The sequence below is a fragment of the Vipera berus genome, assembly GCF_964194415.1.
Source record: "Vipera berus genome assembly, chromosome: 3".
NCBI lineage: Eukaryota > Metazoa > Chordata > Lepidosauria > Squamata > Viperidae > Vipera > Vipera berus.
In genome coordinates, this window is record NC_138204.1 from 22,139,853 (window position 1) to 22,428,210 (window position 288,358).

At 38.8% G+C, this 288,358-nt stretch overlaps 1 protein-coding gene across 1 annotated transcript; it reads left to right on the top strand.

Annotated features, from left to right (window-relative positions):
• The first annotated feature begins 13,474 nt into the window (after nucleotides 1–13,474).
• PREX1 (phosphatidylinositol-3,4,5-trisphosphate dependent Rac exchange factor 1) lies at nucleotides 13,475–234,216 on the top strand. Its single transcript, XM_081323900.1, has 40 exons — nucleotides 13,475–13,791; nucleotides 114,069–114,140; nucleotides 120,969–121,091; nucleotides 125,425–125,529; nucleotides 134,764–134,865; nucleotides 146,537–146,698; nucleotides 152,231–152,364; nucleotides 159,546–159,661; nucleotides 161,625–161,774; nucleotides 166,484–166,631; nucleotides 171,741–171,841; nucleotides 176,696–176,799; nucleotides 177,606–177,655; nucleotides 179,891–179,966; nucleotides 183,159–183,231; nucleotides 187,888–188,030; nucleotides 189,796–189,888; nucleotides 194,157–194,305; nucleotides 194,886–194,971; nucleotides 195,232–195,368; nucleotides 196,708–196,879; nucleotides 198,392–198,579; nucleotides 201,902–202,063; nucleotides 203,776–203,986; nucleotides 205,133–205,409; nucleotides 207,227–207,430; nucleotides 213,134–213,222; nucleotides 214,680–214,762; nucleotides 216,666–216,756; nucleotides 218,777–218,905; nucleotides 219,992–220,033; nucleotides 220,700–220,917; nucleotides 222,621–222,720; nucleotides 223,034–223,177; nucleotides 224,333–224,447; nucleotides 225,348–225,414; nucleotides 226,302–226,489; nucleotides 227,336–227,438; nucleotides 228,008–228,075; nucleotides 230,996–234,216. Exons 1-40 carry the CDS (start codon nucleotides 13,612–13,614, stop codon nucleotides 231,036–231,038), a joined length of 4,998 nt encoding a protein of 1,665 aa, XP_081180026.1. The 5' UTR covers nucleotides 13,475–13,611; the 3' UTR covers nucleotides 231,039–234,216.
• Nucleotides 234,217–288,358: the final 54,142 nt, after the last annotated feature.

The window sequence follows — 288,358 nt, forward strand, 5'->3', positions numbered from 1 at the left end:
TGTGTTTCATTACAATTCTAGGTATGCTGGTGTAAGAGGAAAACCAGGGAAATCACTGACTTCTCTTTTGGACTGCAAATACACATGGTTCTTGCACGTAAACATTTAAAGACAAAGAATAGCAAGAGAGAATGAAAGCAGATGGTGCCTGTTAAACCAGAAGTCTGAGGATTGGTCTATAGCACCACTTTATGTTATGCCAAGTTTTCTTCTCGTCTGCAAATAGCTAGCGTTCCCAAGAATATTTTAGTGCTTCCAAGCGAAACTTTGGCATAATTGAAAAATGAACAACTTTATATAAAATAGGATACTATGAATGAACCTTTATTGTCAAAGTACAACCATGTATACATTGAGATTGGCTGAGCCTCCCTCAGTATAGGGTAGGGTAGGAGAGGATAGGGTAAAGTAGAGTAGGATAGGGTAGGGTAAGGTAGGAGAGGAGAGCAAAGCACAGCACAGCACAGCACAGCACAGCACAGCACAGCATAGGGCAGGGCTTTTCAACCAGTGGTATGCGACCATCCTAGAAAAGTAGCAAGGGAGGGGAATGAGCTGAACTGGTGGTAGCACCGCACAAGCCTGAGCGAGAGATGGCTGGAGCTGCAGGGCTGTCAGGGCTCAGCAGAAGCGCCAGGATCAGTGCCAGGATCCAGCCGGATTGGTGCTGATCCTGGCGCTTCTGCTGAGCCCAGAAGAAGCACTGATCAGCTGGAATGTTGCAACATCTCCAGGGTCTTGTGATTTACATTCAGATGCTTGGCAACTGATTTATATTTATATTTATGATGGTCACAGTGTCCCAGGGTCATATGAAGTGACCAAAACCTGCTGCAACCACCCAGCAGATTGGGGGGGGGATAAAAATCAAACGCACACCACCCCCCCGCTGCCAATCCTCCACAGAAATACTCACAACAATGAAAATCTCGGACAGGAGGAAGAGCGCCACTGGGCAGGCAGGCAGGTGTCTTGCTCAGCTGTGGCTTGGGGGGGCACTTTGTTCAGTGCCATTGTATCTTCGAACAGTCACTAAGCGAACTATTGTAAGTCTAGGACTACCTGTTCTTCATCACTTTTTTCCTTTTTTTTTGGTCATCAAGTTTTTGATACCTTGCTAGGTGACTGGTGGTACTAGGATGTTGCCATATCCTAAAAGTGGTACAATGGGTGAAAAGGTTGAAAAGCCCTGGCATAGGGGAGGTGGGAGGGGAGAGTGGAATGGAGGGGAGGGAGGGGAGAGGAGAGGGTGAGGTAAAGTGAGGTGAAAATAGAAGAGAATAGAAGAGAACTTTTATTGTCACTTTGTCTGTGAACACACTGGTACAGATTAAAAATGAACACACATTAGGCCTAATATACCCAGAAGGAGCTGGTTGGCTGGATTCTTGTAGAGAGCTTAAGCTTGTAATAAATCTTTACACTCCTTTTAACTGCCTGAATCTCCTAATTTCCCTGGAGTTGGACAGTACTAGGTACTTCCCAAACATCCTCTTATCCAAAAGTTTCTGCTAATATAATATGTAATGCATCGGCATCTGCTCCTTCGTTGGTAGTTTATCCATCTACCTCTTTTCCTTCTGAACTACAGAAAAGCATCTGAATTCAAAACTTGAACACAATAGCTTTACAGAGGAATCTGCAGTCTTTCATCCACCCCTTATCTACAGGAGAATAATGCTATTGTACTTTATTTCAGGAAGGGTTTTTTCGTATCTTACGACATCAGCAATCTGTACTCCAGGATGTTGATGAAGATTCATAATCAACCATGTAAAGTTGTCTAGAGACTGAATTATGACAACTGGTCTGATTTCAACTATACTCCAAAATCCACAGTAGTTTAGAATGATATATTGGTCTGACAACCAGTAAATAACTTTTGCACTTAGAAAAGCAACAACAGAATGTCATCATGAAGCAAAAAATAAAGAGCATTAGAGAGAGATTAATAGGTGGAACAACAAATTAATATACATGATTTCCTATTTAGTAGTGTCTTTATAAAATAATAGAGCATAGTTTCCGCGAGAAAAAGCTATATTCTCTTTTTGGCTCTTTGACTAAAAATTCAGTGGCTTTTCTGTAGAATGGTCCTGTATAATGATGTTCTTTCTATCTGAAAAAAAATCCCCTTCCTTTTTACGACCATGTAGTCCCTATTTGGGAAGGTATATTATTTTGAAGCTATATAAGTTCATGAGCTTTATAGTTAAAATAGACTTAAACTGCACAGTCCTTCCAGTTAGGAAGAGAAATCAAGAGTTCTTGATGATGTTAGTTGTCTGCAAAATGATCAGGTGCACAGGTTACTTAGAATAGTCTTTGCTACTATTGTATTTGTATTATTCTAATAATGAATAATATAAATACAGTAGTTGCAAAGACCCCATTTCACTCCGTTCCTAATATATTCAAATTGTTCCATTTCACCCTACTTCACTGTATTTCTAATATATTCAAATTGTATGCATATCTGGATTCTATCTTTTAGAATCATATCTTTTGAAGTGATGCATTCCTCTTCTTTGGCAGCACATGAATACATTAGAATAAGCTACTTCCCTCCGCTCCCTCCAATAATCCTTTCCAAGCTATATTTTCGGTGGAAAAAAATGTTTTGGCAACATTTTCCTAGAAGAATGAAGACCAGTTCTGGAAAATTGAAGCAAAACTGAAAAATAAGAGGATAACATTTTTATTCCATTTTCTTTATTTTAGAAAATTGACAAAGGGCATTTGTTTTCAAAAAGTCTACACTTTATGACTTTCAGTTTTTGCAAGCATTATGCCAATAGAAACCTACCCTATATGAAATAATCTTCAAAATGTTGATTTTTAAAAGCAAAAGAATGAAAAGTACATTTTGTTTGCCTGTTGCCAGGCACTGTGAACTTCAATAGCTAAATAGATGTTGGCCGCCAGTCTGGTTTTACAGCTGAAAACCTCATGCTGGCAAATTATAGATTTTTCCCTTTTAATGTGAAAAACTTTTCACACAAACTATAAATTTTCTACAAATTAAGTGCATCCTTAAACTGTACTGCGCTTAGGGGAAGGGAACACGTATCCTTTATATAAGAAGGAAATGTATCTATTGTATATGGAAAAAATGAGCAGATGTAATGTTTTAGTTTAATCCAAATTAATATTAGATGCTTGTAAATCTTGATGGATTTATAGTTGCCATTCTTTGTGTTTACTACAAAAAAATGGTAGAGACAGAAATTTGCTGCAGTTGTTTGTGTCTGTGTCAGACAATAATTCAGAGACTTAGCATGTTGCCGCAAACATTTAAACATTTCTTCATAATTATATAATCATGTAAATGAAAACAAATCTGACCAAGGACAGATATGTGCCCACCTTTGGGATTAGTCTGTAGTGAGAATAGAGGTGAAACAAATTTTCATCTGCCTTTGTGATGACAAGTTTTCCTCCTTAAGACACCCTTCTTGGACTTACTGCCTGCTCTCAAACCTTTCTTTTTTGGATGTTAAAGAATACAGACCTGGCCCCAGGAATGATAAAAATAAGTGAATCCTTAAGCAGAGACTTTAGGAAAAATTACTCAGTCCTGAAAAAGGAAGTGTATAAAATACCCCTGCCTTGATTTTGTTTGATATAAGATGGGACTAAAACTATATCAGGCTTTTTAGACTCTATTATTCTATCCCAAAATAGTGAAAAGGATCCTGGGAATCCATCCTGTGCTGTTTCTTGATGTTGTCTACCTCTTATGGCTAACATAAGAGAAGGTGGTGATGGAGGAACATGGTGAAGAGTCAATTATGGAGCTCTTTAGTAGAAGAAGCAGATTTTTAGGCCTGGACATGGAATGGATACAAAATTGGTTGCGTTAGTAACAGACCTCTGACAGGACTGGGATGGGATACACTGATCCCAATTCTGATGTTTTCAGCTTTTGATACCATCTACCATAATGTCCCTCTGGGCCATCGGTAGGGTTTGTAGATTTGAGGCAAGATATTGTTTTGCAGTGGTTCTGTTCCTTCCTCAATTGTCAGTTCCAACTGGGAGGCGGAGGAGAAGCTGGAGCTGAGGGTTGCTTCTTTATCAAATATTTCAGAGATAAGCTCCTCCCTCCATTTAACATCTACTCAAAACCAGGGAGAAGTCATCCAATAGTTTTGGGTTCAGAATCACCAATATACTGATGATAATCAACTTTATATGACTATCCCAGGCTAGGTTGGTGATGTTTTTGCAGTCCTGTCCCAGTGCATGGAGCAAGAAAATAGCAAGAAAAGGAACTTTCTAGTGATCGATATGGAAGATATTTGTTAGCTGCTACTTATCTTTTCATAAAAAATAATACAACTTTGGATAACTTTTCACTGTTTTCTGCATCAGCTGAAGTTCGGGATATGCTTCAAGGGTAGCCCCTTGAGTCCATGGTGGACTGAGTGCATATATTATATAAAACCATAATAACCAAACCATGTTATTGCATAGTGAAATGTGTAAACTTAGTCATAGGTCATTAGTTGTGTGAACCCAGCCAACAACTCTGTGACTTTAAGCCATGAGGGGAGTATTTGTATTTGCTTGAACTTATCTAAAGCATCCCTGGAGTAGGAGGGTCTCAGAATGGTATATAGTATTGTGTAGTGGGTTTTGGACCGCGTGGACCGCATGGAAGACGCCAGGCAGATGAGTGCAGCATATCAGCTCTTTATTGTGGTCAGACTAAACTGGAACAATGGGGCTGCCTGATCCCTTATATACCTGGCCAGGTACACCCCAGGCCAATCCCTTTAACTGAATTTCCTGCTGTCCGCGGGCCAGCCAATCCTGTCACAGTGTAGTGCCACCTGGTGGTGTCAGTGGCCACTGCTAATATGATCACCCAACATCTATATACATAACACCCCTTCCCCCAGAAGAACAAACAATAAACAACAACACAAAAAATGAACACACTGTTGCACTGGTTCTTTCTTTGAGACACCACATGACCCTCACCCTCATGACCTTACATAGTCCTCTAGATACACGGGTGGCCTATGAGTCCTGAACGACCGTCTCATAGCTTGCTCACCGGCTTGGTCAGCAGAGTCATTATTTGAGTCCTGGCCCTGGACCCTAATGACCACATTGTCGTGGTAGGCCTGTGCCTGTTGTTGCTCCGCCCTGCCAACTCTCTCCGGCAACTGTTCGATGACTGTGAGATCCTCCTCCTTTTCTGGACCCATTGTTGATGGTTGCTGGGGTTGGTTGGTTTGTGACTTTTCAGGAGCAGGCTTCCTCAATTGGTCTATGTGTCACCTGACCTGGCGGCCTCCCTCCACCTCTACAATGTATGACAAGGGCCCCGTTTTGTCAACTACCACCCCTGAATCCACAAACACCCCATCCCATAGTTCCTAACCCAAACCACTTTGCCAATGTTTATTTCCCTGGTAGGTTTTGGTTGTTCTGTCTCTGCGGCCACTCTGTCGGGGTGGTGTCTGTCCAACTTGGTGATAAACCGTCGTCCCCAACGTAGTTCTGCAGGACTCCTGCCAGTGGTTGTGCATGGTGTGGTATGTTGTGCCAGAACGAATTGAGCCAACCTTTGGTGCCAGTCTCCACTGATGATGCACCTCAACGCGTCCTTAGTCATTCTCACCATGCGTTCTGCTTATCCATTGGACGACGGGCGGAAGGGCGCGGATGTGACGTGCCTAATCAAGTTGGCCCTGGTGAAAGCCTGGAAATCAGCAGATGTGAATTGTGGGCCATTATCAGAGACTAACACATCAGGCAGGCCATGCGTGGCAAATAGTCCCCTGAGCACCTGGACAGTCTTTGCTGTGGTCATACTCGCAACCAGAACTACCTCCAGCCATTTGGAATAGCTATCTACCACCACCAAAAATAGTTGTCCTTGAAATGGTCCAGCATAATCAATGTGTACCCTGGACCAGGGAGTGTGTGTTACTTCCCACTTATGTACAGGGCGTGCGGTTGCTCTGGCCTGGACCTTTGGCAAACGTAGCACCCTGCTATTTGTTCCTCTATACTTTTATCCAGGCCAGGCCACCACATGTAACTCCGTGCTAACGCCTTCATCCTGACTATGCCTGGATGTCCTTCATGTAGCGACTGCAAAACCTTCTCCCTTAATTTCTCTGGAATAATGACCCTGCTACCCCACAATAGGCATCCCTTATGAGAAGACAACTCATGTCTCCTCGTGAAGTATGCCTGGAACTCTGGGCCTGGCCTCTTCTCTTGCCACCCTGAGACTACCCACGTTAAAATCCTGCTCAGGACCCTGTCTCCTGTGGTACCAGCAGCAATGTCCTTAGCTTGGAGAGGGCACTCTGGGAGATCTTGGATAGCCAGTATTTGTTCGGCCGGCGCCGGATCAGGCTCAGTCATGATTAAAGGTAACCTACTTAATGCATCTGCGTGGCCCATATCCTTTCCTGGTTTGTGGACCAGTTTGCATGAATACGCAGATAGAAATATGGAGCACCTTAACATCCTCGGGGATAGAATTTGTGGAGTTTGTTTATCTGTCGTGAACAGTCCCAACAGTGGTTTGTGATCTTTGAAAATAGTGAATTCCCTGCCATACAGGTAATCATGAAATTTCTTGACTCCCGATACTATTGCCAGGGCCTCCTTATCAATTTGAGCGTAATTTCTTTCTGCCCTGGACAGCGTTAGGGAGTAATAAGCAATAGGCTTCTGCTCCCCATTTTCCTCTATGTAACTCAGAACAGCGCCCACGCCCTAAGGGGATGCATCACATGCGATGCAGATGGGCTTATTTTCTATAAAATGTGTGACAGTTGAATTACTGGACAAAAGTTGTTTTAAATTTTTGAAACTGTGTTCATGGACTGTGGTCCAATTCCATGAGGTTTTCTTGTCCAACAATCTGTGTAAAGGCTCAGCAATTGCTGCTTTGTGAGGCAAGAACGCATGATAAAAATTAAGTAATCCCAGAAAAGCTTGCAATTCAGCCTTGTTTTTAGGAGTAGGAGCCATTTTAATTGCTTTTACCTTGTTATCAGTTGGGTGAATTCCCTTGGCATCAATTCTGAACCCTAAGAATTCAGTGGATGCCACTCCAATGCTGCACTTTTCCTTTTTTAGTTTGAGCCCTGCAGAGCGGAATCTGTTTAAAACAGCCTGCAGCCTTTCAGCCAAAATCTCCTCAGACTCCCCAGCAATCAGGACATCATCAAAATAAGGGCATACTCCAGGTATGCCCTTCAAAGTCTTCTCCATCACCTCTTGAAAAATTCCAGGAGCTACTGTGGGAACGGCCAGTTTTTGGCCTCCCAACCTTCAGCTTTCCCAAACGTTTCTTATCGGCCTCTACGTGAATTACAGTGATGAGCACACTCTCCTGGTTCGCACAGGATGGCATGTGGGAGGTTTGGGAAACGCTATGATAGAGCTTTCACATATATCTTTTAGTATCTTGTTTTTGTAATGATCTCATAGGCACCTGAAAAGTTCTCACTACGTATCCAATTATCACCATGTATCCTATTTTTTTGAGATTGATGGGGTTTATGTAATGTTGTATTTGGTATTCAGAAAAAGGAGGTGAATAAAAGTTCAGCGGGCAGTTGCTCAGGGTTTTTTTAGAGAGACGAGGCTACCTGGCTGGTTCAGAGCACCTCTATCGACCCGGGTCTGAATTCTTTTCCCTACAAGCTACAGAGACACCAAACTGCAAATGGTTAACTCTGAAAGCTCCTCTGTGTGTAACAATTGTCTGAGCGTCAGTTGTCTCCCCGGTAACCGGGAGCTGCTGGTACGCTTGCACTAAATCTAACTTGGCAAAGATGGCGCCGCCATGGACTGCAGAGAGGACGTGCTGGACCGTCAGGACCGGGTAAGCATGTGGATTTAAGGCCTGGTTCACTGTGGCCTTATAATCTGCACAAGTTCTAACCTCCCCGTTGGCCTTTAGTGGGGTAACTATGGGGGTCTCCCAATCTCCCCCCTCCATGGGCTCTAACACCCCTTGTTTCACTAACTTATCCAATTCGCTCTCAATTTTATGCTTGAGTGCAAATGGGACTCTACGGGGCTTAATTCGTACCGGCAACACATTCGGGTTTAGCTTAAATTTAATGGCGGCTCCTGTGTATTTGCCAAGTTTGCCATCGAATACGTCTGCAAACGTTTTGCAGATGGATTCAAGACTTTTTTGCTGGGTATTACAGATCCCAGAGATCCCAATACCCAAAGCCTCAAACCAATTCAGCCCCACTAAACTAGTCCTCTGTCCCTCGGTTACCAGTACGTCCAAGGGACCCTTGAAATCCTTAAACCCCACTAACATGGTGGCCTCCCCCTTGATTTTAATAGGGGCGTGCTGGAAATCGGACAACTGTATGCTGGTGGGTTTCAATGGAACCCACCGCTTGCTCAGGCCGCAAACCACTTTGAAAGTCTCATAAGAAATTATTGAGACTGCAGAACCGGAGTCGAGCTCCATCTTGCAAGGTACACCTTGCAGATGGACCTCTAGTTTAATTTTTGGGGTGAGCAGACGGTGGATTTCCGTGTGAGACACGGTCCTCCTGCTCTCACAAAAATTAGGAGGTGTGCGCTGGGGGGGCCTCAGTACCTTTTAGCACCACATCCAGGGATTGAAGTTCATGCCGGCTGTCCCAGTTGCGATTCCGGCAGATGGCTTGGATGTGTCCCATCTTGCCGCAGGAAGGACACTTCGCGGTTCTGAACTTGCAGGTCACTCTCGGGTGATTCCCTCCACAGCTGGCACATTTTTGGACGTTTCCTCTGCAGCTGCTGCAACCGGTGCATTTGTTGGCTGTTGTGGTCTTTCTCTGGCTTCCGTCATTGTCGCACCGTGTTAGGTGTTTTCCTAGCCTTTGAAGTACAGCATCAATTTCTTCTTCCTTGACCGCTTCCCTGCTTCCGCCATATGCAGCGTTCTCCTGGTGGACTGTACCTTCTGAGCTGCTGCTAGGTCAGTGTGTGGGCTGGTTAGAATATATTTAGGCCTTCGTTAGAATATATTTAGGGAGAGATATCTCTTTCCTCGGTCCCTAGGGACTTCAGCTAGTGCAGGGGTCAGCAACCTGAAACAGTGAAAGAGCCACTCGGAACCGGTTCCCTCACAAAAGGAAAAACTGGGAGCCGCAAAAAATGTGTGCGCATGTGTGTACATGCGCGCATGCGCAGAACAGGGTTTGACTGAAGAGTGGAGCCAAGGCGAGATATGCACCTACCCTGCATATTTGAACTGATTGGTTGAACTTTTTTAGTCCCACTTTTTTTTGGACTGCACATGGAAGAGGACTGGGAGCCGCAGAAGAAGGCTGAAAGAGCCGCATGCGGCTCCGGAGCCGCGGGTTGCAGACCTGTGAGCTAGTGCATCAGCTAGTGATTCAGCTCTTAACGAAACAGGCATCTCACCTTCGTCGCCACTATTGTGTAGTGGGTTTTGGGACCGCATGGAAGACGCCAGGCAGATGAGTGCAGCATACCAGCTCTTTATTGTGGTCAGACTAAACTGGAACAATGGGGCTGCCTGATCCCTTATATACCTGGACAGGTACACACCAGGCCAATCCCTTTAACTGAATTTCCCACCGTCCGCGGGCCAGCCAATCCTGTCACAGTGTAGCACCACCTGGTGGTGTCAGTGGCCACTGCTAATATGATCACCCAACTATATACATCTATATACATAACATATAGTATACAGTCTACCTTCTCTTTAGCTCAAAGAGCAGAGAAATAGAATTTTATTATGTTCTGCCAACAATTTACACAATTTCTATCACTCCCTACTTGGATGAAGGAGAATTTCTCTATTTTTAGTGTATATCTAGATATCTATATCCTGTGATATCTTAACTTCCTTTTTTTGGGGAAGAACTGCTTTAAGGGGATAAATTCATATTTTAAGTCTTGAATTCACCCCCTAAATAAGCCCTAAATCTAGCTAAGTTTCCCATTTTGAACAAGTTTTATGTTGCAAAGTTAGTGCCTTACTCTGAGACACCCATCTTACCCTTTAATTACTCTCAAATCCCTCCCAACTCTCTCTCTTCATATTGCATCAACCCCAGTCCTTTGAAGTGCATCATTTGATTTAAATGAAAAGTGGATCCCTAAGTTGCAATAAAACACTGCATCCCATCCCATGCTGTTTCCATTTATTGTTTACCAACTAAAGAAACCACAATCCAAAACCAACAAACCATATTTGTATGATGCATGAACTAGGCCTATGTTGCTAAAATCTTATTGATACTGGCATTTCATCTCATGAAATACATCCCTGTATTTATACAGGGGTTGGGTGCTTGTTTTTAACTTGTGGCAAAGATGAAATAAAGATAATTTGAAGTGCTGCTGCAATGTTATCAAGAGTAGGGTGTTCAATGAAATCAAACCTCTGATGAAATGAGTCATTACATCAAAAGTCTAATCAGACCTGTTCTTCAAGAATCACTTATCACCTCTTGGCTTACAAATGTACTTCACGACTCTTTTAACTCTCTGACTGAGAAGGATGTAGATCAAGAAAGAAAGAGCAAGAGAAAAGAGAGAAGGAAGGAAAGGAAAGGAAAGGAAAGGAAAGGAAAGGAAAGGAAAGGAAAGGAAAGAAGGAAGGAAGGAAGGAAGGAAGAAAGAAAGAAAGAAAGAAAGAAAGAAAGAAAGAAAGAAAGAAAGAAAGAAAGAAAGAAAGAAAGAAAGAAAGAAAGAAAGAAAGAAAGAAAGAAAAATGTGTTCAACAAATGCAGAAGCAATGCTTTGGTCCTCAATCTTTAAAAATGCTGAAGTGCAATCTTACAAGTGCCAGTACCAGGTGAAGAAATACTATCAAAGCCACTTTTCCCAGGGAGTGGGAGAAATTTGCACCAGAAGATATGGCAGAGATCCAGCCTAGAAATATGTTCACTCCCAATAGGGAGTGTGTTCTTCCCATGGTTTCAAAATTCCACATAGGGATTGATTAACTGGAAGCAATTCAGGCGAGTAAAGTATAAAATGCTGCATTTTATTTATTTATTTAGGCAGCAAACATCCTGTGAGGTGGGTTGGACCAAGAGAGAGTAATGGGACCAAGGTCACCTAGCCGGCATTCATGCCTAAGGTGAGATTAGAACTCAAGGTCTCTTGCTTTCTAGCCTGATGCCTTAACCCAGAGGTCCCCAACTTGTGGGCTGTGTCCTGCTGGCCACCAGGCTGTAGAACAGGTTGGCCAGTGCACACACGTGCATGCACCCCCCATGTTAGCATCACTGCAGCTTCACAAACGGGGCACTGCGCGGTGAAAACAGGGCACTGCGCAGCAAAAACAAGTTGCTGTGTGGCAAAAATAGGGCACCACGCAGCGAAAACAGGGTATCACTCAGTGAAAACGGGGTGGTTAGCGGCAAAAAAGGCAGTGCTAGCGAGTGTCATGTGGGTTCTAGCATTGCCCCGTTTGCATCACGTGTGTTCGCGGCCTCATGTGTGTGCACGCAGGTAAAATGCTTCCCCCTCCCTTTCCCTATGTCTGCTAACCGAGAAAGGTTGGAGACCTTTGCCTTAACCACTAGACCAAACTGACTTTCCTGTAATTTCTTCTAATTCTAGGTGACAACCCAGCTCAAGGCATCCATATTATATACTAGGCCAAGGGTAGGCAACCTCGCCTCTTTTATGAGTCATGGACTTCAACTCCCAGAATTCCTGAGTCAGCTGACTCAGGAATTCTGGGAGTTGAAGTCCATGAGTCATAAAAGAGCCGAGGTTGCCTACCCCTGGCCTAGGCTGTACTTAATTGTTGATCAAATTTGTGCACTAGTATAAATACATGTTTCCTATATTTATCATACAAAGGTAAGAACAGGAGAAAACAAGAAGAAATAATAAGAGAGCCACACAGGTAGTCCTTGCTTATCAACAACTCATTTAGTGACTGTTCAAAGTTATGATTACACTGAAAAAGGACACTCATGATCCATTCTGGAAACTGTGGCTGTTGCTGTGTCCTCGTAAGTGATGTGATGGTAATTTGGGCACTTGGCAACTAGTGTACACACAGGGACTGCAGGAATAAGGGATCATTTGCGGGAATAATGCACATATTTGGATGTGAGCCTCTCCTCCAGCTGATGCTTTACATTTCTGCACTTTTGTATCTCCCCCCCCTTCTTCTTTTGAAACTGCCAAAAGAATTTGCTCAGAAAATGATGTGCTCCAGGTACTATATCTGTACATATGAAATAGCATAATTACAATTAAAGCAGGGATATCTGCTGAGAGAATGTTTTAAAACAAAAAAAATGAAAGTGGAGACTATACATATAAAAAGGCAGATCTTCAATTACATGGTTGTGGCCACCATCTTGACATTTTTGGCACCGCCCATCCCATGAATGGTGCTTAGTGAAAGGGTTTTATGTTCAGGAAACTGTTTTAAAACACGCATTCTGATCAGAGCCTTTATCATAAAAGCCAGCTTCTTCGGTAGTCACTCTCTAATTATTTCAGTGGAGCTTAAGTTTGTAGTTGGTTTTGTTAAACAAGTGAATCAAAAATCCATGCTTATTTATCTCTAAGCGTCAAGGATCGCAAAGCAGCATCAAGCCCCGAATTACTTTTGTGCCTCAATTTCTCACTATTTCCCATCGTGTTAAACGTGTCCCGAATTTGTAGGTTCCACGCGAGATGGAATTTGACCGTTGCTTGCAGAAAAATGGTGGGACTCCCAGGTCTTTTAGCCTGGCTGGCTTGCAAAGGAAGCAGCCACTGCTTCTCCACGCAAGCCTTTGCGGAACAAGACTTCCGTGCAGCAAAATGCAGCAACCAATCGTGCAAGAAACGAGGCATGTGCAACAAGCGCGCGCTCTGCGAACATCCCGCCAGTGAATGGCTTCCCTCTCTCATCCAATAAAGCGGGCAAAAAGCGTATCATTTTGTACCGCCTGGTGCGTGTTCTGTCGCAGGTATCGCTGCTAGACAACAGGCCGCAATTTGCTCCAAAGTGGGGACTGCAAGACAAAGCGTAGCTGCACGCGCACGCAATCTCCCAAACTGAGAAACCGACCGCAAACAAGTTTGCAAGCCGACCTCTCCTAGGGTCGGAAGGGCAAAGGCACGCCAACGCGCCGAGGCAAGGTTTTTGTTTCTTTTTCCCCATCGCAGCGTAGAAATCCCCGCATCTTCCCCGCTTCTCCGGCTTCCCAGCCGCTGCTCTCTTTGTTCCGGCCTCTCCCCTCGCCGCCTTCTGCGGGCTCCAGACTTCTGTTTCGGGCTGGTCTCGCCACGGCCCCCTCCCTCGCTTCGGAGCGCCGCCCCCGCCTCCGGGCCCGAGGCCAACCCTCCCCTCCGCCCGCTGCCCTGATCACGCCCCCCTCGCGCGCTCCACTCCCCGCCCGCTTCTCTCCATTCAGCGCTGTTCGCGCTCCGCTCCTCGTAGCCGCCGACGCCGCCTCCTCGCCAGGTCCCAGCGCGGCGCTGCTGCTGGCGGCTGGTAGGTCGAGCGAGAGAGCCTTGGTCCTTGCGGTGCGTTTGGCGTGCGCCTCGGGGATGGAGGGCGCCTAAAGCCCGCCGCCGAGTGAGGAGAGCGGGGCCGGGACGATCTTCTGGAAGCGGAGGCAGGAGGCAGGAGCCATGGAAGCGCAGTCGGTGTCTGAGCCAGCGGGGGCAGCGGCAGTGGCCCCCGGCACCGGCGCTCTCCCTTCGGAGCCGGCTAAGGATACGGACCGCCAGCTGCGTCTTCGCCTCTGTGTCCTCAACGAGATCCTGGGCACCGAACGGGACTACGTGGGCACCCTGCGCTTCCTGCAGTCGGTAAGCGCCGGGGCTCCGAAGGGGACGCCTGGACCCCGGGAAGGGGAGGGAGGGAGTCACCGGGGACAGGAGAAAGGTTGCGTCGAGGAAGAAAGAGAAAGGGCAGCTGTGCGTCTGCTGCGGCGATGGGACCCGCGGCGGTGAACGTGGAGGGGGCCAGCCCGGGAGACTCTTGTAGCCGTTGCGAAATGGGCTGCGAAGTTGGCCGGCGCAGTGTAGTCGCGCCAGACTTTGTCTCTGGGGAACGGGCGATACGGAGCTGAATCCGTATCCAGTCCGCGCGGGCTCTTGGGTCGACCGCCCGAAGATTGTGGCATCCGGAGAAATTAAGGTCCCCCGTGTTACCGGGAGGCATCTCCTGTAGGACCTGGAGCGCCTGGTTGGCAAAGGGCAAGCCGGCGAAGTAGGCTGGAGGGGCAGCTGAGGACACTTGTGTGTGCTCTTGTTCCTGCAGCTGGTTAAGCAGACTTTGGTCTCCCTGGGAAAGAAAGAGCTTGGGTTCTCGGTGGCAGTGGAGGGTGTTGTTGCCTTCAGATGTTGAGAGGGGGCACGGCCCGTCGGTCTTGGGTTGAAGGGCGTGGATGATTTGCAAGCTGGGATGTCAACACGGGAGAGAGCTCATCTGTCATGTGGGTTTCCTTGAACCTCCGATCTTTAGGCTTCTGGCAGAATGCGTAGCCGGCACGCTGGGCGTTTTGGAAATTGCTACTGGTGGGCTTCTAGGTGGGTGGTAAGATGCGTTTGCCTCATGGTGGGAAAACTGGCCCTTGATACAGAGGCTTGGTGTGGTTTTTAAATCACCCCTTTCAACATCCCGAAGCCTTCGAGATGTTTACACACAGTTGATTGGTCTTGCCAGAGTTCATCAGGTGCCTGGCTGGTCATAAGGGGGAGCCCTTTGCAAGCAGCAGTGATATAGTATTACTAATGGATTTTTATTTTTTAAGCATAGTGATAAAATCCTTTCTGGTCTGAAGGCTTGTTTTAAAGGGCTTACTTTCTTTCTTTCTTTCTTGTTCTCTTCCAAGAGAAGCTTGTGATGCATGGTTTAGACTTGGCAACTTTTTCGTCAGTAAATCTTGGCTTAGGTTGAGACTCTTTTGACTTTATTTTAAAAGTAATTCCAGTCACCTTTGTAGTTTTCCTAGAAACAGTCTTTGTTGCTTGAATTTTGGATTACTTATGTATTTTTATTGGATTAGTTAAGCTATTTGTATCCATGTCAGGGTCATTTTTATTTCTTGGCCAGATTAGTGCTTCCATGAACAGTTCCCTTTTAGTTTTGCGTTTTGCAGCCGTGGCAGTTGAAACTCATCAGCATTCTGAAGCATTTCTGTCTTTGTACCCAATTGCTTTGTGGCTAACTCTGTCCTCATGCTCTTCTGAAATTGTGGGAACAAACATCTAGCTCTGAGCCTTGCCTAAAAACATCTATAATTGTGTTAGTTTTGTAAAGCCTCTTCATTAGCAACAACAGTATTCTTGAATTAGTGTGGCTCATCTGCAATTAAAATATTTCCCGCAAAGGAACCCCTCTTTAAGGGATAATTTTAAGGAAACATTTATTGAAATGTTTGCATTTATACACATTCTGGTTGTGTTCAGACTCATTGTTGATAGAGCTTCTACAGTGGGCTCTTTTAAAGCCATAACTAGTCAGATGCAAAGTTTAGTCATTAAACTACTAGATATCTTTTCATATTGTGTAGATCAGGGCTTTTCAACCTTTTCACCCATTGTACCACTTTTAGGATATGGCAACATCCGAGTACCACCAGTCGCCTAGCAAGGTGTCAAAAACTTGATGACTAAAAAAAAAAGAAAGGAAAAAAGTGATGAAGTACGGGTAGTTCTCGACTTACAACAGTTCACTTAGTGACTGTTCTAAGTTACAATGGCACTGGAAAAAGTGCCCCCCAAGCCACAGCCGAGCAAGACACCTGCCTGCCTGCCTGCCCGGCGGCACTCTTCCTCTTGTCCGAGGTTTTCATTGTTGTGAGCATTTCTGTTGAGGATTGGCAGCAGGGGAGGGGTGGGGGGTGTTTGGTTTTATTCCCCCCGTCTGCTGGGTGGTTGCAGCAGGTTTTGGTCACTTCACATGAACTGGGACACTGTGACTGTCATAAATATGAATCAGTTGCCAAGCATCTGAATGTAAATCACAAGACTCTGGAGATGCTGCAACATTCCAGCTGATCGGTGCTTCTTCTGGGCTTAGCAGAAGCACCAGGATCAGTGCCGAGCTCCAGCTGGAGCCTGGCGCTGATCCTGGTGCTTCTGCTGAGCCCTGACAGTCCTCCAGCTCCCGCCGTCTCTCGCTCAGGCTTGTATAAGGCTGCCACCAGTTCAGCTCATTCCCCTCCTTCACTACCACTTTTCTAGGATGGTCGCATACCACCTGCCAGGTGCCAATGTACCACTGGTTGAAAAGCCCTGGCGTAGATTTTCATTGTTACTCCTTCCCTCCCACTATTAATTTTTAATTTACTGCAGATAATGACACATGGCTGACTATGTCTGATTTCAAAAAGCTAAGCTAAAAAGCTGGACTGGACTCAATTCTTAGTTGGGATGGGAGACCACCAGGAAATTCCAAGATATTGGGATAGACTGGGGAGTCGATAAAGCATTGTAGAGGAGAAAGCATTGACAAGTTATTTCTATATTGAGCCCAGAAAATTACATGTGTCTGTGTAGTCATCATGAATCATACTCCACTCAAGGATGAATTTACTGTTACCTTACTTAGAGCCCAGAAAGCAATCAAGTTGTTTGAAGGACCATTGATATCAACATGAAAATCCCTGAATCTTTACAAACTATGTAAGAAACTGTTCTTTGCTTGCTTTAAGTTGGACCAGGTTTGTAAAAACCATGGCCTAATATTCTGAAATTCTGTGTCTAAAATTGTAATGGTCCTCCTTTCTGGCTACTCTTAAGCAAATCTGATAAATGGATTTCACAATAGTTTGTAACATAATATAATTTTATCTTACACTCTTTATTGTATACTCTATTCTATATTATATTGTTACATTGCATTTGTCAAATGTATTATAAATTGAGGAGTACAGATAAATAAATGAAATACTTGTTTTATTAATAGTTACAGTATTTTCTGTTAGCATGGAAAAAGTGGCAGCTTAGCAAAAGTGCATACTATCGCATTTCTTCTGGCTCTAGTTGTGTCCATGCATCAAATGAACATAACTTGTGACCCATTTCAGTTTCCACGAGTAGAGAGGTAGTGCATCTTTCCTGTAGTATAAAAAATAGGGATATCGTCTTCTTGACACACCAGATAAATCTTTTGTTTTATCTTCAAATATTCCAGTGAACCCCAACATTCTAATAACAAGAACAGTTTCATATCTATTGCCTATAATTTGTAAGCCATCACTATTTGCAGGAGATGCACAATTGTGCTCATTTGCAATAAGACAATATAATGAGTTCATTATGTTGGAATAGGGCTTCTACCTAAATTTGTATCTGGTTTCATAACTTTCTCTAGTTTTTGCTCAGATGTTTTTGAACTTGTTTGCAATCATGAGAGCTAGAAACTTGTTCTTGGAACTTCCATTTCTCAAAAGCTTTTTTTTGGGGGGGGGGAGGTTGCATGTGTGCCTTCAAGTCATTTTTGTTTTGTTTTGTTTACTGCTGGCAACTGCCTAAATGAGTCCCTACAGTTTTCTTGGTAAGCTTTTGGAAGTGGTTTGCCATTGCCTGCTTCCTAGGGCTGAGAAAAAGTGCATAGCCCAAGGTCATCCAGTTGGTATTGTGTCTAGGTAGGGAATAGAATTCGCAGTCTCCTGGTTTCTAGCTGATGTCTTAATCTCTACAGCAAACTGGTTCTTAAATTTAGAACTGGTTATACTGAAATTTTTTTCAAATAATATCATTTGTGACAATAACTTTTACTGTTCAGTATCTTGTAGTCCAATATAGTATTTTCAGTTTACGCTTTACAATTTACAGTTTTAGTATCCCCCACCTAGCTAGTGCAGAAGGCAATTCTCCCCAATTGTTTTCATCAGAGGCTGATTTGTAACAATTGAATACAATTCCATTATAGATAACATGGTAGGGTATAACTGCTGTTTTGATATTATCTTCCCATTTGCTTTGAATCATTTAAATAATCACTTTTCATCTATAGTGAAATTATTAAGATTGGGGAAAAACAGTTACAGTTTCACAGATTTGATAAAACAAGCAATCAACAAAACCATAAAAGTAAGAACAGTAAACATGCAACACATAAATAAGAATTCATTATACAGGATAAAAACTATATAATCATGTAAGAAGGATGGAAAACTTATAAATTTTGTTAATCTTCAGATAATTTTAATGTGGGGTAAGAATATTTTAAATATGTGTTTTTATCAGAAAAAGTATTAACTGCATAAAATTAGATAATGTTTTTGGGTAATCCCTTATTTTTCTGTAAGAACTTGAAATAAGATGGGGTAAAATTAAAATGAATGGCTGTGCCTACTGAAGATTGCAGGTTATATATTTCTCTCTTTTATTTTTCCCGTATTTCTCTGATTTGCACAGTATATTGTCACAATATTATATGGTACATTTTGGCTTAAAGGTACTTTGTGAATCCAGCTAATAGTACTTTAAATCATGACTTATTCCAGCATGTACAAAGCAAACTATTATACATATTTTCTATAAGTGAAAAACATGAATTCAGTAGTATTGCTGTTGACTGAAAAGGATGTGGCTGTTTGAAGGGCCAATAGCAACTGAAATCTTGGATTTCTTTAGTAGACTTCATTTATGCAATTCTGCAAAACTGTCAATTAAAGTGGCTTTTGGCTTCAAGTTCTTGATGTTTTGATTCAGTGGAATGTCCTTCTATAAAAAGCACTTGTTGCTCAACCAGTACTCTACCCTGCCTAGACAAAACAGATCAATCATCCATCAGTATACCCAGTTATTGAAGATGAGAGTTTTGTTGTCCACAGATCAGGCTATTTGCCACTGGTGCTTTGCTGGGAGTAAAGTCAGCATGTCTGATTTTGACAAATCATAGTTTAATAAGTGTTTTTATTGTATGGAATAATTCTTCTTGTTGTGACGAGAAGGGGCACTGTGCTCCCTTTGTGTTTCTGGGTGTGTGTAATAGTTAGCCAAAATCAAGCTAAGTTATCCTTAGCATAATGTGGGAGTCCAGCCAATGGTTGATTCCACAACATCTTGTGAATATCATTGGGTACTGAATGTGAGTCTGCATTTATGTTAACACTGGTGGAAAAAATAGAGGATTAGGGAACAGAAATTAAATTAGGCCATATTTTACACATTTACAGTAATTATCCTGACTACCCAAGACATACTGAACTAGAAATTATAGACAGTACCTCTATTTACAGAACCTAGGCCAAAATAGGATTGGTTAGTTTGTAATTCAGTGTGTCATGCAAATGCAGCCCATTAGTGTTATACTAGTTGGCTATACTATTGCATTGGTGCATTGCTGATGGCTAATGGTAATCCTGTTTCAGAGCTCTGTGTATACCTTCAATATTTAAACACCCAGCTATACCAATTGAGTACTGTGTGTGTGTAGCTTTAGTCTACCAGAGATCAAGAGCTCGGCAAATGCCCCTCCAGCATGCTAATTCTGCCTATGAATAATAATAGATGATAAGTTTCCAGAAAAAAATATCACTGTGCCATGTCAGGTTATAGTGAGTCTCACACAATTGAAGTTTTGTAGAGAAGAATATTTCCTCAGAGCCAACAAGGGAGTTGTTTTTTGGTGTCCTGGAGCTGTAAAGCAAAAGCCCATTGACCAGACCAGTTCCTCAAGGACATATTTTTATGTTCTGTGTATTCCAAAGAAAACGGTAGAAACAGTTTGAGACTGCTTTTCCAAAACCCACTATCAGTACTTATCACTTTCGAGTGCCCTAATTTAGGAAAGAGAAATAAATGATGGCTGGGAAAGCTCTCTTTCTCCCCCCACCCCCTTCCCTGGAGCACTTTTCCCAGAGCAAGAATCTCAATTTGGAATTATAAATTGCCTGAATTTCATGAGATCTTGAGAGCCATCATCTGTCTCAGACCAGTAAGTCCAGTGTCTATGGGGATTCTCAGTCATCCAGGTCATAGTTGGCCCAAAGGTGTCCACCTTTGGGACACCAAGTCCACTGTTCAAAATTGCCCAAGTACACCACAGATGCTTATACTACTCTACCCGGTTTAATATATGAGAAGGTGACATTGTCCTCAACTTGGTAGGAAGCAGGTTTAGTTTGTGGAAGCTCGTTCCTCAGATTATCTAGAAACTTGTCCTTTTATCAATGCTTGAAAACGGGAATGAAGGAAACTGCTTTGGGGGGAAAAAAGCATAGATGTTAATGCAATGACAGAAAGCTTTTCTCAACTTGTGACAACAAAATACCACAGGGATGAACAAAGGAGTTGGTGTTTTGCGTTTGGGGCTGGGCCCCCTGGTTAAACATTTACCATAAAAGCCCCTGATTTTGTTTAGTTGTCTCCATAAATAACGCCGAAGGAGCAAAAAACCCAATTCAATAAGTAGGGAATCAGGGCCTTTCCAAGGACTTCCGGGCTCCCGTGGTAATGTGAAAGAATCCTTTTCTGTATTTGATGCTATAGACTGTGTTAATTGCAGATTTTTTTTACAATTTTTTTTCTTAGAAGACTAGCATGTGGCCATGTAGCAGTTAAGGGAAAGGTTTCTCTTTGTGTGCGCCTAGAGACCTTTTCCCCTCTGCTAGGTGGGGGTCCCTTGCAGATACAAAAGGTCCCTTTTTATTTGCTTTGTTGGGCAGATCCCACCACTTTTATTTTACTTCTGTGGGTCAAAAGGGGGGAGCAAGAGGTGTGGGGGGTGGAGAGGAGAGGGCAGCCTGAAAGTTACAGTATACAACATTTTCTGAGTTCCCTAAGAAAGCTGCCGTATTTCCTGCAAGAAAGCTGTGCGGCACTTTCTTGAGCTGTGGAATATAATGCAATTTTAGCTCTCTGCATTAACAAGATTTTACATTAACATTTAAAATGCTTCTTTCTTGGCCAGGCAGTTGACAGTGTTCTGCTATGCTTAGATGCATAGACTGCTAGATTCCTTTGGATTATGAAATCACAGAATTTCAAAAAGTTGCAGCATTCCTTTTTTTTTTACCCTTTACCCATTTTTATTTATTCTTTTTTGATGGATTCTAAAGAATTCAGTGGGTGGAATCTCTTCTGTCTGATGAACAAACTGAGAAGCACTGTATATATTTATATTGGAGTGTCAGTCACTCTTCTCCCCAAACACTTTTGCTTCCAATCTTTAAATTTTAGGACTAGACTTTCAGTGAGTACAAAACTAGCAGAAGTTGGAAAGCTGAAAAAAGTTGAAATAAATACAAACACACACACACACACACACACACACACACACACAAAACCTAATCTATATCTTTAAAGATAGCCTCTGGCCTGTATACATGCCCCAAGTCTCTACTGTATTTTATAAATGCCAAAGCCTGGTTAGGATTACATTGCCAAAATTTAAGAAAATAACTTCTTAGTAATCTTCAGTCTTCTGATAGGCTTAAAATACCTAAACTAGAACTCTGAATACCCTTGAAAGATTCTTCCTGCCTAAAACTAGCATAAAGTATTAGGTTTGCCCACTGTTGAAAGTCTCTAGTTGCTAAAAATATATATATTTGTGGTCACAACTACAACCTATCCCCATTTTTAATGCCTTGGCCTTATGACATTGTTTTTGTCTTCTTCCTAGATCACAACAAAATTGTTTGATTTTTAAAAAACTGGTCCAGTATTAAAACAATATTTTCACAATTTTTGCCAAGAACCCACCTACACTTGCCCAACTAGGGAGAATAAATGATAGTTGTTTTCTGCCAACAGGCAATGCCTCCCTTAAATTGTCTGATATTAAAAGTGAGGACAGTATCATTTGCCAACTGTGTTACTGTGACAGAAGAGGGTTTGGCAATAGGGACAGTAAATTTTATTCTGGCAAACATTTCTCTGGCTTAAGCACTGTGGATTGCACTTCATCATGGTCATCTGATTATTGCCCTGTTTGTGATTATTACATTAAAGGTTAAATTTAACCTTTAATTGGCTAAATTTATTGACAAGCTGTATTTTAAGATAGAGATATGAAAGATCTGAGATTATCACATTGGTCCCCCAAACTGGCACTGGAAATTATTTGCCTTCACAAATGTTCATCAATTCTGTTGATACGTAATAAATCATTTCATACATTCCTGTTTCCATGCATCACACTAGATGGTATAAACAATGCTGAGCTTAGCATCCACAGAAATCTTGGTTTGCATCAATTGAATTGGTGCCAGTTTATTTTGTTGGGGTGTCTTTTTTGTGTTAGAGCCTGACTTCTTTCATTCCCTACTATATAAGTGTGCAACATTAGCACACATGCTGCTATCAGATAAAATAAAAACCACATCCGTTGCCTTAAAAATATTTTGTTCTGCAATTCGGCTGAGTATTTAGCTTCTTGGTATTTAGGATGCTATGTAATCTGGAGCAGCTGTTTTGTACATGGCCTGCTGCTCTTTTTCCATCTGCGATTAGCTGCTGCAATTGGCCTTTGAACCATTACAAGGAATGTTTGTCTTGGTCACTTCTTGGTGGTGATTTCCTGTGTCCTGCCTTATACCATAGCTTTTGTGTCTCTTCTTAGGTTCAGTAGGTGCTGATAATAAAGCTGTTTGTCCAGAGAAGGTGAACCATCTGGTTTCTGTAAAACATTGTTTTTCAAACTCGGCAACTTTAAGAGGTGTGGACTTCAACTCCCAGCATTCCTCAGCCAGCAGAATTCCTCTCTTAAAGTTGCCAGTTTGAAAAACATCAGTGTAAAACAAGTTGTGTGCATGGTGGCTTTATGAGAGAGGAAGGGAGAGTAAAATATAGAAAAGGGCAGGTTGAAATGTACTTTCCTGTTTTGTTATTGCTGAAGTATAGATCAGATGCATGAGCCTGGCACTTGCCACAGGGCATTTATCAAAAAGGCAGCTGGATCACGCATGTATTCTCATACTGAAAACATTGCTTATTTTATTCATTTCCTAAAAGCATCATCCCTTCCAAAGCAGTCTTGCTTAAGTACTCAAGAAAACAAAGATCCAATCAAAAGGTAGGGTGTCTCCAGAAAAGAGTTTAACTGTATAAATACAACAATTTATATTTTTCATTAGGAAAGCAACCTGGATGTAGAGCATTAAATGAAAGCAGGCAATTTACAGTATACGTCTGGTTGGATGGAAATTTCTTTGAAATATCTCGTTGCTACTTTTTGATCAACAGAGAACTGAACTTGGTGACCCTCACAGCTGATTCTTTCATTGAAGCTGTTGGTGCTGTAGGTCTCTAATGAACCTTGAGATTAAAATGTCTGCAATCCAATATATAAGTGTCTTGGAATAACTCTTGAGGGTTGTCTTAGAATCATAAATGCAAGGGCTTGCAGGTATCTTGTAAATTATCAAGTCCAACCTAGTCCAACCTCCAGGTTCGTGCTACAGTTTGTTATTACTCATGTGATTCTGCTGTATGACTGAGACATGTGTTACTAGTATGATAATGATGTTCTGGAGGATAGTGAATTATTTCTGTATTTTAATTAGAAATAGGATTTTCTGGCATCCTCAGATGAATAGTTTAGGAGCATCTGGAAAGGCATAACTGTGTTTGCAGGTTTTTGTGTTCTTCATGCTATTAGTAACAAAAGCTACTATAGTAAACAGGGATTGGGGAAGAAGCAAGAAAGTCCAACAGCTTCGTCAGATATTTCAGCCAGGGTATCTAGAGTTCAAAGTTGGCCTTAGGAAAATAATTGTGACATACCTAGTATTTGAGGAAGAAAACAGATGGTTGTTTCCTGAGCTCTGGAAACTTTCCTATGTATCTCTCAACACCTTGGTTCATCCTAATTACCGTGAACACTTGACACTTGTCCTCAAACTCTTGAATGCTTGCATGTTCTTTACTGTGATTTTTGTTTTTTCCAAGTAGTATCAAACTATGGATTTTTCTCCCTGTGGACCAATCAGGTTATTAGTGTTTTAAAGATATTCTTCATAGATTCCCTGAAACAACATAAGCAGAATTGTAGCTTCTATGCAGATTAGCCCATATTTTTTGGACACTTGAAAGCTGTTTGGGGGATGTTGTCTTGGATACCATATTATGTTTTTAGAGACTTGTACCTGATCTCACATATAACAAGCCATGATGTTTTAACCTGAGTTTAATTAAACCAATTTTCTAGTTCCCACGTATCATGCAAATATCTCAACTATATTGTTTATTTATTCAACTTATATGCTACCCATTTGACCTGGAGGCAACGAGGCAAATTACAATAATTAAAAAACTGATAAAAATATTGAAACATTAAAGCAATAAACAGTAATATTAACTTAAAATTGACAAAGATGAGGAGGAAGGGAACAAGAAAGGGGAGAGGTGGGGTCTTAGTCTGTCAACTACCTCCAGAATAATGCTCCTCCATTGGGGTCCTGAATTAAACCATAATCTGTAAATTGCAATAATTCACATATTGTGACAAACCAAGTCCTATTATGGCATAACATGGTACATAAAACAAGTCAATGCCACCTTTACTCAAATGGGTGAATTAAAATAATTGTAATAATCAAACCATCATAATAAAACTGGCTAATATTATAGTAATTGAAATTAATGACTTTGAAATTCATCAGGTTGGTGTGTAGTATTTATGTCCAGTTGATTCAGCGAGATCTAAACTGATTTGAGTGTTGGCATCCTGGAGCTGTTTTTTTAAAGATGAATTCTTTTTTTATGAGAAAGCAGAGGAAACTGAATGCAAATCAGCCATCTGATCATGCTTTGCCTGCCTGCCTGCCTGCCTGCCTCTTCCCCTTCCCTAGATTGGAATAAAGGTTTCCCTTGGTATTTCCATGCCTTTTATGTTTTTACTTCCTATTAGGGAACACATCCTTTGTAGTCAGTCCTCAGTGCTACAACTTTCATTTTGTTTATGCCCCAAACAATCTGTTTGTATGTTAATGGCCTTGACCTCTGCATTCACCGTGGAGCTTGGCATTTTTGGATTGATCAAGGTAAAGGTAAAGGTAAAGGTTCCCCCGCACATGCGTGCTAGTCGTTTCCGACTCTAGGGGCCCGTGCTCATCTCCGTTTCATAGCCGAAGAGCCAGCGTTTGTCCGAGGACGTCTCCGTGGTCATGTGGCCGGCATGACTAGACGCCAAAGGCGCACGGAACGCTGTTACCTTCCCACCGGAGTGGTCCCTATTTTTCTACTTGCATTTTTACGTGCTTTCGAACTGCTAGGTGGGCAGAAGCTGGGACGAGTAACGGGCTCACTCTGTTACGCGGCACTTGGGATTCGACCATGTAATAATTACAGTTTTGGTTTCCAATGCTGTTGCCGCTTCTCATGCCTTCTCTTTGCTGCATTGGGAGGAAGGCATCAGAGCACTTCTGAAAGCAGATAACTCAGAAGTCCTGGGCTTCATTCTTGAATCTGCTCCTGCTACTTGAGCCGATTTCCTTCCCATCTGCCAAATGGGATAGATTATAATCTCTACCTCATGCAGGTTTATGAGGGTTTGTTCATTAGGGTTTGTAAAAATGCTGCAGGTTCTCCAGATGAAAGAAGAGTCAGGTAATTACTGTTTTCTAATAAAGTCTTGTATAATGCCTTCTCACAACAAGCAAAAGGCCTTTTTCCAAACAAGATAATTATCTGTATTGCTCTGTGATGCATCCTGTGGTTTTTATAGTGGTCTGCTCAGAGCTACATTCAGCCGTTCAGCTTGTGCCTTTGTGAATTCTTGTTTGTGTCCTCGGTTAACAAGACCTTTTCCTCAAAGTTGCCTTAAATTAGAACAAGTGATATTTAGCATAAATGTGTGTGTAGATATGTAGGGAAGCAACAGTAGAACCATCTTGTAAAATTTGATAATTGTCTTTCAGGTTGCTCCAAGATATTTTAAAGCCTGGGGAAGAGATTTCACTGGTCTTTCCCCATTCCATAATTTACTTCTGTGCTGTCAGTTATTTGATAAAAGTTTGCTCTTGCTTAGCCTTTGACTTGTAGTAAGTTACTTAAGGGCTTCATAAGGGACCATATTTACAGTATGATGGAATAAAATTAGTCAAGCGATAAAACTGTCACTTCCGGCTCCCTTGAGGAAAATGTTATATAGGTGGAGTTTTTATTCTTGGAGGTTCAGAGCAAAATTGTAGACAAAGTGAATGATGAGACTTGAGGTTTAGGGGAAATAAAGGGTTAGGTTCCATAGTCTATGTCAGGGGTCTTCAAATTTGGCAACTTTAAGATTTGTGGACTTCAACTTCCTAGACCTCTAGAGGTTTAAACCTAGACCTCTGGGAAGTGCGTAAGTTTGGAGACTACTGGCCTATGCCATTGTCTTCCTCTCATGAGTGCTTTCTTCCATAGTGGTACCTCTTTCTCCTTCTTGTGTGCCTGTGGTGGATCTCCCTGGGTCAACCGAGTTATGAGAGTGTCTGTGATGTCCTTGTAGCAGCTACCAATCTTCAGATTAGCTGACTTGGCTGATGATGGACAGAGTTGCTCTGATTTGTATCACATTGCTCATGCTGGCTTCACTGTTGTAGGTCACTCTTTTATGAACTTGGAGGTGTGGCCTCTTACTTATACTATGGATGCTAGTGCTGTTTGTCAGCTCTGTGTAGTGACCAAAGTGTGTTCTTGAGAGTCTGTGGGCAGTTCTAGCATTGTAACTGCTTGTGGCAATCTCTCATTCATGCCATAGGACTCCAGTTTGTGAGACACCTGCAGGCAGCATGAACATTTTTGGTGGTGTGATTAAGAGGCTCCTTGACTGAAATTTTGAAAGAGCTCCATGGAGCAGAGGATCTAGCATGAGGTATTTTTCATGTATGAGTTCCTCCATCGTTTCATAAGTGATTTGCTATGAAGAAGGCCAGCTTCTATGAGGAAGTCAGGCTGATGGGAGATTTGCTGTGACTGAAAGAAGGAAGAGCAAACACATTGCCCTGATGATCTAAGTGTAACCCTTGAAAAACTAACTATATGGATATACAAACATAGACTCTCTATTTTGGGTATGCTTTATGTATCAAAAAGCAAATCCAAGATTGCAGATATGCATACACTGAGCTCTAGTCTGTAATTATTAATTATGGATATACAGTGCCATTTTATTAATAGATGTACATTCTGCCTTTATACAACTCAAGGCAGCAGGGTGTATAATGTTCTTGCCTTCTATTTTTTCTACTACAACAACCTGTCAGGTGGATTCAGATGAGGTGAGAGTGAGTGGCCCAAAGTTTCCCAGCCAACTTTCAGTGTATAAGGTAGGGCAGGGGTTGGCAACCTGAATTGGTGAAAGAGCCACTTGGAACCGGTTGCCTCACCAAAAAAAAACCCCCTGGGAGCTGCAAAATGCACATGCGCATGCACACGTGCACGCGTATACGCAGAACAGAGTTTGATTAAAGTGGAGCTTACCTAAGGCGAAACATACACCGGCCCTGCCCCCTGTCCAGTTCTGGTATGGATGGCTCCGCCATGCTGGCTTCTCCTCCCCTCAGAAAAGAGTGCTCGGAGGGAGCGGAGGAGGAGGCTGACGGGGAGAAAGAATTGCTGTGGCAAAAATTCAGATTTGGGGAGTTTTGTGGGATTTTTGCATGCAGTTTATTTGAGGGGGGGAGGAGGAGGAAGAAGTGCGGAGCAGCCAGTCAGAACCCTGATTGTTTGCTTATTGAGAGAGAGAGAGAGAAAGGAGGGAGGGAAGGAAGGAAGACAAGAAAGGAAGAAGGCAAGAGGAATATAGGAAGGAAGGAAAAAATAAAGAGAAAGAAAGAAAACAGTTGCTGCTTGACACACTGCGGCCGGGCGTGTTGGTGGCTGGCAGCTTTGGGGCAGGCAAGAGGGGCTTCTTCCTCTGGGGGTGGAGGGAAAAAGATGCATTCTCCAAACGGCTCTTCAAACCAGCTTGTCAAACGCGCGCACGAGGGAAAGGTGCTGCTCGGGGTCGAGCAAATTTCCCCCTCCTTGCCAGGCAAACGGAGGCTGATGGAAAGCACGCGCGAGGAAAAGGTGGTGCTCAGGGCCAGAGAGGAGGCTGAGCAAATTTCCCCCTCCTTGCCAGGCAAATGGAGGCTGATGGAAAGCGCGCGTGAGGAAAAGGTGCTGCTTGGGGCCGGAGAGGAGGCCGAGCAAATTTCCCCCGCCTTGCCAGGCAAACGGAGGCTTGTCAAACATGCGCACGAGGGAAAGGTGCTGCTCGGGGCCGGAGGGGAGGCCGAGCAAATTTCCCCCTCCTTGGAGGAGGAGGAGGAGGAGGCGCCGTCAATCTGGTTGCTGCATCTCTTTCCTCACGGGTGGGGGGGCATTGGGGGAGGCTCCTGAGCCCCGCAGCTCTTCCAAGGGGAGGAGGAGGAGAGTGGGATTGGGGTTGCTTGTGCCTGCTGAAGAGCGCCATGGCTCCATTTGCCTGGCAAGGCTGGTGAAATTTGCCCAGACTCCTCTCCGGCCCCGAGCAGCACCTTTCCCTCACGCATGCGTTTGATAAGCCTCCGTTTGCCTGGCAAGGAGGGGGAAATTTGCTTGGCCTCCCCTCCAGTCCCGAGCAGCACCTTTCCCTCGCACGCGCGTTTGACAAGCCTCTGTTTGCCTGGCAAGGCAGGGGAAATCTGCCCGGCCTTCCCTCCGGCCCCAAGTAGCACCTCTGCCTCACCTGTGCGTTCAATCAGCCTCTGCGTTCCCCCCCACACCCCATCTGACCAACCCACACACCTTGTTTCCAGCAGTCCTCCGTCTCTTCTTCTGTTGCCGCCACGTGCAGTCCGAAGAAGAAAAGATGTTTGTGGGCAGTCCCACAAACCAAAGAAGTTCAACCAATCAATTCGCGAGATTTTTCTTTTTCGTGAGAAGTTTGAATTGATTGGTTGAACTTTGTTTTTTTGGGACTCCACATGGTGGAAGACTGGGAGCCGCAGGAGATGGCTGAAAGAGCCGCACGCGGCTCCGGAGCCGCAGGTTGCTGACCCGTGAGGTAGGGCATTGAAGTCATGGTTTCTAGTCTAGCACCTTAACACCTTATGCAAAACTATGCTCAGATTTGATGTGAATGAGGGGCATCTGTTTAATTCAGATTTGCAATCTATAATTCTGTCCTGAATGAGTGTACAACTAACTATTCAGACCAAAATCTATCTTCAGGGAAATAACCAGCCATACTAAAATAAATGGATTTTATGAATTGACATTTTGAATAGGAAGAAATGGTTGAATTGGTTGAATTGTGTTAGATTCCTGTGACTTCATGGACATGTCCAAATTGTTTCTTTGGCAGCAATCCAGAAGTACTTTGCCATTTCCCTATTCTGGAATATTCTTTCAATTCTTAATCTAACCCATAGCCTTGTGATTTCTTGACCATCATTCCTGATGCTAATCAAGTTTGGGTTTGCTCAGCATTTTTTGGAGATTAGACAAGGTCAACTAGGAAAAATAAGTTACCAATATGCACCAAAGATTAAACTGTTGGGGCCAGCTGTAATTAGAGGTATTGTATGTACCTTGATGTGTGCTGTGGATATTTGAGCCTTGTGATGAAAATTAGCATGGGAGACAAGCTGAGATTCATCCTCAAAACTTTCATCTTAGCCTTTATAAATCAAATTTGACACAAAAGAGATTGGTTTGTTGTAGGTTGCGTTTTCAGTTGTCATTTAATTCTAAATCCATGCCGAAAAGTGGTTTTGAAGTATTCGATCAGTAATACTAGAAATTAGAACCATTGGTAATTGAGCATAGAATCTCAGACCTGCAGTTTGCTAAAATATTCACTTTGTATTGGACAGTAAGTAAGCCAAATAAGCAAAGTTTGGAAATTTTTCTTGGGTCAAACTGCTGGACACAACTCTTTGTTCCCAGTGTAAAATGGCTGTCCATTTGTCTTTTCATGAAGATTCAGTAGCTGAGTTCACATGTTGTGCTAGGCCATTGTTTGCTTAACTATATTTTCTGAAATAATCTACAGTTGGCTGGAGTTGAATAGTACACTAAGCCAAATCACATTGTGGGCTAGTATGAAGTATATGAAAGGCAGTTGTGATTAATAAACCATTCCTTTTGGTCCATTTGGTCTAGTGGTTAAAATATCAGGCTAGAAAGTGGGAGATCATGAGTTCAAGTCCTGTAGTAGCCATGAAAGCCAACTGGGTGACTTTGGGTGAGTCAATCTCACTTAGCCCGATCCACCTCACAGAACTGTTGTTGTGGGGAGAATAGGAGGACAAAGTGTATTGTGTGTGTTTGCCACCTTGAGTTATTTTTAAAAATAATAAAGGCAGGATATACATACATTAAATAAACATAAATAAATATTATTGGCCATTGCAATTCATTCAACGGATAAGGTTAACAAAAGCAATAGCTTAATGCAATTTTGAACCTGCATAATGTGTAACAGAACTAAGTACACACTGCACAGGAAATCTCCACCCTGTAATAGTGACATATAACAAGAAAACGTTGGAGATTGTTCACTGTTTTATGCCACTGTGATCAAGGCTCAGTCTATTTCCTCCTTGCCTGAAATTGCTGCACAACCTCCTTCAAGTAAAAGAGAGTGACTTTTAGAAAACCTTGAGCCTTTGATATTTTTCTTCTGTCTTCTCTTCAGTCATTGGCAGTTTTGCGGCCACCCTGCTGCCAGTGCAGTTGATGTTGTTTTGCAGAAGCTTCATCACAATGGAAGACTCCACAGGAAGTCCAGGGACCCTTCATTAAAATATTTAACATGCTGAGTGTCATGTAAAAGAATGGAAGGGGCAGGTTTCAGTCTTTCAACTGAATTAATATTACTCTTTCTTTTTTGTGATTAGCATCAATTAATGTGCTTTGGTCCAGCAGCCTTGTAATTTCACCAACAGTTTGGATTTTAAACACAAAGATTTCCATGGAATGCCTGTACTGGGAAATATTAAAGGTAGACTTTGGTACTAGCTAGATTTATTTTGACAGAGAAATTCCCTTGTTTTGCTAAGATCGTAAATTGGCTATGTTCACAAAACATGCTTAAACAAATCAAGATTTGGCATAGCTACCAGACTCATACTCCTGCTAGTTGTCCATGAATCTGATATTGTCACATCCAGGGCTGAATTCTGCTCTCACTATTTTATTTATTTATTTTATTTATTTATTTAAATTTATATACCGCCCTATTCCCGTAGGACTCAGAGCGGTTTACAGGGAAAATTAAAAGTTAAAATACATCACATACAATTAAAATCGATTAAAACTAAGATTAAATTAATCCCTGAACTTAACTAAAACCCCATTAATTAAATAATTAAAACCCCTCAGTCTGGGCCAGACAGCTCAAAAAACCAAGTTTTCAAGTCCCTACGAAATGAGCGAAGGTCAGGGGCGGTCCTAAGCTCTGTGGGAAGCTGGTTCCAAAGGGCTGGCGCGCCCACAGAGAACGCCCTTCCCCTGGGAATAACCCACCGGCATTCCTTAGAGCTTTATAGGTCATTACCAGCACCTTGAATCTCACCCGTAGGGCAACCGGAAGCCAATGCAGCTCACGGAGAAGAGGTGTTACACAGGAGTATTGGGAAACTCCCATCACAACTCGCGCAGCTGCATTCTGCACCAGCTGAAGCCTCCGAGTGGTCCTCAAGGGCAGCCCCATGTAGAGAGCGTTGCAGTAGTCTAGCCGGGAGGTCACAAGCGCATGGGTGACTGTGCGTAGGGCATCTTGGTCCAGATAGGGTTCTCGCTCGCACGCTAGAGAAAAAAAAATGGCGCACCAGACGAAGCTGGGCAAAAGCCCCCCTGGTCACGGCTCCTATATGATCTTCAAAATTGAGCCGTGAATCCAAGAGGACGCCCAAGTTGCGAGCCCTATCGAGTTGCGAGCCCTACCATCGCAATTCATTCTTGCTTTGACTTTGAAGTGAGAAGCCACATTTCTTATCCTAAATAGTGAGATACACTTTCCCCCTAACTTAAGGATCCACAGCATATAAAACCAGAGTAGCAATATCCAGAAATATATTCTAGTCTTTCATACAGAATTTTATAGAATTAATTTCCTGACAGTCCACCAATATCTACATTCCTATTAGGAAATAGACATCATTTTTCCATTTAGGAGTTAGAACCCAGTCAATTTCTTCATGACCTTTATGTCAAATAGTGCAGGGGTCCCCAACCTGTGGGCCATGGCCTACTGGCTACTGGGCCGGTAACAGGCTGGCCAGTGCGAGCGCTTTTGCACGCTCACCCCTTCACTTGTGCTAGCGCTGCAGCCGTAGGGCATGAAAACAGGAAACTCTGCTGCAGGACACAAAAACAGGACACTGCCATGCCTCGGGACATGAAAATGGGCCACCGCTGCACATTGGGGCATAAAAGCAGGCCGCTGCTGCGCTGTAAGGCGCAAAAATGGACACTTTGCACCTCGGGGTGCGGAAATAGGATGCTGCTGCACCACGGGGTGCAAAAAGGTGCCGCTGTGAACGGGGCAGGGCTAGTGAGTATCACGCGGGTCCTAGCCTTGTCCCTTTTGCAGCCCCTTGCTCACGCACGCACACATGTAAAATGATTCCCCCTCCCTTTTCCTTTGGTCCGCTAATCGAGAAAGGTTGGTGACCTCTGAAATGGTGGATACTATGCATTAAGAATACATTGCTTTTCATATTCAAAGGAAGTTCAGATCATCAAAGGTACTCTAGAGCATGCAGGGCACCTACATAATACCTGTCCTCACCTCTTTAAACCAATGCACCTTTTCCTGTTGTGTATGGGTTTCTTCAACAGCAACATAATCCAGGGGGAAAATATTTTTGATTTAAGAACTTGCAGAAAGATACTAGGTGCACACCTATATTTGTTTCAAAGTAACTTGTTTCCATTGAATGCAAAGTGGGATCCTCCTTCTATGAGAAGTTGTCTGCCACTACTGTGTAGTACCATACCATTCTACAATATTAAATGTCATTCTTATTTTAGGAAAGGATCTTTATTCTGTAATTGGATCCATGTTTTGCGTGCAGAAAGTACCCATCAATCTTGGAAAAATTTAATTCATTGGATTGGATAGTAGGCTACTGAGATGCTTCTTTTGTGCCTGACTTCTGAATCTCATCTCTCCTCTTGTCTCCACCCCTCCCCTCTCCCCTCCCCTCCCCTCCCCCCTCCCCTCCCCATCTCCCCTCTCCCCTCCCCTTTCTCATCCTTATTTAACAAGAAAAATATATAAACAAGTATTTCAGATGAGAAGATCGCTAATAATAAACAAATCAAATCAACATCTAATATTTGTAAAAATAAAATAAAAAAATAAAAAAAATCAACAGGTTAGCCCAAATATTAGTCTTCAAATCTCTTTGTAAACCATCTATTATCCTATTTTATATTTCTGAATCTGTCTATCTTTCTCTTGTTACAAAAATGTCTGTCATGATGCTGACCTTTCTTCACAGCACATGGGATCATTTCCTTTCCCCAAAGGGAGTCTGCATAAGCCCTTCCACAGTGCTGGTTTAGTCACACAAAACCCATAGCCTTTTTGGGGGTGTGACAGAGAAGAATATGTGGTTCGTTTAGTGCTGGTGATTGGTTGAACTGGGGTGGAACACTTAATCTATGTTTACAAAGCAATAGTGCTATTATGTGACCTTGGTTGACAAGAGGCTCTGCGGATGGATATATTCACCAAGTAATAGAGTTTCAGGGTATTTTATGGAGTAGCTAGTCTAAATTGCTAAAAACAAACAATGTACACTGCCATTTTGTGTTTCACATTCACTTTTCCTCTTGTGTGGCAGTCATTAGGGGTATTTTTTCTTTACTTTGTAACTTTTGGCTATATATCATTCCTCCTCTGCTCAAAAAACAAACCCCAAAATCCATACATTTCTGTTGTACTGCCAAAAGCTGGCTTCTATTACTTGCAAATTAGCAGGGGAAAATCTGGTTGGACCAGCAACACTGTTCATTACTGTACTGAGCCTGTTGCAGGCACAAGAGCCCCTCTTAAGGTCAGCTCTATAAACAGAACTGCAGATCTCACCTCAAGGATGGACCTTTTGCAGAAGAAGAAAGGGGGTCCCTGTGGAGGATATGATATAGTACATGGCCACATCTGGAATATTGTACTCAGTTTGGTCGTTGAACTGTAGCCTTTTGGAGGAGAGGGAATGGAGGCAATTCCCAGGAGTCAGATGGTTGGAGGAATTTAAACATTGATAGAGAATTGGAAGTGATCAGATTGTTACTTCTGAATCAGGGCAGGAAAACTAATTGATTGATATATTTCAAAAGTTTTGTTTTTACTTTATAGGCTTTCTGTATTCATTGGGCATTTGACTTTAATCGACAATCCCAATGTGAGGAAAAACACAGACAGGTATTATGTAGATGCACAGAGAAGAAAGTGGAACAGCCATCAAACAACATCCTATCCATGGGCCTCTTGAAGTTTGAAATAGGGCTGTCATATGTAGAATGCAAAACTCTGGGGAACTATGAGATAGCAGTAAAGGAAGAGATTGTCCTTCCTCTGAGCTGCCATGAAGTGGTTATCCAGATTTTTGCATACTGGTCTGGTTGTTCTTGTCTCAGAGTTTCAACTGCACCTCAGAAAGATATTGTGGAACAGGAGAAAATATGGAATAAATCAACTAATAAGTTCAGGAAGCAAGAAAAATTATATGGTTTGAAATTAAAATTTAAGGGCAAAAAGGAAATACAAGTATATTTGCTAAAATATATACATACTGTGAAGAAAGTAGTAGAAAAAGACGTTAAAACAGAATGACTGCTAAAAGTGAAAGGCAAATACTCTATCGGGTAAGATACAGTATAAGTAGTCATAAGTTACCTATAGTGGAACATGATGCTGGAGGAAAAAGCTGAAACCAATTGATTTAAAGAGAGATAGAAGAAAGATACCAAGAGAGAAGTCATAAAAAGGAAGGAGGTAGCAAGACTTCTTTGTTAAAAAAATAAACAGAAAGAGGATGAAGCAGCAATATATAGGTCCACTGTTTATTAATTTATAAATTATATTTCTAAGGGTACCTGACTACAGAATATTCTGGGGGCCAAATAACAGTTAAAACAGAATAGGAAAAACAAGTCAAAGGAAGAACAAGAGATTCACCTGGAGAGGACAGCCTTCAACCAGATCCAGTTTGGCCTAGTGGTTAAAGCACCAGGCTAGAAACCAGGAATGTTTTCATAGATACTGTAAATAGGTTCTGCTTCTTCTTTGTTTTCCCTCTGGAAAATGTGGACCTCTCCTAATTAAAAGGGTAGGTGTCAAATTACAAGATGCTGAGTGTCAGCAACTGATCTTTAGCCTTTGGTAGATCACAGGGAATTAAACAGAAAAAATGTGTTCTTGCATGTACTGTTCTGTGAAAAAGTATTTCCTCTTGCTAGGATTTTCTGAATTTTTTTGTGTCTTTGTCTCCAAATGCTGTCACAGCTTCATGTGGGTCCTACTAATATATAATGAGAGTGTGAGTGCAAAAACAGCACCAAAATGTGATGCTTATTTCATTTAGTCATTTGTTCATTCCATAAACAAAATCAGCGCATGATGTGCCAGAATGAAAAACCAATGGGCTTCCCAGTTCAATTAATTCAATTAAAGAGATAACTATAACCAGTTGTATGAATGTTTCATTAAACAATTGGGGCTGATTTGAGCCAATCCTGCCCCATACCTCACAGACTTTAACTTCCCTCATCACAATGTTCTCATTACATAGAACATTTCTGAACTTCTTTTCTAAAGATCTGGAGTTCCACCTATCCGCAATAGATGGATCATACTCATCTCTTGAAATGCAAAAGATTTGAAACAATCATAAATCTTTCCAATTGTTTCAAAAATCACTCCTAAATGCTCAGAATAATATCATTTAAAAAGTACAAAGGTTCCATTAACAACTGCCAAGGATCTTCAGGCCTCTCTCATTGTGGCTAGTATTCATGAGCCCACCATCAAACAGCATTTTATAAAATGTGGATTCTTGGCAGACTAGCAAGGCGCTCACCAAGAACACCATTGATACTTGTGTCAGGTTATGCGTGCATGGTATTGCAGTGGTTAGAATGCAATATTGCAGGCTAACTATACCCACAGCCAAGAGTTTGATCCTGACCGACTCAAGATTGACTCAGCCTTGCATCCTTCCGAAGTTGGTAAAATGAGGACCCAGATTGTTGGGGGCAACATGCTGACTCTGTAAACTGCTTAGAGAGGGATGTAAAGCAGTATGAAGCAGTATATACTGTAAGTAAGTGCTATTGCTATTATTATTGCTAAGTTTGGTAGAAATACTTGGATGACATTCTTTACTTTCAGGATGCAGAATGATTCAAACAGCTGACTTTTGAATAGAAGTGCAGTGTCTTCTGAGTATGCATAGCATAATTTATTTACTACATTCAAATGAAGATGTGCTGAATTGTAACAGGTTTACAGTCCTTCCCAGGAACCATGAGAGTTATTAAATTGAGATTGGCTACTCAGACTATACATGGAAATGTTTTTCATAATAAATTGAATAGCCCATCTAATTGCATAGGGACTTCAGTGGTATTTGGAGAGATATTTTCTATTTTTGATATCTAAAACGTTTTACTTTCTGGTTTCAAATTGAACCTGAAATATTCAAGGAGATTTGGCCTAAATTGGCATCCCTTTTGAGCTTGGGTTTTTCTCCTTTTTAGACAGCGAGTTGTCTGGCTCAGTGTCTAATAAAAAGTATAAATACTTTTCTTCAATCTAACCCTCCCTAGTTGTGTTGGAATTGCATTTTCCAAAATGTGAAGATTATAGAGAAATCTGGTACAAAGGAATAGATTCTAAAGTTTTTTTTTAATGGAAAGCATTCTGTTATTTAAGAGCTGGTAGACATGTAGATTCTGATTAACGTCAGAATCTTAAGATGAATGGCACATGAACTTAGAGTAGCAGTCTGAGGCATTCCTTTCTAAGTGCCTGGTATTGTTGTGATTCAGGGTCAGCCTGTGGGTTCAGCAGTTGGGTCAGACGATTCAGAGGAGGAGGAGGGGGGTGTTGGAGAGCTTGCTGAGGATAGCCTTGAGGCTCCGCAGAGCCCTCAGCCAGGCCCCTCCCATCTGGTTACGACGTGGACCCAGCTGTGTGAGCCTGACAGCGTGGATGAAGATGACCCACAGCTGGCCCTGTTCAAGGACGCCCGACGCAGGAGGCAGTCAAGCAGGAGTAAACAGAGGAAGGCAATGGGGCACCTCGGAAGGAGGCAGAGAGAAGCCATGCCTTGAACTGTTTAAAAGGGGAATGTGTGGGAGGGCTGGTTTGCTGAAGGCAACCGTTTGAATAGCTCCTGTTTCATGGTTCGTGTTTTGTTTTGCTCTGTTTGCTTTTGTGTCCATAAGTTTGGCAGGCTTAGTTTCAGCCTCTTGCCTTCTTGTAAAGGGGTTGTCCCTGCCTTTTCTGCAGGGCCGGTAGTAGGCTGGTACAGAACAGGTATTAGGTAATGGGGAAGACCTATTGAGACCCCGTAGAGCTCCTCCTTTACAGAAGTAATGGTACTCCTGATCTGATCACGTGCATTGAAGGTTCTTACATTCTAGCAAAAGGCGATCATGCCAATACAATACCTTATTCATATGGGCTGCTATTTACGGTCATAATATATCTTTTGATATAAAAATGAGTGCTCTCAAATGGGATCACAGTTAGAATCTCCAGATGGTGAGCGTCAATCTGAAATGCCTAAACTATGTCAACTTGTTCTATTATGTTCCATATAAGTACCTGGGCATCATTTTGAAATCAAAGGAAAAAAGGTACTTTGGGTGGTGGTGGTGATGTTTATATAGCATTATCTGATGTTTATCTATGTGATGTTTATCTGGCATTCAAATGCAGATACTTAAAGCAACCATATTTTTCCCCCAGGGTTGTATGTCAGCCTTCCTTAGCTTAGCTTCAGCCTGGGAAAAGGTGTGTGAGAATTAAAGAGTTATTGACAGTTATTGTATGTTGACTCCAGTTCTAAAGCACCTTTTATCTTCACATTCAGTATGTTTGCTATAAGAGCTAAGATTGTAGCTCTGAGTTTAATTGTAGTGAAGTAAATCCATTCTATTTTATCAACCCGGTACCTGAATAAATAAGATTGTGATGCTATTCTGGGTTTAGTTACTGCTTTGGCTGTGACTTAATTAGGTTGACTCTGGCAATTGTTCTTTCTCAGCTTCATTCCCTCCCCCAGCATAGAATTAAAACTGGATCTATACATGATACTTAATATAAGTTGCTAAATCATGTCTATTGCATAAGCTGTACTTATCTGTGTTCACACAGCATGCTAAACCATGAACAAAGTCCAGCAGAGTGTATGGACCAGACCAATTTACAGACTTGTAAGATTACTGAGATGTTGTATGTAAAACACTTTGAATAACCCAAATATTGCATGTACACTAAGTGTTACGTAATGATACTGTTCCCCTTGCTCAACCATTAATCTACATTTTGTGTTTTTGACAATAGTAATTTGTTTGACAATGTCTTCATCTAAGGTTTTTTTAAAATCTTCATAGACCAGTGATCTCCCATCCAATTATTATTCCAGTTTAGTTTTTTGGAGGTCAGCCCGGATGAAAAAATGCTGAGGATTATATGCGGTTGTTTTATTATTTTAAAAATGGAATTGGGGTGGTGGTGGAAACTTGATCCATAGCACTCTGCCAGATCTGCCAGTCCTGCAACTTTAACAGCAGCTTCATTTGCTGAGAATCAGTGCTTTAGTTGCACTTGGCATCTGCCAACATCACCTGTTAGAGACAGAGTTTGTGTTGCATTTAGTGAGTTGAACAGCTGTCTTGTCAGGCAGCTGGAGCTAAATTAGCAGCATGACCAAATAGTTAATCTCTGAAGCTTCCAAGATGTGGCCTTAGGTCACCTCTTGATTTAACAAGTATGCCCCACACTTTTCCTTAGTAGTGGCCACCCAACTTACTTTATGCTCAGAGATTTTGGAATGCCAAGTGCATTTGCTTGTCATAAAATCACACACAAGTTAATACTATGCTCCAAATAATACTGTTGTAACAGAATGAGTGAAAGGAAAAAGACTCTAATGTGTGTGTATATATATATCATTTTCCCATTTAAAAATATTTAAGAGGCTAACAAACAATAGTAAAGTAGCATTTTAATCCCTTAAAATAGTCCTTCCCAAACAGGTGTTCTCCAAATATTTGGAGGTGTTTGTGTCCAAATTTCTAGGTAGGTCACACAAATCACATTATCGGTTAGTACAGTGTGTGCACTTTGCAACTGTAATGTACTTCTTTGTAAACATGCGTTGAATTGTTTTGGGGAGAACAATGGATGCTCTTTCTATCTATATGTCTTTCACTCACTCTAAAACATTTCTCAACTTTGGCACCTTGGAAAATAGAATTCTCCAGCCAGCCATGGCTGGCTAGGAAATTCTAGGAGTTGAAGTCCATGCATCTTCAAACTGCCAAGGTTAAGAAACACTGCTCTAAAAAGATGGTCAGAAATCCCTCTCAGTGGATTGCAAGTCACCCAGAGATCTGATTTCACCATTGCTAGAGATGGCAATGGGGTCATTTCCTTTTAGAAGCCTTTTGCTTCACATGTTTCTGTGTTTATTCCTAACTTCAGTACAGAAAGTTCTGCCACTTTTTTTTGAAGGAAGAACAAGGGTAACTGTAACCTCATTAAAATCTATTTGTTTTTCTCTACAAATGCATATTCCACAATGCTTTTCATAGCATTTGTCCTTTATCAGCACTCAAACCTCCCCCCCCCAACCTTTTTAGAAATAATTTGTGGGATGTGAGATTTGTCCATAAATGAAGTTTGCAACGGGCAGCTGACTGGCTCTAGTTAAGTCCTTTCTTAGGTTTACAACAAAAATGTAATAGGTTTAGCTCATTAGTCATGGGCAAATTCTGGATTGGCTATGCACTGATATTTCTATACCTTTTCCCTTGCCATTGCATCTCAAAGTGGGTTAGGGTAAAATAAAAGTAACACAATACACTCAATTAAGTGAAATAAAAAACAAACATATTAGAAGGTGGGTTGAAAGGGGTTATGAATAATCCATAATATAGGAAAGGACTAAATATAAAAATAAATTAATGGATAGTTAAAAGACGTAATAGTACACTGCTTCATGCAGATATAGTGGCTATCTGAACAAATTCTACAATAATCTGGCTGTTGCATTTTGATCTAGTTGCAGTTTTTGGCTCAGGTGCAAGAGTAACTCTATATGTGGACTGCAAGTGATGTCACTTGTGTCATACCAAGTGCCTTTTGCTCTACATAGGGCAGGGGTGTCAAACTGCTGGCTGGTGGGCCAGTTGCATCATATGGAGGTTGCGCCCACCCCAGCTCCAGCAATGCAAAAAAAGTTGTGATATGTCACGACACATCACGTGACATGGCGAGTTTGACACCCGTGACATAGGGTGTATTAGAGTGATCTAAACATGAGCTTTCCAAGCTATGAGAAGACTTATCCCTGTCTGGTTTAGGGTATAGCTGTAGTACCAACCAAAGTTGGCAATGATATTTGGCTGTAAATATTACCTGCACCTCTAGTGACTGTGATGTCTAGGGATATCCCAACTTGCTGTTTTGAGTAAGGACAATCCGTTTAGAATAAAAGAGCATCAGTTTGGTCTGATGATTTAGGCACCAGGCTAGAAACCAGAAGATTGTGAGTTCTAGTCTTGCTGGAGAAGACTCCTGCAAGTCCCTTGGACTGCAAGGTGATCAAACCGGTCAGTCCTAGAGGAGATCAACCCTGACTGCTCTTTAGAAGGCCAGATCCTGAAGCTAAAACTCAAATACTTTGGCCACCTAATGAGAAGGAAGGACTCACTGGAGAAGAGCCTAATGCTGGGAAAGATTGAGGGCAAGAGAAGAAGGGGACGACAGAGAACGAGGTGGCTGAATGGAGTCACTGAAGCAGTAGGCGTGAGCCTAAATGGACTCCAAAAGATGGTAGAGGACAGGAAGGCCTGGAGGAACGTTGTCCATGGGGTCACGATGAGTCGGACATGACTTCACAACTAACAACAACAACAGCAAATGCTTCATTTACAGAATACAGACTATCAGAGCTGGAAGGGACCTGTCCATGGGGTCGCGATGGGTCAGACATGACTTTGCAACAACAACAACAAGTCTTATCTTGGATATCAAAGCTGACTGGGTGATTTTGGGTAGTTTCTCTCAGTTCATGATGTCAGGGTCAGGTGAAGGGTCAGTCAGTCAATTCCTGTCACAACCAATGGATCAACTCTGGGTTAAAGCAAAAAAAAATATGGACCCTACACTCACAGGAAAAACTCTAGGAAGAAAAAAATATTTTTTAGACCCATGCCTACCTGGGAAAAACCACTCACAAGACCTTTATCAGTTCTCCCTATTATGCATTCTCATAGTTCAGTACATGTGTAATCTGTCTTGATTCTGAAGTCATAGATAGATAAACTGTTTTCAGCATATTGTCTGATGATCTTCCCTGGCAGCTTTGTTGACAAAGCCATGAAGGACAAATAGTGTTTTGTGGCACCTCATGGCATGCTTGCCAGGGTGCAGAGACACAAATATACTGTATGAGTCCCCAGTTGCATTCATATAGAATACTTAATGAGATTGGTGAATTAACTTATTTTCTGGATTGCACAATATATTCTACCTTGAATTAAATGAACAGTCTGAATTCATGCAATTCATTAAATCAGAATAAAAAAATGTAACCCAAATTAATATTAACCTAGGTAGCATGTTGTAATAAAGAATTTACTAAATATTTGCTTGTCATGATTAAACTTGTTGTCTGAATATTGCTATTGAGACTATCCTATCCTAAGAGCAGTATCATCAGTAAAAGCGATCATTAGCATCAATCAAGATAACACTTCCTGTATTTTGTTCTGCAGGAGATTATCTGTCAGACCAACTACTGGTAAATAGGATTTTGTTCCAAAACCGGACTTTAACGCAGACTTAAAAGAGTGAGATAACTCTTGCTTTTGTGATAATGACTCTTTTCTATCACAAATGGTGATATCCAAATTAAGTATACTATAGATTTATTTATTTATTTATTTATTTTATTATATTTGTATACCGCCCTTCTCCCGAAGGACTCAGGGCGGTGAACAGGGCACATATAAAAATACAGAGTACAAAAATTAAAAAGAATTAAATAAGAGCCCGAGCTAAAACAATAGATAGTAATATAAAAATCCACAATAAAAACCCCAACACATCCCCCATCAGGCCAGGCCGGCTTGTTCAAATAGATAGGTCTTCAGACCGCGTCGGAAGGAGCAAAGGTCAGGTGCCATCCGGAGCTCAACCGGCAGCTGATTCCATAAAGCCGGGGCGCCCACAGAGAAGGCCCTCCCCCTGGGGGCCACCAGCCGACATTCTCTGACCGGTGGCACCCTGAGGAGGCCCCCTCTGTGGGAACGCACAGGGCGGAGGGAAGTTGACGCCGGCAGCAGGTGATACTGCATTGTTTACTTTCCAGGCTAAATTATAAATGCAATTTAAATGCAGTTTCTAGTTTTTATCTGTAAACAAACAGTGGTGGTAATTTAGCAAATACATGGATATTTTGTTTAAGGAATACAATTTTCCCCCCTCATCTATTTTCTTAAAATGTCTTGATTGGGCTAGGAGCCAGAACTGTCATTTGATTGGCAGCTCTGGTTAAAAAGCCAGTTAGTGTGCTCTTTCTTTTTGACTTATTAAAGATTCTTGTCATACAAGACTGCAATCTCAGATTTTCTGAAATATGACATCCATGGTGTTAAATGGTAGTTTGGAACAACTTTCCTCAATCTAATACCATCCCAGATGTGTTGGGGTTGGCTAAGGATTCTGAGAATTGCAGTTATGCTATAGCTAGATAACACGAGAATGATGGAGTCCTGATCTCAAAGATCTAAGACACGGGTGTCACGTGATGTGTTGCGATGTAGCACAACTCTTTTTGCATTGCTGGAGCTGGGGTGGGCGCGGCCCTTGTTAAGATAAATGCTTATAGTAACCCATCTACCTGTACATTCCAGATGCATTGTGCTTGATGTAGTTTTAATGTTGCATATTAGCCTAATGTATGAAGTTAGCCACTGGGGCTTATTAAATAAACTATAAATAAAACAGTCTACATTTTGGTTATAAATATGTATCTCTATTTGCATACTTGATTGGTTAATAGCTAAATATGGCATTAAAATATTTAGAAACTTATTAAATGTGTAATAGTGATGCTCAGTATTATCTGTAGTTTATGAAGTATGCATAAACCAACAAATACCTATTTGATGTATGGTTAATTTAACCTATGTTCTTGGTCATATCTCTGATAGGCAAACTAAAAATACGTTATGTAGGGTTGTATACAAGTAGCAGTTTCAGTCTTAACCACAACCCATTTGCAGGTAGAAATTTGACAGATGAACTTTATAGCTAAGAAAATTAGACAGAAGAGAACCTACCACTGGTGGTTAATTCCTGCATAGTTTACAGAGGCAACCTAAGAGTTGAATGTTATATTTGGGACATTTGCAGAAATGTATAGGTTTAGCACTGTATGTTCAGGATATGGCAAACTTGGTACAGGGTTTTTTCCTGTAGTGATGAACCAGGTTTTGCTATCATGTCAGAACTAACTCATATGGTAGTCTATTAGAAAGTATTTATCATCTAACTCCATCAAAATTAGTTTAAAACCTAAAAATATATGCAGTCTTTTGATATCAGTTACCATGTTTACAAAACATGAAAGGTTATTGCCAGGCAACCTTGCCCTTTTGATTCTTTTAAAAAAGACATTTACAGGCAATGAAAGAGTTTTCATGGACAGAAAAGTGGATTGTGGGGTATACATTTATCTGTTTCTGTGCCAACTACTGCAATTAGCCTAAAAAGGGCTCTGTGATTATGTTAATTGTTTTTATATTACTCATAACTGATCAGCAGAGATTATTGGGAGTGGGGTATATTTCTAAGGATGCAATACATCTTTTGCTTGCTGTAAACCATAAATTCATCACTAGAGTTTTGAAATGAAAGAAATTCAAAAAGCACTTACTAGGCAGTAAGTGTAACATGTAGTTTGACCACCAATTACAAAAGAAATCTGATTATCATAGCAGATTCATTTCTCCTTTTCTTCTTTTATTTGTAAGACTGCAGAAATGTTTGAATTGATTTCCTGATGCTGTAGATTTTTCCTCCTACAAGAAACAACCAGTACAACAAAACAAAGCACATGAAGGGAATTTGAGCACTCTTACTATAACATATCATAAATTTTGGGCTAGTTTTCTATGGGGGAGACAAGTAGCATTACTTGAATTGTTACATGAGCACTATATTTGCATGAAATACTATTGTGGTTTAGGATTAACAGTGGATAAGATACTTTTTAAAGAAGGTCGGCAGTTTGGCGGGTCGAATCCCGAGTGCCGCGTAACAGAGTGAGCGCCTGTTACTCGTCCCAGCTTCTGCCAACCTAGCAGTTCGAAAGCACATAAAAATGCAAGTAGAAAAATAGGGACCACTACGGTGGGAAGGTAACAGCATTCCGTGCGCCTTTGGCGTCTAGTCATGCCGGCCACATGACCACGGAGATGTCCACGGACAAGCGCTGGCTCTTCGGCTTTGAAACGGAGATGAGCACCGGCCCCTAGAGTCGGAAACGACTAGCACGCATGTGCGGGGGAACCTTTACCTTTACCTAAGATACTTTTTTAGCAAACAAACAAGCCGTCCCATTTTATTTATTTATTTATTATTTATTTATTTTATTTATTTTATTTGTATACCGCCCTTCTCCCAAAGGACTCAGGGCGGTGAACAGGGCAAACATATAAAAGTACAAAAATTTTCTCAGTCACCCCATTCATTTGGTACCTGATCATCTCCCTTTCCAGTGGATGGCTTGCACTTTCTTTTTAAGCACAAAAAGTGAGAAAAGCTATGGTGTTCAGTGTAGGAGGGGGTGGGGAAAGGCTGGATTTTGGTCTGTCCGGTGTCAGCAAAGATGCAGTTTTTAATTTTGGGGCTCTCTGGAGCCCCTATCATTTCCGTAAAGGAATAACGAATGCTTAAAAATATAAAATAATAAATTGTTTTGAATCAGATGATACATTCTACTAGGGTTCAGATAATAAACATAAGCTCAGTTCTGATTGTAGGTTTTGTTTGCATTATATAATTTACCCTTGGCTTCCTAAATTTATTCTTGTGTGGTTGACATGAGCTAATTCCATAAGCTAACACATCAGACTAAAATATGGTGGGCATAATTTATTTAACGGGACCATTTCTAGGTCCAAAAACTAAAATGCAAACTAGAATCCTAGGTTGTTTAGGACATAAAAAGCATTCTAATCCCATAATACCTTCCCAGTCAAAAGTCTAAGTACCCTCTTGTCAGTCTTCCAAGAAATGAGAATGCAAGGTGCTCCATTATAAAGCTTGTTGACCCAGCTTGACAGTGACAGAACATGCGTCTCAGTGATCTGCTGTATTGCTCAAGCTATTGCCACTCACTTTTGTCTGGTCAGTGGGGAAGAGGCCCATAATGCAATGAAGAGCTTACAGAGATAACTGGCAAAACATGAGGAAGTAGGTAGGACTTTGCATTCTCAAAACAGAGAAATCCATTGTCACAATTGCTGGATTGCCAGATCCTGTAAGAAGTTGCTAAGATTGGGTAAAAGGTTCACTAGGTTAAGTAAATTGCTCAAAAACACCCAGTTTAATTGCCTTTCATTTTGGTACTCAGTGATTTGCACTTTCCTCAGTTAACTCAGTGACACAGATTTATGCAACATTTTGAGCCATAAACTAAATGTATTGGCTGAGTCTGTAGTGAGCCACAAACAACAGTAAACCAACAACATTTTATGTAGCTGTCCTAAGAGCAGGGCTTTTTTTCTCATAGAACGCTCAGAACGGAGTTCCGGCACCTTTTTTGGATGGAACCTTGTAGGATAGGCAAGGCGGGTTGTATGACATGTGTGAGTTCCGGCACCTTTTTCTTATACAAAAAAAGCACTGCCTAAGAGCATTATTGAATAGCAGATTAGAAATGTGTAGTTGCTATCATTATGCATTATTTAAATCATCTTTTTAGTAAATGTTGTAGGAATCACGAATCATAGGTAAAATCTACCATAAATCACAAGTAAGAGATGGTGACCTTTTCAGTGGAGGGTTATTTGCAAGACTGAACTGAATAAGTCTCTGATCAAGAACGCTCTTTACAGATGCTTGTTATACCAGCAGACTTTCGTTGTGTATGTTTGGATTTTCCCATTTTCTCCTTGCAACATCTTGGTGCCTGAAATAATTATGGAGATACAACAGATTTGGTACTCCTACGTTGCTTCTGAAATTTCTACTCTTTCAGTAATAATATTGCAAGTAAGGCTGCAATTTCTTTCATTCAGATGCCCTGTAGAAGAACTAATAACAAGCATATCATTTCTCCATCTCTGTCCTGTCTTTCTTTAATAGAACTGTGCAGCTTTGCATCCTCTAGAAAGTTACCTTTGCTTCATGAAATTAGCAAGAGTAGATTAGATTTCCAGGCATCAAACTATGAGTGATGCTATAAGGAGGACCCCTTTGTTAGCAGCCCATAGAAGTTTGGTCTTAGCATATAGAATAAACTTGGCTATTGTAGTTTTCAACATGTGGCTTAGAGTTTAGCCTGTTAAATGAAACGAAGCCCATTGTGGTTTATTTGATCAATAATATATCACCATAATGTTATAACGCAGGGGTCCCCAACCCCCGGTCTGTGGACCAGCACCTGGCTGCTGCATGTCAGAAACCACTCCATGCAAACAAGCAAAGCCCCATCCACAGGATGCAGGCAGTACATGAAACCACGCCCCCTCCGGTCCACAGAAAAGCCTCTTTCCATGGAACTGGTCCCTGGTGGTCAAAAGGTTGGGGATTTCTGTTATATGTTTTTCCAAATGTAAAGATCAGCTATATAGGAAAATATGATCAGGATTTGGACTTTTAATGTGAAGAATTCATGGGACAAATTTTAACTTGATTTTCTTAGTTGCACTTTGTGAAAATGATTATATTCGATCTCACCTAAGTGACTCTAGAATTTAGATGCAAATTGTTCCCTCTAAAACTGTGCTTACGCTGGAATAAAAATCCAGTTGGCATTTCTTTCAGTATGTGAATGAGAAGGAGGTTTTTGCTAGCCATGATAGAAAAGGAAGGGTTAAACTTTACTCATTGGTTCTAATCATGCTCAGTTACTCTTTCCACTTCTTTGCTGATGTAAAAACACTAATAGAATTTAAAGTAACACTTTTAGTGTCACGTACATAGTTTGGTCAGACAGTATCAAGAGCAATAAAACAACAGAGAAAGCAATAGCATGCCACATGGATGAGTGCTGTGATTGAATGCATTGTGTATTGATCTGTGGACTAAATAACACATTCTAGCATGTAGGGATGTCCAATCAGATAGAGGAGACAGGCAGATTCTTGGGCACTAAAAGAAATTAGTAATGTCTTGCCAAAGATAAGCTACTTCTTGGGTGGCTGTTTTTATACTGACTTCTAGATTGCTCCTCAAAATAATTCCAGAATGACTCATGACAATAGAAGTAAAATTTAAGAATAAATAACACAAAAATAAAAAAGCAATAAAAATTAAGAACAAATATTCAAGATTGGATAAAACTGCCTTCAGTTAAAATATTGTGATCCCAGATTACGAAGGAAATGATAAAGGCAGTTAAAGAGTGATAGTTTGATTTCACAGTTGCTTTTTGCTCAAGAAGACATTCATCCTTTATCTGAAAGCGTTTCAAGGACCTTCATTTATTCAGAGGAGTAGTGTGTTGGGGTTGAGTGAGGAATTTGGAGACAGATTTGTTTTCAACTCTCCTGGTTTTTGTTTGGAATTATTTGTCATATGTTTATTACTTCAGGACTACAGCACTACCCTGTTGCTTTGCATGTGTGAATGAGCCATGAAGATAAATTACTTGGATAAGGTATCTCTTCAGTCACAATGCATGGTAACTACAAACCACTCAGTTGTAATATACAGTTATGGTTGGATTATCATTGCTTACCTTAACAGTGAATGCTGTAGATATAATTTACTTGGACTTCAGTAAGGCATTTGATAAAGTAGATCACAACGTACTACTTGATAAGATAGAAAAATGTGGGTTAGATAGCATTACCACCAGATGGATTCGTAGCTGGCTGACAGGCCGTACTCAGTGTGTGGTCCTCAATGGAACCGCATCTAGATGGAAGGAAGTGTGTAGTGGGGTGCCCCAGGGCTCTGTTCTGGGCCCAGTGCTCTTCAATATCTTCATTAATGATTTGGATGAGGGGATAGATGGGGAACTCATCAAATTTGCAGACGACACCAAGCTGGCAGGAATAGCCAATACTCCAGAAGATAGGCTTAAGATACAGAAGGATCTGGACAGACTCGAACACTGGGCACTATCTAACAAAATGAAATTCAATGGTGAAAAAAGTAAGGTTCTACATTTAGGCAGGAAAAATCAAATGCAGAGGTATAGTATAAGTGGTACCTTGCTCAATAGTAGTAACTGTGAGAGGAATCTCGGAGTCTTAGTAGACAATCACTTCAATATGAGCCAGCAGTGTGCTGCAGCTGCCAAAAAAGCCAACACAGTGCTAGGCTGCATTAACAGAGGGATAGAATCAAGATCAAGCGAAGTACTAATACCACTTTACAATGCTTTGGTAAGGCCACACCTGGAATACTGCATCCAGTTTTGGTCACCACTATGTAAAAAAGATGTTGAGACTCTAGAAAGGGTACAGAGAAGAGCAACAAAGATGATTAGGGGGCTGGAGGCTAAAACATATAGGGAACGGTTGCTGGAATTGGGTATGTGTAGTTTAATGAAGAGAAGGGTGAGGGGTGACATGATAGCAGTGTTCCAATATCTCAGGGGCTACCACAAAGAAGAGGGAGTCAAGCTATTCTCCAAAGCTCCTGAAAGCAGGACAAGAAGCAACGGATGGAAACTAGTCAAGGAGAGAAGCAACCTAGAACTAAGGAGAAACTTCCTGACAGAACAATTAACCAGTGGAACAACCTGCCTCCAGAGGTGGTGAATGCTCCAACACTGGAGGTTTTTAAGAAGAGACTGGACAGCCATTTGCCTGAAATGGTATAAGGTTTCCTGCCTGAACAGGGGGTTGGACTAGATGACCTCCAAGGTCCCTTCCAACTTTATTATTATTATTATTATTATTATTATTATTATTATTATTATTATTATTATTATTATTATTATTATCATTATTATTATTATTATTATTATTATTATTATTATTATTATCAAATAATTTGTAATTTGCGTTCACATTGTGTTACACAATAAACATAGTTCACAAACCATAGTGACTGGTTTATTGTACATAGCACACTAAGCCAAAATCAAACAAAGCTATCACTTAATGTTGGAGTGGGCAACTTAATATTTTGGGGTCAGTTCAAAATTGGTGGGACCATAAGTGCTGTTTGGGAGTCCATTATTTTTTTATTATCATACGCCTTTATTACAGGTATCACCTCAAAACCTGCATATATGTGACCATATTCCTCACTCAATTACTCTATATAGGTGGAGCTAAACAAACTACATTATGGCTTACTACAGTGCATGAATCAGGCAACTGTAGCTGACTGAGCAAATCATATCAAATCATACTATAGTACAAGGTGTGAACCCCTGCTATCAACCTCTCCACTTTATTTACAGTCAACTTAGTAAAGCCCCTGGAGTCTCTCAATGGAATTTAGGATAGTTTACAGAGCTACATAAATATTTCTCCTTATCATTTATTTATTTATTTCAATTTATTAACCACATAATTTAATATCTCCTTTCTTCTGCAAATAGATGGGTGCACCATCTAGCTTGATTTGGAAAAGTATTTTCTCAACATTGTGGCAGAATTCATCTGTGCGTTAATCCCATAGAACCATTCTCCTCCTCCTCATATAAATATGACGACTGACTGACTGAATAAATAAATATTGTTTCTCCCCCCCACCACCAATGGTGGAGATAGAACCGTACCCTTTCCTTATAAGTTATGAGTTTGAAGTATAAAAGTGCACAAAATTGTAATATTTGTAAGATGCAATTATATCTTCCTGGATATATATAACATACTGAGACAAAGCAAAGTTAATTATGGTTTGAAAGGATCACCTTGAAAGGATCATTAGGACATAACGGCCATGTTCATATAGTACAACTACTGGGCTGTGAAGGCTTGGTTAGTATGAATGAACTAAAAAACTGTGGGTTAGGGGACCCAACCATTTAATCCAAAAGAAGTTGAACTAATTCTGCTGGCTAGCCATGTCAGTTGAGGATGAATCTCATGACTACTTTTGTAATGCAATAATCCTGTTTGCACCACCACAGACAACCCTTCCGACAGGGGAAAAAAGAAATGAAGTAAATGGGAAGTGGGGAAAGGAATTGAAAGTCTGGCCCGGAGGAGGAAGAATATACAACCTAAGAGTGGGAGTGTTGTATGTGGCTGCAAAAATCTGGACAAGAACTAGATAGCAACTAAGGATAGAGTTAGAATTTCTTTGCCACCATGTAGTGGGTGGTCTGTATTTTGTAGCCTAATTTGATAGCTGTAGCCAAGGGTTGGGCCCTGCAGCTCTGGGCACATACAGAGATGAGTGACTTGGCCTCAACATGGCATTGCTAAGTTAGTATTGCTACCAGACATAGAGAATGGCTCAGTTCACAAGACACAAATAATTGAGTTGGGAAGTGGGGCCTAGCATGTTGTGTGAACACCCAAACCACTTTGTGCCATAGCTGGAAAGGATTAATTTTAGCTCCAAAGAGCTTACTTGTTTGGCAGTAAACTGATGCCCTGGATCAACTATAGTCTATGAACCTCCCTGTTGCTGAAATAAAGAGAAAAATAAAGATCACTTCATAAGAACCATGAAGGGTTTTGAGGGATAGAAGCAGGTGAATAGCAGATCCTGGATTGTATTTTTGTTTTGATCAAGGCATGGTGGAATTTTAAGAGCTGATCATGTTTTTAGCTAACAACTTTATTACATTTTTATCTTTTTCATTACTTCTAAATATAGAAAAAGCAAAAGCTGTTTAAGTAAGCTTGTCTTGTGTTCCTGTTCTAAAAGCAGGATTTTGCCCAACACAGAAACTTTGCATCTTTCTCAAACCATTGCAAAACACAGCCAAGAAGTAAGCAAAGTATGAATCAAAGTTTACTGGATGTCATCATCAGAGAGAGGAACTGAAATTTGTGGAAATAAAGTTGCATGTTTTTAACTTTTGAAAATGTAGAATTTACTTATCTTCTAGTTTTAGGTGCAGCTTAGTATGCATTGTGATTCTGGATTAGTATCTGTAAAGAAAGACCACCGTTTAATATCCCCTTGGAAATAAAGTCCTGTAAAATAGTTAATGGCTTTGTTTCTATATTGTAATAAGCTATGGCTAAACATTTATGGAATGAACCACAAGTGGCTAGATTTCGATAATCTGCTAAACCTATAGCAAACAAAAGCTTAATGTAATGTGCAAACCTAGTCAGTGTATATTTTGAAGGGCGTTGTTTGTAAGATAGAGGTTTGATATTTGCTTCTCTACATGGAAAGATTGCTTAGCAAAATAGACTTGGACAGAACTTCTTGCCCATAGCCACTGAATAAAAGTTGGAAGATATGAAAGGATGCATCTAATTTAGTCCTACTCAGAAGCAAGTTGTGTTATTTTCAAGCAAGTGCGAATAGGACTGCAATCTTAATTCACAGTTCCAGCTATTTTCTGAAGAAGAAATTAGTGAGCTGTGTATGTACATAACCATTAACATTAAACAGTAACCTAGGTCTACATTTTAAAATAAATAAATAAATAAATAAATAAATAAATAGCAATAGCATTTAGGCTTATATATCGCCTAAAGTTTACAGCACACTCTGGGCAGTCTACAATGTAAGCATTATTTGCATATTGTCCCCAACAATCTGGGTTCTCATTTTACTGACTTTGGAAGGATGGAAAGCTGAGCCCCTTCAGGATCGAACTCCAGACTGTGTACAGAATTTGCCTGCAATACAGCCCTTAAACTCTATGCCACCAGGACTCCTTAAAATGACTAGAAAAGAGTGAGCAAGTTATTTTTTCAACCAGTGGAATGCTGCTTCTTCAAAGTTGTTAGCTTGACATATGTGCCATTTCTAGATTGGCACAATAAAGAGAAATATAATTCCTGAGAACTAAAAGTTTGTTTTCTTTGATTAAATGAGTATCCAGCTGTACATAGGATATGTGTATACATGCAACTCTCGGTTGTGTTACTTGAGAAGGATACCCTAATTGTTTTATTTATAGGTTACATTATATTTAGTTACTCTATTTTTATCTTATTCTTACTCAGGTGGACAACCTGTGGTCTGTGAGGCTGCTGCTTGAAATAGAGTGAAGAGAGTATCAGAAAGAGAAAAACTATGAGAGAGAAAAAAAGAGACAGTCAGAAAGAGCAAGAGAGAGACAAAAAATTGGGTGTTAAAGCAGGAATATGAGTCCCCTATAGTTTGTTGGTCCTGGACTGGTTGCCTTTGCTTGAGTCCTATGAACTCCCTACATAAACTCCTAGGTGAGTCTAACTACCAGCAGAAAAACTATTGCTCTGAGGTGAGCTTAGTCTAATAGTTCTTGGGCTTTTAAGGAGCTTCTGCTGTGGTCTCCCACTGCATTTCTTGAATTAGCTTAAAGTACTTGTATTCATAGAACATTCTTATCCATAGTTGACTAAGCTAAAGATTTGTCAAGAGTCACGCAGTCAGTCAACATTCTTAATCAGCATGATGTACTAAGCCACAAATAAACACATGAGCAGGGTTTGCTCAATGTAGTGTGCTAGTCTAAAATGTGGTTGGTTGGTTTCCAGTTCAGTGTGTTGGGAGCACCTAGCCAATGAATGAGAAGAGCTAATTCTGACTTAGCAATCTCTTTGGCAGCAGTGTGGATAAATGAACCTTCCATCACTGAGCTTTGTAAGATACTCAAAAATGTGAAGCAATATTTTTCTTCACTTGGACCGTGTCCTTCCTCCAAGGAATCCAGGAGAATTGCAACTGCACAACATAATCTAAAAAGCAGTATATTCATTTTTTTTTCAAACGTTTTCATGCCAGTTTAATCATCTAGCTCTAATCAGTATACAGCAAAACACACAATAATTAAAAAAACCCTCCCAAATATATCAGATAATACTAATAAGAAATTGTTGTTGTTAGCTGCGAAGTCGTGTCTGACCCATCACGACCCCATGGACAACGTTCCTCCAGGCCTTCCTTTTCCTCTACCATCTTCTGGAGTCCATTTAAGCTTATACCTACTGCTTCAGTGACTCCATCCAGCCATCTCATTCTCTGTCGTCCCCTTCTTCTCTTGCCCTCAATCTTTCCCAGCATTAGGCTCTTCTCCAGTGAGTTCTTCCTTCTCATTAGATGGCCAAACTATTTGAGTTTCAACTTCAGGATCTGGCCTTCTAAAGAGCAGTCATGTTGATCTCGTCTAGGACTGACCGGTTTGATCATCTTGCAGTCCAAGGGATTCGCGGGAGTCTTCTCCAGCACCATAGTTCAAAGGCCTCAATTCTTTGGCGCTCGGCCTTTCTTATGGTCCAACTTTCACTGCCATACAGTGCAACTGGGAAAACTATAGCCTTGACTATATGCACTTTTGTTGGCAGGGTGATGTGTCTGCTTTTTAGTGTGCTGTCTAGATTTGCCATTGCTTTACTCCCCAGGAGCGTCTTTTAATTTCTTTGCTACAGTCCCCATTTGCAGTGATCTTGGAGCCCAGGAAAATAAAATCTGTCACTACTGTTATGACTCAGGGCCAGCCGGTGGGTCCGGCAGCCGGTTCAGATGTATCGGATGACTCAGATGAGGGGGAGGAGGAGGGTGTGGAAGACGAACCGGCTGATGATGGCTTGGAGGCTTCGCAGAGCCCTCAGCCGGGGCCCTCTTCTCAGCTGCGTGAGCCCGATAGTGCGGAGGATGATGACCCACAGCTGGTCCTGTTCAAGGACGCCCGACGCAGGAGGCAGTCGAGCAGGAACAAACAAAGAAAGGCTGTGGGACTCCTCGGGAGGAGGCACAGGGAGACCACGCCCTGAACTCTAAATAAAAGGAGTGTTTGGGGAGGGGCTGGTTGCTGAAAGCAACCCTTCCGCTTGAGGATTCAAGTTCCTGTGTTTCTTGTTCTGTTGTTTTGCTTGTGAATTAAACTTGGCAGACGCTTTGCAACCTCAGACGCTCTCCAGTCTCTACTGCTTGAACAGGGGTTTGCCTTATTACAAGGCCGGTAGTTGGCTGGTTCAGAACAACTACCTCCATTTCTTCCCCATCTATTTGCCAGCAATTGAGAGGGCCGGATGCCATGATCTTGGTTTTCTTAACGTTTAGTTTCAACCCAAGTTTTGCACTCTCCTTCTTCACCCGCAACAAGAGGCTCTTTAGTTCTTCTTCACTTTCTGCCATTAGAGTGGTATCATCTGCATATCTTAGGTTGTTGATATTTCTCCCGGCAATCTTAATTCCAACTTTTGATTCATCTAGCCCTGCCTTTCTCATGATGTGCTCTGCATATAAGTTAAATAGGCAGGGCGACAGTATACAGCCTTGCCGGATTCCTTTCCCAATTTTGAACCAATCAGTGGTTCCATGTCCAGTTCTCACTGTTGCTTCTTGACCCGCATATAGGTTTCTCAAGAGACAAATAAGATGGTCTGGTACTCCCATCTCTTTAAGAACTTGCCACAGTTTGTTGTGATCCACACAATCAAATGCTTTAGCATAGTCAATGAAGCAGAAGTAGATGTTTTTCTGGAACTTCCTAGCTTTCTCCATGATCCAGCGTATGTTGGCAATTTGATCTCTAGTTCCTCTGCCTCTTTGAAATCCTGCCTGTACTTCTGATAGTTCTTGATCTACATACTGCTGGAATCTAGCTTGTAGGATTTTAAGCATAACTTTACTAGCAAGTGAAACGAGTGCAATGGTGCAATAGTTTAAACATTCTTTGGCATTGCCTTTCTTTGGAATTGGAATGTAAACTGATCTTTTCCAATCCTGTGGCCACTGTTGAGTTTTCCAAATTTGCTGGCAAATTGAGTGTAGCACTTTTACGGCATCGTCTTTTAAGATTTTGAATATCTCAGCTGGAATACTGTCACCTCCACTAGCTTTGTTGTTGCTCAGTTTTTCTAAGGCCCACTTTACTTCACATTCTAGGATGTCTGGCTCGAAGTCAGTGACCACCTCATCGTGATTATCAGGGACATTAAGCTCATTCTTGTATAGTTCTTCTGTGTAATTTTGCCACCTCTTCTTAATCTCTTCTGCCTCTGTTAGGTCCCTGCCATTTTGGTCCTTTATCATGCCCATTTTTGCATGAAATGTTCCCTTCATCTCTCCAATTTTCTTGAAAAGATCTCTGGTCCTCCCTATTCTATTGTTTTCTTCTATTTCTTTGCACTGTTCATTTAAGAAGGCATTCTTATCTCTTCTAGCTATTCTCTGGAATTCTGCATTCAATTGGGCGTATCTTTCTTTTTCTCCCTTGCCTTTCGCTTCCCTCCTTTCCTCAGCTATTTGCAAAGCTTCCTCAGACAGCCATTTTGCTTTCTTGCATTTCTTTTTCTTTGGGATGGTTTTGGTTGCTACCTCTTGTACAATGTTACGAACCTTTGTCCATAGTTCTTCTGGCACCCTGTCTATCAGATCTAATTCCTTAAATCTATTTGTCACCTCTACTGTATATTCAACAGGGATAGGATTTAATTCATACCTGAGTGGCCTATTGCTTTTTCCTACTTTTTTCAGTTTAAGCCTAAACTTTGCAACAAGAAGCTCATGGTCTGAGCCACAGTCAGCTCCTGGTCTTGTTTTTACTGACTGTATAGAGCTTTTCCATCTTTGGCTGCAGAGCACATAGTCAATCTGATTTCTGTGTTGACCGTCTGGTGATGTCCATGTGTAGAGCCGTCTCTTAGGTTGTTGGAAAAGAGTGTTTGCTAATAAGAAATAGTGTTAACATAACCAACATATTCATATTGTCCTAAGAACTATAGTGCCCTGTAACACCAAAGCATCCAGATTCATCTCAATTCCCATTCTCATCTCAGATCCAAATGTACATTTAAAGAACAGTGTTATTTTTCTTGAATATTGCTACTATCCTATTACAACATGCTCTACAAGGGACTGTATTTCAGGATCAGTCACAAGCTGCATTAGGGTCAGAGTTCAACCTATCTAGTAGAAACATATTATGCCAGTGTGGTAGGCCATATATTGCTTACCAGCAAGCTTTCAAGTGCAGTCTAAAGTGCTGACAGCTAACCTATATTGGATGGTTGGCAAATTATCTGCAGGACCACATTGTCCAAATGTAATTGGCTGAACCACTTCAATGTGTGGGTGAAGGTTCATTCTCCGAGCTTTGTAGGTTGGTTTCTGAAGGTTTACTACCAGGCTAGGTAACATCTTCAGCAGTGTTTAGGGGATGTCTTCTATTTATAACGGCTTTAGGATACTTCAGTGTATCTAGGATAAGTTAGTAGTAGTTTCCCATTTTAGAGAAGTAAAGGCAGCCAAAGTACTATTTTTCAGTGGCAGTGTTAGTCCTTTGGTACAGCGCCCCGTTGGATGATGGGTTGATTGTCTTTCAAATGCAGCTTCCTTCAGGCTCTTTCAAGGACGTTCGAGCCATGATATCATCTTGGTTGGGTATAGGTTAACTTAGTTGAATTTATATTTCATGTTTATTATTGATGTGGGAACTTTTCATCGTGCATTTTATTTTGTGAATCACTATCTTTCAAGATCGCAGTCTACCAATGGGATTAATCTATAAAATATTTGAAGTGACCATATCATTCTTAAGGCTGATGGAAGGGTGTTTCCTAGGAGAGGAGCTCTTGCAGACAGTGCTCACCTGAGTTTCAGCTTAGCATACTTCATGAAGTGTGGAGACCCCACAGGCCTTCCTTGTGTGAGCAGATTTTGTTTGGAGCCTGTGGTCACATAGATAGTTGTTTCCAAGCCATGTAGTACTTTAAAGGTGATCTTTTCAGCTTGTGCCTGGAATAAAACCCATAGTGAAAGCAGGTCCCTCATAGTTGGTATGATAATACTAGCTTGCTTCAGTTAATATGTCACTTGCTGCATTTTGCATTAGTTACAGTGTCCAGTGAGGACACTCCCATAAAGAGGGCATTCCTGTAGTCTGCTTGTGAGGTAACAAGGTTATGAATGACTTTGGCTAGTGTCTTCTGTTTATCTAAAGACATCTGTGGTAGCTGGGTTCCTGTACTACATTAAGTTGTAGTTTTATGATTATGCTACAATGGAAATGTTCAGACATAACCATCTTAAATAATTAAATAATGATTTAAAAGCTAATCTTGAGTTTGTACATATTATGGCAGCCTAGGCAAAATCATATTTGATGCCTCAACCTAATTTATCATGCGGTGCTTTTCTGTAGACAAAACAGGACTAGACTATTAGCCAATATAGATCAGCCATATTGGACCTAATCCTCACTAACAGAGATGAAATGATAGAAGGTGTTGAAGCCACAGGAAACTTGGGGTGGAGTGATCACGTGATATTAGAATTCAACATTATGCAAGCACAAGCAATAGAACACAGTCAAACTCGAGTCTTGGACTTTAAGAGAGCTAATTTCAATAAACTTAGAGAGAGCTTGGGAAAGCATTCTATGGATGAGAATCCTCAAGGGGAAAACAACTCAAGAAGCTTGGGAAATTTTGAAAAGTGAGATTATGAAAGCCCAGTCTAGCACAATACCAACAAAGAAGAAAAATAACAGCTCTCAAAAGAAACCAGCATGGCTGCATAAAGAACTCTGATAAATTGAAAGACAAAAAGGACAAGTATAAAAAGTGAAAAGAGGAGCACATAACTAAGGCAGAATATCAGCAAATAACCCAAGCTTGCAAAGATGAAGTGAGGAAAGCTAAGGCTCAAAATTGAACTAAGGCTTGGGACAAAAGTCAAAAATAACAAAAAAAGCTGTTTTCAACATGTAAAAAACAAGAAAAAAGTTAAGGAAATGATTGGTCCATTAGTGGGAGAAGGTGGCAAGAAGGTGACAAGCAACAGGGAGAAATGAAAACTACTTAACTTGTTTTTTTGCATCTGTCTTTACACAAAGGGATAAAACAGTCCAACCTATCAAAACGTGTATCGTGAAAAACAGATTAGAAACACAAGTTAAGATAGGCAAGAAAATGATAAGTGAGCACCTGTCCACCCTAGATGAGTTCAAATCACCAGGACCAGATGGATTACATCCCAAGGTTCTCAAGGAACTGGCAGATGTGATCTCAGAACCACTGAACTATATCTTTCAAAGATCCTGGAGCACCGGGGAACACCAGAGGCTGGAAAAGAGCTAATGTAGTTCCCATCTTCAAAAAAGGGGGAAAAATGGATCCAGGAAACTACAGACCTAACAGCCTGACCTCAGTACCTGGGAAGATTCTGGAAAAGATAATCAAGCAATGAATCAGCGAACATCTAGAGGCAAACAAAGTCATTACCAAAAGCCAACATGGGTTTATCAAAAACAGATCATGCCAAATAAATCTTATTGCATTCTTTGACCAGGTGACAAAATTAGTGGACCAGAGGAATGCTGTGGATATAATTTACTTGGACTTCAGAAAGTAGACCACAACCTACTACTTGATAAGGTAGAAAAATGTGGTTTAGACAGCATCACCAGTGGGATTTGTAGCTGGCTGACTGGCCCTACTCAGTCCTCAATGGGACTGCATCTACATGGAGGGAAGTGTGTAGCAGGGTGCCCCAGGGCTCTATTCTGGGCCCAGTGCTCTTCAACATCTTCATCAATGAGTTGGACGAGGGGATAAATGGGGAACTCATCAAATTTGCAGATGACACCAAGCTGGCAGTAATAGCCAACACTCCAGAAGATAGGCTTAAGATACAGAAGGATCTTGACAGATTTGAACCTTGGGCGCTATCTAACAAAATGAAATTCAATGGTGAAAAAAGTAAGATTCTACATTTAGGCAAGGAAAACCAAATGCACAACTATAGTATAGGTGGTACCTTGCTCAATAGTAGTAACTGTGAGAGGGATCTTGGAGTCCTAGTTGACAAATACTTAAATATGAGCCAGCAGTATGCTGCAGCTGCCAAAAAAGCCAACACAGTGTTAAGCTGCATTAACAGAGGGATAGAATCAAGATCATGTGAAGTGTTAATACCACTTTACGATGCCTTGGTAAGGCCACACTTGGAATACTGCATCCAGTTTTGGTCTCCACGATGTAAAAAAGATGTCGGGACTCTAGAAAGAGTATAGAGAAGAGCAACAAAGACGATTAGGGAACTGGATACTAAAACATATAAGGAATGGTTGCAGGAATTGGGTATGTGTAGTTTAATGAAGAGAAGGATGAGGGGTGACATAATAGCAGTGTTCCAATATCTCAGGGGTTCCCACAAAGAAGAGGGAATCAAGCTGTTCTCCAAAGCACCTGAAGGCAAGATAAGAATCAACGGATGGAAACTAACCAAAGAAAGAAGCAACCTAGAACTAAGGAGAAATTTCCTGACAGTTAGAACAATTAACCAGTGGAACAACCTGCCTCCAGAAGCTGTGAAGGCTCCAATATTGGAAGTTTTTAAGAAGAGACTGGACAGCCATTTGTCTGAAATGGTTTAGGGTTTTGTGCCTGAGCAGGGGGTTGGACTAGATGACCTCCAAGGTCCCAACTTTATTGTTATTATTGATCATCGCATAGCCAGATGTTCAGACTGGATTTGGCATTTTTATCTACCTATCGAGTCCTTACCAAGGACCTGGGATAGGCAGATGTGGATGTTTGATGGTATTACAGATATCATCGTAGGATGGAAGCAGTTCCTAGTAAGGCCGCCTTTTGCAATTGACTAATGGCCAATTTGTCAATGCCAATGGTGTTCAAGTGGTGCTCCAGTTGTTTTGGGATTGCACCCAAGGCGCTTATTACTATTGGTACTACTCTTGCTTGCCTTTGCCACAGTCTTTCTATTTCTATTTGTAGGTCTTTGTATTTTGTTATCTTCTCCAGTTCTTTCTCATCTATTCTGCTGTCTCCAGGCACTGCCAGGTCCACTATTTAGACTTTTTTGTCTTTCTTATCAACAATTGTTAAGTCCAGGGTGTTATGTTGCAGGTGCTTGTCTGTTTGAATTCTGAAGTTCCAGAGCAGTTTAACTTTATCATTTTCTATGACTTTCTCTATTTTATGATCCCACCAATTCTTGCTTACAGGCAAATGATATTTCTTGCAGATCTTCCAATGCACCATTGTTGCTACTTTGTCATGCACTGTGTGTAGTCAGTCTTTGCATAGGCGGCACTTACTGTCTGTTGCTGTCTTTTCAATTTTGACTTTGTATGCATTTGTCCTTAAGGCTTGGACTTGTACAGCCAGAATTAGTCCCTCGGTCTCTTTCTTCAACTTTCCTGCACTTAGCCATTGCCAGGTCTTGTTATTATCTGCTTTCCCAGCTATTTTTTTTTAATGTACTGGTTATGTAGTGCTTCGCCTTCTCATGCCTCTATTCTGTTCTTTCTTGTAGGCCAGTTTGGTCACTCCAGTAGTCAGTAAGCCTTCCTGATATATTAATTTCAGTGCATCTTCATCATTGTCCTTCAGATATTCTTCCAAAGCCATTTTTTCTTCTTCAACCATCTGATGTACTTGCAGCATTCCACGTCCACCTATTTGCCTTGGTAGATAGAGTCTGTCAATCTCACTGAGTGGATGAAGGGCATGATTCATTGTCATTATTTTTCTGGTCTTCCTATCCATTGCTTTTAGTTCTGCTTGAGTCCAGTCCACTATTCCAGCTGTGTATCTAATGACTGGAATTGCCCAGGTGTTGATTACCTTCATGGTATTTCTTCCATTTAGTTTGGACTTTAAGTTCTTTTTCACTCTCTTTATGTATTCCCCTCTAATCTTTTTCTTGACTCCAAGGTCCTTTCCATCATCATCATCATCATCATCATCATATCAGATTCTATTTGAATAGGTTACATACTGGCTATTTCTGTATTCATCTTAGCTGGATAGTTCAAAATATTTGCAGTTTAAGAAAAAAAGGAGAGAAATACATTGTGATTTTTTCCTACTTTTTTCCTGAAACATTGTTGCTTCCGCCCCCCTAGGTTTTATCATCTACACCTCCCCCCCCAAAAAAAAGTATAATGGATTATAACAGGTCTTACACTTTCTTTTAATAAAGCTTGCTTTCCCTCTGGAATAATATGTTGAAAGTGTTGATTTACACATCAATCACTGTCTACAACTTTTCAAAAATCTAATTTTGTCCTTATTTTCAATGCAGTTGTTTCAATCTTTCCTGTCCTCTCAAGGATATGTCAAGGCGTGGGGGAAAGGGCAGACAATGTTGTAGCTTCAAAGTGATTACTTAAAGTCTAGGCACATTTAAAGTTGTTGCTAATTTGAATCTTAACCGAAAATTCTTTTTCTCTGTCTATATAACTTTATCTCCCTGTAGCACATAAGTGTTGTAGGATCAATCTGTCTGTCTGTCTAATTTATCTCCATCCATCTCGCATTTATTATTCTTACAAATCATTCAGTGTATTTAGCAGGAGATGTAGAGATCTAACATGTTACAGTTAGTTAGCATTATCTCTTGTGTGAACCCAGACATTTCCTGTGTTTATATGCTGCATTAAGCCAAGAGTGGCCAACAGAGACTGCAAGTCTACATGTGGCCCCAAAGTGAGTTTGGAACACTGTAAAAATATTGTGAGTTTCAATTAGCAATAATTTATTGTGAAATAAATACATACCTACAAATACACATATACATATATACTCATGCATACTTGATAAAGTTCAACTAGAGATTAGTTGGGCATTCAAAGCAAAAACCTCCAACACATGGTTGTGACCTTGTGATCAAAGCCCTCTCCTTTCTTTTTCTTTTTTTATTTGCATGTGATGCATATAAAAATGCAGTCTGTCTTTGATCTTGTGGTTGCAACTGCTGACTTGCCTTTTTGGACACGCCCTTCCCATCTCATGTATCTCTAAACGATGCCTCCAAACAATCTTTGAAAATGGCAGGAAGTGATCTTTTAAAGCTGCTATTAATGATTTAATCAATTTCACAAATTTTGGTTAATCTTAAAAGTAAATTTAGCATCATCAGAAGAGAGTTTAATGCCCCAATACCATGTCTTGTTTAATCGTAATTGTTGACTAATCAATTAACAGTTGGCTTGATTTGCGCAACATGATAAATCATTAATAATTATTTACAAATCATTTATTTTTATTTATTAAATTTATATGCTGCCCATCTGTCTATGCAGAGCAACTCTGGATCCATCTGTCTATGCAGAGCAACTCTGGATGGCTAACCATACAGTAAAACAAAATATAAATATAAAAATAATTACAAATATAAAAACAATTTTAATACTCCAAAAGTTAAATACAGACTAAATCGTGGGAGCAAGATCCAAACAATATGCAAAGCTACAAGCAAATAAACATTTCAGATTATTGCAATGTGTGAATGCAGTCAATAAATAATTATTAACATGTAAACAATCTATCCAGAGATATGCTCACTTAATGTTCCTCTTCTGTGAACCTGGTATACAGTTCCCAATTCTGCTTGTTTGCATGTCCTGGTGTTACCTAGCACAGGGCTTTTCAACCAGTTGTATGGGTAGCACCTGTGGTACATTGGCACCTGGCAGGTGGTACGTGACCATCCTAGAAAAGTAGCGGGGGAGGGGAATGAGCTGAACCGGTGGCAGCACCGCACAGGCCTGAGCGAGAGATGGCTGGAGCTGCAGGGTTGTCAGGGCTCAGCGGAAGTGCCAGGATCACCGCTAGGCTCCAGCTGGAGCTCGGCGCTGATCCTGGTGCTTCTGCTAAGCCCAGAAGAAGCACCGATCAGCTGGAATGTTGCACCATCTCCAGGGTCTTGTGATTTACATTCAGATGCTTGGCAACTGATTCATATTTATGACGGTCACAGTGTCACAGGGTCATGTGAAGTGACCAAAACATGCTGCAACCACCCAGCAGACGGGGGAATAAAAACCAAACACCACCCCACCCCACCCCCACTGCTAATCCTCAACAGAAATGCTCACAACAATGAAAACCTCGGCCAGGAGTTAGAGCGCCGCCGGGCAGGCAGGCAGGTGTCTTGCTTGGCTGTGGCTTTCAGGGCACTTTTTTCAGTGCCATTGTAACTTTGAATAGTCACTAAGCGAACTGTTGTAAGTCGAGAACTACCTGTACTTCATCACTTTTTTCCTTTTTTTTGTCATCAAGTTTTTGACACCTTGCTAGGCGACTGGTGGTACTCAGATGTTGCCATATCCTAAAAGTGGTACAATGGGTGAAAAGGTTGAAAAGCCCTGACCTAGCAGGAGGTTTCTGCTCTCTATTTTGATAATTTAGAGTTTAGTGTGTGAACCGTGAGTTGAGCATCTTTTTTCCATACCAGAGTGCCATCAATCTAGCCAAGAAACTTTATTTAGGATTACCTACGGCAACACCTGCGACTGGCGTCAACATCCCTCTGTCCAGTGCGCTCCCACAGAGAGGGCCTCCTCAGGGTGCCGCCGATCAAAGAATGCCGATTGGCGACCCCCAGGGGGAGAGCGTTCTCTGTGGGCGCGCCAGACCTTTGGAACAGCTTACCGGTTGAGCTCCGGACGGCCCCCGACCTTCGCTCCTTCCGGCGCGATCTTAAAACATTCTTTTTCGAACAAGCTGGCCTGGTCTGACGGGGTGGGGTTGGGTTTTTTAAAATTAGTTTTTAACTTAATATGTATTGATTTTATGGGCATGATGTTTAATTGGTTTTTAATGGTTTTTTAATTTTTGTATCTGATTTTTATTGTGTATTGCCCTGTTCACCGCCCTGAGTCCTTCGGGAGAAGGGCGGTATAGAAATCAAATTATTAAATTAAATTATTATTAAATTAAATTTAGAAGATAGGTATCTCAAGAGTTGAAAACCCTAAAACATGGCAAAAACAGCAGTCAAAGTGGAATAATCTCCCTTCCTCTTTCGATTATAAGAAGATAATTAAGTGGTCTTTTACAAGCCTAAATTTGTGAATTTCTTTCCTAGAGAATGTTGCTGTGTGCAGAGCCTTTCCTATTGTTTAGATGTCAGGCATAGGGTAATTTATTCTTCAAGGATTTTCTATACAGATTGAATTGGAAGCTAAGTCTAATTGAGTTCAGCAAAGCTTTTGGGACTACAGATTCAACTGATTAAAGTTAGTTTATTGGGATTTTTATGCCCGATTGCTTTATTTGGCTTTAGCTTTCTCAAAAGAAAACATCCATATTTTTACGTTTTTAATTTGTAATTTAAAACATTCTGATGAAATTAAGAATGAGATGTAAAAGCCAGTAATAAAAACATAGTAATAAATAAAATTAATGCTTGCATTGATTTTCAGCTTATGTTGATTCTGAATAATGAACAGTTCTTTTTAGTAATGAGATATTTTAAATTACTGGCTTTGCCCAGCAGCTGGATAATGGCTCCCTTGATCTTTCCATGTAGCATTACCAGTCAAGACCATGGCAAACTGTTATAAGTAAGGAAGATCAATTTCCTTCTGATAAGCCCATAGGGTGTAGCATGAAAGCACTAGGGCTGTGCAGTGTTTGGGATTTGATTCCCAAAAGGTTACAGCTAAGAGGAGAAGATGTAGGTACTTTAAACAATTTCATACAGGTGCCAGTTTCATTTCTTAAGCATTTTTTTCAGGATTGCCCAACTTCAGGATATATCATAACATAAAGTGAATATCAGAATTATACTATCTAATCAGGCCTCAAAACTACTTGGAGAATATCCTACCCCTCTCCATGTCTGACTTAATGGGACAACTGCTTTGGTAAAAGACATAAAGAAAAAATGCATTAACAAGATGAATCATCTTGCATGTATGGCTTAATACATTATTTAATAAAAATGGATCATCAGAAGATACATTATGTTTTGCCACAAAATGCTGCCATATGTTGCCTCTGACTCCTCACCATCTTAGTTATGTGGAAACTCACTTGTTTTGTTTCTACAGTAGTATTCCCTTTTTCCCCCTTCTTTAAACTTTTCCTTGGAGAATATAAAAGCCACAATTTGACAGTGTAGCCATCCCCAAAGTTGGCTTGGATTTACATTTCATTACTGCTAAAACTATAAGTAAATCTGACAGGCTAAGCTTGCCTTGTAGGTCAACGAGAGGTAGCCCCTTTCTAAGTTTAAAATGGGAAATTCCTATCCCCTAATATTTGAAAATTTGCCACTGCTTTTGGGCTACTGACTAAGAAATGGTTCAGAAAAAAAGATGGTCTTAGAAATTCTGGAAAACCATTCTAGTGAAGTTTAAAACCAATGAGTTTCCAATTATTAGCCTGATTTTTTAAAAAACAATTATATTAACTGTGTATCGCCATAGATCCGTGGTGGCGAACCTCTGGCACCCTCTCTGTGGGCATCCGCTCCATTGCCCCAGTCCTAGGCCTTCAGCTGGATTTTATAAAACCTTTTCGCTTTAGGCCTCCGCCACCGTGTGCAAAAAAAAAAAGTTCAATCAATCAATTTCAACTTCTCAAGGGGAAAAAAAAGATCTCGCAAAGTTGGAATTGAATGATTGAACTTTTTAGTCCCACCCAGTCTGCCGTTACTACCACAGTCATGCCCACACAATTGGCCACACCCACCCAATAGGCCACACCCACCCGGCACCTGGCGATACATAAGTGGGTTTTGGGTTTCAGTTTGGGCACTCGGTCTGTAAAAGGTTCGCCATCACTGCCATAGATGATACATAAACAGATTAAGCAGTTTTACAGAAAGCAAACATGGTACCTCATCAGCTTAACTAAATAGACTGAAACTATTATTTATTTATCATTTAATCATTTAAATGATTATCACTTAATCCAGGAGTCTTCAAACTTGGCCCTTTTATGACTTGTGGACTTCAACTCCCAAAATTCCTCAGCCAGCGTGCCTGGCTGAGGAATTCTGGGAGTTGAAGTCCACAAGTCATAAAAGGACCAAGTTTGAAGACCCCAGACTTAATCATTTAAAAGCTCTGGTGGCCCAGTAGTTGGAATGCAGTATTGTAGGCTAACTCTGCTGGCAAGCTGGCAGAGGGGTTGAGGTTGACTCAGCCTTCCATCCTCCCATGGTTGGTAAAATGAGGATCCAGATTGTTGGGGGCAATATGCTGACATTTGTAAACTGCCCAGAGAGTGCTATATAGCACTATGGAGAGATATACAGTATAAGTAAGTGCTATTGCTATTGCTATCTTCATTTCTACATCATTTAATGCATAGTGTTATAAACAGTTATAAAACTGTTTTATTAGAATAAAGTTAAATAGTCCCAATAATATTTAAAACCATATATCTGCTTTTGCTTGAATCTTGAATTCTGGTTTTACTTTTGGAGATGAATGCTCTCTTTCCCCAAAATCATGAAAAAAGGGCAGAGCTCTTCCTTGATTTAAGCCCACTTCTCTTAAACTGCTGCAGCTAGCAAAACATTGATAGTCTGAAAGTTGCTGTTGATACAGTCATCTCCTATTTTCCTACCAAAAATCTTATAAATCCTCCCCCAATTGCTTGCAGCTTCCTCTGTCTGCTTCCTCACAGCCCTTCCTCCCTTCCTCTGCCTAGTAATTCTCTGTTGAATGAGAATTACAGCTTTGTGCAGAAACTTCAATTTATTTTATTTATTTATTATATTTGTATAGCTGCCTATCTCACTTGAATGATTCTGGGCAGCATATATAGCAAGGGTCTCCAACCCCTGGGCTGCGGCCCACTACTAGGACATGGCCCCTTCGGAACTGGGACGCGCCAGTGACGGGGAGCGTGCTTGTACATGCAGTCCCACTTGCACTCACACAAATGAAGCTATGCGTGCCTGTGCGCACGTGCCCCTCACACAAAACTATCCCCTCTCTTCCCCCCCTGTGCCAGGCCGCCAACCTGGGGAACGCTGGCGTACAGTACTTAACTAAAAAAAAAGACCACAAAAAAGAGTCACAATTTTAAAAATAACAATTAAAAAGGTACATGAAACAGGAAATGATGACATTAACCACAGTAAGAGAGCCATCGCAAAATCTCCCCAGTCCTCTAGAATCCCCAGACTTTGGTAATAACCCTTCTCAAAGAGCATTCAGGCTTTGCTTTGGATTCAACATACTCTTACCTTAAAACAGCAAACTTACTTTGAAGTTACTCTCCAGTGGACTTTCTCTGGGGACTGTTGATTATGGTACTAACCATCTATTCCATCAGTAAAGTTGCAAGTATTCCTGTTGGCAGTGGATTATGATAATTATAATTGTCAAGGCAAGCAAAAAGGGAAGGGAAGGATTTTGAAGGAAGCTCAGATTGGCTGATAGGAGATTCAGATATTTCGGGCAAATGAACTGGTTAAATAAGCCAAAAATTGAAGGAAGCTAGGAAAAGCAATATAAAATGATAGGTTGGATGGCTATGATATATTCTGATTTTTGAGGACATTTTTTCAGCTCCAGATTACTAACGTTTTGGCATTTTTATTTCAATAATTCCATGCATTATTAAATTGCTATTAAATATTGATGTTCATGTCATAATGGAAAGGGGGAATTGTAAAGCATTTGTACAGTAATGAAAAATAATTGATACAGTAATGTCTTGCTTTATTATAAATATGTAGAATTATATTTCATTAACTAGATCATGCTGGAGAAAATAATCTATTTAAATTGGCTTCAGATTCTCTCTCTCGTGCAAAATATATAATGACATATCTTACTAAAAATTGCAACAAGACTGGGTATTGCTATATTATTATAGATAGTCCTTGCTTAGCAACCACAATTGGGAACAGCAACTCAGTTGTTAAATGCATCTTCAATCATTAAGCGGTGCTAAATTACATAATATTATTTATGATTCTACTTGCACTTTATTATAATTTCTGTAGAAAACTGGTTGCAAAACACTCAAATGGCAAACATATGACCATGGGATGCCGAGCCAGTCATTAAAGTGCACTGGTGGCAGTGTCCGAATGGTGATCATGTGACAGTAGAATACTATGGTCATAAATGGAAGCATTGTTTGCAAAAAAAATACTGTCTTGTAACTTTGGTCACTAAATGAGGCAGTTACTGTGCTTCACGATATGCTATGCTGTGGTACTTGTGGTCTTTATTTACTTTTACAAGGGACCAAGCTATAAAGAGCAAATATAAAGAAAGGTTTCATTACAAGACATTATTTTGACAGTCCCATGATGCTTAATTAGTAATTCTGTATTGTTACTATACTGTTACTTACTATTCTCAGATTCCCAGAGCTAGAGAGATATTGTTGCTGCAGATGAACTCTTGTAATTAATGCATGTAGTCTGCTCATGTGAGCTAAGTTGCTGTAGGTCAGAAGAGCAAACTCACACAAGATTGTCCTTGTCATTCTGCAAACAGGAAAGTTGCAGATTACATTTATTTTTCTTACCCTCCCTTCTTTCTGGCTGATACATCTGCACTTACACAATACATTTGTAGTAGGAATACCAGCCAATCTTCCTGAATGGGGCTACAAAGCTGATCCAGATGGTGCTATTTTCCACAATCTGTTTCTGAAGTCTGTTAGCATGATATGATCTGATGTAGCAGATGCTTAGTTGCTGGCTTTGGAGATTTCTCACATTTCAGAGTAGTATCTAGTGAGACATTTTCAGATTTAACCATCTTCTTCATGAGGTCTTCATAACAGCTGCGTAAATTGCATTGTTATTTTCCAGGGTTGTAGCATGGATCTACTTACTGAATTGATTCCCAGAATTCCATTGTTACAAACACAACCTTATTGTTGTAATTAGGAAGAGTAATCACTAATTTCCAATCCCTGGAATCATTGATTCTCTGGATTTTCTCTGTAGACTTAAACTTTTTCCAGCTGCAGAATATTTGAACTAGGAAAATGTGGCACTTCTACCACAAGTTGCAGTCCTGAAGACAGAGAGGCAGATGCTATGCAAGAACCAAGGAATCAACATTCAGTCAATAAGCAGATTGCATCAAAAGGATGTCAGAAGTTAAAAAAAAAATCAGTCACCTTTGTTGAATGGACTACTGTATTGAATGTCATTTCTAGAAAGAAAGCTATTTTTCAACAATGCATGCTCTGATATCATCATGCCATTCAGGTGTCCCATGCCCTGCATTCTCTATGGCTGCTATCAGCTCACAGCAGATCCGTTTCAGTGCCCTATGCCAATTTTTCTGAAAGCCAAGTCGGTGTCTCTTTACTACTGTAAAGATCTCAGGATCTAGTTCCAACAGTTTTTTGCTTGGAAGAATGCTTAGTTCAGTTGACAGTTTCTAACATTTGCAGGGCTTTCTTATGTTTGGGAGATTTGGGAGATTAGTGTAAAATAGATGCTTTAAATCTTGCAGAGATTTACTATGCCTATTTTACTTCTTTTCCCTTCCTTAGACATGCCAAATTGCAGTGAATAAATCAGCCATTTGCTTTTGAATTTCAGCAGTGCAATTTTTTTTTGGGGGGGGGGGAATCTGTAAATCATACATTGCATAACTTCTGATATATGTCAAATACAGTATAAATGCTGAATCATTTAATATTTTTTATTTCCTCTATTTAGAATTGTTTTTCTAAGTAGTAACTAGTTACATGGACATACTTTAAATTCTTCTATCTGCGATTTCCACTTGCAATGGAATTCTGCATCCAGTTACAGAGTTTTGTGGGAGATGCTTCCAGAATACTTGTAATCCATCATCCGGGCAGAAGCATTGTCATTTAGGTTCAACAGGACAAGTTCCACAATAAAGTGGGCCTTTTCTAGTGTGAGAGAAAGGGCAACCACCTGCACTGCTCTTTACAGCACAATTAAGACAGCATTTCAGGTCTACTTTTGCATCCTGATTTTGCTGTTGGACCATTGTGCAACTTACAATCAAATCTCCAAATGTATTAACTAAACATTACCTCTTTAGAATTAATTAGTGGGATCTCTTGCAGAATTAGTTGTGTGTTGTAATTCAGACATATGACTGCATTTATTTTTAGTTATGGGAGTGTCTCTTATACAGTACGAAACTGTAATATGAGAAGTGGCTTGCAGCAGTTTCTCAGTTTTTACTTTGCAGCGTTTCCTTGAATAACAGTTGTGTATTTTCTACTTTTCGATAGGGGGTTAAAAATGTTTCCTTGATACTACTTTCATTGTACTGAATAATTCAAATCTAAGCTGATGATTCATTTTTTTCTTATCTCATGTATATCCAAGGATGCTATTTAATTTTACTTTGATCCAAAATGTTGCCCTCAAAGGAAATACTAGTTGAAAAACTGGAGCAAAGTATTTTTTCAGACAAGTGGCAAAATTTCAGAGCACCAACATCCTTCAACAAATGCAGCTTTGCCCTTATGAGATAAATTAAATGAATGAGTATCCAAAAGAAGAAAATCAGAAGAAAGCTGCATGTCTGCATACTAGGGGGGGAAAAGGCAAGCAATCCAATTGAAGCCAGAGGAAGAGTTGTTTCCCTTGAAGGAACCCTTCAAATGAAGATTGCTGAGTTTAGCTGCACAGGCCGGTTAATACCCATGAACTTGCAATTAAATGTGGAAGTGGTAGACAAAAGGAGTGGTAAAAGACGATATTGTCAGACACTGTAGTGGTGGATGAAGGCAGAAACTTGGGAAATCCACTGAGCTGGAGTCATGAATAAAGACTCCCCTTTCCTGGGTTTTGCTGTTGGTGGGTTGGGGGGGTGCATTTCGAGGTCTCCATCATTCAGAAATGTTACATTGGCAGAGGGCCTTTGTCCTTCCCTGCTGGACAGAGCTACAAAGGAAAGCTTTATTCAATTTTCATGCCGCCAAGCTGGCAGGCCCCTTTCCCCCCTCCTAAACAGAGGGGGTTCCTACCCCAGGCCAAGCCCTGGGAGTCTCTGTGAAGTCTGATTATTGTTTGGCTTGGAACTGCATTGTTTGCAGCCTGAATTCTTCTTGATCTTTTGCCTAGATAGCTTTAACCGGTTCCTTATTTTTTTTTACTGAAAATTACATGCACAATGTGATATGGGGTTCCTTTTCTATCCCACTGCCAATTCCCTTTATTATTTCCTTCATGAGATGGGAGACTCTTGAAAGAATAGTCTTATGATTTAAGGCTTGTCACAAATCTCCTTTATAATGTTGTTGCATTTTGATTTAGGTCAGAAGGTGAAAGTTCAGACTTAACCCTTCCATCATGGTTCAGAACTGTATATGCCCATCATGACTTATGCTAAGAAGTGAATTTCTCAAAGATTCTCTTCAAACTCTATCAGAACAGATACGTTCATTGTTACTTCTTTGGGAACCAGTGGCATGACCTTGTTTTCCGGTTCTTTCACTTGAAAAGGCACAAACTTCCAGACATTACCAAAACTGTTCTGAATTAGCCAGAACAATCAAGATTTTTTTTTAAAGGTATTCTGTGTTTTGCAAAATATAATGCTAGTTCAAATCTGCAGTAAGATTAACTGAAGAATTAAATAACTTTCCCCTTCCCAAAACACAGACACGGACAACTTTTCAGAACAGAGTAGAGATGAGTTCCTACTATTTTTTTCATAAAGACACACACACACGCACGCATGTGTGTGTGTATAAATAAACAAATAAATTAATTAAAATAAAATAAAATGTTTGTGTGTCTGTGTGTATAAATAAATAAAATAAAATAAAATAAAATAATAAAATAAAATAATAAAATAAAATAATAAAATAAAATAAAATAAAATAAAATAAAATAAAATAAAATAAAATAAAATAAAATAAAATAAAATAGGGAATTGTAGTGGCTTCCAGTCTATAGGCTTAGTTTAGATCCATGCACATTTTTTTATTCTTGGTATCTATCAAATTTTAGTTTAGCAGTTTATTTTTAAAATCTGATTTCAGAGCCACCAGTTTTTGCATATCTACATTTGTAGAGATTTTGTAAATGTTTATATGGATAACAGTTAAAAGTAGTTCTCAACTTACAACAGTTCATTTAGTGACCGATTGAAGTTACAATGATACTGAAACAAGTGACATATCACTGTTTTTCACACTTATAACCGTTGTAGCATCCCTGTGGTCATATGATTAAAATTCAGGCACTTGACAATTGACTCATATTTATGATGGTTGCACAGTGCCCCGGGGTCATGTGATCCCCTTTTGCCACCTTTTGACAAGCAAAATCAGTGGGGAAGCCAAATTCACTTAACAAGCAAATTACTAACTTAAGAACTGCAGTGATTCACTTAGCAACTGTGGGTAGAAAGGTCATAAAATCGGGCCAATTTCACTTAACAGTTATCTCACTTAGCAACAGAAATTCTGGGCTCAATTGTGATTGTAAGCCGAGGACTACCTTTATTCAATCTTTTAAGAATGAATAGACTCTGCACTTTCAGAGAACTGAAATTTTTTTAAAAAAATTACATATTGTTTAAAACCAAATGGCAGAGAAATTATTTTAATCTTCAGTGACTATATTGCATCTTCCTTGGTTTCTGAAAACTTTTAGTCATTATTCCAGAACAGAGCTTTAGAAAGTTCTGTCCTTCCATATTTTTACTAGTGTCCGGAAGAAAGGATTGCTACAAATTCTTCCAGCCAGTTTACTTCTGCAAAGGAGATGCTTTGCTGCCTATTAACAGTTGCCTGAGAATTATCTGCAGAATGTGTCTAGCTGTAACTTACTTATGATGAAGTAAGAGCCTATGATCTGCAGTTAATTTTTTAAAATCTAGTTTCCATCATGAAAGTAAATAGGCCAGATGGTTATTCAATTGTATTAAAGATGTAAATGTTTTGTTCTTCTTGTGTAAATAACACTAGAATATAAAGCAAACGAATCTCTCAGAGTACACCATCATGAGATTATGTACCCCTGCAATTAGACACAGTTATAATTTCCTCATTAGTCACTGTGTTATGGAGCTATTTGGAAGGTGAATAAATACATTTTTAGAAAAGAATAGCTCAGTGGTTAAGCACGTTCTTTAAAGGTAGAAGATCTCATATTCCATTTAGCCATCTTCAGTTCAAGGAAATAAGTTGATACCACTTACACCACTTGTGTGCTACCACCTGCTTCATTCAGAATCAGTATCGGGTAGCAAGTGATAAGCAAAATCTGATTTGCGCTTTGGCGGAAACTGCCAGTCAGAGTAATTTTTTTTTGAAAAAAAAAAAAAAAAAAAAAGGATTAGAATAAATAGCACTGTGAGTGTTTGGACAGCAGCTAACAATGGTTAGGACATACTGAGTTCACAAATCACTCTAACTCATAGTTTAATCATGATATATTGAATAAAGCCACAAGGTTCTCACAGTTTATTGAGTCATTGTTTCCAAACCATATTTGCTAGGTATCCATGAAGTAAAGGTTTAACATACAAGTAGTCCTTAAAGCCACAATAGGGGCTGGAGAATTTATTGTTAAACGTTTTGGTCATTAAATAAGGCTTTATGTGACTGATTCTATTGATTTTTCCCATGGTCATTAAGAGAATCATATGGTTGTTAAGCAGATCACAATGTAATCAAGCAAATCACACAGTTCTTCCATTGCTTGTCAGAAGTTGACTGGGAAGATAGCAGATGGCAGCCAAATGACCCTGTGGTGCTGCAACCATCATAGATACATGCCTGTTGCTAAGATCCCAAATTGGGGATGCTGCAACAGTTGTAAGTGCGAGGACTGATCATAATTTCAGATGGTTGCTAAAATTTGGCTATACTATAAATCAAGGATTTGCCTGTATTACTAGGATAATGGCCATAGAAGGTGCATGGGTTTATTTTTACATTTCATATTTATATTTTTATTTTAGGTATCTAAGAGAGACTACCTATCCCAGATTGATTCTGACCACTCAGCATTTACTAAATGTTCCCATCTACTAGTGATACTAGTTAATGATAGTGGATACTAGTTTGTGGAAGCTTTCTTCCTATGCAACAGTCTGCCCCCTGAGTTAGAAACTGCCCCGAACCTAGGATAATGATCCTGTAAACTTGCAAAATTAATATGGCTAGATAAAATAGGAGCTGGATCTTGACCTGCAGTATAGTTTAGCAGCTTCTAATGCTCTTTCAGCCACAAAACCTTAGCCTGGCTTTCAGAGTTGTTTGTTGTTGTGAGCAAATGGAGGAGGAGGGAATAGGAAGAGGAGCAAAAGGTGAGCTAGAAATCAACTAAAATAGTTCATCTGAGTGTTTTGTTCTACATCACTATTCCCTAAACAAGAGTTTTTATAGCAATAGCACTTAGATTTATATATTGCTCCATAGTGCTTTACATCAGGGTGGTTTACTATGTCAGCATATTATCCCCAACAATCTTGGTCTTCATTTTACCAGCCTCGGAAGGATGGAAGGCTGAGTCAACTTTGAGCCCTGTCAGATTGAAATTAAGGCTGTGGGCAGAGTTCACTTGCAATACTGCATTTAACCAGGCATTGTATATGCATTAAAAAAAAATAAAGGAAAGAGATAACAGAGGAGAGAAAAGTGTATACTTACCTGTTCAAAAAACGATTTTGGAATTTCCAGTCCTTGTGCATCTGTGTGTATCAGAATTGTTGTATTTTAGCGTTGCTTATGGAATTCCAAAAAGCACATAGACAACCACTTTCAAGGAGTGTCGTGTAGAAGGATAATAAGATGTGGTGCTCAAAATGTATGGTTTCTAGCGAAAGAGTTATAAGACCAACAAAAATAACAGATGAAATGACTTAAACATATTTTAGCAATTATCCTCAATGTTCAATGTAAACTACAAATATTTAGGTTAGCGGTTTGGCAAACAAATGGAAGGGAAAGAGAGAAACAACCCCTAAAAAAGTCTTCTCTATTTTTATTCTATAGTTGCTTTCTATTTGGTGTTTTGTATCTTTAACTTTCTAAAAAATCTGTTAAAAGCTTAAATAAAAATAAACCTAGAACTTGTGGACTCATGCATCAGAAAATGTTCATATTTTACTATTGTTTCCAAAGCTTTAGTTTTATATGGTGATACCAGGCAGTTATAAAGATATTGGAAACTTCCCGGAGGGTTACTGAAATCCAAGAAATTCTTCTTGTCAAGGACAGAGTCTCATTGTATCTTTTCTGAGTTCAGAACAACAACAACACCACACACACACACACACACAATGATACACACACACACACACAAACAAAATCTTATTTGAAAATCACAGAAGGATGGTTCCAATCTCTGTGCTACCAAATCCATATGAGAATGATCTATACTGAACTTGACTCCACGGCTTTTCAAAGCTTTGAAACAGACTCCAGCTGCCTCCATAATCTGGTTAGATGTGTAGATCATGACTGAGAGGAATTGAGGGTGAAACAGATTTCTCATGCCTAAACTCAAGAGCTGGAGAATCATTCTGCAAAGATGAATTAATCTTCCTTTGGAAGCAAGTCTTCTCTCCAGTGTGGTGCTTTCCAGATGTGTTGGCCTTCTTTTCCTATAATCCCCAGCTGGCGTAACCCATGACTATGCTGGCTAGGGGATAGCAAAAATGGTAATCAAAGACATCTGGAGGGAACCAGGTTCTGAAAAGCGATTCCAAAGGGTCAAATTACATGTGATTTAAATGGCATCTTTGAACTCTGTGATAAGGATTCACATGTTCTTTTTTAAACTAATAGCAGTGTGGGAGCTTCATCTGGTTTGGGTTGATGAGGTGGCAGAAAGAACGTAAGGCATATTCCTTCTGCATGTGTCTTTAGAAAACCAGTTCTTTCCTGACTTTTTCTTAGCATTGGCACATTTTAATTGTGCATTAATTCTTATAAAATTTCTTAAGGCCATCTGTATCCCTGGGTGTTTCTTTACAGATGTCTAATTTATGCTGTTCTAGGGGTAAACCTGACCTGCTTGTATCCTGAAATGGGGAGGTGGCCATGCGGCCTAAGGAAATGTGATATTATTGTTTTACTCTCTGGTGGTTTTCCTTTCAGCAATAGATCACATCTCATCCTTTGTATGACTGATAGATTAATGTCTTATGCTTATTGGGAGATTTTTTATAATTAATAAAATTCTCATTATGCAGCACTCATCATTGGAAAGAAGCCTTGATTGTAGTCCATAGTTATAGTCCTTGAATAGGTAGAGCTGCTGTCACCTGAGGCTGTGATGGTATCAGTGTTACCTCCGTTGTGAAGCAAAGTGCCAATTATTTTGTACATCTTTGACAAATGACTGAGAAATTGCTATCCCACCCACGTCTTCTAATTAGTGACTGTATGCAAAAAGCTATTGCTCTGAAGCTCATAAACGTAAGCCTCAAATCATATACCAATGCTGAGTACATGCTGTGAAAAATAAATTCATGAAATAAATCATCCAAGACCCAGTTGAGCTGGATGGTATAGAAATTCTTAAAAATAAACAAATGCTGTAAAGAAAATACATATGTACTATTTTGAATTGGTATCGTAATAGTAATATTGCTACCAGCAAGATTGCAAAATTACCATTTTGTCTATTACTGGTAGAACTTACAGTCAAGAACACACTGAGAAGCAGCAAAAGAAGAAATAGACATCAGCATAAAGACAGAAAGATCCTGATTTATTTAATGATAGTCATGCAGTTAGATTTAAGTAGGAGAGACTTTGCCTATCATACTCTATACAAGTCTTGGACTATAAATACTGTCATTACCAGACAAAGTGCTTTAGAGCAGTGTTTCTAAATGGTGTTTCTCAACCTTGACAACTTGAACATGTCCCCATCCAGTGTGAAGTCCACATATCTTCCTGTTGCCAAGGTTGAGAAATGGCACCTTAAAATAACAGTTTTTTGTTATTTTGTGCAGTTATTTTATGTTTACGATCTACAGCAAACCCCAAATATTTCTCATAAAGATGACTAAGTACTATTGATCTTACTATGATACGAGTATTCCTGAGAAAAGATTAAATCTGCTGTAGATATTATTACATAGGTATTAATAGAAGAGAATACGTACACTTCAGAATTGAACTGTGAAGTCTTTTGTGCTCTCTGAGCTTAGTTGTTTGCTTGCAATTGTTTTATTATCCAAGTACCCAACCTATTAAATAGATTATCAGAGGAAGAGTAGATAGACCTGCCTTCAAAAGAATTTGTTCTTCCTATTTCTGTAAGTAATATCAACAGTGATAGCATTGGATTAACTTGTCTGGACTTGAAAACTAAGGGTTGGGTCTGGTTAGTCCTTGGATGGCAGTCCATAGACTATTGGAAATAAACAGAAACCACTTCTCTCTGTTGCCAAGATAATTATAGAGGTGTACCTATGAGTTCATAAGGAATATATTTAGTCTGAGGGACATTTGACTTTATAACTTGGTATTGTTTTTAATTTAGTTGGGGGAAAAAACCTAAAATAACTAATTTGATAATAGAATATAATGTCATATCTTGACAAAAACAGTCCTATTTTAAGCACAATATCAAGCAGTCCTCAAATTGGCAAAAAGCCAAAAAGTTAGAAACGTACAACCTAAAATAGTTTCTGTCAGTCCTTTAAGGCAAATTAGACTTGGGCACCAAAGTTATGAATACAAAACTACTGTTATTATAGGGTTAAGATAACAGAATCTTGAAAATTTGAAAGTACCTACCTCTTCCTTGCCATTATCCTAAAGAGAGCTAGGAAGAATTGTCTTGAGACATTTTCCTCAAATTACATTCCTGCTTTGGACTCAGATTTCTCTTTCCTGACCATTTTCTTGGCTGTAGCTCTTCTTCCTGTTCCTCAAGATTATTCTCACTACAGTTTCAGATCTGCATTACTGTACAATAAACCTATGAGAGGAAACAAGCCAAATAAACATTCTGAGGAGGCAAAATGGATGTTATTTAGAAAGAGATTTCCTAATTGGAGGGTCACCACCACTAAGAAGACACACCAGTCATATCTACCAGCGCACTTAAGTTTTCTTTGAGTAGTATGGTTCCAAAAATAAATGGTACATGTTGACAAGTTCATATAGATACAGACTAATCAAGAGGCAGGTTCAGAGGAGTTATTTGTGGAAAGCTCAGTCAAGACGAGTTTCTCAAGCATTGTAGCTAAGTTTATGTAATACTGTTAACCTGATTACAAAATTAATTATTTGTGTTGGGTTTCCACAATAAACTAATACCTAAAACCAATGTCTTAGTCCCAGCCTACATTTGTTTACCAAATGGGGTACTAAGTTACAAAGAAATCTAGCTAAATTGATTAAAATTAAATAAGCTAGTTCACAAGGTAGTCAGAGAAGGATATATGCAAGGCAGAACTCTGTTCCTTAGAAATTAGATTGCATGTCAACAGCTGGAATTGACATACATCAAAGCTGCCTCATGCCAAAAGCCATGTGGTAGAATGAAAAAGATCTAACAGCTCAGATACATTCCAGCTGTCCTTTGTAGCAAAGTGAGCTTTTAGGCTTCCTAGATTCTCCTATTATTTTATTACTTCTACACTTTCCTCAGCTTTATGATGCACTTCTTAAAATTAAAAAAATGATGTAATTTCTTCTCAGATTTCAATATATTTTAACCATTTCTCCTAATCATAAAACTGATCTAGTTGCATTAGAAGATATTCCTTGTTGGGCTGTTAAAGTCCACTCTTTTACTGAAAAGCGTTCTAGAAACATCTCATACAAGGAATCTGTCTGGCATGAGGTTGACTGATTGTTAATTTCATCTACTGATTTTCTACATTCTTGAACAGTAGTGTTTTTTTCACCTATTACCTGCTTATTTTATCTGGAAATGCCATAGATGGATCTATTTCTATTCAAAATACTATTTAACTGGTTCATCTCATCTCTCTATTCATCCAACCTATACCCAGGTAGTTATCCCTAGTCCATCATGTCTTCTTTTATTGGCAGTTCCCAACCTGGCCCTCAGACAAATGTTTCCTTCATGATTTACTGTGCAATCCTGTTTATGCTGTAGATGTTAGAAATGGAACATGAATTATTCTGCATTTGAATCATACAGATTGGGCCTTTATTTTCTCTCTGACATAATCTGGAGAATCACTGTATGTGTGAAAGTACTACTTAAAATGATGAAGGTGATATGGATATAGAGCCCCATTTCTTATTATCAAACAGATTTTTTTAATCATGATAGCTTTCCTTCATGGTGTTATTTGAGAAACTAAGAAAATCCAAATTGAGTTCAGTTACATTCATACAATGACAATACTCAGATATCCTTGAGAAGTGTGACTACCAAGTTGTTTTGCATTTTTTGTTTTTTCTATTTAAACACAGATAGGCAAGGTAAGAAAATAGAAAGAAGATCGAAAAAGATATAGACAGTTTGAACAATTCAGGAGGCATTTAGTGGGAATAAATACAAAGTTCTGTATCTGGGTAAAATAATATAAAATAGTATAGTGTGTGTGTGGGGGGGGGGAACCATGGAAAGTAATTATTCCACTCTACTTTGCTCGGTTTAGCCTCTATTTGCAGCACTGTGTCCAGTTCTTAGAAATGTAGTAAAAAAAAATGTGATACACTGGAGCGAGTTCAAAGATGGACTTACAAGACAATAAGCAAATTGAAAATGAAGTCCTGTGATAAACAGTTAAAAGATCTGGCTATGTTTAGGTTGCAGAAGAGATGACTGTGGGGAGACATGGTAATGACCTTAAAATATCTGAAAAATTGTCACTTAAAGGAGTGACTTTAGCCTCTGTCACCTCCTAAGTTGGGATCAAAACCAATAGTTTAAAGCTAGAAGGAAGTAGGGTCAGGCTAGGTGTCATAATGAGCCCTTGCCTTTATAGGATCTGTCAGCCATTGAAACAAGCTACCACATGAAGTACTGAATTTCCCTTCACTGGAGGTCTTCAGACAGAGGCTGCCTGGGCCTCTGTCAGAGATTTTGTAGTGGGTCCTGCACTGAGCCAGTCTACTTCCTGCTGTAAAATTCTATGAAGCAGATAACAACATAGCAATTTCTTATCTTTTTGAAGTGAGGTTAGCATATTTCCAGAGCCTTCTGAATATATTAAAGTTGTGTGAATTGCAAAAATAAAATGGCTCATAGACATGAAATCAACACCTATCCCTAATTATCTATAGGAGGAGGAAGTTGCTTCTTATGACAAAGAATAAGTGTCAGACAGAATGCAACACAGTAGGTGCAATAACTACTTAATGTGCAACACGGTTATATAGTAATGTTCCTTCAATTCACAACAGTTGTATATTGTAGGCACCTAATCAACATAATTAGGATTCCAGACGTCTGTTTGTATGTGCACAGGGCAGGATATGGTCTTTCAGTCTGTCATTACTGTGAATTTCCCATTTCAGACAACTCTTTTCTTCATCAAAGAAACAGTATCCTTTAGCTGGTTCCTTCTTGTCTCAAACTAGGAAATACAAAGCCTTTTAAAATCATAGCAAGCTGCAACATAACAAGTTTGGCAAGGATACATTTAATGGTGATGCTAATTAAAAAGGAATTCTCTTGTTAGGTGCAAATAGAAGAAGCAAATTCATCAAAAGATTTCTCAATTTATAATGAAGCAGTACCTTTATTTGGTCTGGTGACATTTAAAGGCTAAAAGTATAATAGCTCAGAGATGAGCTGTTAGGGAGTCCTAATTCCATTCCATTATCAGCTATTAACTTACTTAAGTAACCTTATTGCAAGCTATCAATTCAATTATCTATGTTATGGGGAATTTAACTTTGGTTTACCTTATTGGACTTTTAAAAGGGTTACTGAAATAATGCTAACTCAGAATTTTTATAACGTTGACTTGTCGAACAAACTGCTGTTGGCAGGGTTCATATGCTCTGCTAAACTAAACTATTGTTAATACAATTATGATTTCATGATAACCTTATATCTATACAAGTATAGAAGTTCTTGTCACTTCTGCCACTTTGTTCTAACCGGGATTCCTTTCAGAAGTTCTGTGTGGATTCAATCCTTCAGGGTCTTACCTTAATTCTCAAGAGTTTCTCAAGTATAGAGGGAGGAGGGGTCAAAACCAAATAGCTTCTATTTTAGTTGAATCCATCTGAATTCCTACAGAATTCTGAACAAGTCCCTACAGCTTTCTTGGCAAATATTTTTGGAAATGATTTACCTTTTTCTACTTCCTAAGAGAGAGGGAATAACATTCCACCTGCTTTTGTGCCTAAGGTGGGACTAGAACTCATGGTCTCCCAGTTTCAGGTCTAACCACTTGCCACTAGAGCACAGTGGCTCATATGATTAAAATGCTGGGCTGACAATCAGGAAGCCTGCATTTGAGACCTGAGTGCTACTGTGTGATGGGGTGAGCTCTTGTCATTCACTCCAGTTCCTGCCCACCTAGCAGTTCGAAAGCATGCAAATGCAAGTAGACAAATAGGTACCACTTCGGTGGGCACTTTAAAGGAGACATGAAAGGAGCCTAACCTGGCATCCTCTGATTAACAGTGATGCCACTGTCTAATCCTTTTAACCCAGAAGGATTTTGGGCTTCCAAAAAAACAACAACTAGACTAAATTGGCATTTTTCTGAAAAAAAAAATACAATAGATCATATAATCCATTACAGAAAAATCAGAGGGACGTTTCTGTAGTTTAGCATAAAGGCTGTGGCAGCAAGATCCTTAACTGTATAAGCAGATAGTCTAAATAAGTGATAAGAAGTTGTGTAAAGGTCATAAAATATGTGTGACCAAGAGCACATTGTTCAATGTATAATTTTATTATTACATATTCAAACAAGAACCAAATGCAGTTAAATATTTATAATTCCCTTTTGTGCAAATCAGAAATTCAATTGGTAAAAGTGTTGCCTTTGGGAGCTTTGGTAGGAATTCTGAAATTGGGGGAAAGGAATAAAAATCCTTAATGTTTTAGAGTTCAAGAACTCGAATTTGTGGGCTTTATACAAGAGTTATCCTACATATACATATATACATATACATATACATACACACATACATATACATACATACACACACACACACACGTGTGTGTGTGTGTGTGTGTGTGTGAGAGAGAGAGAGAGAGAGAGAGAGAGAGAGAACTAATGGGGAGGTGGAAGGGCAGATAAAGCCCTTTTTATAAGTTGCCATCAACTCTTTTAGGTAGGTCATTTGTTCTGTGACATATAGAAATGGCATTTTCTAGGAATTTGAGCTACAGAATTAATATTGATAGTATGATCAAAATTCAGATTAGGGGCGAGTCTGTACTTTCCTTTCCCTTTTCTAAACACATCAGCAAAGTCTACATATTTAAGGCAAGGCAGGGGGGAGTTCCTGCAGTGGGATGGTGGGGAGGAGATATGAAGCTCAGCAGGCTATATGTTTTGTTTGCCAGAGGATCAAAGGTTAAGTCCTCCTGGTCCCAATGAATATATGGATGGTGAGTCTGAAGCCAAGACTATTGGGAAATGTAACTGAGAGGCCAGATAAAGTTACAAAGGTTGCTGATGATAAGTAGAGGAGGTTCATTGCACTCTGGTAGATTCAGACAAAAGAGCTGGCCATTAATCATCTCAACCCAGATAGGAAGATGAATACGCTGACTGGGCAGAGTATATTCAGGTACAATTGGGGAATTGGTGAAATGGTCCATGGTGCTAGAGTCTACTTGAGCCTGCCATAGCAATAACACAGACTTATATACCGCAACAATCTGGGTCCTCATTTTATCACCTCGGAAGGACAGAAGGCTGAGTCAACTTTGATCCAGTGAGAATCACTGCTGAGTTAGCCTCCAATACTGCATTCTAACTACTCCATCGCCATGGCTCTTCAGCCATATTGTTCAGCCTGTTTGTGCAAAACAATCAGATCAGAATTTGGGCTCTTGGCAACTGGCAGGTAGTTATAACAGATGCACTGTCCTGGGGTCATGTGATCTCCATGTGTAACCTTCCCAGCTGGCTTCCGACAAGCAAAGTCAATGGAGGAAGACAGATTTGCTTAACGACTGCATGAATCACTCAACTACAGTGATTTGCTTAACAACCATGGCAAAAAGGTTGTAAAATGGGGCAAACCTCACTTAACAATTGCCTTGCAACAGAAATTTTGGGCTCCATTGTGATTATAAGTTGAGGACTATCAGTATGTATAATGCTGTAAGTCAGAGCTCAAAAATTTAAGTGGCCCAACCTCTGAGCTCCCAGAGATTCAGGCTGATCTGGAATGTTTAGGGTGCCTGTTTGAAAAACCCCAATTCAGTTGATGCTTCAAGGGGAGGATGCAGTAGGGATATTTTTCAATAGGTAAAGGTAAAGGTTCATGCTAGTGCTAGTGCATGAACTAGCACGTGCATGCTAGTCGTTTCCAACTCTAGGGGCCGGTGCTCACCTCCGTTTCAAAGCCGAAGAGCCAGCGTTTGTCCGAGGACGTCTCCGTGGTCATGTGGCTGGCATGACTAGACGCCAAAGGTGCACAGAACGCAGTTACCTTCCCACTGTAGTGGTCCCTATTTTTCTACTTGCATTTTTACGTGCTTTTGAACTGCTAGGTTGGCAGAAGCTGGGACGAGTAACAGGCGCTCACTCTGCTATGCAGCACTTGGGATTTGACCCGCCAAACTGCCAATCTTCTGATCGACAAGCTCAGCATCCTAACCCACTGAGCCACTGCGTCCCTTCTATCTTTCAATACACATGCATACAATTTTGTGGCTTCCTCTGCTATGCGGAGCGGGGGGGGGGGGCTCTTAAACTTCTTCCCATGGCTCTGCTTCCCCCTCCTTACATCTCCCAGGGACATCTGAAAGGAAAGTTGCCAAGAGCCACTTTACTCCAAAAAAATATGCTGTGCTGGTGAATTACTCTGGAGGAGGTAAATGGTAATGTTTCCCCCTCCCTTCTTTCCATAGTTAAAGGCTGGATTTGTTTTTCAGAATGAACACCAGTGATCCAGTAAGATATTTACATTTTTATCATAAATAGCAAGGTCAGAGATTTAGCAGAAAGTTGAAAAGAAGAAGAAAAGAAAAAGGAAGTGAATAAGCTGAAAAAGTTGATCCCGCATGCTCCCAAGATCTCTGCCTCTCAGACACAGTAGTGTAGTTTCACGTGGCCTAGATTTCCACCCATAAAAATAAAATCTATAATTTAACTAGCTTCACTGATTCTTGTGTCCGAGTTATTAATTCCAGCCATTATTTTTGCCTGAGATGGCTTCTTTTGCTCCCTGGCTTCCAACCAGTCTCAAAGAGGATTAAATTTCTTTAACTTTTTATATCTGATTGGAACCTTTTGAAATTTAATTTCTCCACATTCTCCACATGGGGTCTTAGACATAAGTCTTGCATGTGTTTTCTTGGACAAATAGTTTCATGCTGCATTAGAAATGTCAGATGAGGGGCTGGGAGAGAGAATAATGATAGCTTCCTCTGCCTCCATACTCTTGCCTAGAGACTTCCATTGATATCCAAACTGAAATTCTCTGGGGTGCCTTAATGAATGAGTTAGTTCTGCATTTCACTTTTTGAATTGATCAGTTAAGACCCTTTCTCCTCAGCCCACATCCTGAGCTAGCAATTGAAAGAAAGCAATATAGTTTTGTGGAAAGTACTTACATGATCAGGAAGAGTGGATTTTTTAATTGGTGGTTACTCATTTTACTGGATCATCAAAGTTCACTCTTAGGAGTGGTACAAAATTAGTCTTAATTGCCGAAGCCTGACCGTGCTGCAATGGGGAGGGAGACTGTTTCCCATTGTAGAGCTTCCTCTGTCAGTTGACTAATTATGCTTGGGAAAATCCTTTAGCTGAAGAAGATAAAACAAGGAAACTACACGTTTGCCAAAGCTCCCACCATATTTAACAGTTTGATGTTGGAGTGTTACAACAATAGTATCTAGATTTGGGCTGGGATAGGAGTTGCTAGTTGAGGTATACTTTGTTTTACTTGCATGGCTAGCTGGTTCATTACCTAGCACAGCTATGCTGACTCAGGAATTCTGGGAGTTGCAGTCATAAAAGAGCCAAGGTTGCCTACCCCCTGACCTAGCATAACCGGTTCATCTTTTTGATTGTGAAACTGAAACAAGGCATAAGTTACTTGAGGCATGGTCAGTGAAGATATAAAGTGGAATCTAGCCATTGTTTACTGTCATAGTTAAAATCAGGGCTTTTTTGTCATAGAACCCTCAGAACGGAGTTCCGGCACCTTTTTTGGATAGAACCTTGTAGGGTAGGCAAGGCGGGGTTGTATGACGTGTGACTTCCGGCACCTTTTTCTTTTACAAAAAAAGCACTGGTTAAAATGTAGCTTTCCCCCATAACATTCAGAACAGGAGTGGAGTGGTCTTGCTTTCAGTCGTCCCATCAGATCTGGCAATGAGCCTCCTCTCCACAAACTCAATTCTCTACTCCTTACTCAACTGCAGAACCTCAAGAACATGATATTGCTAGATGTGGATTTTAATGTACAGGTCAGATGTGTAGAGAATATTGGTTTAGTCTGGAATACAGGAAATCAAACTATATTGATATGCATGTCATATCCAGGATTTGAACTTTATTTTTTCCCACCCCTTGCCTTTTCAAATCAGTTGCATTGTTAGTGATCCCTTTCCCAGCCTTGAAGAGTTAATATATATACAGTTATATACAACAGTTCTATTTGAACTTAATGTTCACCTTTCCAGCGTAAGGTCTTATATAACTAGGAAGGTTGATTTTACTATATGAAATAAGTCTGTAACAGCGTAGCTTTGCCAGTATGGTAAAAGGTTGCATATTATGTTGATCTTTTTAAAATTTAGATGCAGTGCTTCTTAAATTGCATAAAACACATAACTTATTCAGACAAAATAAATAGCACAGAAATACATTATTTTACCTATGATTCTGAAATTATAGCTTCCTGAAACCTATTTCTCTTGGTTTCAATTATACTTGAATTTTTCCTCCATATCTCTAGGGAGCCATTTTTCCCCCTCAGGTTGGTCCCTAGCCTCTGATCTCATTTGAAAAGAGATTTATTTTTCCTTCTCTTCCTCTCCAGCAGAAATGGATAGTTCTTTGGGTAATGGTCCAGCTGATATGAATCTAAGCCATGACACTGTTGTCTTGAACATTGCTAAAATATAACTGACTGACAACGAGTGGAAACTTTCCCTACAGAATAATCTCCTAAGTAAATTTGCAGTATATGGCAGCCTTAGGCCACGGATTATTATCATTGTAAATAGATTTTACAATATCTAGGATGCATATTCATCAAAGGGTCATCATTTTTTTAGTTACGGATAAATGCCTTGCTTGTTGCAGTCTTGATCTAAACGTACAAGATTGGAGTACCTGGAATATAGCTGCTTTACTGTATATGAAGTCTAGCTGAAGTGAAAAGTCATGCAATACCACACATTGTTTAATTACAGTAATTAAATACTAGGTAGCTGAATTGCTAATTTGCACCCCCAGTAAGGGAAAACAGGATAATTTCATGTATTCAAAATATAGCTAGGTTTATCTACTAATTTAATTATCCCTTATCTATCCATATCTTCTTTTCTCAGTCATCAGCTGTGAAAAACAGATGATCTCTGTTATGACCAGCAGCAGTAGGATTAAGGTGTCCTCTAGGTATATATTGCTGAGAATTAAAGAAAAATCTCTGCCCGTAGAATTAAAACTGATTGAGAAAACTACCACACATATGGTGTGGGAGATATGGAAATGTGGAAAATGCAGTGCACTCATAGAGGAAAAATATTGAAGGGCATTCAGCATTTAGCCATATGTCAAAAGTAGGTCATTTTTGATGTTAGCCTGGATTGTTGACATTCTCGTATATACAAATGAGTAGTTTAGAGAATAATTGTTAAGACTTGATGTGATCTGAAAGATTTAATTAGGAGCTAGGTAGCAAGTTATTTATAACCAAGCTGCCAGCCTGGCACAGATGTTATTTGCTCTCAAAGTAGAGCTTTTCTGTTTTTTTGTTAAAATTTCTGGCCAGTGTATTCTGCATCTCTCTGGCTTCTGGTTTTGACTGTGGAGTTTGCTGCTCTGTTCTTAAGCACAGCAGGAGATGCCTCTGTTTCTTGAGATTCACCTGTTTCCTCAGATTAAGAATGTTTTATGGGAATGCATACTGTATTTGTCTTTGGCCTGGAAAAAGGCAGTGGTATATTCCTGTCAAGAAACTATGACTCAGCCTGGCTCTACTGTATAAGCAACTACTGTCCTGCCTTCAATCTCATTTTGTCGAAAAGTTGTTGAAAAGATTGTCTGGACCTTTCCCAGTTGGGATTCTGGCCTGGGTATGAGACAAAAATCTTGGTAGATGACCTGTGGTGAGACTGAAATAAGGGAACTCAACCCTCCTGGTTTTTGCTGAATCTTTCGATGGCCCTCAAGACCATTAATCATAACTTCCAAACCCCAGCTCCAGAAGTGGGAGGTATCATTTCACAGTGGTTCTTCTTCCTCTGACCAGCCAGATTTAATTCGTACAGTAGTAAAGGAGCTCCATTATGGAATGCCACAATCATGTTCCGTTTCCATCTGTAATTAAATTTTACATGAAACCCTTAGGATATCCATGAGGCCACCTTCTCAGACTAAATCTTGCTGCCATTGTAAAATCAAGACGAGAGAGAATTTGCTGAGGTCTCTTCTGTGAGGGAATACTTTCTATAGAAACCCAGGGAGGAATCTTTTTATAGATAATCTTCCTTTTGTGGAGCTTAATCTGGATATCCAGTCCTCCTACATTTTATTGGGCTGCTGGAAAAAAAACAGGATTTTCAGGAATGAAGCCTGTTAGGAATGTGGAAGTTTAGCCTATTCCTAGGGATAAGGCTGTTATCAAGTGTTAATTGGATTTGACATTGTATAAACTGGTAGAGCTTTGGAAATTAGCAATCCCATCAGTTAATTAAATAGCTTCCCAAATAACTGTGTTTGAGCTCCTGGACTTCCACTATGGTGTGACACTGATTTAATAGCAGAACACTTATTTTGTAAAGAGATGATCCTAATACAGCTCCTGGGTTTCCTAATTAGAAGGGCTGGGAAGGCCTCTTCCATGAACGTGGACCAGTTACTGTGAATCAGAGGAAGCATGCTAGGGGACTGAAGGTTCATAGTGCTGTGAAGTAGATCCAGATCCAGATGCACATGATCATTGATACAAACTGAACATTTTTTCATGCACTACTATTATAAAATGCCTGATCTCTAGCATTCCTTTTATTGTATTTCCATATATCTCTACATTTCTTGGCTGACTCAAAAGGGAATAGTTCGTTGATTCTTGTAGAGCCAGAAAGTGATTCTAAGGAATTTTATGGATACAGGACTGTGGATAGATAAAAGCAAGATAATTTCCACTTCCCTCTTTGTGGAATACCATCTTGTCTTTTGTGGTTTTCCAAGCTTCCTCTCAGAACAAATTCCCACACTGAGTCTGATGATGCTTTTTCACTTCAGAAAAAGTTCAAATTAGAAATTGCTATGAATGGAAGCCTTTGCAATAAAGAAGCTTAAACAAAGCAAAATTTCCATAACACTATAAAAGTGTTTTTCAATATTTTTTCTTCTATTTCAATACTGTAAGCCCTAATACCAATCACTGGGAAGCTTCTGAGGGAGCAAGATTATGTTCATTGTTCTCAATCATGTCTTCCCTGTTCCTGTGTGAAACAACCCCTTCAGATAAAAAAAATATGAACCATACAAAGTTGTTTTATAGAGAAACAGAAACCCACTAGTAATGCTGTAGCTTTTCAAATTTTCCCATCTCCCTATCCGCAAACCAACAAATTAAATTCGGGATCAAAATACTCCTTAGCTATAACTTTAGTACTGAGGTGGTAGCTCCTCTTTGTTAACTGTTTTCAAAACAACAATTAATTCATCATAATTTGGAGCTGTTATAATAGATGAAATTTACTCCTCTCTCCATCTGATCATTTATGTACTTCTCAGTTATGTTTAATGAAGAATTTTTTGCCTTCATTTAAGAGCTCCCTCTTGATTATGGGTTTTTGGATTATTCCACACAAAGGGCTCCTAGTGCATCCCATCAAATGAAACTATAGTTTTTAGATTTTTCCTCCTGTTTGGAATTTTTGGGAAAAGAAAAAGGTGAAAGTAATACAGAAAGTTACAAATAGAACATAACGTTATTTGAATATTCGATGATGCTTGAAGAATAATGCACGTTTTTTCCCCCTCCTGTTGATTTGTTGAATTGTTTCTTGGAGACCACCTAGGCAAGTTCTTGGCAAGGTTTTCAGAAGTGATTTGCCATTGCCTCCTTCCTAAGGCTGAGAGAAAGTGACTGGCCCAAGATCACTCAGTTGGTTTCGTGTCCAAAGCAGAACTCATGGTCTCCTGATTTTTCGCCTGATGCTTTAACCACCACACCATACTGGCTCTCAATGAGGGACACTACATAATAAAAGGCCAATTTGGAAGAACTGAATGTTTTCATAAGTCTTATAAACATGGAAATCAAACCAAATTCAATTATTTTGTGGTGTTTCTGCCTGCATGTTTATTTTCCCTTTGGAGTAAGTAGCCTGCAATTATGAGCTTGGCATGGTCTGTGCCATGAAATAACTACCCCTAAGAATCCATATTGTATCTGCTTGTCATGCCCATTCCCAAAATTTTAATTGAAAATGTCAAGTGAAAGAGAGATGGAATTGGTGAAATAGCTTATATCTGAAACCGTATGCTCAGGATATAATTGTCCTTGTTGTGAGCAGCAAGCTTTTTCTTGTTGCGAGTAGCAAGCTCTGCCGGGACTTTTGAGGAGATTATAAGAATTAATCTCTCCACACCCACTCTGTTGACCTGATGACGCTTCAACTCCCACCTCCCAGCAACTATTTACATTTTAATAACTCAACATAATTTATGCATTCTCTAATTTATCTCATTTCTTTTACAAATTCCACACCAGCACAATTTTGTTGCATGAAAGGAAATTTATGGTGGCTTTTTTGTAGCATCCCATCCCTGCGTGCACCTTTTAGGGGCAGCTTCCTTTTCTGGATCGCATCATGATCAGCAAGAACAAGTATCTTCTTTTACAGAGAAGCATGCTCAAGAGACTATGTTCATTGTGTAATTCTGCTTCTCGCCAACCAAGACTTACGGGGCATTGTTAAGGGCAGCTGGGTTTGCTCATTACAAGAACTCAAGTCATTAGTGCAGTAGTAGAAAGCTCTTAATACAATCCCTTGTTCACAATTATAAATCAATCTAAAAATCTTTTTAAGGGAAACTGTGCTGTAGCTCACTCAAGTGTATTCATCCAAAGGGAATGCACTAACTTCCAGTAAACGGATATTTATGTAATAGAAGTATTTTTTTACATTCTTTACCTCTTGTTAGAAAGCATTATTGTTTTACCCTGAAGTGTGGTAAGATTGTCAATTACAGATTTTCTATACTGAATAAAGGAAAGAACAATTATATTTTTCAATTTACTGCTTGCTCTGGAATTGAAAGGCTCAAGTTGAGATGCAGAAATTTTAATTGAGGTACAGCTGTCTCTGTATCTATTCTACTTCTGAAAGGAAAACATTCCCCATAGCAAAGGGTGTAATAACATTTGATGAAATGTTGGTTTTACATTTACACTACTTTAGCTCAGTTACAGTGAAAAATAATATTAATTAGAAAGACAAAAATGCCAAAAGCCACAGATAAAACTTTTAATGCATTTAATTGTTACGTTAATATCTAGCTTTCCCCTCAGAAACTCATAATGCTGTAGATGTCAATCCTTCTCAGATCAGTTACTGGGCTCTTAAAAGCTTAAAATAACAGCCTGTTTGTTTTAAGACCAAATTGTACTCATTTTTGAGGATATACTAAGCCATCCTATGGCTTCTACTCAAATATAGCGATTAAGCTGTGTGACAGATTGTGTGTAGCCTGGGATTGAATAAAAAGGTTGTAGACACGAATAAATAAGAAGTAGTGGGAGAATTGGTTGACTTACAGAATATGTCTTATCACATATACAACTTAGCCCAGATGCCAAGCAACTAGGCAGAAGCATTTCAAATTAATAAAAGAGACTCCACTTTAACTTACTGTGCATAAGAATGGGAAATTGTAAGAGAAACAGAGCCAGCGGGTGGGGTAAAAGTTTGCAGTTGTTATGTAGCCACAAACTAAGTCCCCCTTAATTGCCATTGAGCCTTAGCTAGCTCTAATAGGGTGCTGACTGTTGGTTGAGAAATAAATCAGTTAAATTTAACCTTCATGGGTGGATGTGGTTTTTCATGCCTGATATTAACTTTATGTACAGTTTCCAAGATTCCATATAGGTATTCCTTGACTTAACGAATGGTCACTTAGCAGTCATTTAAAGTTATGACAAACTCCCCCAAAGGTACTTATGAACTGATTCCAAAGTTTTGATGACTGTCCCCCCATGATCATGTGACTGCATTTCGGGTGCTCGGCAACCAGTCTGCATTTATGGTTTGCAGTGTTCTGCAATAGCTGTCTTTTTGTAGGAGAAGAGCAAGCAGAGCTGGAGGGCAGAGTTAAATGCATCATCAGTTTAGCAATAGCACTTAGATTTATATACTGATCCCTAGTGCTTTACAGCACTCTCTGGGCAGTTTGCAATGTCAGCATATTGCCCCCAGCAATCTGGGCCCTCATTTTACTGACTTTAGAAAGATGGAAGGTTGAGTCAACCTTGAGCCCCATCAGAATCGAACTCTAGGCTGTGGGCAGAGTTTGCCTGGAGTACTGCATTCTAACCACTGTGCTACCAAGGCTTCTTGTGCTGTTTAGAGTTCTTGTATTGCCACAATATAAGAGAACCAAGTCGATCCCATCCCGTGAATTGCATTGAACCTTATCTAGTGCCAATTTAATGCTGACCTTTAGTTGACCAGATTCTCGTGCACAGGCTTCAATAAATCGTTTATGCTGCAATCTATACGAATGACCTTGATTCATTGTGCCTGATAATTGGTAAGTGAACTGGAAAAAGGTGCAGGTGCTTTAAAGAGTTGCAGAAAGGTGGCTTCTGAACTCCATGAACCATCTTTCTGGAACTGAAGAACTGTACAGATCTCATGTAAACCATTCTACTTGCAAATCCTGAAACAATGAAAAGTCATGCAATAATAGAATGTTCAAAGTCCAATTAGGATAAGTATCAAAAGCATTCAAAAATAAATACCAGTTGCAAAATGGAGTCTTTAGAATGCCAAATAAAATATTTATTAAAAAGAAAAGCAGAACTGAGCCTTTCATACTTTTTAGCATTCAAATTGTTAAGTGATGCTCTAGAATTTCCCTTATGAGTAATAAACACTGACAGCATCCTTTTGATTTTTTAAAGGAATGATCTAAGCTTATCATTTCTGGCAACAAATAATTTTAGAAATCACTTTGAGCTAACTGCTTTCCTGAAAATGAACTCTTCAGATTGAAGTCTTTACCCTTTTTGTCTCTTAACATTTCATTTTGTTATTCAAAATTCTTGAAAGTATACCTAGCTATGGTGATGAAGCCTCTAAAAAGCATCTTGTTATTTCAAGCACAGTACTGCCTTTGGCATCTTGATTAAATAAATGATGAAAAGTCCCAGTGAAGACGTTAGAAAATAAAAAAGTATCATGCAAAATATTTATAGGATATGGTAGTCTTTGCATTTTATATGTATTTTAATTTCTCTCCTATTTCCCAGACATTTTCTTCCCCTTTCTTATTGCTTGCTTTATTTGATTTTGTTCTCTGGGTTTTTATATATAAGGAGCCTTTATATAGGCTCCTTATCCTTTTAATTATAACTACATATTCTTTTAATTATAATGTTTTATCAATAATAATATTTTAAGCTGCCCAGAGTCATCTTGTGATGAGATGGGCAGCAAGTAAATTTAATAAATAAATAAATAATGGGTGAGGCTTTCTTAAAAAGTAATAAAGTAATATTTTTATACAGTAGTATCTTGGTACTCAGCTGCTTTGAAACTCATTGAATTTGGTACTCAACAACATTTTGGTGTGAAATTTTTGTCCTGGTACTTGTCGTTTGTTGGTACTCAACACACAAACTAGAACTTGTCAGTCTCAATTGCCTTGCGACTCACTTTCCTTAAGGGTGGAAATTTGTTTGGTATTCATCATTTTGGGTACTCATTTCGCCTCTTGGAACCAAGTAACGATAGATACCAAAGTACCTATGTATTGTTATTTAATTTATATAGAACATTACAAATTACAGTATTGTAGGTTTCCTTTTTTTGGGAAGAAATATTACTTGCAATATTTTAGACGTTCAGTAGAGTGTAGACTTTCTGGAAGGATTTTTGTGTGTGTGTAAACACATCTATCCATCTAAACCCATCCATCTGTGCATCCATTCATATTACAAAATTTGTTTTCAAATACAAGAAAATGGAATCCTAATTGACAACCCAGGTAATCAGATTTCAAGACATTTATTTATTTTATTTATTTATACTTCATATTTCTTAACCTTCCACCAGCCTCGGGACATAATATACATATGTAATCACTTGGCCCAAATAAATCTCACTCTCTACTTTCTAGTGGATGCTACAGTTTCTTGCTTCCAGGCAGATGGAATCTTCTTTTAAAAACAAAACAAAATAAAATCTTTTAACCACTGGAATCTGGATAACGAGCCCAAAACATCAGGACAAAAGAGTGTGAAATAAAGGCAGAAAAAACAGGTCTGTGTTATTTTTGATGAAGATGATGGTTAAAGCACTGTACAAATGCCTCATTTTAAATATCTTTGTCCACTTGCTTCCCCTTGCTGTGCATATTTCTCTTTTTTGTAGAGTTAGATTGTTCAAAAACATGGAGATCTTTGTATTGCTGTTTATTCTCTTTGCATTTCATCGTTTGTCCTCTTCTTCTTCATCCTCATCCTCTTCTCTTCATTCTCCTCACTAGCCGTACATATAATAAAGTTTTGCAGTTTAATTACTGTAAAATAAGGCTATAAAATAAGAGTCACACACTGTTGAGAAAAATACAACAAATTTGATGGAGAGTGAGAAGTTTGGAGAAAAAAATCAGCTTTGAATGCCTTGCACCATATTTGAGTTTCCTAGGATGTTAGGTAAGACCAAAATATTTTGCATATTCAGCTCTTTGTCCAAGCACTTAAATTAATTTCTACAGGATGTAGCCTTCACCTTTAAAAAAATAATGACGATTATTTATGTTAAGCTAATTCTTCGATTGGAGAAGACTGTATTTGCAGTACCTCCCACTTTCTGAATCTTCATTTCTCTTGTTTTCTGTGCATGAGTTTCTCAGCCTCAGCAACTTTAAGAAGTATGGACTTCAAGCCCCAGGATTCCCCAGCCAGTATGCACAGTTGCAACAGAACTAAACATACCATTCTAGGCAACAGAGCGGAACTTTCCCAGCAACAAAATACTTTCATTTGAATTCTAGGAACTTTGAGCATTTGCAACAGAAGGGAAATCACAGGGAAAGCTAAGTTGCAGTTTCCATCTACCGTAACATTGCCTGTACAGTTTGAAATAATTGACTTTGGTACTTGTTGCTCAAGCCAAGACCAAAAGCAAAATGAATATATATATATTTTAATCCCATTTATATCCCGCCCTTCTCGGAAGACTCAGGGCAGCTTACAATTTAAAGCACAAATCAATGTGCCTAGCAATATGAATATGAATCACATGAAAGGACATCATGTATATATGATTGATTGATTGATTGATTGACAGACAGACAGACAGACAGACAGACAGACAGACAGATACAGATTTTCAAGGTTATACCTTTTATGGCTTTCTGGGTAAGGTCTTCCTGTCACCAGTATGTAACAGATATATTGTCACTGCTGCTGGCAGCTTGGTGTCACAGCTAGAAACACCCAGCCATTGGAAAGCTTCCCTCTTGCCCAATCCCATGCTCTCCCCTCTGCAGAATTGGATGGTAAATACAAAAAAAGCTGGAAGGCCCTGTGATTCCAGAGAGCTGGAAACTGCAGAACATGTTCTGTGTTCTGCTGGATGACAAACATACAGTCAGTATCCGACCTAGAGATTGTGAAAAGCCTATGATTTTAGAGTTTTAGGTTTTTCTTTGCAAATGTACATATCCTATGGACTTTTCCAGCTGATATGCAGACATTAAAAGCAAGTTTTAAAGAACCACTGTGAGTTTGGGGTAATATTTCTGCAATTCATATTTACAATGTTCCCTGAAAGGATCACAGATACTATGCCTAAAAACTACTTATTAGTTAAGTTGCACCAATTTGATTTTGAATAAAAACTTTCAATAAAAATCATTCTGATAATTTCACCTTTCACCTAAAATAAGTCTAAAGGCTATATATATGTATCTGTCTCAAATGTTAATATAGATAATAGCCTAAAACAATTGGAGTTAGGTGGTATATAAAATGAGTAAATATGTTGTAAAACATTCAGTATGGACATGGAGATAGATGAAGATGTGAATTAATAGCATGCAATCACCATCAGTCATTTGAACCCAAGCCTATAAGATCATAAGTCCCTGACAGGTGAAACATGGAATCCATCAGTTATATATTTGTATCATTCATGCATTATTAGGGTTTTTGGAGACATTATTGTAAACAGCAAGTAAGGTGAAGGAAAGTGGGGCTGGTGTCTGATCTCATTTTCATCTTAGTTCTCCGCAAAAGGTTGCTCCTGCCAGTTTTTTTTATTCTTCCAAGGGAAGAAGTGTTTGGAACAATAAGCTGCGAGAGTAAAGGCATGGAAAAAGCAAATATTCACTGAAAAGAAACTCATGGTTATCAATCTCTTCAGCAGTTTTTACCCAAAACTGCATCAGGGTGCCAGAAGCTGCCTTATAGTAGGTCAAACTACTTGACCACCTAGCCCATTTTGACTGGCAGCGATTCTCCCAATGCCAGTTACCCAATGCTCTTGAAATGGAAATGCCAAGGAATGTACCTGCCTGGACTATTAGGTAAAGAAGAGAATACAGTATCAGATAATAAAATTGGGACCAACCCTCACAATTACCTATTATTTAATTATGATGACTCCTGAAAAGTCAATGCAGTGTAGTACATGGAGTTTTCACCTTGGAAATGCTTGTTGTACAATAATTTACTTGGTCAATACCTTCATTATTCACTTCTAATATCTTTTAGAGATTGTTAGGGTTGCATTTTAACATATTTGTAAGGTTCTATGACAATTTGTCTCAGCCAACTTACTGCAGCTAGCTCTCCGTGAAACAAGAATTACACTAATATCAAAGAAAAAGTGGAATAGAATCATGAAAGAGAGGATGTCAAAGGAGGGACAAAATGAATGAGAAAAATAAAAATAATTTTTAAATTACTTTAGATAATTAAATTGAATAGTTGAATTGTCCCGCAGCAAATTATCCCATGGCGAGTTGGCCATTGTGAGTCGTCCAATGGCAAGTTGGCCATGGAGAATTGGCCATGGCAAGTTGACCATGGTGAATTGTCCCATTTGGAAGGTGTCTTTTTTGGGGAGGAGAAGGGACACAGGCTAGTCCACAATTCTACAAGAAATAGGCAAGCCAAGGTCCAGAATTTTGTAGGCAGAGAACAATAAAAATGCAATTCCTTCCCATCAAGTTGTGTGGCTTTTTCTAGATCAATATTTCTCAACCTTAGCAACTTTAAGATGTGTGGACTTCAACTCCCAGTACTCCCTAACTAGCAAGATTGTCCTGTATCCAGAGCTGATTCTGAAATAAAGTGAAAACAGGGACTCTTGTTGAAAGAGAGATGTATAACACTTCTGGAAAAGCATAGGGCTCTTAACTGATGACTTTGTTTGCCATTATTTTCTTTTCATTTCTACTTATGGAAAATTATAAAATTGGCAAAAAGATGAATTTGTTGGACCCTGTTGTTGAGTACTATGAGCCAAAGGATAGAAAGTTTTGAAATTTTTAACAGAAGTATTAAGGTGTTCTATTTTGCTGATTTCTTTTTAAAGTCTCCCCAATTTGTAAACTTTATAAAGGAGTCAAGAAGTGTAAGCTTTTTTTATTTTTGTTTCTCTATTTTGACTATTTATAGCTTTTAGAAGTTGGCAGAGTGGAATAAGTTATCTCCTCCAGGACATTCGCTGCAGAACTGTAATGAGAACTAGTCAGGTCTTTACTGACCTTTAAGGTGGTGTGGCATTGCATTGCCTACTGTAACAACGCCACTCTCTTTAATAAATAAAGAAGCAATAGAAGACCTATTTGTGCATCAGGCAAACAGGAACAGTTTAAAGTGCACTTTACTGTCCACTTTCTGCCCCATTTACTGAAATTCGTAAAGATATAAGTGTTTATGTTCTATAGGCATAGAACATTGTTTGGTCCAAGTTTACTTTCAAATACTAGTTACACACTAGAAAATATAGTTAATTGGGAATAAAAGTTATAACTATTTTCTGATATTATTATAATGCGTATAGAACAGATTTCTTTTTTAGTAAATTTGTAAGAAGTAAGATCTAATTCCAAATCTGTGGTTCATGTTCTTCCTCTCTCATTCTTGCCCTAAGCAAGGGGGTTATGTGTGGTGACCTACATGTACCTACATGCTCTATTCATATGACCTGCTTAACCAGATCATGGGATGTGGAAGAATTAGCATGTTATGCAAACTTTAAACCATAGTCCAGATATTTAACTAAAAGGAAGTTTAGCCCAACAGAATTAGCTTTGTTTGGCACTGAATTAACCATCTCTCATCAACTAACTCCTGCATTGTGAGAACAACTTATTAAAAAATGAACAGTTCCTTCCAATGTTTGGGATGAAAACGAAGTCTGAAGTTTCTCTAGGCATTCTGTGATTGTTTCACTTTTTATTCCCTTTGTCCCTCATCTCCAAGTGGTAGAAGAAGAAAAAAGCCAAAAAGATCTTTCTGTCTCTGTCTCTGTCTCTGTCTCTGTCTCTCTCTCTCTCTCTCTCTCTCTCTCTCTCTCTCTCTCTCTCTCTCTCTCTCTCTCTCTCTCTGTGTGTGTTTGTGTTCCCTCATTTATATTCTGCCTTTCTTTAAGGAGCTCAAGATAGCTTACATAGGAGATCTCATCTCTAGGCAATAATTTTGCAAAGTAGGTTGGATTTAGAGAGCAAGATGTCATTGAATTTCCATTTCTAAAAAGGAACACAGGTAGTCCTCGACTTACAGCAGTTCATTTAGTGACTGTTCAAAGTTACAACAGCACTGAAAAAAGTGACTTATGACTGTTTTCCACACTTACAACCGTTAACAGCATCCCTGTGATGACATGATCAAATTTTGGATGCTTGGCAACTGTTTCATATTTATGACAGTTGCAGTGTCCTGGGGTCATGTGAACAGCTTTTGTGACCTGACAAGCAAAATGGGGAAGCTAGATTCACTTAACAACCCTGTTACTAACTTAGCAACTGCAATGATTCACTTAACAACTGTGGCTAGAAAGGTCGTAAAATGTGGCAAAATTTACTTAATAAGTGTTTCAATTGGCAACAGAAATTTTAGGCTCAACTGTGGTCATAAGTCAAGGACTACCTGAACTTGAACCTATTTCTCCCAAGTCCTAGCCCAATTAACCACTACATCACACTGGTTCATATGGCTCCATCCAGTTGTGTTGGTGGTGATGCAGACTCTGATTGTGCTGATTTGTTTTGTTTTCCTACCAGAGAAAGGAGGAAAATAAAACCACCAGAAATGGAAATGAGAGATTTCCTTTGCAGAGACTGGGAGAACCAAAAACGTAGATTTTGCTGAATGGATTTACCTGCAGGATCCAATCAGGATAGACTTCTCAAGATGGGCTTTAGCACGAGACTAAAATTGGTCTCGGTGATTGTCCCAGATTGGACCCAGCAACATTATTCTGAGACACGTATATTTGCCTTTATTTGTAAAAAAATCTACTGCTGGCATGAAATGTTGAATGGCTGAAGGGTGGCTGGATTGTTTGGGTAGTATGAACAGAGTTTGTGGTTTTAATTCACATACATCATGAGGGAAAGTAACACTTAAAATGCTGAGTTTTAAGGGTTGTAGGGTATGTTGTGAAATTACAGGATGATTGGGGGACTAATTATTTTCTTTTTTTCTTTCATTTTAGAGAAGTGGGTTGTCAAAACAACTAAAATATGTGTGCTAAAATTTAAAATAGCTGTTTTGCTTCTAATTTCAACATTTGTACTGAAATTAGCCAAAACTGTTGCTGGGATGTAAAAGTCACCAAAAAGTGATTGGAAAGCCAGTAATTTTGAGCTTTTCATTCAGTGGAGGAGATCCGATATCTAGCTAATTGCCTGCATTATAACCTGTTGTGGTTTTGACACCCAATGGAGCAAACATTTGGTAGACAGAATATTATTTTGCAGCAGTTGTGCAAATAGCCATAACATACACATTAAGTTTTCAAAACTGGTTGTTTCCAGTTTTGCATGGAAGCCATACAAAACGAATCTATAAGTGCACACCAATCTTTGACTTTAGACTTTAGTGTGGGCTTTTTCTAAACTACTAAATTTGAATATAATTCAGCATGTAAATTGAGTAAATAAATAAATACATATTCCTTCTCTGCACATCTTAAGAATGTATAATAAGCATTTAGTATCAGAGAAATAATTTTGACTTCAGTACCCCAATTTCCCAGTAACTACTTTTTTTTAAGAAATAAATTTGTACAAACTGAGATTTAAAGGAACAGGTCAGACTTAAGCATAGACATTGGTATTATTTGAAATCAGATTTTGATGGATAAAAATAAAGAAAACCATAAAGCATTCCATCTTTTGCTAAATATTTTTATAAGTACTTATTTTATAAGTATACAGTACTTATATAAAGGCATTCCTCCTGTTCACTTACAGGTAGTCTTTGACTTATGACCAGTCGCTTAGCAGCCATTCAAAGTCATGACAGACCATTAGCCCCCAAATGTGCTTCTGACCTGGATTGAAAGTTACCATGGCTGGGCCCATGAATGCATTTTGGGTGCTCAGCACCAATCCTCATTTATGGCTGTTTACAGTATTCCATGGTCACATGACCACATTTTATGGCGTTTCTTCTGGTTTTACGGTGTTTATTTCTGGTTTCTTGCAAAAAGAATCTATTGCAGATAATGGGCTCCCTTAATGGCTATCACATTTGCTTAATTACTGCCACATTTAGTTTGTGATTGCTGTGTTCACTTAACAATTGCTCTAAAAAGTGTAAAATTGGGTTGGTTACATGGGTGCCTCAAAATACTACTGTCATGACAGGATGGAAAATTCCAGGCTCATAATTCCAGGTCACCTGTATTCCTTGTTCATGTCTCCTTCATTTTTAATTCACATTTTCTTTTCTTATAGACTAGCCAATGTACCATGTAGTAAATATATTAATTAATTATTCTTAGAATAAGGCTTGAAAATTAATGGTTAAAAATGTACTACTCAAAATTAACCACAAATTTAGTTCTGTCAATCACTTTTACCAGCAGCTGTACAAATAATGAAACAAGCCTTGCAACTAAATAAGTATAATCTATTTGGCAAATTAGCAGAGATAATGCTTAACTCTACTGTCCTCTGTTAAAAGAGTTAGAGTCACATTCTTTGACCTGGCATCTATAAATATTGAACTACAATCTCTGCTATTCCTCTCCCACGCCAGGCACCTAAGGTCATCTTGGCCATGAATTATGAAAATTGCAGTGTAGATCCACCTCCTCTAGAGCATGCAAAGTAGGGAAATATTAAGCAAACTTTAATTGCAGGTGATGATATGTGTGCTACTGTTATTGTCCGAGCCATTCATGGGATGGCAGGTTCCACCTGGCCATTTATAGAAAGACAGGTACTATACAAAGGATTCTTGGCTGCTTTATATGGAATAAGCAAGCCTCAAGAATTCACACATTCTATACCTAAAGAAGATTGATGACTTTCGACATTAGTGGTTACTGGTGGTCCAACTTTTGGTACTAGTCATAGCTCAGTGACAGAATACATATTGCACTTGTTTGAAATCTGAAGCACAGTTTCCAAAACATTTTCAAACTATGCAAATCTCTGTTAAATATATACAGTTAAGCTTTTACCATGAAATAATATTAGTTCATGAACTGACATCCATTCTAATACCAATCCAATATAGTTTCCTTAGCATTGTGTTAAATACATTTGGACCCAGCTGTTTGTGCTTGATAATAAGCTGAAAAGGGGCAATCGTTTTGTTTGTTTTTCTTTATTTTTTTTAATTTGACAGTTTATTTTAAACATTAAATGGGCTTCTTCCCCCTTCCCAGCAATCCTTTTTTAAAAATAGTTGCTCACTGCTCTGAAACTTTCCTCTTGCACATTTTCTTAACTGCCAAAATATATCTGTATCCTTTATTGTAACAGGAACCCAAGAAGAAAGATAAAGATCTTGGCCAGTCTTAACGAGTTACCTATTACAATGTGGATTTTTGTCTTTTTACTTAGGATTTTAGGGAAGGATATGCTCCTATTCCCTCCAGCTGCCCACTTCCTTTAGAAAAGCATGCTAAAACTAATCCAGTAGAAAATCAAAGTTATTTAAGAGTACAGAGGAAACAGGAAATGGGCTGATCTTGGCCAGTCTTAAGGATGGTACTACAGTTATGCCTTATGTCTGCAAAATTAAAAATGAGAAGGATAACACCTAGTCTGTTCCTGGCTCCAAGTCTTATCTGTAATCATCTTCCAGGCCTTCCTTCAACAGCATAGGTTAAAACGATTCCAGGCAATTTTTATCTTTAGGTCAAAGTGTTAGAGATAGGAACACAGTTTTGATAGTGCAGTTCTAGATGGCTTATTTAATAGCCTATTTTGATGTTTCCAAATAGTTTTCACAGGGAATTTTACACAGTATAATAATGCATTGCTCAATTTTAACCTATTGTAATACCATAAATTATTGTACGGTGTGAGATTTATAGTACTGCAGTTTGTTCTGTATCTCTTACACTGTTTTTTTTTTGTATGAAGCAGTACTAGTGAAAAAGACATTTCCTATGTGCAAGGAAGCTCCTAAAATGTTTACAGTGGGTGTCCAAACTTGGCAACTTAAGACTTGTGGACACAACTTCCAGAATTCCCCAGTCAGTCATTCTGGGCATTGAAGTCCACAAGTCTTAAAGTTGCCAAATTGGAACACCCCTGATTTAGAGTGTTGAGAATTTTGGAGATCCTTCTTTGTCTCATGTGCATATGTAATCACATAACCCCAGGACACTGTAACTGTCATAAGTATGAGTCAGTTGCCAAGTGTCTGAATTCCGATCATGTGACCACGGGGATGCTGCAGCAGTGGTAAGGAGCCTTGAAAGAATTTTATAAGCTCTGCATGCTAACCCTTTGTTGTTTAAAGCAGATTAAAGAGGAAACCACAGTCATACATGGGAGAGATCATTGTGCCCTTATGTTATGATGGATCCAGACAGCTAAAGTTCTTGGCAATTGACTCTTATTCTAGGAGGAAATATATTTCTCCCAAGGCTGATAGCATCTGTGAGGGAGATAATTTTCATTTCAGTTCTGATGGGGAGGAAAACTTTCAATTCTATGTATAATTTTTTTAATCATGTGGCCAATGCTACTTCTTACTTCTCTTCTTTCTCAAGCTTTTGTAATAACTTGGTACATGGACACATCCCTGCAGTTTTCTTGGCAGCTATATAAATGTGGTTTGCTATTGTCTTCTTCCAGGATGTTTATCGACTTTCCTGTCTAGCCTACATCTTTAGTATGCCCTAGGGTTTCCCATCCAAATGCTGACCAGGCCTGACCCTGCTTAGCTTCCAAGCTCCGAAAAAGTTAGCTGGGGGGGGGGGAGAGAAAGTGTTAGGTTTTTTTTTATCTTTTTCTTTCTGATCTTTATCTTTTGAAAAACAATGTAGTTCTGATCCATGTTTTCCAAAAAAAAGTTCTTTAAGGACTGAATTTAGTCTATATCATTGATTTTTAAAGGTAAAGATAATCCCTTCCATTTTAGTGCAGTGAAAGGGAATATTATTTTGTTTTAGGAGATCTGTCAGGAAAAATATTCTTTAGTCTCCTTAATATTGTAATTGGAATTTCTCTGAATATTCACACCTCTTTTTTCAGAAATGTTGAATCTCTGATAATGTTTCTAAATTATTTGCTTTTTAATAGATTTTCTTATAAATTGGATCATAACATCTCTTGGCCGTATTTGCTGAGTTTATTCTATAAATCTTGTCTATTGCTTTAGAGAAGTCTACTTTCTCATTTTTAAACCATTTAGTCATTTCTGTTATAATTATATCACTTAAGTTATGAATTTGTTCAGTGATTCCTCTGAAAAACTTCCTTCTGTTTCAAATCCAGTAACAGTAAATATTGGTTAAGAGGGTCTAACCTTGTGTCTGTGTCATCCATTCTAATCTGTATATTTTTAACATCTTTACTAATAATTCAAATTTTGTATCAGATTTTTTTCATTCATCTCTTTTATTGTGTCATGTAGCATAGAAAACTTTTTCTCAAATACTTCAAAAAAAAATTTGGTGCTGGGCTCATCTGAATCATGATTTTTGCCAATATCTCTCATACAGACAGTTGCTGGCAGCAGAAAAGCAGGCAAGAATACTTTGATTAGGCATAATGGACTAGAAAGCTATATAAGAGACTGGAAAGTTTGTGGACTTTGAAGATTAGTGCAATGTTTATCTCAACCTATTGACTGCTTTTTCTTTTTTCTTTTATGTATGTGTATTTATGTGTGTGTGTGTGTGTGTGTGTGTGTGTGTGTGTGTGTGTGTGTATAAAAGGGGAGGACAACTTACTGCTTTTTCTTTTCTTTCAGCACTCAGCTAGGTGGATCCTAAATGTTAAATTTAATTGATCACTTTTTCTTCCTTTTTTGTACACTATTTTTTTGTTGTTGTTAGGGTTGAATGTATATTTTTCTTTTGTTTGTTTTACTGTTCTGTATTTTATTCTCTATGATAAAACAATAAATTTTATAAAAGAAAAAAGTACTAGTTAGTCAATTAGCAATAACTTTTTATTAGATCAAGTGATTCATCAATTGATGAATTTATTATTATTGATAAATACTCCAGTGGCACAGGTTTAGAACATGTAGATGGCTTGAGTCCAGCGTTCCATCCCAGTTAGTAGCTCAAAGCTGGTGTTCAAGGATTTCCAAGAAGGGTAATGGATGTACCACAAATTCCTGGCAATTTCAGAGTGTTGCTTTCATTCCATTCAGGAATATTTTTCCTCTTTCCATTTCAAATAAAAGCCCTGTTTTATGTGAACTCTCTGGCACTCAGTTGAGCTTGCAGCTGTGGCGAAGGTGCTCGCAAAGGCTAAATTCAATCCAGCATGCAAATTAGGAACTGAAGTGTTAAATCAGATATTTGCCTTGGACTGTGAGTTCTGATGGGAACTCTGTGGTTGGTAGGAGGTTCTGGAGTTTATCTGAGGTTGAGAGGCAGAGAGAATGTCCTTTGAGTAGCATGTGAAGGAAGCAGTGAACTCTCACATGGAACAATAATTATATTGCTTGGGATGTCACAGGATAATCCTTGGTAATGTGTCTTACCTGGTATATACTGTATGTTATAGTTTTCAAAAATGATTGAGAAAGTGTAAAGGGAAAATGAAATGGAAACTTAAACCAAATGGGTTGATTAAACAATTCAGTGCATTAACATCTGGGGCTTTGCAGTTAAAATGCTTTTTGTATTCTTTCTGCTGAGTTTGGATAATCATATTTTCTTTCTAAAATTCATCAGGCGAAAGGTTCAGTTTACAGAGACCTAAAAGTGATGCTCATATAGCTCAGAAACAAAGAGGTCTGCTTCGAAAAATAGAACATATTCATTCATATACTTTTTGACAGTCAACATGCTATGTTGAGTCTGCTTTTCATACCTGGTGCAGAATTGCAAACATTTCTGACATTCAGGCAGTAAATCAGTTGCCTGGGGAAGGAAACCCTTGAGGAGGGTTATAGAGCAGGGTGTCCAACTTGGGCAAATTTAAGACTTGGGGACTTCAACTTTCAGAATCCCCAACCTGCTGGGAAATTATGGGAATTGATGTCCACAGGCCTTAAAGTTGCCAAGGTTTGATACCACTGGTATGGAGCATGCATTATTTTATGAAATGGAAGGAGTTGAGGTAGAGCTTGTACATTTTTGTGAGAATTTCTCCACTTTTCCCCCATGCTTCAAGTACAGCCAAAAATAGTGTTTAGTGTTCAGGAGACCAAACAGTTTCTCTCTCTCTCTCTCTCTCTCTCTCTCTCTCTCTCTCTCTCTCTCTCTCTCTCTCTCTCTCTCTCTCTCTCTCTCTCTCTCTCTCTCTCTCTCTCTCTCTCTCTCTCTCTCTCTCTCTCTCTCTCTCTCTCTCCCTCCCTCCCTCCCTCCCTCTCCCTCTCCCTCTCCCTCTCCCTCTCCCTCTCTCCCCATCTATCTATCTATAGTGTGTGTGTGTGTGTGTGTTGGTATTAGTATCTTTCAGCCAGCTTGAGCTGCTACCTGAAATTGACAAGACCTTAATCAGTAACATACTGAAGACTTGTAAGCAACTTTAGCCCATTGCTGCCATTGCAAAACAGTCTATCTGATGGTGGAACAAATACATGTAGAACTGAATACTTTTTTGTTTTTGCAGTTTTTCACTCTTAATTTTTGTTACAGATGTCAAGAAAGTTAAACAGTTAGTGTGTCCTGCTTCCACCCCCCCCATGTCCTCCTCTGCCTGTTGAGATATCTGGTAACCATATTTTCACATCTCTTTTTGATGTGTTTATATGCAAGATGGACCTAAAAGTCAGATTGCAACAGTTACAATCTGTTCTTTAATTTTTTTAAGAGAAAATGTTACTGAGGAATATTCTATCCAGATTTGTCATATGAGTAAGAAAATGTTTAGAAGAAAAAGGCAACCTATTCAAACATTTTATGTAATTTATAAGATAAATTGTCTGGGAGGTCTGATTATTGGTATACTCTGTAATCAGTTTCCTAATTATAGCTAAATGTTGGACCATTGTAATTTTTTAAAGTCATTTTTAAGTGATTTTAGTCATTTTTCTATGTGGTAAATGAAAAATATAATTGTAGACCGCATTATTTCTGAAGTAATGTAAGGTGTGTATTGCTGAATATTTACCAATCTGAAGGAAATGCTTTATGTGCTAAAAAGCTATGTGTGAGGAAGATGGCTATGCATCCTTTTTCTCCTTGGTTTTTTTTTTTTTTGGTGGGGACAGAACAGTGGCTTCTGTGTTATTCATAACCCAGCATGATATGAGTTGCAACTACATCTACTGTAGTGGTATGTAAATTGGCTGTTGCGATTCAAGTATCACAATAATAATGTCATCCGAATCATTATTTCTGCGCACATTGCATAAACCTTGCATAAGACCAATTCCAAGCTGGCACCAGTGAAATCACAAAGGATGCGAAATCACAAAGGCACCTCCGGTTAAGACATCAGAGCTGGTGACCAACAGGGGTTTCTAGAATGAGGCCAAATCTAAGGGAATCCTGGAGCTGGTAGATTCTTGATTAGCATTTGATTGTAATGTACACTAGCAGCTTTCTTTCCTGTTCAATTTCCCCTTTATGTTTTAAAAAAGAATGGCTTGATTCTTTTCCTTGACCAAAAGGAAGCTGGCATTTGACAATGCATGTGATAGGATTGTATTTTTGTAAGAACAGGCATTCTAAGAAGAAATGGACGCTGGAGTATGACTTTCTTTTGCAAAGGCAATGCAGGGTATAAAGAGGAGGTAATATAAAAGAAGGAGCACAGTTCTACAGTTAACCACCTCCAGTTTTTCTTGGACAATTGGCAACTACCTACCTTTTATCCTAGAATAATATGAAATTTGCTGGAACAGTCCTCCTGATTTGCAAACACAAAGTGGGTAAACGTGATTGTGAGTAACAGATATTCACATGCATGTTCAGGAGCAGGACCAGCTCCCCCCCTCCCCCCCGGTGCTCCTGCAGAAGGGCTGGCTGGCTTCGGCGTCACCTGGGCAGGACTAGCCGTGCATCTGCCCAGCGGCACTGGCGGCCCAGCCTTCCTTCCTTCCTTCCTTCCTTCCTTCCTTCCTTCCTTCCTTCCTTCCTTCCTTCCTTCCTTCCTTCCTTCCTTCCTTCCTTCCTTCCTTCCTTCCCCCTCCCCCCCTCCTTCCTTCCGCTCTCTCTCTCTCTTTCTCCCTTTCTCCAAAGTCCAAACTCACGTGTCCTCCTTTCCCCGCTAGGCTTCTGCAAAGCGCAAACGGATGCCGCATCCTACTTGTCTTCTCCAAACTCACACCCACCATTGCTTCCAAAGGCTGTCTGTTTGCTCACTCACTCTCTCGCTGCACTCCCGCCAAAAACTGTTCCTTTTATAGGTTCCCTTCTCCCTTCCCGGGTCTCGCAGCTGTTCCCACGAGAGTGCTGCTAGATTCGGTTTCCCTGCCCTCTCCAGGTCCCAGTAGTCAGGTGCATGTGGAGAGGGGGAGGGGAGCATCCCTCTGGCACGTGCTGACAGAAAGGGCTCTGCCTGCCTAGTCTGGCACACGTGCCATAGTTTTGCCACCACAGGACTAGACAGTCACTTGTCTGAAATGGTATAGGTTCTCCTGCTCGAGGAGGAGGCTTGACTGGAAGACCTCCAAGGTCCCTTCCTATTCCCTTCCTATTTAGTGATCCCTAAAAAAGCCCAGTTGCTGGGAAATGATTAGACCTTGTCTGCAATTGCAAGAGAAAAACAAAAGCATTGCGAAGCATCTGCCACTTAGTACTGTACTTCCTCTTTTAAGTGTTTGGCAGATACTTCCCTCCTTCCCCAAATTATGCCAGGCCAAACTGGACATGGCAGAAAGCATATAAGATTAATTATAGGTAGATAAGAAATTGTTATTGTAACTGTTAAAACCAGAGAGATGAGGTTTATTTTTGTTTTACTCCTCAGCCCTGAATAAAATAGAGATTGTCCTCTTCATCTAAGTATTTGATGAACAATTTCCTACAGTCAACACTTATTTTCGGTGTGTTTCAGAGTAACAGGCAAATTTTCCTTTTAGTTGTGGCTAAGGATTGTAGGGATGTAATTGTGTAAATAGTGTAATGAAAAACTGTAAGTATGCAGCACTCTTCTTTAAATGCAGTATCGTCATCATCATCATCATCATCATCATCATCATCATCATTCATGACTATAATATTTTGCCATTACAGTTAGATCTGGAAAGATGTTGAGGGTGTTCCCTGAGCCCCCACCCACTGCAGCCAGAAAGATTTCTTCACCAAAATGTTATGATCAGTGGCTTTATCAGGAATATATTTGAAATTTAATTTAATTAATTTAAATGTAATGTAATGTAATGTAATTTAATTTGTGGGCCACCCGTCTTTCAGTGATTATGGGCAAAGCCCATCTTCAAATTTTATTCATTCTGCAGTGTTTGTGTGGTGAAGAGCTTCTGCAAGCCATTCTTTGCCAGTTGTTCCGATAGAAGTATCCACAAGATTTCAGAGCAGTTGTGATTAGCTTTTGAGTAGTGGCTTTGAGGCTTTGTTTTGAATGATCTGCACAGGCTTGTTAGAGAGCAGCTTGAGATGAGGACCAGACTAACAAGTGTATTCAGGCTTAGCTTGGCTTATGCTGCAATTTGCCCTTTTTACCCTTGAGCATTGTGGCTAAAACACATTACACAAACAACATTGTGACTTAACGTGATGGACTTAGTCATCGTTGGAAGAAGATGGGAACTCAAGGGTGGCTGGGAATGGAAAGGAGGCATGCCTGACTGAAATAATGAACAGAGCAATCCACACTAATATGTTTTCTTGCACATTCTTCTTGAATCCAGCTATTTAAACATCTTTGAGGATTAGTATTCCCAGTTTTAATGAATGGATTTAGAAGGATCTCCTGAGATCTGTCAGTGTCTGTCGGGCCCATTCCTCAACAGGAAAGTCTAATGCAGTTTGTATCCATTGAAATTCCTCCAGGTTGCTTGACCATAACATGTAATTTCACTATCACAAGGAATTTACTGATGTTACAAACAGGAAAGATTGGTCGAATGTTGGCAAGGACTGGAGAACATGGACTCTTGGAAACAGCAGGAGCCATCTGCACTTGTCAGTCTTCCTGGCTTTAAATCTGCACTTGTTAAGAAACCATTATTTGATTTTAGCAACTTCTTTAGATTCCTTCTGTGGATGTAAAAGCCATTACTGGTTTGAGTAGAGATCTGCCATCACTTAAGTGTCAGCAAATCTTACTGGCTTCAGTGCCACTTTTGTACAGGGGCTTCTGGGCAGAGGATTTGAGCCTTTCATAAGAGCAGGGTGGAGAAAAATTCCTTTGTAGCTCCTGTGAACTGGCAGTGTGCCGGAGAGTTTCAAAGGGAAGTTCCAAAAACATAGGAGGGCTCTTTTGTATGTTTATATCAGATGAAGAGAGTGTGCTTTTTTGTAGTGAGTATGTAAATGCTGGATTTAAGAAATAGATTATCAACATAACTGCACTGAAGTATTCCCATTAAAGTAGTACTGACAGCTTTTTTAATGGATGCAGGTAGTCCTCAACTTACAACAATTTGTTTAGTGACTGTTGAAAGTTACAAAGGCACTGAAAAAAGTGACTTATGACAGTTTTTCACATTTACGACTGTTGCAGCATCCTCATGGACATGTGATCAAAATTCAGATGCTTGGCAACTGACTTTCAATATTTATGACGGTTGCAGTGTCCCGGGATCATGTGATCACCTTTTGTGACCTTCTGACAAGCAAAGTCAATGAGAAAATCAGATTCATTTAACAACCATGTTGCTAACTTAACAACTGATTCACTTAACAGCTGTGGCAGGAAGGATCATAAAATGGAGCAAAACTCACTTAACCAATGTCTCACTTAACAACAGAAATTTTGGGTTCAATTGTGGTTGTACGTCGATGACTACCTATTTGCATCTGCAGGTATGTGCAGATTTAACATTGCATCAAAGCTGAGTACCTAAAACAGAAAACTTTATTCTGCATCATTGAAACAAACTTATCTGACTGATTGTGATAGCTAATTTGACAAATGAGGTGTGGCATATAGATTTCTCACTTTTTAAAAATATTACATTTTATCTTATTCCATTTCTGCATCAGTTTACAGTATTGTGTAAAAAAATTCCATACAGTGCAGAACATTGCACATAAAATTTAAGGAAGTGCCAATTATGAAAGTTCACATAAGAATGTATGCCCCAACTCTGGTGTGGAAAATTGTTTTCCAAATGCTTTGAATTTCTTCCAATTTTTCAATGTATTTTTACATACGGATGAATGCTCTTTGCAATTTACAGATAGGCCTGTGGAGCTATTTTATATTTTCTGTTAATAATTCGAACAGACAAGAATGTCTTTGATAGTTAATTATCAGGAGTGACAAGAAAATAGTTGTACAACAATTCATACCAGTTTTAAATAGAAAAGCAGTTTGCCTGTTGTGCTAATAGGCTATAGAAAACATATTCAAAATGTTGCCTGCTGCCTACTTATCTTGTAGCAATCTAGCATTGAAGCTTAAGAAAATAACCACATCATGGCAGACTGAGTGGTTCATATTTCAACTCAGCCTCTACTATCTTTCATTTCTCGTCATCCGTTTCTTCTGCAAACTGGGGATAAACTGCCTTACCTTAAACATAAAGTTTACAGAGATGCTTTGAGAGATTTGCGTATCTAACTAAAGCAGCAAGTTCAAGTATTGGAAAGCTCTTTTTAAATTTTTCTTCCTGGTCACTTAAGAAGCTTCCATGTGAGATTGTTCAATTGTAGCCATGGTTCATTCATAGAAATTTATGGAGGCCGAGAAATGTCATTTCTGTTTGGAACCCACTTCCATTTCTCTAATTCTGCTTTTGACAGAAACTCAGTGAAGAAAGAAAATATATTGTGTACCTGTGAAATGTCTTTATTTGACAGGTCAGCTCTATCTACCCAACTAGTTCCCTGCTTGATTTATATGCTGCCCCGTTTTTTTTTTATCAAAGTGAACACCCAAGGTAATTTAAAACCACATAAAAATAAAAAATAGGAAAAACAAAAAAAATATTTTATCCTTGGAATTTTTCCTTTGTTTTTTTTTAAAGTTAAAGATTAAATTTTAGTTGAATTATTTGAATTATAGATATTTCTGTTCGATCTATGCTTATTTTGCTGAAATAGGGTACAACAACAACTATAGTTATTATTTGTTGCTATGGCTGAACTTCACTTTTCTTTTTTTCAATATCTTCAGAAAACAGATGATTTCTGTGCTTTATAAGGCTTAAGCTCTGGTCTATGTTTCTTGGCCTTGATAATCAGGTATCATGCAAGTTGTCCTTGATTTGGGTTTTTAAAAGGATACAACAGAGAATTGTATATCTTCTCTTAAAGATTTGTCTAAATGACCTAAAACATTTTACACCTTATTAAGATATTACTCTGTAATATTGGAAAGCTGGCAGTCATGTCAAGAAAGTTAGAAAGAATAAGTAAATATTACATGTGGGTTACACAGCCAGTAGATTTTGAAAGAAAACAAGCATTCCATTGACTGCTATAAATCTTGTATATAAAACTTACACAAACCACTAATTTTAACATTTAAGTTAATAAAAATAGTTTGGCTGTCATGGTTCCCACAGACAGAGAAATATAAAGCAGAATTCCAGGCTTGCAAGTTCCTCAAAGAACATGTTTATTGATATAAAGTATCAGCACGTCAAAAGTGAAACCAAGTCTGAATAGACACGTAACAATCCGGAAAACAAGTTAAGAAATCCCACCCCTAAAGCTATGCAAGCTACTATGTTCCCCAGTACATCTTCTTGGCGAGCTTTTCACGAAATGCTCAGTCTGCAGACCCGGGAGCAGGTAAACCCCCCTCCCTCCTTGCTATGTGTCAACCGAAAATGAGTAGGGAAAATGGCTGCAGCCATGCTCATTTTCAAAGTTGACAGTCGGGTATGACTGTTTTACACAGTTACGACCATTACAGCATCCCCATGGTTACAAACCTAAAACCTGCAGTGATTCACTTTAACAACTGTGGCAAGAACGTTCATAAAATGGAGCAAAACTCACTTAGCAACAGAACTTTGGGGCTCAGTTGTGGTTGTAAGTCAAGAACTACCTGTATATTAGCTAGAGCTGACATTGTTTTAGAATTCTATGTTGTGGTACTTAATGGCCCTTATCCCAAGATCAGTTGAAAAAACACAGATCATGATTATACAAGTACTTCCAGTTTAATAATATATCCCACTAGGCATTTGATCAACTAGATCATAGTCTTCTTTGGAACAACCTGGATGCATGGTCCCACTACCAGATGGATTCACAGTTGGCTGAACAACTGTGTGGTCTTCAGTGGATCTGTGGTCACATGGAATGAGATATGGTATCTGGTACCTCAGGCATTGGAAGAGGTTTAGTGAAGCAAATAAGAGCTTTTGATTTTATTTCAGTATTTGGGGATTAAGAATGAGAAGAAAAATGAGGGAAGTGGTACAAGACTAGGATGGATCTTGAGCTAATTCTGCAATTCTTTTAATATTTCACATTATATTCTGCACCAGTCAGAATGAGACACTATGTTTTAGGGAAGCATGTCTAGATAAACTAGAATAGGTACAGAGAAAGGTAGTGGTGATGGTCATAGATATAACATAATTTTTTTTAATTTAATCCATGCTTCTATATAAGATAAGACACTGGAAACCTGAGGAGTGGAGTATATGCTCCTGGGTATCCTTAGATAAGATAGTATTGTTCTGGATGTCACATTCTATTCTTCAAGAGAGCAGAACAGTAATAATAATTTTAAGTTTCAAGAAAACAGATTCCAGTTAAAATACATCTTAACAACTGTACAATGGAGGTCAATTACTACTGAGAGAAATGATAATCTTTTTCTTGGATGTGCTCATATATGATATAATTTGGAATCCTAAAAAAGGATTGGACTAAAAGACACTTTCAGCTTTCCCAGGTAGACCAGTTAGGAAACATGACCAGAAGAGTTAATTCTACTTTATTTTAAGGTTACTGTAACTAAATCTTGCAAGTCTCCCTCAGTCTCCTTTAGAACCTGAGAACTTATGTATGTGTGTGTGAAGGGTATCTCTTCTGAGTCTCTTCCTCCGCCCATTATGTAGCTGAGGGATATGCCCTCTGTTATCTGTCCTTTCCCTAGGCAGCATTTCTTTGACCAGTCTCTCAGGGTCTTTCTCATATACCATTATAGGCCTTTTCCAGTTCTGTAGTTCTGTGTTGATGCGGGGTAGGGAGACTACATTATAGGATTTCATAAACACATATGCTATATGTTGGTTTCAGAATGTCCTTATTTTCCCCACTCTGTTTGGTTAAGCACTTCAGTTCTTAACCTCTCCTACCCCCCCCCCCTAACTTGACACAGCTATTTTTTGCCTGATGAAATCCAGACATCACACCTCCCTCATCAATTTGTATAGGACTAAAGGGAGCTTCAGAGGGGTTAAGCAAACAGTAGTTTCCTTTGGTGTGCCAATGGTGCCAATTGTCTAAGCAAAATTAAGTACCACAAGTGCTTCTGAAGGAAATTGCTTGTTGTCAGGCAAGCTGCAAGCAACTTGAAAGAGATGCTTTTATCAAAATGTGTGGAGTCCCAATACCAAAATGTTACAACTGATGATTTAAATATGTAAAATGATCTCCCTTTTATCCCAGAAGAATCCCAGATTTGTATCTCATGGCTCATGCTGTGAAATCCTGAAGATAGAATAAGCGAAATTACTGAAGGATCAGCTTGAAAATAATTATGTTTTTTATTTCTCTGCAGGCCTTTCTGCATCGAATAAGACAAAATGCTGTGGATAAAGCTGAGAAGTATATAACAGAGGAAAATGTCAAGGTAATGCTTCCAAAATATGTTTGGGTTAAGATTGAGATAATGTGAAGCCCAACATCAATTCTGTTAATGGCATTGCTTGGATTGCCACATTACCTTAAATGAACAGAAACTGCATAATACTACAAGATAGATTTAGGTGAAAAACAGCAGGGAGTATCTTTTCTTTTTCACCTGTTTAATTGAAAAGTCCAATATTGTGTCTTACAAAGAATGAAGAAATGAATGTGATGACCACATGCAGATCATAAGATTCAGGTCCAACTTCAGTCCCTAAATATTGTTTCTTCTAAAACCAACAGAAGGTTTAGTACAGTGGTGGCGAACCTATGGCACATGTGCCACAGGTGGCACGTAGAGCCCTCTTTGTGGGCACGTGCACCGTCACCCCAGTCCTAGGCCTTCAGTTGGGTTTTATAAAACTTTTTCGTTTTAGGCCTCCACTGCTGTGTGCAAAAAAAAAAAAAGGTTTAATAGATTCAATTTCAACTTCTTGTGGGAAAAAAAAAATCTGGTAAAGTTGGAATTGATTGATTGTACATTTTAGTCCCACCCAGTCTGACGTTACCACCGCAGCCATGCCCACCCAATGGGCCACACCCACCCAAATGGCCATACCCACCCAATGGGCTACACCCACCCGGCACCCGATGACACAGAAGTGGATTTTGGGTTGCAGTTTGGGCACTCAGTCTCTAAAAGGTTTGCCATCACTGGTCTAGTAGTTGAATAAATCTATGATTTTTACTTACAATCTCCATTCCTTTAAATTTGTTGTTCAATTCAAAGGCAAAGTACCTCTGACTTGGAAAATTAGATGTTTGTATTTTTCCTCCTTGCTAAATTCTTTCATTTAATAATAATAATAATAACAACAACAACAACAACAACAACAACAACAACAACGATGACGACGATGATGATGTTGGAAGGGATCTTGGAGGTCATCTAGTCCAACCCCCTGCTCAGGCAGGAAACCCTATATCATTTCAGACAAATGGCAGTCCAATCTCTTCTTAAAAACTTCCAGTGTTGAAGCATTCACTGCTTCTGGAGGCAGGTTGTTCCACTGGTTAGTTGTTCAAAGCAATTGTGCAAGTCCTTGATTTTTTCACCCAAGGTCTCTTAGTCCTCAGCAAACAAAAAAATCAGTAGTGAAGTTTTTGTTGCTCTTAAATGCTGCAAATAAAAAGTTACTGACATTTCTGTTGTTTTTATGCCAATTAATTTATTGCCTGTCAGGCTTCTAAATATATCTGTCTTACAATCAAATACTGCATTTAAATTAACTTGCTTTTCTCAGCTGATTAAATATGTTTACTCCTGAAGTTTCTTTGGGCTTTTCTCCAGATGCACAATGATATTTTTTGTTTTATTTTCCTTTGCTGAATTTCCTGGGAAGATTTTGAAAGGCAAAAAAGAAATTAAAGATTTGAAGACAGGTAGTCCTCGCTTAACAACCATTCATTCAGTGACCATTTGAAATTATTAACAGTGATGAACATACGGAACGTACAGCTGGTACATAAAGTTACAGCTGTTGCAGCGCCCCCACGGTCATGTGATCAAAATTCAGGTGCTTTTGCAAGCCCACCTACATTTCAACCCAGGTGGTGTGCTTAAACTCCCCCAGCTGGCCTGTCTCCAATCCATCTCTGCTCTTTTTCCTGTCCTGTGCTCTGATGCCCTGAGCTCCATCCTGCATCCTTGCCACCTGCAATTTGCCACTCCTCCTGGCCTGTTCCCCTGCACTTTGTCTTGCACCCCCCCCTACCCTTGCCATACCTCCTGACCCTGCCACCGTGCTCTCTGGCCTGTCCTCCACTGACTCTGCCATGCACCCCTGCACACACTACACTTTCCCATCCCTGCTGCTCTACTGTTCTGTCTACCACCCTCCCCCACCCCCATCACTGACCCACCACCCTATGCTCTGTCTTGCAGACTCACCTCCACTTCAGCTCATCCCGCTGACCTGTCTCCCCTTGTCATTTCTGCCCTTTGGGCTGCTGTGTGCCCAATAAGCTTCACTAATTTCACTGGGATTTATTTCTACTCAATAAATAAAAGTTCAGGATTAAGGCCTTCTGCAGTGGGGTTGCAGCCTTTTATCATATAGCTGGCCCTTTCTTCAGTAATGGTTCAAACAATATATTTAATTTGGTTTACTCTAATTAGAACTATAGCAGTGGCTTATCAAATTATATTTGCTACTTTATTTTCAGTCCTTTTAAGCACTTCTGGCTAATACTCTTTTTTTTCTGGCTCTTCGGCTTTGAAACGGAGATGAGCACCGGCCCCTAGAGTCGGAAACGACTAGCACGCATGTGCGGGGGAACCGGAACCTTTTCCTTTACTAGTATGCCTTGCTATTTTACTATTGACATTTATTATTTACTCAGCTTTATTACTATAAAATTAGTTCTTCTATAATCATAACTAGTTTATTTTTTATTCTTTGAGTATATAATTGATATTTGAAGTATTTATACCAAATGAAACTACTGGCTGCTAGTGTTAGTTGGATAACGAATGAATAAACCTTTATTGTCAAAGTACAACCATGTATACATTGAGATTGGATGAGCCTCCCTTCGTGCCCCCACCCCCAACTTACAGTGACACAAACCCTCCATCTTATTACACCATGTGAGCTAATTGCACAACACACAGGCCTCGCAAGTCAATCATGCATAAAGTTTATAAAATTATATCCTGTTCAAAAGCCTAACAGCCCATGAATAAAAGCTGTTCTTCAGTCTGTTGGTACGGCTGGCTATACTCCTATATCTCCAACCTGATGGTAGGAGAGTGAAGAGATACCGTCCAGGGTGTGAGTCATCCCTGAGAATTTTCCTCACTCTTCCAAGGCAGCGAGCCCTGGCGATGTCATCCAGTGGTGTCAGGGAACAGCCCACAATGTCTTGTGCTGTGCTCACCACCCTCTGTAATAACTTCTTAAAGGAAATGTGCTCTTTTCTATTTTGTAATTATATTTTTATCCAACCTATGTGTCAAGTAGCAAAGAGCATTACAAATGACTACCTTCCCTTAAAAAGCTTCACAAGTCTTTATTTTGAACCCTTTCAAACCTAGAGAAATTTAATTGCCTAAAATCTTCTAGCCAGGTTCATGGTTTAAATACTTGAACCTGTGTCTCCTATACATAGTCCAGCCATTAAGCTAAATGTTTTTAGATTTATGGAAGACAAGTCTGTAAATTACTAACTTTGACAGGTAAATGAAACCTTAGCATATCAAACTTTCTTTGAATACTTGCCATAGAAAGAATATGTGCCTTTACAAAATGTTTTGTAATATACAGTATCTACTAGGAAATAGACAGCTGAAGATCATGGGCATTTATGAGAGGGAAGGACAAAGGAAGGAAATAATGCAACTTATGTGCTTGATCCAATGTCAAGGTGTAAATACAATAATGCTGGAATTTGCATGTTGACATCATTGTTCATATATTGCCATTTTGCTGTCACTGCATGTCAGGCCAGGTGGTGATTCTTCCAAGCTAAGTTCTTGACATACTGAGACCCCCACTATCTGCATCCATAATATACTCTGTGAACTATTAGGGAGAGACTGTCTTCACCCTCTTTCTAGCCCAGAAGATATATGGGCTGAGTTGCCTCTTACTCCTCTGGAATGAAGGCCTTCCCTCCTGGGAATCCACCTTCTCACTACATTCCATCACACTGTGATTTGCTGCTGCTGCTGCTGCTGAGACCATTCGTTAAGATGCTTTCTACCACTTCCAGCACTGAATAGCATGCTAAGTACAACACTGATTATTTTATGATTTGGTGAGTTGTTGAACATAGAGCAAATGGTTATCTTTAGGATTCCATGTATGAGACTCCGTGCAGTCTGAGCAGAGAATAACATAGTTCTTTGTCACTAATTTCCTTGTGTTCGCGTTGATGCTTCCAGGGTTCACATTTGTGACTTTGGCCTAAAGCCTCTATATGCCTTTCCAGAAGCAGATAACTGGTTACCTATTGACTTAGAATGTTAATCTAGATCACGGGTGTCAAACTCAATCGTATCACATGACGTATTGTGAAGTATCACAACGCTTTTGCCTTTGCGGAGCTGGGATGTGTGTGGCCTGCACGTTATTTATACGGCCCATGGGCCGTCAGTTTGACACTCCTGATCTAGATGAACCCTCAGTCTACAGAGAGGTTCTTCTATGGTCACTAGATTTCAGTACTGTAAATGATGCAGAAGCATATGGCTTCTTCCTTGCCAGAAATTTTAAATTCAGATAACTGCTACCAGTTTTCTATCTTTAAGTTATAACTGAAAAGGAAACAGCAACCAAGAAAAGTTAAGTTTAAGTCTTTGGAACTTTATGTGCAACCTTTCCAGTATTACTTAGTTGTCTCCAGCTAGGAGCATGAAGTATGAAGCAAGCAGCTAAGAAGAGACAATAGGCAGCACATACCAGTTGGATAACTGAAGTCTGTCAGATCCCATTAATATAGCTGCCTCTGCTGTGTGGCATACTTCATGATGAGAAGAGCATTAGAGAGCTTACAAGCTTTAATGATGAAAGAGATTATAACAACACCAGTTGGACAAGATGCCATAAGGAACTCATAATGAAGTGAAGTTCTAGTTTAGAATAACATCTGAACTGAGCAACGGTGATTTGCATTCTTCTGCCAAACTAGAATTGAAACAGGGTTGAAGTTAAGTTGATTTGTAACCATTAGTAATGGTAGCTATGCTTGTTTAGGATAAAGGTAAAGGTAAAGGTTCCCCCGCACATGCGTGCTAGTCGTTTCCGACTCTAGGGGCCGGTGCTCATCTCCGTTTCAAAGCCGAAGAGCCAGCGCTTGTCCAAGGACATCTCCGTGGTCATGTGGCCGGCATGACTAGACGCCAAAGGCGCACGGAACGCTGTTACCTTCCCACCGTAGTGGTCCCTATTTTTCTACTTGCATTTTTACGTGCTTTCGAACTGCTAGGTTGGCAGAAGCTGGGACGAGTAACAGGCGCTCACTCTGCTACGCGGCACTCGGGATTCGACCCACCAAACTGCCGACCTTCTGATCGACAAGCTCAGTGTCCTAACCCACTGAGCCACCGCGTCCCTTTGTTTAGGATAGTGGGTCTCATATAACTACCATTCCGTCTTAGAAACTGATATTGAAAATTAGCAATAGATAATAGGTTACTAATAGTGGTGTTGCATAGTGGAAAATTGGGGAAAAGAAATTGCATTTTTGAATGTTTTCACACTGTAATTTTTTAAAACTTTGTATGTTCTCCCATAGATATACTTAAGATTAGTGGAGTTTGCAGGAGTGTGTTGTTGTGTGTCAAATGCAGCAAGATGGTGGATATGTCATCATGTGCATATACCAAAACCAAATGGGTGGGGATAGAATTGTGACACACTGATATCTTGCCTATTTGTTACACAGACACAGACACAGACACACACAGACACACACACACACACACACACACACACAAAACACACTGTGATCACCAGTGCTTAATTTTTTTCTTTTTACTATGTTATTAAACTAAAGGCTTCGACTCAACCCGGCCAAGACTGAGTGGCTGTACATACCGTCATCTCGTTTAGTCCAAGAGGTTCCATCTCTGACTATAGGAGGAGAGATGTTACCTCCCATTGATAGAGCACGCAATCTGGGCGTCCTCCTAGATTCACGACTCAGTTTTGAAGATCACATTGGAGCCGTGGCTAGGGGGGCATTTGCACAGATTCGTCTTATATACCAATTGCGCCCCTTTTTGGACCGAGATGCCCTACGTACAGTCACCCACGCACTCGTTACCTCCCGTATTGATTACTGTAATGCTCTCTACATGGGGCTGCCCTTGAAGACCACCCGGAGGCTTCAGCTGGTGCAGAATGCAGCTGCACGGGTTGTGATGGGAGCTCCCCGATACTCCCATATTACACCCCTCCTGCGTGAGCTGCATTGGCTACCAGTTGCCCTCCGGGTGAGATTTAAGGTGCTGGTACTTACCTTTAAAGCCCTACATGGCTTAGGTCCGGGATACTTGCAGAACCATCTGCTGCCGGGAACAAATTCCCATCGTCCAGTACGCTCACACAGAGAAGGCCTCCTCAGGGTACCGTCAGCTAGGCAATGTCGGCTGGCGACCCCCAGGGGGAGGGCCTTCTCTGTGGGAGCGCCAACCCTATGGAATCAGCTCCCCCCTGAGCTTCGGATGGCCCAAAACCTCCAATCCTTTCGCCGCGGCCTCAAAACACACCTGTTCCACCAGGCTGACCTAGACTGACAGGCATTTTAATTAATTTATATTTAGTATTTTTAATTCATTTTTTAAATTCTCTAATTTTAATTTACTGCACTGATGTTCTCAATTTCATTTTTATCTTGATTTCTGTACTTATTATATGTTTTGTTGTTAGCCGCCCTGAGTCCTTCGGGAGATAGGGCGGGATATAAATCCCATCAATAAATAAATAAATAAATAAAGGGTTGAACTTTTCATTTCAATACTCTGACAGGTATATCTTCATTGCAGAGTTAGTGAAAATATGAGTTATTAGGGATTTAAAACTTTACAGTATGATAATCTTTCTTCAGATGTTGTGCCAAACCATAGTTAATTAAGTTTCCTAGTTCTTGCAAAGCCTTTACTCTGTGTTGTTTTCTAATCTTTCAATTAAATTCTAAATTGTTTTATTATGAAATATTAAACAATATAAAACAAACATAACAAAGATTGTTTCAAAATGGGTAGAGGAGTAAGAATCTGCAAAGCTTTCACTGGCAATTATTACTGGATTTTTTTTTTATGTTACAGATTTTATTTTCCAATATGGAAGATATACTTGATGTTCATAATGACTTCCTGACTGCTTTAGAATATTGTTTACACCCGGAACCTCATTCTCAGCATGAACTGGGAGATGTTTTCTTAAAATTTGTGAGTATAATACATTAAAATATTTCCCCTGGGTTGTGGCCAGACTCGGAAATTGTGTATCTTGATGCAAATTAACTATATTGGATTTGGCAATCAAATGATTTCATGAGATACCAGAATTGATGTAAGGTTCCTTTAAGTAGACCAAGCCTCATTTCTTTCACCCGTTTGTTTGGAAAAACAACACTGGGTTCACATCTTATTCTAAGCCCAAATAAAGAAATCCCACCGGGTCAGTGTGTCTGCAAAAATGGGTACATTTTGTCACAATTATCTGGAGGAAGGACTGCCTCATATATGCAGTTTTTAGTCTCCCCCCCAAAAAACTGCAGGGAAATAGGGAGAATTTTTGAATTGACTTATATAAAATCCTTTTACATCTTCATATCCATTGCCTTCCCTATCCTAATGCAAGTCTATATCTTTTTAAGAGGAAAAATCTAATTCTGCAGAATTTTTCAGATAATGTCAAAATAACTTAATATGGTGTCCATTCCTTCATTGTTGAGAAGTCGAAGTATCGCCCTTAAAACACCCTAACCTTGGCTCACATATTTAATTTAATAATTTAATTTAATAATTTAATTTGTATACCGCCCTTCTCCCGAAGGACTCAGGGCGGTGAACATGTCTCATCAACCGTTCTTTATGACTACGTTTGCATAGATTTATTCTTCTCCTTTTCCTTCCATAGCCAATTTTTCCATAATCTGATGTCGAAATAGGTTTTTCTGTCTTCACCTGCTTTTTCTAGCAAGCAGGGTACAACTTGGGGATAGCAATAGACCACGATCTCTTTAGGTACTAGCCTAGACCTTTGCACAACAAAGTACCTGTCAGGAATCAAACGTCCTGACAACCAGGTTGTTCAGTTCTGTTAGAATAAGAAATCTTATTTCATATTTAAATTAATAACCGCAAAACCTTATATTACGTAGTGATTGTATCCATGTATATAAGTGGTATCAATCCTGACAAGGAATGCATTCTTAAATATGAGTTAATGTATTGCAGATACTAAACTAACTTATATGGTGGTGTTATATGTGTTAAATGCACATGCTGTTATTATATGCATTTATATGCTTTGAAATTTATATATATAGAAAGTATGGATTATTAATGGAGCAATATCGGGATAGTTGAACAGAAGACAAAGAATTGAAGAAGATAATGAAGTATCAAGATCTGGAAATCAGTCTGGAAATAAACTGGCTATGGTGGTCCCAGTGTTTATAGGCATACTGGATGCCATATCTAAAAATCTTGGATGACCCTTAGAAGATCTGTATCTTGGCAAAATTTGCCTCTGTCAATTGCAAAATGCCACACTGCTTGGTTTTGCGCTTGTACTATGCTGATACATTACGACATCCTAGGTTCTTAGGAAAAACTCAGTGTTACGAAGGCCAGTACTAGTTAAGACTTTACATTGTTGTGAATTGGATTCGGAAACGGAACTGGTTAAAGACTGTATGATAAAGTGGGCACAAAATATTCAGGAACCAATTTCATTGGACACCTGGGAGATAATTTGGGTCAGAAATGTTAAATTTACTCAGGCTCAAAATTTAAGAGAAAATTTTTATAAAATGTTTTATAGATGGCATCTGGATCCCAAGAAGTTGTCCAACATGTATCCTAATTTACAGTCTAAATGTTGGAGGTGTGGTAGTTTAGAAGCTACCTATTTTCACATGTGGTGGACTTGTAGAAATATAAAAGCTTTTTGGATTAAAATTTGGTGGAACATTCAAAAGATTTTTAAGAGAAAGATAAAGTTTTCTCTGCAATTGTTTTTATTGGGTATTGTTGTAGATTGTGATGTTAAAGAAATTAACTTGATGTTGAACATGATAACAGCAGCACGGTTACTGGTGGGACAATATTGGAAGAAGGATAGTTTGCCCACTATAGAAGAATGGGTGTTTAAAGTTTCGAATCTTGCAGAAATGTCTAAGATTTCTGCTTATTTGAAAGATCATTCACAGGAAAGATATATTTCAGTTTGGAGGAGATGGATAAATTATATTCAGAACAAATATGGGACTAAAAAGCTTATGAGTAGATTTTAGTGGGATATTGTTATTGGTACGTTGTTTGTAGTTATATTAAAGGGGAGTTAAAGCACATTATGAATTTGGTTAATTGTATATTATGCATAATTTTTATTTAGAATATGATTATTGTAACTATAATCCTTTATTTAGCTCTGGGAAGTGGGGGGGAAGTGGGTGGGTTTGGGGTGGGAGGGATTTGGGGATATATTGTAAAAGTTTGTTTTTGTAAAACTCTTTAATAAAAAAAGACTTTACATTGTTGTGAACAGTGAATAATAGTAATGAAAATAATAAATAATATTAACGCTGAATATACAGTACATGCAGTGTATCTGTATCAGGAAATGGGCTAGCTGCATATTCCTGTTGCCTACAAATGCCTTCAGAATTGCAATTACACATGACCGTCACATACATAAAGCAGTTCATCCAGTGACTTTAGTAATGTGGTAATATGTGTGGTGGTCTTAAGTTACAGGGTAACCTACTGAAAGAATTTGCTGAGCAAGAAAAGATCTATTTTTAAAGAGTTGCAATCAGTGATCATAATATGCTTGATTATGCAGGTTCATTTTTCTGAGGGTTGTGTCTCTAATTATGTAATTGATAGTTTCCTCATCCTATGAAGAAACCTCAATGTCACTCAAGAGAGTAAATTAAATACTTAAAGCACTAAGTAATTTTAAAGCGTGGCTTTCATTCTTGTGGTCTTGTGCATGAAGGACAGCTGGTAAGACATGATGAAAGCCCTCTGGCATCTTTATAATTATTGAATATATTGAACTGTGGTTTGCCAGGAGATGTCATGATCTAAATATAATCTCTAAAAATATGGCCAGTTTCACAGAGCTGTAATCAAAATCAACAAAACAACACTGGGTGCTATTTCTCAAGCATAAGGTCAGCTGCAACGAGCTCAGCGATATTAATGGCAACAATACTAAAGAACTAAGTCTTATAATGTTTTCCTTGTATGAATTCCCATGTACTGTATACTCCATCAGGCACTGGGGCTTTACTGACCCGTATTAGGATATATCCTAAAGCAATCTTCAACCTGGTGCCCTCCAGACATTGTGTTACAATTTCTGTCTTCCCACGAAGCACAGGTATTAAGATTATGTAGGATTATGGTACAAATTTAGCTGTCTGCTCTCTTGTGAAATATACTTTTTTTAACCTCTGCTTGTAGCTTCTTTCTCTGATTCAGGTCTTTAGTTCTAATTCAAATTACAAACAAGGATGGGAAAACGTGTTCCAGATTTATAGAAGGGTCTAGTTCTAATCCCATACTGTAAAATGGGTTGCATTGTGATTTAGATCAGTGGATCCTAGCACAATGTGGATCGACCTACATGGACTTGTGGTCTGATTCCTAAGCCCAGACAACTGAAGTTATGAAGAGGCAGTCCGTTCCATACCCATGCTGCCCAAATGGGCTACTGAAATATGCTCTATGTGGGGTTACTCTTGAAGAGTATCCAGAAGCTGCAGCTGGTGCAAGCAGCTCTGGGGAACCCTAGGATGGTCATATAACCACCAGTTTGCTTCTGCATCCAATTCAAGGATCACCTTTAAAAGCCTTCCTGGTATGTGAGAAATCCTCTCATCCCAGTTACATCAACCTACTTCTCCTGGTCAGACAGTAGTATACTGTGTATCTTGTCAGTTAAAGTTACGTTTTTGGTGGGATCTAGGAAGAGGGATTCTTTGCCATTGCTCCCCTGCTTTGGAACATCTTACTCCCTGAAGTGGCAAACCCCCATTTTTCTGGCATTCTGGAAGAGTGTTAAGACCTTCCTCTGCCAATGCAGCCTTGGGAATGGTTAGTGCTTGAAGACGCTTCCTCTGCCTTGTTAACTTTTTAGCCTTTTTAACTTTAGCAGGGAAGGAGTGAGCCTAACTTCAGGTTGAGAATGTTCCACAAGGAGGATGTCACAGCAGAGAAGGCCCACCTCACAGAACCTAACCCTAACCCTCATAGAACTTACTAAACACAGGTTTTGTTTGGTAGAATCCATAATGTGCCTTCCCTGCCAAATTAAATGATACAGACTGATGTAATGATGTATGAACTCAGTATTACAGGTAACATTACCAGTCTTTGTGCTGCAATGCATACCCCATGATATACATATTTATACTGCTTTGATGGAAAGTTTAACTTACATTGATTTGGAATAAGATACCAATTTTATTATTTATTTATTTATTTAATTTGTATAATAGTAGAAAGCTTTAATTAACATAAATTTCTTTTCTCATTCTCACAGAAAGACAAGTTCATTGTATATGAGGAGTATTGCAGCAACCATGAAAAAGCACTCCGGCTTTTGATGGAACTGAACAAGATCCCTCCTGTGAGAGCATTCCTATTGGTAAGGATCAACGGTACTATAAATTTCTTTGTTATGGACAAGCATAATACTCAAAAGCCCACTCCAACACTCAAAAGAAAGGTAGAGTCATAAATGCCCCAGACTGTGGAAAAGATTTCCGTTAAAAAAACCTGTAAATACTGTTCCCTTGACACCCAGTCTCATTAGCACTAGCAATTAAAAGCATTAAAGACCAATTCTGTTTTAATTATTTTTTTGAAAACCATTAGGGATTGGGCCATCCAGATCTCTGGGGCTAAACTGTTCTATGGGGATGGATTAAGAATGAAGAAATGTTGTTTCCTGGCCTCCTCTTGTACTGTCACATGTGTGGAGGGAGGAAGTTTTAGGATCTCTAACCAGGAGGCATACACTGAACAGATTGCGTATTTGAATTTATTATTATGCTTCTATGCTGCTTCAATCAGTTGAAGCTAAATCACTTATTAAACCATAATGAACATAAACTATTATTAAAGCTTACATATTAAAATGCATATTAAACACATACACACACACATAATGAGACCATAATAAAAATAATAAGAACCATTTATTACCAGAATCCATCAATGATTTAACTTATATTCATTAATTCAGCTCTTCAGTTCCCAAATATTCCTTAAAAAATTTAAGACTTAATTATCTTCCTGAACTTTCATTTTACTTGGGTTCAGTTTCAAATGTTCTCCCTGTCCAGACTCTCATAACCTCCACTGCTATATTTTGTACTAATTTAGCTTCTGGTTAGTCTTCAAAGGCAGCCCATTGTAGAGCTCATTGTATTAGTCCATCTGAGAGGCAAAAAGGCGATGGGATGAGATGCAAAATATGGAAACCGAGAACCTTTTCAATTTGCATCGGGTCCCCCTTACTGTTTCTCTCCCCATAAAAGCATTTATGACTCCTAGTGCAGACCTATCCCAAAGGTGCTTTTTCCAAAAAGCAACTGGACTTTCTTGGTTTCTCTTCTCATCCAAAAAGTGACGAAGCTTCTGAACTGAAGAAATTTGGATGAGAAGCAAAATATTTTCAAGCAAAAACCAAAAAAGACCAATTGTTTAGGACAATAATGACTTGGATGATTGAGAATCTCCATAGACATTTAGTGCACACCTATTTTGTTTGTCTTATATCTATGTCTGCATGTGTTATATCTATGTTGCACTGTTGCCAGTGGGCATAAGCTTGCTTACTTATGCTGTATGAAAGCTTTCATTTTTTTTGTCTCAAGTGTATTAATTTACATCTTTAATTTGAATTATTGAGAGGAAATCTGAGTACAGCTGTTATTCCAGCACATTTCCTGAATTTATTAATTGGATTGCCAGGAAAAAAATATCTATATCCTTATTCATCATTTTACAGGCTCCTTCTTTGGTGTCTAGGTCAAACTTTAAAGTACCAGAATGAAGCCACCTTCCTGGCTTTGTCATTGGCCAAAATTTCACAGGCTGAGAAGATTTTGGGGTTGTGTTACATTGCTTTTCTTGAAAAACATTTTAAATAGTTACATGCGGTATGGAAGTCTGATCTTGTGACTTGGTAGTTCCATATATAGCAACAGCACTTAGACATATATATTGCTTTACAGTGCTTTACAGCCCTCTCTAAATGGTTTACAAAGTCAGTATATTGCCCCCAACAATTTGGGTTCTCATTTTACCAAACCTGGAAAGATGGAGGCTGAGTCAACCTTGAGCCAATGAGAAGTGAACTGCTGGCAATACTCCATTCTAACCACTGTGCCACCACAGCTCCTCCCCTTTTCTTAACTTCCTTTTTCCTATTTCTCCACACGTTATGACCAGCATGATCATATCACAGTAAAATGAGAATAATTTAAAAAATTAAAGAGACATCTGTCTGAGTGGCGTGTTTTTGCTACCTGAAATAGTGATTCTGCCTTTTACAAGAAAGATCTTTGATCTTTCTTGTAAAATTGTCAAATGTTATGTGATTTTGGCATCTCAGTCCTAGGCTCTCACATGCAAGTTTTCATTTCAAAGTGGCAAAAACCTGTAAGATTTTTTAATTTTAAAACATTATTTTTAGTTAGTTTGGTGGTCGTGGGTCTACAATAATTACCTAGGGATTTATGGATACCTCAGTTCCCACGAATGCCTTCTTGCCCTAATTTAATGAAAACTTAACCCAGAGGTATGCAGCTTCCTTAACTGGAAAATGAACATAATGAAGAAAGATGTAGAGATTTCTTGGAACAAAATAAAAATAATTATATTGTAAAATGCCACAGCAGTAACACCTGCTACAAATTACAATGATGCTGAAATAATGACACATGTGGAAAATGTCATTCCCTAAATGCCCCTGTTATAAATTTGCATCCCAATGTTTGACATAAATATGTAACTTTCTGCATTTGTGTCATGATGCCAACATTTAAGTAATATTCCCTTCACATTCTCCTTCTGCAGATGCCCATGTATTATAGAAGTGTATAGCATTACACTAAGGGGCATTGTGGAATCTGTATTTGTAATTGTAAGGAGTTATGATACGGCAGAGTTTGAGAACCTCCGATTTAGAGAAAATATAAAATGTAAAAGTGAATAAGCTTGATTTATGAATTTTTTTTGCATGTATACAGAGATGAATGTTGGCTATTGTCTGCAGTGCTAGCAATATATGCTAGAAAGTGAGCCTAGATGAGAATATATGTAATGTTTAATAAGTAGCTTAGCATTTACAAGGACACATGTTGTGTGTTGTTTAATGCCTATAGTGATGGTAGTGATATGTTGATTAGGAATGCAAATATATGGATGTATTTAATTTAATTTAATTTTAATTTAATAATATTTATATACCGCCCTTCTCCCTGAGGACTCAGGGCAGTTTACAGGGCAGAATAAAATACTGAATACAAACGTTAAAAAGAGATTAAATAATTGCCCATGTTAAAACAGTTGACATAGAATTCTAAAACACCAAGTTAAAAATTAAGACAATAGAAAACCCCACCAATCCCCATCAGGCTAGGCCGGCTTGTACAAACAGAAACGTCTTGAGATCGCGACGAAAGGAGCGAAGATCGGGCGCCATCCGGAGCTCTACCGGTAGCTGATTCCACAGCTCCGGAGCGCCCACAGAGAAGGATCTCCCCCTGGGGGCCACCAATCGACATTCTCTGATCGGTGGCACCCTGAGGAGGCCCTCTCTGTGGGAACGCACAGGACGCAGGGAGCTTGATGCCGGCAGCAGATGTTCCCTAAGGTACTCCGGCCCCATGCCATGGAGGGCTTTGAACACCGTTACCAGTACCTTGAATCTCACCCGGAAGACAACTGGCAACCAATGCAGCTCACGGAGCAGCGGTGTAACGTGGGAGTATCGGGAGACTCCCAATACAACTCTCGCGGCTGCATTCTGTACCAGTTGGAGCTTCCGGGTGGTCCTCAAGGGCAGCCCCATGTAGAGAGCGTTGCAGTAGTCCAGACGAGAGGACACGAGCGCATGAGTGACCGTGCACAAATCATCCCGGCTAAGATAGGGCCGCAACTGGCGCACCAGGCGAACCTGGGCGAAGGCCCCCCTAGTCACAGCTCCTACATGGTCTTCCAAGGTGAGCCGTGAATCTAGGAGGACTCCCAAGTTGCGAGCCCTATCTACGGGGGGTAATAGTTCACCCCCCATAACCAGAGGTGGAATATCCGAATAAACCCGGGATGAAGGTATGCAAAGCCACTCAGTCTTGTCGGGGTTGAGTTGAAGTCTGTTCCTCCCCATCCAGACCCGAACCGCCTCCAGGCACCGGGACATCACGTTGAGGGCATCACTGGGGTGGTTTGGGGTCGAAAGGAAAAGTTGGGTATCATCAGCATACTGATGATACCCAACTCCAAAGCCACGAATGATCTCACCCAGCGGTTTCATGTAGATGTTGAACAGGAGAGGCGAGAGGACCGACCCCTGAGGAACTCCACAAATGAGAGACCTCGCGGTCGACCTCTGCCCTCCTGCCAACACCGACTGCGAACGTCCCTGGAGATAGGAGGAGAACCACTGTAAAACTGTGCCTCCCACTCCCAGTCCCCTGAGACGCCGCAGCAAGATACCATGGTCGATGGTATCGAAAGCCGCCGAGAGGTCTAATAGGACTAGAACAGAGGAATGTCCCCTGTCCCGAGCCCTCCAGAGATCATTCACCAGCGCGACCAATGCCGTCTCCGTGCTGTGCCCGGGCCTGAAACCCGATTGGTACGGGTCTAGATAATCCGCTTCATCCAGGACCAGAGGGAGCTGATGCGCCACCACACTCTCAACAACCTTCGCAAGAAAGCGAAGGTTGGAGACAGGACGAAAGTTGTTTAATACAGCTGGGTCCAAGGCAGGCTTCTTGAGGAGACGCCTCACCACCGCCTCTTTCAAGACGGCGGGGAAGCTACCCTCACTCAGAGAAGCCGATATAACTGCCTGGAACCAGCTGCGTGTCCTCTCCCGGGCTGCATAGACCAGCCAGGAAGGGCACGGGTCCAATAAACATGTGGTGGTGCTCAGCCTCCCCATGATCCTGTCCACTTCCTCCGGAGTCACAGAATCAAACTCCTCCCAGGTGATATCGACAAGACCGCCCGTGTCCTGCTCGTCAGACTCTGCCCAGTCAGAGTCCAGACCGGTCCGAATCCGAGCGATTTTGTCCGACAGATGTTGGTTAAACTCCTCGGCACGACCCTGCAAGGGATCCTCCCTCACCTCCTGATTTAAGAGGGAGCGAGTCACCCTAAACAGGGCGGCCGGGCGATTATCTGCGGACGCGATAAGGGTGGCGAAGTGGTTAGACCTCGCCTCCCTTATCGCAGCGAGATAAGACCTAATGTAGGCTTTTAGTCGCAATCGGTCGGATTCGGATCGGCTGGACCTCCAACCGCTCTCTAGGCCCCGTCTCCGACGCTTCATCTCCCGGAGCTCCGCAGAGAACCATGGAGCTCGACGGGATCTGCACCGGGTCAGGGGCCGCAGGGGTACAACTCGGTCAAGAGCCTCAGTGGCCGTCCTTTCCCAGGCTTCCACTAAGGCATCTGCCGAGCTGTGAGCAAAGGAGGCAGGTGGGGACCCCAGCGTTGCCTGGAACCTCTGGGGATCCATTAAGCGTCTGGGGCGGTACCATTTAATTGGTTCCAAACACCCACGGCGGGGGGTGGTATTTGTTTGCAGATGCCATCATGTTGGCTAAGAACCTAAATGTTAGAAGATTTCATTCCTAAAAATATGCATGCCAGTTTAGCTGTTCATTTTATCTGTGAATGGAATGGCTATTTGGATAAAATATACATGGCTGTCCAGATTTTTTTGTGTTGTACTATGTTGACTTCAGAATTTTTAGTGAAAATTGTGTTGGATTGCAATCAAGCCTCAGCCTTGAGCAGTGCTTGGTTGGGAGATTTTCTGGGAACGCTGTATATCGGGGGTCCCCAACCCTTGGTCTGTGGCCTGGTACTGGTCTGCGGCCTGTTGGGAACTGGGCTGTGCCAGCGGCATGCAAGCATGAAGGTCCATTTATGCAAGGGGTGGGTGCATGCACAAAACTATCCCCCCTTCTGCCACCAACCACTGCCAGTCCACAGGAAAGGTTGGGGAGCGTTGCTGAAAGTAATATCTTGAGTCCTATTAAAGAAACACAGGCTGGAGACTTCCGGTGGCGACGCGACGTCGAAAGACAGCCGTTTTCGGGCTGCCCGCTCCGCAGCTGTGTTTTTCCATCGTAAACAGCGCCGATCAGCTGTTTAGATGGATTTGAAGCCCCCTCCTCGGGAGAAGAGGAGGGGGTGAGGCCCCAGGTAGGGGTTGAGCTCTCTGGGGCCGCCTGAGCTGAGAGCTTGGGCGGCTGAAGGATGAGCCCCCCCGAAGCCTGGGTTGCTCCGAGCTGCGCAGCGCCTCTGCTCTGGGATTCTTGGAGCAGAGCCAGGCGTTAGCAACCACCCCTGCCAAAAGGAAATACTTTTGATTATCAAGATGCAGGCAGAGCGGTACAGGAGGTCAAGGTGAAGTGGACTCTTTATTTTTACACTCTAGCTCAATGGATTTTATAGCTTTAAAGTGAAAGTGCGTAATAAGTGAAAGTGGGGGAAGATGGCGGCTAAAACTTCTAAAGCTCTTCGGAATGCGGGGTCTTCCCTGGTGCAAGAGACCTCACTGCAAGCTTTGCTTCCTCCTGCATCTCCCTCGGTATTGACGCTTAAGGATTTACAAGACGCTCTTGGAAAGCATGCACAACTGATGTCTGATATGATGGATGAAAAGTTGAAAAAGCTGGAGGAGAAATTGGAGGAGAAAATGGAGAAATTGGAGAAGAAGATGGAAGAGAAGCTGAGAGCAATGAGGGTGGACATCTTGTCTAAGGTTGAATCCGTAGCTGAATGTGTGCTACAGCTGGATATAAAAGTGGAGGATCTCAGTCAAAAGAACTCTATATTAGAAGCAAAGGTATTAGAAAATGAAAATATAAGGGATAAAATGGACGAAGAATTGAGCCTTGTTCAGTATAATCAGATGCAGTATGCTATTAGAATTAGGGGTTTAAAGGAGAATGGTAAAGAAGATTTAAAGCAGCTGATTTCTGAGGCTCTGGAAGGGGTACTGGGCCAGTCAGCATCTGAAATTGAGGGAAATATGGACAAAGTTTTTCGTGTAAATTCATGGATTGCAAGACAGAGGAAGTTACCCAGAGATGTGGTGGTCTATTTTACAAAGAGAGTAATTAGAGATGAAGTCATTCAAGCTGCTTATGATACTAATTTGGTAGTGGCTGAGCAAGAAGTTTTGGTTTTAAAAGAGATCCCTCCGAAGATCCTAAGGAGAAGGAAAGATTTTGCATTTCTAGTACAGGAACTTAAGAAATGTGATATTAAGTTCAGATGGGAGATTCCAGTTGGGTTGGTGGCGACGCACGAAGGTAAAAGACATCGTTTGGTTACTGTGGCTCAGGCACGTGATTTTTATAGTAATGTGTTAAAAGCAACCCCCCTATCATTTTTGGAAGCTGCAAAAGGATACGGTGTGGGAAAGCTTCAAGATGTTGCAGATAGACAGACAGAGGACAATGGTGTTGGAGGGGATCAAGCCACAGTCTCATCGGTTGCTGCAGGAGGCCAGAAGATGATGCGTGCCGCCCTAAGAAGAGTGAGACGAGAGCAAGAGCAAGACCAGCAGAAAGTTATGGAATCTTCAAAGTGTGCTTACAGTGAAGATGTAGGAGGAGAGCGGTCTAAAGAAGTTTTGGGGGTCATGACAGAGGTGCTCCAAAAGTTTTGGGGCGTTAAGATTGCTGATTAAATTTTTAGATTAGAATGTCAATGGAGTAAAATTATTATAGAGGAGAAAGAAAGTTTTTTCCCCTCTTTTTTAATATTTTACACAATTTAAGATTGATGTTATTTGCTTGCTAGAAAAGTATATTAGGGTTATGGACTTAAAGTATGTGTTGAACTAAGAATGGGTACGCAAGCTCCTAATTAACAACAAGTTGTCATAGAGACTGCCTAAACCTTCTTTTTATATTCTTTTTATTTGAACTCAAGGATGATTTGGAACGGCGAGACATTTGGCGTGATACATGCAAGAACTATTTTTGATCATAGTTTAGTTTGGTCGGAGATTATTAAGGTTAACAGAGATAGGCGCTTTTGGTGCGTAACTGAGAATTTGTTTGGAAATTAGAGAAAGGTGGGAGAATGCAAATAGCAGGTGAAAGTTTTTTTTTTCTTTTCCTTTTTGTTTTTTTTTTTGAAATTAATATGAATAAGGACTGGGATTAAGAAAATTTATTTTGAGTAAAGATCTTTTTCTGTTTTCCTCTTTTTCTTTTCTACTTTATTTGTAATATTAATATTGTTTGTACTCATTTTATATGAGCTAGAGAGAGATAGAATTTATAGTTTATTGTTGATAACATAGGGGTGTTTATGTTTGTTTTTTGATTTTATGCCCTGTATTTAGCTCTGGGAAGTCGGGGGGGGGGAGGAGGGAGTGGGGGAGAGGGATAGGGGTGGGGGAGGGGGGGATTAAAGTCAAAATGTATTGTAAAACTTTTTAAATAAAAAAAAAAGAAACACAGGCTGATATCTTCTCAGTAAAATCAATATGCCGTTTGTCATCAGCATAAGGTAGAAAAATGAGATGAAAACCTGCAGGGACTATCTGTACATTCTGCTCATCCAGTTCTTCTTCTTGTGGGACCAGAGCTATAAACCTGGGAGGGTTGTTTTGACGTGGTATGTATCTACATATGGCCATCACTCCTTTCTCCAAACACTTTGTTAACAAGGCATTAAACAGAGTAGTACTTCCATTCATTAAGAACTCATCAGGATAGACAACAAGTGAACAAAATGAAGGAAATAATCCAAAAGCTTCGATTCAAATACAGAAGTGAGAGCTTTGAAAATCCAGTACTTCAACAACATTATATGAATTTGGAAGCACTGGCACTAGATTTGATGGAGCCTGAAAAAGCTGAGGACCTGACAGCGCCCAAGGTTGAGCTAATGGATGGCCGACTGGGTAGCCTTGCAGAGGAGTTTAAACAACTCGTTTATCCACCAGGCTATGAACCTGATGGGAAAACTATAAAACGGAAACAAGGTAGTGGTAATGAACAACCAGAAAAGAAAGCAAGGATAGAACTGTCTGAAGAGGAGCTGAGGAGTCATGTTGATAAAGGCACTTTGGGCAAACTTACTGTGCCAGTTCTAAAGGATATATGCAGGGTTTATAAGCTAACAGGTGGTGGAAAGAAGCAAGAACTTTTAGATGTGATAACTGCACATTTCAATAAGCACTGAGTTTACACTCCCAACTGCTTCTAACATTTTAATGTTGAAAATCTAAATGTTGAGATTTTGACAAGAAAAATTGGGAATACGTTTGCATAGGCATTTGATAAAAGGGAGTGGAATCAGGTTTTTCTCTTTGTGAAATTAATAGTAAAAGCCCCTTTCCACTTCTGGTTCTAGATTTGATTTGTGCTACTTTCATCTTGTCTTTAATAAATGAGCTTGGTTTGGCTGTCAAAAAAAAAAGAAACACAGGCTATACATTTTTAAATAAAATATTCCCTTTTCTCTATACATTGAAATGATTTTTGTATGTTTTCTTAGTCCATCGTCGTATAGGACTCTACAAATAACTAGCTCTACAAAATGTTATTCATTACCATGATATATTGAGACGTTTTGAGTGAAATGCAATATTCTTATTCTTTTCTGGTTGCAGAGTTGCATGCTTTTGGGAGGTAGAAAGACTACAGACATTCCACTTGAAGGTTATCTCCTAACTCCAATACAGAGGATTTGCAAATACCCACTTCTGCTCAAGGTAACACCAAATGAAGACTTTGTCTTGATAGCTATGTTCTTGGATCCTCGTCTTGCAGTTTTTCAGTTTTCTTCATTGCATGAAAAGTTCCGCTTGCTTAGAGGCTGCTTATAAAACTTGAATACAATAAAAACAATTTGCATGGCTTACCAAAGGTTGATTCCCACAGGTGACATGGTATTTAGCTGTTTCACTCCTGATTATTTTATATTGAATGTCTTGAGGCATTGTGGATTTGTTGTTTTGAACTAAATTTGAATCATACTTACAATATACTCCAGTATTCTACAATGTAAAAATATATCTTAATAAGTTTAAATGGCAATGTTACTTGTTTAAATAAAAAGCATGAGTATACCACTCTGAAGAAAAGAAATATTTTCATTTTAAAAACGGTACTATCAGAGTAGATTCTTAGGAATAAAAATTTAAAGGATTGGTTTTAGTTTATGTACTTGTTTTGCTACGCTATTCTGTCCTTTCGCCATTCGTTCATCTGAAATTGTACCATGAATTTGGGAAGGCAAGATAGTGAACTACCTGCTTATTTCATTTATCTACTGTATATTTCATATACTCTTCTGATACTACCTAGCTTGTAACAGATGAGACAAAACATTAATAAAATCATAAAATACATCCATAAGATCAATCAATATATGAACTATTAAAAATGATAAACCCATAGTTATTTTCAAACAACATCAAATATTCTCTTACAGACAAAGAACGTGTCAATAAATGCACATATGCCAAACAGAGTAAAGGAAGAAGGCCATTATGATATATGAGGAGAAAGAAAATCGGATACAAAACTTAATTATTAAAGTTTGGGCTGTCATATAGAGCACTATAAATGTGTAATTCAGCAATATTGTGTGAAGTTGAATTAGTGGACAAGGTCAGAATGGGGATAAGTGTACAAGAGAGATATGCAAACATTCCTTTGCAAAGAGAGAACAGGACTGACCTTTTAGTAAAAAATATATCTTAGTGCTAATAACTTGAGATACTTGAGATAGGGCAATGCTTCAAAAGTCCAAAAATCTTAATCCCGTTTTACATACCTAAGCCTATGAGTCAGACTGTTAAAAATTAGTTTGAATTTTTGCAAGAGGCCCAAAATAATCATTGGGTCAAGGCTAAGCAGGAAGGGAGGGCTTGTTTATTCCATGGATTTGCTCTGGGATTATGGTTGACACTTGGGAGCCTTCTCAAAGCCTCTAGAATAGGATAAACACACCAAGGAAGTTGGTATTTGATAAAAGTGCCCAGAATTCATTCCAGACTATGTTTCACTTCCTTAAACATCCACATTGATGTGGATTGCTTGGTTGGCTTTCAGTTGTATTGATGAGACTGTATAGAATTGACGAAAAGCAGAAGAGCAGAATTGGTAGTCCCTAGAGTTGCTTTCACACAACCTTATTTAGCCTTGTTAAATTTTCCTGTTACCTGGATTCATACAGTGCATATAACGATAACCAAGCATGTTAGGTTCATATAACATGTTAAGTCAAAAAATATATAATTAATGTTAAAGCTGAGCAAGCTTCTTGTGTTATGTTCAAAATAAATCTTGAACTGATCTGCTTAAGCAAATTGTTTGAATACAGTTATTACATGCTGCCAAACTGTAATTGTTACTATAGTGGAAGAAAAAAAAATTATGGAAGAATAATTATATTAATTTAATTATTACTTACTCTTAATTCAAGCCTTGCCCACTTTTACTGCAGTTATTTATTAATCTATGTCCCTGCCTCTTGCTCATGCTGCTCTTCCGCCTTTCTAAAGGACAAGACTGGGTCTTAACCCCAAATCTCAAATAATGGAAGGTGAACAACTTTAGACTGTCTCAAGCGCATCAAGAAGAGAGATTCTAGAATAGGTTGTGGAAGCTGCTTGGATAAGCTGTGAAACTTTTCGAACGAACAAGAAAAGAAGCCCGGTTGCTATGGCTCAACTTCCAGACGACTTCTAGAATAGATGTTGTTGTTTCTTTTTTTCAGCAAATCAATTATGTTAGGTAGCAAATAAGGCATCTTCTATTATATAATTACTGCTGCATCCAGTTACATGTGAACTAAACCAGAGTCACTATGGGTGTTATGTTAAGAAATTTTATATTCCTTCATCTTACAATGGTGATAAATTTCCCCATTGATACAGATATCTTTCCTCTCCTCCTAAAGTCATACAATTAATCACAGGTCAAGCAGAATTTGCTTAATGTGGATTCAGCTTTAGATTTAATGCACACTACTTCAGGACAAGGGGGCGCCATGGGCTAGCAGTTAAGATGCTGGGCTTGTTGACTGGAAGCACTGCATGATGGTGTGAGCATCGTCTCTTTCCCCAGCTCCTGCTCACCTAGCAGTTTGAAAGTATACAAATGCAAGTAGATAAACAGGTACCAATTCAGTGAGAAGGTAACAGTGTTCCAAGTGTCTTGACTTATAGAAATGTATTTAGACAACTTCCTCGCTGGCTCCTTTGGCTAGGACAGTGGTGGCGAATCTATGGCACGCCTGACAGAGGCAGTACTCAGATCCCTCTCTGTGGGCATGTGCGCCGCCGCTGCCAGCACTTGCGCAGGTCCATTAGGCCACCGCCGCCATCCGGAGCAGCAGCCTCACCCAACACAAAGGAGGCAAAGTGGCCAGCTAGCAAGCTCAAGTAGAGGTGGTAGAGCACACACTCCCAGCTAGTCAAAGGCCACCCCGAGCAGGGAAAGCCAGATCCCTATCAGCGCTATGGCCCCCCAGGCCCAGCTAGGATTGCATGCCTCCCCTCCCATCTATGCTGGGCCTCCTGCCCATCACCCCACCTGCCAGAGGCCCCCTGGATCTCCCCCAACCCTGCCCAGCCTCTACAGGTGTCCCCCCATGTGCAACATCGAGGTGGCCATGCCCACTCCAGCCACACCACCCAGTCTGCCATGACAGCTGCAACTATGCCCACCCAGTGGACCACACCCCCATGCCCCCCCCTGAGGGCACCACAAGGCTGAGGCAGCCCTGGCACTTTGTGATAAATAAGTGGGTTTTGGATTGTGGTTTGGGCACTTGGTCTCTAAAAGGTTTGCCATCACTGGGCTAGAAAAAGGAGATGAACATCGCCCCCTTGAGTTCTGGACAGGGAAATCCTTTACCTTTATCTTTATTTCAGGACAACTTAATTGGTGGCAGAATTATCCCTAGCCTCCAGTTTTTCATATTCTGTTTCAGATCTTGAAAACTATTATTATGTTAAAATAGAGGATTCCTGAACACATCAACGCTCATAGATTGCAGGATGGAATTGTGGCATTTTTTTTTATAAAGGACCATTCTCTATCTGGAAGCTTGTTAAAAGATAGTATTTCGAAGTCTCTGGCCCCAGTTTAAGAATCAAGAACCAAAAAGACAGAGAGCACTGCAGGGTTTTTGAAATACACTTTAAGAAGACTTGAGTAGCACTTGAAAGAGCCATAGAGGTAAACTGATCAGGTAGACTTTGTCACTTTGATAAATACCTCGAATTTTTAGTTGAGTTGCAGTAATTATATCCACCTTTGCTTTTTTTACTTAAACATGAGCGTATGCAGCTTTGAAGTAAATTTGTTTTGGCATCTCTCATCTTTCCTTTTTGGTTATGATTGTGGCTGTCCCATTGAGGAGGAACATTGTATTATCAGATTAGGGAAAAGAGTTTCAGAATAGGTGGCATAAATGTCAAAGAAGAGGAAAGATTGAATGGAATGTGAATTCAGGAAAAAAAATAGAAAAAAGATGGAAATCAGAGAGGAGAAAAAACAGATTTAAGGGATAGGTATATTGTAATATGATTATAAAGTTATGTTGATTGAGGGGAAACAATATTCAAATTTATATTGAGTTTCTTTTTAATTTTTTTTCTTCAAACTTGTATCCTCTAAACAACTGCAAAATGTGGGCCTGATTGAATGTTAAGGTAAACTTTGTGGCTGAAATCCTTATGAGGAATCATCATTTTAATGAAACACCCTGCACTCGAACCTTTTTTAATTATGATTATAATTATGATTATTAATCAACTGTATTATCAGGGGCAAACAGGATTATTGCATGATGGTATAGTCACATGTGAACATCACTAGTGTGAGTTTTGGCTGGAACAATTCATTCTGTGCCTTTGATTACAATTTTAGAGGACGGAATAAGAAACTTAACTTGTGCTAGGTATAGTGCCTGAGTCAGTTCTTAGACATTAAGCATATTTTGAGTTGCAATAAATGTTTAAAAAGTTTGGTATTAGTATAGTTTGATGGTTGGGGAATTTATAGTAACATTGCACAATCCGTGTATTTAAGCTATTTACTCAATGCTTTTGTAGCTTATACTTAGTGCTGTAAGACTACTGTACTTTTAACTGTTGAGTTCATCAGTGAGGCAGCTGCTATATGCTTCAACCTCTGGGCACTGAATTAGTGTATTCCACTCAGAGAGGACAAATTCTATGAATAAAATGAGGGATTAGAGTGAATTGGAAGCAATGTGGTTACAGATAAATCTCATCCTCAGGGTGGAGATTAATAGCATTTTCTCTGCTTACTTGTCCTCTAAGTTAATGGGATATGTAGGTCATAGTAACACAACACATCCTTGGAATCAACAGACTGATGGTTGTTTGGCAAAAGGATTATGGATAGTTGCTTTCATTTATTTGCATCTTAGATTTTCAGGTACTATCTGGCTGCAGCTCAAGGCTGTATTGTTTTGGTTTCCATGCCTGCCAGCTGTATGAACCACCTGAAAGGGCATTTGATAATTACAGGCTGTAGCCTAGGCAGGGAGTTTCCTCTATTCCTAAGAAAGGATCACCTAGAGGTAAAAACTGAATTGCCAGACTCCAGATTTACTTGAAAGAAAATACAAAACAGCATAACACTTGCCGCCCTTCATGATGGTAGGTGTCAGAAATCAATAGAGATAAGCATTGTGATGGAAACCTGGCCAAGTGCCCTTTATCTTTTCCTGGGATTGTATATAAAAAAAGACAGGATGGTGCTAATTAGCTAGATGTTAAGGTGCTAAAACTTCAGCCTTCCCAAGCTTAAAGCTCCGGTAGGAAAATTGACAGCTATGTGTTTTCAGTTCTGCAAAAGAATAATTATTTCACTGTAGTAAAATGATACTGGCTTATTCGTTGTATAATTTGGAAGAAGTAACATGATCCAAGGGAAAAGCAGTTTTGTATTGTGCAGAAATACTACCCAATGCAGTGGCACAAAATGCAAGCAACAGGGAGCAAGATAATCATTTTATATGGATATTGGTAGATTTTTGCAGAAAAAAAAATGTGCTCTGCTCTCAAAGTGAGTAAATAAAGATTATTGGCTTGCTGTAGAAAAAAGTCAGTGGGTGGCAACAAGATATAAAAACATATAAAAACAAAGCAAGTTTCAACAGAACAACATCCTTTCTTCTAAGAAGTACGTTTGATCCTTTTGCATGCTTGCCTTGTTTTTTTCACAATATTGTGGGTTATATTGTATTTTGCTATTTGCTTTTTTTAGGAAGCTGCTGGCATTAGATGAAATGGGATAATTCATTGGCTTCAAAAGTGGCAGTTCCTTTGTTTGGGAAATATAAGCTTAAGATTTCTATAATTCAGATATATAGGAAGTCCTCAACTTATAACCACAATTGGGACAGAATTTCCATTGCTAACTAAGGCAGTTGTTGAATGAGTTGTGCCCAAAGTTATAACCTTTTTTGCCACAGTTCTTAAGTGAATTTCATTTCATTTCATTTCATTTATTGGATTTTTATATTGCTGCAGTTGTTATGTGAATCACATGGTCATTAATAAATCCAGCTTCCCCCTATCAACTTTGCTTCTTGGAAGGTGGCTGGGAAGTCACAAATGGCAATCACAAGTCCCTGGGATCCCACAACTGTCATAAATATATGTCAGTTGCCAAGCACATGTCACTGTTTTAAGTGTGAGAACAGTCATAAGCCATCTTTTTCCAGTGCCTCTGTAATTTCTAAAGAGTGATAAATGAATGATTGTAAGTTGAGGTATACCTGTACAAATTTGCAGCTTCAGTTGTAGTATATTGTTCATGCATGTATAGAACAAGTATGAATATAGAATGATGTAAAGAACCACAACAGAGTCTGTAAGAAGAATGGTGCTTTTTCTGTGCACGTTAGACTGTGTGACTGAATTACTTCCCATGGACTTGTTTATTTACATGACAAACTAAAATATATTAAACAGGTCTCCTTCTATAGAATTTATGGTACCCATTCAGTAGTGAATGCTGATATTTCAATTGTAGTTCCCTCTGTATTTAAAACACTTTTAGCTCTCAGGCCTCTGCAGGCAGTTCTATGGCACATTATTAGCTCAATGTTCAACCTGGTAACGGGGTTAGAGCTTAGGAACAAATTATTTTCCTTGTTTTAATATCAGGTCCAACATTTCTTTATCACAATATTTTTTCTCAGAATTTCTCTTAATCCCTATGAAGGCTGTTTCTGGATCTCTTGCCCCTGTAACTACAATATGAAGCTGAACACTCCCCAGGAATGACTGCTCAGACTGAAGTGCTTTGTGCATTTTGTTCCCAATGCCGTTCTAATGCTGCCTTTCATGTGTTCATTTCTCTGCATTTGCCTTCTTCACTTCACAGTACTTGTTCCCTTTCTCTTTAACCAAGACAGCAGTCATTTGCACAGGAGGGGCTTCGTTCCTTGTATAGAAGTTGATTGGATTGACAGTTGACTCTTTCTTTGGCACAAGATGGGATCTTTCAGCACAATCGAGGGTTGATTTAAGGATACAACAAGAATGGGATGGATGAAAATCCCAATTCTGTTCCCTTTGTCCTTAAACCAAATTTGTATTCAAGCTGGAACTCGTACTTAGAAACAGACTTAGAAATGATAACACACTGTACCTAATTTTGAAGTGCTGGATTTATTTTGTTGATGAAAAGGCAAAGTCCTATCTGTCAAGATAGGGTGGGGGAGGGAAGATAACTTCAGGCTTTCAGTGTCCCTATTATAAGCTTAAAAGGAAGAATTTAATTAAAAGCTCAAGAGGGGATAGGTTTTGCTAGAATGCTATCTAACAGATTCTGTAATTGGTTCAACGATACTTGTGGGTTTTTGCAAAATAGCAAGAATATCAGTTTCATCAGTATTAAATGAAGGAACCAAGGGCAGCATGGATGCTTGCTCAAACCAAACCAAACATTTAATATATGCTGTAAAGACAGAAGGATAGTCACATGCAAAGTAGTGTACATCTGTTGTGTTGATGGATTGTGATATCTTTTCAATGATTTGGCAGGCTTAGCTCAAGTTCAGCCTGCATAACCTCTCAGTATGCTGCTGATTGTATTTAAAGTGTGAGTAGAATCTGGCTCTGTATGTAGAAAAATAGAGTTGAATATTTTTGTTACCTTTTTAGGTATGAAAAAAGTAATTCAACTTGATGTGTCTGTTACTAGCCATTATTTTTTGTAATCTACAAAAGATTAATGATCATTTAAGAAATATTTAAGGAGAGTTCACTCAGTCATTTAAGGTGAGAAAGAAAAGAAGAAAGGAAAGTCGCTTAATTTACCATTTGCTCAAAAGGACAAGAGTAATCCATGTTAATGAATCATGATAGTTGCATTTTGTATTTTAAAGGGGAGACCACCTGAGATAACAATCAGAGGACTCTCAAAAGGATCTTTTTGAAAAACTGATATGCTTCTACTGGTAGTCCTCACTTACCAAACATAATAGAGACCAGTAACTATCACTGAGAGGCATAGTTATTAAGCATGACTTGATGTAACCATGTTGACTTACAACATCAGTTCCAGCTGCGGTCACTAAGTGATTCACTGTGGCCCAGTAAGTACCACATCACATATCATCTCTTGAGATTTCCTGCTGGGTTTTCCATTAACATTGCTTGTCGGAAACTGGCTGTGAAGGTCACAAATGGCAGTTGTGTGACCCTGGGACACTGCAACCATCATAAATGCACATCAGTGGCCAAGTGGGTGAATCATGATTAAATGAAGATGGTGATACAACTTTGAGGAATTGTCATAAGTCCCCTTCGGCACTGTTGTAACTTCAAACAGTTACTGAATGAGTGGTCAGTAAGTGAGAACTACGTGTGTGTGTGTGTGTGTGTGTCTGTGTGTGTGTGTGTGTTGTATGTGTGTATATGCATATACATACATACATACACATATACCTGTTTTAGGTCTATCTCACCACTACTATCTAATCTATTTGACAGTAACATTTCAGAATACCAGGAAAATCTAGTTCTAGTTGAGATGCAATCTAATCAATAAGGCTGTTCTAATCAATAAAGCTGCTACTCTAATTCACACATAATAGTAATTGAAAAATGCAAAATGAAATAGTTGAAAAATGCTCTGATACTAAACATCAATGAGACTAGACAGTGGTCACAGCAACCTGCTTTAGAATTTACAGTAAAGATGTTGAAGTGATGGATAGCTTTCATTTTAGATTCATCTATTAACAGTAAAGGAACTTGAAGTTAAGAAGTGTGCCACAGGCTAGCACTTGGGAAAAGAGTAATGGAGGCCTTGGGGAAAATATTCAGAGGCCATGATGTAAAACAAAGATCACAATAATGCAGCAAATGGTTTGTGACACTTTACAGGAGCAGAAATTGGAATATGAAGTACTAGGGTAGAAAAAGTACTGACGGTTTTGAACTTGGTTGCTGAAAACTTATGAGAATACTACAGGTGGGCCTTGACTTATAATCACAATTGAGCCCTAATTTTTTGTTGCTAAGTGAGACATTTGTCAGTGAGTTTTGCCTCATTTTATGACCTTTGTTGTCACAGTTGTTAAATGAATCACTGAAGTTGTTAAATTATTAACATGGTTCTTAAATGAATCTGGCTTTCTAATTGCTTTTCCTTGTCAGAAGGTTGCAAAAAAATGATCGCATGATCCCAGGACACTGCAACCATTATAACTATGAGTCAGTTACCAAACATCTGAATTTTGATCATATGACCATGGCGATACAACAATGATCGTAAGTGTGAAAAATAGTCATAAGTCACTTTTTCCAGTGCCATTGTAGCTTTGAAAAGTCACTAAATGAAATGTAATAAGCCAAGGACTAGCTGTATAGGCAACCAAGAAAACAAACAGAAAAGTGAAAAGATTTCACACATAGTGTTCAGATAACTAAGCTTAAATTATCAAATTTTGCACATGGCATGCCAAGGTCTAGCTTGATGGAGAAGACTATAATTCTGAGAAAGGTGAAAGGAAAGAGGAAAAAAGGATGACCAGCAGCCAGGTGGATAGACTCAGTTATAGTGATGATGGGAGCATCATCGGAAAATCTGAAGGAGCACATTGGAAACAGTATGTCATGGAAAAATCTATGTGATCACTAAGAGTCAACATTGATTTGATGGCACACTCAGTCAAGCAATGTATCACAGGAGAATAAAACTTGCATTCAGTATGCATATTTCTCTTTATGTTTCATAATATTTTTTTATTATTTTTTTTATTTTAATTCCATTTATATCCCGCCCTTCTCTGAAGACTCAGGGCGGCTTACAAGCTTAGCAGTAGCCTTCATTCTATGTATATGCCTGCTTATTAGGGCTTTCACACACACCCCCAAGCGGCATTATTACAAAGTCAGCTTAATTGCCCCCAACAATCTGGGTCCTCATTTTACCTACCTCTGTTGTGATTCATGGTCAGCCTGTGGGTTCGGCAGTTGGGTCGGATGACGACTCAGAGGAGGAGGGGGTGTTGAAGATCTTGCTGATGATAGCCCTCAGGCAGGCCCCTCCCACTTGGTCACCATGGAGACCCAGCTGTGTGAGCCTGACAGTGTGGATGAAGATGACCCACAGCTGGCCCTGTTCAAGGACGCCCGACGCAGGAGGCAGTCAAGTAGGAGCAAACAGAGGAAGGCTGTGGGGCTTCTCGGAAGGAGGCAAAGAGAGGCCATGCCCTTAACTCTTTATAAAGGGAATGTTTGGGGAGGGCTGGTTTGCTGAAAGCAACCGCTCAGATAGTGTTTCAAAGTTCCTGTATCTTGGTACGTGTCTTGTTTGTTTTTGTAATAAATTTGGCAGACGTATTCCAGCCTCTTGCCGTTTATAAAGGGGTTGCCTTTTCTGCAAGGCCGGTAGCAGGCTGGTACAGAACAACCTCGGAAGGATGGAAGGCTGAGTCAACCTTGAGCCTGGTGGAATGCGAACCTGCACTAATTGCAGGCAGCTGGTGTTACTTAAGGAGGCATTAGCCCACTGCTCCACCAAGGCTCAGTTTTCAGAATTATTTTTTTTCTTTAAATAGTAATTAACACATGGAATCTAAAATGCAAATTTTCCCAACAAACCCCCCCCCCCCCCGCAATCTGAAAACATAGATTGGATTATAAGGTCCCTTCCAATTCTATTCTGTAGATTACGGTTTTCTTGACTACTAGCTGTGCATTGCTGTTGCAGTCAGTGCAATCCAAAACTCAGTCTTCCAATACTCATTGTCTTCTCACTAAATGGAGAATGAGACAGCTATGCCACAATTTTGCCATTAGAGCTTGGATTTTGAAGGTATCAAAATGAAATAATCAAATAGAAGAAAATACTTACTAAAATATTTCAGTACTCCAGCCAAGCTACAACCTATCTACATTAAAAAAAAGAGTACCAGGAAGAAAGAACAGATTATAAGGTTTAAATGAAATGATATTTTAGCAAAATGTTACTAGTCCAAAAATTATTTCATTGCAAGTTGATACGGACTATGTTATTTGTCAAATTTTTGTTATTGTTGATTTCTATAAAGAAAGGGTAGGAGTAGAAGAGGAAACTGTATAGGTAGTCCTTGACTTACAACCATTCATTTAGTGACCATTTGAAGTTACAATGGCACACAAAAAAGTGACATGACTCTTTTTCACATGTCCGCTGCATAGCACCCTCATGGTCACCTGATCAAAATTCAGACACTTGGCAATGGCAAGTATATATGACAGCTGCAGTGTCCCAGAACCCTGTGATCACCTTTGGCGACTTTCTGACAAACAAAGTCAAGAAGGGAGGCCAGATTCACTTAACAACTGTGTTACTAACTTAAAAATTAAAGTAATTTACTTAACAACTGTGGCAAGAAAGGTTGTAAAATGGGGCAAAACTCAGTTAACTATCTTGCTTAGCCACAAAAATATTGGGCTCAATTATGGTTGTAAATTGAGGACTACCTGTAATAGGTTTTAGGGACTGACGCTGTTCTATCTGTGAATGAACATCCTTGGACACAATCCTTGGAAGTAAGTGGTACATATGGAATCTGAATGTTTAGAAAGAAGTACAGGAACTAACACACTGATGAGCTGATTGAGAAACCTGAAAACAAGAGTATTCAGAATTACATGTTTGAAAACTGTTAACCTTCTAAGATTAGAGGATTGCAAGTTGGGCAGTCTTGTCTTGCAGTCTTCCAAGAATTAATAAAATGCTTGAACTTGATATCTTTCAGTTAGAGACATCTACTTGCCGTTGTGTTTTTCAGTAATTGCATTCTGTCTTCATCATAATGGAAAATTGTTTTGTCTTATAACTTCTATAACTTATTTCTGTTTTCTCTTTTTCTTTTTTACAACTTTCTTCCAGGAATTAGCCAAGAGGACACCCGCTAAACATCCAGATTATCAAGCGGTATTGAATGCATTACAGGCAATGAAAACAGTGTGTACCAATATCAATGAGACCAAAAGGCAGATGGAGAAGCTGGAAGCTCTTGAGCAATTGCAGTCTCACATTGAAGGATGGGAGGTATGGTGGAAAGTGGGTAATAGATTTCATTCTAAGCTTTTGGTCATCAAGTAGAACTATAAGTAAAGGAACAAATGTATGTAAAAAAGTGAAAAAAGTAAGGTTCTACATTTAGGCAAGAAAAAACAAATGTATAGGTATAATATAGGGTATACCTTGCTCAATAGTAGTCACTGTGAGAGGGATCTCGGAGTCCTAGTGGACAATCACTTAAATATGAGCCAGCCGTGTGCTGCAGCTGCCAAAAAAGCCAACACAGTGCTAGGCTGCATTAACAGAGGGATAGAATCAAGATCATGTGAAGTATTAATACCACTTTACAATGCCTTGGTAAGGCCACACTTGGAATACTGCATCCGGTTTTGGTCACCATGATGTAAAAAAGATGTTGAGACTCTAGAAAGAGTACAGAGAAGAGCAACAAAGATGATTAGGGGACTGGAGGCTAAAACATATAAGGAACGGCTGTTGGAATTGGGTATGTCTAGTTTAATGAAGAGAAGGACTAGGGGCTGCCACAAAGAAGAGGGACTATTCTCCAAAGCGCCCGAAGGCAGGACAAGAAGCAATGGATGGAAACTAATCAAGGAGAGAAGCAACCTAGAACTAAGGAGAAACTTCCTGACAGAACAATTAACAATTAACCCGTGGAACAACCTGCCTCCAGGAGCTGTGAATGCTCCAGCACTAGAAGTTTTTAAGAAGAGACTGGACAGCCATTTGTCTGAAATGTAGGGTTTCCTGCCTGAGCAGGGGATTGGACTAGATGACCTCCAAGGTCCCTTCCAATTTTACTATGATTAAATTTAACTTGTCTTCTAAACCATATTAAAATATTTCACCATGATTTATATCTGCATACTATGTTTGATTTTTTAGTTTTTTTCTATTTTTTTCTTTTTATTCTCTTTTTTGTTTTGGTTTTACAATACAGTTTATCTGTCTAATTTTTAAGTCTGTAATTGAGTTGGTTAAAATTCATTTCATGAATTGAGTATGATTTTTTTAATTGGACAAAAGGCCATCCAGTAATAATGTCTGCAAGTGTCTGATAGGCATAAGTATTTGACAGAGGCCAGAGATTAAGCAGGAGGAGAGGTTTCTAGTGAGCAAATGTGTTTTTTATTCTACTGTCTAGAATATAATTTGCTAAATAACTTCCTGGACTTATTGGTGTCTGGAGCATCCTGTATTTGAGAGACTGATGGTTACCAGCCGAAATTCTTTTGCTGGACACATCTGTTAGAAGTCATGTAAACTTCCTCATGTTTAGAGTGTTTATTCCACTTTGAGATTGTTTTGTTTTGACTTGTACATTTGCTCATTCAGACTTCTTTTTTGGCATCCAACTGGAGCCATGTGAATGATGTAGATAGCCAGCTATGTAAAAAAAATATTATTTTTTGGATAGCAAGCTTGGTCAACAGAGCTCAGATAGAATGTTCAGTGTCTGAGCACAAATAGAAATCTATTCTGAATTGAGGGTTTGAAGTCTCAGTGACTACTTTGCCAACCCAAATCCATTTTTTTAACATTGTAAGCTGTCCAGAGTCACCTCATGGTGAAATGGGCAGCAAACAAATTTAATAAATAAAATAATAAATTAATCCAGGATAGCAGTGGAGTAACAACGGTAATAATAAGGAAACAAATGGGATTGGCTAGGATAGTAGTGGATTAACAACAGTAATAATGAGGAAACAAATGGGATTGGCTAAGCATTGCTGTAAGGATTTAAATGAAGCACAACAAACATTCTGAGAATTACAAGAATTTCTGATATATTTATCAGGGTTTTCTTTTAGACAAACAAAAGCTTCTTGCTGATTTATTCCATCGCATAGAGAATTCAAAAGGTAACATCATCTTTTTGGACTATTACATAAAAATCCCCAAAATGTATTTCTAAAAGCTTGTTCATATTAGAAGCTGATCTTAATTGAATATAGTTTTTATAGCCAGAAAGGATTATAACCAGAAGGGATATTTCTTCTATATTCCTCAGAAGGAATAAAGAAGGACAATTCCTAAAAATATTGTACTTTTAAAAAAGAAAAATCGGTATAGAGAGCGAACTGCAAAAATACATGGATATCAGAGTTATTCTTACATTTGATCTTCGTAGTCCTTTTTTAATATTTACTTTACTTTACTCCTGTAATGGAGTACTTTCTATTTCCCATTAGTTAGAGGCATGCTACAGACCTGATGATATGAATATTTAATTAGTGTTTTTAATTTTTTCTGTATATTGCCTTATATCAGTGCTTTATATTTAGCCCATGTTTGGGTGGGGTTTAATGTTAGGATGAGATACATATGCAAATAATTCCCATTTCTATTGGTAAAACCAACCAAAAGTTTAGAAAACAGGCTGAAATTTTACCACCAATATTTGCTTATCGTATTGCCAAGTTTCAGTGGTGTTTCCTTGGGGAGCAGAGGGACAGAAATAAATAGCTTATGTGGGTTGCCTCTGGCCTGTGATTGCCTTTTCTTTGTTTAGATCTGAGTGAGGTGCATCAGATTTGTTTACCAAACACATTTTCTGTAACCCGGCTTGCCATTTATAACCAAATTCCAGTCTTTGATTTAATTGGATAACTTAAGCATGGATGCAGCTCCAAGAATTTCAAACAAGATATGAAAATTATACCCTTTAAAATAGCTTTCCTCAACTGGTTTGCTAGACTAAATCCTCGTTGTCTATTGAACACATCTGGAAGATTCTGGTTTAGGAAAAACTGATCTTTAAGAACTAGAAATAACTATCTGAACAGTACATAACTATATGACATATAGACTATAAAAAGAAAGTTGATAGGTGGATCAGATAGGCCTAGTCAATTCAGAATCATTCTTGTGTCAGACATAGATGCATAATTTATTTCAAATAAATGTTACGAGATCCTGAACTCAGAATCAGCAGGTTCTTCTAAATAGAGTTAAGAATGTGGCATAATAGGTACTAATGTACCTGAACTGTGAGCCAGGAAGTTCCTGATTTAATTCTATGTTTCACATTTGCCACCAATTCAGCAAATGATTTGAAGAAAGCTAGTCTCTCTCTAAGCGTCATCTCTCTTGTGCAGTGATACTGATGTTCCTTTGCCTTACCACTATTACAAATAGTACTTTATTAAATCTGCAAAATTGGTTATAGTTTGCCTACCCAGCTACTACCCAACTTCTGGGGTCGTATGCAACTTCTGCTAGCATGGGTGCATCGGAAATATAAAGAAAGTTATTTTGTTTATGGATGTGTTTCACAATTCTGGACTAATTTTTCCCTTTTTTTGTCTAGAAAGACATCAGTAGGTCGTATTAATCTACTTCCTTAGTCTGGTTTGCACTGCAGATAAGGAAGTTAGTCTCTGCCAAACACATTGCAAAATAAGAAATATATTTTTATACTTTTCTCTATTTTTTTCTTCTGTTTCTTATAAATTGAATTAATTGAGTAATTTGCTGGCCAGGAATTATTTCTTGTTATTTGAAATATATTACCTGCATTGTTTTCATGCTTAGGAAATCATACTATAGGTGGAAACATAAAATTGGATTACTTAGCTCTGATACTTCCCTCCCTTATAATTTTCGAATATTGCAAAGTGGTATATATGCAAGACTGTCTTTCAAAATGTCCTGGAGACTTCTTTTAGTTTAAAATAAATTGGCTGAACTAAGAGAGCAGATAAAAATAATGTAATAGTGGTGCTTGCAACGTCTGCCAATCCATTTTTCTAATCAATATGCTGGTTCTAATTTTTACAACTCTAAACATCTTGGGAATAGATTATCTCAAGTGCAGTACTGTAATGGTATATGGGAAAGACCTTGGAAGACAGGAAGAAGAGCTACAGATTGTGTGTGTGTTTGTGTGTGTGTGTGTGTGTGATATGCATATGTGCACGTGTGTATTAAAAATTCTGATTATAACAGTAAAATCTAATACAAACTAAAATTTAAGAGAATAGAAAAAAGTAAAAAGTGCAAGAAAAAAAGGAAAAAGTAAGAATGCAATAAAAAAGGGAAAAAGAAATATGTATTCCAACCTTCCATCCAACAAGTACAAACAAATTTAGCGACTGTTCATCCCCTCCAAGGTTACAAACAATTTATCACTTCATCCCTTATTCCATCCCTTATTTATAGGCAAATCCATAAAACACCACTTTTTCAGTCTTAGTGTCAGCAGGAAGTCCATTAAAAGGTGTCATAAGTAACAGCATGTCTTATTTTAACCTTGTGCAGATAATTTTAATTCATTCAAATATTTGATTTCTCTTCATTTCATCTTTATCCTATCACACAGAATTGTTCAGGTCCTTAACAAGTCTCTATGTACTGTAAACTTTTATTGTAAAATTTGCTATATTCCAAATTTATCTGGACCCTTAGTCTGTTTATACTTTCTGGATTTCTTATTTAGCTTTTTGTTGTTACTTCAAATTTTTGACAAGTTTATGATTAAAACATTCTTTCATTTAGGACTGAAGGCAAACTCACCTGGTGTTTTCAAACGTGTCATTCTGAAAGCCTCCAATAGCTAAAAAGTTGCTCATAAGCAATCAAAAGTATTTAGAAAATGAGTTTAATGAACTTGGTGTCCTTTAAAAGGTGCTGACCATGCGAGGCAAAATGGCTATTCCTGTCTTCCAGCGCAGAAATGTGCAGGAGACTGCTGTCCTGTGATCTCTTGTAGGGAACAACTGTCAGGAGCATACATGGATAATCTCGTATTCTCTCCTTATCCAGAGAGATTTCAAGGAACAGGCCTATTTACTGGTTCCTTGGTCTTTGCTGCAGTCATTGGCTCCACTCTTGCAGAGATGTCTTCAGTTCACTATTCCTCCCCCACATATTAAACAATAATCAGATAAGAGACAGTTGAGTCCACAGAAGAAATGAGAGAATGGCAAATGTCTCAGAAGGGACCCCCCTTCTAGTTTGTTGGGCTGTAAGGGCGAGGAAGGGGAGATGTAATTTCAGACTTGCAAGATCCTATTAATGGCTGTGTTTCCTATCATCCCAGCTAAAGGGATAAGAGGGGCGGTATAAAATCCAAATAAATAAATAAATAAAATGATGTTTCTGGGAGGTGATAAGTAAAGCCCTTTCTATTCTTAGGCTTTTAAACAACTATTTTAATGTTTTTACTCTGATTTATTTTACAACTGGTTTTACTTTGCCGTTATATATTATATATATTATTGCTCTCTTGTTATAGTGGCTTTGTATAGGTTTTGTTTGTTTTTAATATCTATGTATGCAGATTAGCAAATTCTGGTTACTGAATAGTTGAAAGGTATATCAAAACAAATCTTAGTAAATATCTTGTATGGAGGGCATTATGGTAGAGATAGTTACTTTTTAAAATTTGATTTTCTTGAGAGATGAAAAGGAACATCAACAACAGATTCAGTAAAATAATTTCTAAGTAGCTGTTACTGTGAAAGATGGATTTGATTAATATTGAGACTCCAGAATTCTGAATGGGTCGAATCCTGAAATTGTTCTTTTGTGTTGTAGGGTTCCAACCTGACAGACATTTCGACCCAGCTTTTGCTTCAAGGAAACTTACTAAAAATCTCAGCAGGAAACATCCAGGAGAGAACATTTTTTCTTTTTGATAACTTGCTCGTTTATTGCAAGCGGAAATCCAGGTGAGTGCACTGTCTATGTCTGTTACTCAGTGTTCTTAATAATAAATGCATGGAAATAAGTGTTTTATGTTGTTTCTGGATTAAGGAGAAGGGAGCATCTTTTTTTCCCCCTTTTCTAATTCTTATGAAGACTCATCTTACATCTTGGGCTTTAGGGCTCTAGAGGTATGACTTTAGCAGAGAAACGGGCCTGGGATTCTAATTTTTGGAGAGAGGGTGGCTTCATCCACAGGGATGAAGCCGAGACCAAGTTTTTATTTGCAAAATGAAGGAGTGTAGGACTCCTTTGTTTTGTTGTTGTTTTAAAATAAGCCTTTATTTAAAAGAAGGATTCTGTGGGGTCCTTGGTGTGTTCTCTGAGCTGGGTAGTTTTCTTGGAGACTTTCCATTATCAAACTAAGTATAGCATCATCAGTGCTAGTGTCCTTGCTGCTTCCTTGATTAGGTTGTTGCTTACTGTTAGTTTGTCTGCGTTGCTAATTCCTTGACTGGGATATTGTTTACTTAAGAAGGATTCCTCTTTCTTTGTATACTATGATAAGCATATTCCAATGATATCTCATGTATCCCTCTTAAAACATCAAGAAATGTTATTTTTTTTTTATTCTAGTTTTCCCCCGCACACTCATGATCAAGGAGGACCTGGGTTAATGGTTCAGAATGTAGGTTGGAATTTAGAATGGCCATATTCTTGTGTTGGAATTTATTTTTATTTATTTAGGAAATGTATACAGCCATCCATTTAAATACATAGCATGGTGGTGAGCAACCCATCCAGAAACAATACAAAAATTCATCACCAATTAAAACAATCAATACAAGAAACAAATGACCGAGACACAAATGCCATGGCCCTAATACTTGGGGAGAAAAAAACAAACCCAGTTTTTAACAGCCCTCTGGAAGGCTAAGAGAGTCGGGGCCATGTGAACCTGAAAGCTGGAAGCCGGTGGTGCATGGCAGGAATTCTCTGTACTGAAAGTGGGCCACATAATTGGAAAGGACCTTAAAATAGGTGAGTTTGTAGAAGCAAAGTGAAATTAGGCATGCAGGCAAAACTGATTTGGAGACTTTTTGAAGCTTGAGGTGAGGCAACGTGAATTAAAACATCTTAGGCTTTAAAACTTGTTAGGCAAAAAAAGTGAGGCAGCAATAATATCACTAAAAAGGTAAAGGTAAAGGTTCCCCCGCACATGCGTGCTAGTCGTTTCCGACTCTAGGGGCCGGTGCTCATCTCCGTTTCAAAGCCGAAGAGCCAGCGCTTGTCCGAGGACGTCTCCGTGGTCATGTGGCCGGCATGACTAGACGCCAAAGGCGCACGGAACGCTGTTACCTTCCCACCGTAGTGGTCCCTATTTTTCTACTTGCATTTTTACGTGCTTTCGAACTGCTAGGTGGGCAGAAGCTGGGACTAGTAACAGGCGCTCACTCTGCTATGCGGCACTCGGGATTCGACCCGCCAAACTGCCGACCTGATCGACAAGCTCAGCGTCTTAACCCACTGAGCCACCGCGTCCCTCTAATAATATCACTAGTACAGCATAATAATTTCTAAATGTAATATTCTCTTTCTCTCTCTCTCCCTCCCTCCCTCTCTCTCTCCATCATTCCCATGAAAGTTATGACAACTTGCAGATGCTATTTAAGATTTATATAATACTGTAGATTCCTCAGTTTTCATATTCATTTCCTTTTTGCTTGGGGAAGGTGGGGAAGTAGGCTTGATTGAGGTCTGAAAATAGGTACTCATGTGATCTGATGGGCCATCCAAAAGGCATGTTCCCCCCCTCCCCCCCTTGGGGAAGGCATGCATCAGACTAATGGGAAAGAATCACCCCATACCATCTAAGATTGGGGATGGTAGCTCTGGATCATCCTGCTAGCTTCATTCATGCTGTATCCTTTCCTTTCAAGTGACGTTCAATGGCAGGGCATGGATTGGGGTAAAGTTAATTATGTTGGTGATCTGCTGGATGAGTTTCTCCTGGATTTATCCATACTCTGAAAGGAATTTAAGAGCATCCTCCTTTAAAGAGGAAGGACAAAGCATGGGTGAAATAGAGTAGTAGTAGAAAGGAAAAAATACCTACTCAAAAGCTCTGTAGGTCCTATTAGGAACAGAATAGGCTAGAGTTTCTTCATTCTTCAGTAACCTTCCCTAACCTAGTAATCCTCTTTCATATATAAAACTATGTCATCCCATTGCCAGAAATGCCATTGATTCCATGTACTAAGCAGAAGCATCTCCTATTCTTTACTAGTAAATTTTGACTTCCTCCTCATTCATTGGAGTCTTCCTGAGTCTCTCTTTGTCAGCCCTTTTTTTCCTGGTTCAGTTTAGCACTTTGGATTAATACAGCCCCTCCCTTTCTGCAGGCAGTTTTCCCAGAACACTGAGTTCTGTTGCCTTTTGAGAGAGTGCTCTTGTTTGTGCAGAACAGGCATCAGTGAGAAAGTTTTCTGCAGTTTGGCTTGGAGATCGATATGGCAGCTCTGACATTTTCAGTTCCCCAAAGAATTTGTGTTTATATTTCCTGTATTTCCAAAGCAAGCTCTGTCCCATTCTACAGAACATGCTTTTCATTAAAAGTAGAGGGGTTTTCTGCATGCTACCTACTGTTTGAGAGATATATTTAGATGTAGCAAGGCTGCTATAATTTGGGATGGTTTATCTTTTTCTCTGCTGTTTAAATTCAGTGCAGAAAGAAGCTGAATGTCTACCCACTTGCTGGAACTGATTAGCACCAGGCTTCAACAAGTGACTTACTAATCAGCTACAATGTTCAAATATAGAACTTTATAACAAGTTAATATAATGAAAAATATTTAATGTCTACTATACCTCAGACAGTGCTCTATAATAGATGTATGCCTAGCCTGGTATTAGAGCTACTTTTCCATGCTGCAGCCCCAAAGATCATGGTATATATAGATAGACTGGAGCCAAATTTACAGGATTATTTCACTGGTCTTTTGATTCATTGTCAGGTGACTCCAAAAGAGGGTAGCAGTATTTGAATGAGAAAAGCCACATTTTCTTTGCCTTTGCAGTACAGTTACTCACATACAACTGAAACAATATACTTTGATGAAGTGTTTTGAGAGATTCGTAAGAGACTATATGGTTTCATGCCTTCCCTCTACATTTGACTGATTACAATTTGCCTATTGGAAGAACCGCTCTGTAGAAGATGCACTTTCCTGTGTGCTTCATCTTAGCTTGGCGCACCTGGAGGGGAAGAATACTCATGTGCGAATGCTGTTTGTTGATTTTAGTTCAGCATTCAGCACAATCATTCCTCAGCATCTGGTGAACAAACTGGGCCTATTAATTTTAATAATCCTTTATGTAATTGGATACTTGATTTTCTTATTGATAGGTCCCAATTTGTGTGAGTTGGAAAGAAAGTTTCCAGATTGTTGGGGGCAATAAGCTGACTTTGTAATAATGCCGCTTGGGGGGGGCGCGAAAGCCCTAATAAGCAGGCATATACATAGAATGAAGGCTATTGCTAAGCACATTGTGCTTTAGATTGTAAGCCGCCCTGAGTCTTCGGAGAAGGGCGGGATGTAAATGGGATTAAAATAATAAATAAATAAATAAATAAATAAATACATAAATACATAAATACATAAATACATAAATACATAAATACAAATAAATAAATAAATAAATACATAAATACATAAATACATAAATACATAAATACATAAATACATAAATAAATAAATAAATAAATAAATAAATAAATAAATAAATAAATAAATACATACATACATACATACATACATACATACATACATACATACATACATACGGGTTCCCCAAAGGGCGATGTCCTGAGTCTGCTACTGTTCGCCTTGATGACCCACAAGTGCTGTGCCAAATCTGCTACAAATCACATTGTGAAGTATGCAGACAACACGGAAGTGGTGGATTTTATCTGGGATGATAGTGAAGATGCTTATAGGAAAGAGGTGATGGACTGGTGCAATAAAAGTAACCTGGTTCTAAATATTGATAAAACAAAGGAGATCATTGTAGATTTTAGAAAAAGCCGGCATAGTCATACTCCACTCAGTATCAAGGATGCAGCAGTATTAAGTATCTGGGGGTGCAAAGAGCTAACAATCTGAATTGGTCTCTCCACACCTCATCCTTAGTGAAGCATGCAAACCAGCGTCTGCATTTCCTGCGTCAGATGAGGAGAGCACATCTTTCTCCTTCTGTCCTGGCCACTTTTTACAGAAGCATGATTGAGAGCATTTTAACAAACTGCATCACTGTCTCGTTTGGTGGCAGCAGTGCCTCAGATAGAAAGTCCATACAGAGGGTGGTAAGGACAGCTGAGAAGATCATAGGAAGCTCGCTCCCTGGTATTCAGGGTGCTGCTTATAAGCACTATGTCTGTGGTGGCGAACCTATGGCATGTGTGCCACAGGTGGCATGCAGAGCCCTCTCTGTGGGCCCTGTCTGTGGACCCTGTCTGTGGGCATAACTTCAGCTGGGTTTTATAAAACCTTTTTGCTTTAGGCCTCCGACACTGTGCAGAAAAAAAAGGTTCAATCAATCAATTTAAACTTGCGGGAAAAAAAAATATCTCGCAAAGTTGGAGTTGATTGAACTGTTTAGTCCCACCCAGTCTGCCGTTACCACCACAGCCACGCCCACCCAATTGGCCACACCCACCCAATGGGCCATGCCCACCTGGCACCTGACAATACATAAGTGGGTTTTCGGTTGCAGTTTGGGCACTTGGTTTCTAAAAGGTTTGCCAATACTGCACTATGTGCTTAGAGCTCAAAGCATTGTTAGAGATCCCACACACCACTTTATGGTCTGTTTCTCTTGCTCCCCTCTGGGAGGAGATTTCAAAGTATTTCTAGCAGAACTACCTGATTCTGTAATACAGGGTCCCCAATTCCTGGTCCGCAGACTGGTACTGGGCTGTGGCATGCCAGCAACCAGTCCACACAAACAAGTAAAGCCCCATCCGTGGGATGCAGGCAGCACACAAAACCACACCTCTTCTGGTCTGCGGAAAAACCTCTCTCGACGTAACTGGTCCCTGGTGCCCAAAAGGTTGGAGACCTCTGTTGTAATAGCTTTGTTCCCTATGCCATCCATCTGGTAAACTCACAAGATTCGTTTTTCTCGCTATGCACATGTATACATAATCTGAACTAGACTGTGTTTTTTCTCTGTGTCATATAATATATGTATGTATATGCACAATTCTGTATTTATTTTTGTCATATGTAGTGTATATAGGAGGTGGTGATCCTTTGAGAGCTGTATGCAATGAAACTTTATTTTAATGTATGTTGATTAGTGTATATTCAAAGTGACAATAAAATATTTTATCCTATCCTATCCTATCCTATCCTATCCTATCCTATCCTATCCTATCCTATCCTATCCTATCCTATCCTATCCTATCCTATCCTATCCTATCCTATCCTATCCTATCCTATCCTATCCTATTTGCATCATGGATAGAAATGTCCACATCCATGCAGGAATGTTGGGGGGGGGAGATTTATTACTGTAATTTGGGTAACACAAATTTACTTACCGGTACTCTGTACATTCTGTACACACAAATTTACTTACTCTGTACATTCTGTTTTGAAGTTCATAGTTACCGTATATAGGTGTAAAATCACTGATTACTGCCACCTGCTCATCCATTAAAAACTAGAGTTTATGCTTTTGTGTTGCTTGCTGTTTCAAAAATACAGACTGCGTGGAATGAAATTTAGTCTGATGGATACAAATGATTTCATATTATTAAATGAGAAATGAAATCAAATATTTATTGTGGTCATAGACCAGAATAAAAATGATAACTTTTTTAATGATATACTTCCCTGCCTGCCCCACTCCCTGATCTAACTCTAAGAGAATCATCTTTAATTGACACATGATAATTATTAATCAGGTGAGACAGCAAAAACAGAAGCACACAATCTATAATATTCAAAACCTTTTTTTACACTTAGTAGGTCAATCCAAACAGTTCAAGTAGCTATGAAGATTTATGTTCTGCCCTAGCTCAGCTTTTGGATCCTTAGGAATGCCTATCCAAAGTAGTAGAAAGAAGGGCATGCTTACATTTAATGTCACACTTTATTCATACTTGAAAAGACAAAGGTAAAAGCCTTGTCAGAACCTTGGACAGATCTCTGTGAAGTTTGCAAAATACTGTAAACTTTTCCAAAACAATAACAACAAACAAACAAAAACCCTGTTATTTCAGCAAAGTCCTTGATCTCAAATGCCTATAGAGATTCGCAATCATCCAGGTCATGCAAAACATCCAAAGGTGCTTTTTCAAGAGGTAACTGGATTTCCTTTGTTTTTCTTGAAGACATTTTGCTTCTCTGAAAAAGCTTCTTGGCTGAGACGCAAAACATCTTCAAGGAAAACAAAGAAATCCAGTTGCTCTTGAAAAAGCACCTTTGGAAGTCGACCCAAATGTTCTTTATAATTATTATGTAGTCTCTACAGCTTTCCATTTTTGAGGAAGATTGTGGAGAAGGTAGCCAATTTGCAGTTGATGATAACCCTGGAGAAGTGGATTTTTTAAAGATCTTTTTCAGTCAAGTTTCAGGCCAGGATTTAGTATTGAAGCCGCCTTTAATCATGTTGTAGATGCCTGAGATGGAGCTGAGATAGTGGTGGTGCATTTATCAGTTTAAGTCTCTGCTTAAACTGAATCTTCTGACTCAGGATCCTTTTTTGCTTGACCTTTGAGAACTTTTGTCTGAAATCAAATTAAACAAGTACAAAACAAAAGCAACTGAGGGATGGGCAGATACATAAATCACTATGATACAGCATACATACTTGCACACATACTGTACATAAATAACTAACCACCCTAATATTACTATGGTTTCAGATCCTATCACAAAGATGTGTTGTATTTTTAGTTGCCAACTGTTTCTCTGCCATCTGTCATTATGTGCCTATATCATTCTCTTTATAAAATACACCTCCACAACAGATGTATGACACAATATTTATTTACGTGGTAACCAGTATAGAGGGTGGCATATATACTCCTGTCCCCATCCCAATTTCAGGTTTCAGGATGCTTGTAAGAAGCAAGTTGTTGCATTGAAACTGTCCAATACATAATAAACATCCTTGTTCACTATGCATTCATTAACTACAGAGTTGCTGGGAAGAAACCATCTAAGCGTACTAAGTCTATCAATGGATCCCTCTACATTTTCAGAGGGCGAATAAACACAGAAGTTATGGAGGTTGAGAATGTGGAAGATGGGACAGGTAAGGATCAACTGATTTTTGTCTCAAAAGGACAATGGTAGTGATGTTCTGTTTTTGACTCTTAATGGAATTTTACCCATCCTTTTGGAGGTGATTTGGGGGATCTACCTGGATTCATAGCTCTGGCTCAATTTATGAGGTGACGGCTGTGGTATGGTTGCAGCATCCCATAGTCATGTGATCATCACGTGTGACCTCCTGCCTGCTTTTCCATTGACTCTGCTTGTTGGAAAACAGCAGTGAAGATTGCAAATGGCAATCAGATGACTGTGAGATACTGCAAGGTCGCGTTTGTGGGCCAGTTGCCAAGTGATGGCTGCATCTGAGGACCCACATTCAGCACCATCATAACTTTAAATGGTCATTGAGTGGTCGTTCAATGAGGACTACCTGTAGATGTTAATACTGTTTACATTGCATGTGCATTTATTCCACAGGAGTTAGGTGGTCAATAAATTTAAATTAATAAGCAAATGTATTATTTTTGAAGGTATTTTTAGTTTAGGAAATGATTTTGAATGTTAGCTGCTCAGAGTCTTCGGGAATAGGTCCATAGAAATTAAGTAATTAAGTAAGTAAACAAATGAACAAGCCTATTTCATTTATCAGAGAAAAATTCAGATGTTTTCTTGGCAGGTGTCACTTTAGTTTGGATTGAATACCTGCATTTCTGAACTGGTATTTAAATTCCAAGTCTCTGTTAATAAATTTAACTAGGCCTGGCAAAGTTCTGGAAAATCCATCCCCAGAATATACAAAGCTTGACAACTCTTTAACTTTGCTAGATTATAGTTAGTTGGTAGTTCATTTTAGGAGTCCTAAGCCCTAAAATGTGTTAATTCAGTCACTAGATTAAACCAAGGAGCTGAAAATTAATGTCCAATCTGTACCAAGGCAAAAACTGTGCCACTAAAGTATAATTGATTTTTAGTCAGTCTGAACTCTCTTAAAAATTAAAAGCAGTTCAGATCAACTGTTCTTTTTCTGGTATCAGTAACCATTAGATGAAGCTGAAAGTTCACTGTATTACTTGATATAATAGATATCTTCTCATTAATCGCTCTCTTACCTGATTTTGGTGTACTCTCTGCATTAACAGAGGGATAGAATCAAGATCACATGAAGTATTAATACCACTTTACAATGCCTTGGTAAGGCCACACTTGGAATACTACATCCAGTTTTGGTCACCACGATGTAAAAAAGATGTTGAGACTCTAGAAAGAGTACAGAGAAGAGCAACAAAGATGATTAGGGGACTGGAGGCTAAAATATATAAGGAACAGCTGCTGGAATTGGGTATGTCTAGTTTAATGAAGAGAAGGACGAGGGGGGACATGTTAGCAGTGTTCCAATATCTTAGGGGCTGCCACAAAGAAGAGGGAGTCAAGCTATTCTCCAAAGCGCCCGAAGACAGGACAAGAAGCAGCGGATGGAAACTAATCAAGGAGAGAAGCAACCTAGAACTAAGGAGAAACTTCCTGACAGTTAGAACAATTAACTAGTGGAACAACCTGCCTCCAGAAGCTGTGAATGCTCCAACACTGGAAGTTTTTAAAAAGAGACTGGACAGCCATTTCTCTGAAATGGTATAGGGTTTCCGGCCTGAGCAGTGGGTTGGACTAGATGACCTTTAAGGTTCCTTCCAACTTTGTTGTTGTTGTTGTTGTTGTTGTTGTTGTTGTTGTTGTTGTTGTTGTTATTATTATTATTATTATTATTATTATTATTATTATTATTATTATTATTTATTATTTCCCCACCCAAGGTATTTCAGTGGCATGCAAGATAGGATCCAGGTTTCATTGGGACTGTGGTCCAATGCAATGCCTAAAAATTGTGACGAAACTTTTGGAACCTTATCTGGCTGTCTCTATTAATGGTGGAGCCCAGGTTGAATTAATTTTTCTTTTAGATCCCAGATTTGCACTCACACTCTTCTTGGTACATTTGTGCTTTACAGCAGATTATCACAGTAATGGTTACACAGTAACAAATGGATGGAAGATACACAACACTGCTAAAAACAAATGGTTTGTCTGTATGGCTAAGACAGCAGAGGACAAACAGAAATGGCTGGATGCTATAATCAAGGAACGAGAACAAAGAGAAAGTAAGTTTGTGTCTGGTACATTTTATATTTTAGGGCAGGGGTAGGCAACCTCGGCTCTTTTATGACTCGTGGACTTCAACTCCCAGAATTCCTGAGCCAGCATAGCTGGCTCAGGAATTCTGGGAGTTGAAGTCCACGAGTCATAAAAGAGCCGAGGTTGCCGACCCCTGTTTTAGGGACAAGAGTAGATGGCCTGTATACATTTGCAGAATTTTCCCATCTAAAAAAGGAGCAGTTTGTTTTCATTGTTATGGCAAAAAATTAAAAAAAATAAATGGTGGTGGTGGTGTAGAGGTACAATTTAAACATCTACAATGTAGATTCTAGAAGGTTTGTCCCTTAAACAGATTCAGAGATGTGGAGCTCAAGTACTCTTGCACGTATAAAGTCACAGTTGACTTTATTTTGCACAATGTTTAGAAGTTTTATGGCTCTTGTTTTATAAGCAGATAAGTAAGTTTATTATTTATTTATCAAATTTATATAGCCACCCGGCTTACGAATGTGACTCTGGATGGCATACAATAAAAACAGAATGATAAAACATATCTTAAATAACCTTTAGAAACAATAAAACATACATATAATAAGACCACGGGAGAGTGTTAAAAATTAATATGTAATAAAGCCTTGTTGCAGGCTCTTTGTTTCCAAAGGATCCCCAGGTTGCTGAAAGATGTTCTAGAAAGGAATGTATATTAGTATTCCTTTTGCTAACTATGGGAAAATTTTAATCGTTTGTACAGCACACATTTAGTTAAGGTTCTGGCATTTACTACTATTATTAAACTCTCTTAATTACTCTCCTATTCCAGTACGCCATGAAGAACTGATCATGGGTGCAGTTCAGTGGCGTAGCGTGGGTTGTCAGCACCCGGGGCAAGGCAAGTAATTTGCGCCCCCTAACCCGTGGATTTTAGCACTCGAGTCTCTTCCACTAGATTAGTTAAAGAAACCCTTACCCCCTAAGCACATGTATTGTTTGTTATGAAAATACTGATGTAATTAAAGTAAAATGCATCTAATGCGCCCCCCCAGATGTTGCGCCTGGTGCGGCCGGCCCCCCCTGCACCCCCCACGCTACGCCACTGGTGCAGTTTAAAGTGACAGTTCACTGAAATTATGACAGCATTTTGGGCGCTTGCCAACCTACTACATCCTGTAGTCATGTGACCAAGATTTGTGATGCTTTTTGCTGGTTTCTGGCAAAAACGCTCCATCCCATTCAAGGGAGTGGATTTGGACTTAGGATCAGGTGATTCATTTAACAACCATGTGATTCACTTAATCACATTATTTGTTTAATAAGTGGTGGAAAAAATGGTTTAAAAATAAAATCTGGTCCTATGAAGTTTTGACTTAGAAATGAAAAATTCCAATCCCAATTGTGGCAGTAAGTTGAGAACTACTTGTAGCCCTATTCCCTTGTTTTTCACCCAAAGTCATAAAAGCAGGCTAGGTAGTAGTTCCTGCTACCTGCTTGTCTACAGAGTTTATTTTTTAAAAAAACACCACACACAAACTGTCGCCAGTTTTACTGTACAGTGATAGGAAATTCAAGCAAAACATTGGACTTGCTGGATGTTTTTTTCCAGTTCCCTGCTTACAAGACAAGTATAGCACAAAGCAAAATGATGTGTTGCTAATTGCTGGTAAGCTGCCTGTTTGTATTTTATGGCTGCAAAGAGAAGGGTTGCTGATTTCCTCTTATATAAATAATAGCATTATCACTGCAACAGCATGCTAGCGAAACCTAAAGTCAAATGCAGCTTGAATTTAACATAAGAGGATACACAAAATGCAAACATGTACACCAGACAAGTCAAACTCGCGGTGTCACGTGACGTCGTGCGACATATTGGAGCTTTTTCACCATTGCTGGCAATGGGGCGGGCACGGTTTCTTCATGACTCGTCCGGCCTGCGGGCCAGCAGTTTGACAACCTTGATATACACTAAGGATAAGCAGTCAAATCCAAACCAACTGTTGAATCAAGACCATCCATTAGGTTGCAGCACAGAAGATTTATTCAAGCCTACACCTAAGAATCTAGTAAATTAAAGTTCAAAACTAAAGTGGTGCCAGATAAATTAGCAGAATTCAGGAGGGGGTGGATTGGATCGCTTATGGCAGACATGTCAAACTCACGATGTCACGTGACGTCATGTCACGTATCGGAGCTTCTTCTCCATTGCTGGCAATGGGGTGGGCGTGGTTTCCTGATGACGCATCCGGCCCACGGGCTGGCAGTTTGACACCCCTGGCTTATGGTAATGCAGTGATGCTAAGCTGCTGATGCACTTATAACTCCATTCCCCCTAGCTCTGTCTGTTGTTCTTATTCAGCAACAATGAAATCTTTGCAGTTCTAAATGTATCTTGATCAACATTGCGTAAGGGTTTAGGGAGAATATAAATCAATTCAAACAATCAGGCATTTGATTGTTAATTGATTGTAATATTAATTTTAGCATTTCTTTATTTTCTTTTTAAAATTTTGTTAGCTCGCTTAAGTACTCAGCATAGTGTGAATGAAGTTTTAATGCAACAAAATGAGAGACTAACACGGCTTCATATATACATACTTTGCATATCCAGCAAACTAGCGGTGTAGTGGTTAAGGCTTTAGGTAGAAACCAGGAGACCATGAGTTCTAATCCTGCTTTAGGCATAAAGCCACCTGATGGCCTTGGGCCAACTACTCTCTCTCAGCCCAAGGAAGGAAACAGTTTCAAACCACTTTTGAAAATCTTTGCCAAGAAAAGGGCAGTGACTTCTCCTGACAGTCTCTGATAATTGGACACGGTTGAACAGAAGAAAAATAATAATAATAATATACAACTTATAAACCTGCGTCACTGATTGAGTTGGGCAGCCATAGAAATTGAATGAATGAATGAATGAATGAATGAATGAATGAATGACTGAATCAATGAATGACCTCAGAAACATTAGCAATAAATGCTTGTACAGCAGGGTGTCAAACTGCTGGCCCACAGGCGAGATGCGTCATACGGGAGCTGCGCCCACGCCATTGCCGGCAATGGCAAAATTGTCCTGATATGTTGCGCGACGTCACGTGATGTTGCGAGTTTGACATGTCTGATGTACAGTGAAGTAGATTAATCCATGTTGCATTTATATAACCTTTTTACTGTTTTTTCATCTTTCTTTACCAACTTCCTTTCTCAGTCTATATGCTTAATGATAAGGCTGATTCTGATAGAACTCACATTAAAAAGCATCAAATTAATATGAAACTTAAAATGTCTTGTGAAGTATGAATTACTGAGTGATAGTAATATGTCATAGTAGTATGTTAGGAATGTTAATATATTGAACTAGCACACAAAAATCAATAGTTGCACAATCGGTAGGACTATCTTTTTTAAGAGAGCCTAATGGGTTTTCTCTATATAAAGAAGAGACAGATAATTTCTAATAATGATATTTTACATTTACTCCTCCATGTATAACACCTGGATTTTTGAAATGATGGTTTGCTAAATAAACTGTAGAATCCTCATATAATGCTAAGCCATAATATGCAGATTTACTCATACGGACCTATAAAAGTGTGACCAATGCTTAGTCCCGTATTTTCAGCCAGTCACCAGCTTTCTGGAGCTTTTGGTACTTTTGGTAGCTTTTGGGGAATGAGGGGAAGAAATGTTTCCTATGTAACAATCAGACAAGAGAGGCTGGAGCCCCCAATGGCTTAATGGATAGAGTAACAAACTTAGGAAAGATCCAGCCTAATGGATCAGGAAGTTAAAAGTGGCAGCGGGAGGTTTATACTTTCAACTCTGCAAGATTCTTCTAGTGTATCCTTACATTATAAAGAAGAATTAGTTCATCTGCTTGTGTTCCCTGTTTGGTTTACTTGGGAGGGCTGACAATTGGAGATTCATTTGTTTGTCTAGAGGCAATTTCTATTTGTCATAGATAAGAATGAAATCAAGGAGGTTTTAGGCATGAATTCAAGATTTTATTGAACAGCAACTCCATCTGGTTGAGATACTTCAACAGCCAAGCCATTATCAGCACTAAGACAAAATGCTTTATGTTCAAACCAGATGAGTAAGGGATGCATTGCAATCTTCTCCTTACCTCAGAGCTTTGGGAATTTGATGATGTAGTTGCAAATTGAGAATGTGTTGAATTACACAGACTGCTTTCTATCCCAATCTGACTTTGCAAATTACCTTTGGCAGAACTTGTCAGCAAGTGTTTTGGAGTAATATTATAGTATGGAGAAAGATGGCAATTGGCCAGAATGTCCCTCCCCCTGCAAATCATTATAATAGAAATCTGATCATGAAAACAGTTCTGAATTGCACTGGACATAATATCACACTTTCTCTAATTAGATCAGAAACCTGATGCAGTGTATTCAGTATATTTATGACTGACTTGGATGTGTTGTCAATACACACAGCCTTAGTTGTGATGGAAGTGAATGAAGTGCTTCCATTGAAAACAGATGAAAAAGAAGCTTCACATTTACCCTTACTTTACTTAGGAGAAAAGAAGTGTCTATTCACAACTGAGAAGCTTTTTTTTGTCTCTCTGTTTACAAAATTATTTCCACCAAGGAAAGGAAAATGTTTGTGATCTAGTTGATATTAGGCCAACTTGTTTGTTTTTTTTTAAAAAAACCCCAAGTTTATCTGGGAAGTGTTTATGGAAGATTCTGCTTTTGTTTTCCAGGTCTGAAGCTAGGCATGGAAAGAGATGCTTATGCTATGATTGCTGAGAAAGGAGAAAAACTATATCACATGATGACGAACAAGAAAGTGAATCTTATCAAAGACAGAAGGAGAAAATTAAGTACTGTTCCCAAGTGCTTTCTTGGCAAGTAAGTGATTTTGGGTTTGAATGGGGCCTTTCATTCCAATTAACAGAAAGGACTGTGAGTTTTCTGTAGATGGTTTGTGAAGCCAAATCAAATGTGCTTTGAGGGAATTTAATTGGAAAGGTCTTTAACCTCCATTACACTTAATTTATTAAAATTAATCATTCATTCCTACATAATGCCATTGGATTATGTAATGACAGCAGATTCTTTTGGATCTGGAAGGACAAGATCACGTGAAAGCTATAGAAAAGGAAGAAATCAAATGCAGAACAAGCACTTATAATCTGAAAATAGTTTTGATAACTTACCTTGTCCTGCCTTCTTTCATCACCCTCCCTTTTTGTTCAGAAAAAAAAGATACTTTTGCAGTTTTTTTGTTTTATAATGTCAGATTTAAAATGTGGAAATAAAAGTAGGGAAGTTGCCTCTTTTTATCAGTGGAGATAAGAAAATCCTACAATTTGTAGCCAGGGCAATATTGGGAAGTGATTTTTAAAAGTGTGAATGTTAGACTTGGAAAGACATTAAAAATAGAAGATTGTTTGTAATCCATGCAATCATGCAGGTGATATAGGTAGGGTAGAAATTTGATACATAAATGAATGAATAAAAACTGATATGTGCTAAAGATATTAACAAGAGATTGGATAGGAGATCATCTAAGGGTTTTTCTAGTAATGAAATTCTGAATATGTGTTGTTTTCTTCTCACTTCCATCGATGTTGCAGCATAGCAATCAATTTTCAGATATTGGGCAAGAAAAGTGATGCTGTTTGCTACATGTAGAAAGAATTGGTATTTTTGACAGATGCAGATATAAATTTTTTTAGCTATGATGGTAGCAGTAGTTGGACTTTGACAGGTCAAACACCCAACTCTGGATATGCCCTGTGTTCCTCATCTATCACCACATTGCAACACTACTGTTACTTGCTGCCATTGCCAATCATTCTTCACATGACAGCTGCATTTTATGAACTGACAGAATTCCATAGGACTCATCTCAGAGTCGGAGGTAAATCCCATTCTCTGATTCAGCCATTTGCCCTATTGGCATCAGGCCCCAGGAATGACGAATGACACATGGAGTTACTTAAGAGTAGCTTCCTTTATTGTTTTTCACCTGTAAACGGAATTTTGCCAAACTAAAACTGCTATTTGCATAGCTAGAGATACACTCTGGGAATAGCGAGGGAGCAATTGTATAAGAATCTAATAGACCAAAACACATCTGCAGGGAAGATTGTCTAATTACTTTCATGATGAGAAAAGCTGTGCCAGGAAGATTAGGTACCATTCATGGGTCTAGATCAGGGGTGTCAAAACTGCTGGCCTGTGGGCCGGTTGCATCATACAGAGGTCACGCCCACCCCACCTCCGGCAATGAAAAAAAAAAAAAGGTCGCGATACGTCATGACATTTCACATGATGCGGCAAGTTTGACGCCCATGGTCTAGATACTGTCAGCATTAGTTCTGAGCTTGATCCGCAGCATATTTTGAATGAAGAAGCTATAATTATGGGCACTAGGTCATGAGGGTTCTCCTATTTGTTTTGAAAGTTGTCTTTTCCAAATGTTCCAAATTCTTGTAGAAGCTGTTAGTTCCATCTTGTAATAATCTTTCTTGAGGTGCATGAAATATTTCCCACTGTAGGTTACTTTTGTTTAGTACTGGCTTTAAAAATATCTCTCTATAGGTACTTTGATGATTCCTCACCTTTTTTTAAACAAAAGACCCCCAATTTTGAGCTGAAGGTTATTCCTTTATGCATTCTAATTCTGTATCCACATATCTAACTATAAACAAGGTTTAATTCTTCCATGTAGCAATCTTTCTATTTTTCCCACAATTGCTAAATCTGTGAAAAAGAATAAAATTGTGAGCTTCCAACTTAACTTTAGCAGCCAACTTGCTTTTTATAGCAGATCAGTTCATATTTGTTCATCTTAATATGCCCCCTCTTTTCAAAATATGGCCTGCACATTTTCTTGCTATTCTGATCTCAAACCACTAACATTGTTTCTTGTCACGCACAGCAAGTGGGACTTTTATAGTTTGTTTGACGGATCTCTGTGTATACAAAGTTGTTGGTAGAGAACTTAATATTGGTTCCAAACATAGCTACTCTTTTTTCTCTTTTTTACTTGTCCATGACCTTCCTAATCTTTTCTCTTGCATCAATGCAAATTTGCTCTCTGATTTGGATACAGACAGACGTAAATGTGCAAGTCCTGATGCTTCAAAATCTTTTCCATTAGTCTTGTTTCTTTGGTAATATATTCTGCCCAGATCACAGAGATAATAGGAGTTTTTAACTTATAGAATTAGTTGTGACCATAGTTGTGACCAGAATTTCCATTGCTAAGCAAGGCAGTTGTTAAGTGAATTGTGCCCAGTTTTACATCCTTGTCTGCCAAGTGCCCCAATTTTGATTATGTGACATTTTCCCCCCATTTTTTTAATCATGTCCAACCCTGCTTAATTTTTCAAAATCAGCTAAACTTTTACATTTAGTTGGAGCTATTATTAAATTCAGCTTCTCCCATTAATCATAGGCATGGCTCAAGGAAGATCATAAATCTGAGCACATGAGTTAAGTTACACATTGCAGGGAGAAGAGGTAAACTCTGTATGAGATATTATTTGGGGCAGTAGCCCTGGTTTCTTAGAAGGTATCCTTTCATCTCTGAATGAATGGCTGCAATGCCATGTCGTAATGCATAAGCCACAACTCGGATCCAGAAAGACTGCAGCTGTTTTGCAGCCATGGATGAAGAAGAAAGAGATTGGTCAGAGAAAGAAAAAAAACCTTGATGAATGGGGCATTACCCTATTCCTGAGGGAATCTGGTAGTTTGCCAAGTTAAAAATCAGTTATTTCAAAGCTCTGCAGAAGCCAGACAAAGCATGAAAGTGCACCCCTGTGGAGGAAATAGATGTACAATAAAATAGCTGTAATTCTTGCCATTTGTGTATGTCACTTGCTTATCCAAACCATGCCTCCAGTTACAGTTAATTTGACTCTACAATTTCAACATGTTTTTAGGAATGGCTGACTCATCCAAGCCACAGGTAGTGTATTTCAGGGGGGAAAAACTCCAAAAGAAATAAATAACATTTTAAAATTTATTTAGGGGAATTAAAAAGAAAGGCTGTATAATTCATTGCAGGACTTCTCAATAGTTAGTGTAGTTGAACATAATTTCTACATGTTGAAGTTGTAGAAAAAGAACTGGAATATCTGAAAGGCACTGGAATGTAAACATTGATCAAAATTTACAAAATGGTAACATATTCTTCTCTGATGTTATCTACTGATGGATGATAGTAAAGAATACCAGTCTCTACCAGATGTCTATGGAGATTCTCAGTCATCATGATTGTTCCAAGGGTGCTTTTTCAAAAGGCGACTGGACTTTCTTTGTTTTTTCCATGAAGATGGTTTGCTTCTCATCCAAGAAGCTTCTTCAGTTGTTATCCATATTGAAATTCTGGAACAAAGGAAATAAATAAAAGTTAGGTTGCTGACCTGACAATACTCTCTATTGTAATTATTATTTAACTTTATTTATTCATGTCATTTGTCTTGAAATTTTTGCATTCCAATAGAATATGCCTAGTTCAGGGTTAAATTATGGAGTCTTGGGGCATTTTTAGCGTAGTTGTTCATTTGCAGACCCTTTATTACTAGATAAAATCATCAGTGTGAATAAGTGTGGAGTTTGCCCCCTGTTTATATACAGTACACTAGCTTGCCCTGACAATTTTGGTGTGATTTTGTCCTAATCAAGGAACTACCAATAATATTTTTGGAGTCCAGGTTTAGGAATTCAGGTGGTAATTTTAAAGAAGGCAGAAGAGGCAAATGAGACAGTAATAATACAAACTGGTACAGGTGGTCCTCAACTTATGACCATAATTGAGCTCAAAATTTCTGTGGCTAAGTGAGGCATTTGTTAAGTGAGTTTTGCCCCATTTTGTGACCTTTCTTGCCACAGTGGTTAAGTGAATCTCTGCACTTGTTAAATTAGTAACACAATTGTTAAGTGAATCTGGGTTTCCCCATTGACTTTGCTTGTCAGAAGATTGCAAGATGTGATCACGTGACCCTGGGACACTGCAACCGTCATAAATATGAATCAGTTGCCAAGTGTCTGAATTTTGATCACAGGACCATGTGGATGATGTAATGGTTGTAAGTGTGAAAATTGTTATAAGTCATTTTTTTCAGTGATGTACCTTTGAACAGTCTCTAAGTGAATTTTGTAAGTCGGCTTCCATAGGTTCTTAGAATGCAGCCTCTGGCATGCTATTCAGAAGCCAAGTGTTAATCACAGATTAATTGCAGAAGTACCAGTAGTCTTGATGGCCTTTAAGATGACTGTAATAGTGGTGAATATCTGTAGCTCAGGTGTAGGATGAGGGTGAAGGTTCATTATCCTAGCATGTGGATTGGCTTCCAAATGTTTGGTTAGCAGGCTAGGTAACATCTTCAGTGGAGTTTAGTCAATATCAGTGTTCTTCTGTTTAAGATAACTGCAGAAGTGTCAGTACTTTATTACCCAGACAACTTTAGAGTCAAAGTGACTGAGAGATATGCCTTTCTTTATACACAATCAGCACATATTATGAAACCATAATATGTCCATACATTTTAAACAAAAAAATAATGCATGCAGTTTGGCAGATGATATAGATAGGATGCATTTTGTTTAAAATCTGAACAGTTTTGTCTTAAGTATAATAGGAGTGAGAGCTAGAGGCTCATACACAGACATCACTATTCAGAGATCATGCATGCACAAACTCAGGCAGGACTCAGCATGCTGCCTCATCAGCGATTTAAACACATTAGGAAGGCTTCTTGAAGTAGATCAGGTGGACAGAAATGATTGGCCAAGAGTCTTTCTGGACATTTTGTGAAGGTGGCATGATTTTGAACATCAGCCTCCTAATCACTCCAAGATGTGGCTTTCATGTAGACACGCTTCGCTTTACCTGGTAGAGAAAGATGCCTTAGGTCATTACACATCTTGAACGTTTATTTCTTTGCCTAAAGGAAATAGGAAGCTAATTTCATTTGTTAAACTTCATCTCTTTCTTTCCAGTGAGTTTGTTTCTTGGTTGAAAGAAATTGGGGAGATAAGCAAACCAGAAGAAGGAGTCAATCTGGGACAAGCTCTGTTGGAGAATGGCATCATCCATCATGGTGAGTGTTTTGTATTGTAGCATTTACTTCCACTAATACTAACTCTATCAAATGTAATAAAGTTAAAAGAAGCATAAAAGAAGCCAAATGTGTACAAAAGCCAATCTTTCAGTTAGAACTTTGGAAAGTTCCCTAACTGGAGGAACTTATTTTAGCATATTTATAGACTGCTTCTCATATAGTTTACAGAAATGATATAATACTATAAATGTTGTGAAATAACCCTCCGATACATTAAAAAAACAAATATTAGTGGAAGTTAATGGCTAACATAAATATATGTAAGTTCCTAAAACAAACTGGGGTTAGGGCCAGTATGCCACAATGGTGAAGTAAATTCCAGTGATGAGACCCATCATATTATAAGACTCATCTCTATGTTTCTAAACTGGAAACCAAGATGAATTTGCAAGGCAAAGATGATTAAATAATGTTTCCTTGTTTTGTTAAGTTCCATCAATAAGTTTCTATTCTATATCCATTTGTCTATTTTATCTGCTCCTTCTCTGTTGTTGTTTTTTGGGAATTTTTTGTTGTAGAGTTAACTTAGAAATAGATTGATTTATATTTTCAAAGTTATTTTGGATTTCTTTGTGGTTTAAAGTCATTGTTGTTTGAATTAGTTGCAATATACTATATATCTCCTCCTGTGAAGTATTTGTTTTCTTCATATGTTCCTTCTACATGTCTCTGATCCATGATGGCCAAGAATTTGAGTTTTTCCTCTTCCTTTCTTTTCTCTGCAAATAGCTTTAAAATCCCAATTAAATAGATATTTGTAATCCAAATAGTTAAAAAAAAGATTTTATTTTCTGAAATTTATAATTCTCTCTTTGTCTTTTATTTGGTCACAGCTGTTCTTTGTTGTTAAAACTTTGAAGGTCACAAACACGGATTAGCTTTTCCCAGGTTTTGCCAAGTCTTATATTAAAGTCATAGCTGTCATAGTCTTCGTCCACCACTAGGTGTCAGCAACTGTTTGTTTTTCAATTTCCAAAATTAGCAATTATCTTTAAAATGATAGTCTTAACCATTCAAACAATTTTAGATTTATCCAGATTTAAATTTTAAATTTCAGGTTTTATATTTATTTCATTTCCATATATTTATTTGCTGCTTCCGTTAGTATAAGGGTGGGGCAGAAATCCCGCTCTTCCGTTTCGGAGGTATTTTGCTTCTTGGGGATCTTTTCCAGGAAATTAATGTAGAATAGAAAAGAGAATTCCTCACCCAGTTTCAAGCACGCTGTTCATAGCTGTGCTGTTAGTGCTTTAGGACTTCGGTTGCTAGTAGCCTGGGCTGGTTGATACAATATGGCCAGCCTTTCTCCTGTCGGGTTAGAAGGCATTCCCCAGGTCGAATGGAACGGCCGCTGCCATTCCAGAATTCCTGGAGCACCCTTCTTTCTTCGTCGCCTCTCTGGGACGACTTAGACCCATTTAGGGTCTCCAGGCAGAGCGAAATTAGCCGCAGGGGTGCGGAGAATCCGCAAGCCCACGACTGGTCGCTACTGCGCAAAACTGGAAGTCCAAGATGATTCACTATTTAGTGGCTCTTAAAGTTAGAAATATATATTGTTGTGGATGATATTGAAACTTCAATACCAACCCTGTTCAGAGTAGCTCTGTGAAGGAGAAGGGCAGTCTCTAAATATGATAAATAAAATATTATTTTTAATAGTTCTCTGTAATTTAAGGTAAATGTTAGGTAAACCTCTTTTGTAGATTGTAAAACAGAAGAAATGCATTTGGCAGTGCAGTTCTTTATGCATATTCCTCAGCAGCAAATTCCATTGTGTCTCATGGAGTTTATGACAAAAATGGGGACAAAAGATTGCAGACTAACTATTTAGTCCTGTATATATCTATTCTGAAGAAATGCAGCAAAGCTACTTCCTGATAAGCAATTGTGATAATCTCTTGAAGTCTAGTTTGTGACATTGAATCAAACATTTACTTCACAAGTGCTAACCTTTAACCAGTGTATAAGCATATGTGGCAAACTGAGGGACCAGCAGTGTTTGTGCTTGGGACAAAATGTTGATAACTCTGCTGAAATTTAAGAGTGCATCTTCCAAGATGACTTCAGTCTAATTTAGTGTGCGCAAAGCTTATGTGGATTGATCAAAGTCTTTTTTTACAATGTACTCACATATTTTGACACAGCGATCTCAAAAAAAAATAAAAATCCCAGCCTCACTGATCCCTTCATATGTTATGTTTTTGCATAGAGTGGTAAAATTTTATGGCAAAGCTAAAATACTATATTTATTTTTAATTATTTAGAATTTCTAAATAAAAAAATAATAAAAATAAAATATACCTAAGGCTTCAAACCTTACCAGGTTTTTTTTCCTTTGTTTCCTGTGCTGATCAACTATTGTAATAAATTGCTTACATATTGCGGGTTGCACATTTTTAGATCTAAGAAGCAGATGTTTACATACATATCAAAATGTGTCATTGAGCAAATGAATATGTTGAACAGATGCATTTGTTCACAGAGCCATAATTTGTTTTCCTCTCAGAATGCCCATGGGTAGCATAATCAAGACCTGTTTCCAGTGTGTGGAATAGCTCTCCAGCGGCTTGTTGGATGGGAGGACAGTCTCCTTCAACAAGGAGTCCCAGAATTTGTTTTTCTCCTGCTGCTTCCCAATAACAGTATCAGTTTCTTATTTAAGTAGTTCCTGCTGCATCCTTCAGGTGTTCAAAGCTGGAAAATTACCTTCAGAGTAATGAGGCATTTTCTTCCTCAGGAATTTGAGTTGTCTTAACTGCTATGCAAACTGCCTGAAACGAATTTTAATGGGGGAGTTCTTCTATTAAGTTTGACTGACATTTTTGATAATCTCTTGTATTAGTACACCAGAATTGCTTTTTCTAACAGTCTCAGTGGACAATAGTAGAAGATGATTTCATAAATTGAAATCTTGGAGAAGATCCATTTGTTTAGTCCTGGGACAGACAGCATCAGTTCTTGAGTATTCAGTGTAATCAATTTTCAAGTATGCTCTGATGAAATATTGAGCAGAGAAAATAATTAGAATCTAGCCTTTCTTTTAGGCAATGTAATAGGAAAAAAAGACTTGTTCTAGCTGTAATTATGTAATTACATAAAGATATACTGCTGAATAATCTTCTGCTACAGCAGAAACTTGGCATGACAATATTAACAAAGTTGTTGTTTTTCTGATACAACACATCTACATATTATATGTAATTGTCTTAATAATGAACTATTTAACTGATGGTGTCTTTCAGCCCTTTGTGGAAAGGTACCTCTCAAGCTAATTCAATGCCATTTTTAAGAGTCTGAAAGATACTGCAATATCGCAGGAAGCTATTATTTGTCAGTGTAGGCTGGTATTGTTGGTAGGAGCTCTCCAGGGTTCCCAGCAGTGAAAAATCCATTGACTTCTGCAGCAAATAGCAATGAAGCAAAATTTCAATATATACAACCACCATTACAATACAAGCATAACTCACAGCATTTACATGATTGCATTATCATATGAATGTTGTCTTCTGCTTCTGCTTTCCCTCACTTGTAGATTTTCATGGCAAAGTCTTCCTCATACTTTATATCTCTGACTGTTTTCTAAGTGAAAATTGCAGTTTGATCTGAATCCTTTCACACATAAACTGTATGCTTTACCGCTAAGCTGTGATCCCATTCCTATTAGCTATTGGATTATATCCAGTAATGGCTTTACCTTAATGCAAAAGTACAGTGTCTGATCCCCCAGGGCAATCTAGTGTCAAGCCCACTAAGTAGATCAGAACAGGAAATCGACTCCTCATGAAGGCTAAAACTGCTTTTATTGAGATTAGCTATAACAGAATTTTGCAGCTCTGGCAATGCTGTATCTCCTCCTCCTTCTTATTCTTCAGTAAATTGGGGAGGCATCTGCCTGGTAACTTAGTTTATCTTGATCTGGATTTTAAAAATATTTTTTGCCCAAGAAATGATTCCTGCATATTTCCATCAAGGTCAACCTCCTTACTTTTTACAGCTATAAAACTTTGGATGTGGTCTCCAGTTGGATTTTTGTATTATTATTAATTGTAACATGTAATATGAGAGAAAAAGCAGAAATGTAAATTGTTAAATATATGAATGGAGAGCAATTTTATTATTATTTTAAATATAAATTACTAATAATATCACTTTTATCTTAGCTACAGAAAATTTTGCAAATATACTTCTAGTACTATTCCCCCAAAATGTGAACAGTTATAGTGGGTGTAGATGCAATGAATTGTGCAAGGAGAAATATGTTTTGCTAAGAAACAATTATCATTTAATACACTCTTTTGTCTTTGTGCAAAAGTGGTCCTCATTCAATATCCAATCAAACGTACGATGTCACTGAATGAGTGGTAGTTATGACCAGTCCTTAAAGTTCTAGCCAGCACAATTTGCCACTGTCATGTGATTATAATGCAGGCACTTGACAAGTAGCCTGGATTTCTGACTGTTGCAGTGTCCCATGATTTGTGATCTTTTTTGGTAGTTTCCCACAAGCAAAGTCAATGAGGAAGCCGGCAGAAAGTCAAAAGTTGCAATCCTGTGAAGTCCTTGCTTAATTACTCATACAGTCCTCACTTTTTTTTAAACAATGGTAAACAGGGAGTCCAGGTACTGCCACTGCTAAGCAGAATGGTTATGTAGTGTCACATGTTATGACCACATCACTTAGTGATGGAAATTCCAGTCCCTATTGCCACTGTTAATTGAGAACTCCCTGTATCATTTTATAGTAACCAAATCTTGTTCAACAAATTATGGGTTTGGAGGACTTCATGCTGGAGAATGGAAAATAAAAGTTGTTTATTACTCTTAATGGTTCAGTTTCAGATAAGCACCACTTCAAAAACGAACAGGTGATGTACAGATTTCGTTATGATGATGGGACATATAAGCCACGGAGTGAATTAGAAGACATCATGTCTAAGGTACTTTTGATTTTGCTGCTAAAACTGTGGAAAAAGTATGTTCTAGCTTAATCTAGAACTTATTTTACATTGTTAACATTTTCTTTATCCAATATATTATAAAGAATCATTTTCCTTATGCCTACACCAACCCTTTCAAACTGCATTTTCTGTAGAAATATGGAATATATAAGATATTATTATGATTGATTGCACAGTCATCCAGATATTTCAACTAGATTTAGCATTTTTATCCACCTATTGCGTCCTTCCCCAGGACCTGTGATATGCAGATGTTGTTTGGTGGCGTTAAACATCTTTTGCAATTGACTGATGCCAATTTTGTCAGGGCTAGTGATGCTCAAGTGGTGTTCCAGATTTTTTGGAATTGTGCTCAAAATGCCTATTACTATTAGTACTATCTTTGCTTTCTTTTGCCACAGTCATTTTACTTCTATTTGCAGGACTTTGTTTTTTGTTATTACTACTATTATTATAATTGATGAGGAAATAGCATGTTTTACAACCAAATAGGTTTCAGTGTCTATTCAAGTACAATTGAATGGAAGAGTAGACATAATTAACTCAGTGTCAATTGTGAAAACAAAATAGTTGCTTTAAAATATTCTAGTTCAAGAAATTTTAGGGAAATTGTGAAATAAGTAAAACATTTTTTACTTAAATGTTTCTATTTTATTTTAATTCAGAGGGTGAACTGTTATAGTGTAAGTCCCTCAGCAAGGCAATGGTTTACTTAGGCTTACTGCTGTTCTAACATTTTAACCTATATTTTAGACTGTAACCTTATCATTTGCTTTTCTTTGTAGGGTGTAAGGCTCTACTGTCGTCTGCACAGTCTGTACACTCCAGTAATAAAGTAAGTTCATTATTATGAGATCTTCATACTATGTCTCACCTCATTTGGAATTTTATCCCTTTTGTTGTTGTTGTTGTTGTTGTTGTTGTTAGCTGCGAAGTCGTGTCCGACCCATCGCGACCCTATGGACAACATTCCTCCAGGCCTTCCTGTCCTCTACCATCTGCTGGAGTCCATTTAAGCTCACGCCTACTGCTTCAGTGACTCCATCCAGCCACCTCATTCTCTGTCGTCCCCTTCTTCTCTTGCCCTCAATCTTTCCCAGCATTAGGCTCTTCTCCAGTGAGTCCTTCCTTCTCATTAGGTGGCCAAAGTATTTGAGTTTCAACTTCAGGATCTGGCCTTCTAAAGAGCAGTCAGGGTTGATCTCCTCTAGGACTGACCGGTTTGATCGCCTTGCAGTCCAAGGGACTCACAGGAGTCTTCTCCAGCACCATAGTTCAAAGGCCTCAATTCTTTGGTGCTCAGCCTTTCTTATGGTCCAACTTTCACTGCCATACATTGCAGCTGGGAAGACCATAGCCTTGACTATACGCACTTTTGTTGACAGGGTGATGTCTGAACCAGAAATAAATTGTTTTCAATTTGGGAGAACTTGTCTTCCCTCTTAACTATGTTTTCAGTTAGTTAAGACTATGTGACTGTGTTCTACTGTATTGTCTCTTATAGTATAACCTTCCAAAGATAACTTTTTTTTGGTATACTGAAACATCATTGGATGATTCTCTGTTTCAGCTTTTGGATGAGTACTATTGGTTGGTTAAATAACAGACTACTATATTTTTCAGAATAAACCACTGGTAACATAAAATAATGAAGTCTGTTTAAAAAGGGGATTGGAATTCTAGTTTTTGAAGTGGACTCCTAGCTTCTCATTTTTCCTAGAATGCAGTAACTTGAATGATCATTCCTTGTCATCTTAGTACATTTTGGCGCATAGAAGCATCTTATGAACCATAGCTATGCTTAATTGAAAACTCTTCTGTCCTAAGGAACAACAGTATTCTAAGAAAGGGGAAGTGATGCTTTAAAGTGTGTGAATGAATATGTGTGTTGGCTATATTTGTGCTCATTTAAAAATAGTTTGAAAGTCAAACAAAAAGAAATAGTCAATTAGTCAAGGAAATAACACTGACACCGATGCATGGAATTAGTGGTGGTATTTTGATGACATTAGATTCAACAGCATTAGTGAGGAAAACCTGTAGACAGAGTTAAAAGAGGTATCAGCCTAGAATCCTTATGTAGCCACAAGCGAACTAAGTTTAACTTCAGTTGATTTCTATTGACCATTATCTAACTTCAAGCAGGTGCTAACCATTAGTTGAGAAGATTCCTGTACATAGGCATGATTAGCAATAAATCAGTTTAATTGGACTGTCACAAGTGGATCTGATAATTAACAACCAAAATTCATGAATTATCATTGCAAATTTTGGAAAGATGAGTGGCAAATAAGGTAAAACATGATTGGGGATAATTCCAATATGATTGGTCCCCCAAAGAGATTTATAGCTCTCTGCTGAAACATTTATAAAATGAGAGTTAATATGTATAAGACTGATGGGAAATATGGTAAGGTTTGAGAAATACATTCTTAAAGGAGCTTTAGGTCAAAATTGATTCCCTCTGGCTATTTCAAAAGAGCTGCCACAATTAAATATATTGATAATATAAAATAGCAGTATTTTATAACTTAGTAGCTTCCAGATGTAATATGGTTATCACTTTAAAAATTGCTAGCCAGCATGGTCAGATGGAATTCTGGGAATTACAGTCCCACAATATAGAGGAGACTAGATTTGAAAAGGCTGTATCAGCCCTTCAAGGTAGACCAGATTTGAAAATCAGTGCTCTGTGGGTCAGAACTACTTTAGTTGTAACAGCAATAGTAACAGAAACTTGCAAATCTAAATGTGCTTCCCTCCTCCCTCCCATTATCTTTGTGTGAACTAACAAGCAGCTTGTCTGAGATACTTTGTTGTCCTGGGCTCAAGCCTCTTTTATCTGATGGTTTCCTTGGTAGAAGCTCGTCTTCCTGTCATTCCAGGCTATCCCCTCTCCGGTTTACAGCATGCAATCAAATATTTAAACTATAAACTGCAGAAAGTCTAGAGAAAAGTGGTTTTCTTTCTGTCAATTCTCTCCCAGGTTAAAATGTGGTATTGACGTTTTAAAAATATGTTTTGCCAACCATAATTTTTAACTATCTTCTGATTTTCTTTTCTGATGTAGAGATAGAGATTATCACTTGAAGACGTACAAATCAGTGATCCCAGCAAGTAAACTAGTGGATTGGTTGATTGCTCAGGTAATGAGATCATATACATGTTGATGTTTCTCTTCTTTGGGTTCAGCCTCAACTCTTTCACATTTTGTAATGTTATTCCATAGAATTATTCCACACAGTATTAAAACATAAACTGTTGGAGCCTTTGAAGTCCAACCAGAAGGACTTATTTGGTATCTGTAAATATTGAATTTATCAGACTGGAAATGAAATAAGAATGCTCCAGATTTTAACTTTTTATGTTCTAACAACATAAAAGAAGCTTAATCTAGGTGGGCAAATAACAATTCTAAAATATTCCCCACGTGCCTTGTTATTCCACTGATATTGCATGGACTTGACTTTGACTTAACTTATACTTTTAATAAAAAGATTTAAGATTGAGATTCTAGTCCATTAGTACCCTGTGCTGACACTGGCTAACTAGATGCCTTTGAGAAGCTTATAAGCAAGATAGGAATCCAAATACAGCTGTTGGTATCCAGATACTGCTCTTGTGAAAGAAAAATGTCAGATCTGTTATCAGAACACTGTTTAAATTGCTTTTTATTGCAGAACAATTACTTGTCTGGAACAAATTGTCCCCATTTAATCCTATGTTAGGATACCAGAGTTTCCATTTATGCTTAGATATCAAGTATGCAAAATTCTTTATCTGAACATCGAGAAGTGGTCTTCCTATTTTATTATGGCCATTCTTTTTCCATTTGTATTATATCCCCAATTATGAGGAGACAATTTGAGAGGTTATAGATTCAATCAACTCTTGACTTGAATGTTGCTGTTTTGCAAAGGGTAATATGTGAATCTAGTTGCATTATTAGCCATGTTTGTGTCACTGTTTTTATGTGCTATTTCTTGTAAGCAAAGCAGATTCCCAAAGGCTAGCTTCAGAACAGTGTCAAACAGATGTCAGTTTAAAACTCATCTGGGAGTAAAATTAGATGGTGGCATTTATAAATTCACTGTAATAACTTTCTAAGCAAAGAAGCCATGTGGCAGGATGTTAAAATGGGAAAGGTGCATGTTAGGGCATATAAATAATAATGCAATTAAAAAGTTGTGAAATAGCGTTGATCAGCACTTCCAGATCTGAACATTTTGCCCATTAAAAAAAGGAATTTGCTTATTCTGCACTGATAGTGTGTAGTTGATCTAAATTAAAAATAGTTTGAAACTTCTGTATACATATTGTCTAAATTGTGCAATCCAGTCACAGGTTAAAGCAGTTTCTGAAACTGTATCCAAGTTCAAGAGGTGTTTCTCAACTTTGGCAACATGAAGATATATGAACTTTAAATCCCAGAATTCCATGCTGGTTGGGGAATTCTGGGAGTTGAAGTCCACATGTTTTCAAATTGTCAGAGCTGAGAAACACTGTATTAGAGTTACCAGATTTGAGCTGCAGAAATCCAGATAACCACTCAACAGCAAAGTGATATAGGCAACTCTGCTGACATCTAATGGATGTCCAATTTTTGTGGCCCTGATCTGGTGGTCCTATCATCTCTTAGTTTCCACAGCTGCTAAAAGTACCTAGTGCTGGAGACTGCCTTTCATCAAGAAAACTTTTGCTATTCATTTCCAATTAGTACCTAATTTTTGATGTAACACCCAGGGACAAAAACAGAGATTGACATTATCAAGTTGCTTTGTTTCCTTTTTCATCCCTGGTGCAGGATGAAAAAGGGAGCAATGGTCATAGGGCAAAGCAACTACTTTATAGACAAAAGATAAGCAAAACGAAAGTCTTAATTTACAGATCTTTTTCTGAGATCATAAAGGCTAGAAAGAGTATTGATAATTATAACAGCTAATTAAGGGCTTGGTGCATATAATAGTGTCATCTTAAAACTATTATGTACTCTAGACTTACTAAAGATCTGTTTAGTAGTTTTCACAAGACTCTGTCTTTGCCTTGGTTGGTTTATTGCCCTGGGTGTGAATGAGTTGCTAAGCCAAATGAATCTACTTTATCCTATTGCTATTGAAAGTTCCTGGCCATAATTTATCCTGCAGTTGGAAACCATGGAGATTTGTCCATGTATAGACCAGGAAGTGGAGCAGAAGTGCTGCGTGTTCCAACCCCTTGCTTAGCAGACAAAGTTATCCATCTTCCCTCCTTTGTTCCTTTCTATATTAACTTTGCTGGGCAAAGTTGTCTAATGAAAAGGAAAGAATTTGCAAAACTCATAACTAAGGCTTCCCTCCAAAGCATTGATTAGTTTGACTTAGGAATCCAAGGAAGGCAGGGATTTCAAGCCAAGGGCAACATACTGAATATCTATGTTACTTTGAGTTTTCCAATAAGAAATTGTGTGTTTTAGAGTGGGCCAGGAACTGCAACTACACAGTATCCATGAGCCTTGTTTCTGGTATGATTGAGAAATGAGAAAGTATCTTTAAGTTCAAGTGGAACAGAGGGGAAATATATTCCAGTGGGAATTATCTTTTGCTAAAGAGAGGAAACTACACTAATAAACTTAGAATTGCCCAACTGTCGTTGGAGAGGCTCATATGAGCTGGTTGCCATATGGAGCTGAGCCTATATAGTTCCATTCCAAGTGGCCACCCACACAAGTGGTTGAGCAGATAAAATGGGGATCTGGCACTAAAGTAAATGTGTTTCTTTTTTTCTTCCGCTTTCTTCTTGTCAGCCAAAAACACCTATTACATCATTCCTAGAAATATTAGCCTGAATACAATGAAATCATATGACTGAAGCTGTGTGTATTATTTTAAGCAGCTGTTTCTCATGGGGCACCAGACATGATATTTCATTGTATTTATACCCTATTAAAACTGATATTTGAGAACTCTGAGTAAGGAATCATTTTTACTGCGTTTTCTTTCAGTAGGTTCTGCTGCCTTTTATTCTGATATTTTATGGAATGTATAAATCAAAGCCAGCTATAGATGGCTTTGATTATATTGCTAGTAAAGAAAGCTTCTGCGTAGAGACAACTGGCTGCAACTGTGTACTGTTAAAAACAGCTCCTTTATGAGATTCTGGTCTTTGTCCTCTCAAAGCTTGAGGAAGACAAAAGGTACTACATTTAGGAGTGAATGGGATTTAAGTCAAGGGAGTCCTGCTTTAATTACTTCAACTGTTTCTTTCTTCTCTGTTCATTTGGGAACTGGGATCTAGTTGTGGTAGGATTGTTTGAATTACGATTTGCCCAGGGTGTAACATTTATCTTTTCTTGTTACTAGGGAGACTGTCAGACCAGAGAGGAAGCTGTGGCACTGGGAGTTGGGCTCTGTAACAATGGTTTTATGCATCATGGTAAGCTGTTAATTCCTCCTTACCCTGACCAATTAACAAGGATTTAACTTTGTTTCTTTAACCAACAAATGTGATCAATTTTATGACAGACTTTTTTAAATCAAGCACCCTCTGGATTGCATCTCCTTGAATCACAATCTTTTTCCCAATATATTTTAAAGGCACTGCGGTGGGAATAGTTGCTTTCAATAGCTACTAAACTGGATTGTTAGGCAACAGACAAGCCTAGTTATTCTAGTTGCTTTCCTTCTGTGTAAAAATAGTGAAATTCTGGCAAACAATCTTTTTAAGATAAGAGCTACGTTTGAAAAGCAGAAGTAGTCATAGTTAAATTTAGTGGAGTCAGTGCATGTCTCCTAGTGAGGGAAGCAGCTTAAAATCTAAGTCCTAGGTTTAGTTACTCAAAAGTAGGAGACAGAAGCAACACAGAATCTCACCCGATCCTCTGATAGGAAAGTATCTCTTTCTTAAAATTAGATGTTTGGAAGGGGTAAAGACCTTTACCCCTCAGTTCTTCACAAATCAGTCTTCAAATGCTAGATTTCCCTGGTAACAAAAATATTTGCAAATAAATTACAGTTCAGATGTATCATTCCATAGAGTCAGCAGCAAAGAAGATGGGAATTGTAACACTGAGGATGGGAACTATATTCCCTCACTCCCTATTCCATCTGTCTGGATGTGTGCAAGTCACAAATCAGCAAGAAAGTGAGGCAAGAGAAACAAGAAAAGACAATGAGAATCCTTGCGTGTTAAATGAGTTAATTGGGTTATGTACAGGAGAGAGCAATAAGAGAAGAGAGGTTTTAGCTCAACTGTAATACGATTCATTTAGCTTTGGCTTGATGTATATTGCATGAACCCAGCCTTTGTGGTATATACACCACATTTTATAACTTAATCTGTTTTTCTAGCCCTACCAACTGAGGTTAACTAAATGATGGGTTAACCAGAGTATGGCTGTGTGATATGTAAACCTAGTCCAACCTGTGAAGATTTGAGAATTGGTGGGAAAGAAGGCAATCAGTCCATTTGTTGATTATTTTGTTTAAGAAATACTTTTGAAACAGCTAACAGCTTGTACTGGAGTTCATGTATTTTCCATATAAAATGAATGAATCAATAAATAATGATTTTTTTAAAAAAAATAATTTATAGAGATGTACACTTATGGCTGCAAGGACAATATTAGCACATTTGAAAAGAGGTACTTTACCAATGATATCAGACTAGAACTTTGAGAGTACACAGTAATGGCAAAAGCAATAACATACACTCACATAAAAGTCTAACCCTATTTAAGCAAGAAAACTTCCATACCTGCTATATATTTTGCAGCAAGGCAAATACAAATATTTAAAGTATGGGTTTTTTTTAAAAAAAAAATTGAAATCAGAAGCACATAAAAAAGTTAAAAATCTGCAAGTATCGGAGATCACACTTGGCCAATAAAAAAAAATCTATTCTAGTGTACATAGAGTGCAACAAATGGAAGTTAGAAACTAATATTTATAATGTTTAATAGTTTTTCCCTTTTTCTTTTGTATATTTAGCATATTTAGTAAATTCATACTAGCTGCGTATTTTACATACTTGTCTTATCCAGCTCCAATTAAAATCCTTACATCATAAAAACAATTTAATAGATGTTGTTTTTTATTGTTAATGTCTCACCACCTGAGCACTAACATATCCTGATCACTAACTGTACAATTTGGTGCTGTAATTCCTTTGTTGGCTTATAGCAGGGGTGTCAAACTGCCAGCCTGCAGGCCAGATGCATCATAACAAAACCGCACCCACCCCATTGCCGGCAATGGCAAAAAAGTCATGATATGTCACGACACATCACATGACACTACAAGTTTGACACCCCTGGCTTATAGTTTGTATGTTTCTAAATCATTTTCTTTTTCTTTTTTTTTCTTTTCTCCTTTTGCTTGCTTATGTTCATTTTTTTCTTCTCCTTATTTTATTAAAAATAATAAATATTTTTAAAAGAATTAAAAATATAAACAATAAATAGCACAACTCTCCATCTGGAACACAAACTCACCAGGGATATTATTGGATAAGAGAAGTATATTCAACTTGGATTTTACTTCCAAGGTTTCTCTGTATACTGATGTCTTTCAGTGAGCAGCAAAGGGTCCATGAAATGAAAGGCAATTCTTCCACACACATCAAGAGTCTTTCTTTTCTTTGTTTGCGCTGCAATAAACTAGAACTACAGGAAGACACAACAGCTTCAGATTATTCTGGCATCTTTTCAGGCAGCTTTAATTAATCTAATTTATTTTCCACTTCTCTGTAAATTCTTGTCCCAATAACTATTGTACAGTATTCTGGGCATTTGAAGGAAAACTAGGGGAAAAAAAAGAAACAAATTTAAGAAATACTGAGAGCATTTCCTAGAAATGCAAATTCTTTGAACCTCCTCATGAGCAAACTGGCATTTATTCTCTTACCATGTTCTTTTTGAATTAGCAAAGATACTTTATAAGCATGGTTTTACACAACGTGCCATATGTATACTTTAATAATAAACTAAAGGCCCTTCCCCCAAAGAATTACATGTTATTAATGAGATGACCATTTACATCATTTTTGAGGTTATGAGAACACTGATCTTTGCACTCCAGCACAGTTTTCAGCTTTCCTCTATGGCCTTAGGCAGGGACATTTCCAATTTATGCTGTGTAACCTAATTTATCTGAGGTGCTGGCAGGCCTTCTGGTGAATCATCTCCTCTACTCTTGCAGCCATCCCTGTATTAATAGTAACAGGAACAAAGTGCAGGGGGTTTCATGGATACCTGCGCTAAAGGTTTTTAAGGCATCAAGGTAAATATCAACACTGGACCTTGCAAGGGCTGTGGACATTACCATTTAACTGGTGCTGGGCTTGAATGCTGGAAATTGAACCTTCTCTGTCCTTTGTTTAGGTTTGGTTCCATTTCCCTTATTAGGTTGTTTTGGACTCCCTGCTCTACCATCTACGTAATATTTTTCACTTATTCAGACTTCGGGTTTTTCCCACGCTTATTGATACCCCGGTCTCATGGAAGGTACTGTTTGGGATGACTGAGCTCCCATATTCATTGCTGAACATGAGAAATAGAGAAAGTAATTTGTGCCTATTCTGTATCAGCCTATTGTGAATTATTTACCATAAGAGGAGTAAGATTATAGTCCCCATAATTTGCAGGTCTAAGAATTACGACAATGATAGTTCAACTTTTGCTCAGCTTTGGAAAGGCTACTATCTTGTCAATATGGAATGTCTAATGAAATAACTGCAAGAAGGGGCAATGTGATACTTATTTTGGTGCCTTCAAGTCAAACTCTTGGCAACCAAATGGCCATTTTTGCAAGTCCATGCAGTTTGCTTGCAATATGTCTATGGAGATTCTCAATCATCCAGGTCCCAAAGATGCTTTTCCAAAAGGCAAGTGAACTTCTTGCAATATTTTTCAGAAGTGGTTTTCTAATGGTGCCTCTTTAGGGCTAAGAGAGAGTGACTGGCCCAAAGCCACCCAGTTAGCTTCATACCTAAGGCAGGACTAGAACATGTGATTTCAGGCTCAGTGCCTATAACCACTACACCAAATTGACTCTCCCTATACAGTATGATACCAGTTCAGTAGGACCAGTTAGGACTGGTTACGACCAGTTCAGTAAATCTGAGTAAACTATAAAAATGGGTAATAAGCAATGCATCTGTTTATTTCTTTTATATATCTTTCATAGATAATACTACTTCTGAAGCTATTAGTATATGACCTCCATATTCAAACTGGGTTGATGCATTTCAGACAAGTAAATGACTTCAAAAGTGCTGAAGGAGAAGAGCTGCAGCTGAGGAGTAAATTTAGCACTATGTCCACTTTCAGTTTTTCATGGAGTGGGCTGGCCTCACAATGGACCTATGTTTACCAATTGGAATTTTTCCAAGCAATGGAAGAAAAGCAGCCGTTGTTTTGTGTCCTCCCTTGGATATTTTAGATTCTGGGTCAGCAGTGTAAAAGCCAGGCTCATGCCTAGCTGCAGGGACACAGTGTCAGACATGATGCAAAGAGAACAACTTCTTCCCATTGGGGGCTAGCAGAACACAAACCATCAATTTATAGAGTTGGAAAATGGTGAGTGAGATAAGGAAAGGGAAGGAACTGATTTAAGCCAAAAACTTGCTTTGAACATTGTGTTTATGTTGGAGGAATCCTATTAATTTCACACTGAGTTTTTCTCTGTAACTATAGTGTCAATTGTCTCTTTTCCAGAAAGAAACATTGTTCATTTGATTTAATTTTTTGAAAGCTTTTTTCCCCCCCACCCAGATAGGACAAAGCACATGCTTCTGGAAAGCTTTTTCAGAGAGTTATCTCAGGATGTAACGTAATGCCTTTCAATGAAAAATGTTCCTGTTCATGGACATAACCCAAAGTTTAGCACCCAATCCCAGACATTTAAGGAAGAGGGATTCTTTAGAAACCAAATATAGCTATATGATGTTCCTGTTGGTGATTTGTTCATAGACAAGTGAACTTTAAGACTGCAATGGCTGACATTAATTTCAGACTGTAACTATATTTGTGGATTCATATAGATTTATGAAAGTAATGGCATGTTTTCTTGCTTCCCACTTTTTGGTCTCAAGTACTGGAGAAGAGTGAATTCAGAGATGAATCTCAGTACTTCCGTTTTCATGCTGATGAGGAGATGGAAGGTACAAATTCCAAGAGTAAGCCTCTGAGAAACGACTTCAAGCTTATTGAAAACATCTTAGCTAAAAGTCTGCTGGTAAGAAAAATAAATTCAGACGAATGTATTCAATTCTAACTAAATATCTTGCAATTCTGACACCTTGTGTACCAGTTAATCTGTTGTAAATACAAAATCTCATATCTGGACCCTTCTAGAGAGGTATTTTCAACTGCATCCCTCTGTGAAAAAAATCGAATGGATATTTCACATAGGTTGAGGACTATCCTATTATGGGTTTCACTTCAGAAGCCAAGAACAATTGTACATTTTTCCACGGAGGAATAAATTGCGTCACTTGGCCTATGGGAATTGATATAGGAGACCCGGTTTTGGTAAGAGGCAGAAATTAATTTGTTAATCTGATTAAATTTCCCATTGGTGTGGTTTAGACATGAAGAAACTGGCATTTGTAGACAGCATAAACCACTGATAGTTGTCTCTTAATATCATCTAAAGTAGCTTACCTAAAAAAATAGTTAACTTTAATGTTTTTCTAAACCAGGCCATTAGCACCTACATAAATTTGTTAAATATGAACTGGCTTATACAACAGTGCATAGTGCTTTAAGGTGGAGAATCCTCAAATTTATGAATAGACTTTTATTAAATGTTATAACTACAGAGCGATGATTCTTCAGGTGGATGAAATATTATTGTACAATTCTGCTAAATGTAATGAAAAGCTAGATGGATATAGAAATACATGCACAAATGAGCTGAGATTACATTTAATACTAACTTTGTGGAACTGTTTTAGACTGAAGGGAGTTTAAAATCAAAGGTTATTCATACTGAAATTGTTTTATATTAATTCACCAGTATATCATACTTAAAAATATTTTGCTCTGGTCAACATCCCAACATGCAGTGCTGAGCTTATTTCCACATGAATTTTGTTGAATTGTAGTCATAACTTTGGAAAAAGAACAGAAAAATCATTTGGTACATTTTCAAATGGTTCTAAAATCTTCTCAAATAAAAATCAAGTTGATGAGTTTCCTCATTAGATTGACTCTAGAACAGGCATGTCAAACTGCCAGCCCATGGGCTGGATGCATCACACCAAAACCGTGTCTACCTATTGCCGGCAATGGGGAAAGGTTGTGCAATGTCATGTGACGTCGCGAGTTTGTCATGCCTGCTCTAGAATGTAACAGCTAGTAACTACCATTTGTTCAGCATCATTGTAACTTTTAACAGTTGCTGACAAATGGTTGTTAAGTAGGATACCTGTAATTAATACCAGGGAAGAACAGGCCTTTATCCAAAGATCTTAGCTAAAAAAAGGCTTTTGCAGGAAGTAATGTTTCCTGATATAATTTGGATTAAGAACAATCCTAATCCATAATTTGATTAAGACCCTGTACAAACATGAAATTATCATGCCTACTATTAGTTTAGTTCTCAGCATCTTTTTTCTTTGATCTGATCTGCATGCCAGTCACTGTTTTGAAGGCATCAATTATACCTACTGAGCTGAAACAAGAAGCAATTAAAACTCTGCATTTCTACTAGTATGGATGCAGCTTTACTTAACAAATCACTTCAGTAAAAAATCTCCATCATTCAGGAAAAAAATGAACAAAACTATATCATTAAAGGCTAAAGAAGAATATGATTCTCTGAGTTTTTAGTTTACTGATTTTGTAATGTAAAGTAATGAAGAATATTTTGTCTTCAGTTAATGTTGAAGTTTTGAAGAAAGAATTGAAATAGCAAAACTCTTTGGAACCAAATCAATTTTTTTTGCAAAAAAAATCCCTTTCTGTGTTAAAGATTTTATTTTTTAATATGGTCCTAGGTTTTTCCAGAAGAGGATGACTATGGATTTGACATAGAAGAAAAGAACAAAGCCATTGTGGTAAAGTCTGTTCACCGGGGTTCACATGCAGAGGTAAGAACTTGTGATTTGTAACCCCAAATAGATCTGCAGAGTTTCATGTGTTTTAAAAAATGGTAAAACGCATAGCACTTCAAATGCCTCATTCATTAAACTGCCTTGGTATAGCGAAAGGTTTTGCATCGTTGGATCTAGCATTTTTGCAGAAAAATTCAGTGAACTGCTGTCAACTTAGTACATGTCAGGTATGTTGGAATTAAAATTGTGTTCATTTCCCAAACAGTAAGCCTTCATATCTGAAAGGCATCAGGTTGTGAATGTTGGTTGAAGTGATCAATAAAAGCCCAGAATAATGTACCCTTTTGCAAATGTGAAGCTATTTGCTATGAATCTGCATTTTGATCTTCAAACATTGGAAGTAGTTTGCCTTTTTTCTCTGTGGCAGAGCGATTAATATCTTAGGGGAAAGGATTAAGATCAGGAAATGAGAATCAAATGAAAGGGTTAACTCCACAACCCACCTACAGAGCTATTTCCTCATTAAATTGATAGCCTTTATAATTACTTTGAAGTTAAAAATAAAATGCTGCAAGAGATCCTGATCACCAGCTTTGCATGAAATGCTTATAGGGCTCTTAAGAAAAAGAAGTGTGACAGCTCAAAATTAAAATACTATATATGGCAGCAATAATCGTTTTCTTATGATCATAACACTGATAATTGAGAGTACATGCACAGCAGAGCATTTGAGATAAGAAAGACTCCCTTGAATCATATTTAACTCTTGATGATTATACGGACATGTTTATGTAGTTATTTTAACAACAGTGTGGAACTGGTTGGCTATCGCCTTTTTCCAGTTCCTGCAACTTTTCAGTCTAGTGTACCAACTCTTAAGATTGCCTAATAAGCTATCCAATAGCCAGGTCTGACTTGCTTATCTTTTGAAGTTCAGACAAGATCAGCAAAGTGCTGACACCTGCTGGACTTACATTGAAAAGGTGGAAAACAAAAATATAAAATGAAATTTAAGGTGCAGCATATGTTGAATATCTCAGCATGTAAGGCCATGAGATGAGTATATGTATATGTGAGATGTTCATTGAGGAGACAATGAAGGTGGAAAAATAAGCCCTCTTTGAGACCAGCACTATTATACAGTAAGTGAACTTGTGCAGTGCAAGTCTGGTCTAACTGTATATCTGTTTACTTCATATCCTCAAATTACTCAATAAACCAAGGAGTGTTGTGGTCTGCCTATAATCCAAGGAAGGACTCAGATGTTATGTCTATATTCAAAATAGGAAAAGGTAAAGTTTCCCCCGCACATGCGTGCTAGTCGTTTCCGACTCTAGGGGCCGGTGCTCCGTTTGAAAGCCGAAGAGCCAGCGTTTGTCCGAGGACGTCTCCGTGGTCATGTGGCCGGCATGACTAGACGCCAAAGGCGCACAGAACGCTGTTACCTTCCCACTGTAGTGGTCCCTATTTTCCTACTTGCATTTTTACATGCTTTCGAACTGCTAGGTTGGCAGAAGCTGGGACGAGTAACAGGCGCTCACTCTGTTACGCGGCACTCGGGATTCGACCCGCCAAACTGCCGACCTTCTGATCGACAGGCTCAGCATCCTAACCCACTGAGCCACCGCATCCCTTATATTCAAAATACAGATTACCAAATAACAGAGTTAGAAGGCATCTTAGAGGTCTTCTAATCCAAGCTCAAGCAGGAGATCCTATATCATTCCAGATAAATTGCTATTCAATCTCTTCTTAAAAGCCTCCAGTGATGGAGCACCCACAACTACTGGAGGCAACTTGTTCCATTGATTAATTGTTCTCACTCTTAGGAAATTTCTCCTTAGTTCTAGGTTGGATCTCTCTTTGATAAGTTTTCATAAGTTTAATTCTTGCCTTGCCATCAGGTGCTTTGGTTGTCTCCCTGTTTTTTGTGACATCCTCTCAAATATTGGAAGACTGCTATCCTGTCACCCTCTAGTCCTTCTCTTGGTCAGACTAGAGATACCCAGTTTTTGCTACTGTTCATCATATGTTTTAGCCTCCAGACCCCTAATCATCTTTGTTGCTCTTCTCTGTGCTCTTTTTAGAGCCTTAACATCTTTTTTGTATTGTGACCAAAACTGGATGCAGTATTACAATTTCATAAAAGGGTTAAAAAACTAACTGTGAACACCTGGAGGCCATGAGCTTGGGAAAATGTGATCTTTGCTATGAAACTGAGCTAAATTATTTGTTTGACTATCTTGAAAGAATGATATTCTTTTTACTAATCTAATCATTTCAAATGCTGAACCAAACCGGAGATTCTCTCTTTGCAAAAGTTACTTGACTATTGCTCCCATTGGTCTCACGAAAAAGTCCCTTGTTTACAAGAAATGCTTAGATGATGAGATGAATTATTTTCACACAGAAGGAAGGAATTACTGGATGGTTATCTTTTCTTTTGCTAAGCATGCCAAGACCTGCTTAGATTTTCAAGGGCAACATTCTGTATCCTAAACAGTTTCTGTAAATGATTGTGCTTGATCCACATTCTACAACCTATTACCCTGAAGAAAGACTGAACTACAGTTCCTATCTGAGTGGGAATAATGGGAGTTGTACTTCAATCCATCTAGAGGTTGTTTGGCTGGAGAAGGTTGTGCTTGATTATGTATTTTGTCATGATTAATGATACCTGCTTAGAAAATATTTTAATAGCCGAACTTCTCAATAAACCATTGGCTGACAAATCAGTTTCACAGGACAGTCATCTATTAAAAGGTTTGTTTTGGGGGAATAGAAAAGAGTAGAGGAGGGGGAAGGAAGTAGGAAGGTTGGAGGAAAAGAGGAGGAGAAGTGGGGAGAAATGGGAGGGGAGTGGTGAAGGAAAGAGGAGAGGAGAGGAAGAAGAGGGAAGTAGGAAAGAAAGGAGAAAGGGAGAAAGAAGGTAGAGAAGAGGAAAGAGAGAGAAGGAGTGTGGATACAGTGAAATGGGAAATGGACGAGCAGCACCCAGACTTACGAGTATGTATTTATGTATTGCGGTATATTTGTTGATTTGTTTGTGGGAGAAATGGAAAAATAAAAATAAAAATTTTGTAAAAAAAGAAAAGAAAAGGCTATCATTGCACACAAATGTGTGTTTTTTTAAAAAAAAGTTTAAAAAACATTCCAAAATATACTTTTTGCTTTCTTTTAAACTTTTCCTATGAATCATTGGCTCAATTGTCCATGATTTGAAACCTTGTGATAACATGTTATTCCATTCTTGAGGTCATTAATTGTCTTTTGATATTTGCATCAGGCAAAAGTACCAGCTAAGTGGGTATAAATCATTGGTTAAAACCTCTGATGGCTTGATGCTGTTCAGGTTGAAGACTGGGAGCTATAAAAATCTTGGTGATATTTATGGGATTATAAATGCCACATTAAATAATGTTTATTGGCACTATATGACTAACAAGGGAAATGAGATATGGATTCATTTATATAGTCTTTTGTACCTCAAGCAATTCAGAAAACATATTTGAAGTCCAGTAGAAATTACAGAAAATGTAGTGGATGCATAATTGCATATTATATTCTGGAAGTTTGATTGTTTTGCATAACTGTGGTTATGGTGACCATGAGCCAGGTATCTATTTATGACTGAGAAAAATGTTAGGATTGTGGGTTTGTTTGTTTTTTCTCTAAAAATTTCAAAAGTCATTAGAAAACCTTGATCATTCTTGGTATCAAATACAAAGTATTTTTTAAAAATACTCATACTGTTCTGAAGTTAATTGAAGCAATTTTTTGGGAAATTAAACAGTAGTTTTCTTTAGCAACAGTTTGAAAGTAATTTTGTAATACTAATCTCCAGAATTTGTTTTCTGTCTTCACACTCTTAACCCCCGGCCCTAGTATTTCCTGATTATTTTCCAATTAGGTCCATCAAAGCAAATCAGTTAACAAAGGAATGTCAGAACATATTCCATGAATATAGTGTGTTGTCACAGTGTATGTTTTAAGGCATAGTTCCTTCTGTTCTTATTCTTGAGAGCCCTTTTTTGTCTCATCATTGCCCCAGGGATAGCAAGAATGTTTTAGAGTATACCTAATGCTTTCTTACAGTAGTCAGACTTTCATTACATCAAAATTTGGTCATTTCCCCCCCTACAAGGTTACCTGTTTATATGTTTCAGTTCTTGATAAGCTTTCCAGAAAATAGAGATCTCCAAAGCAAAACTTGGGGAAAAGACATACTAATTAACTATCTTCTGTGTTCTAATTCACACATGTAATAGTGTGGCACAATTTGTAATATTTATGCATCATTTCAGATGGCGGGCTTGCAGGTTGGTCGAAAAATTTATTCCATGAATGAGGATCTTGTGTTCCTGCGTTCATTTCAAGAGGTCGAGACCATCTTAAACCAGTCTTTCTGCTCTCGGCGGCCTCTTCGACTTCTTGTGGCCACCAAATCTAAAGAGTAAGATCCTAGAAAAATGTAGCCATGAGATGGTTCTAGTTGTGGGAAGCATATTCCAAGGGAGATAGAGAGAACACATGTGGATATGGACATAATAGATTTATAATCTTGTGCCCTCATTCAGAGAACAAATGTAACTATAAATCTAGATTCCAAAAGCATGACTCATTGTCTTCTGTTAACCATAAAAGAGACTACACAAGGTTTATCCAATGAGTCTGATTTAATAGCTTAAACATATGCTTGAAATTGAATTAGGGAAAACATATCTTTAACCATAATATTTCTCTAATGCAACATCTTTAGTATAGAGCTTTCTGATAGCATGTTCCTGTTAATTATGGTAGTACTTCTTTATTCTTTTATTTCACTTTTGATAGTCTGTTGATTTTGGTAGTCTCACTTACAATAAACAGCATACTAGGAGCTGTGATTCATTTTCAACTTTTTAGTCAGAGAATTCCCTATAGAATATACCCCTAGATCTTCAATTACATAGAATAACTTAAACAGAACATAATATCCATCCCTTGCCAGTCAAGACGTTTTTCTTATATATCATTCTCTTTATTTTTGGCAGGATTATCAAAATTCCAGATTGCAATGACACGTTGTGTTTCCAGATATGTGGAGAAGCACCACCCTATGTCCATGCTGTGGGGAGAGGTAAGGAAAGAATATTTACATGTGTCTTGTTGATGACACTAATACTTGTTGATAACATTAAGCTGTAATCTCAAAAATATTAACAAGGAAATATATTTTTAAAAGAGGATTATTATTATTATTAATAATAAACCCACAATCCTAACATGATTATTTTTAAACACATTTTACCATGTGTTTTTTATATATTATGTAAACACAACATCTATCTATCCTGTTATTGAGAAAATCTGAAGAGATTCTCCTGTCTGCCCTTTAAGGATCAGAAGCAGCAGCTTTGGGGCTTCACCCAGGCCAATGTGTCCTGAAAGTAAATGGAAATAATGTGATGAATGAAAATTACACTGAAGTTCTGGATCATTTTTCATCATACAGGAACAGGCAGCAAGAATTTCTGGTGAGTATGTAGGTGTGTGAAGGAAGGGATGGGTTTTCTTACAGTGTGTTTTCTTACAATGATTTGAAAAGGGAGAAGAGGAAAAAGAAAATATCTCGTGATGAAAACTAATCTGCTAAATTAAATCCTTTCTTCAGCTGCTCAGAAATAAAAATCCTTATATTTTTTCAGTCACAAGTATTCCAACAGATACAACAGATAACTTCCCTTTTAGTTTGCAAGGATAAACCCTGCTAACAAAGCCCTAGATTTGTTTGTGTTCTTCCTTATAAATTAAAAAAGGGAAGCTTTCCTCCAGTTGAGATCAACTCCTGGCAATGTACAAAGACAGATAACAACACATACAAGAGGTTTTGATTCAGGAATGGTTTGCTATTGTCTTCTTCCAGATGGTGTAATGAAGAATATTGGCTGTTTTGTGGGAAGGTGAAGCAAGAGAACAAGGGAAAATAAGTACAAATGCAGAAGGCTTAAGTTAGTTTCTGTAGGGGTTATACAGTTGGTTATTTATGTCTTGGAAAAACCGTCAACATTGTAGACTAAGCCAAGTCCAAAGGTGTAAAGGAGTTTCTGAAAGCTTAGCATTCAGACAGTCATCAGCAGACATATAAGGGTAAACCCCAGGTCTGTAACTTTGTAGAAAAGGTAAAATCAAAAGCCAAAAAAATGAAGCAGCCCAGTGTGATGAATACTCAGATAAGCAGGAAACAGCACCAGATAAACAATCAAGAAAGAAACAGTACCCTAATCAAGGAATCATTATGGGACAGATCATTTCCTCACCAAGATTGCAATACACAGGTAGTCCTCAACTTACAATTATAACAGCCTGCACATGACATCCGTAAGTTGTGATGGTCATAAATAGAATTATCCACAAGACTGACCTGCTCTTACGACCCTTTTTACACAAATGGCAGTATTGTTAAGCCGCAGTTAATAGCAAATGAATGGTTCACTCAGACCAGTTTTTGCCAAAAACTGGAATTAAATGTTGGCAAAAATGTGGGATGCTACAAATGGCTGTAAATGCCAAGTGCCTGACATGTGACCTTGTGTGTGTGGGGAACAGCAATTGGAATTTTGGAACTCGGTCATAAGGTTGGTCATAACTTTAGATGGTCACTAAGTGGCCAGCTGTAAGTTGAGAAATACCTGTAAATAAGTAGGAAACTCCACTAATGATGCTACCTAGTCTCCTAATGAAACCTCTGCAACAACACAACCAAGCTAAAAGAAGACAAAATCAAGTCAGTATACAATGACACATAACCAGTAGTAAATCTTCTATAAAGCCAGTACTTGGTGAATTACTCTGTTATTCCTACTTTCCTGAAAGGGTTTCTACCAGTGGGTTTACAGAACGCATGAAGATGCTGAAGAGGAGAGAGCTCTTCAGGCAGCTTCAAACTCATACCTGAATGGAAGTCATTCAGAAATGCATAAAGGAAACCTCTCAATTGAAGAAAATTCAGATCTTGATCCCCTTAATGACAGCCAGCAGGAAGAAGGTATGGGAAAACTTATTCTATGCTAATGAAGAAAGTGACCTGGGTAGCTTTCTTTTCAAAAGGGAGCATCTCTTTTTGAATGATGAATTACGTGCTTTACATTCAGACGTTTCCAGTGTGGGCATTGCCATCTCCCCTTAAGAAAGAAAGAAAGAAAGAAAGAAACAGAGAACTTCTAACCACTCCAAAGAAAGTAGGCCCCAATGTAAAGTAGTTTCATATGTTTGAATTATCTCTCAGGGAATGGTGTTATGAGAAGAAAAAAACTACTGATGCAAGGAGAAAAACAATTATATATAATTATTCCAGACACCTGTGGATTATTTGGTAATAAAGTGCTGAAATTGTTTGCAAGGGACTTTTTTTATATATTTCCAGTCAGTTTAGGACCTGTTCTGGAAGCAAATGGAAAAATAGTATTATCTTCTGCTGGTGTAACACAGGCCTCTTGCTTCTGTACAAATGTGAGACAGTAGCAAGAAATCGGGTAGATCAATTGCACACTACAGAAAATCACTAATCTCCTGGAAGTGATGGTGGAGGGTAATTGATTTGGTAGCTGCAATGCCAAGCCACAAACCACCTAATTACATAGTGTCTTGGCATGTCCACATCTGTCATATTGAGCAATGTGGTTGTGGTATTTTTAAAAACAGAATTATTGTAGTCAGCGTGCCACGTAAGATGCCAGCTCAGGCCTGTCTCTTTCAGCTGGTTACCTAAATTGGAAGTGATATACTTGCCGCTGATCTGTGGGATTCTTAACAAGAATGCTGTCAAGAAAAGGGCTATAACTATGAGCCAGATTAAAAAAAAGAAGTTTATTCAAGACATCTGACTCCTGTTTGATATTTTGTCTACGTGGCTTCCCTCTGAAAGGAATTACAGAGCTTCACTGAGAGCAAACTTTCTTATTTACTATAAAACCAAATGTTTACCAAAAAGGGTTATAATCCACCCAATGTCACCCTTCATAGTTGGGAGGCCAATTTTTCATTTGTGACAGAAGAGGAGGAAAAATCGATATAAAACTTTTAAATTATATATGATAAACTTTTAAATTATATATGATAAATTATATGTGATTGGATTGGGTAATCCTAACAGCACGTTTGGGAAAGCTGGGTTCAGATTGTTGCTGAGCTCCACAGTTCTGTGAAATATAACTTGCCACTTTCACATGTTCCAAACATTTGCACATCTTTTATCACTTGAGTGTTTCCCGAGCTTCATGTGAGTCTTACTGGTTTATAAAGGGAATCAAAATCAACAAGTAAGATTAATATTTTATGGTTATGCCATTGAGATTTGTCCCTATGTGTTTATTATGAAACTCATAAATGAGAGTAAATAAAGTATAATTAATAATATATAATAAATAAACTGCACTTACATGCATACTACATGCAATTTCTATAAATACGGACTGTTCCATTGTGCCAAAAGGCTATACAGACCGCAGTCTTACGTTTGTATTCTATAGTATTGTAGTAATTAAACTTTGATTTTCAGGCTTGTCCCTTCAGACTTTTGACTCTCCTCTAATTATAAGAGAAGACGCCCATCTTATAAGTCTAACAGTGGACAATGTCCACCTAGAACATGCTGTTGTTTATGAATATGTCAGCACTGCTGGAATCAAGTGTTTTGTCCTGGAGAAGATCATTGAGCCGAAGGGGTCCTTCATCCTCACATCAAAGGTTTATTTTCTGTTTTCTCAATTCAGGTTTCTCCTTTCCCTGTGTCTGGAGATTAAGGATGAGTAAAAGTAATACATTTTAGTAAAATTGGATTAAAATGCAGATTTCACTAAATAGAGGGTTTTGTTGATGGCAGGTATTTTAATATTTGGCTATAGGTTTTAAGATTTTTCTCTCTGGAATAAGAGCTGCCCAGAGCTAAAGAGTAACCATTGAAAAGGGATATTAACTTGGTAAAAACAAAATCCAGCTATTTCATTTACATGGCTTTATGCAGCTAAAAACTGTGGGACCTGACAATGCAGAAGTCTTAATAGCTGAGGTTTGCATTTTTTTTTAATGCAGCAGCTGACTATACAGTGATGCAGGTTTTATGTTTTAACAGACAGTTGAAAATGCATTCACAGTGCAGCGTGAGGAAGATATTAATCTACATTTTTTTAAAAAAATTATAAGACACATTACAGCATTAATTGATAAAATGTTTCCAAAGTATCAAAAGTGAAGTGTACAAAGGCTATCATAAAAAATTGATAAAATTAAAATTGTTAGTTATAGGTTGAAACACTAGGCCTAAAACTAGTGTGTTCAGAGGACTTTTTAGCAGTCCAATAGAAACATTAAAAGTTCAGTTTGACAATGCTTTCCTAAATAAGAATGCCTTTGTTTGATGAAAATATGCAATCAAGGAAATTGGAATTAAGGGGTGACTAATAGCTGTATTATGGTTAAGACCAACACATTAAGGGCAGTGGGTTGAAAACAGTCTTTAGAGAAGCAATCCAATCAATTACATGCAATCAGCAGTGAAAGCCCAATTTTGCACCCTACCATTTGACATCTTCCAGACTGAAGTAAGTAGAGGAGATAAAGATGGTGTGTATAGTTATAATATACTCTTGCAAGTCTTGTATCAAACAATTCTTCCAGTTGATCTTGGAGGCTCAACCCACACATTGCAACAATATCTGCAATTACTGTATGAAAGGAGGAACCACAGCGGCTAGACCAAAGTTTGAGAAAAATTAATGGTTATCTTGCTGAGCTTTGGAAGCCTTTGATTAAGATGTATTCCTTGAACTTCTAGGAAGGGTTAGAGTTGATACAGTAAACTGTAGAATTTGTGGCATGTGGAATGTATGCCTTAGTTGTCATGTTGTGGAAGATTGTTTTTAAGTTGACCACCATTCTGTTGACTAATCAGATAAATATGCTTCAAGTTCGTCACCTGGCCCAGTAAATTTTTAGACTGTGGAAAATAGGCTACAAACAATTTAAAAAAATTACTCAGCTAAATTACCATTATACTGTATTTCTACTCTTTGGACAATAAATCCATGATTTCTTTGTTCTAAATAATCATCTAGGATTGGTAGTTACATTTGCTGTACAGTATTTCACACAGAAATTAAAAAAGAAGAGTACCAAAAATCAAGACGTCTGTTTTTCCTTTTAAAACACAACACTTTCCCCCCTCTGTGTTATGATTTAGTAAAATCTAATTTTGAATGCAGGCACTGTGTTACTTTCACTGATATACTTCTGAAGCCTTTTCTGAAAGCATATCAAAATAGGAGGAAGTTTTTTTGCAATTAGTGCAATTTCAACAGAAATATGTGTACAGCGTTAAAGGTGTAGTAGTAGTAGTAGTAGTAGTAGTAACAAGTAGGTGCTATCATTTTGCCTATCTAAAAATGTTGTTGCTCAGTTGGTATAGCCTTTTTAAAAATTTTAGTGGAGGTATGAAAATGTGATGGGAAGCGATGCTTGCAGCAAAGTGTAATCATCTTTCTGTATATTTATGGCCTAATTGCAAAAGTAACTAGTAACCTATTTGTAGAATATTTTTAGACTTTCTTTTTTCATAAAGGAGTTCTAGTATTAATAAATATTCCTTGGAATAGTCAGATCTTGTTGGAAATAGTGGAAAGGGGAAATTGCTTTTCCTATAATCACAGTTTTCTTGTTACACTTGTGAACAGTGAGAGGCAATTAAAACATTTAAAACTTCTATTAAGAGTCACCCATCGGTTACAAGCCTGTTTAGTTATTCAGTTAATATCTTTCTGTACTATTTCCCATTATTGTAACTCTCAAAGTAGATTACAACAATTAAAACAACAATTACAATAAATTTAAACTATTAAAGGTATGAGATTCACTTTAAAAGCTGGAAAAAGAAAACAAAACAAAAACCATTCATGCGACATGCATACAGATGCTTAATAAATTTTGTAACAGACATCTCGCAAGGGGTTGGATCACATCAGAGAGGAAATTTGCCTGCATGAAACAGCAAGAGAATTCTCTGTCCAAGCAGATAGAGCTTTTAATAATATCATAATCATAATAGTAAAGTTGGAAGGGACCTTGGAGGTCATCTAGTCCAACCCCCTGCTCAGGCAGGAAACCCTATACCATTTCAGACAAATGGCTGTCCATTCTCTTCTTAAAAACTTCCAGTGTTGGAGCATTCAAAGCTTCTGGAGGCAGGTTGTTCTACTGGTTAATTGTTCTAACTGTCAGGAAGTTTCTCCTTGGTTCTAGGTTGCTTCTCTCCTTGATTAGTTTCCACCCGTTGCTTCTTGAGATACTTAGTGCTTGAATTCATTCGTTCATTCATTCGTTCATTCATTCAATTTATCTGCTGCCCATCTCACTGTTGCAACAACTCTGTGTGGCTTACAAAATGATAATATAAAATGATCAAAATTAATAAAAAATTGAGATTAAAACCAAGAGGATAGATGACACAGGAGTGGGGACCTTCTCTATCCCATCAGCACCCCGAGGTCCACCACCTCCACCTCAACATAAAATGTCCCTATCTGGGCCCCCAGGCTACCTGACAAAGCCAGGTTTAATGTTCTTCCCAAAGACCAGGAGGGTGGGGAACCAATCTCACTTCTGGCAGCCACACGGAAGGATCTCTTGGACCATGCCAGCCAAAATTCTTTGGCAGATGAGATCCAAAGTAGTCCTCTTCCTCTCAAATGAATAGGACAAGCCAGTCCCATTAGGGCAAGATGGCTCGTCAAATACCTTGGACTCATGCCATTTATTTTATGAAAGTTGGATCTTTAGGGAACAACCATATCGTGAGGCACCTACTTTGGGAAAAGTACATTCTCCTGAAGTGTACTCCAGTAGAAAGGTTAGCCCAAGCATTTCTTTTATTGTTCAAAGGGTGAAAGAATCATATTTACTTGATACGTTTTCTTTGGAAAGGTGCATTTTTGTTGACATTCCAATGCTATGTGTGCTTAGCAACATTTGTCAAAATAACCTAACCAAGGAAATCTATATATTTTTCCTGCTTTAGATTTTGGAGGCTTTTGCAACAGACGACAGCAACTTTGTGAAGAATTGCAGGAGGCTCATGTCCCTCAGCAATGCAGTGGTCACCATGCCACAATATGAGTTCCGTCATATTTGTGAAACAAAGCTAGAAAGCATCAGCAGAAGAATTGCCAGTTACCAAGAGGTAGGATTATAATTCATAATCTCATGTGCCACACAGCATAGTGATGACTTCAGGTAGTTTGCTGCTTGAGCAGGGGGTTGCACTTGAAGACCACCAAGGTCCTTCCAACTCTGTTACTCTGTTAACATATGCTTTCAGGTCTTTAACAGCAAGATTTATGAGGTAGAAGCGTACATATTCAGTAGTTTCAATTTTCAAACAGTTTATTGATTTTATTGAGCAGGCAAATTCATACCAGCATCTGATCATAAAACATCACCAGTCATACATTGAACAGCCTTTGGATAAACATTTAAAACTACAAAATTGAATTGCCTATTAATTAGATATGTTTAGTCCCCTAACTGCTTTCTCCATCAAATAGGTGATTGTTGACATTTAGCATATTTTTTAAAAAATTGCTGTTATACATCTAGATCCATCTACTTTTCCCTTTTCTTTTGGAGTTTACTTTTTTTAAGAATGACTTACTTTTTTTAAAGAGTGAATCACTCAGCATTTGAAGTTTTTCACCAGATTGAAAAACAATCTAATACCATTGTTACATATATGTGACCCTCTCAATTATATTGATTTGCAGATCAATATTCTATCACAGATCCTTTGGTCAGAGTTGTTGTCCCCTGAAATTTATGAGCAACTTGCAACATCGATTTACATAGTTCTTGTGAAAGTATTTTTTTCCCTTGAGTCAGCAGGCTGCATTATTAGAGGGATAGAATCAAGGATCCAATCTAAGTCAGTACTTGGGATCAGAGGTTTAGTCTTCCGAGCTTTCAGACTCATTCTGGATCCTGCTAGAGAGAAGTTCCCCAAGGATGGGGGCTCCAGCACAAGAAGCTCAGAAGAGTAAACCTCTGGTTCTGGTGACCGACGCAGATTGGATCCTGCAACATTATCCTGGGACACATCTATTTGCCTTTGTTCGGGATAGAATCCAGATCACATGAAGTGTTGATACCACGTGAAATATTAATACCACTTTACAATGCCTTGGTAGGACCATACTTAGAATATTGCATACAGTTTTGGTCGCCATGATATAAAAAAAGATGTTGAGACTATAGTGGAGAGAAGAGCAGCAAAGACGATTAGGGGACTGGAGGAGAAAATATATGAAGAACTGGCTCACATCCTATTTGACTGTTGTTTGTATAAGAGGGTGAGAGACAGGTATCTTGGTCTATATACCAAACGAATGACCCATTGGGATCCCCATATCAAAATAACTTACCTTATGTCCGGCCAGAACTTGAAAATAACATCCAACGTAGCACAGTATTTGAACAAAATGATCCAGTTAAGATCTGCATATGTGGGACTGATTGGGGTAGATTGTAAGGGCGACTCCGAAATATAATGTTTCCATATTTTAACTATATCTTAAATTTGCATTTTATTACTATTTTAACTTAAATTGTATTTTAATTCCATTTTAAATTGTATTTTATCAAATTCCACTTCGGATTGCTTTTATCTAGTTTTGGTGACGGTTTGTTGCTGGAACTTTGTACTTTGATATGGCCCAAGGGCTAATCAATAAAAGTTGTTGTTATATGAAGAACTGTTTTCAATTATTGAAAGAGAGCCAAAGAAATAAATTATTCTGGTGGGTGAAGTGATTATAGAATAAAAAAAGATCTCAGGTACATGATACTTTATTAATTTGCATGTTCATAATAGTGGTCTAATGCTCCTTTTTCTTTCTCTAGTTTGCAGATGAATTGAAAATGAAAGTCAGTCCATCCTTCAAACGAGCCACAACAGAGCTTCACCCCTTGTGCAGCATGGATTTCTGCCCTACCAACTGTCACATTAACCTCATGGAGGTGTCATACCCCAAAAACACTACCTCAACAGGAAGGTCATTCAGCATTCGCATTGGGCGGAAGCCTTCGATTATTGGCCTTGACCCAGAACAAGGTGTTTAATAACAATAGTAGTAGTAGTCTATCTTCCCCTGAACTGAAATGATTGACTGGAGTTAAGATTGCATTAAAAAAAAATAGCTCCGCTTAAATGTCAGATAGGCTTTGAAGTTTACATCAGAATATTTGACTGTCAGAGGGAGTCCAGAGACTGTCCATGGAGAAGGGGTGAGCATAGTTAGCATCCTTCACATGAGAGTAGATAGATTGGAACAGATTTTCCCTGTTCTTATTTAGAAGGAATGGTTTCTTGGCTTAAAAGATACTGAATGAGTAAAAGAGATCCATCATAGTGCATATCTCTTGTGGCCACAAGGCTTGGAATCTGTAAGCAGACAATTAAATAAATAGCTTAATTGCTATTTTCTAATGCATTTTTCTGAGAAATTTCCTGATAATACAAAAGCTACTGAAATACTGGCACCAGGGAAGGGAAGTTCATTGGTCTAACTAACTGTTAAGGGAGCTCTGATAAGCTTCCATATATCTATTATCTTTCTATTAGTTTCAACTATATACATAGTTGAAATGTATCACATATAAAATTCTGATGGTCTTGATGAATTTCAGATAATTTCTTTACTAAGACTTCAGAAGTTCTTCAGTGGTTAGATAGAAAAATTACAACAGAACTCTTTACCACTCTATTTCTAAATTATGTCCATCAACCAATCGGGTTATTTGCCTTTATTATTTCACAATTGTTTTGACATTATATAGAAAGCTGCTGTATTCCAGACAGTTATGTGACTCAAATTAGCAACAGACCTTTCATATTTTAGGGAGAGAGGGTTACTTTCAGATATTTTTTTTGCATGCAAAACATCTTCCACTTTTTCATCATTAACACAGGAAATAGTAGTGTCTCAAGGAACTTCCTACGTTCTTCAGGGGTAAAGTATTTTTAGTGGTCTGTTTGCAACAGTCTGTACTGACACTCACCTGTAATCTTAAAGCGTAACTACATCAAACACCCTCAATTTGATTGCATTTTATTTTGCATTAAAAACAACCAGTTTAATAATAAGGCACTGTTGCTCAGTGTATTCAAAAAACAGTTTATTGAACGTATAAGGTAACTCAAATGCTCATCTTTAAAAAGCAGTGGTTTTAGCTTGAACAGTTTTTTAATGTTTAACAGGAACCTTAAATCCCGTGTCATACACTCAGCATTGCATCGCGACTATGGCTGCACCATCATGGAGGTGTTTGACCCCAGAAAATGAAGATCTCAGTCCACATAGACAGTATGATGGTTACTGTGGGCAAGAGAATGGAGGAACCACTCAGGAAGATAGAGGTCTTGCTTTTCTGTTGAAACAAGAAGATCGGGAGATACAAGACTCCTACTTGCAACTCTTCAACAAGCTAGACGTAGCAATTAAGGAAATGAAGCAATACGTCCTTCAGATACATAAGTAAGTTGGTTAGTGGGGGTTGTTTTTTGGGTGTGTGTGTGTTATAGGGTAGTCCTCGACTTACGACCACAATTTGGATCAGAATTTCCATTGCTAAGCAAGGCAGTAGAGTTGTGCCCAGTTTTACAACCTTTTTTGCCCTGGTTGTTAAGAGAATCACTGCAATTGTTAAGTGAATCATATCTTTGTTAAGCGAATCCTACTTTCCCCATTGACTTTGTCGGAAGATGGCTGGAAAGATTGCAGATGCCAGTCACATGACTTTGGGATGCTGCCACCGTTACAAATACATGCCAAGCACCCAAAGTTTGATCATGTGGAGATGTACGAGGATTGATTGTAGGTCACTTTTCAGTGCTGTTATAACTTCAAACAGTTGCTAAACAAATAGTTGGAAAAAACAGCCAAGAACCACCTCCATATATTGGCTTTATTGCTAGGTTGCAAGCTGCCTAAAGCCTGGGTTTAAATTGGATAGTTATACAAATGTTTTAAATATAATTAAAAAAATAAATAAAACCGTTAGCTTTTCACATTGATTTCTGACTCTAGGCAGGTCACAGAATAGCAGCACAATCTGCAATGGAGCCTGCCCATCACAGTCATAAGTCATGACTGACCCAGCTTTATGACCTGTTTTGTAGTGGTTGTTAATCAGACGAGGTGATCATAAAAGCAACTGCCACAATCATTAATGAACACCATGGTAGTTAAGCAAAGCGATGGTTCACTCTGGGCAGAATTTTGCAGGAAGTAAGTGCCAGTTTGTGCAAAACTGTCACAAAGCACAGTCACATAACACCAGGATGCTGCCACAGCTGTAAATGTGGCATTGTTGCCAAGCACCCAAAATTCGGTCACATGACTGCAGGAGATGCCTAAGCATTGGAACTTTGAATCTGGGTTATAAGTAGCCCCACGTTGGTCCATTATAACTTTGAAGAGTCGCCATGCAACCAGTCATAATTTAAGGACCACTTGTGTTTGATTCTAGGTTGTCAGCATCAGTTCTGAGAAATTCAATGCACATTCATGCAGAATTAGATACTTTCAAATAATTTTAATTACATCAATCTGCATGGATGCCATCTCTCATTTTGTTTTTTTTTATTCCATGCAAAAATGAGATTTTGCTGATAGAATTTAGTTGGGTGACTAAATCTTACATGGTTCACAAATATTTTGCAGAGATTAAAATGTACTCATGTTTCTATGTGCCTCTTACAAACAAAAGCATATTTTCACATCACTTCTCCTCCTCCCTGAATTCTTTTATAAAAATGTTTCATTTAATGAACTTCAAGTGTATCATTTGTCTCGCCTTTCTCTCCAAAATAGTTTTTCCCCGGTATCAGTTGTAGGGTCTTTCTTCCATAACACTTCCTAGATATATTTCAAGATGATAAATTTAGGTTATAATTGAGTTATAATTCATAAAGATTCACAAGGGTTCAGCTCAACATGCTTACAGTTGCCTCCTTGCAAGATTGTAGCATGATATCTGAAAGCTACCCAAAGTGCTGACAGCAATAATTAAAACATAATCTATTAAATACTAGGACAAATAAAGTTGCCACCTTCATAGTTAAAATGAATAAACACGCAGTTGAGTATCCTCAGGAGAGACATTTCAGAATCATAATGCTTTCACCAAGTCCTAGCTTCAGTCAGCACTTTAGTGCAGGTGTTCTGTTTTTTTAAAAAATGAAGTTCATATGGAACTTGGACAAAACTCCGTTCTATATGAGCCTATGTAGCTTAGCAAAATAATCGTAAATGTTTTACCTTTCTTATTGTAACATTTTCTATACTTGTAGGCTTTTGTCGACTATAACAGAACCAACAGCAGATGAATTATGTGAGCCTCCTTCCACAGAGGAGATATCCTCCACTTCTTTGGTTGCAGATGAAAGTGACATTGACAAAGCAGAGCATGGCATGAAGAAGGTGTGCTTCAAAGTATCTGAAGAAGACCAGGAAGACTCTGGGCATGATACGATAAGTTTCAGAGATTCCTACAGGTAAGTTCCGTAAAACCATTTGCCCGGAAGGAAGTCAAATGATATGAAAATGAAGGGCAGCTTAGAAAAGTTGAAACTTCTGGCAACTGTAAGGTAAAGGTAAAGGTTCCCCCGCACATGCGTGCTAGTCGTTTTCGACTCTAGGGGCCTCATCTCCGTTTCAAAGCCGAAGAGCCAGCGCTTGTCCGAGGACGTCTCCGTGGTCATGTGGCCAGCATGACTAGACGCCAAAGGCGCACGGAACGCTGTTACCTTCCCACCGTAGCGGTCCCTATTTTTCTACTTGCATTTTTACGTGCTTTCGAACTGCTAGGTTGGCAGAAGCTGGGACGAGTAACAGGCGCTCACTCTGCTACACGGTGCTCGGGATTCGACCCGCCAAACTGCCGACCTTCTGATCGACAAGCTCAGCGTCCAAACCCACTGAGCCACCGCTCATTATTTTCATTATTTTCATTATGGAAACCCATTGTTTCATTTTGGAAACAATGAAATTGCATTATGGACTCTGAGTGTATGTACACATAATTGCTTAAAACTACATATTTGTGTCTTTGTGCCTATTGACTGTTGTTACAAAATGCCCTGTATGAGAGTGGTACAGAAGGTCCCTTTGCCCTCTCCTATATTTCTTCTCGTTATGGAGGAATTCATATATACATACAATGTATATAAAATCTGGCTAAGTTTTGAACACAAAGGAATACCTCATGTATATTCTATAAGCCAGTGGTCCCCAACTGTTCTGGCTCTGTGGACTAGTGATGACAGGGTGGGGATGGTTTCGCTCGTGCATACGCTGCTTACACAAGTGGAGATTTGCGCTGTTGTGCACTTGCCTGCCACAAGTGTGGCCCAGTTCTTAATGATCCATGGTCCAGTACTAGGCCGTGGATCAGGGGTTGGGGACCATTGCTTTAAGTAAAAGAAAGAAAGATCGAAGTTTAAAGTTGACTATTCTTCAGTTTCATCAAATATGACCATTTCTATATAGTAAGAGTTTATGTATCATTACATATAGTTTTTCCACACAATATTCATGATTCTTCTAGATCTCTGCAATATTTCTTCTGATACAGAGGACATGTAACATCTCTAGGCAAAGTTAGTTTGATTTTCTCAGGAGTTTTTTGAATCCTATTCTCCTGAGGCCAAAAATCATCTCTTTTTTAAAGCACCGATTTTCTAAAATCAACTACTAGATAAGTATCTTGTATATTATTATTGTACATAAATTTATAGGAACACTATTTCTATAGAATGAGGACCTGAATGTTTTACAGAGCCTCATAGAACATTTGTGGTATGTTTGACCAGTCTGTAATTGTTAATGGTACAGCATGAATTTTAAGTGTATCCTTTGCAAAAGTCCTCAATAATTAGACATGGTTCATATGTCTGTCACAGGATCAACTTACAACTTGGTTTCAAGGTTCAGGCAGGTCAGGTAAGGTTAGGAGGAAGAATTTCCCCCTTTTATCCAGCAAAGTGAAACATCTGGAAGGAGGGAATCTTTTGTGGGTTTTCCAGAAGCTCAAGCCTTTTAGTCTGAAACCAGCCCAGCAGCTGTTGTTTGCAGAACCGATGATTTGTTGTCTTATGTGTACAAACACAATCATACACAAAAAACACGGACTTTCGAATAATGTTACAAGAAAGACTGTATGACTCAAAATGATAGACACGAGTCTCAGACAGTTAGAAGTGCACAGAATGAACCACAGTCCTCCTGCTTGGAAAAAAAACCTCATAACCAGAAATGGTACAATGGTATTTTGTACTTTACATCTTCTGTGAACAAAGTCTGGGTCATATAAATCATGAGGAGAATAGAACAGAAGAAAATGTACTGCTTTGGAAAAAGCTGCCGCCTTAGAGGTTTCTTAATTTTGTAATTCAGAACTGTAGACAAAAAGACATTACAGGCTTGAAATGTCCTTCTTTCTGGAAGCAGACTTTGCACTTTTTACTTGTTCAGTTTCAGAGGGTTCCTGTTTCATTTCTCTGTAATATATTACTGCCATCACAGAAATCTGCACTTTTCCTTGTCCTTCTTTTTATACAAAAGTTCAAATAGTTGCTGCCCTGTTTAGAGGGTGAATAAGGGCTGTAATAAATGTATTCATTTAAAACATTTTCAAGCTTGAAACTCAGATTGCACACCTGTATTGTATGTATTATCCCTTGAGATGCTGAAGGAAAGGTGAGATATAAATCTAACAGTATATAAACCAGCTCTACAATGAGGAGTTTGTGCCAGTAGAACTATCTAGTCTGAGTCTGGATTAAAAGATTTCAAAAAGACAGCTTCAAGGCTTTGAAGATGTGTAGCAATAGCAAGCATGTGGTCAACAGATTAAAGAAGCTACACAGGACACCTAGTCACAGTTTTCTCTGTTGTGAAACATTGCTTTTCTCTTTAAAGTCTAATTCTAAATGTGCAACTATCCCTACAAACTGGAATACGTACATTTTGTGCAAAATTGTATTCCTTTGGTAAAATGTTTCACATAGCTGGCAATGTTATCATGATGGGTACAGTATTAGAAAAAGAAGAGCTTGGGAGTGGCTCTGATTTTGGGGTCCCCTAGATCTGTGAAGTTGCCATTTTTAACTCTTGACAGGTTTTAGCATTCCCTGGACAGGTTTGAAGGGTAATTTATTGATTGATTTGATTTGACGTATGTTGCCACCCAACTCATATATGTGACAGGCCAGACAAGAAACATGACCACATAAGCTAATTCTACTTTATTGTAAAGCTTGCAATTCTGAAAGTACATTTCTCCTACTATCTCCTTTCTGGCCTAAGAAATTAGGGAGGGTCCCTTCTGAATCTCTTGCCCAGCCACTATCCAGCTACAGGCTTTGCTGTCTCCTATATGACTATTCCATAGGAAGCATCTCACCACCCCATTTTAAACAGTCTTTCTCATATACCAGACATACGTGACTCTAGGTGACACAATAATAATAGATTTAAAAACTAAATAAAAATATATACAGTATAAAAAGTAAGACACACTGCAGTTGGAATCATAAAACAATTGCTGGTATATCCAGGAGACAGCTCTGACGCACATGAGGGACCCTAGGTTTGGGCACAAAACCAAGTTCTTAAAAGCTTGCAAAGGACCAGTGGAACTATGGACAGTCAGACTTCGAAAGGAATAAAGTTAAACAGGATGGATGTCATGGATTTGAGTTTCCTTGATCAGGGGGCCTTGCATGCCGTAGTCACTTCTTATTTGCATTAATGCAATACCCTCTACAATGGAGATTGGGCCAAATGCAGGAAGGCATGTAGTTTTGTGCAGCTTGCCCATGTTACACTGCAGCTATGTGAGGTGCACTGGCCCCTGGTTTCTTTTGGGGTACAATTTAAGGTGCTGGTTATTATCTTTAAAGCCCTGTATGGCATTGGGCTAAGTTATTTGAGGGACCACCTCTTCCTGAGGACCTCTACCCATCCCACTTGCTACAGGTCTCCTTTGTTAAATGTTGTCTTCTGGTGGGAACTAGGAAGTGAATCTTTTTCATAGCTGTGGCTCCCACTTGGAACAGCCTCTCCCTGAGAAATGGCCAGATTTTTCTGTTTTCTTAGGTATTAAGTGATGATGGGAACTAAACCCAGCATTGTTTTTGTTCCCTAGAGGATGCTATTATAGGGCTGGTTGTGATCTTGTGTTTTTATAGATTGTATGTTTGTTAGCCACCAAGGGTTGTTTTTTGCAGCAATAGCAGTGGCACTTAAACTTATATACCACTTCATAGTGCTTTACATCCCTCTCTAAGCAGTTTACAGAGTCAGCGTATTGCCCCCAACAATATGGCTCCTCCTTTTACCGACCTTGGAAAGATGGAAGGTTGAGCCGGGAGAATTGAACTACAGGTAGTAAGTGGAATTAGCCAGCAATATTGCATTCTAACCACTGTACCATCATGGGTCTCATATAATATAGGCAGTTTCAGTTTTAAAAATAAATTATAATGAAAAAAGATAACAAACAGTAAAATAGTACAGTATTTCCTTTTGCAAAGACATCACACTCACATGATTGTAGTTTACCACGATAGTCTTCCTTGGCTGAGTAGAGTAGCAGTTCCAAATTGATATTGCTTTCACATCTGTTTCATAATTCAGAGGTTCCAAAACATGGCCACTTTTTAAACTTGTTAGTAGCATAGCTGTGCAAGTGGAATGAATGTTTCTCCTGGTAAGGGAAATTTTGCTTTCTGTGAGCTAGAGCTAACATAAATGACTGAGGTAGAAGCCAAGAGCTGTCAATCTCTGTGGGAGTTTATAGAATTTTTTAAACATGTTTTGCATTTGCACATTACATGGAGTGGGCCATAGCAATTCAATCGGAAATGTTATTTCCTTTCCTTTCTAAATTTAAACCACTGATGTCATGAGCTCAAGAGTCCTAGTTACAGGAATTAATGGTATTTACTTCCTCTTAAGGGCTTATTATTGCTCAAATAAAAGAACATATTTTTCATGCTTTAAATCCCTGGTTTGGATAGTCTAGGAATATTTTGCAAATCATCAGCAACTATCTAACTGGCAATGTGCCTCCACATTAAGACTCTATTCACTATGAATTTGTGTCAGTAATGATAAGAGTTTGATTTTATTCATCATTTTATGGCTTTTAGTTCTGCATCATGATTTGGTTAATGCTTTCTATTACTGAGAATAATTTATCCTAGGTTACTGAGATCAAAGCAAATTCCTCGAGGGAATTTCAGAATTTGGACAGAAATGAAAGCTGAAATGAAAAATCTACTTGACACATAAAGAGTTAAACATACTTCTTGCAGAACAATTGTTGAAGAATAAATTAAATATGTTTTGATAGCTTTGAAATTGGAGATGAGATATGTGAAGTTTACAAGAATGAATAGAGTTATTGACAGGCTATATATTACTATACCCTTAATTTCTTGTATACATATTTGGCTCTTTCTGCCTGTATGTTGTATCCTGTTTAGAAATGGGAGAAAGAGATGTTTTGGGGAATGAAACATTATAAGTGGAAAGTTATTTTAAAGGAGATATTCTTTTCAAAGAGTCACCATCCCAGGAGGATGATCAGGGAAGACAGTTTTCATTCTTTCTAATTTCTGGTTAGGTTATAGCTGCTCCATCATTGGGGGCTTTCAAGAACAGACTGGACAGCCACTTGTTTGGAATGTTGTAGCCTCTCCTGGTTAAGCAAGGGGTTGGACTAGAAGACCTCCAGTGTCCCTTCCAACTCTATTATTCTGATATTTGTGGAATATATATTACTGAGAAGTAAGTCCAATTGCATATGGCAAGAATTTTCATTCATATAAAAAGAGATGAATGGTTCTTCAGATAAATATGATTTTTATCATATTGCTTATATTAATTGGTTCTTACAAGACATAGTTTATAAAGTTCATGAAGAACCATGACAGATTTAATGTTGAATCTTTATCATCTTTAGCCATTCTCATCAAGGGTAATGTGCTAATTCTGCAATGCACCTTCATCAATAGAAGACAAAGTATGATACACAAAAGTTCCATTTTAAAAAATTTACTATTCTCTTCATAGAATTTTGTAAGCAGAGTCATAATTCTTGGGCCAAGGATAAGATAGAAAGGAACGAGTACTGTCTATGTTTCCTTCTCTCTCAAAGCTATATATTATATCCATATTTTTTTTCTTTCCAGTGAATGTAACAGCAACAGGGATTCGGTTCTTTCCTATACCAGTGTCCGGAGTAACAGCTCTTATTTAGGCAGTGATGAAATGGGATCGGGTAAGTAAATGCTCTTGTTGCGAGTGAAGAAGGAGAGTGCAAAAGTTGGCTTGAAACTTGACATTAAGAAAACCAAGATCATGGCATCCGGCCCTCTCAATTCCTGGCAAATAGATGGGGAAGAAATGGAGGTAGTGACAGATTTTATTTTCCTGGGCTCCAAGATCACTGCAGATGGGGACTGTAGGCAAGAAATTAAAAGACGCTTGCTCCTCAGGAGGAAAGCCATGGCAAATCTAGACAGCACACTAAAAAGCAGAGACATCACCCTGTCAACAAAAGTGTGTATAGTCAAGGCTATGGTCTTTCCAGTTGCAATGTATGGCAGTGAAAGTTGGACCATAAAAAAGGCTGAGCGCCAAAGAATTGAGGCCTTTGAACTATGGTGCTGGAGAAGACTCCTGCGAGTCCCTTGGACTGCAAGGCGATCAAACCAGTCAGTCCTAGAGGAGATCAACCCTGACTGCTCTTTAGAAGGCCAGATCCTGAAGCTAAAACTCAAATACTTTGGCCACCTAATGAGAAGGAAGGAGTCACTGGAGAAGAGCCTAATGCTGGGAAAGATTGAGGGCAATAGAAGAAGGGGACAACAGAGAATGTGGTGGCTGGATGGAGTCACTGAAGCAGTAGGTGTGAGCTTAAATGGACTCCAGAAGATGGTAGAGGACAGGAAGGCCTGGAGGAACGTTGTCCATAGGGTCGCGATGGGTCGGACACGACTTCGCAACTAACAACAACAAAGTAAATGCTGTGCTGAAGTATTCAACAAGGGTTAGAGACAATTCACAATCCTGATATCTTCCATATATGTACAATGATAAATTTAATCATTCCTGCTTAGCAGATTCAATAGTTAAAAAAGTAAAGAATTAAATGGTTGTAATGAGTATAGGCTGCCAAGCAAATGTTCTGTCCACATACTAGCACATCTAGGGCTCAAACTGAGGACCTACAGCTTTGTATAATTTTCATGTATTTTATTTCTCAAAATGCTATGAGTAATGCCATCAGTTTCCAGGAGTCATGCCACTTAAATTTGGCACATAGTTACGTATCCAGAGATTGTGGAAAGGAGTTTCAGCAGCCCTATTAATTAGGTGCTTTAACTAACTGTAGGATATTTGATGAAATCTCCCTATTTCAGCTCATACAATTTGTTCCAAAAACATTTTTAGAAATGAGGCAGAATTATGTTTCCAATCAATACAAATATTTTTTTTTGCTTTTCAGTAAATGAATCTTATAGATTTGCTTTGTTAGGAAGAGATCATGTCTAAGAACTCAGAGGAAGCTGGGGAATTCATGAGAAGCTAGAAATTGTATAGGTGGATGGAAATATGAAGGGAAAAGAACAAGGAGTGGAAAAAACTATTGAGGATGAAAGAGAAAGAAAAAATAGCAAATTTAAAGATCAGTGTGTGCTTGTGAAGTTAATAAAGATCAAAGTTTTGTCTCAGGTGATGAACTTCCCAGTGATATGAGAATACCATCAGACAAACAAGACAAACTTCATGGCTGCCTTGAACATCTTTTTAACCAGGTAAAGAGATTGTACCTTTTTATGATTGCACAGTTAGTCTAGTGGAGGTTATATTAGCAGATTCTGGAGGAGGGTTAGATTAGATATTCTGTCATTCAAGCCACAAAGAGTTATCTAATGTAGCATATGGCTTCTAATATTAGTTAGCACTCCTTTGGAATTTCATAGTCATGGCATGAAAACACTGTGGGTTTTTTTTCCTAATGTCATCAGGACCTGGCCTTCAGGAAAACACTTCCTTTAATTTAGATAGCCAATAACTATGGCAGTTTAATCAACATTTTAAAGTCAGCTAAACCAGCCAATTTGCTAATTTTAGCCAATCATAAAGTTTGTTTTGTTTATCAAATGTATTTGCCACCCATCTCATTAATTCAGGTGAGAGTTCTAGGGAAGTAAGATCTAAGCTAAAACGTTATCAGGCAATAATTAAATGGGACACTAGACCAGTGTTTTTCAACCACTGTTCCGCGGCACACTAGTGTGCCGCGAGATGTTGCCTGGTGTGCCGTGGGAAAAATTGAAAAGTAATTATAAAATACTTTCTTTGTGTTTATTTGATTCCTATTCAAGAGAATTACTTTATATATAGTCAATATAGGCACAGAGTTAAATTTTTTAACATTTTCTAATGGTGGAGTGCCTCGTGATTTTTTTCATGAAACAAGTGAGCCTTTGCCCAAAAAAGGTTGAAAAACACTGCACTAGACTGACTCTTCCTAGAACTCAATGAGGTCATAAACCAGAGCTTTTTGTTATGTTCCTCTTTTCTTCTATGTAAGAGAAAAAAATGTTTGAAAGAAATGTTATGGCTCACTTTCTGGGTTTGATCATGAACCTTTCATCACTTCTAGAATTTATGTACTTAAGTACTTTTTATCTCGTGTTTATTATTTTTAAAAAGAGCTCAAGGCAGCAAGCATGCCTAATACTCCTTCCTCCTCCCATTTTTCCCACAACGACAATTTTGAGTTGAGCTGAGAATGAGTGATTCACCCAAAGTCGCCCAATTGGCTTTCGTACCTAAGGCAGGCCTAGAATCCTTCGTCTTCCAGTTTCTAGCCTGTTAATGACTTGGTGGAATACCTGCAGAAATTGAACTGTAAAATTGCAAGTCAGTTTTGTAGTCAATTACTAATATCTCAGTGGCGTAATGTAATATTAATGCATGATTGACTGCTTATTTACTGATCTCGGAGTCCTAGTGCATAATCACTTAAATACGAGCCAGGAGTGTGCTGCAGCTGCCAAAAAAGCCAACACAGTGCTATGCTGTATTAACATAGGGATAGAATCAAGATCACGTGAAGTATTAATACCACTTTACAATGTCTTCGTAAGGCCACACTTGGAATACTGCATCCAGTTTTGGTCACCACGATGTAAAAAGGATGTTGAGACTCTAGAAAGAATACAAAGAGCAACAAAGATGATTAGGGGACTGGAGACTAAAATATATAAGGAATGGCTGCTGAAATTGGGTATGTCTAGTTTATTGAAGAGAAGGACGAGGGGGACATGATAGCAGTTTTCCAATATCTCAGGAGCTGCCACAAAGAAGAGGGAGTCAAGCTATTCTCCAAAGCGCCGGTAGGCAGGACAAAAAGCAACGGATGGAAACTAATCAAGGAGAGAAGCAACCTAGAACTAAGGAGAAATTTCCTGACAGTTAGAACAATTAACTAGTGGAACAACCTGCCTCCAGAGGTTGTGAATGCTCCAACACTGGAAGTTTTTAAGAAGAGACTGGCCAGCCATTTGTTCAAAATGATATAGGGTTTCCTGCCAGAGCAGGGGGTTGGACTAGATGACCTCCAAGGTCCCTTCCAACAACAACAACAACATCGTCGTCATCATCATCATCATCATCATCATCATTATTATTATTTGTGCTTCTTTGCAGGTGGATGCTATCAATGTCCTTCTCAAAGGACCAGTAATAAGCAAAGCTTTTGAAGAAACCAAACATTTCCCAATAGATCACACTTTGCAAGGTAATCTTGCCTGGCTCAAGAAAATTGGTGTTTCTTAAATAACATGATATAATTTCTTTATTCCCCTCAATTGTTAACAGATTGAGATAATTTCTCTGGCATATAGTCTGTCTGGCTCTGTTTCTTCCTTTCCTTCTGTATGTGTGTGTTTGTGTCTGTGTCTTTGTGTAAAACACCAAGATGGGGAAGGCAGTATTAAGAGGAGAATGTATAAATCAGATGAGCATATTTAAAAGAAATATCACACAAAAGGCAGCTAAACTTTATTCAAAAATTAACAGTATACTAGCAAATCATAGGAAAATTAAATAATCCATTATTTGTACATAGCTAGAAAGTAAAATGAGAGAGTTACATGATTTGAAGACTGACAGAATCTCCTCTCAAATTATTTATGCTAAGCAAAGATACTACAAAGACGATAATAGTAGTTCTATATTGCTGGCAAATACACTAAAAAAAGCTATGGGAAAAAATAGTGGACTTTAAGACAGCAGTGGCCAAATAATGATTAAAACTGAAGTTATAAATAAAGAATTCAATTTTCTTTTCACCAACTATATTCCATCAATAATCCATCTCATAAAAATAATATTTAAAGGAATTAGAATTCCCAGAACTAGCTCCAAAGGCCATATAACATATAGAATCATCTTTATCTATTTCAGAAATCTATGAAGTCTTTAAAAGAATTAAAAAATGAAAATCTTCAGGCCCTAATGGATTGTCAGGGGATTTTAAAAGTATTTAAAGAGGTCTTAATATCCAATTTTCTACTTTTATGCAATATTTTGTATCAGGGTTACCAGAGTCTTAGAAACAGCCCAAGTTGATTCTAATTCTTAAACTGGGTAAAAATCCTCAAAAGTGAAATGGTATCTTACAGGCCCATTTTACTTCTTAATAAAGACTATAAACTCTATACTAAAGAGTTAGCTAATTGTTTAAAAGTGGTATAACTAAAATAATTCATATAAATCATTCCAGGTTCATTCCAAATTGAAATATATCTATCCCATCAGGAAATTATTTAATATTATACAAATTAGTAAAATTAATAAATTTTCAATAGCCCTAAGTTCTTTAGATAGATTTAAACATTTAGTTCTTGTTTTGTAAATGGTATTTGTCTTACCAAAAATTTTATATAATAAGGTACAGTTTAATTGCATGATCATCAGAAACCAAAGAGACATTTTTTGGACAACCTTTCCAATATTTGGAAAAGTAATTGGAAGTTACTCTGATAACTCTGGTTTGGCCTTTGTCTGCTAGAAGGATGGTAGTGGTTTGGTCTTTCTTCAGATTTTCAAGGAATGCTGACCTTTGCTTTAAGTTGGTTCTGCTTTTGTGTTCTTGTGATCTGACCAACACTCAAGCTTAAGTTATTTAGCTTTTGCAAATAAAATAATAGTTGTTCAGTACAGATAATGTAATCTGTGTTGAGCAATTGAGTATGTCTAGATCAGGGGTATCAAACTGCCAGCCCATGGGCCGGATTCGTCATAGGGAAACCACGCCTACCTCATTGCTGGCAATGGCGAAAAAGCTCCCATATGTTGCATGACGTCATGTGACATGGTCACGTGGTCTAGATAATATAATTATGTAATGATACATAGATAATATAACAAAAGAAATGTGGATTCAATAGAAAAAAATACAAAGTTAAAATAATGAAATTTCAGAGGCAAGAACCCCAGTTCAATCAAATTTGGATATATTTTATAGTTCATCTCAATAGCAATAGAGTTTAATATGGTAATATATATACAATAAATTTGTGTGTGTACAGACCCTGTCTCTTCTGTTTTTTAGTATTTTTTTCTCTATGTATCTTGGATTTATGCTATTTAATTACTTGATAATATTTATTAAGTTCAGTAAAAATATTATCAAAACCGATGAGTGATTGTTAAATTAGCTTAGCAGAGATTGGCACAGGATGTAATTAGCTGCTATTCTGAACCACTTTGGTATTGTATTATTGTCGGAACTGAAATCTTTTCTTGTTCTGCAGAATTTAAGCAAAAAGAAGAAACCACTATTCGCAGCAGGAACAAGATTCAGATCAGCATACAGGAAGATCCCTGGAACCTCCCACTTCGCATTAAAAATCTTGTTGATACCATTCAAAAATATGTGGAAGGTTTGTGAATGGAAAGCTGGAAAAGAGCTGTTAAAAATTTCCATATTATAAAGAAAGTAGTAGAGAAGGCTGGGATCAGAAGGAGTAGAGTAGCTGAATAAATATTGGAAAAATGCTGTTAAGTTCTTTCTAACTAGAAAGTGAAAGTGAATCTTAGGAACAGAAAACAGGAATTGCCATATTATTTCTTAGTCGATTGATGTGGGAATCAATTTTAGTATTTTTGTTTATTATGCACTTATGTCTAAGCCTAATAATAATAATAATAATAATAATAATAATAATAATAATAATAATAATAATAATAATAATAATAATAATAATAATAATAATAATGATATAAACCTTTATTGTCAAAGTACAACATGTGTACATTGAGATTAGCTGAGCCTCTCCCCGTGTTCTCTCCCCCCAACACACAGTGACAACAAACCCTCCATCCTACCACACCATGTGAACCAACTACACCACACACCGGCCTCCCAAGTCAATTCTGCATAAGTTCACAGAGATTATATCCCATTCAAAAGCCTAACAGCCCACAGATAAAAGCTGTTTTTCAGCCTGTTGGTACGGCTGGCTATACTCCTATATCTCCTACCCGATGGTAGGAGAGTAAAGAGATACAAAAACTACAGTTCAAAACCATAGCATCATCTCTGTGAGGTAGGTTGGACTGAGAGAGAGCAACTGGCCCATAGTTACTCAATGAGTATGACTAATAGAGGACTAAAAGTTGGTTCCCCTGCTTCTCATGCAACACCTGCTCTATTTGAAAATATTCATATTCATTAGCATTTGCTAATTCCAAAAATGTATTCTATTAGAGAGCTATGGCCCCTTCATCTGTAAATTTTATGGATACTGTTGGCATCAGTCTTTGCAGTCTCTAGACATTAATAGTTTATGGTTTCCAGGACGTTCATTATGGGCTTGAATATAGAGTACAATTTCCCTTTACTTGATTATAGTGTTCTCTTTCCAACTCTGCTTCAGCTCCAGCATCTATCAATAAGATACTGAGCATGCCTTGTCATTTCAGTTAAGGAAGATATGATTAAATTCTACTTTATTTTTCTTTTCTAGATGGAAAGAATCAGCTCCTGTTGGCTTTGCTGAAATGCACAGGTAAAACATCCTTTCTCACTTTTGCTTACTCCTGACTTGTCCTCTGTTGCAGAGAACTTTTCCCAAGCTTCCTTTCATCCTTCTTGCTAGGAGACTCTACATTGCCTATGAATTCAATACCCTGTCACCTACCTCATGGCCAATGGCCTAAGTAGCACCTTGATATCCATTGCAGCTGAGCACCTGAACAGTGTTAAGAGACATTCTGTTTAAAGATTATTTTCATTCTATTTCAGGGGAAACAAAGCATTAAGCCAGGGGTCTTCAAACTTGGCCCTTTTCTGACTTGAGGACTTCAACTCCCAGAATTCCTCAACTACGCACACTAGCTGAGGAATTCTGGGAGTTGAAGTCCACGAGTCATAAAAGGGCCAAGTTTGAAGACTCCTGCATTAAGCCATTATTTTCAGAATTAGTGATTAATGTGGACATCTCTATGCAACCTAATCTGCTTGATGGCCTTGTGAAAAACTCTGCATTCCTCTGGGGCGAGGAGAGGAGAATAAATCCTCGAGGCGGGGGAATAAACTTTTGCCCAAATATCATCAGTATCATATGGGCTGCCTTGAATAAGAAAAGCCAGAACCGCCCTTGGGGCATGAAGCACAAGTCACACATGCAGTAGCAATAGCCAGTTGATCCCAATTCTTGTCTCTCTTCTTCCAGATACACAATTGCAAGTGAGACGAGATGTAATTTTCTGCCAGGCCCTGGTGGCAGCTGTTTGCACATTTTCAGAGCAGTTACTGGGAGCGCTCAACTATCGATACAATAATAACGGAGAGTATGAAGAAAGCAGTCGGGAAGCCAGTAAAAAATGGCTAGAGCAGATAGCAGCCACAGGAGTGTTACTCAACTACCAGTCCTTGCTGTCTCCCAGTGTGGTAAGTCTAGAATACCATTTCCTCAGACACAGAAAACCAAAATAAGGAACTAGGCAGTTCTTTCATTACTCATCTTCTGACCTAAATATATTTGCAAAGGCTGAGGAAATGCAACTGCTTTTGTTTGCAGTGTTGTAGCATTTGCATTGAACATAACAATTCAAACCCCATGCACACCTTCCCAGCCTGGTTTCTGGTGTGACTGGGATATATGTGCAAAATCTCAACCTAGTGAGTTGAGCACCCTTTCAGCCCATGGTAAACCATGCAGCCAAATGTCAAGTTTTCCTATATGCAGTATAGGAGAAGCTATTTTGGGCAATAATGTGAAGGGATCCAAGAGGTCTAGGTATGTACATGTTATCTTAATATGTATAAGAAGAGAGAAACTGAGTTTGTATGTTGTGCATACTACTCGGACAGAGTAGTATAGCTTCATGTTTGTTCTTTTAATAATTAAGAGAAAATTAGTAAAATGCAGTTCCTTGCTTGAGAGCATGCTTTGCATGCAAGAAGAAAATCTGTCAGGGAAGATATTTCTAATCACTACTGGCAATCATTGCAAACAATACTGAATAAGCAGACCAGTATTTTAATTCTTCAAACAGTACAACATATTTATCTACTCAGGCTTTTCTCCCCCTTTAAGTGACAAGCTGTACCTCTCCATATTCTATTTTCTGCATAACTATGTTACATGTGCAAGACTTTTATCTTCTTGGCTTCTTCTAAAGCCAAGATAAAAGCAAGAAAAGTAGACATTCATTGCTATTTTTTAAAAAAAGTTAGCTACATATTAGTGCTATATAGAGTATTAGCTGTAAATGATAACTAATAGTGTGAAGTGTTGAAGTATTCTGTCCTCTACTGGTGAGAAACTGCCTCTTGCATTGCATTGAATGTATTTGAAACAAGGAAATATACCAGATATATAACAACATTTTTTTCATATTCATTTGAAAGTTCAAGTCCTCGTTGCTCATAAATTTTTAATATACCTTATGAAAGCCCAGATGAGAAAGATATGAGACCTGTGATGGACAATGTATGCTAAATATATGAGGCATAGGAAGGACAATGTATGGTAGAGATGCAAGCTCACATTTAAAAAAACAACAACAGTAAATTTCAGAGAATGAAAGATTTAGATATGGTTTTAGTCACACTTACAACCAGCTTTTGATGCCTGGGTTTGGGGAAGGCATCTATTGTCCTTTTTATAACTCCAGTTCTTATGAAGAGAATGTTTTGTGTACAGTCCTCAAATTACAACAGTAAAACTTGGCATTTCAATCATAAGTTACTACAGTCCTAAATTGAGGCACTGTGTGACCAGACTCAATTTTATGACCATTTTTACAGTGATCGTTAAACAAACCATGTGGTTGTTAAGTGAACCACATGATTGTTAAGCCGATTCTGTGTATTCACTGGACTTTTTTTTGCCATTTTTTGCCAGAAAACGGCAGACACTGTAGTAAATCATGGTCACATGATCATTGGAGGCTGTAAGCACTTGCAATGTGATCACATGACTGCAGATGTGCCTATACAGCAGTTGTAACTTTAAGGAGGAGGCATAAATAGCTTCTTTTTTTAGTGCATCATCGCTTCAGATGGTCCTAAGCGACTGGTCATAAGCTGAGAACAACCTGTATCTGTCCCCTCTTGCAATCTTTTTGTCCTATTTCTTTCTCCCTTAGAAAGAAGAGCGAACCATGCTAGAAGATATCCAGGCCACTCTTTCAGAGCTGGATAAGGTTGCCTTTTATTTCAAGCAGCTGGATGAGTGTTTCGTAGCAAGTGAGTTTCATGGACTCCCTTGAATTTTTCCTATGACTCTGTATTTGTTTGAACTGTAAAATAATGCATTCTATTGCCTAAGTTCACAGAGACTGGAATTTCAATAGAAGCTGCAAAACCTCTTATTTTCTAATATGTACCTTTTGCAACTCTTAATTCAACAGACATTGCACACCCTCGATTAAGAGCAGTGTCAAAAAAATAAAAATTAAAACCTACGAGTGGGTTTCATTCTTGCAGTTTCCTCCTGTCGATTATCTTGTGTTAATGTTTTCCCCGTGATTTGGAATGTCTTTTTCCTTGATTCCTCCAGATACTCATGTCTTTTATCACGTGGAGGGAAATCGGCAAGTTTTGAAAGTGACCTTATTCCTGGATAGTTACTACTTTTCTAAACTACCTACCCGATTTCAGAACGGAGGAAGTCTGAAACTGCACGCAGTGCTCTTTACAAAAGGTACAAGTGAAATCCTTTTCTCTCATTCTTTCGTTCATTCATTCATTTATATTCAGCTCCTACCATAGTTGAACTGAAATCTTGATGAAGGTCAAGTTAGTGGATGTTAAATAGACAAATAATTTCACATTTTTAAGCCCAGTCAAGGCAGATAGAAAGGAGATACTAGAAAATGTTTTCCACAAATTTAATGGAATCAGTGATTGGTCCTTTGGACCAGTTGTTTAAAATTTAAATAATGATTGTAGACTCATTTTTAATTGTATAGGTGCAATATTTGCAATTGGGCATGATGCATATAATTCCAACAATTATTTAGAACCTCTGGAATAGGCAGGATAATTTTTGCAGACATTTTTAATCTTAAACTCCCTGAATGCCAAAATGGCTAACTTACACACAAATGGCCAACCTTCACACAAATGACCAACTTAAACCCTCAGAACTGATAGAAAAAAATGGGTACAACCAGGCTGATGATTCCATGATATTATCTATCTATCTATCTATCTATCTATCTATCTATCTATCTATCTATCTATCTATCTATCTATCTATCTATCTATCTATCGTGCATTAGTTAGCTTGCTTGCTTATTTGTTTATAGAAAATCCTATTTACACAGAGGTAAGATATATAAAGAAAAGGATTATAATTTGTTAATAAATTCAGTGTGTTGTTCTTACATTTCTCCAAGACTTTATTTCATCACCAGCACACATAGGCGCCTGGTCAATCCAGTGACATCATGTTCATCATGACAACATTATGCAAATGACACAAGCTATGTAACTTGTGTTACTTGCATCATGACATAAAGAACTACACAGTTCACATCATTGATGATGTCAAGACAATTACGAAGTCCTTTGCTCTTCTTCCCCCCCCCCCCCACTCTATGAGTAAGCATCACTTTTTGTTTTACCTCACACATCACCCTTCTTGGCAAGATTAAACAGAATAAGATAGATAGCAAGATGAGATTGGTAAGTGTTGCTCAATAGCGAGATGGGCAGTATACAAAATTAATCAATAAATAGATCCAAATTAATTCAAAAGAAATTTCACCCTTCTTGTTGAATAATGGTTATAATAGATATAAATATATAAGAATTGTTAAAAGTTGCTTTAAACTTTTCATTAAAATATTTATAGCCCTTGAAAATCTGGAGGGCCAAGTCCTACCGAATGGGTCATCTCAGGAGGAGCTTCAGCATCAAATCAATTCCTACTCTCTTGAGAAGGTGCAACAGTATTATCACAAGCTCAGGTACTATAGCATCAAAAGAAATCTGATTGTAAATAGCCTTGGCAACTGAATCAAAATTCTTTAAAAATGCATCCATACCATTGTACATGATAGTTTCTATTAGTGAAGCTTTATTTTGATGCTAAAAATTGACTATTTCACTTGGAATTCATACAACTTGGAATTCCTTTCAAGTTTTATTTTGAATTTTAATAATATGTAGGAGAGAGAGGGATCAAAGAAAGAAAGAAAGAAAGAGGTCAATGCAAGGTCGGAATTGGAAATATACCATCAAAGCTGGTTGCTAGATTTTGAGATGAGAGTGAAAAGGAGCAAGAGAGAAGAAAGTAGTGAGCTCACTTCATAATTTGCATGGGACTTTTATAATTGCAGAAGAACTGGAATTGGAAATCTGACTAATTTTTAATTTGTCCTTAATTTTTGGACCATCCAAGTATAGTTAAGTCATGCGTGGCCTGGTTCCTTTTGGAGATTAAAATACTTTATAAGGGTGCTTAAAATTACATAATTCTAAGCTAATTATTAGGGACGCGGTGGCTCAGTGGGTTAGGACGCTGAGCTTGTCGATCAGATGGTCGGCAGTTTGGCGGGTCAAATCCCGAGTGCCGCGTAACAGAGTGAGCGCCTGTTACTCGTCCCAGCTTCTGCCAACCTAGCAGTTCGAAAGCACGTAAAAATGCAAGTAGAAAAAATAGGGACCACTACGGTGGGAAGGTAACAGTGTTCCATGCACCTTTGGTGTCTAGTCATGCCAGCCACATGACCACGGAGACGTCCTCGGACAAGTGCTGGCTTTTCGGCTTTGAAACAGAGATGAGCACTGGCCCCTAGAGTTGGAAATGACTAGCACGCATGTGCGGGGAAACCTTTACCTTTAAGCTAATTATTGTTTAATTTCAGGACATTTTACCTTGAACGATCTAACTTGCCTACAGATTCGAACACCGCAGCTGTGAAAATTCATCAGGTATAGAAACCTTCTGCCCATATACTTACAGTAGTTGTTTGCCAAAGTGGAAATTGGGAGAGGCTGCTACTTCAACTGTTAAGAAGAAAGTTGGGGCTTCTCATCTACTGAAGTTCCAATATTATTTGTGGCCTGTCTATTTTTTCTAGTGCATGAGTAAAATGATCTTCCACTTTTCACTTCATAATCCTGATCTGGGTTGTCCTTTGGAGTTGGTACCACCATAAAGTAAATCTAGAGAATGCAAACTTTTTAACCTTGCAGGTTTTTTTTCTCCCTTGCCAGATCTAGACTCCGCTTTAAAGAATAATTAGGATTGGGACCTTATTGTACAGACAAAGATTCAAATCATTATACCATAAATATTTGTTCAAATCACTATTTTCTCCTATGACTGCTTTCTCTTCAATTAAACGAAGAGCTCCAGCATAATGTTCCATGCAGTCTCAGTTCTCAATAGGCTAGCATCTGTATTCTATTCATTTATTTATTTTGTACCTTCACATCAGTTTTGACTCCTGACAATTGACTGGATTAGTCCTTGCAGTTTTCCTGGCAAGATTTTGGAAGTGATTTGCTATTGCCTCCTTCCTAGGGCTGAGAAAGAGTGCCTGGCCCAAGGTCACCCTTCTGGCTTTATGCCTAAGGCAGGACTAGAACTCACAGTCTAAAACAGATGCCTTAACCACTGCACCAAAGCTGGTCTTGTATTCTAATTTAGAAACTCCTAGAATTGCACAGACTTTTTATCTAGTTGCCAACAGTCACTTGAAGGCACAAAATAATAGCAACAATAATACTGAATAGTTACTGTCATAAGGGATCACACGGATACAACTTTCAGAAAGAAAAGGGACTAAGTTGTACTGTTTTCTGTTCTTTTGCAGCTCATTCGGCCCATCAATGCAATGCAGGAGCTTTGCAGACTAATGAAATCTTTTGTCAGCACAAAAGGCAATCAGTCTGGGTACTCTAGTAATTATGTTGCAGGGGCTGGACTGCTGCCTATATCTTCTGAATTCTGCTACCGTCTTGGAGCCTGCCAGGTGGTAATGTGTGGCACCGGGATGCAAAGGTGAAAATTCAGAAAGGAGTCGGATAAAGAGTGATGTGCAAACATTAACTGTCCTTGTCCATATCTTCTGAGTTCTTCTCAGATGTATGTCCTGTGCATTAGAGTAAACTTGCAGGAAAATGTGGGGGCACAGATGGGTCAAGACTCTGAACTTGCCAGCCTGGGTTCGAGACCAGAGCTCCTTGCCTGCCACAGCTCCTGCCCACCTAGCAGTTCGAAAGCTTGCAAATGCAAGTAGATTAATAGTTACCACGTTGGTGGGAAGGTAATGGCATTCTCTGCGCCTTTGGCATATAGCCATGTTGGCCACGTGACCATGAAAATTGTCTTCAGACAACACTGGCTCCCTCGGCCAAGAAATGGAGATGAGCACTGTGCCCTGGAGTCGGACACGACTGACAGGGAAACCTTTACCTTTTTATAGGAAAATATGTAGAGCAGGATGAACAAAGCTTTTCAGGTCATATCCCACACTTGGTCTTTCCGTGGTATCCTTAGGGTCATATTCCCTAAAGTAGGCAAGAACAAGACAGCATGAGTGGGACCAGGGCAAAGAATTGGTAGGGACTGCAACAAGCCCAAAGGTAACAGAATTTAATGGAAATGAGGAGATAATTAAAATTATATAATATTTAGTAAATGCATAAATGTAATATTCGATCATTTTACCCCTATGACATTCCAAATGTGTAATTTGGTGACATGTTTTGAAGGGTGCTCTGTGAGTGGTGGGGCAGGTGGCAGCCTACTGGTTATGGATATCTATGGAAGGGGGTAAATCAGCTTTTCTGACCAAGTTTTGAGTTTCTGAATGCAATGTTATTTTTTATTATATTATACTATTAGGAGCACACTTTGTGTGTCATTGGAACAAGCAGCAATATTGGCTCGAAGTCATGGACTCTTGCCCAAGTGTATTATGCAGGCAACAGACATAATGAGAAAGCAAGTGAGTATTAATGTAGCAGTCAATAAATAATATTAGCAACCATAAATTTCCAAATAGGACACTGAATATTTGTATGCACTGCTCAAAATTTTTATATGCAGAATATCCACATCATTTCATGATACAAAAGGTAATAAAAATGGCATGCTTATGATAACTATGTACAAACCTGTCTTGCTTTAAGCAAGATAGAAAGGTTTTGCTTTCCCAGATGTTAGCAAATTACAGTTTTGAGCATCCTTTATTATTGGCCCTACTGATAGGGATTTTGCAAAGTGGAAGGGAAGCAACATCTGAATAACCACAAGTTCTCCATCCTTTGTTTCAAGAGAGAAGTGCAGTGTGCAGAATATGCCTATGCACCCACTCAGGACACTTGTTAGTGTGCTGTGATATTGTCACTCACTGTAGCTGCAAAACATACTGAAGACTTTTCATCTTAAGCAAGCAAATAAAACTAGGCTGCCAGCTCCCTCTTTTCCAGAGCTGTTTTATGGCTATGAATAGATTTTTCAAATGAAAATAATGTATTTCTACATATGCAACTATTCTTGTATGTTTTTCTTTAGGGACCAAGGGTTGAAATCTCTGCAAAAAACCTGAAAGTGATGGATCAGATGCCACAGTCTGCACCCCGGTAGGTAGTTAGGTTCAGTAGCAATAGCACGTCTTATATATACCACTCCAACGTGGGTCATCATTTTTACTGACCTCGCAAGAATGGAAGGCTGATTCAACCTTGAGCTGGTGAGGTTTGAGCTCCTGGCAATGAGCAGAGTTAGCCTGCAGTACTGCATTCTAACCATTGTGCCACCTTGGCTCTTTTAAAGAATCTGAAAAAACTTTAGGAACGGAAAGTATTGATGAAAGATCAAATCCTGAGACACCACTGGAATGATTTAAAAGCTACAATTATTAAACACAGAAGGAAGGAATATAAAGTTGGACTGTTTGATCAGGGATAAATAATCTGTTTGAAATGAGTAGTAATTTTTAATGGATATTACTGAACCAGGACTAAATAGATGAAGATTTCTGGATTGCATATATAAATATGTGTTATGTTATAGGAAGGAGAAGTGTTTTTTTTTAAAAAGGGTGAAAAGTTATATTAGGGCTCAGTATGCTGAATGTTGAAAGCCATTTCTTTATTAGCGTCTTTGTTTCTTTTTCCTTTTTTCTCCTTTTCTTTCTTTCTCTTGAATTTTTAAAATTTTTCTTTAAATTTTTATTTTAATTTGCATTTATTTTTACTATGCCTATTAAAAAGTTTCAATAAAATTATTACAAAAAAGAAGAAATTGCAAACTTTTTTAAAGTTCATCACCATAACTAGGAAATCTGAGAAGCTGGCTTGTGTTGTCACTCTGAAGATACAACATTCCCTTCTCCCTATTTTGTCTGAATTTTCAGTATACCTTTTCAGCCCATTTTGCTATTGTCTGTTAGCAAGTCATAGCAGACATTGGCTGTATCTCAAAGGCAGAGTAGTATTTTGGAGTGGAGGGTGGGGTTGTGGATCCCCACGACGATTGAGAATGGCAGCAGGTGGCTGCACGGGGGGCCGTATCAACATTCGGGAGCGCGCCCCCGCTGTCTTCAAGCGGTGGCGCGGTCCAACCCCCCGGATTTGTCCCGTGTTTCCGGGAGCGGGGATGAGCAGGCCCCTGATCTCAGGCTGGTGTATTTTAATGCCACATCAGTAGTTAATAAGGCACCTCTTATTCGAGAGTTGGTTGAAGAGGAGCGTGCGGATCTGGCTTGCATTACAGAGACCTGGTTGGGTCCAGAGGGAGGTGTCCCTCTGACTGAACTTTGCCCACCAGGTTTCCATGTGCTTCACCAGCCCCGGGCTCAGGGAAGGGGTGGGGGTGTTGCGGTGGTTGTAAGGGAGACCTTATGCCCGCGGAAGGCTACCGTTGTTCAGATACTCGGGTGTGAGTCGCTCCTCCTGAGATGTGGCCCTGGGGCTCAGTTGGGTTTGTTGCTGGCGTATTTCTCAGATTGACTACTCAGATTGACAATGCTCTCTACATGGGGCTGCCCTTGAGGACCACTCGGAGGCTCCAACTGGTGCAGAACGCGGCTGCGCGAGTGGTGATGGGGGTCTCCGGATACTCTCATATAACACCTCTGCTCGGCGAGCTGCATTGGCTTCCAGTTGCCCTCCGGGTGAGATTCAAGGTGCTGGTGATGACTTATAAAGCCCTAAATGGCATGGGTCCGGATTATTTACGGGAGCACCTTCTGCCGGCGTTTAACTTCCCATCGTCCTGTGCGCTCCCACAGAGAGGGCCTCCTCAGGGTGCCGTCGGCCAGGGAATGCTGACTGGCGGCCCCCAGGGGGAGAGCATTCTCTCTGGGTGTGCCTGCCCTCTGGAACCAGCTCCCTGTTGAGCTCCAGACGGCTCCCGACCTTTGCTCCTTTCGTCGCGACCTGAAAACTTGGTTATTTGAGCTTGCCGGCCTGGACTGAGGGATTGGAATTTTAAATTTTTAGAATGTGATTTATTTGTTGGGGCTAATTTAATTTAATTTATTTTTAACTTTGTATATTGTGTTTTAACTGCCCTGTACACCGCCCAGAGTCCTTTGGGAGAAGGGCGGTATATAAATCCAATAAAATAAATAAATAAATAAATAAATAAATAAAAATAAATAAATAAAGTATACGGTAGTTGAAGTAAATGTCTGTGGAAATTCTCAGTCATCCAGGTCATGGTTGTCCTAAAGGTGCTTTTTCAAAAGGCAACTGGATTTTCTTTGTTTTTCCTTGAAGACGTTTTGCTTCTTATCCAAAGAGCTTCTTCAGTTCAGTTCAGATGAAGTGAAACATCTTCAAGGAAAAACAAAGAAAATCCAGTTGCCTTTTGAAAAAGCACCTTTGGGCATAGTTGAAATCAGAAAAACCTGCTCTTAACTACCAGGCAGCTGCTGAAACAAAATGGTCTATTTACCTCATCAACATGAATTAGTTTTGCATGTTCATATCATTTCGCTCTTTTCCAGAGGAAAAAGGAGCATTCAAAGGAATCTTTACATTTCATTGGTGAATTAAAGTTTACTTTTAATCACCTATATCTTTAATGGAGGTAATTTAACACACCCCTATCTCAAACACGACCTGACTTTTACTCCAGGCATTTGGTGGCCCCTTGAATGGAGTCCCCTCTTAGTTTATTATGGTGCAGGACGCCATTTTTTAGTCTATGATTTATGTTTATGTATGTTTATACATTGTGTGCATTTAAGTGGCTCATTTTAGATTTGTAGTTTGCTTTTTTTGTTGTACACCACCCAAAGTCATGTTGAGTTGCACAATCTCATATGTCCAGTGATAAATAAAACAAGTAAACAAATATGCATATTGTCTTCAGATATTGTGGACTACAATTCCCTAATTCCTAATTTCTCCACCAGCTTGTGGGAATTTATGAAAGTTATTGGAGTCTTAAGGTCTGGAGGGCAAGACATTGAACACGGTTGTTTTAAAACAATTTGGTTTACTTTGGTCTGCCACTTTGTCCTTAAGTGTCTTCTTCTTCACATTTTTACAGAATCTACCAGTTGTGTCAACCGCCTGCAGATGGAGATTTGTAAGAGGAAAGGAAACAGATTATCTTGGAGTTGCAGAAGTGTTCAGCGGAGAGCAATTCTGCCTGAGTACTGTCTTACGCCATTGGTGCTGAGTCCAGAAGACAGGGGACAGTCCCAGTTTCTATTTTTTAGTTACTCTAGTGCACTAGGGACTTCTCTTCCCCTTCTTTCCTGCCAAATTACGAGAGCAGGCATGCTTACTGTTTCTGGGCTTGATGCAGAATTTCTCAAAAATAAATCTCCAGAGGATGGATGGAAGAATCACCTCTCTCAGGTTGCCTGTCATGGAACATTGTGGATTCTGAATTTTGGATGGGCACAGTTGATCCAAGCTGAAGCAAACCTACCTGCCGTGGTGTTTGGACTACACAGAGTTTCTAGCAAAATGTTGGCCAGTTGCCTTGAATAAGAGTTTCACAAACACTCACTTGCACTTTGAAATTTTGAATGGCGCACATTCTCTGGTTTGTTCAAAGAATTTTTCACTTCGTATTAATATAAACCAAGCTCAACTCTATAAAATACACATTCCATGAGACTTTCTACAAGAAATTCCTTTTAACTTTTACTGTAAAGTTCAGAAGTTAACATATTAAAAAAAAAACTAATGGTCCATTATGTATTCTGGAAATACAGTTATATTTTACCAGTGAAAATAACAATGAACAATTTTTTAAAAAGTTATTACGAAAGAGAAGCAAGACATAGCTGTTTGCTTCAATAATTTAAACATATGAAGGTTTTTGAAGCAAGGACAGAAATATACTTATTTATGTGGCATAGAAGATCTGTTTTGGAATATGTTACTACCGGTATATATGCAAAATTTAAATAAAGTATTTCTTTCAAAGGGGCCAATAGACTGGTAGATATGTAGTAGTTTACTGAAAATATTATTATGATATTTAAAACTTTACAGTATTTAAGTAGACTTTAATTAGTGTTTTTTTAAAAAAAAAATTGAAAACAAGTAGGTTGTAATTTAAAACAAAAATTTGGTTGTGTATATAATGTACTTAATTTTTCCCAATTTTAGAAATGTTTTTAGTTTGATCAGGATGATTATCTGCAATGCAATTTTTTCTAAAAAAAAAAGAAAAAGAAAAAAAAGAGCAATCTCAGGCCAGAAATAACATTTTTGTGGAGTGAGTGCCTTAAATCAATAATTCAAGTTGGTCAAGCGACTAAGAGAAATTAAGAGGAATAAAACTAATACTTGTCTATATCAATAATAATTTAACACCATAATATGCTGTAAAATGCATATTTTTGGGCATGCATAGAAATTCCTTAAAGTAACTTGTATTTAAGGCATGCAGAAAAGGGTTGTGGGTTGGGGGTGGGGGTCTTTGAAGAGGGCATTTAATAAGCTTCAGTGTTTGCTAATAATCAAAACCTTTATTTTTATGTGTTACACTGAAAATGGCTCCCCTGCTTCTACTCTGGGTGAGGAAGTTGATGAGGAAACACGCTGTCATATCTGAATTTATTTGAGATTCTAGTTAAAGTACAATTTCATTTCTGATTGGTGCATAAGACTCCTTTATTCATATTAGAATAAATAAGGCTGTTGTATAATTAAATGGACAGCAGATGGCAGTCTTAGGCTTCCTGGTGAAAACCACTGTACTAGCCCCCCCCCCCAAAAAAAACAAACCCCTTGGATTAAAAAAAAATCTTTAGTTGAAAAATAACTTTTAATAGTTGCTCTTAATAAGTTATTGAATGGAACTCATCTAAAGTTAGTAAAATTTTCTGGAAGATTTGCTTAGTAAACTGAAGTAGTCATCTTAGTTCATGCTGCTTTGAAATATAACAGTTTTTTCTCCACATTATATGCAGTAACATATAGTGAGCATTCAAATATAGGCTAATTTAAAATAGTTTATCCAGGATAGACACTAATATTTTATATGAGACTTTCTCAGCAAATTGCATCTAGGTACACAATCATGAAGGTGGCTGTCCATGATTGCTGAGCTAGGGAAAAAATTGATTTGAATCTAAGTCTTGTATCAGCCTTCTGCATGACCCAACATCTACTAATCTGCCTTATGCCCTTCAGTTTCATTGAGACCATTATAAAGACTGAGTCATGTAACTTAATATTGGAGCCTAATTAGAATGTCAAGACTTTTATCGTTGCGCTTGCCTCCTATACACCCCATTGAATGTAAAGATCATGCACCATAGGTTCAGCTGCCAGACTAATGTACAAGCATGAAAAGCCTTATGGAATAGTTGCGGAAGTTAAGGATTCCTTTCAAAGGAACCGGTCGCTTGCTGTTTGCATAATTCAAAATTTTATCTTCAAGTCTACACATTTTGTACTGTTGAGAATATTGCACATATTGTACAGTGGCATGTGAGAATTCACCAAGGCTGCAGTCTATATTCTCTTAAGCATTGTCCAGTGCACAGAAGTGAACATAGGGAGGGGAAAGTAGAACTACATCTCTTGCAACAACATTTGCACATTTGAAGAATGCCTGTAAACCAGAACCAGGTACACATATTGACATTGAAAAAGTCACAAGGCATTGGGATAGGTTCAGTAGAAGAACAAAAGTGCAGTGTCAGACACAATTACAGAGAGCATGGTGTAGAGCTGCTTTTGTTAGTCCAGCTGAACACACCACCATGTCCTAAATTCAGTCTTCTACATCTAATTCTCCAGATATGCTGGGTGTCAGTTCTCAGAATCCTTAGCTATAGTAGCCATTGCCTAAGTAATTCCTGATGTCATATACTGTTGCTCTGAAGGTGGTTAGACTTGGGTAGGATAGTAAGAGCTAGGTGAAATTCTCCTATGCAATTATATTGAACATCCATTGCATGTTTTCCATGGTTTCCTCTCCTAGAAGCCTGCAACTGACATTTCCCCCATCCCAGCACTGAAACAGGCTCCCGGAAGCTCCCTAACTCATCTCTGTCACACACAATAAAGGAGCGATCACTTTTCTTTATAATAAACTTGTGTGGGGTCTTTCTGAAGGCATTGGTTTTGCCAATTTGGGGAAGTAACAGAACATATTTTTATACCAATATGTAACTGGCATTTTCAGATGTACTGTATGTATATAAAAAGTACACTCCTAGTGAAGTCAACTCCAGTTGCTTTCTTTCATTTTTCCTTGCTGTATTGCTAATGGTATGTATATGTGTATGTGATAAATGATGTCTAACCTATTTTGTCCATTCATTGCTGATCCATGTTTCTACTGGTGCTGCCTTGTCTGCCTCTCAAATTGGTTACTCTTGTAATTCAATAGAAAATAGATGAACTGAGTTTTTTGTTTTTTTACTTAGTCTCTCAAGCAGATATTTGTCTATTATGAAATGGCAGTTCCCACAGAAAAGTTCATTTTAAAACTGTGCTTTACATATAAAAAAGTCAACATTTCCTGATTTTATAAACACAATGAGAGAAGATTCTAATTCCATTCTGCTCTGCCAAACCTCTTAGCTTCTCTGTGGGAAAATATATATATTGGGGGGAGGAAAAAAACCATTTGGGAGATCTCAAACTATCAGTAGTTAAACACAGACCTGATACATTAAATAGCAGCTGTGTTTCATTAATTCTCAGGTTCCTTATTGACATAATGAAGAGAATACTATGGAAAATTTGGCATTTGATTCAGACATTACGTTACTGAGAGTTTGGGTTTCATTTTCAGTGCCCCTTTCCATTAAATTTGCAAATATCCTTACTGAAAACTGCTGGAAAACATTGTTCAAAAAAAGAATGCAGCCCATTATCTAGGCCAAGGTCCCAGAGGTCTACATGAAAATGCAGTATAAGCTTCCACTCATCAAGATCTACAGCTAAATCTTGATTGGATTTGTTTAACTTCCTAGACTAGGGTAAAAAACTAGGTATTTTGTGTTTGGATGTAATGCATTTTTAGCATGCTAAGTAGCCTATTCTGTTAAGCCAGGGGTGTCAAACTCAATTTCATTGAGGGCCGCATCATCATTGCGGTTGCCCTCAGGGGGCCGGGTGGGTATAGCCAGGGTGGGCATGGCCTACTGGGTGGGCGTGGCTAGAGTGTGTATGGCCTACTGGGTGGGCATGGCCAGCTCTACATCGTTTGCATCAAGGGTGCCTATGGAGGCCTGGGCAGGAGTGGGACAGATCTGAGGGTCTCTGGCAGAAGGAGGGTCTCTGGGCCAGGGCCAAGGCAGTGGGGGCCGTTCCCTCACTGTTTCCAGGATGGCTTTGCGGGCCACATGAAACCATTTCGCGGGCCGCATCCGGCCCCCGGGCCTTGTGTTTGACATGTCTGTGTTAAGCCATAATCAGAATGTGCAAAACCAAATGTTCCAACAGTGAGAACTGTTCTTCTTCAGAATTGCCAAGCTATCTGTGATGTAGTTTTCCAAACAAAACAGCCTTGTTTGGGGACTTAGACCATGTCCACGACACCACAATCACCACAAATCACCAGAAACTACTACTAATTTGAAGGATTAATGGATTGCTCCAGAATAACTGGCTAAATGTGTTATGAAGGAGGATTGGATTGTTAGGTTTTGTACATACCTAAGCCATAATATGGTTTAGTTTGTTGGATATAACATGTAATGTGAACACAACAATGCTATTCCAGAGATGAGGTAGATTCTTCTCATACTTAAAATTACAAGGCACTGTTGAAACTGGATAAAATGGGAAAAATATCAAGCAGCCACGCTCACCTGGGCGAAAGAATGGATGCATTTGAGAAACGGGAGATTATTAGTCTTAGAAGGCCATGATATGCAGATAGGGTGGCACGCAATTCTTTGGGAAGGAAAGCACAAGGCTCATCAATACTTCCAGAAACATTACATCAGACGGGCACTATTAGATGTATGGGTTAGAATTAAAAAACACAATTATATGGAAATCCTAATTGGTTATCCACATTGGAGATGCTCATATACCCAAATTTCATGAAATTAGGAAAGGTGACCACATACAAAGACATCTTAGACGAAGGAGAAGTAAAATCGAGGAAAAAGTTGTTAGAAGAAGGGATAGAACTTGAATGGTGGGCGTACCTCCAAATACAATCATGATATATGAAGGATAAAAAGGAATGGGGAATAAAACTAAAACATACAGAATCAGATAAAATTTTATTAGGCACGGAGGAAAAAGAGAAAAAGCATATATCAATATTTATTGGAACAGGATATGTTGGATGAGCAAGTAAAAGACACTGTTAATTTGGAGTAAAAATTTTGGTTATGGTATTGACATAGACAACTGGCAAGAATTATGGGAAAGGAATAGGAAGCTCACATTAGCTACTGCATACAAAGAAAACTTATATAAGATGTTCTACAGGTAGCACCTCCCCCCTGTGAGATTAGCTAAAATGGATAAAAAGACCTCACCGAAATGTTGGAAATGCAAAGAATCGCTAGGGACCTACTACCATATGTGGTGGGAATGCCCAAAAGCACAAACATTTTGGCATTTGATAAAACAGTGGTTAGAAGAGATACTAATGCAGATCATCGAGTTAAAGCCAGAACTCTTTCTGCTAGGTATTACCAAGGACAAATACAATAAAGGATCTCTATACCTACTACTACACATGCTAACAGCAGCAAGATTAGCCTTTGCACAGAGATGGAAAGATAATGAGACACTCTCAGAAGAAGAGGTAATAAATAAGATTTTATCCTGTGCTGAAATGGATAGGTAGACTAGAACTCAAGGATAAAAGTGAAACAGATTATTATGAAATCTGGAATAAATTGTATAACTGGTTGGGAAAAAATATATGGAAAAAGTTTCTGATTCAGCAAGAAAGATACTGGTCAAAGGAAAAACATTAAAGTGAAAAAGAAATTAAGAATATAGATGATGGGATCTACCAGAGAGAATATTGACAAAAGAAACATTTGTTTGAATATGTGGATTATGGATTATAGAAACCAATTGTTAATGATTTCTCTTTACAAATGTAAACCTAGCAAATACACTGTTAACTATTATGTGATTTATGTTTTAAAAAAATCAATAAAACGTGAAAAAAAGAAACTGGATAAAATGAAAACATCTTCTAAATGAATAATTGCAGTTTCTACTGCAGAAAGGTTCTAGATTAGTTCTAGGTTAAGCATTTACTTTAATGCTAAATTTGGTGTGTATGTATATGTGAGGGAACAGAAACAGATTTTTCTTGCACTGATCTTTGGTTTGCTCAATCATAGATTATTAAATAAACCACAAATGGTTAATTCATAATATATTCCAAGGCTGAAACATTTGTTTGATTATATCATATATACACTCTCAATGGCTCATGATCTAAAAAAGCAATAATTTATTAATTGCCTACTTCCCAATTTCTGGTAACTCTGTGATTGAAACTCCACACGATTTGTATATGTATGTGTCACATGTGCAATACCCATGAAAAAAGGGAGGAGTTTCAAATTCCACAGTTGCAACTGCCACCTTTACTTTTTTTCACAGAATGGAGGTGGTATATTGGACTTCAATCAATATACTCTACAAATTCTTCCAAATGTGAAGTTTTTTTAAAAAAAAAATACAAGCAGCTGCTTAATGAATTTTTTAATGCCAATTAAACTTATCAAAGCCAGTGAAAGGAGAAAATAATAATTTCATTAGTTTCATGAAATAACTATATCTATCTATCTATCTATCTATCTATCTATCTATCTATCTATCTATCTATCTATCTATCTATCTATCTATCTATCTATCTATCTATCTATGTATCATCTATCTATCTAGTTTTAATTTTCCAGCCATTACAAGCTATTTGCTGTGTCTCATTCTCCATGCACACAAGAGCAGAAAGGAAGCAAGAGAAAGCTTGCAAATGTTTTTCAACTGTGAAAAGTTCTCACAGCTTGATTCAATAAACTTCTGCAGGAAAGTGTTGAATGTATCAGATGTTGATCTATCCTGAGTTATTTCACAGTGCCAGCGTTGCTAGATGACTCATCCCTGGAACGTGTTGACTTGTTCACAACTGCTACCCTGCCAGATCTATCACAATGCCAAGATTAAAAAAATATATATTGGCAAGATAATGGTGTGACAGGAGTGGAATGAGGGCAGCCCACATGGCAACGCATGCTGTTTGCCATTATTTCATGATTGCTTTGTAAAGAGTTTCTAAAAAGAAACCTTTACAATCTGTTTTAAGGATCTAAGTATTGGGTTGTGAAGTACAGCATTCAGATATCTTCTGGCTCTGTGGACACATCTTATTAATATTGTTGCCCTGAGAAATAATTGGGTTGCTCATACTGTGGTGATGAATCTCCTCTCCTGCCCAGGTTGAAGTGACAGTTGCTTATAATGTTTGAGAAAATGTCCATCCGTGGAGAGAAATTAGAACTAGGGGAGGCCTTGTCCGTAAAGAGAACTCTCATACTGTGGGGCAGGCAAACCACACAACAGCTCCTTGTGCATAACCAACCAAGCCAGCTGAACCATGAGCATATGTTGAACTGCAGTTAAAACAGAACACACATGAGTCACAGTTTGAAAACTAGGCTGGTTGTTGCTTTACTTGCATCATTAGACATAATCTGGACAGGAGAATTAATTAGAGATTAATCCTCCCTTCTGGTCTTTGGATGTAAAAATAGGATACTGTAAGAATTCATGCCATTTTTTAATCTGAGTGGAAATGGAAATGGTGAAAAATAAATCTCTTTACACACAAACATTGCTACACAGCCAGCCACCCAGAAAGTGTAGCTTTAACTTAGTTGGGACACATATATTTTACACAGACTTTATTATTTTATTTTTTGTATATAGTTAATAAGCAAAAATCAGGAAATATTAGCTGTCCAGGAACTTCAAAATGTTTGTTAATCAGTAAACTGGGACTGGCCATGGTTTGCTAGTTCATCTGATGCTGGAGCAATCGGTAAGTGCTTGCAATGAGAACTGGATCAACCCAGACTCAATAAAATGTGTTTTTATTAGCAAGTTGCAGAGAAGTTCAAAAACTCGGAAGATTAAGGTGACCCATATTGGATTCCACAAACATTGTCTTTGGGACGTGTACATTTCCCTTCAGTTTTTATTAGCAGGTCTTGAAAAGCTTAGCTATGATAGATTTTAGTTACATTAATAAATATTTACGTTATTAAATAACTTTCTGATTGGCATAGTGTACATCACGCCTATCCAACTAATCTGCAAATGAATACCTGACACATCAATCAATCGATTGGCAGCTAGGGAAGAAATGGCAAAGAGGCTGTGTGTGTGTGTGGGGGGGGTTCATGGTGGAAGGAATCCATGGAGAAAAATATCATTGAAGTTAGGAGTCCCAAAGGAGCTTTTTTTCACCAGGCAACTGGATTTTCTTGTTTCTTGTCCACAAGGAGTATAGATCCTTCCATTCCCCACCATCCAGTCAGAGCTGAAGAAGCTTCTTGGATGAGAAGCAAAATGTTTTCAAGAAAAACAAAAATGTCCAGTTGCCTTGCGAAAAAAGCACCTTTGGGACAACCATGGCCTGGATGACTGAGAATCTCCATAGACATGAAGTTAGGAGTGTATCTTTTAGAAGAAAATATTCTTGAAACTGGTGCTTCAGGTGAAAAAAAAATAAGGATGAATTTTCTTTAGGAAAGAGCAGGTAGGAAACTTACATTTCTTTAATCTTTCTACAGCTAAAAAAACTTGTAGCATGCTGTCCTCCATTATGGAGAGAGGAGCTAGAAGTCCCAGAATTTCACAGTTCAAAGACAGAAGAAAAAGAGAACTGAACTGGGAGAGGAAGGAAAAATAATGGCAATAATGAAGTAATGAAGACTTTCAAAATATCTGTAAAAGGCTTGCTAGAGAAATGCAAAGTTTTGTAAACAAGGAAAGAAGATAAAAATCCCTCTGTTATTATCTATCTTCACATGTACTTCCCTGTGGTCAGTAGGTTTATAGGTGCTGAAAGGTGATGTGTACAAAGCTGATTTCCAACGCTGAGGAATCAGTTTGATACCTTCTGGTATTTTAATTCACTAAGATGCACATCCATAAAAATCAATGAAAGATCCATAGATGCATTTGCTTGCCACATTTGAAACACAGCAGAGAGCAAAATGCTGCATAAAAATATAAACAAAGCTGTTTCAGAGCACAGCTAAAAATGCTCAGTTGATATTCAATAGGATGAAAGTTAAAAACCACAAATTTCAAAAGGCTTGGGAGGATAAAAACTAGTATTACTGTTAGACAGCACACTTTGCAACCAAAATGCAATTGCTAGGGTTAATATCTAATTAGACAGCAACCACTTCGCCTTTTGGCACATTGTTCCCAAAATGGTTGAGCCAGGCAAGAGGAAGAGGCACATGGTTCCACTTTGGTGGAAGTGATAGTGGACCAGGGGTGGTAACAGAGCTAGCAATGCTTTTATTCTTTCAATGGATGCATGGATGGGCTACTCAGCAACAAGAGGCAAGTGTTATCAGAGGAGCCAGCTGTGGAAACCCCAGGAGACTGGGGTGTGTGTATGCCAACATTAGGAAAAGGTTACGAAGGAAAGATGGAGCCGTAACCGCCATCTGCTGCAAAAGAGTCGCTGCCATGTCTCCCAATTGCCATTTTTTGAGAAGATTCACAGAGGAGGAAAAGGGAGAAGGTGGTGCCAGGCACTGTGGCAGCAGTGACAATAACAGCTGGGACTATTCTGACACCCCAGGCTCTGCCAAGCCCTACCACTTCCTCTAAATTTCTGATCACTCAGAAGGACTAGGACATATCAGGGCTGGCTATTGAGGGATTTGTATCTGCTCTATCTCTGAAGATTTTTAGACAAAAAAAAGTTCATATAAAGTGAACAAAACCAACTAAACAACACACTGACTGGTGTTATCAATGTGTTAACACATTGACTGGTGTTCTTTGTTTTCTAGACATAACCTTATGAATGAATGAACCTTTATTGTCAAAGTACAACCATGTATACATTGAGATTGGCTGAGCCTTCCTTCGTGCCCCCACCCTCAACTTACAGTGACACAAACCCTCCACCTTATTACACCATGTGAGCTAATTGCACAACACACCGGCCTCGCAAGTCAATCATGCATAAAGTTTATAAAATTATTTCCCATTCAAAAGCCTAACAGCCCATGGGAAAAAACTGTTCTTCAGCCTGTTGGTACGGCTGGCTATACTCCTATATCTCCTACCCGATGGTAGGAGAGTAAAGAGATACTGTCCAGGGTGTGAGTCATCCCTGAGAATTTTCCTCACTCTTCCAAGGCAACGAGCCCTGGCAATGTCATCCAGTGGTGTCAGGGGACAGCCTACAATGTGTTGTGCTATGCTCACCACCCTCTGCAATGCTTTCCTAACCGCGGCTGTCAGACCAGCATACCAAACCACAATACAGTACAAGAGGACGCTGCCTATAGTAGACTGGTAAAAGAGGGTCATTAGCCATTGTTCTACCCTGTTCTTCCACAAGACCCTGAGAAAGTGAAGCCTCTGTTGGGCCTTTCTGGCCACCTGGGTTGTATTACCTTTCCAGGTCAGATCTTCGCAGAGGTAGACTCCCAGAAATTTAAAGGAGGAAACTCTCTCCACACAGTCCTCCCTGATGTAAAATGGGGCAGGTTCCTCCTTTTTCCTCCAGAAGTCTAGCACCATCTCTTTCGTCTTGCCAATGTTCAGGTGCAAGTTGTTGTTGCAACACCATATGGATAGTTTTTGTACCTCCCCCCTGTAATAAGACCCACTATGGTAATATCATCTGCGAACTTAATTATTGCAGTAGATGGGTTGGATGATACACAGTCATATGTGTACAATGAGTACAGGTAGGGGCTAAGCACGCAGCCCTGTGGCAAGCTGGTGCAAAGCTTCAGGGGGGGGGATAAAGCAGACCCGACCCTCACTGTTTGTAACCGGTCCCTGAGAAAGTCTTGAATCCAATCGCAGATGGAGGGGGAAAATTTCAAGTTTGTCAGCTTTTCGATGAGAGTGCTCGGCAAAATGGTGTTGAAAGCCAAGCTATAATCAACAAAAAGCATCCTGACAGCTTCCAGGTTTCTCAAGATGACTTGCTACAGAGTGTAAAGCAGTAGCTATGGCATCGTCTGTTGACCTGTTCCTCCTGTAGGCAAATTGATGTTTATCGGAATCCAGTGTGAAGCATGTCCTGAGATGTTGGAGAACCAGTCTTTCAAAGCATTTCATGACTACAGACGTTAATGCAACAGATCTGTAGTCATTCAGGCACTCAACCGCAGTTTTCTTTGGGACTGGGACAATGGTAGCTGCTTTCAAGCATGATGGTTTGCCGTTTGCAAGGAGATGTTAAAAATACTTGTCAGGACCCCTGCTAATTGGTCGGCACAGTTCTTAACCACTATCCCCAGCACCCCATCTGGGCCTACGGCTTTCCTGGGATTCACAGCCTTCAATACAGTTCTCACTTGGTCTTCAAAGAGGGTGAGTTGCTGAAAATCAGAAGGCCGGCCAGCAGAGGCTACACGGTCTGGTCTTTTCACCTCGTAGCGAGCGAAGAAGATATTAAGCTCCTCTGCCAATGAGGCATCGGTGTTAACCGTGCTCCTCAAACTGCCCTTGTGGTTGGTTAAGTGCTGTAGTCCCTGCCACACTTGGCTCGGATTGTTGTCTGCTAGGTGGTTCTCCACCTTGTGTTTATATTGCTGTTTTGCCATCCTAATGCCTCTTCTGAGATTTGCCCTGGTCTCTTTGTATGTGTCCTTGCCCCTGCCTTAAAGGCAGAATCCCGGGCTCTCAGGAGTGTTCGCACCTCTGCAGTCATCCAGGGTTTGCAGTTCCTGTAAACGCTAATGCACTTTTCTGTTGTTACACTATCAGTGCATGTTTTAATATAAGAGAGTACGGCATCCATGTATGCATACAGGTCTTAATCTTCGAATACACTCCAGTCAGTGGTTTTACTCCAGTGCAGAGCTCTGAAGGTTACAAGGCTGGCTAAAGAAGAATGCAGCTTTAAGTCTCTAGGAAAGGGTTTCCTTTGCAGCGATTGCTTTGTGATTTTGTATATATGTCTTGGGGATGGAAAGGGTGGAGGGATAATTATGCATTGAAAGTATCATTACACAGGCTTAAACCCTTGTGAAAGCCTGACCTAAGTGAGTGTGAGGATCTGTGCTGGATCATGGCTAACAGCTGACTCTGCTAGTGCAACTTGAGAGTAGTGAACATTACAGTGTGATGCCTTTTCCATTCATTTCAACTTTGAGTGGATTTCAGAATTGACGTGGCTTTTTAAAAAAAAATATGACAACTCTTCAGGTTTCTTATTTTAACTCTGTCTTTTGGGATAGACAAAATATAAAGTTATCATTTACAAATGTATCACACAACACACCCCCTACACACACACCCATATCCAGCCCTTTCCTTTAGCAATCAATAACAGGGTTCTTCAAACATGGCCCTTTTTTGACTTGTGGACTTCAACTGGCTGAGGAATTCTGAGAGTTGAAGTCCTCAAGTCATAAAAGGGCCAAGTTTGAAAACCCCTGATCAATAACATTGCAACAAACCATACAGTAAAAACCTCAGGCTGTGAAAAGTCTCACTAGTGCACAGGCTTAATGCAATATGTATGCCTGATATATTGCATTAAATATTTAATGAGCTTTCCCCATGCTTTCCCCATCCTTTCCCCAAGCTAACTGTATTGACTAAAAATTATGGGAGACAAAGTTACCAGGTTGAGAAGCCAGTTTTACCTTGAACAGAGCTAAGTTAGGAAAACTTGGACCATTGGATGTGGTTGAACAGCTCCCAGCATTTCTCAGCACATGCAACTGAAGCTGTGGGGAGCTGAAATTCAGCCATAGCTGGAGGACCATGAGATCCCATTCTTAGAAAAAACATTCTATTCAATTAAGTTTATTTTATTTTATTTTATTTTTTTATTTTTATTTTATTCCCCTTATATATCTATCTCACTATGATGATTCTGGGAAGCTAACAGCAGTGAAAAACACAACCAAGGATTAAAATAATAAAATAAAATTGGTAGAATCACAATTAACATAACCATCTCAAGGGCTCTAACTGACTATCCAATCGACAAGCCCTGAAACACAGCAATGTCTTCTGGATCTTGCAAAAAAACCCCAATCTAATCTCTAGGAGAAGGAAGCTCCAAAGGGCAGGTGGCATTATTTAATTGGTAAGACCTATTGCATACATCTTTGCCTAGATCTGATGGGATAGGTAGAAACATTTGGGGACAGGCAGTCCTGCAAATAACTCAGCCCTATCCCATGAAGGGCTCAGGGGGTGACCACCCAGAAGCATACTGGGGTGCAATGCAGCTCAGAGAAATGAGATCTGATAATTGCCTATGCTACCACTCACGCGGTGGCTCAGTGGGTTAGGACGCTGAGCTTGTCAATCAGAAGGTTGGCAGTTTGGCGAGTCGAATCCCGAGTGCCGCATAACAGAGTGAGCGCCTGTTACTCGTCCCAGCTTCTGCCAACCTAGCAGTTCGAAAGCACATAAAAATGCAAGTAGAAAAATAGGGACCACTTCGGTGGGAAGGTAACAGCGTTCCGTGCACCTTTGGCGTCTAGTCATGCCGGCCACATGACCACAGAGACGTCCTCGGACAAGCGTTGGCTCTTCAGCTTTTTTTTTTATTGAAAAGTTTTACAGTACATTTTATCTTTAACAATCCCCCCCTCCCCCCACCCCTACCTAACCCTCCCTGTCCCTCCCCCCCATTCCCCCCTCCCCCCCCGACTTCCCAGAGCTAAGTACAAGGTATAAAAACAAAGAACAATCATAAACATCCACATGCTAACAACAATAAACTAATAATTCTATCGCCCTCTAGCTCATATAAAATAACTACAAGCAATATTAATATTACATATAAAAAGAAAAAGAAAAGAAAAAAGAAAAGAAATCTTATTCAAATGCTAAATGAAATTTTTTAGTCCCATATTTGTTCTGGATATAATCAATCCATTTTTTCCACTCCATAATATAACGTTCTTGCGAATGATCTTTCAAGTAAGCCGAGATCTTTGCCATTTCCGCCAGGTCAGAAACCTTTAAAGTCCATTCTTCTATAGTCGGCAGTTCCTCCTTCTTCCAATATTGACCTACTAAGAGTCTTGCTGCTGTAATTAAATTCAACATCAACTTAATGTCCACAACAGTAGCATCTGTAATTATGCCCAACAAAAACAATTGCGGACAAAACTTTATCCTTTGCTTGAAGATCTTCTGCATATTCCACCAAATTTTTATCCAAAAAGCCTTAACCTTTTTGCAGGTCCACCATATATGAAAATATGTTGCATCTTCGCCACCACTTCAGCTTTGAAACGGAGATGAGCACCGGCCCCTAGAGTTGGAAACGACTAGCACACATGTGCAGGGGAACCTTTACCTTTACCTTTACCTTTACCACTCACGCTATCACTCCCTACATATAACATTTATATCAGTGTTGATTTCACCATATTATCCTTTCATCATCTGCCATCCCATTTCTTTGCAAGAAATATAACAATAACAAAAATAAAATCCAGGAATATTATTTACTCCTGCAAAAAGCTCTCTAGTGGGTCTATTAGAAAAATATATAGGGCAACACTTCAGTGACAATAAACAGAGTGAAATATTTTAACCATTATGGAGAGCCATCAATTGATTTGTGAATGTATGTATTAAATAAAAAGAAGCACACAGAAGCCAAATAAATGAAGAATGGTGGAGGAACAAAAGCTATCTTGTGTGTTGGCAGCAGTCAGTGCTTCAAGAATATTTTAGAATTGTCTTGTGACTTTAAAAAATAGATAGGAAGCTCATCTAAATAAATAAACAACAAAATTTACATATTGCCAAGGCTGAATATTAAAATAATATCTCTTTTCTGAATGATTTTGGACTTTTTTCACATTGACCAGAAGATGGCACTAATTGCTTGAACATAACCCAGAGCCCCACATTATTAAATATATTTTTAAAACAACAACAACTGGAATTTGATCTCCTGGAGTCATGCAAAAAAAAAAAGTTTAGACTCTTTTACATAAATAAATGTATATTGAGGGTGTTTGATCAAGATGCTGATAGAATTCAAAGTCCAGTCTATTGGAGGGTTCTATTAGTATCAGGGCAGGGACGCGGTGGCTCAGTGGGTTAGGATGCTGAGTTGTCGATCAGATCGACAGTTTGGCGGGTCGAATCCTGAGTGCCGCGTAGCAGAGTGAGCGCCTGTTACTCGTCCCAGCTTCTGCCAACCTAGCAGTTCGAAAGCGCATAAAAATGCAAGTAGAAAAATAGGGACCACTACGGTGGGAAGGTAACAGCGTTCCGGGCGCCTTGGGCGTCTAGTCATGCCGGCCACATGACCACGAAAACGTCCTCGGATAAACGCTGGCTCTTTGGCTTTGAAACGGAGATGAGCACCGGCCCCTAGAGTTGGAAACGATTAGCACACATGTGCGGGGGAATCTTTACCTTTTTTATTAGTATCAGGCCAAAGAAAGGAATATTCTATCTACTGCAACTTCTCCAACACAATTGCACCCCACTGAAACATAGCAAATCCATCTCTGTTGGCTCCCTATTCATTTCTTGCCCTATTCAAGGTGCTGGTACTAAGCTATAAGTCTTAATGACTTTGGATCTGAAATGATTTAAAGGGATGCTTCCTCTGATCCAGAGGCATCATCCAAAACTTTGTTCTAAATGCCCCAAACCTTGGCAAAACTCTGCTTTGTTTTCCACAATCTTGCCTTCTCTGTACTGTCTGGGAGTATCCTGACCTCACAACTACCTAATTATCTTTTCAGTGTTAAGGAACAATTTTCCTCCCAGGGCTTTTAATATTAACTATATATTTATATTGCAGCTATGCTTTCAAGTCTTAATTCTGTTTCTAGCAGTTTTCATTACTGTTTTAACTCACTGTTTTAACATGTTATATGTTTCTATTTATAGTTTCTTCTTTTAGAAAGTTTTGTAAGCCAGTTGGGGAAATCAGTGAAACTGGTGCAAATTGGTAGAGATTTGCTACAAGAAGCAAAAAAATAAATCCGATGCTACAAATTTGATGCTAGGAATTTGAATGGCGGGGGTTTGTAATTTTCAGGAATCGGAAGAGTGGGAAGAGAATCTAAACATAAACAGGAGATCACAGGATGAGATAAAAAGAGTTCTAACCGACAGAATGGAGCCGGCAAGGAAATAAAAATGAACAGGGAGGTCACACAGATGAGAGGAGAGGAAGAAACAAAACTGAAGAGTTTTGAAAAGATATAATAATTATGGCATAATGGAGAAACAGACCAAGAGGTAGGTCTGGACCAGCCTTGTCTGCACTGAATCCCAAGCCATATCTTTTGACTCTTAACCAGGGTTGGGGGTGGGGGCTTAAAAAAAGTCAAAATAGCAGCTATGATCATATAACCCACTGCTTTTTAAAAAATATCGGTCACATGTATGAGATATATAAAAAAGGGTAGAGCTTTACATGATTGTGGCTTTCATTTTGACTGTTTTGATTCTCCCAGGACAATCTTGCACTTCAAGAATTAGGCAAGTGCTAATTCTTGGGAATACTAAGTCATCTATGCCATGGGTCCTCAACCTTGGCAACTTTAAGACTTGTGGACTTCCACTCTGGGAGTTGAAGTCCACAAGTCTTAAAATTGGAGACCCCTGATCTATGCCATTGGAACACAGTCTTTTTTATACCGCCCTTCTCCTACGGGAGAAGGGTGGTATATAAATCAAATAAATAATAATAAATAATAATAAATTAGATTTATAATCTGCACTTCAAGACAGGGCTCACTGGGGTCATAGTTGTTTTATCCTCATGAATGTGTAAGGCTGAAACAGTAGAGATTTGAAACTGGATTCCTAGATGGTGTTCAGGTTTTGGATTACTCCATCATGCATAGTGCATCTTTAAGTCAGGCAGGACATAAGTTAGCAGTCTTTTAACCATGGGGTGGGGAATGTGTGATATATGACGTTAAGCAAAGTCTCCTTTGAATGGAAGTTGGCCATGTGATTTCATGAAAGCCTAGAATCATGGACAATATAGAAATGGTTTACTATTCCCAGAATTTTTTTTAAAATACTTCCTATTCTAGTTATAGTTCTAGAATTCTCTGACAGTCTACCATTCACATATTACATCTATTTAGCTTTCCAAGTGAGTTAGAGGCTGTCATCTGCTGAGAATTAGGAATGAGTTATTCATATGCTACATTGAGGTCATTATGGATTAATCCAGGCCATTACAGATTATAAGGTGGCTCCATCGAGATGCAAGGACGACACAGACTTTCTAAACAAACTGAATACATTTTTTGGAAGATTTGAGGCATTGAATCACTCCTGCTAGGAAAGCAGTGCCCCATCCTGATGAGCAAGTGCTTAGCTTTGAGGTCACATCTGTCCAGAAAACACTGCGGAAAGTTAACATTCGGAAAGCAGCAGGCCCAGATAATATCCCTGAACGTGTTCGTAAGGAATGCGCAGATGAGCTGGCTTGTGTTCTGACATATATTTTCAATCTCTCATTGCAGCAGGCAGTGGTCCCATTGTGTCTTAAGATGGCCATCATTTTTCCAGTGCCAAAAAAGTCCACAATTACAGGCCTCAATGATTACTGGTTGCACTGACATCCATCATTATGGAATGCTTTGAGAAGCTGATAAAGGACATTATTATATCTAGCCTCCTGCCAGCATTTGACCCGCTTCAGTTTGCTTACCGACCAAATCGCTCTACGGAGGATGCTATTTTTCTGTTCTCCAGCTGAGCTTGAAGCACTTAGAGGAAAGAAATACTCATGTACATTTGTTGTTTGTTGACTTCAGTTCGGCATTTAACACAATCATTCTTCAGCATTTAATAGACAAACTGGATCTTTTAGGCTTAAACACTCCTTTGTGCAACTGGATTTTTGATTTTCTTACTAACAGGCTCCAATATGTGCGAGCTGGAATAAATATTTCTAATACCATTTTCTTGAGCACAGGTTCTCCTCAGTACTGCGTCCTAACTCCGCTGCTGTTAACCCATGACTGTTGTGCTAGGTTTGCCACCAATCATATTATGAAATTCGCAGATGATACAACAGTACTGGGCCTTATGAATTATATCTCTGTGCATTAATGATTCACCTGTGGAGATGACTACCAGCATCAAATTCCTGGGCATGCAGTTAACAAGAAGGCTGGCTTGGTTGCTCAACAGCGATTCACTGGTGAAGCGAGCACAGCAGCGCCTGCATTTTCTGCATTGCATGAGAAAAACACATCTTCCTTCCCCTATCCTTACCACTTTCTACAGAATAATGATTGAGAGCATCCTGTCATACAACATCACAGTCTGGTTTAGAAACATCACTGCTTCAGATAGGAAGGCGGTGCAGAGAGTGGTGAGGATGGCTGAAAAGATCATTGGCAGTTCCCTCCCTTCTATCCAGGACATAGCATATAAGCATTGCTTGAGCAGGGTCCACAAGATTGTCTTGGATACTACACATCCTCTTCATGACCTGTTTTCCTTATTACCTTCTGGGAGGAGGCTCCATGGTATCAGAAGCAGAACATCCAGATTCAGTGACAGTTTTGTTCCATACAGTATTAACCTTGTGAACTCTAAAGCTCCCTCCTTCCGTTATGTATTCAAGATGGAAAGTGATTAATGTTTATATGTTACTTATATGTAGGGGTGTAGGTCTATACATATGTTGTATACAGAATGTTTAATTGTGTGTTATGTATGTGTACACTTTGAGAGCAAGCAACTAAATTTCATTTTTAATGTATGCCATTGTACCCTCAGTAAAAAAATGACACTAAAGGTTATCTGTCCTATCATATTATATCTCTCATATCTATCTATCTATCTATCTATCTATCTATCTATCTATCTATCTATCTATCTATCTATCTATCTATCTATCATCTATCTATCTATCTATCTATCTATCTATCTATCTATCTATCTATCTATCCAAAACAAAATACCATTCCACTTAATGTAGAAAGTACAGAGTCAGTTTGATGTAGTGGTTAAGCACCAGGCTAAAAACTGGGAGAACATAGTTTCTAGTGCTACTTTATGCACTAAGTCAACTAGTTGACCTTGGGCCAGTTACTGTCTCCCAGCCATAGGAAACAGGCAATGGCCAGCCACTGCTGAAATATCTTGCAAGAAAACTGCAGAAAATAATTTAGGTGGTCACCAAGAGTCAACATTTATTCAGAAACACAGCTTTATTTTGTTGCTGGCATTCAGAATCCAAAGTTGAGTATAGTATTACTCTACTATTTGCATGAAACAATAACATTATATATTAACATTAACAATAACATTGTATAGCAGGTTTACATACACACATACATATAAAACATGCAAGTATAACACATATTATATGTGAACCCACAAGTGTAGCAGTGGTGTGCTCCGTTGCTCTCTCTTTGACCTGAGAAATTTGTGGATGCTACAAATGCAGTCCAGCAATTAAAAATGAAATAGGGAATATTATTCCATCATCACTGTTGACAGATTCCACACAATTTGCTGAAGTACAGTATCTGAAATGCTATGAGGGAGGGGCACCATCTTGCCTTTTCTCTCAGATAATAAAATGCCTTGGGATGCGGTTACAAAAATTCTTGGTTAAAATCCTCTCTCATCCTATTAGGCCTTGTTGCTCATGAGCAGAAATCTCATGAGGAAGCTGCTACATGAGGAATTTTTCAGATTAGGGAGTGAGAGCAATCAGTAGGCTACTGAAATTTGGAGAAGCATGCAATATCAGAACATCCAGCACCTCCAATCATCTCACAACAGATAAGTAAGGTTAAAAACTGCTTTGAAAATGAGCTAAATGTAAAGACGTTTATAAGAGAAAAACATATTAGGAAATTGGAGAAGATTTATTCCCAGGTAAGTGCTTGTAGAAATATGTTTCAAATTGAATGTTGGCCAAGTATTCTCTTTCTCCACTTGCAGACAATACAGGTAGTCACTGACTTACAACAGTTCATTTAGTGATGTTACAACGGTACTGAAAAAACTGACTTATGACAATTTTTCACATATGACTGTTGCAGCATCCCCATGGTCACATGATCGAAATTTGGATGCTTGGCAACTGACTCATATTTATAATGGTTGTACAGTGTTCCAGGGTCACATTATCATCTTTTGTGACCTTCTGACAAGCAAAGGCAAAGGCAAGACAGATTCACTTAACAACTGTGTTACTAACTTAATGCAGTTATTTACTTAACAATTGTGGCAAGAAAAGTCATAAAATGAAGTAAAATTCACTTAACAAATGTTCCACTTAGCAACAGAAATTTTAGACTCAATTGCGGTCGTACGTTGAGGACTACCTGTACTACTGGCCTACCCAATATTGTTTATTTAGGCAAAATTATTTAAATAACTTTAAAAAGAATGAGTATGTCATCCCTTTGAGTTAGGCTAAATTAGGAAACTGAGTGGTCCAAGATCTATTGAAATATTATTTTATTGTTGCAGTGTGTAATAATAGCATCTTAAAATTCTCACAGATTCTATCTTTCCACTCCTATTCCAAAGAGAATAAAAGTGGGGTGGTCTTGTATTTCAGTATTTGAAGAGCTGTCACAAAGAAGAGGGGGTCAAATGATTTTCCAAAGCATCAGAAGGCAAGACAAGAAACAATGGATGGAAAGTAATCAAGGAGAGAAGCTACCTGGAATTAAGGAGAAATTTCCTAACAATGAGGACGATTAATCAGTGGAACAGCTTGGCTCCAGAAATTGTAGGTACTCCATTGCTGGAGATTTTTAAGAAGAGAGTAGACAGTCACTTGTATGAAATGGTATAGGTTCTCCAGCTTGAGCAGGGGGCTGGACTAGAAGACCTCCAAGGTCCTTTCCAGCTCTATTCTATTCTATTCTATTCTATTCTATTCTATTCTATTCTATTCTATTCTATTCTATTCTATTCTATTCTATTCTATTCTATTCTATTCTATTCTATTCTATTCTATTCTATTCTATTCTATTCTATTCTATTCTATTCCCCCCTTCTTTCTTGGGCCTAACTGCTTCTTACAATTAGCTGCTCAATACTTTTTCAAGGCCATCTCTATACTCCTCTACAGAATATGACATAAGAGTTATATGCCATCCAACTCTCAACACTTCCAACCTTATTGGCTGGGAATTCTACAGCTGAATTTCTAAGACCCCAGAAGTGTGCCAAATTGGATATGACTGTAATATGCTGAGCCACAGACCTAAAATGAAATGTGTTGCTGCAGTAAATTTCATATTTCAGGGAACTGCAGAACTGCCTCATAAACTAAACTAGACCGAAGCCCAAATATGCTATTAGAAAAGACAGAGCTACTTCATCCATAGCTTTCAATGGCAGAAAGATTTATGACAAGTTATCTCCTTCCTAAAACTGCTACAGACAGAAATGGTCAAACCATGCATCCTTGACATACAAGTAAAATGAGGCAGGCTGTGCGAGTGTGGCCATCAGAAAAATCCTCCCTTTCATGTCTTGATTAAAACATGAAACATCTGGTTTCAAGGCAGCTGTTAAAAAATAAATAATGCCATGGTGGAAAACTGGCTAAGCGACTTCATCTTCAACCCTGAGTCGGTTGTGAAGGCAACAAAAGCCTTCTTGGGAAGCAGCCTTTTGTCTCATCAGAATATGGAAGAAGAATGTTGATGTTTCTATGGCCTTTTGCCTATTGAATGCTTCAGTAAATGAATGAATAACTGTTCAGCTTTGTTTTCTATTCTTTGAAAATTTCAGTTGAAGTGTGATGTCTGCCTGTTTTCAAAAGATTTTTTTTTGAACAACAGTTTTTCCATTCGCTATGTGTACACTTAATACTGTTCTCTACTTAGTTACTGAATCCTCCAGCTTTTGCCTGTTAAATGCAATTTAATTTTCTTTCCCAAATAAGCTAATTTTTCTCTTCAGTTTCTTTCCTTGCCTTTAAAGGAGCCTTGGTGGAGCAGTGGGCTAATGCCTCCTTAAGTAACACCAGCTGCCTGCAATTAGTGCAGGTTCGCATCCCACCAGGCTCAAGGTTGACTCAGCCTTCCATCCTTCTGAGGTAGGTAAAATGAGGACCCAGATTGTTGGGGGCAATAAGCTGACTTTGTAATAATGCCACTGGGGGGGGGCGAAAGCCCTAATAAGCAGGCATATACATAGAATGAAGGCTATTGCTAAGCACATTGGTTTGTGCTTAAATTGTAAGCTGCCCTGAGTCTTCGGAGAAGGGCGGGATATAAATGGGATTAAAATAAAATAAAAATAAAATTATATTATCAGTGATTTCAGTGAATTTTATACAAAGCTCTCTCCATTTTTTTTGAAGGACATAGAGTTCACTGAAACAGGGTGTGGGGATCGGTGGGGGGATGATGCTATGAAATGGTTGATAGTATGGTTTAAAAATATGAGATGAAACAGCATACAGGGGGGCGGTACAAAAACTATCCATATGGTGTTCAGAGAACAACTTGCACCTGAACATCAGCAAGACAAAAGAGATGGTGTTAGACTTCCAGAGGAAAAGAGAGGAATCTCTCTTTACATCGGGGGGGGGGCTGTGTGGAGAGAGTTTCCTCCTTTAAATTCCTGGGAGTCTACCTCTGTGAAGATCTTACCTGGAAAGTTAATACAACCCAGGTGGCCAGAAAGGCCCAACAGAGACTCCACTTCCTCAGAGTCTTGTGGAAGAACAGGGTAGAACAACGGCTAATGACCCTCTTTTACCGGTCTACTATAGAGAGTGTCCTCTTGCACTGTATTGTGGTTTGGTATGCTGGCCTGACAGCTGCGGATAGGAAAATATTACAGAGGGTGGTGAGCACAGCACAAAACATTGTGGGCTGTCCCCTGACACCACTGGATGACATCGCCAGGGCTTGCTGCATTGGAAGAGTAAGGAAAATTCTGGGTTGGGAAGGGGTGGGTGGGTTGGGAGGGGTTTTGTTTTGTTAAAGATAAAATGTACTGAAAAACTTTTCAATAAAAAAAAGGAAGAGTAAGGAAAATTCTCAGGGATGACTCACGTCCTGGTCGGTATCTCTTTACTCTCCTACCATTGGGTAGGAGATACAGGAGTATAGCCAGCCGTACCAACAGGCTGAAGAACAGCTTTTATCCATGGGCTGTTAGGCTCTTGAATGGGAAATAATTTTATAATTTTATGTATGATTGACTTGCGAGGCCAGTGTGTTGTGCAATTAGCTCACATGGTGTAACAAGATGGTGGGTTTGTTGTCACTGTGAGTTGGGGTGGGGGGGCACGAAGGGAGGCTCAGCCAATCTCGATGTATGCATGGTTGTACTTTGACAATAAAGGTTCATTCATTCATTTGTTTTATATAAGTGAAGATGTGTTTTATGGTTATTTTACTGTGCCATTTTATGTGCAAGTTTTTGATTAACACCCCCTTCTTTGTAGAAGGTGGAGAAAGAAAAATAAGAATGCACCCAAAGTGAAAACAACCCAAACCAACAACATGGTACAGAAGTTAGAAAGAAAACTAAACTCAATCACAGATTTGTAATATATAAACTGACAATTCAGGTAAAATCCATGTGGCAATTCACATAAATCATGTTCTATTGGGACTGCGTTCAAGGGTCAGAAGATAATTGGATTTCCATTGCCAAAATTATGCACAGGACTGTGATGCTAGATAAAGGAATCCAGGATTCTCTCAGCCTTTGAGAGTGGTTCATGCCAGGCCCCAAATCCATCACATCAACATCACATCAAATAGAATTGGTGGGTTGAGCAGAAAATGGCACAAACTCACTTTACTTAGTGTCACTGCTAAAGAATTAGGTGTTGAAAACTTTCATCTACTGTTATTTATTTCCCTTCCACTGCAGCGTAATCATCCTTCAATGTTATTAGAAAAAAGCTTTTGTATTAAGATGGGCATAGTCCTTTGTTTTAATGCATCTGTTGTTTAAGTCATATACACTATCAGTGTATACATATACACACTGTCCCCAATCCCGTACGCTATGAAGAATGAGAAAAAGGGAAAGCATTTGAAAATTTGAAGGTGCCCACCAACCATGAACATCTGGAAGACCCAAGAGAACTAATAAAATTAGGATTGTGCAAATATTCAGCTTGAAGAATTGATTCAAAGATAATTTGATCAAAGTGATGAAGCAAATCAGTTGCCTCTTTTTGGCATTATATTTTGGAAAAGGTGATGCATTTTCTTTTCTCAAGTAGTGGCCAAACTACCAACTGGTGATGGTGGAGGAGGAGAAGAATCTTTTGCTGTGGCATCTTAGTGCATCAGCATTAGGAACAGCTTAATATGCCTTACACTTCTCTTTCCCCGTCTGCATAAGCAAAAGTATTTATAGGTCTCTGCCATAAGCTGTTCAGGGAAGTTAGCTGTTCATAAATATAACCTTTGCTTTCTAAGCACTTATAATTCTTTTCCTAGGCATCAACAGGAGGAGACCACAGTATCTTAAGATCAATGTTTCAGTCCAGCTGAATAGGTATTTTTCCTATTTGTTTGTTCACCTTGCCTTAGGAGAACAGTAATTGCTGTTATCATTGTGTTTCTATTTCTGTTTATAGCCTCAAGTTTAAGGTGGTTGTTCCTCAAATGGTCACTGTGAATGTCTGCTTTTATTTATGGTAGTGTTTGCCAACTGGGCATTCTAGATATGTTTCCAACTATAACTTTTGGAAGTGTAAACCACTGAAAGTCATTGATTGAGGTGGACAGCTATAGAAATTGATTGATTGATTGAATGAGTGAAACTCCCATAATCCCTATTCCTAGTTGTAGTTCCAAGACATCTAAAAGGTGCTAGGCTAATGAAGATTGACTTATTAACCTTTTTAGGGGATCTTCAAAGCAGAACAGTTTGATCCGCGCAAATAAATGAACATTAAAGGTTGTTGCCATAAAGAGATTAAATTTTAATAAGCCGAACAATAGAAAATGCATAAAGTTTCACTTGCACTTTGCTCAATGCTCTCAGTCTTGGGGGCGGGGGGGGGGCAGAAGACAACAGGGTCTCTAGATGTTCTGTTAGGTAAGTGTGCAATGAATCTGTTCTGATCGGTACAGTCTGCTTGAAAGGGGTGATCCTTATATGTCCTGCCCACCAGCGTGAAGTTGGCCAATTCCTATTCTGCCTCTATTTTTCTGCTCCTAGTCAACTGTAAGGCAGTTGCTGGCAAGGGGCGGGGGTTTGGGCAGTAGGTGGGAATAAGTAGGAAAAACACCATTTTAACACTGATGCAGGAGGATTTCAATCTGTCTCAGGCAAGGGCTGACAATGAGATTATGGCAATGTCATAGGTTCATGGCAAAACAGAAGTATTATAAGAGTTTGTGCCATGGTTAGGTGCAAGTAGGGAAAGGCCCAGAAACATATTCAGTCCTGAGTTCATGTCTTTACAGATAACCCTTGGATTATAACAGTTTGTTTAATGACCGTTCAATGCCACCCCCCGCCGCTGGGCGGCGGAACCGACCAGGTGGTTCCGCCCCAGGCGCCTAATGGACCCGGATCGGTTCCAGAGGGCGCTTGGGCCTATACCTATCACCCTTACCCACAGCCCAGTCGATGCTTTGGTGGAGGCCTGGGAAACAGCTGCCGCCAGGACACTTGACTGCGTTGTACCCATGCGACCTCTGACCCGGCGCAGATCCCGTTGGGCCCCATGGTTCTCTGTGGAGCTCCGGGAGATGAAGCATCGGAGACGAGGTCTAGAGAGCGGTTGGAGATCCAGCCGTTCCGAATCCGACCGATTGCAGTTAAGAACCTTTATAAGGTCTTATCTTGCGGCGATAAGGACGGCGAAGTCTAACTACTTTGCCGCCCTTATCGCGTCCGCAGATAATCGCCCGGCTGCCCTGTTTAGGGTGACTCGCTCCCTCCTTAACCAGGAGGTGAGAGAGGATCCCTTGCAGGGACGAGCCGAGGAGTTTAGTCATCATCTGGCGGACAAAATCGCTCAGATCCAGACTGGCCTGGACTCTGACTGGGCAGAGTCTGATGTGGAGGAATCGGGCGGTCTTGAGCACGTTATCTGGACTGAGTTCGACCCTGTTTCCCCTGATGATGTGGACAGGATCATGGGGAGACTGAGCACCACCACCTGTTTGTTGGATCCGTGCCCCTCCTGGCTAGCTTATGCGGCTCGGGAGGGAACACGAGGCTGGTTCCATGCAGTAATAACTGCTTCTTTGAAGGAGGGTGTCTTCCCTGCCGCCTTGAAGGAGGCGGTGGTGAGACCCCTTCTCAAGAAGCCTGCTTTGGACCCGGCTGCTTTAAACAACTATCGTCCAGTCTCCAACCTTCACTTTTTGGCGAAGGTTGTTGAGAGTGTGGTGGCGCATCAGCTCCCTCTGTTCCTGGAGGAAACTGATTATCTGGACCCGTACCAATCGGGTTTCAGGCCCGGACACAGCACGGAGACGGCATTGGTCGCGCTGGTGAATGATCTCTGGAGGGCAAGGGACAGGGGTTGCTCCTCTGTCCTGGTCCTATTAGATCTCTCAGCGGCTTTCGATACCATCGACCATGGTATCCTGCTGCGGCGTCTCAGGGGGTTGGGAGTGGGAGGCACCGTTTTACGGTGGTTCTTCTCTTACCTCCAGGGCCGCTCGCAGTCGGTGTTGACGGGAGGGCAGAGATCCACCCCGAGGCCTCTCATTTGTGGAGTCCCTCAGGGGTCGGTTCTCTCGCCTCTCCTGTTCAACATCTATATGAAGCCGCTGGGCGAGATCATTCGTGGCTTCGGGGTGGGGTATCATCAGTACGCTGATGATACCCAACTTTTTCTTTCCACCCCGAACCAACCCAGTGATGCCCTCTCCGTGATGTCCTGTTGCCTGGAGGCGGTTCAGGTCTGGATGGGGAGAAACAGGCTTCGTCTCAATCCCGCCAAGACTGAGTGGCTGTGCATATCGGCATCTCGGGTTAACCAGGTTATTCCACCTCTAACGATGGGGGGTGAGGTGTTACCCCCCGTTGATAGGGCTCGCAACTTGGGCGTCCTCCTGGATTCACGACTCAATTTTGAAGATCACATAGGAGCCGTGACCAGGGGGGCTTTTGCACAGGTTCGCCTGGTGCGCCAGTTGCGTCCCTATCTGGACCGAGACGCCCTACGCACAGTTACTCATGCGCTTGTGACCTCCCGTCTGGACTACTGTAACGCTCTCTACATGGGGCTGCCCTTGAAGACCACTCGGAGGCTTCAACTGGTGCAGAATGCGGCCGCGCGAGTTGTAATGGGGGTCTCCCGATACTCCCATGTAACACCTCTACTCCGCGAGCTGCATTGGCTTCCTGTTGCCCTCCGGGTGAAATTCAAGGTGCTGGTTATCACCTATAAAGCCCTACATGGCCTGGGTCCGGGGTATTTGAGGGAACACCTGCTGCCGGCATCAAATGCCCTTCGCCCAGTGCGCTCCCACAGGGAGGGTCTGCTCAGGGTCCCGCCGGTAAGAGATTGCCGGCGGGTGACACCCAGGGATAGGGCCTTCTCAGTGGGAGTGCCTGCCCTCTGGAACCAGCTGCCAGTGGAGCTGAGGACTGCCCCCGACCTCCGATCATTCCGCCGGGGCCTAAAGACCTGGCTCTTTGAGCTCTCGGGCCCAGGCTGAGGAGAAATTTATTTTAATTGGGGTTTTTAATCGTACAGGGTTGGTTTAATCTTTTTTAAATTGGTTTTTAACTTTTGTATGGTTGATTTTTAACTCCCTGTAAACCGCCCTGAGTCCTCAGGGAAAGGGCGGTATATAAATGCAATAAAATAAATAAAATAAATAAATAAATAAATAAATGTTACAACAGCACTGAAAAAAGTGACGTGACCATTTTTTCACACTTAAAACCGTTGCAGCATCCCCATGGTCATATGATCAAAATTCAGATGCATGGCCACTGACTCATATTTATGACAGTCACAGTGACTCAGGACCATGTAATCACCTTTTGCAACCTTTTGATAAGCAAAATCAATGGAGAAGCCAGATTTACTTAACAACCGGGTTACTAACTTATCAACTGCAGTGATTCACTTAACAACTGTGGCAAGGAAGATCATAAAATGGGGCAAAATTCACTTAGCAACTGTCTTACTTAGCAACAGAAATTTTGGGCTCAATTGTCATCATAATTGTCATCATTATTCCTTTGTCAATATCTTGGATGACTCAATCAACTACATGCTTAATGACTGATTGCTTAATTTATTTATTTTTATTTTTATTTTATTAGATTTATATACCGCCCTTTCCCGAAGGACTCATGGCAGTTTACAGGGTATTTAAAACCAAACCAATACAAAAGTTAAAAACAATTAAAAAAAGATTAAATTATCCCTAAAAAATAAAAAACCCAGTTAAAAATTCTCAGCCTGGGCCGGAGAGCTCGAAGAGCCAGGTCTTCAGGTCCCGGCGGAATGAACGAAGGTCAGGGGCAGTCCTAAGCTCCACGGGCAGCTGGTTCCAGAGGGCAGGCGCACCCACAGAGAAGGCCGTCCCCTGGGTGTTATCTGCTGGCAGTCTTTTACCGGCGGCACCCTGAGAAGACCCTCCCTGTGTGAGCGCACTGGACGAAGGGAACTAATGACTATTTGAAGTTACGATGGATTTCAAAAAAGCTACTTACGACCTTGAAGTTATAACTATTGCACCTCCCCTTACATGATTGCTTTTTGGGAACCTGGCTGCCGACTCACTTTTATGGCCAGTTGCAGCACCCTGCCATCCTGTGAGTATGATTTGCATTTCTTCTTTGCCATTTTCTGGTAGACAATGCCAAAGAACATCTACTGCATTTGCTGGATGGTCTTAATGATCATGTGGCTTGTTTAATGGCCATGTAATTTGCTCAGCAACCACAGTGGCTTGCTTATTGACCCCCATAAAATGATCACAAAATCAAGTCAGCTCACGTGGTGAGCTGACACCTGCAATATCTTATAACTAAAATTCCAAAGTCAGTTGTGATTGTAAATTGAGGAGTAGCTTAAATTTCAAATTCAGATTCTGTATTTGTTGAATGGAACTATTTGTGACCTCATTCCCAGAATTTAAGTGGCAAAAAATGAGAAATGTAAAAATAGTAATGCTATGAGACTGGTTCAAACTCAGCATTGGTGTTTTCTGTAATTGATTCATTAAATCAGAATTGTTCTCTCAAAGGCATTTACCAAGGTAATCACAGACAAGATCATCTCTTTATTTCTTCACTATTGCAACCAATGAAACAAAAATGTGTAGACCTTAAGGCTGTGAAATTCTTCTGAAGTGGTAATTCAGAACATATAGGTGTACATGGTATCCATCTCTTTTGGAATCCTTAAAACACTCCTATCTTTTTCCAAATTCACACAATTGCTTAGGAAGCTTTTCTCGTTATCGCCAGAAATATGTTTGTGTTAAGAAAAAAATATATAGAAAGAATCCAAGGATCGAAAATTATTCTTCAAATGTTCAAAAGAGGGGCTTTGTACCCAATCCCCCACACTCTAAAGCTTACAATTTTTTATACCACTCAGAACAATCTTCCCAATTAAAATACACAGACTCAATGAATTAACTAATGTTGGGGAGGAACTAACAAAAACTGTAAAGATACTACAAATTCAAATGCAGAAGAGGAATCAGAACTTCAATTCAAAATACAAATTAAAGAGTAAAATAAGAATTCAGTGAAGCCCAAATAGGTATTAGCATTGTGCAATACGCACAGGAAATAAATGTATTTGAAATTAAGGTTGGACTGAGGAGTTTGGCTTGTGGTTTTAAACGATGCTATTTTATTTGGTCTGGGACAATCAGTGATGAGGAATTGACTTGAGAAAGGCAAGCTTTATATGAAACTGCTGCTGGCAGGAGCAGAACATTTTGATCATTATGGCAAAGGAAGAAGTTTAAATGAAGGGAATGTTGGAGAGGGTGTCAGATTTGTCTCTCCCTGTTAGCAGAGGTAGACCCCCCCCAAAAGGCTTAAGATGAGAAAAGAGAAAAATTCAAGCACATGCCCATATATCACTTCAAGGGATTGGAGTGAAAATGGGAGAGGATCCAATTTGTGGAATGAAATCCTCCCTAGAAACAAAATAGAGAGTTGAAACAATTGCCTTTTTACTAAGAATCCCAATAGACCCATCCAGAAAGTGGAGAAAGGAGATGGCCTGGATTCAGGCCACAACATAAATAAAAGGAAGGAGAAAGAATTTACAGTGGAAATAGCACAGCTGTGTAAAATGCTGACATCTCCTTTCCTGTCTTTCTTTAGAAGGATCCCACTGCTATATTGTGCCTTTGATCACGGAAACTTCATCTTGATTTTATCCTAGCAGCCTTTGCATACTCCTTCAGGTGAGAGAGAGCATGGAGCAGCTGGGTTTTTTGTAGTAAAAAGGCACTCTTGGTCTGTCTAGAAAAAAAACACAGAAAACTTTTTAATCTACAGGCATCTTGCCTAGCTGGTGCTAGAAGTAGTTTTGGTCCAATTCTGAACTGGAAACCTGTTCTGTTCCAGCCTACTACCAGCCCTGCAGAAAAGGCAGGGACAACCCCTTTACAAAAGGCAAGAGGCTGGAACTAAGCCTGCCAAATTTATTGACACAAAACAGAACAAACTGAACAAAACAAAACACGAACCATGAAAACAGGAGCTATTCAAACGGTTGCCTTCAGCAAACCAGCCCTCCCACACATTCCCCTTTTAAACAGTTCAAGGCGTGGCTTCTCTCTGCCTCCTTCCAAGGTGCCCCATTGCCTTCCTCTGTTTACTCCTGCTTGACTGCCTCCTGCGTTGGGCATCCTTGAACAGGGCCAGCTGTGGGTCATCTTCATCCACGCTGTCAGGCTCACACAGCTGGGTCTGCGTAGTAACCAGATGAGAGGGGCCTGGCTGAGAGCTCTGCGAAGCCTCAGAACTGTCCTCTGCAGACTCTCCAAAAACCCCCTCCTCCTCCTCCTCTGAATCGTCTGACCCAACTGCCAAACCCACAGGCTGACCCTGAATCACAACAGAACCCAAGACGCAGAATAATTGCTTGAGGTAGAGGTAGTAGAGTTAGAGTTTATTCAAAAAGCCAGACAGCAAAATGAGGGTCAGCAATTCAAAGATGGCTATGAAGTCAGAATGCTGAGATAGTAATATTTATCATAACAATGGACTTTGCTCGTGAGGTGTGTTAGATGTGTAAACTGAAGTGTTCTTGCCCTGGGGATGTGTTAAGTCCAGAGAAGAAAGTTGTCTTATGCCCTATGGGGATGTGTTGATCTTATATGTGTAAATCTCTTCCTTGGTGTGGAATGTTATAAGAAGTCTGGTGTCAGGGTTTGATATGTGGCCTGGATAGTGGGGTTATCATAGAGCAGCAGTCTCCAACCTTTGTAGCTTGGCTGCCCAGCTGGGGGGGGGGGGCGGGAAGAAGGGAACTGGACTGGGTGAACAAGTCAAACTTTGTGCTTGTGTGCTCCAGCCTGTGGCCCGGTTGTGAATAGGCCACTGTCCAGTAGTGGGCTGCAGCCCGGGGTTTGGGGACCTCTGTCATAGAGGTTTTTACCTTCCAACACTGGGAACACCAAAGCTTTTTTCAAAGCAATAGCAATAGCACTTAGACTTACACACCACTTCACAGTGCTTTACAGCCCTCTCTAAATGATTTACAGAGTCAGCATATTGCCCCCAACAATCTGGGTCCTCATTTTACTTTGGAAGAATGGAAGGCTGAGTCAATGTTGAGCCGGTGAGACTCGAACTGCCAAATTGCTGGCACTTGGCAGTCAGCGGAATTAACCTTCAGTACTGCATTTTAACCACTGTGCCACCACGGCTGTCAAATCAACAGTTGACCATCTCCTATTAAGCTTGCAGTTTTTATTTCTTTGGAAAGCAGAGGAAAATAGAGAGCAAATATCAATAGAATCACAATTACAGAATGGAAAGGTTGGAAGGTCAAACTTTCTCCCTAAAGCAGGAAATCTGGAATGAAAGAATCTCCCACCTCCCAGGATCATATATTTTGTTGTTAACTTGCTCTTAGCATTAAGACTGTTTTTCTAATGTCCATCTGTATTTTTGTAATGTTAACTAATTGTTTGCTATCTTGTCTTCTGGACATTCCAACTATTTACTAAGGAACTACCTAACAGAAAAAGAAATCAAATAAGCTTTGTATCCTAAGATTTGTTCTTGACAAATACAGACTTTTGGTAATCACTGCATTTTTTTGAAATTTTTATTGATTATGTTTTTTGACTTGCATAAAAGGCACAATGAAAATACGTGATCATTTTTATAATGATACATTGGGAGATAAGGCAACTGATATTTCTCCTGTCCATTCCTTCTCAATCCTGTGAAAAGAAAATCTTCCTTTCTTTGAGTCCTCATTAGGAATATCTTCTCTGTAGAACGCACACCTGCTTTTGTGTGATACAAGCTGTAAGACATTGCTCTGCAATGTAGTTTGAAAACAACCCAATGCAGTCCTTGGTCAACCCGGTGAAGCAGTTTAATTTTTTTTCTTTCATCTTCTAAGACTGGATGGAATGTATCTTCTAATAACCACCCTGAGTCCTTCGGGAAAGGGCGGTATATAAATCTAATAAAATAGAAATAAATAAAAAATAATATATTACTATTATATTTGTGAGTATGAAATATTTTGTTTGGGAGACTGTCTGGCACACCCTTGTTACCTATTTCATGCTTTTCAGCATAGCTGTGTTGGGCCGGGGAAAGCCCTAAACGTGTTTGACACAAACACAATACGAAGGCAAAATCTGATGGCATTAAGATGCACGGCAGTTGATTTGTAACTTGAATAGAAGATAATATGAAACAGTACTTTTTTTCTACTAATGGCATATCCATTTATGCTTGTGGGCATAAGAGAAATGAACACTAAGATTGCAAAAGGAATAGGTAATTGTTTGGATTATTTATAAAATCCTCTTTTAATTCAAGAGCAAGCAAGGAAACAGTATCTCATTTACCATTCTTTCTTTAAAAAAACAAACCTATAAGCTAGGCATAGGCACGGTTCTTTAAATCTAGGGCTCCACTTCTCAGAAGGGCCCTCTATCCTAATTTTAGTCATGTGAAAAAGCTAGTGGTTAAACTGGTGTCTGGAGGAGCACCACAAGCTGCTTTCAAGAAGGGATGCAAGCAGCAGCAGCAGCGTAGATTACCTTGTTGGGAATAAAGCAGGATTGGCAGGATGCATCAGCCCCAAATCTCATTATTCATTAGAGGACAGCATAAAGTTCTTTCTTTCTTTCTCTCTCTCTCTCTCTCTCTCTCTCTCTCCCTCTCCCTCTCCCTCTCCCTCTCCCTCTCCCTCTCCCTCTCCCTCTCCCTCTCCCTCCCTCCCCCCCTCTCTCTCCTGTCATCAAGTGGTTATTGTTAAGTATTTGGTTCTTGAAGGCATTAAGCAAGACGAGGTGTTCAAACAGCAACAGGTTTATTCAGAGTCAAAACATAACAGAAGCAAGCTAATAGCTGCTGCGCAGCTATTTATACAGTTGGCTTTTAGGCGGCGGCCAATTGATTTAAAGTAGCAGTTTCCCGCCACAAACCTACTTAACAGACTGGAGACAGCAAGTCTAGCTCAGCCCAGCAACCGTTACATAACATACAAAAATAAGTCAGCCATTAAGCAAGCAGTTAGACATAAAGCAAGTGATTTAAACAGAAAAGGCCAATACATTACAGTTATCCTAATAAATATCACCTAAGGCCACCTAAGGCTACCCAAACTTGGTCCATTATGCATTCCTAGGTAAATGTATAGGTTGCTCCTTGAGCACATCCTGGCATATAATAGAGTAGACCATAAACAGATCCGTTTGTTTGCTTGTTTTTAAAATGAAGCCTGGCTGGATTACTGTATCCAGGAAATCAGTTCACCCTTTCTTTGACTCTATTTATATGATTGTATGGAAGGAAGCAAAGACAGAATCTGACTTTCTTAGCTGAACAGAGATATGAATCTGGGTTTCTCCACACTGTAACTGTTTGCATATATACATTTTATTGGATGTATCCTGGCAAGAAATACTTTGGACATATTTATATTTTCCTAGCAATTGTAATTCTTGTATTTCCCAGTTTTCTAGTAATTGTAGGAAATAATTATGCTACTGTAAAGGGTCACAGAAAAGTTAATCTGACATAACTTTTAATATAAGCGTAGAATAGACTAAATGACTGACTTTTAAGAGCCATACAATTCAACAATAGTTCAACAATGAATGGAAGTCAGAAAGGAAATGGGTGAGGTTGTCTAAATTATGTATTTAATGGGAAGATTTTGTTTTCTTAAAAATCTAAAGTAGGTTCTTTTTATCGGTTAAGTCACAAACAGGGCAACTTTTATGCAAAAGTGCCATTGCAGTCAAGAAGGCTGATTCCTTTGAAAGTGTGCGGGAACTGCATTTAAAATATTTCCATGCCAACATGAAATCTCCCTAAAGAAAAATACAAGTTTAATAACTGCAAAATAACTAGGTTGCAATAAAATGTTGCAGTATATCTCTAACCTGAAATGTATTCTGCTGAATTTCCTGTTTGGTCTGCTTGCTTCATTTGTTAGTTTATTCTGTACAATATTATGATGTTGGGGTGATTCAGGAGGGAGAATTTGGGTGATTTCCTTTCCCCCCAGTATTCCTTCTGCTGTATTTTATAGCACAAGATATAAACATTTTGCTTAATCTGTTGCCCTTCTATATTGTAATCGCTATAATCACTCAGATAGAATGGAGAATAGCAATAGTCTCTTATTATTGCAAATCCTAAACTATATATAGGTCATCATGAGGGTTAAAGTTTAACTGATTCAGTGCTAAAAGCTTACTCACAGGTATCTTCTCAACTAATGTTCAGCACCTGTTGTAGAAATGTAAGGATTCTAGACTGATTCCTGTTTTTACTCCTCCCCCAGCTCTCCCAGTCCTTCTTCTACACTCTCTCACTTTCATGCTTCACAATTTATTTTGCAGAATGTACAAGACTTGAAAATGACTAATACACATACTCATACCAAATGGTCAGATAGTATGAGAGCATCCCCCCCTGCTATTTTTTTCTCCAAATCCATTCCAGGAAGCTGAATTTAAACTGAAATTTGAAATTTTGTACGTGCATGTTCTTTGTTCTGTGTATGGACTATTTCTGCATATAAAACCACAAGTGCTGTGCCATTTTTATTTCCTCTTCTGCCTATCCTGATGAAGAGATGGTTATCATTGTACAAGATGTAATATCTATTCCTAATTTCCTTTCACAATACATATGTATATAACTCAAACATGTCTACCTGTAGCCATGCTTTAGAAACCTTTGGGAATACACAAGGCCAAATGAAGCCCTGCTGATTATTGCTAGTAAATAGCTTTACAAAGATTTAATCTTTCACATCTTAGAAATGCTGCTGTTTCTGGTTAGTGTATGTATAATGCCATATGGCTTCAGTAATAGATCTGCCACTTCTCATAAGCTTTTATTCCAATTTGGGCACAATGTGTTTGCAATATCTGCTTTCTTTGGATGATCTTGTAATGACACCAGATTCTTTGTGCAATGAAAGGGCCATAAGTCTGGATAGCAGTTTGAATCCAGAAGAAGGACAAGCTGAGACCCAGGAAAAATTATACAATTGACAAAACACTTGCAATGTCCTGTCTTTTTCCCATAATATGTCTTGTGTTACAGATAACTGTCCACATAGATATTTAGATTGTTTCTAAATGCCACAGGCTAATTAGTTAATGAGTGTAGCTTATATGCAAAATATTTAAACCCCTTAACACACACAATTGCAATAATGAATGTTTAGATTCAAGTGATCTCTCTCAGTGTTGATAGTTTTGCCTGGAAAAAATCCAATGTTACAACCAAATGCAGGAAATTAAACAATGGATTGTATCAGCCATATGATTTAAGAATTATTGAAGACAGATTTTTATTAACTGGTTTCACAGTCCCAGGCCATGCAATACTGTAGCATTCAAATGCACATAAGTAAGTTGAACATACAAAAGGGAAAGTTTGTTAATTTTGAAACTATAAGTCAAGGATGGTTATTGTATACTTTTGCAGATGGAGATCCACAGGGAGGAAATATGTTTTCTTCACATATAACCTTTTGATCAGCCTTCCCTCATTCATTTCCCTCCAATTCTGCAGGAACTAAAATTTCAATAATTCTTAAACAGCACTGCTTGTGGAATCAGTGACTGGGAATTTTGGGAGATATAATTCCAACATATCTAGATGGTGTCAAGAAGAGGAAGCCTGCTTTAGCAGTTAACAATTTGGCAAGAAAGAAACTATATGGAGAAGGAGATCTGATTTGTGCTAGATTTTCTAAAGAGTTATTTAAACTAAATTGTTCCTTGATAGTCAACACATGAAGTAACTTAAAATATATTAATTTGTTTCTAAAATAGAATAATTCCATATCTGGCATTCAACCAATATGTATTTTTTATTTTTTTTATTTTAATTCCATTTATATCCCGCCCTTCTCCGAAGACTCAGGGTGGCTTACAAGCTTAGCAGTAGAAGGTAGAAGGTAAAGAGAGAATCTTCTCCTGTAGTCCATATATGTTTCATAACACTACCTCTCATTTGATGACAATATTGAATGAGAAACTTAATTGAATTTAACAGGCACATGCAAACTCTATCATCCTAGATTTTCTGTTTCCAAAGTGATTTTGAGCCACAGAAGCATGGAAAATGCTTTGTTGTTTATAGAGGGAAGAAGTAGCTTTCCTGGTCTATACACTATGGCCCCATCCAATCAACCCTCTTTCCCATCCCCAAAGCCTGTAGCAATAGACCTTTGAATGGAAATTTAATTGTTTCTAAGCTTAATTGCTTTGGGGGTGGATGTATAAATCTTCTTATCTGTCAACGTGCCTGAAGATCAATAACAGGATATATATTTGCATTGTACATGGGTATGAGAGAGAGAGAGAGAGAAATGGAAAGTCCTTCCTATTTGACTTTGCCCTGGGATACTTTAGATGGTGCTTGCTTGTATCTGACATTCAGTCTAGGCTCCAGGACTCTGAGTCTGAAAAAGTTCTGAAACTCTTAGAAAATCAGCCAGGTATCTGTATACAATGGCACAATGCTACTTGGAAGTTCCTTAGTTAATTCATGGAGATGCCTTTGTCTTAGGACTGACTTTCCCCATTCTCTGGTTACTACTTTAGCAAACAGGAGTGGTAAACATTTCATTTTTATTTGCTAACCAGGTGATGGCAGCAGGTCCTTAACAATAATAATGTTTACTTTATCAATCTTCCTCATGGAAAGGAGGAGAAATAGTTGAAGAAGAAAGTCTCTGACCAGTTGATCAAATACAGTTCTTTAGAGATAATACAGGAGGAAAAGATCATAGTAAATCAGAGTTGGGGAACTATGGCCCTTTTATGACTTGTGGACTTCAACTCCCAGAATTCCTGAGCCAGCAATATTCTGGGTTTCTGGAATTCTGGGAGTTCAAGTCCACAAGTCATAAAGGGGTCATAGTTCCCCACCCCTGTGTTAGATGGTGAATTAGTCTTGGTTTAAGCTGAAAAAAACATTTTCCCCAATCAAATAGTACCTAAATAGGAGACTACCATGAACTCCTAAAATTCCTAGACTGAGAATGTAAATATAAAATCGCAGAAGGCAATGACATATCAAAGTACGTGGATGTTCTTTGAAGCCATCTGGTTCTAAATATCTACCAATGACAGCTCTTGACTGACCTTATCCAAAATCAAAAGCTAAGCAAGGTTGGACCTGATTAGTACATAATGGAAGACTACCAGGAAACCCCAGAACTGTAACATAGGCTGGGAAGTAATCATTTCCAGAATGCTATGAAGGAAATTATTTTGTTCTAGTAGACCAAAATTCAACACATCCTACTACTTAGTTCCCACTGTAAAGGTTAGCTCTATTCCATGAATGGGTTCATTCAATGTTCCAGGTAGTAAACAAGCAAAAAAAAAGTGGTGCGGATATACAGTATAATCAATCCTTATTATTGAATCAATACTGGTGACACTTTTGCAATTATTTGCAGACATGCAAACAAAAATTTAGTCACCCTATCCACATGTTCCCAAATGAGGCTTAGCATTTGCTAATGAAATGTTTGCTGAAATTTTCTAGAATATAACTCTTGCAAAGAATGAGAATCAACTGTTTGAGAGCTGCAGGTATGTAGTAGTAATGCAAGGGTGGACTCAATTTTTCATTTTTTGCTTTTTAGGAATTAAAGAGTGGATGCCAGCTTTGTCAGGTAGTCCAGAAAAGAAACATGAGCAGATAAATTAATTATACTTTATTGTAAAACTACATTGACAGAATATTGCAAGTCTGAAAGTAAAATTTTCCCCATTGTCACCTTTACAACCTGAGAACTTAAGGAGTGTCCCTTCTAAGCCTCTTAAGCCACCTACAATGCAGTCGTGGCCTATAGTATCTCTTCTCTGACCGTTCCCTAGGCAATATCTCTTTGTCCTGTCTCTCAAGGTCTTTCCCACATACCATTACGGTGGAGAATATGGATTTCCCAACATTGATTAACAGGGACAGAGCCAGCTCTGGAGTTGAAGGGCTCATAAGAAAGAGCTCTTTTCATATCTCTTTACTAGGCTCAAAACTTATCTAGCTTCCATTTTCAATATCCCATAGAGCAGGGGTGGAGAACCATGGCTCTATGGTTTTTGTGATTTGTGGATTTCAATTCCCAGAATTCCTGAAGCCCACAAATCATAAAAGGGCCATAGTTCCCCACCCCTGCCATAGAGGTTCGGAGGGTATTTTAAAAGGTAGCTCCTTGGACTTAGCTAACTAACAAGGGACAGCCAGAGCAATATTGCAGGGTGATGATTTCTGACTCTAAGCATTGTGTGAAGGTATATGCTTAGCTTCGCTGCTTTAATGAGCCTAAAGCTCTAATCCTAATTGCATATATTAATAAGTTAGTTTCAGCAGGATTTGTGTTGCGCAACTGAAACTGTGCTTCTTGATGTGCTAAGACTGGAATACTAAGAAGTCCTTCTCTCTGTCATTATGAGACTGAACTGATCTTGTACAGGGCAATGAACTTCCTTGCAGAGACTGAAACAAGCAGGCAGGTAATCTTTATTGCAAGGCTACCATTAATAAGAAGAAGCAAAATCAATAGACCAGGATTGAGACTTTCTCAGATGAATGTAGCCGTCTGTAAGCGTGGCTTAGAAACTAATATGGTTATTATCCATTCCTCTCCTCCAGCCAGCATATGCCTTCATGTTTGTCAGAAAGATCTTCTGTCAGATGCTATGTGAAGGATTACAGGCAAGGTATGTAAATTGATGTAACAGGAATGTGAGGAACTATTAAATAGGGATCGGCAGTCTAGGGGCCAAAATGACATAATGGGCTAGACATCATTAGGGATTTGCTGAGGTCTATTCGTTTGCTTGACTTGCTTTCCATGGCTTCTACTTCTTGGAAAGCAGTTGGGGAAAAATGTAACACAGTAAATTTTATTTATTTATTTGTTAAATTTATTTGCTTCCTATCTCACTCTGGGGCTACCCTAGTTATCTTACAACAATAAAGAGGAAGAAATGAAAAGGGTGTGGATAGAAGTTAGATAATCGAACAATAAAATAAACAATGAAAAAGAACACAATAATTACAATGATATAATAAATAAGAATGACATTTGGAAAAATTATATTTGGTTAAAATTAACAGAGTGAAGATAAATCAGGACATGTCTACATACAGGTAGTCCTCAACTTATAACTGTTCATTTAGTGACCAAAGTTACAATGTCATTGAAAAAAGTGACTTACAACGGGTTCTCATGCTTACAACCATTACAGCATTCCCATAGTTGCTTGATCAAAATTCAGGAGCTTGGTTAATTGGCACCTATTTGTGACCATTGCAGTTCCCCAAGGTCATGTCATCACCATTCACGATATTCCCAGCCAGCTTCTGACCAGCAAAGTCAATGGGGGAAGTTAGATTTGCTTAACAAACATATGATTCACTTAATTGAGTGATTCACTTAACAACCATAGCGAAAAAAGTTGTAAAATCATGCACAACTCATTTAACTACCACTTTGCTTAATACAGAAATTCTGGTCCCAAGTAGTCGAGAACTACTTTTATAGGGCCACAGTACTTGTCAGTTTCTGCTGATACTTTCAGAAGCATTTTCTAGCCACTGAGGGCTTATTCTCTTGTTTCATCTCGCATGGCACACCGATATAGTGCTTTTGTAACTATTTTTGAGGGATATCTCTTCAGAGCTGCATCTCCATCTCATATTCAACCTGCTGCTGCGGCAGCCTAGAACATCATCAGTTGATCCAGGAAGGATGTAATCCTCTCAGCATAAAACCTCAGATGCAGGCAATATAAAGTATCTTCAGAAAGAACCAGAGGATGACATGGTCAAAGACAGCAATCTTCTCCACTAAATTAGTCCAGCAACATTGCTAAAACAATGTCCTTTGCTACTGGCACAGTGGCTTTCACTGTGAGGAAAATTGGATTTCTGGGGAATTTACTTTTTATACTAGAATATTGAATTCCCAGGAGGTAAATAAATCTGTCAGTCAGGAATCCAGCTATTTTTTCCCCTTTTTGTTTGTGTGTGTGTGCTGGGATGATTGTAAGGTAGGAAAAGCACATGAAACAGCAGCTATACTTACAAACGTGAAATAGGAGTGGAAAAGAGAACAGTCTTTTTTGCTGGACCAAAAACAGTTCGCAAGGAAAATTGGTTTCAGGAGAGAGAAGGGAAAGAATGATTCAGAGACATTATAGCACTGATAGCTCTTTGGTTCAGGCTTTTTGCTTTATATTTCAAACTTGTTTTGTATTTTGGATCACTCAGGCAGACTTTTTTTTGTGGGGGGGGAGTGGATGGGTTGTTTGATATAGGTAAATTGATCTTCTATTTCTCTGACAGGACAATCGATCTCCTGGGAGATCGATCGTCCTGCCAGAAGAAGCATGCTGCAAATAATAGAAATAAGGCTAAATAAACTACTAAATGATAAAAACTAAAGCTTGAACTCCCAATTCTGCCCTGCCACATGATCAGGTGAGGTTTTGGTAGCTGACTTTAGTGCCAATAGGTGACCCTGAGTGGAAAGGGAAAGAACAACAGATTTCAACATCAGTTGAAACCCTGAAACTAGCTCCCATTAAATGTCACGAGAGCAGCAAGATTGCTTGGCCCCGTTGTTGAATTTTGCTGAAAGTAAACTGTTTATGGGTACTTTATCACCATATGTCACCTCTTTTTAAGCATGTAGGTAGTCCTTAACATATGACCGCAACTGAGCCCTAAATTTCCATTGCTAAGCAAGATCATTGTTAAGTGAGTTTTGCCCCATTTTACGAACTTCTTTTTTGCCATCATTGTTAAGTGACTCATCACAGTTGTTAAGTTAGTAGCACAGTTGTTCAATGAATCTGACTTTGCTCGTTAGAAGGTCAAAAAAAGTGATCATGGGACACTGCAATTGTTATCAATACATGCTGGTTTCCACATGTCTGAATTTTGATCAGGGGAATGCTGCAATGTTTGTAAGTGTGAAAAATTGTCATAAGTCACTTTTTTAGTGTCATTGTAACTTTGAATGGTCAAGTCTTACAACCATTTGTTTAGTACTTGTAATGGCTTGGGTTTTTTTTTAAATATCTTGTGGGCTTGGTTAGGTTTTCAAGAGATCTGAACAGGTCAAAGAAGGACATGCACAGTTGAAAAGGAGCACAATGGGAGAAAAGTGGACACATTAAATGCAGAATGATGTGATCTACAAACTACAGTGATCATAGGTTTGAAGGGGACTGTATTGAAGCCAGCTGCTGGAATCAGGGAATAAATAACGTAAATCTAGGTTGTCAAGTTTACTGATGGAGGAGGGAAAAAAAGAAACAGATAATTTATGTGGTTACAATAAGTGACATTTTGAATGATTATTGTTGTAAAAGCAATAAAAATGATACACATAAAGGCAGTTAATATTTGATTTTAAAGCTGTGGCTGTTAAACAGAGGACATTACTGACAATTTGTCAGTAATCTGAAAAATTCCGTTTATCCCCTTTGCTTTCCCTCAGGAAATTAAAAAGGATCCTCAGCAGAAAGAATACCAAATTATTTTCATAGCACCACAAGAAAACCATGCAGATGAAGATGGAGTCAACCTGGAGTCACTATTCACCTCCAGCCAATCCAGGTTTGGAAATGTGTATTTTGATCTTTCAAAACGGTTGTCTAAGATCCTGGTAAAATACAGCAATCCACTCAAGAAGTTGACTTAAGGATGTCTTTGTCACATTGTCAGCCTATATTTTTTAGTTTTAAAAAAAATAGTCTTATTGTTCTGCCTTGCATTCTGTAGCCATGCTTGGAAACTCCATAACCACTGAATGGCTGAGAAATTATTTGTAATCTTTCTACCCACTGAGAAATTATAACTGTGTGAGGCCCTCCTGCCTTAATTTAAATTCTGCTTGGTGCAGATGCTCTCCATGTAATTTCTGTTTTCAAAGGGCTTTGTGAACAGTGAACTAATGAAAGAGAATTTATAGTGTTTATAGGGCTACGGTATAAATGCAATTTAATAGCCAAATGTCGGCAGGGAGCTATCTAACCTTTATCAAGTACTCATTAGTGGTCAAGGATTTCTGGTGGAATAATGAGCTCCTGTCTGGCTTCTTTCCCATTTTTTGACAGGAGGACCATGTAAATCTGCTAACAACAAGAGGAATACATGAATTAACTGAACTATAGCTAATTAGTGGCATTTTTCCCCCCTAAGGAAGTTTATGTCTGGGATTTGGAAAAACATCCAACCTGAGAATGATAACAGGCATGAATCTGAGAATGACCTCTGAGCTTTGCATGTTTGAGGCTCAGTTAGAAGTAAGCTATGGCTTTAGTATGTGAGATATGTTATATACTACATTACTGCCCTGTGGTTTTCATATAACCTTGTTTCCATTATTTCTCATCAAGATAGTTTCTACTAGTACTGTTTCTCCCAATTTTTCCAACATGAAGAAGAAAGACTCATATAGGTAAAGTTGAATCTTCTCTAGGAATGCTTCAGGAAGTCACCTGGAGTCCAGAAGAAGGCATCCAGTGTAATCTGGATGTGATTTTCCCTAGGAAATTAAAAATACTGTCTGAATCACATTCCTAAGAATGCATAGCTAACATTTCCCTTAATTTGGGATAGGCAAGCCTTTTCAGTCTGGAGGTTGTATTTTTAAAAAATGTATTTTGGCCTACAAGACATGTATTGGTCACATCATTAGCAGTGGTGACTTCTGAGGCCACCCCTATGCATTTGGAGATCTACGTATTTAAGAATATAATGGAATAGCAGAATAACAGAGTTGGAAGGGATCTTGGAGGTCTTCTAGTCTAATTCCCTGCTCAATCTGGAGACCCTATACTGTACCAGACAAGTGGCTATCCAGTCTCTTTTTAAAATCCTCCAGTAATAGAGCACCCACAACTTCTGAAGGCAAGCCACTTCATTGGTTAATTGCTCTCACTGTTAGGAAATGTCTCCTTAGTTCTAGGTTGCGTCTCTCCTTGATTAGTTTCCATCCATTTTTTCTTGTCTTGCCATCACTACACCATTAACTTTCATTTCAGTATTTTGCTATAACTTTCATTTTGCTATTGAATTTCAGTGGTGAAATCTCAGTGTGCTTTGGGGACTACAAATCTGAGGGGGAATGAAAACACATGTAGCCTATGGGCTGTAGCTTATCTACCCAAATTTAATGCTAGGACATGTGAAGGGTGAGGTAGGATGTAAGGTCCTATAAAGAAAATAAGATAGAAGGGAGAGACAAAATCAGAACAGTAAACCTTTAGGTTGTCGCACTGCTAATCAACTGCTGTGCACAGTCTGGGATTCTGGGCTTTAAAATTTCCCAGAATGCTTCAGAATGATGAATTCATGAAATTAAGGGCTATTTTAAATTATGGCTTCCCAGATGCTTGTGACCATCTTCAGATATGCACAGCTAAGGTTTGGGACTGCAGGCCTACTCTGTCTGGCAAGACCATCAATCAATGATGTGAAAGAATATTGAGATCCTATTCAAGTTGTTATCATAAGCCAAAATTTATATTACACTCAAAGCAGTCTTTACTGATTTGAAAAGCAGAAACTGTAGCTCTGTAATATTCTCTTGGAAGATACTAAGAAGCAAACTGGTGACCATATTTTTAAATGATTTTATTTATGCTTTTTTTTACAGAAAACATTTTCGGGGGTCTCTCACTGATTATCTTTGAGCTCACTTTTCAGTAAAATCAGATTTTGATGGCAAGTTATTATTAGTTTCTTGATTTATGCATTTTTAATTTTAATAGTTCAACACTTTAATGCAACACTTTCCTGGTTTTTAAGGAATAATAAATAAATAAGGCTAGTTTTATGCTAAACCCACTAATTCATTATTGTGCTTTATGCTTGGGTGCTAAACTCAAAAGCATTTGAAATAAATGATTGAAATTTGAGCCCCAAGGCTCAAAGAAGTCTCTTGTAATAACAGTATTTTATGTATGCTATCCTGCATGCATTATTCTAAAGTGGTTGCCAAAACAGCATGTCATGAGGGGCCTATAAAAGCAGGATCCATAGCCACCCTGCAAAGTTTCAGTCTGAGGAATGCCACAGACTGAACCATGCTTCTAAAATGGCTACCCAAAGATAAGTGGTACTGCTGGAAAAGGACTCCATAGGAGAGACTCTACCAGAAGAGCAACATACCCTCTTTCTGTCTTAAACGGGAGGTCCAAATGTGTTAAGCAATCCATTTTCAGTTTTTTTATATTTCTATTATCTAAGATAAAAGAAGAGGTGGACTAGGAAGAGTATTGAAGCTTTTGAACTTTGTTGTTGGAGAAGACTCCTGAGCAGTTTGCACCACTTTGGTTCGCACCACTTTGGCAGAACCGGTAGCTAATTTTTTGTTGCCCAGGCCCAGAATGGACTTCCAGAAGCGACATCCACACAGAGAACCGGTTGTTCACATATTTGAATCCCACCACTGCTGCTGAGCATACTGTGGGTGGCTAAGGAAACAAAGAAATGTATCAAAAACCGCAACCCAGAGTTCAAGGCACAAATGACCAGGCTCAAATTATCGTACTTCAGACATATTATAAAGAGACACTCATGGAAATGGCTCAAATGGTGGGAAAGTTGGAAGGAAAGAGAAGAAGAGGAAGACCAGCAAGCAATGAGTCCATGATTGGAAACCCCAAAGACTGGGTGAAGGTCAGATGATCATGGAGAATATATCTATGTCACTAGGACTTGAAAATAACTTGATAGCACATAATTTGTTGATAAATATAAATGAATATCTTAATAAACCAATAATAATACACAACAAATAACCCAAAAAAGCTACTCAGGGACTGCCACTGCTGTCACATGCTGCTTCTCAGGTTTCTACACAAGATGAGCATATATATCAAGTTTAATTTCCTAGTTTATTTTTTGCACATGCCTCACATTCAGTTCATTGAACTTGAAAATTAAGTGTGCATTATTTAAGTCTACATTTTTGGCATCCATTTTTCCAAAGGTTAAAAAAAAAACAATGAAGGCTGGCCTGATGAAACCTATTTTGCAAATACAATGTATTTTTAACATTACTTACTTAAATATACAGCTTTCCATGCAGACATTTTCCCGATATACAATTTTTTGATTGGTGACAAATTGTACTGTGCAATTTGGACTCTTGCAAATTTCTATATCATTTTCAGCTTTCAAGTACTGATTTGAAAATATGAAATTAGATATATACCCATCCAGATGCAAACCTAATGAATTCTTCTTTTGACCCTACTTCCCCTGTAACTCTACAAAGCAATAAAAAAGACATTATAATTGAATACAGCACACTTTAAACTCTTATATTTATTGGTACTTGTCAGACACAATGCAAAGAGGTAGGTCTACTGCACTGCTTGTGATAATTTCAAGGATATAATGAAACAACTTTCAGCTTCTACATTTATTCAGGGATAATCATTGCATAAGTGTTCACATCCTGATGAAGGACAATTCTTGAATGTAATTGTAACAGTAAGATAAATGTTTATTTAAGCTTGCAATGAGAAAAAAAAAGATTTCACCCTTTCTTTCTCTGGGTCTGCCTTCTAAGGTTTAGCCTATTCACTACACATAATTATACTTGGAGCAGTTAGGATCTGTTCAGGAAAACTACAAATGTGCTTCAGTACACAAACCAATTCCTACGAGCCTGTTCATCCTTGTACTGGTACAGTTGGATAATTCATCACATTCTTACATTATTCTTTGATGATGTCTTATGAGATAACAGAAAGTTATCTGTTAGATGAACCACCACATATACCAGTTTGTAAAGTGGCTACTCCTAAGGCAAAATGGCATAAATATAAAAATGGCTCCACTCTGGTTAATTTGCCAATCACTTCCAGAATCCCCTAGAGAATCTCCAATATGAACAACAGTTGCAGGAATTGGACATGTCTAGTTTAATGAAAAGAAGGACTAGAGGTGACATGATAGCAGTGTTCCAATATCTAAGGGGCTGCCACAAAGAAGAGGAGTCAGCCTATTCTCCAAAGCTACTGAAGACAGGACAAGAAGCAAAGGGTGAAATTTAATCAAGGAGAGAACTAATCTAGAATTAAGGAGAAATTTCCTGGCAATCAGTGGAACAACTTGCCTCCAGAAGTTGTGGGTGCTCCAACAATGGAGATTTTTAAGAAGAGATTGGATAACCAGTTGTCTGAAATGGTATACGGCTTCCTGCTTGAGCATGGGCTTGAACTAGAAGACCTCCAAGGTTCCTTGCAACTTTGTTATTCTGTTATTCTGTTGACTGAGGGGTCTTGGTACTCTTTGAGGTTGCTGGTTTTCTTGCAGACGTTTCGTTACTGTCTGATGATGTTAACTAGTAATGAAATATCTGCAAGAAAACAAGCAAGCTCAGAGAGCCCCAAGGACCCCTCATATCAACCCTGAGCTACAAATATTCTCATTTATTAGTATTCTGTTAACTATTCCTGTAATATCCCAGTTGGTTTATACCTCCCCAAATGATGCACTGTAGATGTGGGAAGCAGTACAGTAAGTTCCTTCAAGCAATCTGTAGACCTGAAACTATCCTGCTGAATGAGAACTAGGACAATATGCTAGCTGCACAATAGGCTTTCTTTTTCCCTTTTCTTTCTTTTAAAAAGTTGTGCAGTTGTCTTGGCATCCATGCAGCATGCCTCTTTTAACCTGGTTTGCTGCAAGCATTGTCATTCAATATGAAGAAACCTGAATTAATTTCTTCTGTCACATGCCCGCTAAGAAACGACTGTGGAATTGCTGCATTTTTATTCTTCTGCTGAGCACAATGCTGGGAGACTCTTTTGAAAAATAGACTGAAAATAACCAATTATTTATTATGCCCCCAAACAGGTTTTTTACCAAATTCACTGTGGAATTTTCCTTTTTTGCATATCCTCTGAAAGTGGACCTCCCTCCAACTGAAGGAGCTCACAAGGATTCTATCAATCCTCCATCCCCAATCAATTACATCCTTTAATTATTATTTTTTTAATCCCTTTAAAATTATAACAGGAAAAAGAAAACATCCAAAAGTAGCAAAACACAAAATGCATACATTATTTATATGTGTATATATACACATACACATACACACACACACACATACACAAACACACACACATTTACAGGAGCTTAAAAATAGATGAAAAAGATACAACAGACAAAAAACAAAAACAAAATATAAACTATATTGTATACTATGTCATTGTAGTAAACAATTAGGTAAAGGTAAAGGTTCCCTCGCACATGCGTGCTAGTCGTTTCCAACTCTAGGGGCCGGTGCTCATCTCCGTTTCAAAGCCCAAGAGCCAGCATTTGTCTGAAGACGCCTCCGTGGTCATGTGGCTGGCATGACTAGACACCAAAGGCGCATGGAACGCTGTTACCTTCCCACTGTAGTGGTCCCTATTTTTCTACTTGCATTTTTACGTGCTTTCGAACTGCTAGGTTGGCAGAAGCTGGGACGAGTAACAGGCGCTCACTCTGCTACATGGCACTTGAGATTTGACCTGCCAAACTGTCAATTTTCTGATCGACAAGCTCAGCGTCCTAACCCACTGAGCCACCGCGTCCCTAGTAAACAATTACAATTGTACAAATAACGATCTAATGCAAACATTATCCTTGTGTGTATGTGTGTGTGTTTCTAATACACTTTATAACTGTGCTTTATCAGACAACATAGGGAGATTTATGGAGTAGTACAATATTCAGTTGAATATAAACAGGTTTTATTTGCAGATGATATTCTTCTGTTTATTTCTAAACCTCACACTACTATTCCAGTGTCGATGCAAGATAAATAGATATATTTTGTAAAATAGCAGACTATTATATCAACTGGTCCTAATCAGAGTTAGTGCCATTAGATAAAAAAAATGGTTACCCACTGTTTAAGCAATATCAATTCTGTACTTGACCAAATCTACTAAATATTTAGGTATGTGCATATCAAAAGATATAACTCATATAATATAAATAAAATAAATAAATAAGGTTCTTTAGATATGGCTAGATCGGAGTCAATAAACCTCATCCTTTGGGGAAGAGCGAATGTCTCAAAATGAATCTTATTCCCACTATTATGACAGATAGGTATAACATTACAGATTAAATCTGAACGAGTAAAAAAAAAAATCATGGTTCTGCCCAATGGAAAATCAGCTTTAGCAATACATTAATGCTTTCTTGGTTCAAGAGTTCCATGTAGGAAATGAGCTTTTCAGCTGATTTAACCCCTGAAGAAAACATGTTCCAGATGCTTAAAAATATGTATAGTGAGAAAGTCCCTGCTATATGAGTATAGAGACAGCTCCAGCTTTTAGTCTTATAATTTAAAAGACATGACAGGCACACACATTTCTATGTATATAATGTCTTTTAAATTATGAGACTAAGAGCAGTAGCTTTCTTATTATATGTATTTTAAGCAACTGCAACAGATTGTATGTATCCTGTAGAGAATAGGGTGTAGAACAAAGCTTCTTAGCAAACAAACAAACAAAACTAAAAATAAGATTGACCTAGGGGCACTGTTCAAGGAAGCCTCTAATGCACTCAAAAATTGTTACGCTGAGTACTATGACCTAGTTTTAAATATAAACAGAGATTTACAGATACACTTGTGTAGGCAGGTTTTCAGCTGATCTTTTGAGAAACCATAGGACATTTTTTTTAATTCCATGCTTTACTGTCAAATATTTATGGACTATAGCTATTGGCATCAGGGAATACTCTAAAAATACTATGGCACTGCAGTAGAAAAATGTGATATTGCATTAAAGAGCTTATGGTTTATGAATGCCTTCTTGACCACATAGTTCTTTGTAAAATAATCTTACTTTTATGAACACCCAGGCGTGCCATAACAGACTGGGAGATAGCCAAACTTAAATGCTATGTAAACCCAAATCCAGCAAACTATGTGTACTTTATTCTGCTTCAGCCAAACTGTAGATGGCTGAAATTATTTGACTGCCAATGACATATTCTTCTTGACACAGATTTTGTGTTGGCAACATTTGTTGCTGACGGGCCATGACCTACTTAAAGCTTTTTCTTCATGAATAGCAATATCATTTAGACTTATAGATCACCCCATAGTGCTTTACTGCATTTTCCGGGCAGTTTGCAATGTTAACATTATTTGGATATTGCCCCCAACAAGCTGGATCCTCATTTTACCAATCTCAGAAGGATGGAAAGCTGAGTTAATCTTGAATGTGAAACTTGTTGGCCAATCTAATTATCTAAGTATGGGATGTTTGTGCAACAGAGTCAAGTCACTGATCTCAAACTACCATCAATCAATCAATTTTTATTAAGGTTGCAGATCAGCATTACAAATAAAAGCATTAAAAATAATAATAATAACAAAAAATAAAAAATAAAAGACAGATAAAATAATACATTACAATTGGTGGTGGGTTATCAGTGGGCAGTCAAAGTCTGTCTAATTTTGAATACAGCACAATAGAATTTGGCCACATTAAGAGAAACTGCTTCGTGATCAAACTACAGATTTTGGTAATGGAATTTGAGAAACCAAAGGAGCCAATCGTGCATTTGGAAAACTTCACAAACTTTTAAATCCAGGTTGTTTATCAGAAATTGAGAATGGAATGCCTCTTCTCTCTTTGATCAGTTTCCAACCATTATTTCTCGTCCTTCCCTCTGGTTCTGTGGTCAACGTGTCCCCCTCTTCTTGTGGCAGCCCCTCAGATACTGGAATACTGCTATCATGTCTCCCCTTTTTCTTCTTTTCTTTAGACTAGCCAAGTCTAAAGAACCAAGCCAAAACCAAGTCCTGCAGCCGTTCTTCGCATGTTTTAGTCTCCAGGCATTTGATCATCTTAATTGCTCTTCTCTGAACTTTTTCCAAACTCTCAACATCTTTTTTGTGATATGGTGACCAAAATTGGCTGCAATATTCCAGGTGTGGTCTTACTAGGGTTTTATAAAGCAGTACTAATACTTCATGTGATCTTGATTCTATGCCTCTGTTTATACAACCCAGGATTGTATTAGCTTTTTGGCTGCTGTTGCACACTGCTGGCTCATAGTCAAGTGATCGTCCACTAGGACTCCAAGGTCCCTCTCACAGTTACTGTTTTTAAGCCAGGTCTTGCCCAGTTTGTACTTGTACCTTTGATTTTTCCTGCCTAAATGTAAAACTTTGCTTTTCTCCACATTGAAACTCATTTTGTTGTAGCATCAACACTTCCTCACAGAACATATAGAATAAATGTTTTTAATTTACTTTTTTTGGGACCCACATTTTCAAAGGTAATTCCATCCCAGGATGTAGGAGCACAATTTTCATCATCTTCAGATAATTGGCCAATCACCATGCTGGCTGATTAGGACTGGGAATTGTGGAACAGCAACATTGGGGTCCTACCAATTGCTAAACTCAAATAAATGCATTTTTATAGAGATAATTTCTAAGTAAGCTTTTGCACCAGAGTCAACAGCAAATCATCTCATTAAGTGCCATTCTCCCTCTGTGAGCTGCTTTATACAGTTTTATTGCCTATGCATATAAATAAAGGGGATTTGCACAACAATGTTATTTCCAAATAAGAAAAGATGTAGTAGATTTAAATATTTAGAAATATATATTTTCCTTCACACCTTGTAAAAAAGAAGATATAAATGCCACAAAGTTTTGAAATATGGGGTCATAAGTATATTAATTTGCCTTTGGTTTTTTTAAAAACTGCCTTTACACTCAAAGGTATATTTGAAAAAGTTAAACAATCCACCTCTACAAATCCATTCATGCCTCCTTTGTAATGTGCCGCATCTGAATGAAATAGGCTAAAAACTATAGTCTAGAACATGGGTGTCAAACTGCCAGGCCACGAGCCGGATGGATCATGCCGAAACCACACCCACTGCAGCTCCGGCAATTGAAAAAAAAGTCATGATACATCACGACACGTCATGTGACATTGCGAGTTTGACACCCCTGACCTAGAAACTATAACTTCTTACTTAACTGAACTGTTAAGTTCATTCCAGTTTTAGAGTTTTTTCCAAAACATCTCCTAGATCAGCAGTCCCCCCCTTCTGTGGACCAGTAGTAGCAGCTGCAAACAGAGTTTCCTGTGTGCACCTGCGGTTTGCATCAATGGAGCTTCTCGTGCTCACCCACTGCTTGCATAGCCCAGTTCCCAATGGGCTGCGTACCAGTTCTGGTCCATGGACCAGGATTTGGGGACCCCTGTCTTAGATAGCCCAAGTCTTCATAGGAAAGCTTCATAGAAGAGGTTTCTAGTTCAGCAAACAACTTGAAGTTTCTTAAATTTGATGGAAGCTCCCACTCAGTCACCTTGAGTAATTTTAAAAGTAAGTGAAATACCTGCCTTCCCCAAAGTCCACTCTGGTGATTTTTCTTCCTACAGATGTTTAATTAAAAAAAAAGTTATCAGACTATAAATCCCTACCCCAAAGGGGGCAGTTAAATGTAATATACCCTCATATGATGCAGTCAGGATAAAAATTATTGGATTAGGATGGCCAATAATGTGTCTCCAGCTAAGGGAGATTCATAAATGGATGTAGAATCTGATTATATCATTAATGCATAGAATTTCCACAGATCAATGAAGCTCATATTTGTGAATTCTCACCATTTTTATTATGCAATGAGATACGTACCATCTTGCCTTGTTCAGTCAAGTGCATCCTTGCCTTTTTTACTTTATTTGATTAATGCAAATGAGTTGCCTGAAGCAATCAGACTCTGTTTGCCAAGATAGTCATTATACAGTGACAAAGATTAGTACGGTGCCTAATCAAAAGAAGCAGTGATTGATACTTTGTCAGTCCTGGTCTTTAATCAGGGAAGCTTTCTTCCAATCATCAACCTTTAAAGAAATTCATTTATTTGGTTATTTTGGGGATACATTTTTAACAAAAGTTATTTGAAATATTCTGAAACATGCTCTGTGGCTATTACTATTTTTATAATATTGTTTGTCAGGGAGTCTGATGTATTTGTATGAATGAGATAGAGATCCTCCAATTTTCCTTACTCAGCATATTTGTGAGTCGTCAAAACTCTTTAAAAAATAAAATAAAACCACAGCCAGCGTTTTAACATGGCTGCCAAAAATTCTTGCTGAAGTGAGTCTAATAAACAGAAGGCAGCTGCTTTGATTGACATCTAGGTCTGTAAAATGAAGATGATTTATGATTTAAGACGTACCACAAGTCCTTCTAGCCAAATGTAGCATGCATTCATATGTATGCCTTAAATTTTGCATTTCTACATTACTTATTCTTTTGCATTTCTACATACCTATTCTTCATTACCTATTAATGCAGAAGTGTGTAACCTTCTGGGTCTATACTTAACATTTTTAGAAGGGTTAAGAGCTAGTTCCTTAGGCAATTCTAGGCAAGCAACCTTTTTATCATCCAACAGTTCTAAATCCAGTTAAATGCACCTGAAGTTGTACTGAGTTGTTGATGGCGGGTTTTTCTTTTTCACTCTGTTGAGATACATTTGGATTTGGGCATAAATGTACACACATGTATATATAAAGGTGAGAATTGCCAGCCAAGAACTGATTCATCTCAGCTTCTGTGATCCACATTTTAATTGTACAATACAATTTATTCCCTTCACAAAAATAAAGGTAATAAATTGTATTCCCCCAGATTTTGACATTTGATGTGCTGGCAAATTTCCATTGCCTTTAAAATTCCTAATGCTGGTATGTGAAATAATGAAAATTTATGCGTAATTTGTTATAGTGAAAGTGTGTCTCTCCCCCCCCTGCCCCAATTTGCTGGCATGACAATGAGGTGCAGAGTTTAGGCAAAAAGGCAGTTACAGAAAAAGGCAAAACTTCTTAGCATCATCTACAAACAAGTACATAGGAATTTGAAATAAAGAAGTATACAGGAAACCTAGACAGGTAATGAAATTTCAACAAGCAGCCACGCTCAGAAAACATCAAGTAATCCACAGACTGTCAAATACCTGTGAAGCAGCAGATTCAGTAAGACACAGTGATTCTGACATGGTACCTAGACAACAAGATTCTGCACCAAACTCTGAGATAAAATGTATGGGGAAAAATAGGCAGCAAATTTCCTAACTTGTAAACATCATGCTTGCTTTTCTTTTGGAATAATCAATATTGTGCAGCATCCAATCTGAGTCGATCACCATGACCAGAGGTTTATTCTTCCAAGCTTTCGGACCCATGCTGAGCACATCCTCAGGGAACTTCTCTCTCTTCAGATATTATATGGTGAGCAAAAAAAGGAGCAAGAAATAATAAGCAAAAGAAATTAAAAATATGAGGCAAGTGAAGGAGAATCTAAAATTAATTTATGCAAGGACCATTTTCTATACTCTCTCCTTTCTAGTCTCAGAAACCACCCTTGCTTCTCTGGTAAAGTTATGAAAAAAATTTGAATGTTTCTTTATTATAAAAATTTTGGTCAGGTAACAACAACAACAACAACAACAACAACAACAACAATGACAAATTCACCATTAGTCAATTGCAAAAGGCGGCCTTACTAGGAACTGCTTCCATCCTTCAACGATATCTGTAATACCATCAAACATCCACATCTGCCTTGGTAAGGACTTGATAGGTAGACAAAAATGCCAAATCCAGTCTGAACATCTGGCTGACTGTGCAATGATCAATAATAATAATAAAGTTGGAAGGTACCTTGGAGGTCATCTAGTCCAACCCCCTTATTTGAAAGCATTTTAGATTATATGTATATTAACATTTTAGAATAGAATAGAGCTGGAAGGGACCTTGAATGTCTTCTAGTCCAGCCCTCTGCTCAAGCAAGAGAACTATACCATTTCAGACAAGTGACTATCTAGTCTCTTCTTAAAAACCTCCAGTGTTGCAGCGCCCACAATTTCTGAAGGCAAGCTGTTCCACTGGTTAATTGTCCTCACTGCTAGGAAGTTTCTCCTTAATTCCAGGTTGCTTCTCTCTTTGGTTAGTTTCCAACCATTGTTTCTTGTCCTGTCCTCTGGTGCTTTGGAGAATAGTTTGATGCTCTCTTCTTTGTGGCAGCCCCTCACCAAGAGCCTTGGTGGAGCAGTGGGCTAATGCCTCCTTAAGTAACACCAGCTGCCTGCAATTAGTGCAGGTTCGCATCCCACCAGGCTCAAGGTTGACTCAGCCTTCCATCCTTCTTAGGTAGGTAAAATGAGGACCCAGATTGTTGGGGGCAATAAGCTGACTTTGTAATAATGCCGCTTGGGGTGTGTGTGAAAGCCCTAATAAGCAGGCATATGCATAGAATGAAGGCTACTGCTAAGCTTGTAAGCCGCCCTGAGTCTTCGGAGAAGGGCGGGATATAAATGGAATTAAATAAATACTGGAATACTGTTATCCTGTCATCCCTATTTCTTCTTTTCTTTAGACTAGCCAAACCCAAGTCCTGCAACCATTCTTCATATGTTTTAGTCTTTGATCATTTTAGTTGCTCTTATCTTAACTTTTTCCAAAGTCTCAACATCTATTTTGTACTGCTGTATGGTGACCAAAATTGGTTGCAGTATTCCAGGTGTGGTCTTACTAGGGTTTTATAAAGTGATTTTGTATTACTGGGCCTTCATAAACCAAGAACACAGTCTGATCAGAGATAGTGAGTGTTGCATTCCAACTCATCTCATCTATACAGGGCTTGATTGGAAGAACAAAAAACAGTAACTAAAGTTTTCTCTATGTTCTTGAAAGAACTGTGATGAATTACTGCATCATTCTGGTTTAAATTAGATTGTCAGGCAAAGGAGAATAATTATACCAGGGACTCCAGTGCTCAAACTCCTTTTCTCTTGTTTTTATTTTCAATTTGGAAATACTTCTGTAAAGAGTCACTTGAATGAAGTGGATAGAAAAAAAGAAGCAGATATAAGTAAAATATAAAGCAGAACTGTATAATTATACTAGATTGATTGTGCAGCGTACATGACATTTTATATTTGATGTCTGAATTCCCAGTCTCAATCAACAGTATTCCCAATAAAGGAATTAGGGATTGATGATGTGTGGAAATCTGTCTTCCAAAATCCCCAAAGGTTCTCCCCCCCCAATTGCTATTTTAAATCTCTCTCTTTTTCTTTAAGGAGCTCAGGGAGCCATACATAGTTTCTTTAATTTTATCCCCATAGCAACAAGTCTTCTAAGTAATTTGGTCCCCAAATCACCTAGTGAGCTTTGATGAAGTTGAACTTTTCTTGGTTGTAATTCAACAATGTAACCCAAGGTTAACAATCCTTTTTGGCTGGGGGTGGGGGGGTGGGGGGCTCGACTATAATGCTATATTTTATCTGTGAACTATCACAGAAGCTAGTAGAGCTGAACTTTTCACTTTTTTGTGAAGTTGGAATAGTTAACAAAAGAATTTTTGCCCAATTAAAAAAATGAAATAGTTAAGTATGCTTAGATCTTTAAATCCCCAAAACTTAAAAAAAATGCAAAAAATATTCAGTTTTACCCACTCTAGTAGGACTTGGAAGTACAAATGGAATTCTGTGAAATCTGTAGGTTGCTCGTGGATATTGTGTTGCCCATTCTTGCCCTAATTATTGCAGCCTCCTCCTGATATTTTTAAAAAACTTTTTTCTTTGGAAATTAGGATTATAAAGGGTCAGAGTGTACTTGAGCTGCTTTTTTTCTTATGTAACTTTGCAACCCCGTTGGAGGAGTTCTCTCATTATTTCTTCCCTTTGGATTAACTGAATCCATGAAAGGAATGAATAGGAAGTCAGGAATTAACATAATGCCTGCTACATTTAGGGTCTACCATTTATAGGTGGTTTATTCTTTCAAAAGAGATCTCCTCCTCCTCCTCCTCCTCCTCCTTCTCTTCCACCACCACCACCACCACCACCACCATCATGGTGGAAAAATGCATTAGTAATTGTGAGATAAAAATGTCTTACTTGGTTGATTTTTCCTCTTGTTTTTTTTTAAACAACAATGATAAGTATTACCATTTTCTTAGTCCACTGAGTCTGCAGGGAAACAAAAAAGGAAAGATGATATTTGTAGTTGTATGACAAAAACTTCATTCTCTCTCTCTCTCTCTCTCTCTCTCTCTCTCTCACACACACACACACACACACACACACACACTGTAGATCTTTGATCATGCTGCCATAATCCTTCCTCCTTATGGTCACTGGTGTGTCTTTGTTTGATATTATGTGGGTCAAGTGATCTTCTGTAAGTAGAAGAACGAAGATGTCACCTTTCATGGCTCTGATACTAAATGGACTATTGGCCCTTCTCACTATTTACATTTTAAGATACGTTTTTTTTAAGTCCAGGTGAGATTGAAATGGAGCAAGTATGTTGAGCATAGAACTAGACCAAACATTTATAAGATATCAATCAATCAATCAATCAATCAATCAATTAATCAAGCTTTCAAGAGAGCTGAGATAATTGTATGAATTCCATAGCCTGCTTATGAGAATGTTATGGAACTGTTATCCTCTTTCAAAACAAATAAAAAAGTTAAATGAGAAGAATTTAAAAAAATGCATAAATGATATTTCATGCTGAATTATTTGAAACAGCTGTTTGCCTGACATGGG

What these genes read in the sequence shown, in the direction of transcription:
- PREX1 (XM_081323900.1), top strand. Translation starts at nt 13,612, where the DNA reads ATGGAAGCGCAGTCGGTGTCTGAGCCAGCGGGGGCAGCGGCAGTGGCC. An exon ending in GAATGTGGAAGATGGGACAG is followed by an intron (nt 159,662 to 161,624) that starts GTAAGGATCAAC and finishes TGTGCTTTACAG; the next exon opens with CAGATTATCACAGTAATGGT. An exon ending in ACAGGCAGCAAGAATTTCTG is followed by an intron (nt 195,369 to 196,707) that starts GTGAGTATGTAG and finishes CTTTCCTGAAAG; the next exon opens with GGTTTCTACCAGTGGGTTTA.